The 288,358-nt window shown below is 38.1% G+C and overlaps 1 protein-coding gene across 1 annotated transcript; it reads left to right on the top strand.

The window, feature by feature from the left end:
* The first annotated feature begins 144,393 nt into the window (after positions 1–144,393).
* EML4 (EMAP like 4) lies at positions 144,394–278,533 on the top strand. The gene is made up of 23 exons (XM_058165250.1): positions 144,394–144,771; positions 209,707–209,889; positions 223,142–223,271; positions 224,936–225,109; positions 229,162–229,290; positions 230,680–230,705; positions 239,512–239,635; positions 242,139–242,288; positions 243,063–243,132; positions 243,838–243,948; positions 247,237–247,332; positions 249,808–249,942; positions 250,760–250,895; positions 255,014–255,165; positions 256,804–256,929; positions 257,029–257,160; positions 258,014–258,081; positions 263,522–263,610; positions 266,696–266,793; positions 269,054–269,141; positions 272,320–272,418; positions 273,408–273,538; positions 275,668–278,533. Exons 1-23 carry the CDS (start codon positions 144,747–144,749, stop codon positions 276,163–276,165), a joined length of 2,970 nt encoding a protein of 989 aa, XP_058021233.1. The 5' UTR covers positions 144,394–144,746; the 3' UTR covers positions 276,166–278,533.
* Positions 278,534–288,358: the final 9,825 nt, after the last annotated feature.

The following is a 288,358-nucleotide window of genomic DNA, read 5'->3' as shown; positions in this document are numbered from 1 at the left end:
AGAACAGCTGGTTCCTTTTTGTCCAATAGTGTAGACATTTCCTTGCTGTGGTGTCATAGGTTCTGGCAGACATGAAACGATTTCAGGGGAAATGGTAAGAGGCAAAATGGAAGAGAGAGAATGTGCCAGAACGTTCCTGAACTTCTCCATGGTTTCAGATTTCACACATGTTAGTCAGGTGACTTAACAGCCCAGCATTAAGTAGATTAAAATGAATCCTGATTCATAACTCCTTTATGTTCCTTTTTGCCTGTCACTTCTGAATAGTTCAATTATCTGAGCTATCATTCTATGGTCCTTGGGAAGGTGTCAGAGGGTGCTTTGATTCTCCTACACTAGAGGCAGAGATCTCCATCTTGATGGGGGAGATCTGGGCTGAAAATTACCCATCCGCCCACTTACTGCTCTGACAGTGGAATTTGACTGTTGGCAAAGACAAGAAGCAGGGAAGATTTGGAACCTCAGAATCTCTTCTGAAGTTTGAATTATATGTCACTCTTGGAACTTGTACTCATATTTTTTTTCCCCAGTGGAAAGAAAACATGCAAGACAGAGATAAAAATCCTGAAGAAGGAAGAAAACCTCTTTGGACTTCGAGTCTGCCTTTTCTTTGGATGAAATAGGCTGACTACTTTTGGATATCTCTTCCTCCCTAAGTTCTTTAATGCAATCTTCTTCATTATCCATGGAAATAGACTTCGACTCCCATCATTCCTTGCTAGTATTACCATGTTTATGGTAGTGTCTATGCTGCTTTCCATAGGACCTGCTCTGTTTGCTGACCTAGAATTCCTGAATGTAAATTAGGCTGTGGTGTAGAAGAGGAGTTTTGCTTTTTTTTTTTCAAAGCCGCACAGCTGCTCTGTGATAAAAGTAACCACTAGCTGTGGTTTGGCTATACTCCTGTACATAAAGCAGCACACTTGGGGGGCTCAGCCCAATACACATCTGAAAAATGCTGGAAGGAACTCTGCCAGTTCCATATACCAAACCGCTCCCTTCATTTTGAAGACTGAGGCTTCTTCCCCACTCCTCACTTAACTAGTAACATAGATGCTTAGAGCTCATTTTCTCCAACCCCATCTCCTCACTTTACAGAAGACCAGGGATTACTTGATCATTTCTCTGTTTTAGGTTTCTTTTAAAAAGAAGAAGCCAGTAGTGAAATCCAATTTTTTTACTACCGGTTCTGTGAGCGTGGCTTGGTGGGTGGGGTGTGGCTTGGTGGGCATGGCAGGGGAAGGATACTGCAAAATCCCCATTCCCTTTCCACTCCTGGGTGAAGGATATTGCAAAATATCCATTCCCACCCCACTCTGGGGCCAGCCAGAGGTGGTATTTGCCGGTTCTCTGAACTACTAATAATTTCCGCTACCGGTTCTCCAAACTGCTCAAAATTTCCACTACCGGTTCTGCAGAACCTGTCAGAACCTGCTGGATTTCACCTTTGGAAGAAACCCCTTGGCTGTTTTGTTTGTTTGTTTGTTAGGCAATTGACAGACCTCTGCAGGGTTGCCCAAGTTGCAGTTGTCACACCTCTTGAGACTGGAAGCTCTATCCTTTTGTATGATGGAGGGATCACTGAAATCAATCTGAGCAAACCATTAACCTTATTTTAAATCATTTTTCTGTAGAAAAATCATATAAAACAGCAGGTACTATAAGGTTTCAAATCAGTGTTACACATGTAAATAGTTTTATTCTGTTTTGCATTTGTAAACCTAACCTTCCAAAGTAAGGGAGTTTTCAGGGAGCGAGGTCAGTGTCTGAACGAAGAGGGAGAGCTAACAGGAGTCTGGCTGTGTGGAAAAACTCAGGAAAAAATGAAAGAGCATGACCAAAGAAGTTGAATGTTTTCAAAAGCTATTGAAAACTGTTACAGCTGCTTCCAAAGGACTACCCTTTTTGGTGGTTGAGTGGTAGGTGGAAGCTACTGAAGAAAGTGTAGAGGGATCACAAATGTGGATGGAGCATCAGAATGGGAAGAATTGAGAGGAATTTGATGGCCAAGGTCAAAGAGGGGGTCCCCAATAAGTTTTCTTTTAAGTCAGCAGGGTGTAGCAATAGCCTTTATACTGCTTTACAGTACTTTACAGCCCTCACTAAGCAGTTTACAGAGTCAGCATACTGACTCCAAGAATCTGGGTTTTCATTTTACCCACCTCAAGAAGGATGGAAGGCTGAGTCTACCTTGAGCCTCGTGAGATTTGAACTGCCAAATTGCAGCCAGCCAGCAGTCAGCAGAAGTAGCCTGCAGTACTGCGCTCTAACCACTGTGCCACCATGGCTCCAGTGGTGGTTGCTAATGGTTCATCCTGGATCAAGAGAACCAGTAGCGGTGGCAGCATGAGGCTCTACCTACCCACCCGGACATCTTTGCACATGTGCAGAAGCGTCCACGAGCGAACCGGTAGTGATGGGATTTGAAACCCATTACTGCATGGCTCATTGTACTTAGATTAGTGGTTAGTGTACACTTTGGCACAATGATGAAAGGCATTGGATTAGGAACAGGAGTTCTATGCACAGAGTCAACTTGGTGCCTTTGGATCAGACATTCTCTCTCAGCCATAAGAAGGCAGCAAATTACTTTCAACCTGATTAAGAAAACTGCATGAAACAGTCTAGGATCCACAAAGGACTGTAAGATGCAAAAAATACACATGTGCACATAGATACTTTGAGGCCCTGAGATGGAGACAAGAAGATGGAGACAATAAGAAATAATCATTTTTCTTTTGCTTGTGTTAGAAGTAAAGAGTAGTTTGTTTATTAAATTTATATGCCACTCATCTCACTGTGAAAGAGATGAACAGCTATGACTCAACAGCAATGTTTGTTTGTTTGTTTGCATTTTGCATTCAAATCTCCAGAGCCAGTTCGATGATGCCTATTGATTTTCTTCTCTATTATGTTTTCTCTCAAAGAATCTAAAAGTAGTTCATTAGAGAACAACAGCAATGAAGTTTTAAAAAATAATTCAATTTTAAACAAAGCAATATAAATCAAGCAACCTAAAAGATGGTCTGGTCCCAGAATTGCTTTTATTGCATAAAATGCCTGGGTGGTCAGGATGAAATGTTATATCAAATTAAGTATCTATTTTAAGACTATAGTGAAGTCTTAATGTCTCTAAGAAAAACCAAACTGCCTTAAAACTCTAATTTACAAGTTAGAGTCAATTGACTAGGAACCTCTTAATCCATTCACGTGAACTTGCAAAAAGAACAAGGTCTGTCTTGGATTTTCACACGCGCACACACACGCACACACACACGGAAATTCCACACACCCTTGACAACAACAAAGTCTGGAAAATTTCAGAACCATGGCGAGAATATTTCAGGATGACTAAGTCATGGTTACAGTTGCTATGCAACTTGTGGCCTGTCATAGAACTTTAATCATGAAAGATACCAGAGCACATATAAACTGAGGACCCAGGTTTCATAGCTAAATTGAGCAGGAGAGAGAAGAAAGTTTAACGTATCTCTGAGAATACTTTCATGTGTGAAATATGTTGAGCCTTCATTAAATTATTGCAACATAGAAGGTTATACACCATTTCCACTTCAGATCATTTCTCCTCCCTTTTCCCATCTCCCTTTTGCCTCAAGATTTGGACAGCATATCTTGGTGCATTGTTCCCACTAAGAGATTGCTCCTTTGGATTTTTTTCTTCTAAAGGCATCCATTCATCTATCCATCCATCCATCCATCCATCCATCCATCCATCCATCCATCTCTCCCAAACCTATTGATACTTCAGGTCTGTTGCTGCTATGCTTTGGTGGTGTGTAATTGTTGGTCCTTCAACTATACAAATAGGATTCCCCGTCTGATAACTTGGGGGAAAAAATGCAGGGGAGGGAATAGAAAGGTGTATTAAAAAACTGAGATAGAAAGCCTATACATATAGGCTGACATACATTTTTTTTTTACATTGTAAATTGTTTTTTGTTTTAATTCTGAAATTGACTAGTTACCTCATATCGCCCACCTCAACTTGGCTGAGCTAGGGATTCCCAAAGTCTCTTTTTCTTTCCCCTTTTCTTTCCCTTTTTATATTTTGCCAGAGCCAGGGTGAGGTGAGGAATTCCCCTTCAAACTTCTCCTGATTCCCCAGAAGTTGGTATAGAAAGGAAAACACAGCTTTATAGTGAAGGTGTTGGGAGTGGTGGTAAGGAGACCCGATGGGAAAGTCCCTTTTCCCCACAGAACTAGAGGACCTCAGGTTCAAGCCTGAGGGTGCCGTTTCCCCTTATTATATAGATTTAAAGCTACGTTAGTTAAAGATATCTGGCTAAACCATGGTGTGGGATTGCCTCTTGATTCATGTTATTATCAGCATCTTAGCAATTCCTGAAAAATAGCTGATGTTCTACAGCATTTTTCCAAAACTTCAGTTTGGCTGTTGCTTTTTGCCTGCTTGTCTTTTTTTCTCGTATCTTGAAGTCTCCATATAAGCCAGCCTCTAAATGCTTTAATGTCGCTTGACGCTATAATGCGGAATTATTATTACTTCACACAGCGCTTAAGTTATTTTAAACTTGGCTGACATACTAAAATAACCTGTCATTCAGGAATTCCCCTTGTTATTTAAAACAATTGTTTTTATTTATTACTAAATGGTCCCAAACAGGTTTCTCTAGAAAATACTTATCCCTCCATTACTTTTGCAATGTTCCACATACTTTATGTCCACGCCTCTTCATTCTGTAATGTATTTTCAGACGGACAGAAAGAAATAACTTCGTAACTGGCTGACCAACCGCACTCAACGTGTAGTCCTCAACGGAACTACATCCACATGGAGGGAAGTATGCAGTGGAGTACCCCAAGGCTCTGTTTTAGGCCCAGTACTCTTCAACATCTTCATCAATGACTTGGACGAGGGGATAGATGGGGAACTCATCAAATTTGCAGATGACACCAAGCTGGCAGGAATAGCCAACACTCCAGAAGATAGGCTCAAGTTACAGAAAGATCTTGACAGACTTGAACATTGGGCGCTATCTAACAAAATGAAATTCAACAGTGAAAAAAGTAAGGTTCTACATTTAGGCCAAAAAAACAAAATGCACCAGTACCGTATATGTGGTACCTTGCTCAATAGTAGTACCTGTGAGAGGGATCTTGGAGTCCTAGTGGATAACCATTTAGATATGAGCCAGCAGTGTGCAGCAGCTGTTAAAAAGCCAACACAGTTCTGGGCTGCATAAACAGAGGATAGAATCAAGATCACGTGAAGTGTTAGTACCACTTTATAATGCCTTGGTAAGGCCACACTTGGAATATTGCATCCAGTTTTGGTCGCCACGATGTAAAAAGATGTTGAGACTCTAGAAAGAGTGCAGAGAAGAGCAACAAAGATGATTAGGGACTGGAGGATAAAACATATGAAGAACGGTTGCAGGAACTGGGTATGTCTAGTTTAACAAAAGAAGGACTAGGGAGACATGATAGCAGTGTTCCAATATCTCAGGGGCTGCCACAGAGAAGTGGGAGTTGGGCTGTTCTCCAGAGCACCTGAGGGTAGAACAAGAAGCAATGGGTGGAAACTGATCAAGGAAAGAAGCAACTTAGAACTAAGGAGAAATTTCCTGACAGTTAGAACAATTAATCAGTGGAACGACTTGCCTGCAGAAGTTGTGAATGCTCCAACACTGGAAATTTTTAAGAAAATGTTGGATAACCATCTGACTGAGATGGTGTAGGGTTTCCTGCCTGGGCAGGGGGTTGGACTAGAAGGCCTCCAAGGTCCCTTCCAACTCTGATGTTATGTTATGTTATGTTATGTTATGTTAAATAACTTTTTCTTCACTTTGGTGAATAATGAGCTATTCCACGGACATAACTTTTATCCAGGCTTGGTTTGTGAAGGAACATACCACTTGAAGCTTATTGTTAGTATTTGAGTTTTTGTTTCTTTGTATTTTTACAAATCTATAGACTGCACATAGTGGAAAAATTTTTTTGTGGCGGCTATGGGATCGCTCCCATTTTGTTTGCTTCTGTACCTTAAACTAAAATTTCAGTAGTTTCTATTTATGTGCATTTATTTTTTATTTATTTATTTATTTATTTAATTTGTCACAACAATAAATTGCATATACTTTAAGACCACAATCCATTGCTAGGAGTTGGGGGAATAAATTGATTTTCCCCCCAGAAAGACATCTTCTGAATTTTGGGCTATTAACATCCTCACACTAGCCTAATAGCAACAATGATAAACTGCAACAATAACTTTTGGAGATTATAGGCAGAAATCCTATCATACATACTGTAAGACCCAGAAATACCTTTAAAGATATGTTTGGGCAGTAAATGAAGAAATTGTGCCTATTTTCTTATTAGTTCAAGTGTTTTTCATCAATTCATGACTGTTGTTTTCATGGAGTTCCTAAGATCACACACACTTTCTTATATAATTCCTTAAATAGTTCCCAATATCTGCCTCCAATTTAACCAAAATCTTATTTTGCAAAAAGAGGCATTTAAATCATTCTCGGAATGCTTTAGACACTGTTTGTAAATTTCTTTGAGTAATGCTTTTGATTTTACTGTTGTGAAAGAATAGTGCCAGCATATTTTTTTTTGATGCACAACTCTCCGTTACTAGCATCCCGTAGAAGACAAGATGTCCCACATAACATAACATGGAGACATTGCACAAATTAAGACATTTGCTATTTACATAAAAGTCATGAAAATTAATTTATGTTATTTTCTTGAGGACATCATGATATATCTCATGTCACTTGCTGCCTGACCTGTCCCCTGTCCCACTTCACTTTTCACAGTTCCAACTATTCAGACTTCCTGATAAAAATAAATAAATAAAAAAACAACCCATGGAGAAAGGAGTTCCTTTATGATGTTTTTGTCTTACAGTTTTACTACAGTTTGGAAAACTGTAGAGTTTGAAAGCTGTTAAGGAAGGAAAAATAGTACTAGCACACCTAATACAAGAAAACACCCTGTTGGTTACCTAGCAGCTGCTAGAGCAATGCCAAAATCCTGCAGTTCATTCATGAGAAATGCTTCTGAAGTATTACTCCCTTTATATTTGGAGGGGGAATGTGCGGAAAACAATTTCTTTTCCATTCAACTGAATAATAGTTGAAGAACTGCATAAGAAAATGATTCAGTGCTCCCTTTTCTATTCTGCAAAATCTTCCAACCATTTATCATTCTGGCCTGAAAACTTTCTGGCAATATTACACTCAGCTAATGGCATCTATTAGCCCAGACTTTTCTAAACTGCGCTGGATGTGCCAGAATAAAACTCCCAACATCCTCGAACAATGTTGTAAGTGAGCATGCTGGTTGAAGTTGATGAGAGCTATAAATAAACACATCTAGAAGGCACCCATGTGGTATCACATTTAGGAGATCAAAGTCACCCAGGATAAAGTCCCTATTTGCTCACAGATTGCTCTCTTAGCTCAATTTACCTCATAGGGCTGTTATTAGGAGAATCATATTAGGGAAGATCTCTAGGAATAGCATCTTCAGGGAAAAGGTGGGCTACAAATGCAAGAAATGAGAAACAATAACAGATGACGGTGTGTTGGTCCAAAGCAGATCTAGTGAAGAATACATTTAAACCACGTTTTCTAGATTGGCTATGTCAAGTTGGCCATGGCAAGTGGTCCTAGACCAGGGGTGTCCAAACTTGGCAACTTTAAAACTTGTGGACTTTAAAACTTGTGGAATTCTGGGAGTTGAAGTCCACAAGTCTTAAAATTGCCAACTTTGGAGACCCCTGTCCTAGACCCACCTCAGGTAGTTTCTTTAAATACAGGGTTTCTTTCAATGAGGCGTATTGAGGTGCATTTCCATCATCCAATTTGGATATGAGTTTCTCAAGGAATGAGAATGTTTCAGTTATGTATGCAAACCATGAGACATGTTCTCCTCTATTGTATTCTCTATCAGGGCACTAAAAAGTATCTTTTTTTTAAAAAAAACCTCTACTTTCAGGGTTCCCTGGGAGAAAGGATTCATTGCATGTAACTTGATGTTTTTATAGATATATCTAAAATGAGGCAAAGTTCTTTTATATTGCTATTAAGGGGCCAGTTAATGCAACTGAATTGAGAATGTTATTTTAATTTTATTTATTTTAAAAAAAGATCCTCCAGTGTATTAGGAGTTTGTTGTGCTACATTGATTGGCCAAAGGGTTTGTAACAACATCCATCCATCCATTTAACAACTGAAAATATAGTATGGCTACAAGCTGCTTCTGTTTCAGTGATACAAAAAAATAGTTTATTTTTCCACAAGATCTACCAATCTCTCTCTTTTCATTTCCTTTATAATGTGCAGTAGTGATTTGTCTCTTCCTTCTCTTTCCCCCTCTGGCTCTCTCTTTTATTCTGGCTCTTTGTCCAGCTCACACCTGTGAGGTAGCAGGAAACGAAACCAATGCAGGTTTTGCTGTTCTTACTGCCAATGCTCCATTCCGGCTTTCAGACAGCTTTCTCATTTCCTTTGGTTGCCCTTCCAACCCCTTTATAATGTCACCAGCTGTCAGAAAAACCATCTCTCAATCATAGTAGCATTGATCTGGATGATTTTGACAGGCAGCTGGTCATCCAGAATTAGCTAGTCTCTCTCCAAACTGCCCCAAGGATTTGGCAAGCAAAAGGAGATTGCATGAGCTAGCTTTCTTTCTGTCACTTCATGATACAACCCTAAAGGGCCTATTAATTGCTATGAACATTAATTTAGTTCTCGGAAGCTAAATGATTTTAAGCTGCCTCAGGTATGCAAGATGTTGTGGGGTCATCTATCAATTGCCTTTCTACTCAACATCTCTCTCTTTTTCCAAGTTTTCTTTGCTTTCTGACTCCACTTCTATATAAGAAGTTCTCAGTTAACTATTTTCTTGCATTTCACCAGAAGAGCAAAGGAACTTTTTAGAAGTTGCATGCAGGAAATATCAGTGTCATATAGTTTTTAAAACCATATCCAATTGGATTGACCCAAACTCAATACAGACTTAAACGTATTGGACTCTAGAGAGGAAGTTTCCTTATAATTTCCCATAAGGATTGGGGAGATTACTATTACTGTGAGAATGATTATACTATTCTCTATACTTACTGTTCAATATATTATATTACTCTATTTCCAATTATCCTGTTACAATTATTTATATACTATGCTCTATAGCTGTAATGGTGAACCTATGGCACCTAAGGGGAAGGAAGAGGAAAGAATGAAAAGGGAAGGAAAAAGAAGGGAAGGAAGGAGATTATAATGAGAGAGAATGAGGGTCTGAGGTAAATCCTGCCTTAGCATTTGACCAACAGCAGTCCTGCTGCCTTTTGCCATCCCCTTGTCCCCTCCTCCTCACTTCTCCTGGTGGTCTCCCATCCTTTCACTGAAGATGTTTTGGTTACAAAGCCAGGTCTCCTCATAAGGAGAGGGAGTGGGCCTCCCTCTGACCCACATACTTTACTCTTCCGCACACACCATGAGCAACCTGGCCAAGGAGAGCGAGCACAGCAGCAGGGGGAACTGGCCATACCCTAGCCATGCCCACCCCAGCCCCAGAAGTCAACCACAATCCTGACGCGTCCCTCATTGAAATTGAGTTTGACACCCCTGGACTAACAGATGACGGAGTGCTGCATAATACAGCTCTCAAACTTACAAAATATGAGCCAAGGTTAGAAAAATTATCAGTGTGCATACAACAGCAAAAATCACATTAATCAAAAGCATGTCAAATGCAAACTTTTACCATTCAATAAAAAATTGTTTGATTCATTGAAACCTCTGTTATTGTGGGATTTTTTTTCAGATAAAAGACGTTAATCATCTTTGAGATTTTTTTTCTAAACTAAAACTTCATTATTCAGGTTAAATTGCTGTGTTGGCACTTTATGATAAATAAGTGGATTTTGGGTTGCAGTTTGGGCACTCGGTCTCTAAAAGTTTTGCCATTAACTGCTCTATATTATTACTGGTACACTTCAATGTTTCTTTCTTAAGTCTGTTCTTCCTTATCTCCCTTCTAAGATTTTGCGAAACAGCCTGCTCATCCCTTTTGAGAGAGAAAAACAACAAGTCTGTGATTTAGTAGGTTTATTATTATTTTTGTATCCACCTTTATTATTTTTACAAATAACTCAAGGTGATGAACATATCCAACACATCTTCCTCCTCTTATTTTCTCCAATACAGCAACCCTATGAGGTGGGTTGGACTGAGAGAGAATTACTGATCCAAAGTCACCCAGTTGGCTTTCATGGCTAAGGCAGGACTTGAGCTCACAATCTTCTGAGTTTTTGCCTGGTGCCTTAACCACTACCCTATTTCCCCAAAAATAAGACTCTGTCTTATATTTTTTGAACCCTGAAATAAGTGTTTGGCCTTATTGCCATGCACTCAAAAGCCTGATTGAGCTTATTATCTGGGGATGTCTTATTTTGGGGAAAACAGGGTAGATCAAATTGGCTAAGTTATTACAATCTCATCGTTCTTACAGTACAACAATGTGAAATACAGTACAACAATATGAAGAACAATTAATAAGTGGAACGACTTGCCTGCAGAAGTTGTGAATACTCCAACACTGGAAACTTTTAAGAAAATGTTGGATAGAGGGCGTGGCCATGACCGTGGTGGGGTAAGGACCTTTCCTTCACTTCACAGGGCTTATTAATGAAGATTTATGAGAATTTATGCCGTTTGGAATGCACTGTTATGGATGAAAGTTAATAAATCATGAACTGAAAGTGTTAACAGCCCAGCAGATTGAATTTAAAACTGGTAGGTCATCTGAAACGGCTTGAATTAAGGAGTTTCTACAGCGTGGGTTGACCGAGCCGGCAGACAAGATAAGTTGGAATAAATTGCTGTGTTTTGTTTTTCCAAAATTAATTATCTTGTTCTGTGTTAAAAAAATTTTTTTCTATTGCTGAGGCTAAGGATATTAAGGACTGAATTTGATAATGAGAAGAATTTTTTTTTTTTGAGCCTTCCGGAAGTTCAGCCAAGAAGAATTTAATTGAAGAGAAGTGAAACTGACTTTTTATTGGATTGTTTGGCAGTAAGAGGATTTTATTGAGCTAATTTTTTCTTTATTTTTTTTTTCTCTTGAGAGCAAAATAATAGCTTGTTTATATTACAGAAAAAAAAAGAAAAGGATTTTGCTTCGTTTAAGTTGGTTTGTCTTCCTTTCTGCTTTGCTGATGTGGAGGAAAAATGGCGCTGATTAATGTTTGCTGTGAAGTTTTGTGTTTCTTTGTGGAGTATCCTTGAGCTTGAGAGATAACAGTGCAAATAAGCCGCTTCGCTTCAATTAAAAGACAGTCGTCCTTTGATCTTCACTAAGACCCTCTGTAAAATTGGTTTGGAATTCTAGTTGGGAAATTTTTTGGTTTTTTTCAAAATGACTCAACAACTTTCAGAAACGCAGCAACTTGCTGCAGCTTTAAATAAAATTGGGGAAAAAATAGCAGGACTATCAGAGCGTATAGATAATTTGACCTAGATTAGTGAAGAAAATGTGGTATCAAAATCAAAAGGAAGGTGGATTAGGAATCCCCAAATTATTTAATTATTACTGTGCGTATGGTATCCGGATAGTGGTAAAAATACTTAAAGGTGAAGATAACTATTGGAGAGACTTAGAGTTAAGGGATATAGAGAAATTTGGATCAAGGTGGTTTTTAGATAAAGCAAATTTAAAATGTGTAAGTAGAAGTTATTGGTTAAAGGGATTAAGTAAAATGTGGAACAAATTTGTTAAAATTTTAATTCCGGATATAATCTTTTTGGGGGAGACAACTGGAATTTGGCCGATTAAAAATAATATAAAACGTAATGAAGTGATTAAAGAGGAAAATATAGAAATTATTAGAGATTGGATAAAAGTTATGGGAAATGAAAGGAGGAATAAAGAAATTATTGAAAAATTAGGGTTAAGTTGGTTTGAAAAATACAGATAGAAAATGGACAAAAAACTAAAGGAAAATTATTCGATAAATAGATGTGAAACTGAATTTGAATATTTAGTATCTCGGATTATGAAAGATGAAATTGGGCTAAAGGGACTTGTTAGTAGGGTTTATAAGATTATAAATTCTGATGAAAAATTACAAAGAGTGATGAGGACAAATTGGGAAAAAGATCTTAATATTGAAATACCAGAGTCAGATTGGAATGTGAATTGGAAGAGTAGAATTATGAGAACTTTATCTATAAGGATTAAAGAGCACAATTATAAAGTTGTTTGGAAATGGTATTTGACTCCAGTAAGATTGTCACAAATGGATAAAAAAATTAGTAAAAAATGTTGGAGATGTGAGATGGAATTGGGGACTTATGAACATATGTGGTATAATTGTGATAAGGTTAAAAAGTTTTGGCAACAATTGGAGAAAATGATATTTGAAATGATGGGGAAAGTAATAACATTGAGAGTGGAAACTATATTATTGTTGGTAATTAAGGAAATAGAATTAACAAAATATGAAAAAGAATTGATTAGAATTATGATTATAATAGGTAGAATTATAATAGCTAGATATTGGAAACTAGATGTGATTTTTAGAATAGAAGAGTGGAATTCTGAAATGTGGAAATTAGCTTTAAATGATAAAATGACATGTGATATTAAAATTAGAAGTGGTGTGTATAAAGAAGATATTTTCTGGAAGACTTGGAAACCATTTGTGGACTTTGCGCTTGGAACATTGGACGCTTCAGTACCTGTACCTCGAAAACGTGGATTTTGGCAATCATGAGGATATATCCGAAGACCCAAATCTTCCTTTTATGTATAGCACAAGGGTGTAATAATGTATTTTTTTTTTGTTTGTTTGTTGTAAAAAAAGTAATAAAAAAAGAAAAAAGAAAATGTTGGATAACCATCTGTCTGAGATGGTGTAGGGTTGGACTAGAAGGCCTCCAAGGTCCCTTCCAATTCTGTTGTTATTATTATTATTATTAAGTTTTAGCAATGAAATGTTGCTGTCTAGCTTGATGTTCAATATTAAATTGGTATATGGTTGTAGTGTCAAATACTGTTGGTCAGACATGAATTGGTATCCTTCATTTGTTTCAGTCAAGTGAGTGGTTGATGAGAGGATTCCCAACCCCATAGATATCCCTGCAGAACATCTATTGCCCATTTTAGTGCACGTGTCTCTTTATCAATTTTACTCTATCTTTGCTCTCTTGGAGAGGAAATGAGTGGTCGATCCCTTATGGTTTTGGATGAGCACTGCACCTAAAACTACATTAGAGGCATATATTTGTAGGACAAATAATGAAATCTGGTCCTTTTAATACAGGTTTGCTTTGTGACTATGTCCGGACTAGAACTTGCAATCTCTTGGTTTCTGGTCTGATGACTTTATCACTATACTTACAGCAAAGAAGGAGGGGGTGTTAAAACGGTGCACTCCAGATGTCAAATATGCTAGATAAGCCACCGCCTTGAGCTTATCAACCTAAATGGAAACATTTCTAAGCTACGGTCTATGGAGAGAAGCAAAACCTGCTAATTAATAGCTCGATTTATGTGTTCCATATAAGATGTTGACTGTGTGCCAATTTATTGGTTTAAAACCCCAAGCCTGTTGACATTAACTGGAGCAAAAACAAGCAAGCTCTTGTCATGAAGCATCTTTCAGCACCAATTTTTTTTATTGTTGTTGCTTTGCTAGAATTGTTAACTATAATCCCCATGTTATAGAAAGTTAAATGGCAAAATGCCAGGGAAAAATGTCCACAGGTTGTTAAAGGAGCTGAAACAGGAACAACAGCTTATGTGTCAACACACTTTTTTTTTTCTCTTTGGATTTAGCTTTTTCTCATAATTATCTCCTGTTCCCAACATGAGTAGTCTCTCAGTTTATTTCCCATAAGACTTAGACAGATGGGAGATAATGGCTCCAAGAAACTATTTTCCTGTATTTTCACATCTCTAAACACTGCTGTGGATGCAACCCTCATATTTCCTTTTGTGTTTCAGTCTCAACAGGCCATCTTGTCAAACAAATGAAGCACAAGCACACTGTGTTTATAATGAACTGCTAGTGAGTCTGGGACAAGTGAGTTCACCTCCATCTGTATACTCTAATTTAGGGGTCTCCAACCTTGGTAACTTTAAACCTGGTGGACTTCAACTCCCATTCTGAGAGTTGAAGTCCTCCAGGCTTAAAGTTACCAAGGTTGGAGACCCCTGCTCTAATTCAAATGCTTGGTGATGAACTGTGAATGCAGACAATGTTATCCTAAAGAATTATTTATAAGTTTAAATCATGCTGGAAATGATCATGACTTAGTTTTAAACAGAGTTACATGGAAGCCAATTCCACAGATTGTGAAGCTTCATCTGATGCAGAGTCTGTCCCAACACTGGAAATGCTCAGAAGAACATACAGCTCTTCTTTCACAAATCCATAGTTCTCCACCATTTAGTTAAAACTAGTGGTAAAATAAATATTATAATACCTTTTTTATATTAAACTCAATCTAACAGATATTTGGGGGGAGGTTTAATGAAGCTTAGCTTGATATGGGGTGGGATAGACTAACATAAACCTTCTTCAAAGTTTATAAGCATTTATTTGCTAGTTTGTTTTTTAGTAGATCTATGTCCTTTTCGCCTCTAATATTCCCAGTAGCATATGCAATACTTCCGTCTGCAATTTCCTCCAAAAGATTAGACTGAGAATAAATGATTCTCAGAGGAGGAGGAAAATATTGGTAGCTCAGGGTTGAAATGAAAGGTCTTTGGTATTCTCTGAGCATGGTTGTTTTCTTGTAGACCAAGGGTGTCAAACTCGTGTCATCATGGCGGTATCACATGATGTATCACAACTTTTCCCCCTACGCTAAATCAGGAATGGGCGTGGCCAGCACAAGATGCATCTGCCTGTGGCCCGCGAGTTTGACAGCCTTGTTGTAGACAGTTCATTACCCAAGCTAGGTAACATCAGTTATGTTATAAATGGTTCACCCAAGGTGATCCAATCACATTTGAAGGCTAATGGGGGACTTTAGCCTGAGTATCAGCTTAACCCCCATATCACAATGGGTCTGGGAACTGCCTGCTTGTGGAGTTCATCTGATTTACCAACCTTCTATTAGCCTCTTATTTTCTATACTGCTCTTATGTTTTAGACTGCTCAAATAACACCTTAGTATGCAGAGATCACGGAGAAACAGTTAAATATCCCTTCTGTATTTTCATTCATTCCCATCTTGCTTAGCTAAGCTGTAAGCAAACAATTGAGCGAGGAAGCAAACAATTGAATGAGGAAAAAATTGTCCTGCAATAGCTCTTCTTTCTTTGCTTGAACATCAGCTGAGTTATGAGAAACGGAGAAGACTGCAGGGACAACTAAATTTTAAATTTCACATTCCCCATAATTGTTTCTTTTCTGTTTCCCTTCTTCACTCCCATTCATTCATTTAAAATATTATATTCTGCTCATTGTTCAGAGAATCCATAGCACAAGACAAAAATCAAGTAAAGCAATTATGAATACACAATAATGCACAAGTGATATTAACAAAATGGGATTGAAGGGACAAAGGGTTCTGGATGCTAGATTCCAAATGCAAGAATGACAATAATAAATCATAGAACAAATAAATCTATAGTTCTTATCTGGGGCACAAATGACCAAGCTTTATCTTCACTGAAAAGGTAAATAAGTTTGACCTTCAAGGGATGGCTATTTCAAAGCTACTGGGTTACACAACTGCATCCACAAAGCAAGTTCTCTTTGGTTGTGTGATGCTGGCAGACACACAACCAAATATTAGCCAGCTTGCCTTAAGTATCAGAGAAGAAGTAAATTGATAGTATAGTTTTTTTTTTCTTAAACATAAAATAAGAAACAAACTTCTTCAGTTAGATGAGTTAAACCTGCAGTTGACTTGATTCATCTATTAACTATGAGCCCCTCTCCTCCAATATGAAAACATGCTTATCAGACTTCTTCTACAATGAGAAAGTTAGTCATTAAAATATACCACACTATACACACAGCTCCAAATAAAATGTAGTCAGTTGCAAAGGCACTGAGAGGAGGAAATCCTGGATTTAATAATGAATTCCTGATGGAATATAACAACATGTTCTTGTTTGTGATGCCTTACCAGCTGTGCAACCATAGAGAAACATGCCATTGAAGTTTGCATGATTTCTTTATACTACTACTAACCCTCTGTTGCTTGGTCTTTGATATTTACTTCAATTATAGATATTATTAGCAGAGGAGAATTATTTGCGCCACACTGTGAACAGTTTCACCTGCTGGTTTCTGCAGCTCATGCTGTTCCAACCAGGAAAAGTCAGAAAGATGAATCACAATTAACATTCTTTATCATGGAGTACCTATCAATCATCCTCAATTTTTAACAGATAGTAACCAATAACCATGAAAAAGATAATAACTCTGGGAAACTGGGTTTTCCTGTTTGCCCTACAGACATTTTAAAATAAAAGATTTTTTTAAAAAAAATCTCTTTATAAAGTCCAATCTCTATAAAGAGCATCTCAGTTTAAATAACAAACAAAAGCAGTACTATTTTAGGGTCTATAGCAGGGGTGTCAAACTCAAGGCCACAGCCTGACTCTGGCATGCAGGGTACTTAAATCTGGCCTGTGGGGCTGGCCTGTAAATATCAAAGTACCAGCCTGCGATGCCTCTGTTGGCCACAACAAGCAGCGGGGGGCTATGTGCAACCCCCCACGGCCCGTTTTCAGCCTCCAAAGCCTCCTACAGCAGGGCTCTCCAACCTCGGTCCCTTTAAGACTTGTGGACTTCAACTCCCAGAGTTCCTCAGCCAGCTTTGCTGGCTGAGGGACTCTGGGAGTTGAAGCCCACAAGTCTTAAAGGGACCAAGGTTGGAGACCCCTGTCCTACAGCATTCTGCCGGCCGAAGACGAGCTTCATGGGGCCTCTGTGCGGCCTGTTTTCAGCCGGAAGAGTGCTGCAGAAGGACTGGATTGGACTAGATTACAATTATGTGGCCTCAAGTAAGTGCCTGATCTGGATAGAAAACAAACAACATCCTATGTTAATATTACAGTTTAATGGCAGATTTTACATACTGCAAGTCCATTTAATCTACAATCAACAATCGATAATTGACAGCCATTTCTATTTACTATCCTGGAAATTTACCTCTGCTGTTAGATCTTGTATTATCATGTTATTTATGCTATGGCATTATATATTATTAGTTGAATAATAGAAATACAATAATATAAATAGCTTTTCTGCCTGGAAAAGCAATTTACTATTAAACAATGGGGTATAAATTTAGAAATAAAAAGTTTAGCGGAGTATTGTAGGAAGTTAGCACCCACCCCGCTCCTAGAAGAATGAAATATTTTAGAAATTATTTAAAAGGCAGAATATATTTAAAATTTGCTCTTTTAAATGTTGTTTTAAATTGTATATATCTTTGTTTTTATTGCTGGCTGTACACCGCCCTGAGTCCTTTGGGAGAAGGGCGGTATAAAAATTTAATAAATAAATAAATAAATAAATATTTCCCTGGATGAGAAATGGAGAAACATGTTTTAAAGACAAAGCAGCTCCCTGCAACTTCCTCCCTCCCCCCCACACCTTTGTCAATGGGCCATTAAAGCCTCAGCCAAGCTCAGAGGTAGAAACTCATTCTCCCCACCTTTGTCAATGGGCCATCATCTGCAACATAATAGGACCCATGTAGCAACTGAAACTCACCACATGACACCTGGGAAGATTACATCAGCCAGCAAGGCTAGCTAAAACCCCCACCCTCGGGAGTCTGATAACCAATCAGGATACTCTTCCTGTGCCCCAGAAAGTTCAAAGCTCAGAAAAAGCATAAAGCCAGGGAGCGCATAGGATCTGATCCCCTTTTCTGTTCAGGATCTCAAGCCATGTGATCCTGGCCACCATTAAACCATCTTTCTAAGCAGTCTCCATGTTTCCAGTGTCTTTGTCCCCACTTGGAACTGAACCCAGATGGATATTTCTTCCAACAGTATGAAGAATAAAAGATGTTTGCCATTAATATCTGATAGAAGAGATAGGAAAATAGTTATAGTAAAGAACTGTGGAAAGAAAGGAGGAGAAAAAATGCATCTTGAGCCTGTGTCAAATGCCCACCCTGGCCACGCCCACCATTCCCACCCCTGGCCACACACCACCCTGGCCCTCCGAGGTCAAACACAACCCTGATGTGGGTCTCAATGAAATTGAATTTGACACCCCTGGTCTACAGTTAATTGCTAACCAAGAATACTCCTCTTTGCAACTTTAAAATTACATTTATCAAATCATAGCTACAAAAACCCAGAGGCCCACTAGATGGCAGCAAAGAATTAAAACTTTCTGTATCTCTTTGGTACCACTGCTAGTGATTATCTAGGTTTTGGAACAAGTATTTGCAGCAAATAGTTGAAAAATGAAAGGTTTTTTTGGACCCCAGAGTGGGTAGCTCTATTAGATTGTTGCAGAAGAGCTATGTGTTCATGCATGAAAATAGATATTGTTTGGAAGAAAGAAAATCTCTTTGACAATATAAGTAAGATGATTCCTTCATACTAGATATTTGCTGCCAAATTAATTGGATTCTTTTCCTAGATTTCTTGAATTCTTTATATGGAGTTTTGGATTTCCTGTAATCACAAGGGAAGGCAGCATAGAAAGAATCTAAAATCTGGAAATAATTAGAAGCACTTCTATTGTTCAGAGTGGCAAATGCTCTCTTTTTAACAAGGTATTTTGGATACAAAGCAGGAATGTGGAAACATTCATCCGCCTAGCTATCCTGACCAATATCCTGCAGACGTAAATTGTGGTATTAGCAAATGTTTTGGGTGGGGGAAAGATATTGATGCATTTTGCAGTCATATGGAATTGGCAGCATACCTAGAAAATAATAAGAATATAGTAGAAACAAAGGCAGTTTAAGATGCACATCAGCATTTGTTATTGTTAGTTGCAAAGTCGTGTCTGACCCATCATGGACAACGTTCTTCCAGGCCTTCCTGTCCTCGACCATCCTCTGGAGTCCATTTAAGCTCATGCCTACTGCGTGACTCCATCCAGCCACCTCATTCTCTGTCATCCCCTTCTTCTTTTGCCCTCAATCTTTCCCAGCATTAGGCTCTTCTGATCTAGGACTGACCTGTTTGTTTGCCTTGCAGTCCAAGGGACTCGCAGGAGTCTTCTCCAGCACCAGAGTTCAAAGGCCTCAATTCTTTGGCGCTCAGCCTTTTTTATGGTCCAACCTTCAAAGCCATACATTGCAACTGGGAAAACCATATCCTTGACTATATGCACTTTTGTTGACAGGGTGATGTCTCTGCCTTTTAGTACGCTATCTAGATTTGCCATAGCTTTCCTCCCCAGGAGCAAGTGTTTTTTAATTTCTTGGCTGCAGTCCTCATCTGCAGTGATCTTGGAGCCCAGGAAAATAAAATCTGTCACTACCTCCATTTCTTCCCCATCTATTTGCCAGGAATTGAGAGGGCCGGATGCCATGATCTTAGTTTTCTTAATATTGAGTTTCAAGCCAACTTTTGCACTCTCCTTCTTCACCCCATCAAGAGGCTTTTTAGTTCCTCTTCACAGCACCCTGTCAACAAAAGACCCTGTCCAGTGTCATATCTTTTTTCCTTTTGGTACTGTCCTTGGGGTTTTCATGGCAAAGAGTGGGTTGCCATTTCCTTCTCCAGTGGATCACATTTTGTCAGAACTCTCTGCTATGACTTGTCCATCTTGGGTGGCCCTGCACAGCATAGCTCATAGCTTCACTGAGCTATACAAGCCCCTTCGCCAAGGCAGTAATCCATGAAGGGGGCACATCAGCATAGGCATTGTTTAATAAAGTTTGGATATGTGTTCAGGATTCATCACTTCTGTGGTAAGATATGGTGCAGCTTACGTTCTTTACCTGTTTACTTACAAACTGATCTAAGATGATTCTGAGTGGTCATATTGCATAATTCATGTCATGTTAAAATTGAGTAAGAAACCATTTGCATTTAAAAATCACATTAAACAAATTTGGGTGCAGCAATAGACAAGTCAGTGTTGCTTTTTCCCTAAATACTCAGATACTTATCTTGAATCAGCATAAAAACCCAAGATGTCAAATTTTCATATCCACATTCACAAAACATTTCTCTTGTCTCTCTTACTATTGGCCAAGACAGCTAGAATGCTGGGAGATACCATTTAGCAATATTGAGGGATTTCAGATTCCCCACCCTAGATAAATAGACTTTGGTGCACTTAGATATGTTCAGATAAGCATCTGACTTGTGATTGTGAAAAAAACATTTTTATTAGTGTGATTACACCTGTATATTTGACTGTGTCATGGGATAATCTACAAGGGTGTTAAAAATGTCTAGATGACAACCATGAGAAGTAAGCTCAAAGTCCTTCCCCTCTTTATTTTCATCACATACATGTGAAAAGGGGCAGAGTTTTGATCGCACAGTGATAGCTTCCATCTTGACTTTCTTGAAACACTCCCCCACCCACAAACTCCACAGATAGTGCTGATGGTTATGATACGGAACATGTACAGTATTAGGGGTTGCAAACAAGGTTGAATTTTCACAAGACAGTCTACATTTTTTCAAATGGTCCAGCAGGTGTCACTCTGCTATTAAGACAATGCAACTGTTTTGTTTTGTCCTCAGATATATTTGGCCTAATAGCCCAGCAGGCCTGTTGAAGTTGCAATTTTGTTTGAGTGACAAAATCCCAATTTAGCATATAGCATGTCAGCTGTTTTAAAATGGAAGATAAAGTTTTGAAAATAAAGCTGGATGGAGTAGATAAAAAAATTAGCTGTTTTATAGTCCCACTTCAAGTTTGTAACAACAGTTTCCAGACAAATCACTTAAAAAAATAAAGGACTTTAAAGTTTTTTAAGAATTTATCTTCCATTGGCACATATTTTGACATCTGCTAAATGTTGAGCAAGCATTTCACTGAAACAGAATATCAGATACAGCTCAAGTATTTTACATTGTTCCTTAAGAAGATAAAAAAAAATTACAAGATGCTTACAGAATTGGATAACGATTGTGTTCAACATAAGGAAGATGAAGAGAAAGCCATAATAATAAAATATTCAGAAGCCTGAATGGAAGCATAATGAAAGGATTTCAAAAGCCACAGATTAATACATTGGGGTGGTGTAGTCAGCATTGGTGATTATCTTAACCCATTTGACCTGGCAGATGTGGTGCAGGGCAACCATCTAATTATGGTTACTGAGCCTCCATGGTTACTTTACACAACTTATTGCTTTCTTCTTAAGAGTTTGGATATGGAAATATCAACCTCACAGATTAAATGTCATAGTTGATTGGCCCACAAACATAACTGTAATAAACATTCCCTCTTAAAAAGCTCAAGAGAATTTAAGTAAAGTAATAAGTCTGTGCTATGGGAGTGTAAAGTAGAGAAAGTGCGTGAGACAGACCACTTGCCCAAATTGTGGAGAGGGGTGGTGGTGGAAGAGACAAGAGGGTCTTTTCTTGAATTCAAAGAAGAAATTGACTTCAGGGGGACAAAGAAAGAGATCCAGAGGAAAAAATACTACAGAGAATAGCAGAGGGGAAAGCTGAAACATGGAAGATGAATTTGCCTGCATTATTTGATGGTGCTCTATGAGTGGAATAAAAAGAATCATAGGGCTGGAAGGAACCTTGAAGATTTTCTAGTCCAGGGGTGTCAAACTCATGTTATCATGGCAGCATCATGTGACATATTGGGACTTCCCCCCTTCACTAAAGTGGGCGTGGCTAATGTGTGACTGACACATCCAGCCCATGGGTCCGGAGTTTGACAGCCCTGTTCTAGTCCAACCCCCTCCTCAAGGCAGGAGTCTTATGCCATTCCATTCAAATGGTTGTCCAGTTGTGATGCAAGTCAAAAATTTTAGCTGAATGTTAAATCTCGCAAAGGAGCTAGCTGTAATTTATGAAAATAGCTGCATATTTCCTAATGCTGCTTATCAAGTTAGGTAGAAGGTTTTGGAGAAAGAAGGGAAAGACTAAACTATCATTCTATGGTTTGTCGTCTTCTCCTTTACTTCCTCTTTTAACGCTTCAGGTGTTTGTACACCTTCAGGGTGAACCGCCCTGAGTCCCTAGGGAGATAGGGCGGTATAAAAATACGAAAAATAAATAAATAAATAAAAATAATGTTTCTAGCACCTTTTCACATATATTTTCTATATTTTCTATATATATTCTTTTAATTATGTAAGAGCTTTCAATAAACAATAAAATTACTGAATCAATTTGTTTAATAAATCAAACTTATGGTGTAATGATTCCAGCATGATTTTTTAAAACTGTGTTCTGTTATAACTCTGGGATGTTATAAGAACTTAATGAAGTTTTATGATTAAAGTAAAAAAAAATTACATGACAGAATTAATTTTCTATCATCTTAATCAAGGGTTTCATGGTTATTATTTTTTAATAGCAGATTCCTTGGCCTGAAATCATTTGAAATCCCTTAAGTTTACATTGCCAATATTGAGAAATACTGATTTAGAATGTGATGGCTTCCTGAACATTAGAATATGCCATATAATGGAAACTCAGTTTTAGATCCCCATCTTCCTATCAACGAGGTGACATTGCCGTATGTATATCAGTTCAGCCTTGTTTATTTCATGAATCAAGAAGTTGAGAACAAGGCCATCTGATCCAATTCCCAGGAGAATGAAGAAGAAACTGCAAATGTATGACCAGCATTTGCTTAAAAGACACTCCAGTGAGTGGGTGATTAGTTGCACTGGACCAGTTCTTTTCATTAAGAACTTTCTTCTAGTGTAAAAGAAAATATATCTTTCAATAATTAAAAACTCCAATCCAGGTTTCTAGAAAGCAGAGAACCAGCCTTTGTCCTCTTTGACGTTACAGTTATTAAAGTCTGCAGTGGGTAGATTGTACTAATAAAAGTTCCTTTTCTTTTCCAAATGAAACAAATCAACTTGTTTTAACTTTTCTTCATAGGACTTATCTTCTATACCTCTGACCAATTTTGTTACCTCCTTTTTTATTTGTTCAGATGTACATTCCTCTTACATTGCCAATACGTAAACCAAACAATGTGACAATTTTTGGTGTGTACAAAATGAAAAAAAAGTTCTGTTCTCCTGCTGAGAAGAAAACAGTCCATTGCATATGCTCAAAATGAGTTGTATTCACAAAAGAAATATTTTGAAAGTTAAACTCTGGAGTACAATAGGAACTCAAGACCATGTTTGTTAGGCCAAGAAGCGTTTTTTTAAGAAGAGAAATAATAGCCACACATACCTGGTTGATGTATGCTGATTTACTGACTTCCTCTGAAGGAGAACTGAAATTAAAAACCAGTGAAGAAAGAAGATGGATGAATATGTTTGAGATTGTATTATCAGATAGGCAAGAAATTTTGGTTATCATATAATGCTTGATCAGTAGGAGATTATATGGAGTAAAGAACTTAAATTTGCATTGAATTATAACTAGAAGGAGAATTTATGTAAGATTGAATTATGTAAGACTGCTTTTCCACTGCTTTTTCGAAATATTTAATTTTTCAGTATTTACATAAATATCATCTGGTTTACAAAACAAACCATAAACTATTTTTCTACTCTCTGACTGTATATTGAACAATACTTTGTACACTAAAAGTCATGTTTAAGAAAATGTGTAGATATAAGACATTCAAATTCACTCATCACCAATATATAATATGAAAGCTCAGAAGAAGTTTAATGAGATAAGTCTAATTTTATTACCTTCAAAAAAGAAAATTTAAACTCTCTCAAATATACTTCAATATGAGAGGAGAACCACTTTGGTGTAATGGTTAAGACATCAGGCTAGAAACTGGGAGACAGTAAGTTCTAGTCCCACCTTAAATAAAAAGCCAGTTGTGTAACCTTGGGCTAATCAGCTCTAAGGTGGAAATGTCAAACCATTTTTGAAAAACCTTGCTAAGAAAAATACAGAGTTGTTCAGGCAATGCCTGAAATGCACTACCTGACTCTGTGGTTTCTTTCCCTAACCCCCAAAACTTTAACCTTAGACTGTTTTATGTTGATTTCACCCCATTCCTAAGAGGTCTGTAAGGGGCATGCATAAGTGCACCAACGAGCCTACCGTCCCTGTCTGAATGTCCCCTTTTATTTGTATCCATTTCATATATTCATAATCTGTTATACTTGTATCTGTTATACTTATGTAAGACATGCTTGACAAATAAAATAAATCAAAAAATCCACAAGAATGAGACATGATTGAATGAAAGAATAAAAACTTTATAATTATAGGTGTAAAGAACTGTTGTGAAAATAGAAGCTTTTCTATTGCTGGCAAATATTTATGATGGATAATTCCAGTTTATTCTCTCCTGTAAATCAGATTAGATGTATTGCCTATAAAATCTCAGAAGTGTCAAGATATGCAATCTGCAGGCTGCTGGCGGACCACAACAGCTTCAATGAAGCTCTTAAATCTCTGTATGTACAAGTCCCACTGGTCCATGGCTGGGTTGAATGGTGTGGGAGGTGAAAGGGTGGTCATTTTTGGCCCAAAACAGGATTTATCCGGTTGCACCACTAGATGATTGCCTGATTCCTCTGGCTGCGGTGGTGACTCTGATCAGCTCTTTTGTTCTGTGTTTCTTCCGATCCCACCTTCGTCGCCAATGTTAGATAGGTTGATGGAAGACGCAGGACATTCTTCAGTAATAATAGCTCTTTATTATTTTAACAGTGAAAACCCAGCGGCAGCTCACCTGATAGCTTCCCCTTTTATAGGGAGCTGTTAGACGGCTTAGCCAATCAGATTTAAGTATTTCCCCACCAATTTGGTGGAGTGTAACCTACGCCCACTCCTATTGAATATTTAACATTCTGCATAGTAGTGATGGTTGATGACAGTGCAGAATCTTCTTCATTTCAGTCACTAGAACATATTAGGGATATATCTGTTACCTCTGGCACTGGAATTTTCTGTGGAAAATGGGTTATGGCATTCAGTCTTTTCCTGTTGGAACAATGGCTTCTGCTTGTGTCATGATGACAATTTGAACTGGGATTGCCATTGCTATGGGATGCAGTTGTAAAGCCTAACATCAACATGACCGCATTTCTGTCATGGCAGTCCTGGTTGCAGTTGTAAACCCAAGCCATGCAGATCATTAAGTGGAAAACAACAGGAGCCCCAGGATGTGGGTGGGGCAGGGCGGCAGCTGGGGCAGCACGGCAGAACACTTGTGGATTGGGGAGGCTGGCCAAGGGCTTGGGAAATCTGTGGCTGGTGTGCATAAGCAAAAGAAGTCCAAGTGATTGATGGCATGATGGGGCACAAGGACAGGAAGTCTGCAAGAGCCTGAACTTTGAGGATTGGCTGGGAATATCACTAGTTCAGTACCATTAATACTTTGAATAATCACTGAATGAGTAAGCAAGGACTACTTATGAGTAATTCCACTCTTGGGCAAAGAGGGAGACTGAGACAAATTCCAAAAGGTGGTATCCAGCTGTTTGGATCCAAAATGGAAAAGGTCCTTTGGAGGAGATTTAAGCTGGTTTACTGTATCTTTTGGCACATCCTTAAAAAAGCTATGCCTTTCTCTGGGCTTGAATAGTAGCCAGATGACTCTTAATCCTAAACTAAACATTTTCTTGAGATTGTGCAGTTCTTCTACAAACCAAGGAAAGAGGTCACTATCAAGGCAGCAAACACATCCAACCTCCGTCTGAAGCACCTTCTGTACTTTGGATTGAAAAGGCTACATTCCATTCATTCTAGGACTGGACTTTCAGTGGCATGGGACTTTTGGAAACAGTCTGATTCATCCAAGCAAAGAGATCGTGTCTGGAAGACCTCTTTTAATATCCAACAGGAATGACTGAAGGAAAGGTGGCAGGAAAGAAATTGTTTGGCTCAGGCAGTTCAGTCTCATCCTGAATAAAATCCAGACTATGAAACTCTGCCTATTAGAACTGTTCTTGCCCGAGTCCAAGCAGCCACAGGTGTTTGTTTTTAAGCAGCTGAAATATAGTTGTGGTCTTACTTCCCTCAATAAAATTTAACTTCTCTCTGTTTCCTGAGTCTGGTCATAACAGATGTTTTTTATACTCACATTCTTCCCAGTGTCTAAAAAAATATTGAAACATTTATTTATGGCTCTAGCCAATCTGGGTTAATGATTTAAATATACAAAGAAAAGCCCCTTGATTTTATAATGAGTATTTTCTTTTTAAAGCTTGATTTTCATCATAGTTGAGTGTTTTTGGTAACAATGGGGAACTGACCAATTCAGGAGGAAAAAAAAGCAAAACAAAACAAATTTAGAAACAGGAAGTAAAAACCATGGTAAAACTTAATAATGATAAAACTAATGTGATCATAGCATGACATATTTTACAATAAGTACAACTAAAGTGAACCACATTCAAAGAAATAAAACCACACCAATTAGATATTAATAGTAACAACTATTAATAAAATGGATTCTGGTGGCCTGGAAAGCTGACTAGCTGGGGAATTATTAGCTGCAACTTGGCATCTTTATAATAACAGGAAATCCTTCACTTTAGGGGGGAAATCTTAGAAGGAGGTGCCCCATAGTTTTCCCTCAAAACAGCTGTTGGAGGGGTATTAAGTCTTCTCACCGAATCTGAGAATTGTCATTTGGCTTAGATATCTAGCCTTCTTGAAAAAAGGCGACCGAGTGCCCAAGAACACTGAATAGTCATCTATTTGGCAACTTCAAATTTTGATTAATAAATGCTCTGGCTTACATATTGGTAAGCCTAATCAGAATGTCAAGTATAAACTAGATGGCATTGATCTAGCACCATGATGGCAAACCTATGGTATGTGTGCCAGAGGTGGCACACAGCGCCCTCTCTGATGGCACATGAGCCATCATCCCAGTTCAGCTCCACTGCAGAAGCGCACATGCCTCCCGCCAGCCAGCTGGTCTTTGGGTCTGTGCTGTGCACGTGGGGGGTGGAGTAGCACGTGTGTGGGGGGGAGCTGAGTGCACATGCACATGGGGCAGGGCAGGGGGTGCATGTGAATGCACAGGGAGGCACATGTGCATGGGGAGCACGTGCATTGCATTTTGGGGGTCTGGGCGGTCTTTGGGCAATTTGTCTGGAAAAGGTTAGCCATCACTGATCTAGCAGATGACCCTCACTTTGTCAGGGAGCTAGGTGTACTTATCTCTGACGATCTATGCTCCAAAGTTTACTGTAACTGCATTGCTAAATAGGCATTAAGAGTTGTAAATTTAATTTTGTGGAGTTTTTTTATACTGGAAATATTGTATTGCTAATTAGGGCTTATAAAACTTATGCTACACCAATCTTATAGTATTGTTCAACTCTTTGGAATCCTCACCATACATCTGACATCAGAACAATTGAGCAGGTTCAGAAGTACTTCACAAGAAACGTCTTGCACTCCTCTGTACACAATAGAATTCCTTATGCTACTAGGCTTGAAATTCTCAGTTTGGATAATTTAGAACTGCGACGTTTGCAGTCAGACCTAGGAATTGCATACAAAATTATACGTAGTAATATTTTATCTATAAATGACTTTCTTTGTTTTAATCACAATAATACGTGTGCTAACAACCACTTTAAACTTAATGTAAATCATTCTAAACTTGACTGTAAAAAATATGATTTCTGTAATAGAGTTGTCAAAGTCTGGAATGCTCTACCTAATTCAGTTGTTTCAGCTACAAATTTTCACAATTTCAGTCACAAATTGACTTCTGTGGACCTCACTTCATACTTAAGTGGTTATTAGAGGGTGCATGAAACTAACGTGCCTATCATCCCTGTCACTGTATTTTTATTCTCTTATTCTTGTTCTAGTTTTTGTTTGACAAATTCTAACAAACAAATGAACAAACACATCTTTGGCAATAGCAGTTGGGTCTGATCAGTGGTGAAATCCAAATTTTTATACTACCGGTTTTGTGGGCGTGGCTTGGAGGGCGTAGTGTGGCTTGATGGGGTGGCAGGCGAAGGATACTGCAAAATCCCCATTCCCTTTCCACTCCTGGGGGAAGGATATTGCAAAATATCCATTCCCACCCCACTCTGGAGCCAGCCAGAGGTGGTATTTGCCGGTTCTCCAAACTACTCAAAATTTCTGCTACCGGTTCTCCAGAACCTGTCAGAACCTTCTGGATTTCACCCTGGGTCTGACTGAGCTTCCAAATCCTTGATGCATGTTTAAGGGCTGGCTCCAAGGAGCTTTTTCAGGAGGCAACTGGGCTTTCCTTTTTTTTCTTTGAAGATGTTTACCTTCTCATCCAAGAAGTTTCTTCAGCTCTGACTGGTGGGGAATGGAAGAATTTATATTCCTTGCAAATAGCCTGTTATTTGCATTCTTTTAGAGAGTCATTGAGGCCACCTGGAGGTTTATTTGTATCCTCAGGGCCACCTGAGTGGTGCAAATGTGTGTGGAGTCCTCTTGGCTGCAGGGCATTTTCTACCCTGTGTCCCTTCACTGTTAACACCAGGCACAGACTGTTGGGGATGAGTCTGTTGTCATCTGCATCTGAAACTGAAGTGCAAATGGTTCGTGTAGTCTGCATTTTTTTCCAGAAAATCTGTTCATACTCCTGCACCATTCAAAGGGTGTTCATCCCAAAGCTAAATATCACCTTCTAAAAAAGCACCTTTTGGACAACCATGACCTGGATAACTGAGAATCTTTATAGATAAGTTTAAGACAGAGGTGGGTTTCAGCAGGTTCTGACCAGTTCTGGAGAACCAGTAGCGGAAATTTTGAGTAGTTCAGAGAACTGGTGAATACCACCTCTGACTGTCCCTGCCTCCATCTATTCTCTGCCTCCCAAGTCCCAGCTGATGGGGAGGAAATGGGGATTTTGCAGTAACCTTCCCCTGGAGTGGGGAGGGAATAGAGATTTTACAGTATCCTTCCCCTGCCACACCCACCAAGTCATGCCCACCAAGTCTTGCCATGCCCACCAAGCCACACCTACAGAACTGGTAGTAAAAATTTTGAAATCCACCACTGATTTAAGGGCTGCTACTGGGTGTTATTACCCCAGAATCAGGATTGCATCAGATGAGAAACGACAGAAAAGTTAATAGTTTCAACAAAGTTCTACCCCAAGGTAGTGGGAAAAACAAACTGATTAAAAATAGAGGTGTTAAAACAGTGTTAAAGAGTAATGTTAACCAATAGGAAAGCATGTATATTCAAATAGGAACTTCTGTTTTGGTCATGTAAACCTAATAATGCAAGATGCCTTAGGAACACATTGTGGGACTTGGAATATGTCTCTAAAGGGCTAAACTAGCTACATGATCCCAATTGGGTTCCAAACAACAAAAATTGTGTTTGGATTTAGCCAGAAATACTTTTAGCATAGCAGGTATGAATAATCCACTTACTGTATAGTGTAATTAAAAAGTCTACAGGGCTGTTGCTAACTCTATGCCTTTGGGACAACATACTCCAGATGTACCTTGCATTTACAAATAGCATGAAACATTATCCCTAAATACTTAAAGATATGTTTTGTTTAATGAGTGCTTGTTCAGTTTCCAGACGTTAATTTTAAGGTGCTTAGCAAATTCGAAAACTTTAGCTTTGCATTTTGAGCACAAATACACTACAAAGATCACTTTAGACCAGTTGGTGTCTAAGATAACAGCACAACACCATCCTTATATATGAGGACTGCAATGTCCTTCAGTTTTAGAGGATGATAAGACTGATTATTTTTCTTGGCTATATGAGGAGTGATATACAGATAGCAGTGGCGCCAAGATGCATCCTTGCTTAACCTCTCTGCTGATACAAATTTTCTTGGTGTAATATGCGGCATTTGTCTACATACTGCATCGAATTTCTGATCTAGAATTCTCATAAAGTTTAAGCAGAAACAGGACCTTATCTGCAGTATAGTTCTTAAGGTTACATCAGAATTTATTCCTAGAGGTAAGTTCAAAAGGGAATCTGAAAGCATCATATAACTTGGATCCTTGTCTAAAAACATTTTGTTTGACTACATTCTGCAAAATTAAACCCAGTCTAAGAATTCATTTTCTGAGAATGCTTAGTATACAGTTTGCTTATTATGTTAAGAAGGCTAATGGATTGATCAATAGCAGAGAGAGCCGGTGGCCTTTTTATAGCTTAAAATAATCAGAGCTAAGTCCCACTGGAATAACAATGGGATAAAATATAAAATATCTATAACATTTTAAAATACTTTGACATCTGGAAGATGTTGTTTCCCTGGCTTTATCTTACTAAGGTTTTCAGGAGAGGATGCTTTGATTGTCTATATAAGGAGTTCTATAATGTTCCTATATGCCAGGAACTGAAGGCAACAACCTAGTTCCTTGTGACCCCAGTGCAGTTTTTAAGAGTAATATCAAGTATGGTAACTTTCTGAATCATTTGATAGAATTGGATCTTGGTTTACTATGTTACTGTGGTTCTGGTTTTGTTCTCAGTTTATGAACAGAAGATGGCACTGGGGGACTATCTGGCACATAAACCAATGGCCCAAAGGGTCCATCTTGTCTGCTATGCTGTTTAATATTTACAAGCAACTACAGCATTGGGAGAGACCCTCCTCAGTGTTGGAGTAAAATGTTATTAGTATGCTAATGATGTTCAGATCTATTGTTCCCCACCATCTAGCTCCAAAAAAAAGGGGGGGGGGAGGGATTGTTTCCCTTGGTTGCTGTCTAAGTTTAATGATCAGCTGGAAAAGAGAAATCAGGTGAAATTAAATCCAGACAAAAAAAAGGTATTATTAGTCAGCAATAAAAACAGGCCCTGGGATTAGGATTCAGTCTGGACAGGGTTGCGTTCCTGCATGAGTAGTTCCAGTCTGGAATGCTTCTTAACCCTCAAGAGTCTCTGAATTCACAATTATGTGTAGGGTGCCAGCTGTGACTGTTCTTGAGCCAGTTTGATTGGGCAACAGTTATTCATGTTTTGATTACACCTCCACTTTTATCCTGAAATAATGCTATAAACTGGGTTAATCTTGAGGAGCACCAAGAAGCTGCACATGGTGCAAAATGCAGCAGTTAGGTTGCTAATGGATGCACTGTATTGGGGGCATATTATACCTCTGCTGAAAGATTTGTACTGATGCTAATATTTGTAGACACCATTTAAAATGTGGGTCTTTATATTTTTTTTTAAATAATATTTATTGAATTTCCATCATATAAAACACAAAATACAAAAAAACACAACAACAAAAAACAAAGAAAAAAACATAGCAAAAATTTAACACTAATGGCAGCTTTTCTATATTGGTATCTCTATCATAACTAACATATTTATAAGAATTCTAATTCTAATTCTAATTCTAATTCTAATTCTAATTCTAATTCTAATTATTATTATTATTATTATTATTATTATTATTATTATTATTATTATTATTATTATTATTATTATTATTATTATTTATTCGATTTTTATACCGCCCTTCTCCCGAAGGACTCAGGGCGGTGTACAACCAAAAGTAAAAACAAACAATACAATATACAATTTAAAATACAAATTAAAAAACTTATTTTATAATTGGCCTAGAAAACTTTAAAATATATAAAACTAAAACCCCATTAAAATTAATATTAAAAAATTTAAAATCGATAAAATTTAAAATCGATAAAATTTAAGCCAGCCCCGCGCGAATGAAAAGATGTGTCTTCAGTTCGCGGCGGAAGGTCCGAAGGTCAGGTATTTGGCGTAAACCCGGGGGAAGCTCGTTCCAGAGTGTGGGAGCCCCCACAGAGAAGGACCTTCCCCTGGGGGCCGCCAACCGACATTGCTTGGTGGACGGCACCCTGAGAAGTCCCTCTCTGTGAGAGCGTATGGGTCGGTGGGAGGCATGCGGTAACAGTAGGCGGTCCCGTAAGTACCCAGGCCCTAAGCCATGGAGCACTTTGAAGGTAGTGACCAAAACCTTAAAGTGCACTCGAAAGGCCACAGGTAGCCAGTGCAGTCTGCGCAGGAGCGGTGTTACATGGGAGCTACGCGTAGCTCCCTCTATCACCTGCGCAGCTGCATTCTGGACTAACTGAAGCCTCCGAGTGCACCTCAAGGGGAGCCCCATGTAATTCTGTATATATCTATCTTAAATTACATCCTTATTTGAATTATAGTAACATCTATTCATAATTCAATTTCATATCCTATATTTCTTCAATAATTTTATTTTCTACATATTATATTTAACAGATTATCCCTTAGGTTTTGTGTCTACTCTCAAGCCAGGAATACCATCTGTTACAAATTTGATAGTACTCGGTTTCTTCCCTCTCCTTCATTTCCATAGACAATTTATCCATTTCTGCACAGTCATAGATTTTTTAAATTATAATTTGGTCTGGAGGAGTATCTGATTATTTCCAATTCTGTGCTAGGACAATTCTACTTGCGGTTAATATATGTATTATGTTATATATGTTATATATTGTAATTTTTTCTCCATTTTCCCTTCAAAAATGCCCAAAAGGAAAAGTTCCAGCTTCATCTCTATCCTCTGTTCAGCTATCCCTTCCAACCACTTTCTTATCTTACGCCAGTATTTTCTGATCTTAGGGCAGATCCACCACATGTGGTAGTATGTTCCTTGTTTATGACCACACCTCCAACATTCTGGGGACCTGTTCAAGAACATCTTGGCCAATCTCGCTGGTGGCAGGGTTCTTTATATTTAAAGCTCTAACCAGTTTAGGGCTTTAATGGCCAGCTGTTAACCCAATGATGCAAACTAGACCAAGAAAGTATCTCCAAAGGAAGATTAAAACTGTTTTATTAAATTGGTTGTAGTAGCAACATCTTGCACATCTGATCCCCTTCCCCAACCCTTATACCTGTCTGAAACTAAGGACGTATCCATCTGAACCCTGACCTCCTACCCTCAGATTGTTTTGCGCTTGAGTTCTGCTTCTTGCCTTATCGCTCTGGCATTAATCTCTGTCAAAGTGAGCTTCTTTGCTCTTGATGCCATCAGAGATCAGTTTCAGCCAGATTTTCTATCTTGCTTCTTCTCATCAGCAGGAGAAGGCCTCTAGAAAAAAAGCCATCACTTTTTGAAGTCTATTCAGGCAGAAGAGGGTCTTATTTCGCCAGCTGTGAGATGTATGTGGGATTCTTGAAGATTTATGCTCTTTTAGGAATTGGGACAAATCCTTCATCTGTAGATCTTTTTTTTAAATTTGATTTAGTTAAATTATTAAATATTATAAAAACATTATTGTAACTGTTCATATTTCTTATTTTATCCTTGAGGATCACATGAACAAAAGGTGAGTTATAAATAACAAATACATGAATATTTTGTAATATCGATGGCTAACAATTAAAACCAACTTACTTAAACCACACACATACACACACACACACACACACACACACACACACACACACACACGATTCCAAAGAAATAATTAATCTTACCAAACTAACTGCCTGTTTAAAGATGCCTGCCTGTAAGTTTTTGCCATGCAGCAAAACTTCAGATATTTCTTCTAGCAGGCTTTTCATGGTCCCTTGACCACTGGAATCTAAGACGAAGCTTTAATCAAGTTATTCCTGTTACTCTATGAAGAAACTGATGCCCTTTGGGAAATATGCTTACTGTTTACAATCAAGAGTTGCATGGTTCAGTTGAAGCAGTTGCGCCAGGTTAAAAAGCCAACATGAATCACAGAAAACCACTTCAAGAAAGCCTGGTGAAAACATTCCCTCTAGTTTCATGGTGGGATAGCATGATTCAGCCTTTGGCAAATCTGTTCTTCTACTAGTGGTTTTTCCAATAGTTTAGTTCCAACTTTAAACTAAGTTGACAAAATATATTAAATTCTGTCAGAATATCTCTAAATCAAAAGAGTGGACTCAAGTGGACTTTAGATATTATGCGCTGTGTCCAGTAATGGACTCAGACTTTTTTAGACATGTATTTTAGACTGCTGGATCAAATCTAGAAACATTTAGTTTGCATTGATATACTTACTCCCCCTCACACACACACTTCTCACCTTGAGAGCTAAGCTCAATAAATTTGGAGATTTTTACAGCCATTCTAGCTGAGCCATTTTAGCATTAAAGATGGAAATTCCATCTATATAAGCTGGAATAGATATCTAATAGTGGATACAAATGTTTTTACCCCAATTGTTCTTAATATTTTTAGAAAGTTGAATTATATATAAACAAACTGTATGGGGATATGAAAAATGAGGAAAAATTACTACAGACCTATCTCTCTCTCTCTTTTCAGCAGCACCTTGCAAATTTTATAGCACTCTTCATAGACATTACTGTTATTCAACTTTAGCATGGTATTTAATGGAATTTAAATACAATTTAAGGGAGATATTGTATTATCGTATTGTAGTATAGTATTGGCTGAGTTTTGAACTAACAAGAGTACTTTCAGAGAAACGTGTAATTGACTGTATTTGTGAACTTACTTCAGCTTTCCTTTGCTTTAAAGACTTGCAAAGCTTATAAAAGTAAGAATTGGTTGCAAAGTTACTTTTTCATCATCATGAAAAGTCAGAATGGTACAAGGAAATTGCTAAACAAGGACTACTTGTCACCTTCCTCCATTTTTGCCCATCCTTCTTTTATATGTTGTTCCCACAAAATGACCTGTAGTGGATGAGAAAACAAAACAACAATAAGAAGAAGCCCTTAAAAAAATAGCACTTTTTCCACTATTACCAATCTTCTCTCGGCTAGAACAATTCACTCTGGTTTAAGACAACAGCTAATTTAAATGTCTTCTTGAAATATTAAAATATTTACAGAAAAACTGTTTCCAAACAGTTCATGTGAGCTGTGGATCATGGTTACATGTAATAATACCACATTTGTGTTGTGCAGCATGTGCATCTCTGCTGGATATGCAATCAGCCACATGCTTGTGAATATGATTCCTGTGTAAACTAAGGAAACAGACGTGCGTATGGAAGCACAGCTGGATAACATTTCTGATGTATTGTAAAAAGTGCAAAGTGTACAGTTGATCATCATATAAAACAGTCTGCAGATGAGCAGCATTCCTATTCTTTTTTGTAGTAGTCTTTTCTAGTAAAAGATGTTGCAATCCCTGAAATGGCCTTAATAGTCTTCTTGACTTGAGCAATGAATCAAATGATTAAATTTGTTGTCAGTTGACATGAGTTAACTGCAAAACCTACCTTTGAGTGGCCACAAAGAATCACTTCAATCATATCCATGTTGTACCAAGAAGTTATGATTTATACGTGTCTCACCACAAAATTCTTCTTGCTCTCGAAAGGCTTCATATATGCAGCAGAAAATCTGTAGCAATATTCTTAAAGCTCATTTAATGATTGCCATGCAGATACTATCAACCTTTTTTTCAGCTGTGCCTAATACTGACCTTGGCAGCTGTTCTTCCACTTTTTCAATCGACTAAATTCAGCCATTTGATTAAATAAAGCTTTTGCCTTAAAGGAATGTTGACTGAGTTCTGGATGACTCAAACTCCAGACATTTAAAAAAATAAAAAAAAACTGTACATTCCTTCTGAGTGAGTCATAGTGTAATTTTGGCTTAGTCTATGACCAGAAAAAAGTTACCATTGTAAAAGATAGGATTTCCTGAACTTCAGCTACTGAACTGTTCTTTCCCGGCAAGGTCTAATTCTATTCTTCAGAAATGAGATTTCTAAGAGAATATGTTTTGTTCGTTTTGTTTTGTTTTGTTTTGTGTGTGGTTTTTAAAAAACTCTCTAAGGGAACCCATTTGTATCTTTAAGAATGAATGGCTGCCAGGAGGCTTACCCTTTGTTCTGAAGTATTTTCATTTCAGATAAATTTCATTTATCTCATAAATAAGCTAGAAATAAACTATACTGCAGAATGAATGGCCTCTTCCAATTAATTCACTAGTTACCAACCAAATAACTAAAATAGGTTGATTATTTATATCAAACTTTAGTACTTGGAAGTAGAGTACAGACCACCTGAATTGCCTGGAATATAACCGAAATATCTGGGCAATTCAGGACTTACATTCAGAAATTCTCTTGACGTATGGGTTTCTTCCTTTATATAGCCTGCTAAATAACAATTCCGGAAGTTTGAAAATATCATTTTTAATTGCATTTTTGCAGTATATTTTTTTCTCCTGTCAAACTGGAATGAAGTATTAGAATAATGCCATTTTGTTCAATATATCAGAAATATATATTGTCACAGATTTTGTGACAATGTCCTTCTTTGTCCCATTTCTTTGTTATTATATGCAGTATGTAAGACATTTTAAAAAATGAATATGATCAGTTTTAATAATTTAAACATGGCTATTTAATGGCTTAGATTTTTGGCCATTGTTGACCTATCAGTGCATAGGATTAGACAATGTTCCCACTAACCTCATTGAAACTGCAATTCTTTTTATACCAAAATGTTATGGTATCACTGATGGCTCATTGATTCATTAAAACGGATACAGCTGCAGCTGCTGTGAACACTGTAGAAAATATTGACATTTTATATATGTGTGTACGTATGTGTGTGTTTTGCTATATACTGCCTACATGTGTGTGTGTTTAATTTAGTACATAATCTATTTCTCTAAGACTGTTTTTCTTATGGAGCAATCCTTGACTTAATAAATACCTATATAACAAATAACTACATAATCCTTTGACATTTCAGACAAATGCAGTAGTTTTGAAACAAGTTAACCTAGATTTAATTTAACCATGCCTTAACACAAACATAGGAACTTTTTCCCTTTGTAATGATGACTGGAATTCAGTGACAGTTTTTGGAGGGAAAAAGGGAATGAGGCAGTGGTGAAATCTAAACTGGTTTACTACCAGTTCGCTGGCTGCGCATGGTCAGTGCGCACCATGCACTAAATGTGAGGTCCGTGCACACAGTGGATGCCAAAAGGAGAACAGCGGGGTGGTAGTGGTATGATCAGGTGTGATGCACAATCTTTTTTTTTTTACTTTTAAAAGCATTTTTTACAACCTATTCGGCATGCTTTTAAATGCTTTTAAAAGTAAAAAAAAAGCCTCTGATGATCAGGCAACTCAGCTGGGATCATCAGTGTTATGTATTAACAGTTGTGCCTTTAAATATTTGAGCGGGAAATCAGCACGTTGCTGATTGGACGAAGCCTCCAGCAGAACTGTATAAAAGGAGAGGTTTTTGCCCCAGCCTGTTGCTGGGTTCACCCTATATTAAAGAGCTGTTGTCACTACCCTGGTCTCCAGCCTCGTTACTTCCCGAACCTAACATTGGCGACGAGGATGGGATCTCGAGGCTAAGGAGAACCAGAACCGAGCTGAAGCACGCTAGTCCCGAACCCAGCAAACTCAGGGCAGAAACGCGGAAATGGCAAACACGCCACCCGCACCGTACAACCCGGGCAAGGAGAAATGGGGAACATATATGACCCGTTTCGAAAGCTTTCTAGAAGCCAACGAACTACAGGGGATCCCTGATAACCGCAAGCGGGCTTACTTCCTAAGCCATTGCGGGCCGGAGGTAATCGAGATTGCGGAAGCCCTGGCAGAGCCAACGCCGATACAATCGGTATCGTGGCCGACTCTGCAGACTTTGCTGAAGAATCATTTCGCACCGACGCCGTCCAAATACGTGCAGCGGTTTGAATTCGGAGAACGTAGACAGATGGAGGGCGAGTCCATCGGTGACTACATGGCCGCTTAAGAAGAGCGCCCAAGGACTGCGGATACCGAGACTTAGACGGTGCTACTCGAGCAACTCATCCGAGGGGTCAAGGACATCCGCCTACAGCGGCGACTGCTAGCCAGGAGCAACCTGACACTAGCCACCGCTCTGGACGAGGCCAGAGCACGAAATGTCTACTAAAGCAGCAGAGACTCTGCAAAAGCCTCTTCAATCCAAGGCGGCGCAAAGCCAACGCCAGTACACCAGGAGGAGATTCAGTCCGAATCCGAAGGTGAGGGCGAGGATGTGGAAGGGTCTGCCGGACCGAAACGCGACACTGAGGACCGTGACGAGCGGAAGCTGCGGAGGGCAGCATCAGCGCCAACGCTGCAGGTTTAAAGACGCAACATGCCGGCGGTGTGGGAAGAAAGGACACTTAGCTCAGGTTTGCAGAGCGCCCAACCTTCCGCCGAAAATTCAAATCGGCCAATCAAAGCGGAACCGGAAAGGCGGCCCGCGATTGGTTCAAACAAGAAAGGCGCCAAGTCTAACCAAGCGACTGTCATTATAGGCGCGCCTCAACCAAAGTGGAAAAGAAGATTTTCACAAAGCCCAAGATCGAGGAGTACGGTGCAGGCTTGAAGTGGACACGGGATCAGCGATCACCATCATGTCCTGGGACACCCTGGCGAAGTCGCTGCCGTCCGTCGCGGCGCCATCTGCAAGCACAGCGGCCACGAGTGCACGACCACCAGGGAATCGCATCCCTGTTCGAGGACCACCTCCGTCCGAGTCGAGTACGGCCCTCACAAAAGACCCTGCCCATCACGATCGTCGAAGGAACTCTGCCCAGTCTGTTGGGACTAGACTGGTTTCGTGCCCTGGGCATGGGAGTGACTGGCATCTACAGAAGTGACTGCAATTTGAAAGACATTCTCTTTAACGAGTTCAAGATGTCTTCAAGGACTGCCTGGGCAAGTACAAGGGGACCCCTATTTCCTTCAACTTAGACCCCAGGTAGCCCCCATTAGGCTTAAGGCGAGGAGAGTCCTTTGCCCTAAAACCAAAATTGATAAGGAGCTGGACAAGCTCATAAATCAGGGGTTTTGGTGCCAGTCGATCACGCAAAGTGGGAGACGCCAATCGTCACCCCATCAAATCGGACGGGTCAATTAGAATTTGCGCTGACTACAAGGCGACGCTTAACAAAGCCTTACAGAAAAGCGCGTGCCGGTTCCGTGGTGCAACATTTATTGCACTCCTTGGGGCAAGGGCAAGTCTTTGCAAAGTTAGACTTGGCCCAAGCCTACCAACAACTGCCAGTAGACGCCCGCACAGCCGAAGCCCAAACGATTGTGACGCACAGGGGGGCATTCAAGTGCACCCGATTGCAATTTGGGGTTAGTGTGGCACCAGGGTTGTTCCAAAACCTGATGGAACGACTACTGCAAGGGCTCCCAGGGGTAGTTCCCTACTTCGATGATGTCCTAATTTCAGGGGAAAACATGGAGGAATTGGGGGAGCGGTTAAGAAAGGTCTTGAGCATTTTCCGGACAGCCGGATTAAAAGTCAAGACAAATAAATGTCAGATAGGGGTCGAATCGGTCGATTTCTTGGGCTACCGGATAGACAAGAAAGGAATTCACCCTACTGAGAGCAAGTTAAGGCAATTAGGAAGGCTCCAGCGCCCAAAAACAAAGCAGAGCTGCAGGCATTCCTGGATTGGTTAATTTTACGCGGTCTTTTGAAGAACAAAGCAACTGCTATGGAACCGCTGCATAGGCTCTTAGGAAAAATACTGTTTGGTCTTGGGAAAGTCAGAAAATAGGGCTTTTGAAGCAGTAAAGAACCTGCTCTCAAGTGATAGCCTGCTCATCCAATATCACGACTCACTACCCTAGTGCTGGTTTGCGATGCGTCCCTTATGGGGTGGGGCTGTACTCAGCCATAGACTTCAAACGGCACAGAAGCCCCTATAGCGTTCTACTCTAGAACGATGTCCTCCCCAGAGAGTAACTACAGCCAATTAGACAAAGAAGCATTAGCCATTGTATCAGGGGTCAAAAATTCCATGAGTATGTCTTTGGGCGGAATTTTGAAATCGTGACTGACCACAGACCGTTACTGGGATTACTGGCTGGCGACGCCAACGCCTGTGGCACTTTCGCCACGCTTGACTCGATGGACTATATTTTTAGCCGCTTACTCATACAAGCTGCAGCATCGACCGGGAAAGAAGTGGGGCATGCAGGCGCATTGAGCCGATGCCCACTGCCAGGGCGACCGAAGACCCCACTCGGGACACCCATCCTCCTTATTGACTCGTTGGACTCTGGCCCAGTCACATCAAAGGAAGTGGCTCGGCATCATACCGACATTGTGTTAAGGACTGTACTCGGTTGGGTACAGAGAGGGTGGCCGCTGCGCCGGGCGAACGGTTCAAAGAATTTGTTAAGAAACGTGATGAGCTCTCGGCTCAAGGGGTGCCTGTTATGGGGTGATCGTGTAATAATTCCTGTTAAGTTAAGGGCAAGGTATTGGACCTCCTCCACGAGGGTCACCCAGGCATCGTAAGGATGAAGGGTTAGCTAGAAGCTATGTATGGTGGCCACTCATGGACGAGAGATTGCTGAGAGGGTAGGGAAATGCCAAGCTTGCCAAGAGTCCAGACCGCTACCCCAACAGCCCCAGTCAGAGAATGGGAAAAGCCCCAAGGGCCTTGGTCAAGAATCCACATTGACTTTGCTGGCCCCTTTCACGGCCAAACGTTCCTAGTGGTGGTGGACGCATTTTCCAAATGGTTAGAGATCATACTTATGAAGTCCACCACAGCCCGAGCAGTAATCGCAACCCTGCGCCACCTATTCGCAACTCACGGGTTGCCGGACACTCTGGTGTCCGACAATGGGCCCCAATTCACGGCAGCCCAGTTTGAAGAGTACCTGGCAGAGGAAGGCATCCGACATGCCCTCTCTGCACCTTTCCACCCTGCGTCGAATGGCCTTGCAGAGCGTTCCGTCCGGAGCGCTAAGGAGGCATTGTCCAGGCTCAAGCCAGGTGACTGGCAAACAAAAATAGACTTTTTCCTAGCCGTCCAGCACAGAACCCCAAGCACAGCCACGGGAAAAAGCCCAGCCGAATTGCTAATGGGACGAAAACTCCGGTGCCCACTTGACCGTTTGAACCCCCATTACACACCCGAGGGTTACAAGGGGGAGCTAGAAAAAACAAGGGAAATGAGCATAGGCGACCGGGTGTGGGCCCGAAACTATGGGGACGGCCCGAGTTGGGTCGCCGGACAAGTAACAAAAGTAACAGGGCCAAAATCGTACGTGGTAGAGCTACCAGACAACCGAATGTGGCGGCGCCACATAGATCAGTTAAGGAAACGAATAACTGACCAAACCAAACCAACAGAGACAGGTAATGACCAATACCACTTTGAATCCACAGCTGACAATGACCCGGGGGAGGCGCAAGACTTAGCTGAGGTCCCAGAGTTCCAGCGACGCCATCAGGTCCCCGAGGGAAACAGCAAGGAAAATTCCAAAATTAATCCAAGGCCGGATGGCCAAGAAAAAGAGTCGGCCAATAATCCAGAGCCCGATGGCCTAGAGAAAGAGCTGGGAGGAGAAAACAGCCCCTCCGACCAGCTCAAAACACCACCCAGAACTGAACCGCGCAGGTCAGAAAGAACTAGGAGACGCCCAGGTTATTTGCGTGACTACGTCGAAAAATAACATGTAAATAAATATGTAAATAAGACCAAGTGTTTTCTGGGAGGGGAGGAGTGTTATGTATTAACAGTTGTGCCTTTAAATATTTGAGCGGGAAATCAGCACGTTGCTGATTGGACGAAGCCTCCAGCAGAACTGTATAAAAGGAGAGGTTTTTGCCCCAGCCTGTTGCTGGGTTCACCCTATATTAAAGAGCTGTTGTCACTACCCTGGTCTCCAGCCTCGTTACTTCCCGAACCTAACAATCAGAGCCTTTTTTTACCTTTTAAAAGCATTTTTTCTGCCGAATAGGTTGTAAAAATGCTTTTAAAAGTAAAAAAAAGGCTCTGATGATCGCGTGGCTCAGCTGGGCATGGGCGGGGTGGGGAGGGGCAGGGATTTTTGCTACCAGTTGTCCAAACCACCTGCTGCCATTGCTACCGGATCAGCCAATCCAGTCTGAACCGGGACCATTTCACCCTTGGGATGAGCCTAAAAAACCCTTCTCCCCACACCTCCTAAGACACTGTGAAGAATATCTAAAACATATCTGATAGGACATAGAGGGTTGCAAAAAGCAGGATCAACAGTGGTAGGTCTGCTTTTTGGTCCTGTCCAGAATTTGATATATTCATTTTGAAGTTTGCTTCAAAAACGGATACTAAGGTTCCAAGCCCTCAGAAACATGGGAGGGGGGAGGGAAATAATGAGAAGAAATGGGTATATATTTCTCCCTGGCAAAAATATGGTTGTCAGGTTCATCACTATAAAAGAAATCTGTTAAACCTAGACTATAAATTTGGAAAGAAGAAACACTGTGATGTTATGGCTGAAAGATTGTGCATAAATATTGCATAAATTGCTGTGATAATTGATAAAGCTGAAAAAGATGTGCTAATGAACTGATAAAATACAGAACCAGCTTGGATATAGAAGGAGAAGACATTCGTTAAGTCACATCTGAAGTAATGTGTACAGTTCTTGGTACTACAAATGAAGAAAGGACATAAATGTAGCAAAGAATGCAGAATGGTAAGGCAGCTGAAAGATAAGTCCGCTGAGACTATGAGTTATGGAATGTAAGGGAAATATTAGATATATCTACAGAACGTATATTTATTCTTAATAATTCTTTTTCCCAACTCTTATTTCCAAAGTATTCTGTCTTGGAGAAAATTCACAGGACACGTCTGTATTGCAGTTTGTGGGGGTTGGGTCTGATATACATCAAAATACCTTGGAAATGTTGAATTTACTTCTCTTATTTGTGAATTGTAGATAGCAAGGCTGACAGTTCTGGGATAGATTAAGATGTACCTGGTGGATTTTCCTATATCAACTGCAATCAAATCCAACATTTGACAAATTGATGATGATGGTCAGGGAAAGAGGAAGAAGAACAAGCCTCAAATTACAGCATTTCAATCAATCACAATAGAGCTGGAAGGGATGTTGGAGAGCTTCTAGTCCAACCCGCTGCTCAAGCAGAAGACCCTATATCTTTTCAGATATGTGGCTGTGCAGCAGGGGTGAAATCTAAAAATTTTCCCTACGGGTTCTGTGGGCGTGGCTTAATTGGTGGGCATGGCTTGGTGGTCAGATGACTGGGTTGGCGTGGCCAATAACAATAAATAAAAATAATAATAAACAAAGTATAAAAAAACAATAAGAGGTACCAAAAACCAACTTTCACACTTTACACACACACAACACAACACAACACAACACAACACAACTGACTCACACATAATGTAAAAGCAGCTGCACTTCACACAGCCACAAAAAGCTCAAAAACCAACTTTCACACTTTACACACACACTACACAACTGACACACACACACACACAATGCCACATACAGCTTTCTGAGATTTTGTGTGTTTGTATAGTTAGAGTGAAACACTACAGAAACACACCAAATCTCAGAAAGCTGCACAAATATTTTATTTTATTATTTTATTTTATTGTAGACTTCAAATCCCAGAGTTCCTCAGCCAGCAAAGCCAGCCGGCATTAGTTGATCACTAAGGAAATAGATTAGCTAAGCAATTAATTCTGTCTGGGCTGAAACTGAAACTGCTTTCGGGTGGCCATGCGTTCATCAGTAATCAGGTAAGTGCCTTAGAATCTCTACTCTTACTTGTAGAAAAAATGTTTTCTAGAAGTAAGAGTACAAGTAAGGTTCTGCTGATGAGGAACTCAGGTGAGATCGCCAGAGGAGACTTTTTAAAAAAAGTTTAAAGGCTCTGCTGATCTCAGCTGAGGGGCGGGATCCTCAAAGGCTTTTTTTTTACTTTTAAAGGCATGTTTCGGCTGAAGAAAAACCCGGCTTTTAAAAGTAAAAAAAACCAAACCAAAACTTTCTGCTGATAGTGCGGCTCAGCAGAGGCGGGGGGAGGGCGGGGCCAGGGATTTTTGCTACAGGTCCTCTGAACCAGCAGCCACCATCGCTATTGGATCGTGCGAGCCGGTCTGAACTGGGACCATTTCACCCCTGCTGTGCAGTCTTTTCTTAAAAGCCTCCAGTGATGAAGCACCTACAAGGCAAGCTATTCCACGGGTTAACCGTCCTCACTGTTGCGAAGTTTGTCCTTAATTTCAGGTTGTTTCTCTCCTTGATTAGATTCCATCCATTGTTTATTGTCTTGTCTTCTGGTGCTTTGGAAAATAAGTTGATCCCCTCTTTTATTGTGGCAGCCCCTCAAATACTGGAACACTGCTATCCCTAGTCCTTCTTTTCTCTAGACTGGCCATACCCAATTCCTACAACCTTTCTTCATATATTTTTGTCTCCAGGCCCTTACTCATCTTAGTTTCTCTTCTTTGCGCATTTTTTCAGTCTCAACATCTTTTTTGTAATGTGGTGACCGAAACTGGATGCAGTATTCCAGGTGTGGTCTTACTAAGGATTTATAAAGCTGTACTAATACTTCATGTGATTTTGATTCTATGGCCCTGTTTCTGCAACCAAGAATTGTATTAGTTTTTTTGGCTGCTGCCTCACACTGCTGGCTCATGTTTAAGTGAATACCCACTAGGACTCCATTTACTGGAATAATTTGGCTGGAAAGAGGAACTAACTGGCGGTGGGAGGGGAACCTACATTTTTTGCAGCTATCTCACAGTAGATTGCTTCAGCAAAAATTAACTCCTGGCATATAGGCTGAGCCCCTACTTGACTTCAAGTCCACAGTACTTTGGGATTGGATCCAAAATTGCAGAGTGCCAAGGTTTGATAGTAAGACTGTGTAGTGCTTTGAGAGACATTTTTATTTGATAAAGAGCTAGGTACAGTAAGGGATATGTTAGAAACGACAAAGCAATCTGTCATCTCTAGGAATGAACCGTTCTCATTGTTTTGTTTTGTAGTACCTAAATGTCAGAGGAAGGTTAGAAGAAGCTAAATGTTATATTTTCTTCTTGACAAGATGATGTACCTCAGCCCAAGATATAGCTTTTCTTCATGTAACTACTGCTGCAATTTATTAGTACCATAATTCATAGGCAGGAAAGATGATAGGCTTCAGGAGGAACATTGTTGGGAGTGTGAATGTATGTGTAGTTAAACATGTATCAAACACTTGGGCATATATACATAACTGTGAGAGTGTGTCTATCATTAAGTGTTGTACCTTATGATTCTTGATGAATGTATCTTTTCTTTTATGTACACTGAGAGCATATGCACCAAGACAAATTCCTTTTGTGTCCAATCACACTTGGCCAATAAAAAATTCTATTCTAGTCTATCTATTCTATACATGAACATATTAGATTTCAGTGGAGAGCAGACTCTAAGAAGGCATTAAAAATCTCATGTTTATGTATTTGGGCACCAAAAGTGGAAGAGCTGCCTTAATTTGGGGGCATTTGCTGCCTTCCGTCTCTGGGAGGAGGCACTACATTTTATAAAATAAAATTTCAATTGGTGGGAAGTTCAGTATTTTATAAAATGTATCTAAAAAGGGTTAAAGAGAATCCTTTGTAACCTTAGAATGATTTTGAAAAAACATATTTATGTAGAATAGTATTTTTTACAGTGTGATATGTTCCAATGTTTACAGTGTGGTATGTTTTTCCAGCAGAGAAAGAAAAAACATTGTTGAACTTAATTCTGCCAAGGGACTTTGAGAAATTCTCACTCTGTTGTAACATTTCAAGTCAGTTTTCTTTAACAAATAAAATAAAACCCAACCCAATCCTTATAAGAATAACATCAGAAATTAGCTTATCTACAAATTAATAAAAAACTGAAGTGTAACAAATTGTGTCTGTAATTGTATGGACATCTCGATAGCTTTTACAACAAGGCAGTATGAGATTCTGTTTTATCCAATAAGCCAAACTGACATTGGTTAATAGTTGGAACTCTTCTTTCTTTTCTTTTTCTTCTTTTTTCTGTGCTTCTTTTTCTTTCTGTTCTTAAAAACTAGTGAAAAACTCACTTTCTAATACATGAGAGTGAATCTTCTCTTCTGCATTCCCCAGACTATGGCATGCATTCGGGGTAAAATCCTACCGGTTCGGACCGGTTCGGTTGGACCGCTAGAGATTATGGGCATCAGTTCACTGAACCAGTAGTAGTTATCCCTCCTTGGCCCCACCCATGCCCGGCCGGTCACTGCACCTCTTCCGGCCGCTCGATATTCTACAAAATTCAATGCTAAATACAGCAGAGAGAATGCTAACTTTTCTCCCTCCATTCAGAACACAGCTGCTGCAGCCTGTCTCTTTAAGGAGACAAGGAGGCAAGGGGCCAAGAGGGAACCATAAAGGGAGCAGCAGCTCCGTTCTGAATGGAGGGAGAAAAGTTAGTATTCTCTCTGCCACAGAATTCAATGTTATATGCAGCAGAGAATGCACACTTTTCTCCCTCCATTCACAATGGAGTTGCTTCAGCCTGTCCCTTTTAAGATAGTCCCCAGGAGGGAGGGGGATTGGTGGGGAGCAGCTGGAATGGAGCTGTTTTTGTGAAAGGCAGGAAAATGGGGAAGGGAATTTTTCTGCCTGTCATCCATTCCTCAATCTCAGCACAGACTGAGAGAAGGATGGTAGGCAGCAATATTTCCCTCCCCATTTTCCTGCCATTCATGACAAGGACTGGCTGGGAGGGGAGGGGTCAGTGAGGAACCCCTCGATGTGAGTGATGTCGAGTTGGCCATGCCCACCCAGTCACATGACCTCCCCCCAACAAGCCACGCCCACATAATTGGTAGGAGATTTTTTTTATTTCACCCCATATGCGTTCCTCTAGAGTCACATGGCCCCTTTCCTCCAGTTTTTAGGAAAAGCTTTTTCCATAAAAGTTTTTTTATTTTTTCCCTTTAAAACAAACATTTCATCTTAATTGGTCAGTGTGTCATCAGAGTACAAATTTTTTGTCATAATAGTTATAGCTTACCATCAAATTCTTCATATACATCTATTCTTATTTTAACATTACAACTTAACATATCTCCTAATATAACATTTCTCTTCCTAAATTATTTAATCTTATATTTTTTACCTATATTCTTTTTCTTATCAATAATAAAATAACTTATTATAATAATCAGATTCTTCCTTTACTTTAATTGCTAGTATTAATCTACTCATTTCTGCACAATCTAATATTTTCTTAATCACCTTTTTATCTTTAGGGATTTCTTCAGTTTTCCAATTTTGTGCAAATACAATTTTGTGCAAATATAAAATTGGAAAAGCTTCTTTTTCACCAAGCTTTTCATTGCTAGCTTAATTTTAATTTTAATTATATTAATTATAATGTGTTCTTGACTTTCATGCCTTGTCCTTGCCTTGCTTTTATTCCAATACTTTATCATTCTTATTTTTAATTCTTGTAGGCAGCTATGAATATTGCATAAGCTAAAAGGCAGGATGCTTTTTAATAATTAAAATTATCAATAAATGACAGACTCATGCGCTCTTGGTGTAAAAAAAAAAGCAGATGAGCTGACTAGTACAGGAATGGCTTGGCCAGCTGCGCTGGACCATGGTATGAGTAAATTCCTCTGAATATGATAGTTTGGTCATCTACCAAACTCTCAAAGGCAGGATGTTATTTAAAACAGAATAATGAAATGGGCAGCTAGAATAACAGTTCTCAAAGTATGGTGACTTATTGTTGGTTTGGTTCTTTTTTGCACTGTTTTGCATATTTTTGTCTTTTCCACACTTGGCCAAGAAATAGTATTTAGTAACTGAATCCGTGGGCCAGATGGATTTTTTTTTTTTTTAGTATTTAGAGAATTCAATTCCAAATCCTTAACCCAAAAGATACAGGGTATAGTTAGAGAGTTCAGGATTTCCTCTGTGTTGCTTTTTTTAATCCATCACTCCATCTGCTCTTTGCTTAACATATTGACAGTCTGAAGATAATCTCTTCGCAGATAGTCATGGAGAACATGCTCTTTATCATTTCTCCTGTCAGGCTGTTGCTAGCTATGTGCTAAGCTGTTTCTATACTTAAAATGTGTTTCTCATAAATAAAACACTTTTCTGTTATAAAATCTGCTTCCTTGATCCATGTTGATCATGCTTTCTGTTATAAAACCTGCTTCCTTCATCCTAAGATTCTCGGTCTCAGAACAGAATCACATACAGTGCTTCAATGTCTAACTTACATAATACCCAAAACACCTTTGAGCACCAATGTTTTCTTGTAGCTTTGAAACAACAAGAAAAAATATGTATACATATTGCTCTATACTTAAGCTCTACAAAATGAAAATTCTTAGTCTTCACTAATAAATACATTTCACTAATAAATACATTTTGGCTAATGTTTGTTGTGTAACTAACAACTGCAATTTATTATGTTAGCTAAATTTGGAATGTTGCATATCCTTGCTTCATTCAGACAATGAACATTTGTGGGTGGGCTTGGGTTGCTTCCATTCATCTGGATTTGGAAGCAGAATTCAGCCTTTCTAAACATTAAAATAATACGAGGAACCCTTCAAAATACAGATTGTATTTTGCTCTAGTTGGGTTTCTTTCAGCTCAGTCAAGATGAATCAGAGGGCTTCTGCAAAATTCTAGGAACCAGAGGCCAATGTCTCAGCAAAATCAATGTGAAGAAAATATATTAGATGAGAATGTAGCATTTTTAATAGTTTTTATGAGCCAAGTAATTGTATGAAACTCCCTTCCTGCCATGAGATTGTGCTGTGCTTTCAAATATGCATGCTAATGCTTACTCTGAAGGGCCTGTTTAGTCTTGAATCCAAAGCAGAGCACATTAATAATACTGGTTCATGGACTCTGCTAAGTCATAACTTGGTTGAGTTTGGCTTAATGCATATGAATTCACCCACTGTGATATAGAAATCACATTTTTACATCTACTATGCTAGGTCAATTAGGCCAATAATGGTTTATCTAACAAATCATAATTATGGTTGCTATTGCTTAGTGCACTTTGTGGACTCAGAGTGTGTAAACCAGAAGTCCACTTACTTTATAGGTGCATGTACAGAAACGGTCTAACGCTGCACAATTCCCATCTCTCAGGTTCTCAAAAAGATAATTGTGACAAAATTTAAGATACAGAATGTCATTCACTGTGTCTTTTTTGTTTGTTTATATAGTACTCATTACTATATTACTATATATTTATCTGCTATATGTTTAACTGCTTCTCAAGAGAGGAGTCCAACTCAAAAATTAATTAGTGAGCTAATTTATTGGGTGAATAATAGATAGAAGGATCATGTAATCTATTTTATCCTCCACTTTGCCCCAGGTGAATGAGTAAGAGAGAAATAGTAAGGGATGGTAATGTCAATTTATAAGAAGAAGAGGCAGTGAAGATATGAAGAAATAATGTCAAGAAGTGACAATGAGAAATGGAATAATAATGCACAATATCAAGGATTTGAAAAAAATACTAAAAATGCATTCTATTTATAGCCCACAATCCAGTGGTGAAATCCAATTTTTTTTCCTACTGGTTCTGTGGGCGTGGCTTGGTGGGTGTGGCAGGGGAAGGATACTGCAAAATCCCCATTCCTACCCCATTCTGGGGCCATCCAGAGGTGATATTTGCCAGTTCTCCGAACTGCTCAAAATTTCCGCTAGTGGTTCTCTAGAACCTGTCAGAACCTGCTGGATTTTACCCCTGCCACAATCTCTGGGTCCCAAATGTTGGATCTCCGTGTACTATATGTGCATAACATAACCTCCTGGTGAGCACTGTAACAAGAAATATGTACAAGTGTAAGAATATTAAAGTTCAAGTTAAATGATTCTATATTGGTAGCATCCATTGTTCATTTAACTATAATTTAATATAATTTACAATATAATTATAGTACCGGAAGATAGGAAAAATATGAGAATTGGTGTAATCTAGTAGTTAAGGCATGGTATTGGCAAATGGAAGATCTAAGTCCCACCACAGAATTTTACTTAATGACTTTGGGTCAAATTCTGTCTCCAAGTAGAACTGTTGCTGTGATGATAAAATGAGAAAGCTGCCTATATGTCATGATTTACATTTTGAGAAGAAAAGCATAATGTACGTGTGACAAGTAAAACAAATGATGATAAATCTTAATCTTTTAGGAAATCTTTTAAGTACAAAGAGGAATCAGAAATGTTTCCAATCATTTAATACCAGCAGAAAAAATGTCTTTTTCTAAATCTTATATACCCAAATTCTGCTGCTGAAGGAAAAAAATTTGGACTGGATATTGTGTACAAGACCAGTGAGTTTTGTTCAGTTCTAATGCTAACAACCAACTGCTATGCTAAGGATTATTTCATACAATCATCCATTCCTTTTCCATCTGGCTCTTATGGCTTCTGGTCATAAGTCCTAAAGTCTCATCACTTCTGAGACAAAGCACCAGATGATGATGATGATGATTGAGAAAGTGGAGAAAGGGTTTAATCACTTCCACACATACACTTTGGATAGATTTTCCTTTTTTTGTCTCTTCTTGTTACTGTTATTTGCCAATTATTTATTTATTTATTTATTTATTTATTTATTTATTTATTTATTTATTTATTTATTTATTTATTTATTTATTTGTTCAAACTTTTATACCGCCCTATCTCCCTAGGGACTCAGGGCGGTTCACAGCCATATAAAAATATAAATATATACAAAATAAAACAATAAATTAAAAAACTTATTACACAAGGCCAAATATTAAAATAGAAATATAAACATTAAAACCCCATTAAAACCAAATTTAAAATTTAAACCTTTAAAAATTTAAAAAATTATAGTCCAGTCCTGCGCAAATAAATAGATGTGTCTTAAGCTCGTGGCGGAAGGTTTGAAGGTCAGGAAGTTGACGAAGTCCTGGGGGAAGCTCGTTCCAGAGGGTGGGAGCCCCCACAGAGAAGGCCCTTCCCCTGGGTGTTGCCAGTCGGCACTGCCTAGCCGACGGCACCCTGAGGAGTCCCTCCCTATGAGAGCGCACGGGTCGGTGAGAGGCAATCGGTGGCAGCAGACAGTCCCGTTAGTAGCCCGGCCCTATGCCATGGAGCGCTTTGAAGATCATTACCAAAACCTTGAAGCGCACCCGGAAAACCACAGGCAGCCAGTGCAGTCTGCGCAGGAGAGATGTTACATGGGAGCCACGAGGGGCTCCCTCTATCACCCGCGCAGCCGCATTCTGAACTACCTGGAGTCTCCGGGTGCTCCTCAAGGGGAGCCCCATGTAGAGAGCATTGCAGTAATCCAGACGAGACGTCACGAGAGCTTTTTCCCCTCCACATAAGAAAAATTCCCACTAGCAAAGGCTGCTCTGAGGCTACTCCACTGCCTGACATTTGATTGCAAAATCTACATTTGGTATTTTGACCTGGCATCTAATGCACCCAATAGAGCCTACTAGTGAGCCTAGAGATGAAGCTCTTGCTGCACAATCAGATGGCTGTGAGTTTGATCCTAGATAGCAGCAGATGTTTCTCTGTCTGGGTGCAAAGGGGAAATATCTGCTGCAAACTTCATGTAAGTGTTAGGAAGGGCATCTGGCCAGCAAATGCACAAACTCCATTCAGCTACCCCAATTCCCCCCCCCCAATGCCATCCAGATACAAGGGATTACAGGGCCATTAAAAGAAAAAAAAATCTAGTACACCCAGTAAGAAAGATTTGAAACCACTTCTAAAAAGTGACTGCAGAAATACAGTGTTTGCTTTGACAACTTTTCCCAGTGTGAATTAGGGATACATATATAAAAATAATGTCTCATATGCTCCTGTTGCTGAATTCTGCCTTAACTTAAGCTGTCAGCATGAAACATATTTTCCATATCTTAATTCATGAAGGGAGTTGTAAAACATATCACTGCATAGTTTTGTATAACTGTCGTTTTTATCAGTACTAAGGAATGCCAGGTATTTACATATCTGGATAACTTTTTGAACATGTCAGAAATTTTATATATTAAATATTAAATCCTTCTGGAGTTTAAAATGCATGAGACATTTATTCACTATATATTACCAACTTCTTACAGAATGAATCTATAATGAAGATGAATGGGCTGATATCTACAAAGTTATTGATACTTTAACGGTACAATAGAAAAATAAATATGTGACTAATAAATAAACAAATAACAAATAAACAAATAATTGAGAATTCTACATGCATGGGTTATTTCAATGAACAAATAAAAATGAAATTCAGTGTTACATTAATTTTTCAAAGAAGACACATATTCTACATTTCAGTACAAAATATCTACATATTTAGTCAAAGGAACTACAAAGATGCAATGTAGTCTGTATTATAAAATCAAAGTTGGTGCTTAGTTTGAAAGCTAATTCCTCCAGAGAGTTCCCAAGCAGATGTTGGGAAACTGCCAACTAGACTGGAAAGAAGACTCAAGAGAGGGTGTAGCTTGGAGTTGTTGCACAGCTGCAAGCAGCATACACTTGACCTCCCCCAAGATCCATGAAGACTTATTTGGTTGTTCCCAGAGGAAGAGAAGCAATCTGGTGTGATTCTTGTAATGTGTCTGGAAAACAATGAAGTTACTGCTTTGGCTAACCACGAGAGGCTATGACTGCTTGCTCTTGATCACGGAATCTCTTTCAGCTCCTAAATATGTATTTTGATCATTTTTGCTATCAAACCATTCCTTCCTGGGACATCCAGTAACAACAAAAGAATATCCCACCTCTAGTTAAGAATTTGTAATGTTATAGTATCCAAGCATATCCAAGCACGGGAGTATAGTAACTTTTTATAATGAACTGTGAAGTCTTAGCCCCATGACAATTCCCTCTGTTCTTTGCCCCACACTTTTTTCAAATTTGTTCTCTCTCATTTACTTGACAAAAAAGTCATGTAGGTTCCCTCTTTTTGGAGTGGGCATCTAATTTGCTTCTCAAATTCTTTTCCTCTAAGACTTCTTAGAGATGATGCTATACCCAGTCCAGATCTTCCATTAATTCATATTTTATTTTGGTCACATCTGCAAAGGATGCTTTGGGTTTCTTTACACAACATGGTACACACCTTGTACTGTCTCTCCAGTTTCTCTTGCTCATTAGTGGTCTTCCTGCCAGCAACTGGAAGTCAATCCTCCCAATTTTTTCCCCCAAATGATCTTCCTTTTTTCTTTTCCTCTCACCCTCTTTCCATATCCAACATTTAATATCCAACAAAGATGTTTCTGAGCTGTCTCTCAGCCCCCTCCCTAACTAGTTTCCTTTCTTTCATTCTGTTTCCCCTCTCATTTATTGACCTTTAGGGATGAAGCTAGTTAAACTATAACCTAAAGCTAGCAAGTTTTGCAGGCAGGAAGGGCTTCCTATATAATCCCAAAATCTGTTCCCCTATTTACCTTCCATCTGACTATTATGTTTCCTGCTTCCTGTAATTTAGTTTTGTAGCTCAACAATATTAGCCTTTCCTGTCTTTCTTATTTGAAATTTCTTACAATAAGGGATTAGTATCTGTCTAAAAGGAGTCTTTGTCAGTACACATACAAATATGTATGGATTCCTTTGTGAGAACAGGGATCCCAGTTTAGTTAGGATCAATGTTTCTGTGTAGAGAAAACTACACATTTACATGACTGTCACCTTAATATACACATCTTGTAACTTGTGCTTAATAACTTTTTTTCACGTGCTTGGTGCCTGTACACATGAAGAGTGGATTTTATGTGTTTAAGTTCTGCTTGGAGAAAAAATGGAATGTGCTAGCATGTACAGAACATATGTGTGTAAAACTTACATACATTCAGACTTTTTCACAAATTACACTGAACGCCCTTAAATGTAGAGGTTAAAGTTGGCAAGTCAACAGCCAGCATCAGGAAGACATTCACACAATTTCTTTGGAGATCATATCTAGATTTCTTCCCTTCATGTGATTTAAGAAACTGAATTGCTGAAAATATTTGCATCTCAGGATTCAACTGTGAGATCCTTGGTGCTGTCTGAGCTTGTTGGTTTTTCTTGCAGATAATTTCATTACCCAAATAGGTAACATCATCAGTGTACTCTGCAAGAAAACCATCAAGCTCAGACATCACCAAGGACGTCACACTGGATGCTGAGTTTAATAGATTATTCCTTGTTAACTGGATTTATTCCTTGTTAACCAGATTTATTCCTTGTTAAAAGGTAAAGGTAAAGGTTCCCCTCGCACATACGTGCTAGTCGTTGCCGACTCTAGGGGGCGGTGCTCAACTCCGTTTCAAGGCCGAAGAGCCAGTGCTGTCCGAAGACGTTCTCTGTGGTCATGTGGCTGGCATGACTCAACGCCAAAGGCGCACGGAACGCTGTTACCTTCCCACCAAAGGTGGTCCCTATTTTTTCTACTTGCATTTTTACGTGCTTTCGAAACTGTTAGGTTGGCAGAAGCTGGGACAAGTTAACTTAACAAGTTAACTTGTTAACAAGTTAACAAGTTAACAAGTTCCTTTTTAACCAGACTCTAAATATTCCTGCAAGACAGCAGATGACATTTGCATACCATGTCTCTTTCAACAGCGCCATTTGCAATAATATTAATTCCATGGGTTAATTATGTGCCGTGTGAAATAGTGCTTCTCAGCATTTGTCAGCTTTCTCTCAGAATAAATTTTAAAGATGGTCTGTCACATTTTTGATGCTATATGCTAGCAGCCTCATTCCATTTTGGATAAAGCAGAACCCGTCTCTCTTGTCTGACTTCAGTTTATCCCAAAATATTTCCCAGGGCTAAGTAATCTAATAGTTTATGTCAGGCACCAGGACCTCATCTATGAATTGAGACTCCTTAGTTCTTTCTTCTGGTTAGCTCTGTATCTGGAACAGATAGTATTTTTAAGATTGCTACCTTGGTACTCCTATACATCTGATATGTATATTCTATAATTTTGTAAACAACAAACTTAAAGACTCGAGAGCCATCCCACCACTAAAAGGACCTAACAGTAAGGAATGCAATGATGAAGCAGTTAAAGCTTTTTAACACATTCTTCGGCTCAGTCTTTGTATACAGCAATGGCTCATGCCCAACATTCCCTAGTTGTACCACTAATAACTACAACGATCTAACATAAATAGATTTCACAGAAGATAACGTTGAAAAGGCACTACATAGATTAAAACCATCTCTATCTATTGGACCGGATGTGCATACTTCTTTAAAAAAGCTTTCCACTGCTATAGCAGAACCCCTAAGCATAATCTTTGAAAAATCTTTCAGGAGCAGCTCTTTCTCCAACCTATGGTCATTAGCCATGGTCATCCCTATGTTCAAAAAGCCTATGTTCAAAAATCCCTATGTTCAAAAAGCCCCAGCCTACTCGAAAATTACAGACCAATCTCTTTATGCTGCGTCACCTGCATCAACCAATCCATTACCCTCCACCTAGAAACAAATAACCTAATCTCTAATAAACAAGTTGGTTTCAGAAAAAAAATTATCCTGTATTCTACAACTTCTATTCTGCAGAAACATATGGACTACAAATCTTGATCAGGGCAAAGCAATAGGTGCAATTTACATAGACTTCTGTAAAGTCTTTGTTCAGTGGTACATGACAAACTACTTCTAAAATTAAAATCCTATGGCATCTCTGGACCCCTCCATAACTGGATATCCGCATTCCTGTCAAACAGACAACAAGTGGTCAAAATAGGGCGCACTCTATCAAATCATGTACCTGTTAATGGCAGGTGTCCCCCAAGACAGTGTTCTAGGACCAACACTCTTCATATTATACATAAATGACCTCTGTGATCATATTATAAGTAACTGAGTTCTCTTCACCAATGATGTAAAACTATTTAACACCACCAACAATGCTGCTACCCTTCAAAAAGACCTTGACTTCGTGTCGGAATGGTCAAAAAATTGGCAACTCCAAATCTCAACCTTACACATTGGCAAAATTACACTACTAACCAGAGCATACAAAACATTTGCTTGACCAATTCTCAGATACAGCTCGTCTGTCTGGAACCCACACTGCATATCGGACATTAATACAATTGAAAGTGTCCAGAAATATTTCACAAGAAGAGTCTTCCATTCCTCCACTTGCAACAAAATACCTCATGCCACCAGACTTGAAATTTTGGGCTTAGAAAATTTAGAACTATGCCACCTTTGTATGACCTAAGCATAGCTCATAAAATCATCTGCTACAGAGGTGAAATGCTCCCAGTTCAGACCGGATCGCCCGATCCGGTAGCGATGGCGGCGGGTGGTTCAGAGAACCGGTAGCAAAAATCCCTGCCCCCCATGCCCAGCTGAGCTGCGCAATCATCAGAGGGGTTTTTTTACTTTTACTTTTTTTTTCAGCTGAAAAAAATGCTTTTAAAAGTAAAAAAAAAGCCTCTGATGATCGCGCGGCTCAGCTGGGATCATCAGAGGCTTTTAAAAGCATTTTTTCTACAACCTCTTTGGCCGAAAAAATGCTTTTAAAAGTAAAAAAAAAGTTGGCCATGCCCACCCAGTCACATTACCCCCTCACCAAGCCATGCCCACAGAACCAGTAGTAACAAATTTAACATTTCACCACTGATCTGCTACAATGTCCTACCTGTCAATGACTACTTCATCTTCAACCACAACAATACACGAGCACACAAAAGTAAACCACATCAAACTCGATTGCAAAAAATATGACTTCAGCAACAGAGTGGTCAATGCCTAGAATGCACTACCTGACTCTGTGGTTTCATCCCCAAACCCCCCAAATTTTAACCTTAGACTGGCTACTGTTGACCTCACCCCATTCCTAAAGGGTCTGTAAGGGGTGTGCATAAGAGCACCAGCGTGCCTACTGTCCCTGTCCTAATGTTCCCTTTAATTGTATTCATTTTATGCATTCAATTCATGCTTATAACCTGCTGGCTCAAACTAAAGTGGTGATCCACCTAGATAGATCCCTCTCATAATTATTACTGTTGAGCCAGGTATTCTCTATTCTATAATTGTGCATTTGTTTTTTCTTGCTTAAGTAAAAGACTGTACTTTTTTCACAACTGAATTGCATTTTATTGGATAGGGTCCAGTGTTCAAATCTGTCTAGATCCTTCTGTATCTAGAGTCTGTCTTCTAAAGTGTTTGCTATCCCCCCAGCTTGGTGTAGTCCACAAATCTGAGTTCTCCTTCTATCCCCTCATCTAAATCATTTACGAAGGTGTTGAAGAGCCATTTTGGAGATTGACACTGGACCTAAGAATTCTGGTATATGTCCCTCAATGAGGAATTCCCAATAATTTAACAACCGGTTCTCTGCCCTAATGACTTGCTAGGTAGGCGTGGCCAGGTGGTCATGTGGCTGGGTGGTCATGGCCAACTCAACATTACTCATCACACCCAGCCCCGCCTCCCAGCCACTTGCCTCAAAGACAGAGGTGGGATTCAGCTGGTTTGGACCACTTTGGGCTAATCCCACCACTGGCTGGCCCCGCCCCGCCCATTTTTCAGCCCATTTTGAAGTCTACAAGTCTTAAAGTTGCCAAGGTTGGATACTCCAGATCAGTGTTTTTCAAATTTGGCAACTTTTAAAACGTGTAGACTTCAACTTCCAGATTGCTATCCGGGCAGTTCTGAAAGTCTATATATTTTAGGATTACAAATTTGAAAAAATAGCCAAATTAAGATCCTTTTTAGGGACCTGTGCTTTGGTCTCCTTTTAAAAAAAACCCATATTACAGATTATCCTGAGCAGCATATCTATGAAGGGATACTCTAATAGAAACATGCTTTATGCATAAAAATATAGAAAGGCATTTAAGGAACATTAATCTCCCTACCTCCATGGACCATAATTTATGAGAAGAAGTTCTCAATGATCTCAACAGAACTTTTCCTCAGCTCTGCTTTGCCTGAATATGCAGTATTTATGCTCTGTCATTGAACTGTGATCATTCTGGCCCTAAAAATAGACACAAAGTTATCTCAATCACAAGAATTGTCCTCCTCTGTCTTTATTTATATTCTGGAATAGTGAGATAATGAGGAAAAGCTGAGCAGGAGAGATACATGGACAGACATTATTATTGATCTGATTTATCCTAGAACTATTATCACTGGAAAAAGGGATTTTTACACTGATACTAAGATTCCTTCCCTACCCTACCCCATTACTTTTTTGCGAGGTGTCTCTTGGTTTTCCTCTCTTCTTTCCTTGATTTCTTTCCAAAGAGTCTGCTTGTTGTCCAACTAAATGTGCTAGAGACAGATGTGTGTTTTAAAGCACAACCTGTTTTGCAAAGAGATGTATTAGTATGAGGCAAAGGTCCAAGTAGGTGGAAGGATTTTTGACCCTCTTTCAAGCTTATTTTCTCAGAATTGGTTCTGAAACTGGACATAAAGTGTATTAGTACAGAAACTGTATTTGGAGCAAAGAAGCTCACCTCTGATGTCCCTCCTCTTAAAACATTGAAAAGCAAAAGTTTTAGAATTATTTTTTAAGTAGCCAAACCTGAACTACAGCATGATTTATATCTTTTGAGGTAATATTTAGTTCACTGTTTTTTCTTTAGCTTTTCTGTAGCACCCAATTTCTTCAATCTCAGGTGGTTTACCATTCAATCAACATTTTAAAGAGGAATCTTTCAAGTTCCTACATATATTCTCAGAGTTACTGTGTGACTTAAGAATGGACTTTTGAAGGCAGAGGTAAAGATCTGATCACAATTAGTAACTATTTGATTAAACTGAAATTTGGCACCCATATACAGTGGGGTAAAAAAGTATTTAGTCAGCCACCAGTTGTGCAAGTTCTCCCACTGAAAAAGATGAGAGGGGCCTGTAATTGTTATCATAGGTATACCTCAACTAGGAGAGACAACATGAGAAAACACATCCAGAAAATCATATTGTCTGATTTGTAACGAATTTATTTGCAAATTATGGTGGAAAATAAGTATTTGGTCAATATCAAAAGTTCATCTCAATACTTTGTTATATATCCTTTGTTGGCAATTACAGAGGTCAAATGTTTTCTGTACGTCTTCACAAGGTTTTCACACACTGTTGCTGGTATGTTGGCCCATTCCTCCATGCAGATCTCCTCTAGAGCAGTGATGTTTTGCGGCTGTCACTGGGCAACATGGACTTTCAACTCCCTCCAAAGGTTTTCTATGGGGTTGAGATCTGGTGACTGGCTAGGCCACTCCAGGATCTTGAAATGCTTCTTACGGAGCCACTCCTTCGTTGCCCAGGTGGTGTGTTTAGGATCATTGTCATGCTGAAAGACCCAGCCAGGTTTCATCTTCAATGCCCTTGCTGATGGAAGGAGGTTTGCACTCAAAATCTCACGATACATGGCCCCATTCATTCTTTCCTTTACACGGATCAGTCGTCCTAGTCCCTTTGCAGAGAAACAGCCCCACAGCATGATGTTGCCACCCCCATGCTTCACAGTAGGTATGGTGTTCTTTGGATGCAACTCAGCATTCTCTCTCCTCCAAACATGACGAGTTGAGTTTCTACCAAACAGTTCTACTTTGGTTTCATCTGACCATATGACATTCTCCCAATTCTCTTCTGCATCATCCAAATGCTCTCTAGCAAACTTCAGACGGGCCCGGACATGTACTGGCTTAAGCAGGGGGACATGTCTGGCACTGCAGGATCTGAGTCCCTGGCGGTGTAGTGTGTTACTGATGGTAGCCTTTGTTACGTTGGTCCCAGCTCTCTGCAGGTCATTCACTAGGTCCCCCTGTGCGGTTCTGGGATATTTGCTCACCGTTCTTGTGATCATTTTGACCCCACGGGGTGAGATCTTGCATGGAGCCCCAGATCGAGGGAGATTATGAGTGGTCTTGTATGTCTTCCATTTTCTAATTATTCCTCCCACAGTTGATTTCTTCACACCAAGCTGCTTGCCTGTTGCAGATTCAGTCTTCCCAGCCTGGTGCAGGTCTACAATTTTGTTTCTGGTGTCCTTTGACAGCTCTTTGGTCTTCACCATAGTGGAGTTTGGAGTGTGACTGTTTGAGGTTGTGGACAGGTGTCTTTTATACTGATAACAAGTTCAAAGAGGTACCATTAATACAGGTAATGAGTGGAGAACAGAGGAGCCTCTTAAAGTAGAAGTTACAGGTCTGTGAGAGCCAAAAATCTTGTTTATTTGTTGGTGACCAAATACTTATTTTCCACCATAATTTGCAAATAAATTTGTTACAAATCAGACAATGTGATTTTCTGGATGTGTTTTCTCATGTTGTCTCTCCTAGTTGAGGTATACCTATGATGACAATTACAGGCCCCTCTTATCTTTTTCAGTGGGAGAACTTGCACAACTGGTGGCTGACTAAATACTTTTTTACCCCACTGTATATTTGGCACTTCTCTTATTCTGATAGATTTCCAACTTTCTTGTAATCTTAGTCTCCATATATATGGCTTCATTCCCTGAGCAGCTGAATATTAGGCAAAGAATAAAAGATATGGATCGTTCTAAAATTCTATGCTTATTTGTCCTTTGCAAAGCATGCAAAAGCAGTTGCTCATGAGACAATATGTATCTTTGACAACTGTCTCAAAGTTCCCTGTTTAGAAGCCTCCCTGATTTCAAAACTATTTACCTTCAAGGAAAGATGCTTATGAACTTCAGCCACTAATACTTTTAGAATCTCCTTCACAAAGTTCATTTATCAAGGCCCTCTTTTACTTACATCGTAGAATAACTTAGCCTGTTCTACTCCCATTAAAATGAATGATAAATCAAGGAGTCTACCAGTATAAACAGTTTTCCTTTCCATCAGAAGAATTATTATATTCAAGATGTCATTAAGAAATGGATGCACTTGAAGAACGAGAGGAGTTACATTAAACAAAGCTTTCAGGGAAGATTCTTATATTAAAACTTTTATCCTGCAAGTCCTAGCACGGTGTACCATAGAGCAAAAATGTTTTTTTCCCCAGGGCAATGTTAAGGACAGAGCTTAAAGTATTAAGTTAATGATTCCAATTTCTCCTTTTTACAACTTCTGTTAACGTTTAATATAAAAAGAATAATCAAGGAGGGGAAGTGCCAGTTATAAAATTGAGCATGTCTTGATCGACAGGTTATATATTATTATCTTGGTTGTAATAAATGAGGTTTTCTTCTTTAAGTAGATCGGCTTGACTTGGGACAAGAGGTACCATTTTCTATTAAAATTGCATGGACGGCCTATTTGTATCAAACATTTGAGAAGGATGGCTACATTTCTGATGCGGCTGACATCAAAAATGATGCAGCTGACATCAAAAAAGGGAAGAGGTTTGCAAAAATACTTAATATAAGTTGCATGCGCTAGGTTATAGCATCAATGCCCAGATTGAAATAGTGACTATAATTAAAATATGTTTGGTTTGGTTTGTTTATGTAAGATGATAAGCCATGGTTTGGTGGATCATAGAGCATAGAATAACAATCTTGATTGGTTGATTGCAAACCACAATGGCTTTGAACCCACACAGTACACTAATCCACAAATATGTAAACGCTCATTTTAGAGTGCTGTGGGAACCCAGCTATTACAGTGTAGGGAGGACACTTTTCAAATGATTTGCATTCTTGCTCGTTTTGTTGACCTGGGCTTTAAACCAGACTTAGATAAGACAGTTATTCAAACAGAAAATAGTACATTCAACTAGCAGGATGAACTTTGTAAAGTAGATAGATGATCATCCTCTTCAGGAACAGCTAAATAAATTTAAATGTGGGATTTCTATTTCTAGGTTGTGACTCTCTAAAACAGTGTCTTATCAGGAACAACACCCCCCTCCCCTTTTCCCCACCCTCCCATTTCTCTTCTTAATTCCATTTTGCAAGGGAAACTGAAGACTCACATGGCTTTTTATCACAAACACAAATCATGTGGGTGGCTGTTACACTGTGTCCCAGCATGCAGCCAGACAATTCACACCTGTACATGCTCAGTTTTCTTTCCTTTTTACTCCTGTCTTGTCTTCATCCAAATAGATATGAGATGGTCTGCAAGAATAAAACATAAATATAAGCCCTATAGCAATATATAACTATTAGGGACAGATTAGCAAATGCGTTTGAACAATAATATGTAACACAATCAATGCAAGCAGTAAACATGATCAAACGTGTTTAATTTGGGGTGACTATGCCAAGCTGTATGCTTTAATGTGAAGGCCAAAACTCCTTAACATTTGCACCAATTTCCTTAGGGTATTTTGATAAAAATAACTGTAAGGTACTTTACCAACAAATGGTACTTGGAGAAAGTCTTGAAATATTAATGTAGGATATTTTATATTGTAGGCAATGGATTACAGAAGTACCAAGATACATTTTATTATTTTCACTAGTAGAGACCCAGAGAGCTTATAACAAGTTAGAATCATTTATCATAGGGACCACCCTCGATTCCACCTAAAAGTAAATGAGGTGTAAAGAGGGAAAATGTTGCAGAGACTTGCTAGCTCAGTGGTCTTACTTCCAGCAGGGATGAAGTCAAATGACTTGTGCTTTTTAGCAACACAGTAGAGACACAAAAACTGTGTTACCCATGTGGGAATCTGAGGAAATGGTGAAGAATATTGGGCATGCTTATGTTGATAAATAAGCCCTGTCTTTTCTGGTAATTTTTTTTTTCAAACAAAGACCTACAGCTTTAAAACAGGAAAAGGGCTTTGGGGAAAAAAAGCCAAAGCATCAGGTTGTGAAAGTAATAAATTAAGGAAAAAATAGAAGGAAAAAAATGTAAAATGCTTGGAAGTTAAATGAAATATATCTTATATATATATTATAAATTATATATTATAATTTACAGTGTGTATTTGGTTATGCCTTAGTATAAATATCAGTTTTAATACACCAGGGTAATATCTAATTTTATTTTTGATTAAAGAAGCAGCCATGCTGCTCCAATTTTGCATCAAATTTCAATAATGCAAACTCAGCTACAGTGTGGGACTTGTCAATCAAAGCTTTACACTAGGCTTGAATGGCAAACAAGCAGTTCTTTCCAAAAAGTTTTCCTAGGTCGTAAATCAATTAAATAAGCAAGTAACAGTGGCTCATTTAACAAGGGCTAGAAATTAAGCAGGGGAATATCTATAGCAGGGGTGTCAAACTTGCGTTGTCACATCGTTGTCACATGACGTATCGGGACTTTTTCCTCCTTCACTAAACCGGGCATGGGCATGGTCAGCACATGACGCGTCCGACTTGCGGACCGTGAGTTTGACAGCCCTGATCTATAGAAAGGAAATCTCTTATCTGTTGCTTGAATGCCTCTGGAAAGGACAAGTCTTTTAGCCATCCAATAGCCTGAGTTGCAGTAGTCAAGTTTCATAAGCAAAGATCCATATGCAAGACAAGACGTTGGGAAAAAAGTAGGATTGAGAGGTCAGGGCAACACAGATTCAATAAAAAATGTGGTTTCCAAGTAGAAGATCTGATGTATTTTCCCCTTGAAGGGTCATTCAATTACTGCTGAGCAGCCCTCTCTAGCTGATGTTGTGATGCAGGGTTTAACACTCTCTCAAAGTAAAACTTTGTCTTTGGGCTATTTCAGTCAGCAGTTTCCTGTGCTGCTTCATTACTTATAAGAGGCTGCAAATTCTTCAACTTCTCAAGAGAGAATATAGAGTTTCTATATTTTTAATATTTTATTATGATTTTTAAATACTTTCATGATTGTTTTTATATATTTGTTATTTTCTTTAATACATGCTACCCAGGGTCACTTCTTATGCAAGGGCAGCCATAAACTGTAGAATAAAATTCTTTATTGGCCAAGTGTGATTGGACACACAAGGAATTCTTCTTCGGTGCAAAAGCTCTCAGTGTACATAAAAACTGTATGTGATAAATCATGATAATCATCATAAAAATACATTCATCATAAATCATAAGATACAACACAAGTGATAGTCATATGATACTAAATAAGCAAGCAACATAAATCATACTAGGAAACTAAATAAAACAATATATATTTGATTAATAAATAAATAAACTTCAAGTTGAAGTCTATCATTTTCTCTTTTTCAGCCTCAGGCTTAAAAAAAAAATTAACATACAAACTTGACCACCCCTATTGGCAATATATTTGTTATGTGATTATATATGAAGTGTAGACATTTGATTTATGGTGAGTTTAGTAACATTAGGGCTTGGCTGCCAGTTTGGATCCACCAGCCACATTTAGATATTAGTTCATACTAGTTCATACAGCTACCTACATCTCCTGGCATGGTATTCAAAATATTAGAAACAACTTAAAGAGGGTGTCAGCATTGTTAATGTGCAATGCTGGGGAAATGAAAAATGAAATTGTCAGTAAATAAAACTTTTAGGTTGGCAAGCTGTGTATTTTAGAATCAAGAGGAAACAAACAACAGCAGCTTCCTTTTTGTTGTACTTCTAGGAAGCATCTGGCTGCCTTTGTTGAGACTGAGATGTTGCTGAACTAACCACTCACCCTGGAAATGGTGTCCAAAGAGGGGGGAGATGGCTTTCAGCCAGAAAGTTGTCTGATGACAATGGAATGTGCTGGAGGACTGGAGATTTTGTTTCTCAACTTAACCTTACTTAACAATGAACTCAGTTCTTTCCTCTTGGTATTAGAGAATTAACAGTGTTATGCCAAAAAAGCAACAAGGCAAACAGGTGTTTCTTTAAATTTTAATCATAGATCAACTTTTCAGGGAACAGCTTGCCCCGCCGAAGACTAATGGGATGATACCACTTGAGGCAGGGGTATGTCTGCTTAACCCTGGTGAATATAATAAGACACTTCAAAATGTAGAAACTTAATCACACATCTAACTGGAGGAAATACCAGGAAAATATATAAAGATGAGCCAAGATATCGGCTTTCTTTCTTTTTTAAAAAAATTCCTAGGCATTAGGTTTTTTAAAAGAAATTTTACAATATCATTTTCTTTTTCAAACTTTCAAGAAGAATAAAGAATTAATCTTTTAGCCAAGTTTGTATGCATTTTAAATTCATGAGCAACACTATATGGCTCAAAAACGTGTGTACAGAGCACTTTTGGGTTCCAGGAAGTGTCTGGCATTTCCTATTATGTCAGTAATCTGAGAACACACTGTAGTTTTCTTGAGTTTATAATGCCAATAAAGTAGGCTTTATAGTTGCCATACTGAGGGCTAATGGTGCACTTCTATAGAGAGGTGTTCCAACTTTGGTGCCATCTGTATGTTTTTGATTACACGTCCTATGAACCCTGGCAAGATAAATAGGCTTGGTAGAATGATGAGTTATAGTCTAGCATAGCCTGGAAAGCATCAGAATGGGAAAGGCTGATACAGAATTACTCATATAGGAGTCTTTATAGCAGTGGTCTTCAAACTTGGCAGCTTTAAGACTTGTGGACTTTGACTCCCAGAATTCTCCAGCCAGCTATGCTATGCTATGCTAGCTGGAGAATTCTGGGAGTTGAAGTCCATAAGTCTTAAAGCTGCCAAGTTTGAAGACCTCTGCTTTATAGCCTTCTTCTAAGAACCAGTAATAATTCCCAAATTTTTCAGAATGAATGGGTTATACGAGTGTCGTGTAAATTTTCTTGGCATACTTACTACCTGTCTTGTTACTTCAAGACTGGATTTCAATTTTTAAAAAAATCTAGTGAAACCTACAAAAAGATTCTGAACTTAGAAAATAATTAAAAATAGTAATTAAAGCTTTTTGCATTAGAGCAGACTTGGCTGAAAATGTTTTTTGATAATCACATTTCTGTGAAGCATTCTTTCTTTGAATAGTTCACAGCACATACTTTACACAAAAAAGATCCAGTTAAATTTCCTGCAGGTAATGAGTCTTAACTTTGCTTGTTATAAATTAGGATAGGCTGGTATTCCCAACCTGATCGCCTACAGCATCCATGGCCAGCTCATGCAATATTGGATTTTACCTTCATCAGCAAAATGTGATTTCCTAAAACAACAAAACAAAAATAGAAGAAGACTGCAAGGTGTGGTCCCTGTAGTAAGAAATTGGCCTATCTGCATTTAAAGCATATTTCACTCCCTTGTTAGAACTTGTCTAATTGCCAAGAACTTCTCAGCATCATAAATCAATCTCCCTAATGCAGAGTGTGCAATTTTGGCTGGCCCAAGGGCTGTACTTTTGAGAGCTGTGCTATTTTGGTTGCATTTCAAAAAGCAATGGGTTTGGGACAAAAATTTCATCTCATTATTTATATGTAATTAAAATTAATGGAGTTAATATGATTACTTATTTACTGTTATGTATTTAATAATTTCCTGTAGAGCTTTGATTCAAAACTTTGATTCAAACTTTCATTCAAAGGTCATTTTGTTGACTCATGCCTTCAATTGAATTATGACCACATTTTCTGGCATCCTTACATTTAGTTGATGTTGCATACAAAAATAATTATTTTGAATATGGCAATGGAATTTACAAATAGGAAATATTCTTCTGAATGTGATAATTGTGCACTACAACTGTGCTTGTAAACATTCGCAGCTTTATTTTAATGTGGTATAAAGAGAACAAAATAAAGATGAGATGTTAAATTGATGGTCCTGCTGAAACAACTTGTCTCATTTTATGATTGTTGAGCAAATGCAGATGTTGAGCAAAGATGACAGTGAAGGCTACTAGCTTTGCAAAAACTTTGGAATTAGCAGTTATTGCTGAGAAAATGAAGTGCTAGCTATAAATTTGCCAAAGAATAGACAGTTGGGTTTGACTTATCAAAAATTAGCTTTAGTTAGTTTACAAAAACACTTATTTCCCAAATATACTTATCCCAGGAATTACACAGTTGCGGCTTTTATATTCCTGGATGATAATCATCTTACAAAATGCAATTTAGGATAAAAATGAATGTTTTGCCCAGGTTTTTATTTTTGTTTCAAATGATACCGGTGCTTAAGAATGATATTAAATTACAGGAATGGCAAAAGGGGATTAATAAATTTGTATGGATGGGCAAAAAACCAAGAATAAAATTAAAAATAATGCAGGATACAAGGGAAAGGGGGGGTCTTAAAATGCCTAATTTAAAATTGTATTATGAGGCAGTTGTCTTATCATTAATTACTGATTGGATTAATTTAACTGAAGAAAGAGTTTTGAATATAGAAGGTTATGGTTTGTTATATGGGTGCCATGCCTATTTATTATATGATAAGAAAGTAGATAAAATATTTAAAAATAATATAATTAGAAATGCATTATTGAGGGTTTGGAGGAAATATCAATATAAATTAGATGGAAAGATTCCAATATGGGCAATCCCGAGACACATGATAGAAAATATAAATATATATCAAAAGATGGAGGTAGTTACCTATAAAGAACTTCTTTGTATGGAAAAGGGGGAATTACAATTAAAATCTAGAGAAAAGATGGGGGAAGAAGGGAAAAATTATACATGGTTCCAATATGGACAATTACAAGCTAGATGGAAATTAGATCAAAAAATAGGTGTTAAGCAAATTGAGGATAATTTGTTAAAACAAATGAGAGATCAAGGCCAACAGCATATTAAGAGGTTGTATAATGTATTAGTAGAAATAGACTCAGAGACTGAATTGGTTAAGGATTGTATGATTAAGTGGGCACAAAATTTTCAGCAACCAATAATGTTGGAAACTTGGGAAAGAATTTGGGTGAGGAATGTTAAATTTACACAAGCGCAAAATATGAGAGAAAATTTTTATAAGATGTTTTATAGATGGCATTTAGACCCCAAAAAATTGTCATGTATGTATCCTAATGTACAGGCTAAATGTTGGAGATGCGATTGTGAAGATGCCACTTATTACCATATATGGTGGACTTGTAAAAAAGTTAAAGCATTTTGGATTAAAGTATGGTGGATCATGCAGAATATTTTGAAAAAGATTAAGTTTACCCCGCAGTTCTTTTTACTAGGAATAATTATGGATTGTACAGCTATAGAGACTAAATTGATTTTGAACTTAATAACAGCCGCAAGACTTTTGATTGCTCAATATTGGAAGAAAGAAGAATTACCTACAATTGAAGAATGGACACTTAAAGTATCAAATCTGGCAGAAATGGCAAAAATCTCTGCTTACTTGAAAGACTATACACAAGAAAAATATATTTTAGAATGGAAAATGTGGATTGATTATATTCAAAATAAGTATCAGATAAAAAAATATCGAATAGCATATGAGTAAATTTAGGAAATATTTTGTATTAGATATATTTCTGAAGGAGAGGGGAATTGAGAGTGTGATTAAGTGTGGAGAGACTAGAGATTATAATTTAGGAATTATTTTAGATTATGATTGTTAGTTTTGATACCCTGCATTTTGTTCTGGGAAGTCGGGGTGGGGGTGGGGGTAAGGGGAGGGAATTGGGGATTGAGGCTAGAGATGGAGTGATGGTTAATGTACAGGGATTATTGAAGATGTATAAATATAATTAATGTAGGGTCGGGTCTGCCCAGTTACCATTTTAGAACGGTGGGGAGGGAGAAAAGAGAGAGTAGGAGGTAGGAAAGAGGAGAAGAGGAAGGAAGAGGGGTAGAAGAGGGAGAAGGAAGGTGTAGGGTGGAGGGAGGAGAGGATGTAGATAAGAGAAGGAGGGGAAGGTCTGGAAAGTAGAAGAAGGTAGAAGAGGGAAGAGAGTTAAAAAGGTTGGTGGTGACTGGGCAGGCCCGACTAATTGTATATAACTGTACATTGAATGAGTTGTTTGACATGATTGTAAAAATAAAACTTTTTTATGGGCAAAATGCAATTTAGGAACTGTTTATCCCATAACCGGAGGAAAATACAGACCTGACTCTGTTTGCTCTTATTGCTTTGATTTCTCCTGTCCTTTAAGCTTTAGAGGAAGTGATTGCTTTTATTGCACTGAGTTTTCTTATTTTATTTATTCATTAGATTTGTGTGCTACCCATCTCAACTAAAAGCATACACTTAGTGAGTATTTCATAGATTTTGTTGAATATTTTGAGCATCTTATTCAAGAGAAAAAGAAATGGAATAAATGTGTTAATAAATAAATACTGTATGTAATGGCTTATATTCATTCAGAGTACTCCAAGACCATAGGTAGAAGTTATGGTAAAGTTAAATGTGTCAAGAGATATGTAATTTGCATCTGTTGTATAATTATGAGGATAGGAATGATATTCAGTTCATAATTGGTATCATTTGTATGATGTGATTCATGTAATGGCACTTGCCACCCTATGAGTAAGAACTTTTATTCATAGAAGAAATAGAAGGAAAATTTGTAGCTCAAGGTTGAACTGTGAGGTGCACATCAGTGCACTGATGATATAACCTAGTTTGGTAATGAAACCTCTAAAAACAACCAAGCTCAGAGAGTGTCAAGAACCCTGCAACCTTTACTCAATTTAGAGATTTAGGAAGATTATGGTGACTTAGTGATGGTGGCCATGGCATAGCTGAGGGTTCCAACTAGGGAAAAAGCAAGAAAATTCTGAAGTTTTAGGGCAGAACTATATGAAGCAATCTATATATATAGTACCAGGGTCCCTTAATAGACTTTATGGTTTTTGGATTTTTAAAGCAGGAGGCACTGGCCTGGTTGTTGCAAGAGAAGAATGACTAGGATTTCAGTGTTAAATTCTTTTTCTAACCCAAAGGCCTCTTTCCTGGGTCTGGGAGGCAGGATTGCCAGCTGCCTTAGCTTCACAGTATTATTGATGAATACCTTGCTTGTTTATTATAAGACTAAATTTGCCCATGAATTAGCATGAATAGCCAAGACCAATCAGATCTTTTGAGAAATTTTGACTTTGGTTATGGCCAAAGTTGCATTCCTCCTGAAGATCAGGTCTGTGACCTGAATGATGATCTGCACTCATATCTACTATTTGACGAGCATATGGAAGTGCCTCTTGCAGTTCTTTTCAAGACAGGAAGAGGTGACTTATACTCTCATGTCCTTGGAGTTAAATTTGATGAACACTGTGATGTCATATGGATGCATGATAACAGCAAAAGTGCAAATGCAAAAATACAGAGGTCCCTTTGGTAAGATGTGTGGCTATATAAATTTGATAAATAAATAATAACTTCAGGGTATCAAAAGGCAGGTCATCTTTTTTCAAGTGGAAAAATAAGCTTTCCATAAGTATCATCAGTCAGACTTAGTGACAGCTGACTATTTTGGAAGCCTCCAAGATTGAGAAATATCATCTTCAAATCAAGCAAGTCACTCCAGTGTAGCATTTTTCAAATTTGAGTCAAGAATTTTGGTGGCTTACCCTACTGTTGACAAATGAATTAACAATTGAATACTTATACAGTATTTCCTTCACTTAATACCGATCCTTTCACTTCTCACTATTCTAGATGCTATCTTTAACCCAGAATATATGATCTTTTAAGTTTATAAACTTTGATTTATAATTTGTTTACTCAATCAAAATGGAAAAGGACAGAGCTGGCAGGTTTCACTTGTCTTTGCAGAAATCTTCCACCATGAATCATATGAGGTGATATTCCTCTCCTTGAGCTGTGCAGATAGAATGACCGATGGAGGAAACATTGTCATCCCTTCTGTGGTAATTCCATTAGGAGATTTTTGAACATAAGAAATTAATTCTTAAATAACCTCAAAATATATTTTGGGAATGAATGTCAGTAAATCTGGTAATCACTAATCTAAAGATGTGAGAAGGTTGGTCCTGCAGGAAATTTAATCCTTTTTTTTCTTAGAAGACTTTGGGAAAATTCCTTGAGTTTGGAAAGGTGGAAGACTGCACTGTGAACTTCTTGTAATAGTTTGTTTGGAGAGTGCAAGAGGAACAGAATACGGCCCAAGTTTCACAATATTACCTCAGCTTTCATGCAGTTGATTGGAGTTTAAGAAGAAAGCCTGTGACAATAAATGATGACGACAGTACACCCAGTACACCTCTTAGTACGCCCTGGCTCATGTTACAGTCATTGTTTGTTTGTGTTTTTACTTTGTGTGTGCATCGCCAATCGTGTGAGGTAGGATAGGCTGCCAGAACTCTTTTATCATCTATTTCAAAGTACACATCTTGCCAACCCTCATGTGACTTAGAACAGCCAATAAATCTCACCCAGGCCTAAGGTATAGCTTCCAGAGAAAGACATATCTCTCTTTTTAGAGTTTTCTCTCCTTAAAAACTAAATCCTAAGACTACAGGATTGTTATGTACTCCATGAATCACAAAGCCTTCAATTCAAATATTGTCTATACCACAAACAAAAAGTAGCCATAGAAATCGCTGACTCTGATCCTTTTGAATATGTAAATAATAAGTCCACTATGGAGACTTACAATATGACTTCTTAGAGTATGGTATAGTATGATTACTTAAAACAAATTCACGTTTGAAAGCTATATCAAAATCCTATAGGATACAGCTGTATACAATTGATGAAAGAGATGTGGGGAGAAGTGAGGAGGGTTGAATTTCAAAGATTGAATCAAAATGAGAAAACAAATCTTTGGCATCAGGTGTCTTGTAATCACTATATTTATCCTGTAAACTTCAGTAACCTTTTTATAGAGCTAGTACAGCATTTCCCTAAGGGCAGGAAAGCAGCAGAGCTACTGTTCCTTCACAAATGGCAATATGACCAGCACACATACTATCCTATAAAGGCACATTCCTTCTACAAGTTACAAAAATAGAATATATAATAAACAGAAGCCCTGGCAATGAGACTTATATCTGGGTATAGCATCTAGATGATCTTTTACATTATCACAAGTATCATTCATATTCTCTTTTCTAAACTGGCAATAACAAGTTATAATTTTGTGAAGACACTGATCATGTTACAAGCTTGAGCCAATGCATATATATTCATAAAAATATATATGGAAATGCAATGCTTATAAGTAAGTTCACATTAAGAAGAATATCAATTTTCATTATGTTAGGGAAAGGCATCTGTATCAATTGATGTTATTATGAAGCCAAATATTTTATAGTTAAAAATAAGCTTCTTGATTACTGTATAATGCAACTGAGATATTACTGTAAATAAGTCCTTGGTATGGTTACAATGATGGAACATCCAATTCTTTTGCTGAATTCATTTGGAAATTATTTAAATATTTCCTCTTCATCATCCCCTCACCTCCCAACAATCAAAGGAACAAAGAATATTTTTTTCTGAGCCAATCCATTCCTCTAGTTGAGTTATTTGTTTACTTACAGTATTCAGTTATAATCTCACTTTTCTACTCTGGCAAGTACTCAAGATAGCCAACATATTTTATAAATGTAGAAAATAAATACAGATACTTGAAGATCAAAAACATTGTTTACTAACAATACAAACTTTTCATTTTGTATGGCTGCTGCTACTGTCTTCCAGGGGTATGTCTTTTCTGGCATTCTAGATTAACCTCAGTGTATAGGATGCCATCACTGGTATTATCTTTCTGGCAAATTAAAAGGGAAAAATGGAGGGATGGAATCCAAAGCATTGTTTCTTGGCCTTGTAACACTGAGGCATATAAGTAGCAGAATTAGCCTTTCTTCCAGTCCTTCCAAAGGGAGGTAGATCAATCTGACAAGTGATATATAAAGCAAAATTTAGCTTTAAAAAAGAAATGAGTGAAAGAAAAATTCCTATTTGAGTAGTTTTATGTAAAGCATTCAGTGGCAACAATGATAAAAGCATAAATCTGTTAAAGTTATAGGTGTGATTATTTGAAAGATGAACCCTAGTAAGAGATTACCAAATTAATTAATTCAGTCCTATGATTCTATGACCATTTCCTTTTCAGTCATTTTTCTCAGACTTGAGTATTTGACATTAGCCTATAATTGCATAATTGTATGTGGCCAAAGGAATATCTCCCTAGTGCAGATTTTAAAGGGGGATACTTCTCCAAGGATATATCAACCACTTTATTTACAATGGCCGGAGTGCATTCTGATAAATTTAATGATCTAGGAATGATGACAGGTGATTTATCCTCATGTCACCACATTGTCTGCTACATCTTTAAGAACTACTAGATGAAAGATAATCCAAAGTACCAGGACAAGCAAACAATTAGGCAACTGATCAGCAAGGAAGCAAATAACTTACAAGAAACTTACTTGAGCCACCATTTCAACATCTTGATGGAGATGTTGCACAATACGGAAAGGCAAAACTAGTTCTTTTGTTTCAGAGACAATGCAATCATTGCAATGGAACCACTGCAGTGGATTATATATTAAATAAAGCTTCAGGCAGGGTTCTTTCCATACTTATTTGATTCACCCCAAGAATCCATCACTTGTTCTCCAAATACAATACTGGATCATCTATTTCATCATTCAGCTCTTAATTAATAAAAGGTTGATTTAACTCTGCAACAAGAAAGGTGCATTTATGAATGATTATGCTAAGCAGACACCTCCAAGTTCCATAGAGCAGTCAGGACATATATAATATCACTGAAAATTTCCTATTAAGATCTATCATGCACCTAGATCAAGCCCTATTGTAGCTCAAATGAGAGTGTGCTGTCTTAGGTTGGCTGAAACAAATATTTGGGTGGAGTCCTTGATTCAGTTTATTCCAGTAGATAATTACATTTCTTGGAAGGAGAAAATAGCTTTCGATTTGGCTTAACTACCGACCAATTCATGACCTATTTATGCTTGATCCAAGAAAAAAAAAAGGCAGTGGTTGAAGATAAACAGAGAGTGCTGTATTTAGATTTACAACTAGACAGATCTAAAGCTTCATATCACTACTATAGAGACAATGGTGGCACTTTTTATGCCATTCCTACATATTTTGCATTATCTTTTCTATCTCACACAGACAGGTATTTACACTGATGTGTTTTGACATTTTACACTCAAAGGAATTGAGGACCGATTAAGTACATTCCTTTTTGCAGAATGATGATGCACATGTACATGCTAAAATAGTTGTTTACTAGTACTCTATATGATGCTTGACACAAAGAACTAATTTCTCCTGTAAAAGTTTTATCAAAGATTTTATGCTTTTTAGTACAAGAACAGTTTAGTGTAATACCTATAAAAGTTACAGTCAATCTCTTGTCTATGACCATATATCAATAAAATAAAATAAAATAAATGAGATCTTAGCCTCTGCAGATTTTTACTGTAAACCTTTAGTCTAAAACTAAACAGGTAATGATTGGTCCAAGGCAGCAAAGTTATACTTGTCTTTTTCTCCTCTGGATCATAGCTCTATCCTAATAGAGTTTTAAAAGCTATGTATGCTCTAACATATATTAGAACCAGAAGCGTTAAGACAATTCCATGTTAATAAGGATGTCCTGAAAATCTGAGTTGCATCTAATTGGTGTGAACATTGAAAAATCCATGACAAAATGCCTAGGGTGTTCATATGCCATGTCTCAGATTAGCCTAGTTAAAGGAGAGTTTTTGGCAGCAGTTTGCACCTGAAAGCAGAGCAAAAAGCAATGGATGGAAACTAATCAAGGAGAGAACCAACCTATTAAAAGTTGTCAGAATGATGGATGGAGCATTTGGTCATCAACATGGAATTCTATAGGTGATGGATGTTCTACCAATCCTCCAATCCTAGTTCACTGTACCATGGAATAATCTAATGGACAGAACTGAAGAAAAAAAGAAATTCCCTTTTCTTGTGTCTCTCTAACTTCCATATTATACTTCAGGTCAACAGATAACAAATACTTTATTTTATCAGGAGCTGGCAGAAATTTTAGCTTAGAGACACCATTACTGCTGCCATTTTGAGTTCCTTTGTTAGGTTGCCACATGAAAGGAAGAGAGGTCAACTATTGCTCCCTTTTCTTATATCTTCCTCTACTGGTTAATGTTCAATGTTGAATCCCCAATTTACCCATACATATCACATGTAATGTAGTATCCAGATTGAAAAAAAGGCTGATAAGATCTTACTGGCTATTTTGAAGTTTTTGTATGTATATTAGTGGTTCTAATTCAGTTATTCTATCCATGGTAGAGCTAATTCATTCATTAGAATAACAGAATGGGCATGGAAGAACCTGCAGTAATATGTGAAAATGAAGGAATGGGTCTACTCCACTTTACCAAACCTTTCATCCCAAATCCACTTTGTTTTTTTTAAAAAACTTCAATAATCTCAGATGTCTATTTTTTTAAAAAACCTAATCCTTCTATATACAAAGAAACATTGTTAAATTCTTGGCCAACCAGTTATAAAACATATTTTTATTCATTTCTATCAGGAACCCTAACCCCAATCCTACTTGTTTTCTAGATTTGTATAATTTATTTATCTGATAATTGTTTTATATTATTTTTGGATTATATTTTTTAGACATTAAACTAGTTTTGCACATTCTTTTCAGGTATGCGCAACCTGAGACCTCAGGGTAATAAGAGGCCCCTGAAAGATTCAGGAATGGCCACCCATGGCTCTGTTGATATTTTTATATACTAGGAGGGGAATTCTGAGAGTTGTAGCCCAACAGATCTGGACAGTGTCATACCATACTGGATGTAAGTGCCTTACCTCATCAGCTACAAATGTCTTGCTGATTCATTTTATCTACATAATGACAACTGGATAGAAGCAGGGGTGAAATTCAGTAGGTTCTGACAGGTTCTGGAGAACCAGTAGCGGAAATTTTGAGTCATTCAGAGAACGGGCAAATACCACCTCTGTCTGGCCTCAGAGTGAGGTGGGAATGGGGATTTTGCAGTATCCTTCCCCTGCCACGCCCACCAAGCCATGCCCATCAAGCCACACCCACAGAACCGGTAGTTAAAAAAAAATTGAATTCTACCACTGGATGGAAGCATATGGAAAATACAAAAAAATTCAAACATGAGTAAACATTTTAAAAAAATTATTTTCCGTGAAAATTATTAAATTGGGTAGCTCTTAATGTTGCTTTATCTTGCCCCCTCCCTCAAATCTGACCTTTTCCTAGATTTTGTCTTTTTGACTTTTTTAAAAAAAGTTTCTATCCTTTTTAAATAAGACTGGAGTTTAGAGATTCTTGAAAAGGCTTTGGATTGTTTTGGGCATTAAAATTAAATCATGCACAATGGTTTAATTTTTGTATATTGGATCTAAATTAAAAGATACATTTTCCCAGTTCTCTGGAGATAGTAAGAATGCAAACTTAGTGCAAACTCTGTCTACTTAGTGCTGGGAAAATGCCATATCAATAAAAGGGGATTAAGTTAGGATTTGCCTTCTTAAATATTTTGAGAATGAAGCAGATCATTTTCAGCATTAGCCGTGAATCAAGTAAAATAATTCATTATTCATCTCTCCACCTCTATAAAATGCAATGAAAAACTATGTAAGATTGCTCACATTATCCTGAGATTATTTTGTAGCATTTATGACAAAAATTACATTTCTGTTTATGAACCTTATGACATAGTTGCAAAAACACCTAGGAGGAACTCAGTAACTGTCATTATTTTTATATTTATTGTATACCTTTATATCTCAACTTTCCTTCATTATGGAACTAATTCAATGCAAGAAAAGACATGGGTAATGCAAGACCATTGCTACTCTCAGACGTCTCTCAGTAGCATTGATTATGGAATCTTTCTAAACAAACTAAACTAAGCTATATAGCTTGAATGAAGACATTATATATTACACTGGCCCTTCTCCCACTTAGACAGCCGATTCCCCCAATCCCTTATTCACTGATACAGATCCTAAAATCTGTATCTGAAGCCCTTTCCCAAATACATCATCAGATGATGTAAGAGTGTATATAAGAGAAAGATTGTTTTCCCTTATATTTGTTCCCTCTGTGGAGAGATTTAGCTAGGCTTTCTTGGGTGCCAAATGCTGTTTGTTCCTCCCAATAATCTGGCAAATCTATGCTCTATGCAGAAATTCAAATTAAACTAACCTTTGTAGAAAGCTGCCCAGCCTCTGTTGAATACATACAGTAAATGGAAATCCATCACTAATCTGAATGATTGGTTCCTACACAGAGATAATCACTAATTGGGATAATTGATTTATTTTAGAATCCTTGGTTTGCAGCAATTTTGGGCAGCTGGAATGATTTTTACTCATCAAGATATTACCTGAACATGGATTTGAGTCCATATATGGGCCTATATCAGGGGTAGTCAACCTTTTTATACCTACCGCCCACTTTTGTATCTCTGTTAGTACTAAAATTTTCTAACCGCCCACCGGTTCCACAATAATGTGCCATGTATTGTCGTCTGCGCATGCCTCTCGCGCATTGTGGATTGGGTTTGTGGGGCTACCAGCTCTGCTTGTCTGTTACAGCTGGGTGGTGTGGGGAGAGATGCGTGAGCTATTCTGGGACGAGGCTCTTTTGTTTGTGGTTGCACTGTAGTGCCATTTAGTTTCACTTAGGTAACGTGAAATAAACTTATGCGCGGGCAATACAAATAGTATATTTTCAGAAATTTAAATTGTCACGGGGAATTTTATGAAAACCTAATGAAAATGTTTTTAAATAATGCTATGAAAATTTTTTAAAAAGTCAATTAAATTAAAAAAAAAGGAAAGTGCTTCAGTATTGAACAAAACCCCTACCGCCCACCACGAAAGCTGGAACGCTAACTAGTGGGTGGTAGGGACCAGGTTGACTACCACTGGTCTACATCATGGTGATACATGGAATGAGATACTAAGTATTGATATATTGTCATTAGAGTTACTTCTAGATGAACAAATACTGCCAGTCAGGGAACAAATTGATTTCTTGGGCATCTATCTGAACTTAGGTTCCAGCTAGACCAACATGTGGAAGATGGTTTCCTGACAGCTCCTGAAGAGCAAGATGTTTTGGAGGTCCTTCCTCTAATTTTACTTTGTTCTCTCTTTTATTGTACCTTCTTTATATTATTGTAAAACTGTTGTATTTTTACTTTTTCTGTTGGTTATGTTTTCTGTTGTATTTTTTTCTATATAGGGCAGCATTTTTAGGGCACCTAAAAAGAGTTGGTGGATGGCAGGGGGCAAGATAAAGCCCAGGTCCCTCAGCTGTGGGGCACCACAGGAGTCAACCCTCTCCTTACTTATATTCAACTTTACATAAAGCAAGATATTCCATCTACATGGATTCTACATCAGTTGCTATTGTTCAGTCAGGAGTTGAGATGTAAAGTTGAGTATCATCAGTGTACTAAGGAAACCTGACCCCATGCAGATGGATTGCCATACACCAACTGTTTATGTGCCACCACCATCAAAATAACTCTTGCTGACCTACGGACAAAAAAAATCACCAGAAAACGTAACAGAAAAAGTAAAAATACAACAGAGTTACAATAAGAACCTGCAATTACTGCAGGTTCGAGCCCGGCCCAAGGTTGACTCAGCCTTCCATCCTTTATAAGGTAGGTAAAATGAGGACCCAGATTGTTGGGGGGGCAATAAGTTGACTTTGTAAAAAATATACAAATAGAATGAGACTATTGCCTTATACACTGTAAGCCGCCCTGAGTCTTCGGAGAAGGGCGGGGTATAAATGTAAACAAAAAACAAAAAAAACAAAAAAATAATAATAAAAAGAAGGTAGAATTGAAGTGCTATTCAAAAGAAGTGCTATTCAGCTGCCTGAAGCTGTTCAGGTCTGGATGGGAATGAGATTGGGATTGAGATTTAGTTCCAGCAAGATGGGTTCAAAGGCCTGTGGGTTCCTTGAAGATACCATCTTTAGCTCTGTGTGGGATAGCACTTTCCCCAAACAGTACCAGTTCATAATTTGGGGATTCTCTTGTATACCGAACTCTTGTTCAATGAAGATGTCAGGCCCAGCCCAAGAGCAACATAAAACATCCCAACCAAAGTTCAAATGGCGGCGTTTTGAAACTCGCGGAGATGGCGGCTGGAAAATCCTTGGGCCGTGATGCCGTTCTGCCGCTTGCCTAACTACCTGCAGTCTGGCCCCGGTTTTATGATCTTCCCGGCCGCCGAGAGCGAGGTCTTTGGGCTTCATTGAACTCTCGGCTGCCAAGTACGGAGCCGGAGGGGTTTCTGAGCAGCGAACGGCGGCGGCCATGTTGGGGGGGGTCTGAGGAGACGCCCGGCATGACTCAGCTGTTTTTCCGGTCGTTTGGGCCGTGGACACTAATGGATACCAACAAAGGATACCAACGAAGGCTGAGGAGCACCCCGAACACCGACGGAGGGCATCGAAGGTGGTATGCTGGATACCGGGTGTTTTGGGTCGCTGTTAATTGTGTTTACTGAGATGGAACTTGGATGGGCAGGAACATCGCCCCCCCCTCCCTCCCTTCATGGACTGGAACATCGCTTTCTCCCCACTGCTGACTTTTGCTATGGTCTGCCAAAATACCGCAATTGCCATCAGCGGTTTACCGCTCTTTGAGTTGCTTTTTCCATCAGCGACGAAGAGGTGGCTTGGCCTAGAAAATTTTAACAGCGGCAAAGCGGCACGCTGGGGCCATTTTGGGCCCAGAGGTTTAATCTGCCGGCTTAGTGGTGGAGGCATGGACGGCATGAGGGCACCGGCGGTGTCGTTTCAATTATCGTACTACACGTACTACACGGGTTGTTGTCCCGTGAATGGTGCGTAGCCGGGAATTCGAGGGAGACCTTTTTATCTTGTGGTCCCACGGACTCCTACGGACTAGGACCCACATGGTTGACCATCTAATATTGGGTCCCGGCGATTTTTGGATACGACGGTAACATCTCCGACGGCTAAGGATGGACATTTTACCGCGATTGTACGGACTATTTCTCCATGAGATATTCATTTGCCGAGCTACTATGACTGTGAGGTTCCCCTGCCTCGCAGGAATGGCCCTCCAAGCTATCGAGGGCTTACCTTAACGAAGGGTCTTGGGACCCAGAGAGGTGGCATGCGGCCAAGAAGAATTTGTGGGGTTTTTTAAATAGTTTTTTAAATAAGGGTTTTTTAAGGGGAGGGATGGATTTGACGGGTGGGGGTGAGAACCCGACAGGGAGGGATCCAGCCCCTGTGCTAGTTCGCGACACTACTCCATCTTGTCTGAAGGCAGGGGGGGAGGACGTTGTTCCAGGTTTAGAGGGTTGTTCGATCTGTACGGTAAGTGGGAGAGGCAGATATGGCGGGGGGGCCGCATCGAGTTGTGGGAGCACGTGTTCGATGTCTGAGAGCGATCACATGCTCCGGCCCCTCAGTCCCTACCCATTCCTCGGGTGGCCATGATCTTCAGAGCTTGGATCTTCGGCTGATGTTATGTAATGCCCGGTCCGTGGTTAATAAGGCTCCCCTGATTTGCGATCTTATTCAGGGGGAGTCCGCGGACCTTATGGGCATTACGAAGACCTGGTTGGGCCCAGAGGGGGGTTCCCCTTGTTGAGATGTGTCCTCCAGGTTTCTGAGCATTTCATCAGCCGAGGGTCCAAGGTAGGGGTGGGGGGGTGGCGGTTGTTATTAAGGAAGATCTAGAGCCGAGGGAGACCACTGTTCCTCAGATTGCCGGCTGTGAATCCCTCTATGTGCGGTGGGGCTACAGGAATCAGCTGGGCTTGGTGATCGCGTACCTGGCTCCTTGCTGCGTGACCACAGCCCTGCCTGAGCTGTTGGAGGTACTTGCTGCTGTGGCGGTTGAGACCCCCAGAATTATAGTCATGGGGGATTTCAACCTGCCATCAGTTGGCTTGTCATCGACGGCAGCTCGGGAGTTCCAGGCTTCCATGACGGCCTTGGACCTGATTCGAGTAAACGATGGCCCTACGCACATGGGGGGAGGCACGCTGGATCTGATTTATTTATTTATTTATTTATTTATTTATTTATTTGATTTCTATACCGCCCTTCTCCCAAAGGACTCAGGGCGGTGTACAGGCAAAAATAAAACAAACAGTGCAATATATAATTTAAAATGCAATTAAAAAACTTATTTTAAAATTGGCCTGAAAATTAAAATATACAGTAAGCTAAAAACCCCATTTAAAATTAGTTAATAAGAATTTTAAAAATTTGATAAAATTCAATTTAAGCCAGCCCAGCGAATAAAAGATGTGTCTTCAGTTCGCGACGGAATGTCCGAAGGTCAGGTATTTGGCGTAAACCGGGAAGTTCGTTCCAGAGTGTGGAGCCCCACAGAAGGACCTTCCTGGGGCCGCCACCCGACATTGCTTGGCGGACGGCACCCTGAGAAGTCCCTCTCTGTGAGAGCGTACGGGTCGGTGGGAGGCATGTGGTAACAGCAGGCGGTCCCGTAAGTACCCAGGCCCTAAGCCATGGAGCGCTTTAAAGGTAGTAACCAGCACCTTAAAGTGCACTCGAAAGGCCACAGGTAGCCAGTGCAGTCTGCGCAGGAGCGGTGTTATATGGGAGCTACGCGGAGCTCCCTCTATCACCCGCGCAGCTGCATTCTGGACTAACTGAAGCCTCCGAGTGCACTTCAAGGGGAGCCCCATGTAGAGAGCATTACAATAATCCAAGCGAGAGGTAACGAGCGCATGAGTGACCGTGCACAAGGCATCCCGATCAAGGAAGGGGCGCAACTGCTGAACCAGGCGAACCTGGTGGAAGGCCCCCCTGGAGACGGCTGTCAAATGATCTTCAAACGACAGCCGATCATCCAGGAGGACACCTAAGTTGCGCACCCTATCCTTTGGGGCCAATAACTCGCCTCCAACAGTCAGCCGCGGCTGCAGCTGACTGAATCGGGGTGCCGGCATCCACAGCCACTCAGTCTTGGAGGGATTAAGCTTGAGCCTGTTTCTCCGCATCCAGACCCGTACGGCTTCCACGCACTGGGACAGCACTTCAACAACTTCATTGGGGTGGCCCGGGGTGGAAAAGTACAGCTGGGTGTCGTCAGCGTACAGCTGGTATCTCACCCCGAAACCACTGATTATCTCACCCAACGGCTTCATATAGATGTTGAACAGAAGGGGCGAGAGAATCGACCCCTGCGGCACCCCACAAGTGAGGTCCCTCGTGGTCGACCTCTGCCCCCCTGTCAACACCGTCTGCGACCGGTCAGAGAGATAGGAGGAGAACCACCAATACACGGTGCCTCCCACTCCCAATCCCCCCAACCGGCGCAGCAGGATACCATGGTCGATGGTATCAAAAGCCGCTGAGAGGTCTAATAGGACCAGGGCAGAAGAATAACCCCTGTCCCTGGCCCTCCAGAGATCATCCACCAATGCGACCAAAGCTGTCTCTGTGTTGTACCCGGGTCGGAAGCCGGACTGGAACGGGTCTAGATAGATGGCTTCATCCAGGTATTGGGGTAGCTGTCGCGCCACAGCACTCTCTACAACCTTCGCAGCAAAGCGAAGGTTGGAGACTGGACGATAATTACCCAAAATAGCTGGGTCCAGGGAGGGCTTCTTGAGGAGGGGTCTCACCACCGCCTCTTTCAAGGCGGCAGGGAAAACCCCTTCCAACAAAGAAGCGTTGATAATCTCCTGGAGCCAGCCTCGTGTCACCTCCTGAGTGGCCAGTACCAACCAGGAAGGACACGGGTCCAGTAAACATGTAGTGGCGTGAAGCCTCCCCAACAACCTGTCCACGTCCTCGGGAGCCACAGGGTCAAACTCATCCCAAATGGACTCAACAAGACGTGTCTCCTCTCCCTCGCTTGGATCATCCCAATTTCGGTCCAGACCATCCCGGAGCTGAGCGATTTTATCGTATAGATAACCACTAAACTCCTCAGCACGTCCTGCAGCGGGTCATCCGCACCTCCTGATGAAGGAGGGAGCGGGTCACCCGAAACAGGGCGGCCGGGCGGTTATCTGCCGACGCAATGAGGGTGGAGGCATATGAGCGCCTCGCCTCCCTCATTGCCACTAGGTAGGTCCTAGAATAGGACCTAACTAGTGTCTGATCAGCTTCGGAACGGCTGGACCTCCAGGTGCTCTCTAGACGTCTTCTCTGGCGTTTCATCTCCCTCAGCCCCTCGGAGAACCAAGGGGCCAAACGAGATCTGCGCCGGGTCAGAGGTCGCAAAGGCACGACACGGTCCAAGGCCCCAGCCGCGGCCCGCTCCCAGGCCACAACTAGTTCCTCAGTCGTGCCGTGGGCCAGATCCTCAGGGAATGGCCCAAGCTCCATCAGGAACCTCTCAGGGTCCATCAGGCGCCTGGGACGGAACCACCGTATAGGTTCCGTCTTCCTGCGATGGTGGATGGCGGTTCGGAAGTCTAGTCGAAGGAGGAAATGATCGGATCATGACATCGGTTCTGTTACTAAATCATCTAATTCCAGATCATTTAACCACTGTCCAGAGATATAAATCAGGTCCAGTGTGCCTCCCCCCATGTGCGTGGGGCCATCATTTATCCGAATCAGGTCCAAGGCCGTCATGGAAGCCTGGAACTCCCGAGCTGCAGTCGATAGCAAGCCAACCGATGGCAAGTTGAAATCCCCCATGACTATAAGTTTTATATCTCTGAACAGTGGTTAAATGATCTGGTGTTAGATGATTTAGTAACAGAACCAATGTCATGGTCGGATCATTTTCTCCTTCGCCTAGACTTCCGAACCGCCATTCACCATCGCAGGGAGACGGAACCTATACGTTGGTTCCGTCCCAGGCGCCTGATGGACCCTGAGAGGTTCCTGACGGAACTTGGGCCATTCCCTGAGGATCTGGCCCACGGCACGACTGAGGAACTGGTCGTGGCCTGGGAACAGGCTGCGGCCGGGGCCTTGGACCGGTTCGCGCCTTTGCGGCCTCTGATCTCGTCCGGCCCCTTGGTTCTCGTCCGGCCCCTTGGTTCTCCGAGGGGCTGAGGGAGATGAAACGCTGGAGAAGACGCCTAGAGAGCACCTGGAGGTCCAGTCGCTCCGAAGCTGATCGGACACTAGTTAGGTCCTATTCTAGGACCTACCTAGTGGCAATGAGGGAAGCGAGGCGTTCCTACGCCTCCACTTTCATTGCGTCGGCAGATAACCGCCCGGCCTCCCTGTTTCGGGTGACCCGCTCTCTCCTACATCAGGAGGTGCGGGATGACCCTTTGCAGGGACGAGCTGAGGAGTTTAGTGGTTATCTATACGATAAAATCGCTCAGTTGAGGGACGGTCTGGACCGAATTTGGGATGATCCAAGCGAGGGAGAGGAGGCACGTCTTGTTGAGCCCATTTGGGATGAGTTTCACCCTGTGGCTCCCGAGGACGTGGACAGGTTGTTGGGGAGGCTTCACGGCACGACATGTTTACTGGACCCGTGCCCTTCCTGGCTGGTACTGGCCACTCAGGAGGTGACATGAGGCTGGCTCCAGAGGATTATCAACGTTTCTTTGTTGGAAGGGGTTTTCTCTGCCGCCTTGAAAGAGGCGGTGGTGAGACCCCTCCTTAAGAAGCCCTCCCTGGACCCAGCTATTTTGGGTAATTATCGTCCAGTCTCCAACCTTCGCTTTGTTGCAAAGGTTGTAGAGAGTGCCGTGGCGCGACAGCTACCCCAATACCTGGATGAAGATGTCTATCTAGACCTGTTCCAGTCCGGCTTCCGACCCGGATACAGCACGGAGACAGCTTTGGTCGCATTGGTGGATGATCTCTGGAGGGCCAGGGACAGGGGTTATTCCTCTGCCCTGGTCCTATTAGACCTCTCAGCGGCGTTCGATACCATCAACCATGGTATCTTGCTGCGCCGGTTGGGGATTGGGAGTGGAGGCACCGATATCGGTGGTTCTCCTCCTATCTCTCCGACCGGTCGCAGACGGTGTTGACAGGGGGCAGAGGTCACCGCGAGGTGCCTCACTTGTGGGGTCCCAGGGTCGATTCTCTCGCCCCTGCTGTTCAACATCTACATGAAGCCGTTGGGTGAGATCATCAGTGGTTTCGGGGTGAGATACCAGCAGTACGCTGACGACACCCAGCTGTACTTTTCCACCCCGGGCCACCCCAATGAAGTTGTTGAAGTGCTGTCCCGGTGTTTGGAAGCCGTACGGGTCTGGATGGGGAGAAACAGGCTCAAGCTTAATCCCTCCAAGACGGAGTGGCTGTGGATGCCGGCATCCCGATTCAGTCAGCTGCAGCCGCGGCTGGCTGTTGGAGGCAAGTTATTGGCCCCAAAGGATAGGGTGCGCAACTTAGGTGTCCTCCTGGATGATCGGCTGTCGTTTGAAGCCATCTCCATGAGGGCCTTCCACCAGGTTCGCCTGGTTCGGCAGTTGCGCCCCTTCCTTGATCGGGATGCCTTATGCACAGTCACTCATGCGCTCGTTACCTCTCGCTTGGATTATTGTAATGCTCTCTACATGGGGCTCCCCTTGAAGTGCACTCGGAGGCTTCAGTTAGTCCAGAATGCAGCTGCGCGGGTGATAGAGGGAGCTACGCGTAGCTCCCATGTAACACCGCTCCTGCGCAGACTGCACTGGCTACCTGTGGCCTTCCGAGTGCACTTTAAGGTGTTGGTTACGACCTTTAAAGCGCTCCATGGCTTAGGACCTGGGTACTTACGGGACCGCCTGCTGTTACCACATGCCTCCCACCGACCCGTACGCTCCCATAGAGAGGGACTTCTCAGGGTGCCGTCCGCCAAACAATGTCGGCTGGCGGCCCCCAGGGGAAGGGCCTTCTCTGTGGGGGCTCCCACACTCTGGAACAAACTTCCCCCGGGTTTACGCCAAATACCTGACCTTCGGACATTCCGTCGCGAACTGAAGACACATCTCTTTATCCGCGCGGGGCTGGCTTAAATGGAATTTTAATATTAAATTTTATTAATTTTTAAACGGGTTTTTTTTAGTTTATGGCAAATTTTAATTTTCAGGCTAATTTAAATAAGTTTTTTAAATTGCATTTTAACCTGTATATTGTATTGTTGGTTTTATCTTGCCTGTACACCGCCCTGAGTCCTTCGGGAGAAGGGCGGTATAAAAATCAAATAAATAAAAAATAAATAAATAAATAAATTCTTTATTTCCTCATACCATATAGATAAAATTCTTTATTACTCTAACTCCAATGGATACACCCTGGGAAATTTTAGGGTCTTGATATCCTAAATCTCTTTAATTCATTTCCAGGTTGTGTCTCTTGACTTGACCCCCCTCCTTGGAAAGTGCTCCCTCCATCCTGGGAAACTGCTGCTTCACTGTAGTCCATCATATTGTCTTTCCCCTTCATAGACTTATTCCACCACAGAAGAGGTAGTATGGGTTTGCAAGAACTCCATCTTGTGTGCCATTTGTTATATTTCCTGAAATTAGAAGCTTCATTCAATGTCACTCATTCCTTAGCCATTAGTTGATTGAATTATTGCAACAGGATCTACATGGAGCTGCCTTGAAGAACTTTTGGAATCTCTTTGTAGGGGCTGAAAAAGTTATGGTGCATGGGTGCATCTCAGGGCACTCCTATAATACTTTGAGAGCTGCACTGGTTGCCAGTTGGTTTCTTCCTATAATTCAAGGTTTTTGCCTTTAAAGTTCTTTATCGTCAAGAAATTGCATATCAGGAAATAAATTGTAAAATTGTGAACAGTGATCATATAATGCCTTGCTTAATAACCAAATGCAAAGTAGTGTCATAAGACTGCTGTAGTTATGTGTTTTTCTGCTTAGTGACAGAGTTGCTTGTCTCAATGGTTGCCATTAAGTGAGGACTACGTATAATGTATAGAGTTTCCATTTTAAAATGGGATTTTCAGTCTGTCTTAATTCTAATGACGTCGTTCTGAGTAATGATCCCAATCAATTCAGGATTCTGAGATTGTAACTTTTCTCAAAGATCCATTTTATTGGGTACATCATATCGGCACATTCAAATGTGAAACTGTCAGTCTGGAACCCATACCACATTTCTGATATCAATACAATTGAACGTGTCCAGAAATATTTTACAAGAAGAGTTCTCCACTCCTCTGAATACAACAAAATACCTTATGCCACCAGACTTGACATCCTGGGTTTAGAAAATTTAGAACTACGTCGCCTACGACATGACCTGAGTTTAACTCATAGAATCATCTATTACAATGTCCTTCCTGTCGAAGACTACTTCAGCTTCAATTGCAACAATACATGAGCACACAATAGATTTAAGCTGAAAGTTAACTGCTCCAATCTTAATTGCAAAAAATAGAACTTCAGTAACAGAGTTGTTAATACTTGGAATATACTACCTGACTCTGTGGTCTCTTCCCAAAATCCCCAAAGCTTTAACCAAAAACTGTCTACTATTGACCTCACCCCATTTCTAAGAGATCTATAAGGGGCGTACATAAGAGCACAAGCGTGCCTACCATTCCTGTCCTATTGTTTCCTTTCGTTATATCCAATTAATATAGATATTACATACTCATGCTTATATATATATATATGCTCATATATTATATAGCTATTTCATGCTTATGCTTATATATACTGTGTGACAAAATAAATGAATGAATGAATGAATGAAACCAACTCTAAATAAAACCCATTGCTTTGGTATTATTTATTTATTTATTTATTTATTTATTTATTTATTTATTTATTTATTTATTTATTTATTTATTTATTTATTTATTTATTTAGATTTTTATACCACCCTTCTCCCGAAGGACTCAGGGTGGTTTACAGCCAGATAAAACAGAGCAGCAATATAAATACAAGATAAAATACTGTTTAAAAAACTTATTCAATTTGACCCATATTAAGATAAATTTAAAACAATAAAACCCATTAAAAATTAAAACCATATAAAATCTAAAATCCTATGCCAGTCCTGCGCGGATGAACAAATATGTCTTCAGCTCGCGGTGAAAGGTCAGGAAGTTGGCGGAGTCCTGTGGGAAGTTCATTCCAGAGGGTAGGAGCCCCCACAGAGAAGGCCCGTCCCCTGGGGGCCGCCAGCTGACATTGCTTGGCGGATGGCACCCTGAGGAGTCCCTCTCTGTGAGAGCACACAGGTCGGTGGGAGGCAATCGGTAGCAGTAGGCGGTCCCGTAGATAACCTGGCCCTAAGCCATGGAGCGCTTTAAAGGTAGTAAACAGCACATTGAAGTGCACCCGAAAGATCACAGGTAGCCAGTGCAGCCTGCGCAGGAGTGGTGTTACATGGGAGCAACGAGAGGCTCCCTCTATCACCCGCGCAGCTGCATTCTGAACCAACTGCAGCCTCCGGGTGTTCTTCAAGGGGAGCCCCATGTAGAGAGCATTGCAGTAGTCCAAGCGAGAGGTAACGAGAGCATGAGTGACCGTGCATAGGGCATCCCGGTCAAGGAAGGGGCGCAACTGGCGAATCAGGTGAACCTGATAAAAAGCTCTCCTGGAGACAGTCGTCAAGTGATCTTCAAAAGACAACCGCCCATCCAGGAGAATGCCCAAGTTGCGCACCCTTTCCATCGGGGCCAATGACTCGCCCCAACAGACAGCCGCGGCTGCAGCTGACTGAATCGGGGTGCCGGCATCCACAGCCACTCAGTCTTGGAGGGATTGAGCTTGAGCCTGTTTTTCCCCATCCAGACCTGTACGGCTTCCAGACAGTACTTCGATGGCTTCGTTGGGGTGGCCTGGGGTGAAAAAGTACAGCTGCGTGTCATCAGGTACAGTTGGTACCTCACCCCAAAACCACTGATGATCTCACCCAGCGGCTTCATATAGATGTTGAACAGGAGAGGCGAGAGAATCGACCACTGCAGCACCCCACAAATGAGGCGCCTCAGGGTCGATCTCTGCCCCCCTGCCAACACCGTCTGTGACCGGTCAGAGAGATAGGAGGAGAACCACCGATAAACGGTGCCTCCCACTCCCAAACTCCCTAACCGGTGCAGCAGGATACCATGGTCGATGGTATCAAAAGCCGCTGAGAGGTCTAATAGGACCAGGGCAGAGGAATAACCCCTATCCCTGGCCTTCCAGAGATCATCAACCAACGCAACCAAAGCCGGCTCTGTACTGTATCCAGGCCGAAAGCCGGACTGGAACGGGTCTAGATAGACAGTTTCATCCAGGTATAATTAAAAGAGTAGACATCACCCACCCCACTTGTGTCACAGGCCATGTTAAGCAATCAGGTAGATGGCAGACTATTCAGCTGCTCCCTATGGCTTTTACTAGTGTTTATTGAGATTACCTTGGTTCATACTGAACTTATCGCTGTTATGTCTGCCACAGTGGAGGGAAATATCCCACATCCCGTAGGTCTCCCTTCCCCCCTCCCTACATATGGCAACTAAGAAACAAAGAAAGGAAATATGGCTTCAGCCAGTCGTTTTGACACCTAAATTATGAATTTGGAGGATTGGATACTGCTCAGGATTGGCTGAATGGAATGACCTATAAGCTCTATAAAAAAATACAAAAATAAATATTTTTAAAGGTGGAGTAGGTCAGAAAACTTCCCTAGTTCTGGGGCACACATTCTGGCAAGAGAGAAGTTCCCTGGGGAATTGCTCCAACATGAGTCCACTTGGAAGACAAAACCTCTGATCCCAGTGACCGACCCAGATTGGATCCTGCAACATTATCCTGGGACATGTACATTCACTTTCATTCCCTAGTTCTGCCTGACGCTCATCACTCTGTCCCTCTTTTACCAGGGGATATCCATTAGGAAATTTCCCTGATTAGGAGATATCTGTTCAGGATATTTCAAAAAAGAACTTGCTTCAACTTTACAGTTGTTTGCTTCAACTTGGGTCCTTCCTTTGACTGGTATGGGAAAAAACACAAAGGGCTGGAGTTTGTTTTTTTTTTGTTTTCAACAGAATAGGATGAAATTAATAGAAACATTTTTTACTACTGAGTACTACTGAGGGAACAACAACTGCTTAGTGTTTGGACAAAAAACTGCCGAGGTTTGAGGGCTAGACTCGTCTAACATTTTCTAGATTTAAAAAGAAAACCTTTGTCACAGATTACAATTATGTTATTAGCTGTGAAACTCCAGTGGATTCTGGGCAGTGTTCAAAACCAGAAAAAAAAACCCATAAAGCTAGAGGTAAAGATTCCAGTGAGCCCAGGAAGATGGAAGGACAGCTATGAAACCATGTGAATTGTTAGACTCTATGGCAACTCAGAAAAGATGGTGTAGCGATGGATGCATATGGGCAACATGTTCTCAAAATGCCTCACTCCATTCTCTGCTCTTCTCTGGCTTCAGGGATGGGTCAAGAGTGAAAGTTGGAAGAATTATTCCATGGGAATAATTCAACCTATCAGGAAGTCAACCTATCAGGAAGTTGATTTCACTCTTCTTCTTTTCATCTTCTTACCTTTCTGCTCTATTACAGAGAAATGGAAATAGCACGGCTGAGTTATTCACAATATCTACCGTACTGCAGCAGTACAAACCACTGATATCTAGGAACGTTTCCTAGTTCATTTGAGATTCTGCAATTAGAAATTCAGTTAAAACATCTCATTTTGACTCATCATCTGGAGCTTGGTTGAACCTCTTGCATACCCTTATTACTAACAGACAGTATCCATTCCTCGTGGATAGTAATTTGTGGCTATATTATAATTTTTAAAATGTTTACATCTCACAACCCAATCCAACTAGAGAACAACATACACTATGGAAAGATTTAGTACAAGTATTCCTCATTAAATAGGAAAATTCATCTGAAAACATACTAGCCAGTAAATCAGCCAGCCTATACAGTTCTAAAATATCTAGATTTATTCCATCTGGTTAAATTTTTTAATTGGCAGCTGGAACAGAAGCTCATAGCATAAATACAGTTTGTGTGTCTACTACTACTACATACCCACACTTATGCATGTATATACATACAAAAACACAAACTTGGTATCATTCATGTGTTGTAATGTAAATAGGATGCAGACGAGAATACTATCTAATAATATCTCTGAAATATAACTGCATATACCATTAGCCTATCCAGAAATATAACTGAAGATTAAACATTCAGGGAAATGGATTAGAATCTCGGGGTCGTATTTATGTACAGACACACATACTCAGCATCATTCAAGTATTTTATTGTAAAGAGGAAGTGGGTTGAGATTCTGAAAGAACAAAGCCAAGATGGTACAATCAATCAGGCATAAACGATGCAATTCTGCTGGAGAATTCCGGTAATAATATTTCTGAAATATAAATGCTTATACCATTAGCCTGACCACAAATATTTTTGAAGGTTAAACATTCAGGGAAATGGATTAGAAACTCCAGGTTTACAGTAGCAGCAGTGAGTCAACTGCAATTTAAAAAAAAAAATGATTTCATCATTTCTGCCTCCTGGAAGAATTTGTGAAATCAAAATTTTGGCAATGTATTCCCTCCACCCACTCACTCCTTTATCTTCCCTCATTAGAATAGCTCTTTAATTGAGAAAATGTATTATCTGTGAGCACTTTAAAATAGATAAGCTTCTATTCTCTATGAGACTGGAGAGAATGGATAGAAAAAAAACAGAATCAGCATCATATCTGCTGGTTTTTCCTTTGCGCTCAGGATTGTGACTGACCATATCCTTCTCTTCCCCTACACATTAAATGGTGAAGGAGAAAGGGACTTTTGCACATGGAAAATGTGTTGAATAGGTCAGGATGGAGAAGATTTCAAAAGTATCCTCTTCTCTTATCATTTGACCCTACAGTTCAAGTTGGCCAGCTCTACCTGAAGAAATCTGGCAAAGGTAAAGGTATACAAACAAAAAAGCGATGGTTTTAACTATTTGTTTTTGGGCAGAGTTTTTTTTTAATTGGAACTTTTTCAGTTCATTATTTTCAGTTCATTTAGTTATTCTTACAGAGCACAAAAACTGCATGAAACATTCATTTGGGTTCAAACAAGATTTATATATCACAGTTAACCATTGGTGGTTTCCATCACGGCAATGATGAGGTGATGCATTAATCTGAAAATCTATCATTCCTACCCAGAGAAATATGTTACTTCATTCTTTTTATACAAACATATACAGGTAGTCCTTGACAATCATTTGTTTAGTTACGGTTCAAAGTTACAACTGCACTGAAAAAAGTGACTTACACAATTGAGCCTCGCAGTTACAACTGTCACAGCATCTGAATAGTGACGGTCACACGGTTAAGATTTGGGCACTTGGTAACAGGCCTGTATTTAGAAAAGTTGCAGCATCCTGGGTGTGTGGGTGTGTGTGTCATATGATCACCTTCTGTCAAAGTCAATGGAGGAAGCTGGTTTTGTTTAACAACCTCATGATTCACTTAACAAGTTCAATTGCTTAACAACCATGGAGAAAAAGGTCATAAAATTGGGTGCAACTCCTGTAACAACTTCCTTGATTAGCAATGAAAGTTCTGATCTAACTGTGGTCATAAATCAAGGACTACTTGTAAACATACATAGACACAGATGTATGGGAGGTGGGCTTCAGGCTCTTTGAGGTAGAACTATAAAGTTGGAATAAAATAGAGTAGAGTAGAGTAGAGTAGAGTAGAACATAACATAACATAACATAACATAACATAACATAACAGAACAGAACAGAACAGAACAGAACAGAACAGAACAGAACAGAACAGAACAGAACAGGAGAATGAGCTGGAAGGGACCTTGGAAGCCTTCTAGTCCACTCCCCAGCTCAAGCAGGAGAACCTATATCATTTCAGATAAGTGACTGTCTAGAGCCTAGACTCTTCTTAAAAACTTCCAGTGATGGAGCGCCCACGATTTCTGGAGGCAAGCTGTTCCACTGGTTAATTGTCCTCACTGTTAGGAAGTTTCTCCTTAATTCCTTGTTGCTTCTCTCTTTGATTAGTTTCCAGCCATTGTTTCTTGTCCTACCCTCAGGTGCTTTATAGAATAATTTGACCCTCTCTTCTTTGTAGCAGCCCTCATGTCATTCCTAATTCTACTTTTCTTTAGACTATCCAAACCCAAATCCTGCAGCCATTCTTCATATGTTTTAGTCTCCAGGCCTTTAATCATCTTAGTTACTCTTCTCTGAACTTTTTCCAAAGTCTCAATATCTTTTGTGTAGTATAATGACCAAAATTATTTGCAGTATCCCAGGTATGGTCTTACTAGGGTTTTATAAAGCAGTACTAATACTTCACATGGTCTTGATTCTATGCCTCTTTTTATACAACCCACAATTGTATTAGCTTTTTTGGCTGCTGCTGCACACTGCTGGCTCATATTCAAGTGATCATCCATTAGGACTCCAAGATCCCTCTCACAGTTACTGCTTTTGATCCAGATATCACCTAATCAGTACTAAATCTAATGTAAAACTTTGCTTTTCTCCATGTTGAAATATGTGGAGTAGTTTTTTGTAATACAGTAGTAATACAAAAGATACTTCCTGCTATTGTAGCATACATAATCTGAATTTGTAAATGTTGTGCAGTTTGAATATTGCACCAAAATGTATATGTCTTGCAATTAGCAATGAGAATTGACCCCCTATTTGGAAGCAACACAACCCCTTTCATGTGCAAAGCTCAGTCTTAAATCATAAGCATTGAATGCCAAAGATCCTAGTTTTAACCACTAAGAATTTCAAGTAAGGCTGAGAAATATTTCTGTCTGAAAACCTAGAGAATGTGTATTATTTCTTACAAATTCATCAGTGTTAGATAGATCAACATTTATCTTAAGTCAGGTTACTATATTGGCATTTGGCTTTCTGACTTATGAGCAAACAGAAAGTCATCATAATAGAATAGATACAGAATTTTTTTTTTATTGGCCAAGTGTGATTGGACACACAAGGAATTTGTTTTGGTGTATATGCTATCAGTGTACATAAAAGAAAAGAAAAAAGGAAAAAGGGAAAAAAAATACCTTCATCAAGGGTACAACATTTACAACACAAATGATGGTCAAAGGTTGCAATTTAACCCTTAATGATAGCAACAAAAAGTTACAATCATACAGTCATAAGTGGAAAGAGATTGGTGATGAAAACGATGAGAAGATTAATAGTAATCTAGATTTAGTAAATAGTTTGACAGTGTTGAGGGAATTATTTGTTTAGCAGAGTGATGGCCTTCGGGGAAAAACTGTTCTTGTGTCTAGTTGTTCTGGTGTGTAATGCTCTGTAGCATCGTTTTGATGGTAGGAGTTGAAACATTTTATGTCCAGAATGTAAGGGATCTGTAAATATTTTCATGACCCTCTTCTTGATTTGTGCACTATATAGGTCCTCAATGGAAGGCAGGTTGGTAGCAATTATTTTTTCTGCAGTTCTAATTATCCTCTGAAGTCTGTGTCTTTCTTGTTGGGTTGCAGAACCAAACCAGACCGTTATAGAGGTGCAAATGACAGACTCAATAATTCCTCTGTAGAACTGGATCAGTAGCTCCTTGGGCAGTTTGAGCTTTTTGAGTTGGCACAGAAAGAACATTCTTTGTTGTCCTTTTTTGATGATGTTTTTGATGTTAACTGTCCATTTTAGATCTTGCGATACGATAGAACCTAGAAATTTGAAGGTTTCTACTGTTGATACTGTGTTGTCAAGTATTGTGAGAGGTGGAAGTATGGAAGGGTTTCTCTTAAAGTCTACCACCATTTCTACAGTTTTGAGTGTGTTCAGTTCCAGATTGTTATGATCGCACCACAAGGCTAGTCGTTCGACCTCACGTCTATATGCGGATTCGTCATTGTCTCGAATGAGACCAATCACTGTTGTGTCATCTGCGAACTTCAGTAGTTTAACAGATGGATCGTTGGAGATGCAGTCATTGGTATAAAGAGAGAAGAGAAATGGGGAGAGCACACAGCCTTGGCGGGCCCCTGTGCTAATTGAACAGGTATCTGAAGTGATCGCGCTTAGCTTACCTGCTGCTTCCTGTTTGTTAGGAAGCTTGTGATCCACTTACAAGTCTGTTCAGGTACTTGTAGTTGGTTTAGCTTAGTTAGAAGAGTGTCTGGAATGATGGTATTGAATGCTGAACTAAAGTCTACAAAGAGGACCCTTACATAGGTCTTTGGAGATTCAAGATGTTGTAAGGTGTAGTGCAGAGCCATATTAACAGTGTCATCTGTTGATCTATTTGCTCGGTATGCAAATTGCAAGGGGTCTAACAGCAGATCCGTGATGGTTTTCAAGTAGGAAAGCACTAGCCTTTCAAAGGTTTTCATGACTACAGATGTTAAAGCAACTGATCTGTAGTCATTCAGTTCCTTGATAGTGGGCTTCTTCGGCACTGGGATGATGGTAGAGCGTTTGAAGCAAGAAGGAACATAGCACATCTCTAGTGATTTATTGACAATATGGGTGAAGATGGGGGCCAATTGGTCAGCACAGACTTTTAAGCAAGAAGGAGTTATCTTGTCTGGGCCTGGAGCTTTTCCTGGCTTTTGTCTGTGAAATAGGTCCTGCACTGCCTTTTCTGTGATCATTAGAGATTGTGAACCCAATGGGATGGGGTCAGTTGTAGGAGGCTTGGCTGTTATTGGTGTGTCTGAGATGGGGGTTCTGGATGTTCTGGGTTCTGGATGTTCTGGATTCTCAGAATATTATGTTTTTGTCAGACACAGAGTACACACAGTGTATATAGCTCTACTTTGGGGCCATAAGATCATTAGGCAGTTGAATAGAAACAGTAGACATATTCCTTAGGAACTGCTCCTAGTACCTACCACTGCAGCAGCTAAAGCAGCTTTGTGGCTTTGGATTGGATTGCATTTTCTCTCTGATAAAGCAGACTTCATTCCATACATTCCTCCATAATGTATCTGTTATTTTACCCTAACCTTATTGCAAAAAGAAAAGTAATATGAGAAAGATTGAAAACTTAATTTGGATAATAAGGAACAGCTGTTTTCCAGTGTCAATGAATTATTCTTTCTCTAAAAAGCTTGATCGCTATGGAGGTTTTGAAAGGAAAATCTACGAGAAAGCTCACTGGTTTTCCTCTTCTTCTGCTTATACATGCAGATATTCCCCATTTAGCCTGCCTCCTACCTGGGACACACTTCTGGCATTTTATATACCCTATTTTTGGTTGCCTTTAAGCACTGTGGCTATATCATTCTGCATTATTATTCACATTATTGCTTTTGCTTCTTTTAACTCCTTTATAATAAACTGCCTATAATCTCCACTGGTTGGGCCAGTCAACAAATATTAAATACATGTTGAACAAAAATATTTTATTTATTAGACTTCTATTCTGCCTTTATTATTTTATTTATTTGTCAATCATATATAAGATAACTGGTAAAAGTATAAACATAATCTGGATACATGAAAAGAATAAGTAAAAAGGAATATTAGGACAGGGATGGTAGGTATGCAGGTGCACTTATGCACACCCCTCAGACCTCTTAGGAATGGGGTGAGGTCAACAATAGACAATTTAAGCTTAAAGTTTTGGAGGTTTGGGGAAGAAACTACAGAGTCAGGTAGTGCGTTCCAGGCATTGACCACTCTGTTACTGAAGTCATATTTTCTGCAATCGAGTTTAGAGCAGTTTACCTTGGGTTTGTATCTATTATTTGCTCATGTATTGTTGTGGTTGAAGCTGAAGTAGTCATGACAGGTAGGACATTGTTGTAGATAATTTTATGTACTATGCTTAGGTCAGACTGAAGTCAGCGTAGTTCTAAATTGTCTAAGCCCAAAATTTGGAGTCTGGTGGCATAAGGTATTTTATTGCAAGCAGAGGAATGGAGGACTCTTCTAGTGAAATATCTCTGGACTCTCTCAATTGTATTTATGTCCGATACGCAGTGTGGGTTCCAGGCAGATGAGCTGTTTTCAACTATTAGTCTAGCAAATGTTTTGTATGCTCTAGTTAGTAGTACAATATTACCATTCATAACAAATTAATTATTAATTCATAATAAAAATATAATAATAAATTCATGCAGCAATCCTACATAATATTCTTCCCTGCTTTTATTTTTCCCACAATAACAACCCTATAAGGTGGGCTGGGCTGACCCAAAGTCACCCAGCTGGCTTTCATGCCTAAATTAGGATTAGAATTCACAGTCTTCAGATTTCTAATCTGCTGCCTTAACCTTTAGACCAGACTGGCTTCTTGTTTTCAGATTTCTACTCATGGTACTCTCATCTCAGACAAATGTTCCTAAATGAAGGATGCCCAATATTTGTGTTTTAAAGGGAAAGAACAGCATTTTGACATATAAATAGCAACTTCATTACAGCCCAATTTCCACTAATGCCATATAAAATGAAAAGTTCATGGTAATAAATATTATCACATATAAATACATATACAATTAATATGCATATAATATGCAACACATTATAATATCATTGCATATGAATATGACTTTATAAAATAAATAAATTTATTTCTTGCAACTTCCAAATACTTTCTTTGTGACTGTATTTAAGAATAAAATTTTAATCAAATCTAAAATAAAATTCTGGGTCTAGTTAAAACTGTCTAAAAATCAACCAGTTCCACAGGTGCTCATTAATAATGAATATTAGCTCCTGATCTCCCCACATTCAATAAAATAATATGAAGAAAAATTATGCTGTTTACTTACATGCAAAAATTAATTGACACTGTACAATAGTGGCCAAAATTGTGGAAACCTTTTGGGAAAAGTATGTTTTCTAAAACTAGTTAATAACACCACTTTTTTTGGAGTATAAAATTATATATCAATGGAAAGATAATTTAATCAAAAATGTAATGCAATAACTTTTATGAAGGATTTGCTATTAGAATAGCAGTTACAGTATAAAGAAGAAATGTGAAACATGTAGAAAAACGAGATATACAAAAATTATCACCATAGAAAAAATGAGATATACAAAAATTATCACGTCAGTTAATACTTAATTGGGTAACCTTTAGCATGAATTACAGCCTTACAACATCTTCCCATGGAGTGAACCAAGTCTTTTAGTTCTGCAGCTGTTATAATGGGAAAACAGGATTGAATGATTGTTTCTGTTAACTGGGTTTTATTGCTGTGTTGCTTCTAACAAGTTTCTTTAGTTGGCTCCATAGATTTTCAATTGGGTTAAGCTCTGGGCTATTCCCAGGCCTTTCCAGCAGTGGAATATGATTATCTTGAAACTCCCCCCAAAAGTGGTGCTATTAGCCATCAAATCTCAAAAATACACTTTTCCTAAAAGGTTTCCACAATTTTGGCCACTACTGTACATCCAATGCTAACTTAAACTGCAACAATAAATATTGAAGTTACGGTTCATTTACTGGGATGAGAGCCATTGTGAATGCATAGTTTCCCAAGGATTCATGTGGAAAATTTCTGTCAAAGAGATGGATTATGAGATCCTTCCCCAGATGGTAGAGGATTATGGATTTAAGAATGTCTTTCCTGGCCTTGTATTCATAAGTAGAATTTGCCATAATAACCAACACTTCACAAAAAATGAAAGGTAGCCTTCCTCTCCTATAAAATGCAGTTAAGTCCTATGAGGATTTTTCCCCTTGTACATAATTCTTTCATGGCAGTTTACCAATAAGATGCAACTACAAAGGATACATTAAACTCAGCAGCAATGGTGACATCTGTGGCAAAAAAGCAAAAAAAAAAAAAGTTTGACTTTTCTTCTAAAAGAAGAAAAGAAAGTGAATTAGCCAGGAACTTCCACATCTCCTTTTTATGCTGCAAAGCTCTTGCATTTCCCACAAACTTGAGCAGAGCTCGGAGCTCTCTCTATAAATAAATAATATATAAACAATATGGAAGTAGTAGTAGAAATTGCCACAAATTGCCTTGGCAGATTTTGCATTGTTGAATCCTTTCATTTCCTATCTTTTCTGAAGCTCCATATCATAAACATTCCTAGAGGGGCAAGCTTACCTTTAGAATGTTGTGAACCAAACTCTAAAGTGCTACAATGAAAGGAGGTAGGGCTGGAACTAGAACTCTCAGAACTAAGATAGTCACCCAAGGGGTACAAGACTCTACTGCCTGATTTTGGACAATTGTCCCTTTATATTGCAGTCTCCTTCCTCCTCCTCCTCACATACAGACCTCGGCCATGAAATACTAGGGTTTTAGAAATCTCCCAATCTTTTGGAGGGCTTCTCCTTTAGGGATGATGGGAACAAAAAGTTGCAGGTAGACTGAAAAAAAAAAGGTGCGTATCCATTGACATTTGAAATGAAAATTGCACGCAATTAGTATATTAGTCAGAAATCTTATAGCTTAAGCCTGTTTTAGCAGATGCTGAAAGTATTCAGTGATTATGATTATCTGGATTGAAGCCAGGGTAAATGTAGGCTTTGAGCACAATTATTCTGACTTTGGGGCTGAATTAATATTTATAAACTTGACATGATGCCACTTTCCCCTTCCTCCCCTTCACATCTGATCTCTCATAAACAGAGAGAGATGCAAATTACCTTCATGCAACCCTTTGATTGTACAGAAGAAATGTAGACTGACTTTAGCAATGATCATTTCTCACTCTTATGCACCACTTGCAGCCTGAAGTGCTTTTGCTTCCATATAAAATATACAAAGTTTTGGCTAACATTTTAAAATGTGCTATTTTCACTTCTGTTCTTGTTATTATTTCATAAGCAAACCATGTTGTCCGACTTCCAAGATCAATTTAATGAATACTGTACTCTCTCCTTTTAATCTTTCAAATTAGGAAATGGGTATCCTGTATACAATGCAGTGACAACACTAGTTAGTGTACATTGAACATAGAAAGATGTGGCTGGAAAGGGCAGTGTTCATACTTGCAGATAAAAGGCTAATCACTCTGGAAAGAAATAACATAGCCACATGCGCTTGGCAAGCTTTAAAAAGTGGGTTTCATCTCTCTGTTAAGAGTTTATTTTGAGACAGAATTCCAATGATATTCAGCTGCAAAAAGTCTATCTCTATCAAAACAATTACAGAGGTGTCATTAATCTTGGTATTCATATGTTTGGCTGGAAGTCTTGGGATCTGTGTGTCATTGCCTCAACCTATGAACCACTGACCTGCAGGTGGCAACTTCTTAGGAAAAGCCCTCTGAACTAGATTAATTGGCTAGTCCAGACTGACATTTGAATGTCTCTGTAGGTAGGAAAAAATATAAGAGGGCCTTGCATTATATTTAGGTTAAAGTCCTGCATACATACAGTACGTACATAGCTGAAGTAGGTTTATTCTATGGAATTCAATGAGATTAAGTACTGAGAGGTGAGACAAAAAACAAACAAACAAACAACCATTTTCAGGTACAAAAATCTGCTCCAGATTGCTAACATTCATTGAAACCAAGCAGGTAGTGCCAATGCATAGATCAATTATTTTTATTATGCACCATTAAGTCTGTGTTATGACAACCAGTCTCTAATCTGGTCCTTCAAGTCTTCCAACAGTGCGTACATCACCACTATAACTGAGTCCATCATCTTGCTGCTAGTTGCCTTTTTCTTTGCTTTTTTTCTTTTCTTGCAGCTTTCCCAGTATTAGAGCCTTCTACAGAGAGCTAGGTACTTGTTTAATGTGTCCAGAATATGATAATTTGAGCTTGGTCATTTTTCCTTTGAGTGAGAATTTTGGGGTGATTTATTCAACGATCCATTAGTCTGTTTTCTTGGATTCCTTCAGTATTCTCTATTTTCAACATGTGTTTCAATGTGTATCAACACTAATTTCAATATGCTTTTCCATATGTATTAGTTTGGCAGACCATGGATGCTAGGAAAGGGATAGGGGGCAATCCAGCTAGGATTTCCCATTTAAATGCCAGATGGAGTCCCATAGTTAAGTGGGAAGCAAAATCATATCTCTAGGAATCCCTAAACTCACCAGTGTGCTGTTATTACTTGGGAACCACAAGTGTTGTTCTCCCTTTCTGGACTCCATTTGCGCCTTTGTTTGAGACTCACTCTCCTGTTTGGAACCCATACCATATATCTGATATCAACACAGTTGAGCGTGTCCAAAGGTATTTTACAAGAAGAGTTCTCCACTCCTCCGAAACCAATAAAATACCTTATTCCACCAGACTTGATATCCTGGGTCTAGAAAACTTGAAACTCCATCACCTTCGACAGGACCTGGGTTTAGCTCATAAAATCATCCGTTGTAATGTCCTTCCTGTTAATGACTTTTTTAGTTTCAATAACAATATCACAAGAGCTACCAACAGATTTAAACTCAATGTCAACCGCTCCAGTTTAGATTGCAGAAAACACGATTTCTGTAACAGAATTATATATGCTTGGAATGCATTACCTGACTCTGTGGTTTCTTCTCATAACCCCAAAAGTTTTACTCTAAATCTATCCATGGTTGACCTCACAACTTTCCTAAGAGGACTCTAAGGGGCGTGCATAAGAGCACAAACGTGCCTACCGTTCCTGTCCTATTGTTTCTTCCCCTATATATATATGTGTTTATAGTACCTTGTTTCTCCTCATATATATGTTTATATATTATATAATCCTCTATGTTATACTTGTATATATTGTTACGACAAATAAATAAATAAAAATAAATAAATAATCTCTTACAATGCAGTCAAATCCTGAAGTAGCATGTGCTTACACATTTTGAAAAGAAGAAAGCGATTCACCAATCTTTGAACTGATTGTCTTAACAAGTTCAGTATTTTTTTTTAGATATTGCAGCCCCATATGGGTACAGCTTCCCATAATACAGCGAGCTATTCTGAAGCATGCCGGACAAAAGCTGTAACTGTAATTCTTTATATAACAGGCATTGCCAAGATGTTTATGATACTTCATTATTCCATTACTCACATGTTTTGCATATTTCAGATGCTTTAGCCATTTTGACCACAAAGGAGTTTACTACAATCTGATCCAATACTGAATTAGGTCTACAGTATATCCAATTTCTGTGTACTTTAGCATATTTAATACTGCAGAGGATAGAAGTAGAAGAATGTTGTTTTTTCTTTTTTTCCCTACCTAAGTAGGGAGTTGTCTACTAAGTTGTCTGCTTAGGTGCAGTTCTGAATACATAAGAAGAAAAAGGTATGTAGAGAGTCAAGAGTCATGCATACTGTCTCTGATTTCAGTACCCTCATACATACCAGTTCTTCTGCTTCCTTTTCTAACTTATGCAAACATCTAAAATGGAATTCTAAACATTCAGCTAAGCATGCTTAAAAGCTCTGTAGGATCAGGACTTCTACATGATGAAGAATCCCACCTGCTGGGAATTGGATTGGTGAAGGCATGCATAAGACAAGAGCCTGCACATGCACCATTGGCTTCCTGTGGCCTCACACATTTAATGCCAGTACTTAAATAAAGACAGTATTACTTCACTCCCAGGCTGATGTATTTTTCAGTTCAGCTATCTATATAATCTTTATAACTGAAGATATCAAGGAATAATTAAATTCCAAAAATATGTGTGCTACTATCAGGTTAAGACTTGTTTTAAAATCCCTCTACTGAAAACCATTCTATCCAGATAGGCTTTCCTAGCTGTAGGGTTCCATGGGGAATGCCTTGGTTTTTGCCCCATGGTTTCTGAAGTTTATTCAAAGGTAGACATTTTACATTGCAACAAAGATCATAATGTGTGTAATATCACAATGTAAATCTTTCTTCTGACAGGTGATTGATTGTTCTATTTGTTTCATTAAACACTTATGTGTGCCACCACAATCAGCAATGACTCTCAGCAACTGATTGTACATCTGGTTCCCTAGACATTTTTATTACAGTGCTTACTAACATACAACTAATAATACCATCTAATATCATATTTTCATTTTCATTTTATTAGCAGAAAATAATATGTAAGGAAGCAGCTGTTTCCACACTTACCACTTAGATGGATTGGGAAAGTGAAGAATTTTGGAGTGAAGAAAGTGCCACTGTTTTTCATCCAGCTTGGGATTTTGAGTTTGGGGTTGCCCAAAGACAAACAGATGAAATCTGAAGTCCCACTAAACAGGGACCCAAAATTAACACTTCTGTCTTACATTAATCATAGCTTAATCATATGACTATAATCAACAGGTATTTGGGTTGAAAACTGTAAGAACCCATTAGTATTGAAAATAAAAGTATGTTCTATGCAGATGTATCACAAAATAAAGAAGAAAAATGGATTGAATTTTCTCATATAGAATATTCAATATAATTATATGACCATAAATATTACTTCAGTTGTAAAGTTCTATTAACATTTCTCTCTCAGTATTGTTTACCAATACTTTTACAATTGCTTTTGGCTTTTATTCTTTTTTCCTGCTACTAATGTTAAAATCTCATATCCAAAAAGTTTTTGCCTACCACAGACAAAATCAATCTTCGTGATTACTGTCTGGGTACATAAATTTGCTGAAGTAACTGTCAACCATCAATTAATAACTCGCATCCTACTTCCAAATTAGGAATCCTAATCAAAACTTGGTGAAGGGAAAGCATAAGATAGCAAAACAAAATCAGTTGGTATGTGAAACTCACTGGTGAAGAAAAACTTTTTGTCAGGTTAAAAAGGAACAAGAACCTTGCATTTATATTCTTGATGAGAAACAGCAAATGCTAACATTTTTAAAAAGACTGTATGTAAAAACTTCAAATGTTAACTCAAAGACTACACTGACTATAAACAGTTGGCTGGACGCTGCTGGAATTATTTTCTTGTAAAAAGCTGATAGCCTTCAATTCTGGAATTGCTTTTCCTGATGAAATAGGTTTGGCACCAACTTTACTATCTTTTTTGATGCTATTGTGGCGTCCCAGTGGCTGCTCTTATCTATATCAGGGAGACACAATAAATCTTTGAAGGATGAACTCCTGGCTGTGGGCAGAGTTTGTAATCTTACAAATACAAATGTCATTCCAAGTTTCTCATACACACAGACTTACAGGAAGACAGTATCAAGAGGAGCAGACAGGGAGAAGTCAGAGATGAGACGAGTCAATAGCACATAGCAAATAGCACTTAGACTTACATGTCATTTCATAATCCTTTACAAAAGTCTCTGAGTGATGTTGTTGTGGTCTGTCAGCAGCCTGCGGAGCTGGCAATGGAGTCAGACAGCGATTAGGCTGAGGAAGAACATGAGCCAGTCCTAGAGGCTGGGGAAGGCCCGGATGAGGGCTCTGTGTCAGAGGCAGAGGTGGGACCAGGGCCACTGGGGAATGATGTGCGGATTCCAGAGGCTGACAGTAGTGAGGCAGAGGAACAGAAGGAGCCTGTTCCTAATGCACACATGAGAAGAGCTGCCAGAAGGTAAGAGCAGCTAAAGCAAAGAGGATGACTCGGGAGTAGGGCCAAGAGATATTGGCCCCTCCCATAAGGCTTAAAAGACCAGCAATGGCATTTGGGCTCTTTGCCGGAAAACAACGTTTATATCTTTGTCTTGCTGCATTTGTTTCTTATCAGTGTCTTCTGAACTTTTGCCAAGAAAGGCCTTTGGCAGTTTGCCTAATTAGAGTAAGGTTGGTGATAAGACTGTGTTGGGAAGAACTTGCTTTGATTTAGTTTGGACTAGGCTGAGAATGAGTTAATTCTCAGCTGTTCTAATAAAGTTTGTTTGTTTTTAAACTGACTGAGTTTTCTACTACCTACTTGGGCCTGGGTCACAACAGATGTGAGCATATTGCCCCCAACAATCTGGATCCTCATTTCACCAACCTTGGAAGGATGGAAGGATGGGTCAACCTTGAGCTGCCCAGGATGAACTCCTGGCTGTGGGCAGAGTTTGTAATATTGCATTCTAATGATGCACAGTCATAGCTCCTGGAGGTTTTAGGATTTAGGATAGATCTAGGAATAGTTAGCCACAAATGTCTTTACAGACTGGCTTTGTACCAACAGCTTTACAGAGCCTGCAATCAGGATGAGATATGAAATGTTTCAAGGATGCCCCCCCACCCCATCTCCTAAAATCTGGTGTTGGGACTTTGGTAAAATTCAAGTTGTGCATATAGCAGAAAACAAATAGAAGTTACTGTTATACTCTGATAATATTTTAGATATTATCTAAATTTTAGATATTATCTGCTCGCAATAAAATACCTTATGCCACCAGACTTGAAATTTTGGGCCTAGACAACTTAGAACTTTGTCATCTTTGGTCTGACCTAAGCATAGTACATAAAATCATCTGTTACAATGTCCTACCAGCCAATGAATACTTCAGTTTCAATCAAAACAATACAAGAGCACACAATAGATACAAACTCATGGTAAACCGATCCAAACTAGACTGCAGACTTCAGTAACAGAGTTGTCAGCACCTGGAATATACTACCTGACTCTGTGGTTTCTTCCCCAAATCCCCAAAACTTTAACCTTAGACTGTTTACTGTAGACCTCACCTCATTCCTAAGAGGTCTTTCAGGAGTGTGCTTAAGCACACTGTCCTAATGTTTTCTTTTATTCATATCCTTTACATGCATTTATAATTATGTTTACACTTGTATCTGTCATAAAATACATGCTTGGCAAAATAAATAAAATAAATCTTCATTTACAATTATAGAAATGGGAGAGCAACACAATAAATGTTCTAGGTACACAATTAATTGGAATTATGCAAAATGAAAGTAGTGTTTCTATAAAATGGATAAAAAATGTTAAATATCTGGGAATAGTTATTCCTTGGAAACTTTTTTAATGGACATAAATATATCAGATTTTATTTCTTATATAAAAGGGGATGTCATGGATAATTAAAAATATTGATGAATGTGAAAAGAAGAAATGCAGCAAAATTAATATGATTTCAAAACTGGCATATATTTTGAAAGGATTGTTTATTCTGGTTCCATATATACAGTATTTTGAATAGATTAATGGAACAGTTACCTAGAATTTAATTTTTAAAGCAACTCATCTCAAATGATAATAGTGGTTTCAATTTTCCTAATTTAAAATATATCATTTGGCATTTTGTTAACTTCAATAATGTATTGGGAAGAAAACGGAATCAAGTATTTTATGTTTACAGAAGAGTTATTTGATATCTTTAAAATATGCTTGATTTAACTGTAGTAGAATTTCTGTGATTGTTCTAGCACTTCAGGCAGCTAGATGTATTTGGGCATTATTGGGAAAAAAATTAAAATTTGAACAAAGTTTTCCTAGAAATGTGATATTTTGGAATAACTTACATTAAAATTATAAGAAAAATAATATTTTGGGATTATTACTCATAATCAACTAATTACGGTAATAACAAAACTTTTAAAACCTCTGATAGATTATAAAAGGAACATATTTTGCTAAAACAGTTGAAAAGCAATATATACAGTTAAGACATTTCATAAGTTCCTCATTTGATGATTATGCTATTGCAGCCTCTAAAACTCCAGTAGTTTTTAATGTGCTAGAAAAGATTTTTAGAAGTTAAACCAACAATGTAATCATTATCAACAATCATTCTCTCCAATAACCTGGATAATCTAGTATAATTTTGGAATAGAGAACTGCACTATCCTATACTAAGTGATTTTATATTTTAAGAAACATTAAGTTTGTTTCTTAAATTATCTCAGCAAAAAAAATCTTTTTTCATGTTTAATGGACTCTTCCACAGATGTTTAAAAATACAATCCAATTGTCATGCCTATCTCAGACTTGGAAGACTCTGTTGCTGAAGATTCTGCTCTAGATTTACTAAATGAGTATCAGCTTCAGGAGTCAGTAAGCAAACTATCATCTCAGACTGAAGCTGCCAGCAATCCTCAAGAGCAACTGTATCCATGGTGAGATGATGAAGATCAGGATGCCCAGCTCTTGAGTTCCTTATGCTCTGCACCAAACAGAGATATGTGCCTTTTCATTTGGCAAGAATGTACCTGGTCTTAATAATAATAATAACAGAGTTGGAAGGGACTTTGGAGGCCTTCTAGTCCAACCCCCTGCCCAGGCAGGAAACCTTACACCACTTCAGACAAATGGTTATCTAACATCTTCTTAAAAGTTTCCAGTGTTGGAGCATTCACAACTTCTGCAGGCAAGTTGTTCCACTCATTAATTGTCCTGAGTGTCAGGAAATTTCTCCTTAGTTCTAAGTTGCTTCTTTCTTTGATCAGTTTCCACCCATTGCTTCTTTTTCTACCCTCAGGTGCTTTGGAGAATAGTTTGACTCCCTCTTCTTTGTGGCAGCCTCTGAGATATTGGAACATTGCTATCATGTCTCCCCTAGTCCTTCTTTTTATTAAACTAGACATGCCCAGTTCCTGCAACCGTTCTTCATATGTTTTAGCCTCCAGTCCCCTAATCATCTTTATTGCTCTTCTCTGCACTCTTTCTAGAGTCTCAACATCTTTTTTACATCGTGGTGACCAAAACTGAATATTCCAAGTGTGGCCTTACCAAGGCATTATAAAGTGGTATTAACACTTCATGTGATCTTGATTCTATCTCTCTGTTTATGCAGCCCAGAACTGTGTTGGCTTTTTTGGCAGCTTCTCTACACGGCTGGCTCATATCTAAATGGTTGTCCACTTGGGCTCCAAGATCCCTCTCACACTTACTACTATTGAGCAAGGTACCACATATACGGTACCTGTGCATTTTTTTTTTTTGGTCTTGATTAACTCACATATGGTGGAGGCTCTTATTGAAGAATCACCATTAATTTATAGGATTCCCCTGGAAATAACTATTCTACTGAACTCAATGCAATTTATATAATCATGACATTTCTTTTCTTTTTGCAATAGAAAAGTAGAGAAATGTTATTGTACTGTTGCATTTGTTGGGTTTAAAAGTTTTTTTTCCTTCCTATTTAGTTGCTATTATTGTCTTTAGAAATATAGAGCTTTTGGAATGTAATAAATCAGTTTTCTTCTCAATTGCTATTATTTTCTGAAGACAATACTAGAGACATCTAATTTGACAAGTTCCATCCTCACCAGAAAAAACAGTGTTGGAAGGGACCTTGGAGGTCTTTCAGTCCAACCTCCTGCTTAGGCAGGAAACCCTACACCACACATGGTTATCCAATATCTTCTTTACAACTTTTAGCATTGGAGCATTCACAACTTCTGAAGGCAAGTTGTTTCGCTGATTAATTGTTCTAACTGTCAGGAAATTTCTCCTTAGTTGTAGATTGCTTCACTCCTTATTGTATTTACAATGCTGAGTAAAACTATAGTTATGGGGAAATGGAGGGAATGAAAAGTGGGATATAAATTAAATTAATAATAATGATACAACATTTTTAGTTGCTCTCTGAAGTTTTCACCGGTTTTATTTAGTTCAAGCATATTTGACCTTGATCGAGCTTCCTAGTTATGTCTTCTGATGCAGCGATTCTCAGTTGGAGCCAAGCAGAGAAAGTCTTTGTCAGGTCTTTGAATCTGAAAGAGGAATTGATGGAGCAGGTGCCAGCTGCTGGTTCAGCAGTAAGCAATATTCTAATTTGAAACACGTATGCTGCTTAGATGCATTTTACTGCTTTATTTTTTTAAAAAAATGATTATATACTAGAATTACTATATTTTACTGTGCTTTTAAGTATATGAAAATGAGAAAGGTTTTATTATATTATAAATGAACCTGGAACAATTTGATATTGAAAGACAAGATATATGACATTTTAAAAAAACCTAAAATATAATAAAAATAATAAAATTATTTTTATTCCTGCATATGTCTAATCCTGATTTTGGTCTTATTTACCTGTTTCCACTGTCATCTGACACTCTGAATGGTCAGAGTAGAACTTCTTGGGCTGCAAGTCTGGAACCTTCGTCCCAATGGACCATTTAGTACTTGTCTCCAGAAATTTCTGAACAATCCCAGAAGTGTGTAAAAGCCACTGTGTTTAATTATACAATCTAATGCTGGGATACAATGGAAACTCTGACATTTCCTCTGACATTTTATGATGGAAACTCTGACGTGCACACAAGAGCATAAATACATGTTTTAGTAAAAAGAGCAGTCGGTGGACCAGATTCTGTCTTCAGTGACAGTAGATGCCACCTGGAAGGATTATTTTATTTTAATCTTTAAAATTCTCTGAATTCAGGGATGTCAGTTTATTTTTCACACACAGAACTCATTCCTTTTTGCCTATAAAATGTAATGTTTGCAAATGTTGAGACACGGAGTCTTTCCTAAATAAATGGATTTGCAAACAAAAAGTCTTTTCTATAACCTTGCTGCTAGCTGCATGTACATTTCTGCTTAATCAAAAGAAGAGAGAAAATTTAAGGAAAAGACAACAGCCACTTTTTTCACAAAAGGAAAATGTGATTAAAAGGTATTATACTTCTTGTAGGACTTTTAAGTGCTTTATCAATAAAATCAGTATGCCAGAAACATTTCAATGCTCCTTTTACTTATACTTTATTCTATTCAAAATATGTGACTATTATAAAATGTCTATGTTAGTCAGGTGCATTTCAACCCAGGATCACAGATCCTTACTACTGGAAGACTTGTAGACCCCTAACATCTTTTGCTGCTGTGCTTTGAAATGGGATTTCTAAAAAAGATATCTTCCAAAATGGGGGACAGGAGAAAGTCAGACAAGTATTTGGGCCTGAAAGTCTTTTTTTAGACGAATACAACCAAAAAGGTTCAGAACTTTGAGCCTCTAACAGTGCAAAGACTAGGGAGACAGAGTTTCCAAGAATATGATAAACATCAGCCCATTTGTTCACGCTCCTGAAATGGATCCATTCTTGTGGGAAAAGGCTGAAATGCATTAGGACCATCTTCAAGTTTCTCTTAGTAAGATGTTTTGATGTCTCATTTGATTCATTTGTTTCCTTCTTTTATATTAAGAAATAGAGTTATTAGGCTTTCATGGCACTGCATCTTTACAACATGCAGGGTAACCTCTCTCTGCATTAAGCTACAGTGTGTATCTGGTGGATAAACTAATATTTTACAAACAAACAAAAAAGATTGATTTGAGATTTGTTTTGCAGTGAAAAATTGAAAGTTTTTCAAGTAATTTTCAAGCAAAGACCTGCCTTTTTAAATGAAAAGCTCAGACAAATGCCACTATGATGTCTTCTGAATGGCATGATTAAAATGACAAAAGGAAACATTAAATATATTAAAAGATCAGTTTACCCTACCTCTATAATAGAAAGTTTTGATAATCAATTATGTTCCACACCCAAACATTTTTAAGGGTCTCAAATGATTCATTTAACGAAACAAGGACAATTATGCTGTCACCATAATCCATATTTAGTAGATTGCAACTTAAAGATATGACATTATTTTCATAAACTCTTGGAATGTTGCTTACATAAAATCTACACTTTGTTGGCTTTCAAATGCGTTTCAAATATTGTTATTTGTGCGTAGAATTGGTATTTTGATTGTTTGCATAACATTTTTCCTCACAGAGCAGACATCTCTAGAGTTACTGAAATGGCCTTGAATACCGTGTTGTTACTTGTTTCTTAATTAATATAGCTCTGACTGACTTATCACAACTTGGAAGTAGCTAAGAACTGTTTTTCTTTGAATAAAAGCCAGATAGCTTAGAAGAAAGGTGGATAAGAATTAAAAGTACACTGTATACAAAATTATGATGAAATGGAAGATATGGGCAAAGAAAACTTTTTCTCTTCTCTTACTATATTAGAAAAAGAATTCAATTTTGTAAAATAAATGCAGAATGATTTAAGACATAAGGAAGACATCTTTGTAGAACAATTCATAGTAAACTACTGATGGTATTGCCTTCAGATCTTATGATGGTTTTAGTTTACAACTAGTTCCCAGAGAATGCAGCCAACAAGCGTTCCTAGTCTTGAGTCCAGTAATTCCTAAATCAAAGGCAGCATAGAAACAGAGAATCCAAGTTTTGAGGAAGTATTACATCTTAGCTATAAACAACCAAGATGCCCTTGATTAGCATTCTGTGATACCTTAGCTCTATGGTGACCTTAGTATCTGTAATAATAATATGTTAGTATCTATAGGAGAGGGCAGAGAGAGCAACCTACAAAGTATGCATTGCAATGTCATGATGCAAACATTATCCTTTATGTCCTTGTGTATGACACAAGTATGAAAGGTTGATGGTTGTATCAGGACACCAAATGTTTCATCAACTTTGCGTCATTCTGATTAAGAGCTGATGCTGTGCTCTAATGCAGCAAATCTCCCATTTTAATTTGATTGTATGAATTTTTGTGATGCATGTAGTTTGTAGTCTGAATTAGTAAATCTTCAAAGTGGTAGTTCTTTTTACTCGTCTGATGGATCTGTTTAAACTTTTGGTCACTAGTTAATTCTAAAATGCCATTTCTTCAACTTCAGGAAAAATATAACATAACTTATATGTTATATAACAGAGGTTCATCAACAGAATTGTCCAATCTTTCTCCAATAATGCATAAAACCTCTACTGTCCCCAAGCTTGCTTTATTACAGCATTACACACACACACACACACACACACACAAAAGAACTGTCTCTTTGTTTTAGGAGGACTCCTGTAGATCAGACCACAGGTTTATCTAATCCAGTATTCTATTACCATGATAGCATTTGGGAAACTACAAAACTACAGTTTATGATTATAAGCCCCTTAGAGTTACCCTGTGGTAAGATGGGCTGCGAAGAAATTTTATAAATAAATAAACAAAGAACAGTCTTTCTCATGCATATAGACATATCATAACAACTTCTTTTCATCATTCATAATGCTATTCTTCCACTTCAGGAAGCTCAGCAGTTGAAATGGAACTTAAGAAATATATATACATGCAACCCCCCCCCACTTTATTTCACAATGTATAGCCTCCAAAAATTAAATGACAATCACTAGCAATTGCTTCTCTGGAAGCAACTTGAGAGTTTGCATTTTTAAAGTTACCTGGAAGGTTAAACAGGAATTAAAATTGATTAAAATATTGTAGCACATCTGTGTTTACACCTTTGCCGTTTCGTACAGTACTTGATTTAGAAAAGCAAAGTTGTGTTTCATTTCAGAGAATATATATTGTCTTTCAACTGGTGTGATCACTATAGAATAACATTAAGTTGGATTCTGTATTCTACAGCATGATGATTTTAGGCACATAAGATGAGTAACAGCTGCCTATTGCAGAAGAATGCAATCACATAACAAAAGCTATATGGCACGAGATCACTGAAATTCTTCCTGCAGCTGCCTACAAAAACTATGCACAGTATTAGTACATTTTCCCCAAGTTTTGAATTCATCCACCTGTTTTCTTCTTTAAATGTGTTTTCACATTTAAAACCTTTTCCTGAGATAAAAATTACAGAACCAAACATGGAGAAATCTTATTGACTTGATTATCCCACATTTCCAGTGCCACATAAATAACTCATTTTTTTATACCATAGATATTGTGCACTTAAATAGAGTTATGCAGGTGGTATAATTCCCCTTCATGGATTATTGCCTTGTTGTGGCGAAGGGGCTTGTGTACCTCAATGAAGCTATGAGCTATGCTGTGCAGGGCCACCCAAGACAGACAGGTCATAGCAGAGCGTTCTGACAAAACGTGATCCACTGGAGAAGGAAATGGCAACCCACTCCAGTATCTTTGCCGTGAAAAACCCAAGGACAGTACAAAAAGGAAAAAAGATATGACACCAGAAGATGAGCCCCTCAGGCCGGAAGGTGTCTAATATTTTACGAGTGAAGAGCAGAGGGCTAGTACTAGTAGCGCTAGAAAGAGTGAAGCGACTGAGCCAAAGCCAAAAGGATGCTTTGCTGTGGATGCATCTGGTGATGAAAGGAAAGTCCAATGCTGTAAAGATTTTTTCTCCATAGGAACCTGGAATGTAAGATCCATGAATCAAAGCAAGCTAGGTGTGGTCAGACAAGAGATGACAAGACTGAACATCGACATCTTAGGAATCAGTGAACTAAAATGGGCAGGAATGGGTGAATTTAATTCAGATGACCATCAGATATACTACTGTGGGCAAGAATCCCTCAGAAGAAATGGAGTAGCCTTCATAATAGAATAGAATAGAATAGAATAGAATAGAATAGAATAGAATAGAATAGAATAGAATAGAATAGAATTTTATTGGCCAAGTGTGATTGGACACACAAGGAATTTGTCTTGATGCATATGCTCTCAGTGTACATAAAAGAAAAGATACATACATCAAGGTACAACATTTACAACACAATTGATGGTCAACATATCAATATAAATCATAAGGATTGCCAGCAACAAGCTATAGTCATACAGTCATAAGTGGAAAGAGATTGGTGATGGGAACCATGAGACGATTAATAGTAGTGCAGATTCAGTAAATAGTCTTGACAGTGTTGAGGGAATTATTTGTTTAGCAGAGTGATGGCCTTCGGGAAAAAACTGTTCTTGTGTCTAGTTGTTCTGGTGTGCAGTGCTCTATAGCGTCGTTTTGAGGGTAGGAGTTGAAACAGTTTATGTCCAGGATGCGAGTGATCTGCAAATATTTTCACGGCCCTCTTCTTGATTCGTGCAGTATACAGGTCCTCAATGGAAGGCAGGTTGGTAGCAATTATTTTTTCTGCAGTTCTAATTATCCTCTGAAGTCTGTGTTTTTCTTGTTGGGTTGCAGAACCAAACCAGACAGTTATAGAGGTGCAAATGACAGACTCAATAATTCCTCTGTAGAACTGTATCAGCAGCTCCTTGGGCAGTTTGAGCTTACTGAGTTGGCGCAGAAAGAACATTCTTTGTTGTCCTTTTTTAATGATATTTTTGATGTTAGCTGTCCATTTTAGATCTTGCGATATGATAGAACCTAGAAATTTGAAGGTTTCTACTGTTGATACTGTATTGTCAAGTATTGTGAGAGGTGGAAGTATGGAAGGGTTTCTCCTAAAGTCTACCACCATTTCTATGGTTTTGAGTGTGTTCAGTTCCAGATTGTTTTGGTTGCACCAAAAGGCTAGTCATTCGACCTTTCGTCTATATGCAGATTCGTCATTGTCTCGAATGAGACCAATCACTGTTGTGTCATCTGCGAACTTCAGTAGCTTAACAGATGGATCATTGGATAATCAGCAAATTATCATAATCAGTAAAAAAGTATGAAAAGCAATACTGGGATATAATCCCGAAAATGACAGAATGATCTCAGTTAGAATCGAAGGCAAACTATTAATATCACAGTAATCGAGGTCTATGCCCCAACCACTGGTGCTGAAGAGGATGAAATTGCCTGATTCTATGAAGCCATACAGCACCTTATAGAATTAACCCCAAAAAATGATGTCCTTATCATCATGGGGGATTGGAATGATAAAGTAGGAAGCCAAAAGATAATCAGAATAACAGGCAAGTTTGGCCCTGGAGTACAAAATGAAGCAGGGTACAGACTGATAGAATTTTGTCAAGAGAATTCAATGGTCATAGCAAACACTCTTTTCCAACAACCCAAGAGACGATTCTACACATGTATATCACCAGATGGTCAATACAGAAATCAGATTGACTATGTGCTCTGCAGCCAAAGATGGAGAAGCACTATACAGTCAATAAAAACAAGACCAGGAATTGACTGTGGCTCAGATCACGAGCTTCTCATTGCAAAATTTAGACTTAAATTGAAGAAAGTAGAGAAAAGCACTAGGCCACTCAGGTATGAACGAAATCATATCCCTGATGAATATACAGTAGAGGTGACAAATATCTACTTTTTGCCTGGAACATGAATAAATCAAGGAAGAGTTTTGGTATATATAAATAACCCTACATCCGGTGTTCCTATGTACCACTTTGCTACAGAATTGTATGTTCAGCATGAACAATAGACAGAAATTTGTGTGTACATTTTGCTGGAAGTGCTTATAAAAGACCTCCTCCACAGACACACACATATGAAAACCCTGCACGGAATTTCTACACTTGTATAATATGAGAACCAGTATAGTGTAGTGGTTAAGGCATCAGGCTATAAACCAGGAGACTGTTAGTTCTGGTCCCACTTAGGCACAAAGCCAGCTGGATGATCTTGGGCCAGTCACTTTCTCTCAGCCCTAGGAAGAAGGCAATGGCAAACCACTTCTGAAGAACTTTGCTGAGAAAATTGCAGGGGCTTGTCTAGGCAATCTCTAAGAATCAGACAGAATTGAAAGGAAGAAAAAAATGTCTTAAAGACGTGCAAGAGTTTGGCAGTTCTGAGGAAAATATGAAGAAGCTGACTGGGCATAAGATGAAAAGAAGTGTTTTTAGAGAATCTGATGACATTTCCACATTACTACTCCAATCTCTCTAAGCCATTTCAAAAGCTACCTACTGTCTTTTTACTTTTGCCAAACTTGGAATATAACAAACAAGGCATCAAATATCATGTTACAGTTGACTAATAGGATAGTGAAAAATAACAGATTTCAAACAATGTCCAGCCCCGTCACGGCCCTTGGAGCCATCATAAACCCTTTGCCCCCATTCTATGTCAAAGGGAAAAGCTGCATTGTTGCTTCCCCATCCATGTTGGTAGTGAATTTAATGTCCATTTGTCTGTTGGCCACAAAATCTGAATAGTTGTTAAAAAGAAGAGCTACGAAGAACCAAAACTTATGTCCTCCAATGTGCCTTGTGGCTCTAGCAAACTAGGATAATGAAAAGAAATTATGCCAGTATTTTTTATCCAGAGGAAGGTACAAGCAAAAATTTCTGCCAAGGGGAGAACAGGCCACATAGAGAGTTTGCGAAGTTATACAAGAAAATGTCAACATTGCTCTGGTTTCAAGTAAACTACAATAAATTGCAGCACAATAGAGTCCAGGAGAATAGATTTAGGTGACAAATATTGACCATATTATAGGAAAACTGGGGTTTAGCACCAATTCTGGATTTGTTTGGGGAACAAGAAGCTTCAGCTGAACCCCGGTAAAACTGAGTGGTTATGGGTGTGTGGAACCTTGCGATCTGTGACTTTAACATTTGTAGTTTTGGATAGGATACACTTCCTCAGACAGACTGAGTATACAAGTTGGGGGTTCTCTTAGCCACAACTGGCTAGGAGAGCATTTGCACCATTCCTGGATTGAGGCCCTGCACTCAGTCACTCATGCCTTCGGCCTTTTGTGTTTAGACTACTGCAATGTGCTCTACATGGGGGTACTCTTTGAAGAGCATTTGGAAGCTAGAACTGGCACAGAATGCAGTTCTAGGGGCCCCTAGGATGGCCCATGAAACACCATTATTAAGTGAACTGCACTGTTTGTTGGTCAGCTTCTGGGTTCAATTCAAGGTATTGGTTGTCACTTTTAAAGGCTTTTTTGGCATGGGACCAGGCTGTCTGAAAAACATTCTTGAGTGGGATTGACCTGCCTCACTGGATCTGGCAGAAGGTGCATGCTAAGGATCCTGTCGGCCAAGGAATTTCATCTGGTGGGTCCAGAAAAAGAAGTTTTTCTGCTGTTGCTCCTGCCCTCTGGAATATCATGCCATTGGAGGTGAAATGCACCCCAATCCACTTGGCATTCGAAAAAACCTCAATATCTGGGGGAAAATCAAAAGAGTAAAAATTAGAGAAAGGAGGTGGAAAGGAAGATATAAGAAAGAGAAAAAGAAGAAGATAAAGAGAATGGGAGAAAGGGAGGAAATATTAAGAAATGGAATTTTGGAGAGACTGAAAGAAAATGGTTAAAAGGGGAAGAAAAATGAATAGTAGAAAAGAAATTAAAATAGTTGTAGAAATTTTACGTAAAAAGTAAATTAGAAGAAATATATAGATTATTGTAAAAGGGAAGTAAGAAAGGATGAAATGAAGTGTATATAAGAAGTAAAAAAGAAGAAATATACTGTTTAATGTAAAATGGAGAAGTAGATGAAATGTGAAAGATATAATGGGATATATGTTTTACTGTCTGAGGATGCATGGAATTGGAGAGAATTATAGTGGATGGTAAAGAAATATATTTTAAATATAGAAAAGAATAAAGAAAGTAATTGAAATCAAGATATAAAACTGAAAAGAAGTAAAAAAGGAAGAAATATATTGTTTAAGAAAAATAGTCCAGCATATGAAATGTGAAAGATAGAATGGTTTATAGGTGAAAACAATTGAAAGTGAGATATAAAATGGAACAGAATTGATGTATCCTAATGAAAGAGAAAAATAATTATTGAACTGGGAATAAGAAGTTAAAGAAAATAAAAGGTGGAAGATTGTATTAATTAAAAGGCTGTAAGGTAAAAATGGAATAAGATGAAAGACAATGTTAATAATTAAAATATATGTGGGGAATTCTGAGAAACATAATCAATAAATGGGAAAATCAAGGTTGTTTGGACACCATGGTGGAAAAAAATTGAAATGAAAATGAATACAGCAATAGAGAGAGATAAGAAGGGGGAGAGAGATGGAAGAAAGGGAGAAGGAGAGAGAGGGAAAGAAGAAAGGGAAGAGGAGAGGAAGAAAGGGAGGGGAAATAAAAGTAGGAGAGAAGGTTATGGAGGGAGGAAGAATGGAGGAGGGGGAGAAAGGGAAGTAGAGAAGGAGTAGGAGAGGAGAGAAGAAAGTAGGAAGGATAAAAGAAGGGAGGGAGAGGAATGAGAAAGAGAAGAAAGATTGCTGTAAAACAGAAAAGTTGAAATGGAAGAAAGACAACCTCGAACATGTTTGAATATATGAAAATAAAAATTGAATTAGCTAAAAAAAATAATAAAAGAGAAGATATATTAGTAAAAATGGAGAAATTAGAATTTGAGGGTGAAAGAAGATGTGGTTTATATAAATGAGCATAGAAATATTAAGATATGATTAAAATATGGAAAAAGAATATTTTGGCAGAAATTGTAACTAGGTAAAATGTATTTGGATATGTTAAGTTGTATAAAATATGATATGGCCAATACTCTGTTCATAAACTATGTGTGTTTGAGGGGGGTGTTTAATAAAAAAATGATTTTTTAAAAAAGAAAATACCTCAAAATCTGGCTATGCTGACTGGCTTAGGTCCTGATTTGGGTCTTCCACATTGGAGCTGGTTACTGGATTAAGAATCATTTCCCAACCTGTCCCATTTATGTTCTGGTTTCTAGTGTACCTAACTGTTAGATAATTATTAGGTATTAGCTCGTTACCTCTCGCTTGGATTATTGTAATGCTCTCTACATGGGGCTCCCCTTGAGGTGCACTCGGAGGCTTCAGTTAGTCCAGAATGCAGCTGCGCGGGTGATAGAGGGAGCTACGCGTAGCTCCCACGTAACACCGCTCCTGCGCAGACTGCACTGGCTACCTGTGGCCTTTCGAGTGCACTTTAAGGTTTTGGTTACGACCTTTAAAGCGCTCCATGGCTTAGGGCCTGGGTACTTACGGAACCGCCTGCTGTTACCGCATGCCTCCCACCGACCCGTACGCTCTCACAGAGAGGGACTTCTCAGGGTGCCGTCCGCCAAGCAATGTCGGCTGGCGGCCCCCAGGGGAAGGTCCTTCTCTGTGGGGGCTCCCACACTCTGGAACGAGCTTCCCCCGGGTTTACGCCAAAAACCTGACCTTCGGACCTTTCGCCGCGAACTGAAGACACATCTTTTCACTCGCGCGGGGCTGGCTTAAGTTTTATCGATTTTAAATTTCTTATTACTAATTTTAAATGGGGTTTTAGTTTTTTATATATTTTAAAGTTTTTAGGCTAATTATAATAAGTTTTTTAACTTGTATATTGTATTGTCTGTTTTTTTTACTTTTGCCTGTACACCGCCCTGAGTCCTTCGGGAGAAGGGCGGTATAAAAATCAAATAAATAAATAAATAAATAAATAATGTTTTTAAGGGTTAATGTTTATTTATCCTAGTTTTTATAGTAAACTGCCCAGAGTCATACAATTGCAAGTTGGGTGGCATATACATTTAATAATTGTATTAGTAAATAAATTAATAAGTAAAATTCTGAACTATTGTTGCATGTATGAATGGGCCCTGAAAGGAAGAAAAATTAGATACAAGTGGTTGGAAAAGAGACTCTTGAGATTAAAAGAGAAATACTGAAAAAATAAAGACTAAGAAGATCTTAGTTTGTGCAATACCTCTCACAATTATAATTCCCAAATTGTTTCACATCAAATGAGGCTCAGATCTATAGCTACCTTTTAAGCCTAGATAGGTTTTAAAAATAAAACCCTCATCTGTGGAACACTGTATTATGGAATTAACTTTTCTGTATTTGTTCTGTAGAAACATTGCATAAATTATTTGCTCAAATTATCTACCATTTCCTTCCTCTTTTTCCTCTCCCTATTAAATAAACCATACTGTGCATATCCTCTACATCATATGTGCGTACGTAAACATATGTGTATGTCTGTGTCAGTGGAATTCAAATTTTTTTACTACTGGTTCTGTGGCCGTGGCTTGGTGGGCGTGGTGTAGCTTGGTGGCCGTGGCTTGATGGGTGTGGCAGGGGAAGGGTATTGCAAAATCTCCATTCCCACCCCACTCTGGGGCCAGCCAGAGGTACTATTTGCCAGTTCTCTGAACTACTCAAAATTTCTGCTACCGGTTCTCCAGAACCTGTCAGAGCCTGCTGAATAGCACCCCTGGTCTGTGTGCATGTGCATGTATATTTATACTTAGTACAATCACATACTGTCATTGAAGTAATAGCAGCTGTAGTACAACATACTTCAAGAGTGCTAAATGAGGAAACTTCTACTAATTATTAACTCATGACCACAAAGGATGTCTGCAAATAGGAATGAATTAAAAACAAAAATATTTCTGTTTTATCAGAACAAGTTGCACCTGAATGCTTATGCTCCACAGGCACTAGGGACCTAAAACAAACACGAGATAGCCAATTTGAAAGATGGAAAGATTGTTTCTACCTTTGTCCCAACTGTCATCAAATTAAAGTCAATAACAGAATATGATAGTAAAAAGGCAGGCCCATTTATAGATGTTTGGCTAACAAGTCAGGAGATTTTACATCAAAGAAAGACTTTTTGAACTCTTTCATTAAATGGCTTAATACGAAAAATGTGTAGCTGCATTAAAGTCATTTTACAGTCTTGCAACTTATAATTCTATAATCCTGCAAATTTTTAAGAATTAGTGCCTGAATATTTCTGTATTCTTGTATTCTTTTTCCAGGCAAAATCCGTTTTCCATCTGTGTCTTCCTTTTCCTAATCTGCTAAACTGCAAATCATGAGATATTGCTCTGTAAGCAATTCTGGGAATCTTTCCAGCCAAAAAGTAAATACTTCGATTATTATCTGTCAACTACTGAATGACCATTGTAGTTCAGTTTGGAGCTGAAGGCTCTTTGCAAATTGATGAAACAATTTTAGCTGTACAGGGAAGAGTCTCTTGGATACAGGGCACATCCCAACAGTGAAGTTTTGTTAACCAAAAGAAAAAGGTATGGAAGATACTTTTATTACTATGTGCATTTTATTAGGTAACCCATCTAAATTACCATTTGATTATTTTAACTTACCCTAAAATATTACCCTCCTTTTTACTTTAAATAATCCTTCCTCAGTTATTTGCTAATGATGACCTATTTATTTTATTTATTTATTTATTTATTTTGTCACAACATCATACAAAAAGATTATATAGTATATACATATATAAACATATATAGGAAGAAGAAAAGAAAAACAATAGGACAGGAACGGTAGGCACGTTTGTGCGCTTATGCACGCCCCTTATGGTCCTCGGCTAAAAGATTATGTACGTCTGTCTTTTAAGCTGTATTTTCAGGGAGGAATTCCTTCTTTCAGGCTCTTTTCTTCTTTCTGTCATGTCCTCTAACCTCCACCAAGGTTGGTAATGTATTCTATGTGGTTTTGAGGTTGGGGGGGAATCTATTTTCCACATTGAATGGAATATATGTTCCACTCCAACGTTCAAACAGATGGTCCAAGAAATCCCACCAGACACTAAGACCTATTAAGTCCTATTGTTCCCTTTGTTATATCAAATTAACATAGCTGTTGCATACTTTTACTTATATATAGATATATATATATATTTCATGATATGTTGTTTTTATTTATGACGATGTTTGTGTATACTGTTGTGACAAAAATAAATAAATAAATAAAATAAAAAACACAGGGTCTTAGATGGGATGGAATTCTGATTATCATAAAGTATCAACCAAGGCGCCTTTTTCTTTATATAATCCCTACCATTAGTTTGATTGACTGAGTAGATTGAGTCACTCTACTTTTTTTTCCAAGCAAAGCACTTTAGTTCCTGTTGTCTTCTTAATTTGTGTTTCTGCGCTTGAGACCTTGCTTAGTTCAGGCTCTATATCACCAGTCTCCTCAGGTGCATTCCATTCAGCTAACTCCTGCAGTGCAGGCTGAAACATTATCTGAATCTGAAGATCCAGATGTATCCTTAATATCTTCTCTAGAATAGCCTACTCTAGAAACTAATATCATTCCCATCCCTATTGGCATCGATGGGGAGAGAAGGGGACGGGAGCAGTGGTACAATCCGAACCAGTTGCATGTGCAGTACGCACGAAAAGGAGGCTTGGGAAGGGAGGGGATCAGCTGTGGCATGCAATTTAGCTTTGGTAAAAAGCAGGATTTCCTGCTTTCTAGCAAAGCTAAACCCTGCTGCACAACTGATCTTCAGAAATACCGGTTTGGAGGAACTGGTAGCCTTTTTTAACTACCAGTTAAACTGCCGGTTCACCTGAAGTGGTAGCTAACTACTGGTTCGCCTGAACCAGTAGGTTATTTTTACTACTGGTTTGCCTGAACCAGTAGTTTTTATCACTACTGGTTCGCCCAAACTGGAGCAAACCAGTAGTATTTCACCCCTGGATGGGAGTGAAGACTTGGTTCATCAGGAAAGCTTATGGACATTCAACAGAGTTCTGAAGAACTGATAGTATACTCTGATAGGGAGATGTGTAATGTACTGGTATGTTTGTACTGTATATTTTTTAAACTGAATACTGCATTGCACTTCTATAAGTTTTTTGACTGGACCAGCGTAAAACATCGAGTAATTAATTAATTTAATGATCTGTATTTAGTAAAATAATTGATAATGTGAACTGTAATGTTTGACTACAGTAATTGAAATTCTGTGTGTAGTTTTTCTGAATACTAAATTTGATTCTGTGTTTATTATGCACTTATTAGTTATGGCTCCCACTATAAAACCAGACAGAAAATGAAACATGCTGTTTTTCCTTGTACCTACATATATGTCATGTATATATTTGATAGCGTTGTGGGGAAATCATTCACAATGCAACCAAATTGTTTTCAAACTCTCTGCAGCTGCTTCTAATTCTTGAACAAGCCTATTTATATGGATCTAATTTTAACACAAAGCAAATCTTTTGTAAAAAGTTAGCTGCACTGGTAGATACCTCATATTTGATCAAATCTCAACCAATGACTCTCCCCTCACTTCTTTTTGGGTCTCTGAATGTTTTGGAAGTGATGCAAAGAGACTAGAACTGCCACAATAGCCAAGCAAGCACAAGACATGAAATGATTTGTTTCTCTTTCTGATTAGGCAATTGAATGCCGATAGAATTTCTTTTGGTACCACAGTCATTCCAGTGGCAATTCAAATTCTCCAACTGAAATGAACTTGAAAGAGGATAAACTGTCTTCATAATCATTTAATGAGCAATAGACTACTAAATAGAGGCATGTGATTTTCCCTGCCCTGACTCATATATTTACATATTCTTTCTCATTTATTTCAGCCAAAAAGTCAAGCTGAATTCATTTAAATAAAAGGTAAGTTGATATGGAAAATTACAGGCATTAAGATTTTGTATGGAAAAAATATAGCAGAGCCAATTGAAAGAGCACCAAAGTCATTCTATTAACATGGCTTCTCCTGTTTCTTTCAAAATGTGCTTCTTTCTATGCCTCAGGTCACTTCCATAAGATCCATCATTCCATGTACAGTAATTCAAAATCAATTTTACATACCTATGGAAAAGCTTGGAATTCATACTAGCAGAAGGAAAGAAAGATGAAGGAATGTATTTAACAAAAAGTGCATTGTAGACATTTTCATATGAAAACCTTTTCATACAATTTTTGGTGCAGCATATAGGCAGCCACTTAAATAGCCAATAAGCATACTTTTGGTATACTACCATGCTCACTTCTTATGAGCGGTCGTCTATAACTTAAAAAGTATGCAAGCTTTCTTCAAACTAAAGGCACATAACTCATATATTATGCACCTACTGACTGAAAAAAATGAACTGTAAATAACGTGCAACAATAGTGTGTATGTTGTCCTAAATTGTGCACTAAGAAAGATACAGATGACTTGAAGCAGAGATAGGGGAAGTTTGTAAGACACAAACCATACCAGAAATAACACTGCAATTCATTGTAAAGCAGAAATCAGAGCAGGAGCAAAAAAAGTGAGATGGGCAGAAAATGACCACAACAAGAGTCCAGCAAACAACTTCCTTTAATTTCTCTTGGGCTAATAAAGGCCTGCAGAAAGCCTGATTGGGACATAGAAAATGAGTAATGCTAGGGTAAATGGGTAAAGTGAGTCCTTGCCACAAGAATTTGCCGGCCTTTTAGTTTCCTACTTCATTCAATAAAGAGATGTTTAGTAGTGTAGTTTTTTAATATATCCACAGCAAGCCATTTTGGATTTGATTTTGAGATATGGCCAATAGCACAAATGACTTTCTCCAAGCTGGTACTTAACCTCATTCATTGTTGCTGATGGTACTATATTATGGAAAATCTGGAAGATACAAGGATATAAAAGGCTGACATGGTGAAGGCTAAACAATTATTTGAAGCATATTTTAATTTTAAAAAAGATATCTAGATGTAGTGAAAATTAAAGTTAAAACTTTAATTGACATGGACCTAAACTTTCATGTTTAGGAATGCAACTAATCTGAAGAATGAGGCAGATAAATAAACATAGGGAATCCAGAGAGAAAAATGTAAGCTATAGAGTCAAATGACATGAAATGGAACAAGACTACAGTTTATAGTAAGTCAAATATATTGAAATCTATGGGAAAATAAAATTTACTAGGGCTATTAAAAATAGTAATTTGTGATTGTACAAGCCTCCTTAAGCTCTGTACTGCAAACAAAACCAGCAGCTTACTGTACATACCCAGCCCTCTTTTGGCCTTCATTTCATTTAGGAAAACACTAAGAAAATGTGTACATGGATAAAGTGAGATAATATTTGTGTATGTACTGTAGATACGCACACACATACATAGAAAAATTTTGGACAGACTGATTAAGATGAATTCACATTTGGGAAAAGAGAAGCATGGGAAAACTGAAACTGATTCATCCTTTCCCACTCTGGACATAAGTAAACATATTTTGGATATTACAAACTGTATCTCTATTCACTCTTGGTAAACTGAACTGCAATAACTAATCTCAGTAAGAAATTCCTCTCTTAAAACTATGCATTTTAGATCAGAAACAGATTCTTTAGGGTGTTGTTAGATAAGTATTTAAGATGTCATTTATCACAAGGGTACTTTGATTCTGGTTGCTTCAATCGATCTCTAAAGCAACTGGGATTGCTTTTCAGCAATATTTTGGACACTGAATTGTAAACTTGTAAAGGGCAATTATGTGTTTATTTGATAGAAAAAGATGAGCAACCTTGTATAAATGGAATGTAAATCAGCCAGAGTCAAGCCTGGCACTTTAAAACCTCCAGCTTAATAACTGATGCTATAAATCAGGAACCGTTAAATTAGGCAAGGGGAAGCATAGTGGAAATGAATACATATATGCAGGCATACATACATACATAATTTTTTATCAGAGAAGTTTTTTAGAAGGTAAAACAATACAAATCTAAAGAAAGTGCACTGTACTAAGTGAAGTACAGTAACAGAACAGAAACAAAATGAAAGACAAAAGACAAAGGATAAAAGATGTACAGATATAGAGAACTTCTTTACAGCACTTACAATTGTATCTATAGCCGCTCTCCGTCTCTAAGATTAGACCTTACTTCCCTTCTTTCCATATTCTGTCCTTTCTAAAATTTAAACCATAAAACACAGGGTCATTTTTTCCTGTTTTTAGCAAAGACTATAAAGGGTTCCTAGTCAGCAATAAACATATTGTTTTTTCTGTAAACAAGCAAGTCAATGTTGAACAATTTTTCCATCTTTATGCCTATAATAATCTCCCTGCAATTACCATGTATAAAAACAAGCATCCATAAATACTTTCTGTTTGTCTGTCCAATCGTCCCAATAAGAGAAGTTCTGGTTTTATCTGAAGGTTAATCTTTAAAATTCTTTACACCACGCTGTGTATTTGAAATCAGAAAACAGATATTTTTCATTAAACAATGTTTCATCCACTCTTAACTTGATTTCAGCAGTTGTACAGTATTAGAGAAAAGGCCACAGTAAAAATGTGTATTAAATAACCTTTAATGTTTGGAGAATAGCTTGTACAAAGCATGTACATTAGACTAAAGTGGTCACAAAAAGATTAGTTTAGAGAAATGTGTTCCAAATGCATTCATGGTTCCTGCTGGTTTTCAAAAATAAAAAGGAATGAAAAACAGACTGCATTTAGTAAACATTAGAAAGCAAATTCAGATGTGGCAGTAATTTTTTAAAACTTCTCAATGGCTGTAATTTCTATTTAGCATTTCTGTCACAGCTAACTGTCTGTCATGCTCTATAGTGGAAACTAAGCTTCCTTTGTGTGGAGAAGATAAAAGAAAGCAGTGCCATCTTCTCCTTCATTCTCCTGTCCGCTGAACAGACTTGGCTCAGCTGCTTCAGAAGCTCTTAAATAGGAACAATGATAATTTTCTTAGACACACAAAAAGACAGGGAGCTCTTCCTGCTTTATACACCAGGCTCCTATTGATGCCACTTAGGAGATACTGCCAATATTTCTGTATTTTCCCATTAGGCAGGCAGTCATCAGACGGAAGGAAGAAAAATAATCTTATTTAGCAGGAGCAGCAAGATACTTTGATCTGTTGTTAGCAAATTCAGTGGCTGAAGTATAAATCCATACAAGGTTACCTCAAGGGCACAGCGCAATTCTCAGGGTGTGACTGATTTGTTTCCTGAGGGCTCTAAAGGAAGAATGCCATTCTTCTAGGGAGGGAACCAGCCATAGAAAAGCTACTTTACTGTTTTGTTTCTTTGCTGTAGAATCTCAGAGTCTCAGGGTTTTCTATAGATTTCTCCAGGAAGCAGATTTCTGAAACTAGGTACCATCCAGATCCTAACTACCTGAATCATAATTTAAAGTCAGGTCTGGCATTTGGAGCCAGCATGATGAAGCATGGGGATGTGGAGAGGCTCTTGGCTGGTGCTGATTTCCTCCTTTTTCAGATGTGTGTCTATTTCTGTCATATGTGCATTTTATTGATTTCTGTCTTCAGAGAAATATTTTTGATCCATAATTGAAAAGTGGTCCTGGGTTTGTGTAATATGACGAAAGATATAAAGATCCCTTGTCTGAAATGGTACAGGGTTTCCTGCCTGACCAAGCGGTTGTACTAGAAGATCACAAAGGTCTCTTCCAACTCTGTTATTCAGTTATATAGTCTCAAAGTAGACTTAGACTTAGAATAACTTTATTGTCACTTTAAATATGCACTAATCAGCATACATTAAAATGAAATTTCGTTGCATACAATTCTGAAAGGGTCACCACCTCCAATATACACTACATAAACATGACAAAATTATAAATAGACAGACAAACAGACAAACAAATATTATGCATATCCCCACATATATCATGTGACACAGAGAAATAACATGGTCTAATCCGGATGTATACATGTACATGGCAAATCTTTCGAGTTTACCGGATGGATGGCGTAGGGAACAAAGTTGTACACAATCTGGTAGTCCTGCTAAAAATACTTCAAAACCTCCTCCCAGAGGGGAGCAACAGAAACAGACCATAAAGTGAGTGTGTGAGGTCTCTAGCAATGCTGTGAGTTCTAAGCAAATAGCACTTATAAGCAGTATCATGAATAACTGGAAGTGAGCTTCCTATAATATTCTCAGCGGTCCTTACCACTCTCTGTATGGACCTTCTATCCCGTGGTGAAATCCATTTTTTTTTTACTAGTGGTTCTTGGTGGGCATGGCAGGGGAAGGATACCGCAAAATCTCCATTTCCACCCCACTCCAGGGGAAGGATATTGCAAAATCTCCATTCCCACTCCACTCTGGGGCCAGCCAGAGGTGGTATTTACTGGTTCTCTGAACTACTCAAAATTTCTGCTACCGGTTCTCCGAACTGATCAAAATTTCCGCTACTGGTTCTCCCGAACCTGTTAGAACCTGCTGTATTTCACCCCTGCATCTATCTGAGGCACTGCTACCACCAAACCAAACAGTGAATCAATAAAACAGCAAAGACAGGAGCAAGTTCCAGAAAGGGAAAGAGATGCCAATGAAACATCTCCCTCAAAACCCTGTAATTATTGTGCCCCATTCATTTTATGGATATGAGGGCTACAAATGCGATGCTCGTGGGATACATCTGGCCACAGGCTGTACCTTTTATAGTCCTGGTTTAAAAAATTAAAGTATATCCATTTACAAGGCACAAATGATTCAAAATATCCCAATTATCATCAAAACCAGTTTTTGCCAAGGCTACAAAAGCATTTACAAAGAGGATGTCATGCACAATTTATGAAATTGCCTTACTGATGATGCCAGATGATTTAATGGCAGGAAGGTCCATTTCAAGAGAGTCACAACTGAAAAACCCAGTTTACAGCCCAGTGTTGGAAGGAGTTTGGTGGACAGAGCATCTACAACCACCTTATTCCTTATATAAGGAATATATAAGGAATATATATTTTCCTTATTCCCAGTGCTCTTGGAGGAAGAAAAGCCTTGGAGGAAAGGATGGTGATAAAATAGCTATAACTTTAGCAACTTCACCCAGTGTTTTTCTTTCCAGGAAGGATAACATGAACAATAATACTTTCAGCAGTAGTTTCTAGTCTCTTTAGTGCAGGGGTCTCCAACCTTGGTTGGAGCTTTGCTGGCTGAGGGACTCTGGGAGTTGAAGTCCACAAGTCTTAAAGGGACCAAGGTTGGAGACTCCTGTTCTAATGTGATGTGAAATAAGATTGATTTTGCCATCTTTGGCGTTAAGTCCCAACTTCAAAGCTTGAATTATGGCTCCGACTTATGGAGAAGATACTGGCTTTTTACCCACCCACCCCCAAGAAATAAAAGCCATGCAATCAGATGAAAAGACTTGGGATTCTGGCTAAATTCCTGACTGATCTTGATAGAAGACAGCCTTCACATTGGTTAATATGAGTTTACTCCCTCCTTTTTCACTCATTGTGAAATTCCATCTTCAAGGAATTCATACTATTTAAAGGATTGGTTATATATGACAAGTTGATTTCCACAGCTGTAGATATCAAAGCTTTGATTAACAATGGGATATGCCTTTCAAGTACAAAATATTGAAAGAAACATTTCCCACCCTGCAGCCACCTAAAATTAAAAGCCAAAATTATCTCTCAACTTGGCTCCCAAACTTATCTCGCAGCTTGCCTCCCCCTCCTTTTTTTTAAAAAAAAATCTTTTAAAAACAAGCAACGTATGTTTTGTAGAATCAAGCAAGAGATGAAAGATACCAGAGCACATTTCCCTGGAGGCCACTTGTTCTAATGTAAAGTAAATAATTTTTAGAAAACTTAACAATTCCTTCTTCTTCCTGCCCCAATAATTCTGTTGTGTGGAAATATAATTACCATATATGTTTTGAGTTAGTCTGTGTTTTTGCAAAAGAGGGATAAAATCTAAAAATGAATATGCTTACAAGTACCATTGCAGGAGATAAATTTTAGATTCTGGGTTTAGGGATCTTGCAGTGACTTCCGCCATGTTATTTCATCTATTTCATAATATTGTATGCTGCCCCTCATGCATCTTTGAATCTCGTGAATTTGGGATCCAAAGTCCTGTCTCCTGATAGCACCACAACATCTGGGTGCTAATGTTTTGAACTAAATATTTTTATTCCATTTTTCTGCTGCCAAATTAAGAACAAATGGCAGTTTACCTCTTCAGCCAGCAGAACATTCATAATTTATAGTTAAAGTTTAAAACATCCATGGTAAGAATGTAAATTGAAAAAGCAAAGATCAAGCAACAATCTGTGTTATAACGATAAAACTTGTCCTAACAATAATAAAGTGCAATACAATAAAGGTAGTAATGACAAATCACCTACTAAACACTGTCTGGAAAAGATCCGTCTCCAGATATTTCAGAAATGTTAAAAGAGATGTAGCAATGTTTCATTCTAAGGGGAAACTATTCCATAGGGCCAGGACACCAAGTGAAGAATAGTGTCTCCTGGCCTCCATTCCCCTTATAACTAGGAGTATCTGCAGGTTATGACTTTTAAAGCCTTTCATAGTGCAGGCCCAGAATACCTGAGGAACAGGGGTAGGTTCTACTTACCTTTACTACTGGTTCACATCATGCCTCCGTGCGCGCTCTCACTTCACTCGTGCATGCATGTGCTCTTCTGTGCATGCCATGGATGCCATGTCTGAAATTTGACATGGGACCTATTGTTGCAAATGTTATAATACTTTTATCTCAAATGAAAAAATTATGGACATTTAAACAGCTTGAGCATTCTGCAGTGGTTTCCATGAAATCTGACACAATTCTAAGATTCTATCTTGACCCCAAATTGCTGTTGAAAAAAACCCTAAAATGTATAGTCATTTATCTTTTTCAGTGCCAGATTATAAAGAATGGAATTCTCTTTTTCCACATTTCATGCTGATTTTGGTCATTCAAGTAATCTACATCAGATTGGGCCAATTCTGGAGTTCCAGTCTGGGCCTCTGTATTGAATGGGGCAGAAAGCTCTGTACACAGTGAGAAATGATTAAATATAAGGGAAGTGATTTTATTTTATTTAAATCAAATCGAATTTATGTCCTGGTTCTATTCATATTTTGATTGTTGGCTCTCAAAACCAAGTATAGTCCTCAGCCCAAAATAAATTGTGCAGTAATGATTAAAATATATTTCATGAGGTTGTGCAAAATATACTGTTCAAGGGATAAGCCAGTAGCTAGAGAGAAATAAATCTTCTGGAACTGAACTGGAAAGGGTTTGTAGTGTTTCACGTATAGTCCAGAGGATAATGAAATATTCCATTCTTGGAACAAGACAATTTTCACAATACTAATAATTCAAATACTTCAAACTACTTTTTTAGCAATCTTTAAAACAGAACTGTATGATCGTTCATTTTTATTAAAGGTAATCCTTGGTTTCCAGTAATTTATTCAGCGACCATTCTGTTAAAACAAAAGGACATATGACTGATTGCCAAAGTTCTACTGTAGAAGTCATGTGATCATGATGAGGCACTCAGATGCTCAGCTTGCAATTATGATGTTATAGAGAACAGTCAGATGAACACCATTTGTGACCTTCCCTGCTGGCTTCCCACAAAAAAAGGCAATGTGGAAGCCAGCAGGGAAGTCGCAAGTTGCTCCGGTCAATCGCTTCCACTTGTAGCACCCCACTGCCTATGCACAGGCTCTCCTGGCCTCCAACTCACACATGGCTTTTGCCAAACCTCTCAAGCCCTTGTAGGAGATGATCAGGCTGAGCCTGAGGTAAAATGCTTCATCAGTCTGGAGTCCCTACGTCCCTGAGGGAGGTCCAGCCCACCTCCCTCTTTGAAATCCATTGACTCTTATCTGGTGCCAATTCACATTGACCTTTAGTAGTTCAGATTCTTATATGTAGGTTGCATAGAATAAACTTGCAGTGCTTTTGAAATCTATCCTGGTTCCTGGTTTCTTGTGGGATTTCAAAAAATATGAATATGAAATTTAAAGTATTTAATATACATTAGGAAGTATCCATTTGAAGTTTACTATTGAATTTATAGGAGCCATGCTTAATGGATATAGCTTATTGGCTTCACGGTGGGGTTCTTGATGTTTCATTACCTGACTAAGTAACATCAACAGTTTTCATCATCACACTCATAAACACCAATGATGTTCCCTATTAATTTATCTGAGCAATTAAGCTCAAATAACACTGGAGGGGGGAGAGGGAGGGAGGGAGATTTTTTCTCTTCTATTGATATTGGATACATCACCCAAACTAAGTACATCATTAATAATAAATCATAGAACTTGTCCCTCTACGTGTAAGAAGCAATTTTATATCAATAAGATTGTTTGTTCTGTAGTCCTCAAATTATTTACTCTAATAGGAAGCTAAATCCTCAGGCCCTGGCCTTTCTCAATCTCTTTAATCTTATTTTTTCACTGGTTATATCAAAAATTATTTTCTGAAGGACTTATATGCAGAACATATGCTGTATCATGGAGCTATTGCCCTAGTAATAACTATTGATAAGAGTTTACTGTCTTTACTATCAGATGTAATCTCTAGTCTCCAGCAGTTGCTGGAAAAAAAGATGGAAGCTGTCATTTGTTTGTTTGTTTATTTGCTTATTTACTTACTTACTTAGCTGCCTACTCACTCACAGCGAATCTAGCCAGCTTACAAACAGTAAAAACACAAAATAGAAAAAAAATAATAACCCTCCACTATTGCACTCCTAAACTATATGTGTGTTTCAGAGGCTTCTGGATGTAATAATACAGTGATAGGGTAGGGATTTTTTTTCGTTCTGTTTTGGCAGGACTCTTATCCCTGCAATTTTAATTTCTTTTTGTTATTCTTTTCAAGTTATAATGAAGCAATATCTGGTTAAATTTTCAACTGAAGGTTTACTTAATAGATTAAAGCATTTTTATAATAAGTAAACAAAGAAAAAAGAATCTTACATAAAGTAATGAGGAAAAAAGTGTAATCAAACTCTTTTGCCAGCACATAATACATACCATTTCCAATAACAATAGAAAACAGGATAGAGTGGGGGAGGATTGATTTACAGATTGGGGGTATTGCAACTCGTCAAACAAAAGACCCTGGTCAGAAACAGCTTTTTCTGTTTTCTGCTTCACTGAAATTTCCAGAAGAAAGAATCTAGAGATTTTCAAGAATTACAATCTATGGCAGACCAAGATCATAGAATAACAATTGGGAATGTTCAACATTAAGACATCATAATCAATCAATAACAATAACCTCAATGCACTATATCCTATTCCTGCACAATACAGTCCTGCTAATATTGTTAAATCATGTTATATGCTGCAATTGTTATATGTTATATGCTCATATATGTTATATGCTTCTATGAATAAGCTGAGAATCATGTTTCAGAATTTTTCAGTTTTTGTTTGTATATACAAGCAAGTAAATAATTTAAGGCAATTTCAAATGACCTTCCTGCTTTACTACAGTAATAAAATATTAACTGTAGCATCAGTTATCTGAAGGGCTTATTGTTTTTACAATGATATTTAAATAAGAACATAAGACTAAATATTAGAGCTATTGCCTTAATTTTGACTAGAACACATTGCGTCATGAGTATTCACAAAGAACAGTTGGATTATGGGATTCTGACCCATGGATTGAAATTTATTGAACTTTAGGATGAAAAGTACAGATATTGTAATCACTTAAGTAAGAATTGAAACACAGAATTGAGCAGGTATTTATTTATTTAACTTGAACTGTTGAATCATGTAAAACCCACGTCATCTTACTTCCTGAAGGTAGTGTAGAACCAGCAGCTTTTCCCAGGACAACTGGGAATTACTCATCCAAGTTGATTTTTATTGGAGAAAAGAATCCTGTAGACCATAGTTGTTCAATTTGTGGCTTGCTTGGGCCACACAGAGGGATTGTCTTGGGCAGCATATAAAATATATAAAATGGTTGATATATATAAATAACAAACATACTTTATTTTTAATATTTTTTGTTATATTGTGGGGCCACATTACTAGCTGTCGAGGGTTACATACAGCCTGGGGGCTAGACTTGCCTGCTATACACTTTCATGTTCCAAGCCTATATAATTTTATAGGTGAAAACTAAAAATCTGAATTGCACCCACATGACTATTAGTGTGGGGTCCTGAAGCTCAGGCAGTTTTCGGTGCCAGTTAACAAAAGAGCAACTGCATTTTGTACCATCTGAGCTTTGGGGCAACTTCAAGGCAAGTCCATGTAGAGTAGATTGCATTACCCCTGGTTTTTGTTTGTGTTGGTGATAGCTTAAGTTACCCTTGCAACAACTTTGTACCTCAGAAAGGGTTGCAACTGGTATGCCAGCCCAATTCAGGCAAAAGCCTCCCTCATTTGCTCAGTAAACAGTAAATCTTAAAGGACCCCAAGTGTATGCTCCTTCAAGATAGACCCCTCAATCAAAGCAACACTAGAGTTGACAGAAAATCCTGATGCACAAACAGCAGTTCCATCTTGCCTGGTTCAGTTTCGGTCAGTTTGGTCTCATCTATACTTTTGACAGCCTCTAGACATAATAGCATATGATATACACAGTGGTGGGATTCAAATAATTTAACAACCGGTTCTCTGCCCTAATGATTTCTTCCAACAACCAGTTCACAAAACGGCTCAGAAAGTTAACAACCGGTTCTCCCGAAGTGGTGTGAACTGGCTGAATCCCACCACTGGATATACAACAGTGGAATCAATTATAAAAAGGTGATATTCTCCAAGTGGAGGCTATAGCTATCTGTCAGGGATGTGGATTTCTGCAGTGAGCAGAGGCTTGGACTTACTGACTTTATAAATTCTTTATAAGAATCTATAAAATTCTAAGTGTAATTCATAAATAATTGTGAAAACTGACCAAAACAGTGATTAAGACTTTATTTTTATTCCACTTTTAGTCAAAATGATTTGAGGGTGGACCAGTAATGACAATCCCTATTTTTCTCCCTGAGTTCTGGCATATGGAGAAGAGATACAAGGTCTATCCCTTTTATATTCTGGATTCTAGACACAGGAGGGGATATTCAGAGTATCTTATTTATTGGAAGGACAATATCTTTGAATGCATTCATTTATTGCTACAAAGAATGTTTTTGAAGATTATTAGAAATGCTAATTATAAATATCTAATTTGTAAACCTTTTGCTTGAGAAATATGTATGAACTCATTTATTATGGCTACAAATTTATGTACATTTATTCTTGATAAAGCAGGAAAGTGACTGAAATATTTATATGAAATAGCCACGATTCTTTGATATGAAGTTGCAGTTATGATAAATGAGAGGAGAAAAATTAGTATGCATCCCATGAGGTACTGACAGTAAGTAAAGAGATTGTAAAATCTAGGTGAGACATTTAAGATTAAGAATACAACATGCATAATATGATGGCAAAACATTTTTCTATGCTTCCGAAGTTAAACCAATTAACATACTGACTTAGAGGAGACATTATCTCCCTTATCTCCAGGAAACATATTGGTAGGAATTTTGGAATGCCGTCTTGCGAAAGCCCAGATTGCAGAGTTCTGCAACGTAACAAACCTGTTTATCGATGCTGTTCACAAAGCAGGATCCTCAATTAAAAGAAAAGCTGAAAAGAAATGAAATGTTCCATCTCTGGATGAGCAGAGTTCATTCAAGAAATTGATGTACAGTATATCTTCAATTCCAAATTTAGAAATTAATTCATATTTTACTTATGGATATGTAACGACATTCATGCAAAAGAGTTAGATGGGAGATGCAAAGTTATCCCAAAGTTTGCAACAAGCACCACTGCATAAAAGTGAAGGAGAAATCCTAGTTTATGAACATGGAGCACCTTTAGTGGTCAAAGAATGCTGACTGATTGTTGAAAGCTTTAAAATCCTCCAAAAAGAAAGGGGGAAGGAGGAAAGGATAGGAGACTGTATAGTCTAAAATGAATGGAGGAAAAGACACACAATTCTAACAAGTCTTCTTTTTCACTTGCTTTGCTTCCCTTTCTTGGTAGATTGCTCCGTCAAAAGGAAGACATTAGGATTCCCCAACAAATCTCTCTTTACCTGACACAATATTTCAGCCTTACTAGGATATACTTTTCTTTCTTGCCATGTACATGAACAGCCGAACTAGACTGTGTTGTTTGCCTGTATCATATACTGTATGTATGATATGTGTATGTGGATATATGCACAATTTTGTATTTATATAGAATAGAATAGAATAGAATAGAATAGAATAGAATAGAATAGAATAGAATAGAATAGAATAGAATAGAACTCTTTATTGGCCAAGTGTGATTGGATACACAAGGAATTTGTCTTGGTGCATATGCCCTCGGTGTACATAAAAGAAAAGATATGTTCATCAAGAATTCTAGGTACAACACTGTTCCCTATGATAGTCATAGGGAACAAATAAGCAATCAAATCATATTAGGAAACAAATAGTTTGACAGTGTTCAGGGAATTATTTGTTTAGCAGAGTGATGGCCTTTGGGAAAAAACTGTTCTTGTGTCTAATTCTGGTGTGCAGTGCCCTGTAAAATTGTTTTGAGGGTAGGAGTTGAAATAGTTTATGTTTTCACAGCCCTCTTTTTGACTCATGCAGTATACAGGTCCTCAATGGAAGGCAGGTTGGTAGTAATTGTTTTTTCTGCAGTTCTAATTATCCTGGAACTGCAGAAAAAACAATTACTATCAACCTGCCTTCCATTGAGGGCCTGTTGCAGAACCAAACCAGACAGTTATAGAGGTGCAGATGACAGACTCAATAATTCCTCTGTAGAACTGTATCAGCAACTACTTGGGCAATTTGAGCTTTCTGAGTTGGCACAGAAAGAACATTCTTTGTTGTGCTTTTTTAATGACGTTTTTGATGTTAGGTGTCCATTTTAGGCCTTGAGATATGGGAGGTCTCTACTGTTGATATTGTGTTGTCATGTATTGTAAGTATGGGAGGATTTCTCCTAAAGTCTACCACCATTTCTACGGTTTGAGTGTGTTGAGTTCCAGATTGTTCCGGTCGCACCACGAAGCTAGTTGTTCAATCTCCCATCTGTATGCTGATTCATCTCTGTCTCGAATGAGACCAATCACCGTTGTGTCATCTGCGAACTTCAGTAGTTTAACAGATGGATCATTTGAGTTGCAGTCATTGGTATATAGAGAGAAGTGGAGAGAGCACACAGCCTTGGGGGGCCCCTATGCTAATTATACAGGTATCTGATGTGATTCTGCTTAGCTTCACCTGCTGCTTCCTGTCTGTTAGGAAACTTATGATCCACTTACAAGTGTGTTCAGGTACCGCTAGCTGGTTTACCTTAGTTAGAAGTATGTCAGGAATGATGGTGTTGAATGCTGAACAAAAGTCTACAAAGAGGACCCTTGCGTAGGTCTTTGGAGAGTCAAGATGTTGTAGGATGTAGTGCAGAACCATATTAGCAGCAGCATCTGTTGATCTATTTGCCCAGTATCCAAATTACAGGGGGTCTAACAGCGGATCCATGATGGGTTTCAAGTGGGACAGCACTAGCCTTTCAAAGGTTTTCATAACTACAGATGTTAGAGCAACTGGTCTGTAGTCATTCAGTTCCTTGATGGTGGGCTTCTTCGGCATTGGGATGATGGTAGAGCATTTGAAGCAAGAAGGATTATAGCACATCTCTAGCGAGTTTTTGAAAATTTGGGTGAAGATGGGGGCCAATTGGTCAGCACAGACTTTTAAGCAAGAAGGAGTTATCTTGTCTGGGCCTGGAGCTTTTCCTGGCTTTTGTCTGTGAAATAGGTCTTGCACTTCCTTTTCTGTGATCACTAGGTTATGAATCCAATGGGATTAGGTCAGTTAAAGGAGGTTTGGCTGTTGTTGGTGTGTCTGAGATGGAGTCAGTTGTTTAGTCATGTTTATGTATTGTATACTGGAAATGATGATCCTTTGAGAGCTCTAGGCAACAAAATTTCATTTTAATGTATGCCGATTAGTGTACATTCAAAGTGCCAATATAGTTATTCTAAGTTTAAGTCAAAGAACAATCTAAATTCTAGTAAGTAGTATTGCTACAATGCAAAGAGGCACATACAGGTAGTCTTCGACCACAAGTGAGCCCAACATTTTTGTTGTTAACTGAGACATTTCTTAAGTGAGTTTTGCCCCATTTTATTACCTTTCTTGTTACAGTTGTTAAGTGAATCATTGCAATTGATAAATTAGTAACCTAGTTGTTAAATGAATCCGGCTTCCCCATTGACTTTGCTTGTCAAAAGGTTGCAAAAGATGATCACATTATTTTGGGACACACCAACGGTCATAAGTAAGAACCAGTTGCCAAGCATCTGAATTTTGATCACATGATCATGGGGATGCTACAAAGGTTGTAAGGGTGAAAAACGGTCAAAAGTCATTTTTTTCATTGCTGTTTTAACTTTGAATGGTTACTAAATGAACTGTTTAGTAACTGTCGAGGACTACCTGTACACTAGTTTGCAAAAGTACAATAGTATTTAATGAAAAAAGAATCTTTTAACAAGGATCCTATTTTCAATAATGATATCCAGCAGATATAAAAAAGTTAATGTAATTATTGAAGAAAAATGGAATAGAAGCAGGAGGGTGAATGTTAAAGTTTGTAATGTCTGAAATCCTGAACACAGCAAACATTTTATTGAAGGATCCTTTTGCACAATTTAGAAGGAAATTGCTAATTAATGTTTTATTCCTACTTAAGGGGAAAAAATTCCAACAAAGCAATAGATGGCAGCTCTGTATATTGTACTGTATGCTGTATGTGGATGTGTGGATGTGTGTATATGTATGTACATACAATATGTATCAGTGGTGGGTTACTACCAGTTCGCACTGGCTCGGGAGGACCTGTAGCGGTAATTTTGGCTAGTTCAGAGAACTGTTAGTAATTGCTGGTTGGCCTCGCCCCTGAACCCGTTCCGCTTGTTCACCCCAGCTGCCAGACTCGCTCGCCCTGCCCCCCTCCACCCACTTACACTGTGTGGGTCCTCTGCATGCCTAGCTGAGCTGCACGATCATAAGAGGTTTTTTTTACTTTTAAAAGCATTTTTTCTTCAGCCGAAAAAATGCTTTTAAAAGTAAAAAAAAAAAGCCCCTGATGATTGCGCGGCTCAGCTGGGATTGTCTGAACCCTTTAAAAGCATTTTTTCTACAGCGCCTTTGGCCGAAGAGGCTGTAAAAAATGCTTTTAAAGGCTCCTCTGGTGATCCCGAGTTACCTGATCATCAGAGACTTTTAAAAGCATTTCGGCCGAAGAGGTTGTAGAAAAAATGCTTTTAAAAGTAAAAAAAAAGTTGGCCACACCCACCCAGTCACATTATTCTCCCCACCAAGCCACACCCACAGAACTAGTAGTAACAAATTTTACATTTCACCCCTGTTGGAGACTCCTGACATAGATCACTTTAGGAGCAAAGTGGTGGGTTTCGCTAGCATTTCAGGAGGAAGGAGAGGGAGGGAGAGACCGAGAGAGAGAAATAGAAAAAGAGACAAAGAAAGAGACAAAGAAAGAAAGAGAAAGAAGGAAAGAATGAGGGAGAGAGAAAAGAGAGAGAGAAAGAGACAGAGAAACAAAGAGAAAGAAAAGAAAAGAAAGAAAGAGAGAAAGAAAGAAAGAAAGAAAGAAAGAAAGAGGAAGGGAGAGAGAAAAGAGAGAGAGAAAGAAAAAGAAAAAGAAAAAGAAAGAAGAAGGGAGAAAGAAAGAAAGAGAGAAAGAAAGAAGAAAGAAAAAGAAAGAGGAAGGAATGGGAGAGGGAGAGAGAGAGAGAGACAGAGAGAGAGAGAGAAGAGGAAGGAAGGACCACAAACCCTGGCACTAGACATGGCTTCAGAAGACGCTTTGAAACAGGATAGCAATCTAGGGCTGGAAGGGACCTTAGAGGCTATCTAGTCCAACTCCCTGCTCCAGCAGGAAACCTTACATCGTCTAGATTATTTTGGTGCCTCTAACAGAGAGGAAAATTGCCAGAAAGAAGAAGGAGTTTACTAGGACAAGGCTGCCATGCAGAGGAAGGCAGAGATAGTCCTTGACTTATGGCCAGAATTGAATCCAAAATTTTGGTTGCTAAGCAAGAGCGTTGTTAAGTGAATTTCACCACATTTTACTCAATTCATGATCTCTCCTGGCTCTAACAGTCATGTACAAGTTAGGGAAGAACATCTGAAGGTGTGTATACTGTTCTAAATGTACAGATGTTATAGATGTGTGGCAGAAAGTGGACTCTGGGTATGTTTTTCCAAATGTAGTAAGTGAGGTTGAATAGAATAGAATTTTATAATTTATTGGCCAAGTGTGATTGGACACACAAGGAATTTGTTTTGATGCATATGCTCTCAGTGTACATAAAAGAAAAGATACGTTCATCAAGGTACAATATTTACAACACAATTGATGGTCAATATATCAATATAAATCATTAGGATTGCCAGCAACAAAGTTACAGTTGTAGTCATATAGTAGAAAGAGATTGGTGATGGGAACGATGATAAGATTAATAGTAGTGAGATTTAGTAAATAGTTTGACAGTGTTGAGGGAATTATTTGTTTAGCAGAGTGATGGCCTTCGGGGAAAAACTGTTCTTGTGTCTAGTTGTTCTGGTGTGCAGTGTTCTATAGTGTCGTTTTGATGGTAGGAGTTGAAACAGTTTATGTCCTGGATGTGAGGGATCTGTAAATATTTTCACGGCCCTCTTCTTGATTTGTGCAGTATACAGGTCCTCAATGGAATGTAGGTTGGTAGCAATTATTTTTTCTGCAGTTCTAATTATCCTCTGAAGTCTGTATCTTTCTTGTTGGGTTGCAGAACCAAACCAGACAGTTATAGAGGTGCAAATGACACTCAATAATTCCTCTGTAGAACTGGATCAGTAGCTCCTTGGGCAGTTTGAGCTTTCTGAGTTGGCGCAGAAAGAACAGTCTTTGTTGTGTATAGTTTTGTATTAATATATATAGTTTTGTATGAATGTGTATAGTTTTAGAAGAGGTGTGTGTGTGTGTGTGTATGTGTATACAGTGTATATATAGATAATGTATCTTTTTGTGTGCCTATACACACTATAGTATGTAATATGTATGTACACATATGGCATATATACATAGGATTAAATAGTACTGTAAATTTTGGATGTTCAGTAGTAGTAAATAAATAGACAGGGAAATTGTATCTCGTTAAGACCTTTGAGGCGACGAGAGGCCAGGCACCCTAACCCTAACATTTGACGTGAGTGACATCAAGTTGGCCACACCCACCCAGTCACAAGACCACCAAGCCAAACCCACCCAGTCACATGACCACCAAGTTACACCGACCAAATAAGTCACGCCCACAAAACCAGTAGTAAAAAAAATTAGAACTCACCCCTGGTATGTATGTGTATACATACCCACACACTGCTTTTGCATTTAATTGCAGAAGCCAAAAACCAAAAAAAATTGCAGAAGCCATATACACACATCTCACACACAATTTGCATTTAATTGAAGAAGCCAAAAACTCTTTTAAGCGTGTTTGTTTAAGGCAGATGAACCTTCTGAGCCCACATTAAGAGAAACATTACCAGCAGGACAATCAGGAACTGGCACCAAGGAGGCTTATGCATTTGCTCTTTCTCCGAAAAGGACAATGAGTTCTTGTTTTATGCTTGTTTCTATTTCCCGTCCTTCCTATTTTGAAAGGTGATGATAATCTCTCTCTTGCTCTGGTATTATATTGTTGTTTATTTTGAGTTTTTTATATTTTGTGAGTAGAATTATTATTGCAAGCTGTATAAACTGAATAAATAATCTGCCCTGAATGAATTTTAGGCTAAATGGCCAATGGGCCTCACACATTTTCTTAAGGCTGCATTGCTTAAGAAAGTAAATGATGCAGAAATTCAGTGGGGGTAGCAGACACTTATGGCAGCCTGTACTCATCATGTCAGAGGGCTATATTAATATTTCCATGAAGAAAATGGTTTCATTCAGTTAACTCTGCCAAAAGCTTTTGCTGACACAGATGGTATTCCATGGTTCTTTACTTGATTTCCTGAGTTGCCCACATTCAGAACTTCTGCAGTATTTGCTACCTGAAGCCACGTTTTGCGAGTAATGTGTTCAATTAATTTCATAAGCCTGTTTTTATAATTTTGCTACTAAAAGAAAAAAATGTAAATTTCTTAAGGTTTTTTTAATCACAGCTTCCACTGGCAAAGAGTATTTTTAATAGGAGAAATATCATAGAGACACACCAGAATTAATCTAATGTGTGCAAGTGCATTATTTGTCAACAATATGTAGTTTATTTCTTTGCAAAAGTCCTCAAAATCTGCTACGCTAACTAGAAACACTGGAGAATATTCTTATGTATAATCCCAGAAAATTTACAATGATTTTATTAGAAAAAAATGTTAAACATTGCAAAACACCCGCATCACTATTGTTGTCGTTGTTAGTTGCGAAGTCGTGTCCAACCCATTGCGACCCCATGAACAACATTCCTCCAGGCCTTCCTGTCCTCTGCCATCCCCCGGAGTCCATTTAAGCTCACGCCGACTTCTAAAGTGATTCCATCCAGCCACCACATTCTCTGTCGTCCTCTTCTTCTTTTGCCCTCAATTGTTTCCAGCATTAGGCTCTTCTCCAGTGAGTCCTTCCTTCTCATTAGCTGGAGTCTTCTCCAGCACCATAGTTCAAAGGTCTCAATTCTTTGGCACTCTGTGATTTTACCTCTATTACCTTATTTAATAACTTCCTTGGACAAGTTTGAGTTCAGTTGTGATTACGCAGATTCACACTAAGACTCCTACAGGTCTTTTAAAATTTCCTTCATACATTTTTTGAGCTATTAGAATACTTTTAGGATTGTTGCTGTTGTTGTTGTTAGTCGCAAAGTCATGTCTGATCCATTGCGACCCCATGGACAATGTTCCTCCAGGCCTTCCTGTCCTCTACAATCCCCTGGAGTCCATTTAAGTTCACACCAACTGCTTCGCTGACTCCATCCAGCACCTCATTCCCTGTCATCCTCTTCTTCTTTTGCCCTCAATCGTTCCCAGCATTAGGCTCTTCTCCAGCGAGTCCTTCCTTCTCATTAGGTAGCCAAAGTATTTGAGTTTCATCTTCAGGATCTGGCCTTCCAAAGAGTAGTGGGGGTTGATCTCCTCTTGGACTGACCAGTTTGATCGCCTTGCAGTCCAAGGGACTCACAGGAGTCTTCTCCAGCACCATAGTTCAAAGGCCTCAATTCTTTAGCGCTCAGCCTTCCTTTTAGGATTATACCACTTTAAAAGTCAGGAATTATTTTTGGGAACGTTCCCTCATACAAACATTAAAAACAAAACAAAAACCTTTCTTTAAGATTACCCTTATTCCCCAAAACAGCAACCACCCCTTTTTGGAGCTTTGTCATAATACTGACAATGATAACAGCTTGACAAGATAGATCCCCAAAAAAGGCAAGCAAAAGACACACCACAATAATTTCCCCTTGCTCTCACTATAGTATCCATGGAAAGTTTCCAACACTAATAGTACTCTAGCTGCTACTATTAAAATAACATACTATTTTATTGACAATTACTATTAAAATAAATTCTTTTTAAAAATTATGTTTGTTGATACTGCTTGTAAGTTACTTCGGTAGGCTTTGAATATATTTGAGCTTCCTTGTTTGTACTGCCCTTAGATAAATTTTTGTTTCAAAGACATTTTCCAGGTATTACAAGAATGCATCACTTGTATTAGTAATACCAGGTCCACTATTGTTGATGGGCACTCTTGTTCCTGTGTTGAAATATGCATACACTAGGTATGTGTTTGTATATTAATATATATTAATATTAATTACAATAATACCTCTGCCTGGTGGTTAATAAAGAATCCTTGATGCCTATGACTTCAAGCAGGCACCAGTATAAAGGAGATCCAATGAACTTATACAGCTACTGGCATAGTCACAGTATAATATGCAGGCAGTAACGAGATATTTAAATGCTTCCTGAAAATGATAAATTAGGGGAAAAGACATCTTGCATGTCAGTGCATTTTAAGAAATGTTCCATAACAGTTTATGGATTCTTGAAAATTGTTTCTTGAAAATGCTTTCCAGAGTTTGTGTCATAATTATATAAAATACCTTTTGTGGCCATGGACCATGGTCGCAGGCACTCCCCCCCCCAATTTAAGATTTAAATCATAAAATTTCTTAAAACTTTTGCAAACCCCCTGTAACACTGTGACCTCCCAGGGGTCCACAGACCACAGGTTGAGAACCACTGTTCTAGACAATTTATCTTGGTAACATATGCCAACAATACATCATTTTATAAAAATTCTACTTAAGATTATAACATAATGCAAATTTCAGTCCTTTCAGCTACATATATTCACCTAATTCCATCTATATATTATAATCAAAATTAAGTGAAACAAGAGGATAATAGTTCAAAATTATGTTTTGACATATTTTATTATTAATTATTTAATATTAACTTTGCAAATTTCACAAAATTATAGTTAAAAGCAAAAGGTACAGTTTTTCAGGGTTTTTAAATCTATTAGATTAAGGGAAGAGAACCCCTGCTTTTTCTGGAATAACTATCCTTTAAAGAGCTGTGGATCAGATTACTAACAAAGGTTTAGATCTTTAGATAAATAAATAAATAAATAGTCATAACTGGAAGGAGATGGGTGATAGGAACGATGAGATTAATAGTAGTGCAGATTTAGTAAATAGTTTGACAGTGTTGAGGGAATTATTTGTTTAGCAGAGTGATGGCCTTCGGGAAAAAACTGTTCTTGTGTCTAGTTGTTCTGGTGTGCAGTCCTCTGTAGCATCGTTTTGAGGGTAGGAGTTGAAACAGTTTATGTCCAGGATGGGAGGGGTCTGTAAATATTTTCACAGCCCTCTTTTTGACTCATGCAGTATACAGGTCCTCAATGGAAGGTAGGTTGGTAGCAATTGTTTTTTCTGCAGTTCTAATTATCCTCTGAAGTCTGTGTCTGTCTTGTTGGGTTGCAGAACCAAACCAGACAGTTATAGAGGTGCAGATGACAGACTCAATAATTCCTCTGTAGAGGAATATAGGTGTACTTCCTCAATTGTTTTTGCTGGCTTTGCACAAGAATATAGTGGTGTAATAGTGAAATGACAGGTCTAAGAGATACTTTCAGGAACTCAGAAGTTACACACTTCGTTATGCCTGTGCTGAACAAAATGGGGGTATGTGAGAGGACTGCAAAAAGACCCTTGACAAAATCCTGGTGTCAGATCGAGCTCGGACGCACCCTCACCACCCTCACCACTAGCAAATATTCACAGGTGACAAGAAGGAAGGCTGCAAAGCTAGACATTTCAGCCCCTTTCTTTGCTTAACATGGCAAATAATCTAGGTCAGTATGCAAATGTCTGAATTAAAAAAAAGTAAAAAAAACAAACACCATTTGACAGTAATTCACAACAGACTAAGCAGAATCAAGATTGGCAATTGGGACAGCCAATTTTACGAGGGTATAATTTTCCGCAGACTCAAGAAATCGGTGAACTGCAATACTGAATCCATTCCATCTGGCAGCTCCCCATTAAATTACATGGGTTCCACTCGAATAAGCCTTTCTTTAATTGCCAGCCACAGCCCTCCACTAAGAATAAGAAGTTAGTTAGCTTTTACTGGGGTGTTGTTATACCCGAGAAAAGCCGCTGGACTAATGCCTTACCCCGAAACACACGCTACTGCCCCCCAAATCGCCCAGCCTCCAAGGCAGCTTGGAGTCAAGCCTCCCTGTTATTCGGCGACTTCTGACTGTAAGGATCGGGCCTCAGGCGTACCAAACTGAGGGGGCCGCCACTAGCTTCCCCTCTCCAGGCCCGCCTCGCCCCCAGACCCTCCGCAGCCGCCGCTGGAGGGGAAGCCCCGGCTGCCAAAGGAAGGCGGAGTCGGAAGCGCGAAAGCAACGCGGCCGCTGCAGGGCGGGCCCGAAAGCGGCTGGGGGAGGGGGTTAGAAACTGGCTGTGGCTGCTGCTGCTGCTGCTGCTGCTGCTGCCCTGCGAAAGGGGTCTCGGAGCGAGCGAGCGGGCGGGCGGACGGGCTGCAGGCGGGCAGGCGAGCGGACCTGTCTTTTGCGGAGCAGCTGTGCCGGAGGCGCGTGGGGCCAGAGCAGCGTCCGCGGCAGGCAGGGAACGCGAGCGGGCAGCGCGTGCCGCGGGTGCTGAGTGGGCAGCCGCAACCGCGGCGCGAGTGAATGAGCTGCCCCCCGCCCGCCGCTTCTTCCTCCTGCCTTCTCAGACGGAGCCGGCGGCTCGAGGTCGAGCTTGGACGTTGACGCCGCGGCGCCCAAAATGGACGGTTTCGCCGGTAGTTTGGGTAAGTTGAGGTGCCTGGTAAATGGCTCTGGGGCGGCCGGGAGCCGAGTCTGTGGCGGTCGGTCGGGGCAGCGTTGCCACACAAGTGCGCGTCTCTGCCTGAGCTCCAGGCCAGGTCCATTTCCTCCCTCGGATTCTTGCGCGCGGAGGGGCTGTCTAGGGGACTTGGGCGACCCGAAACCGCCTCAGTCTCCTCCTTGATCCTCAAGGTGAATGTTTTTCGCGGCAAAGTGTGGCGGCGGCGACTCTTGTCCCTGACCTTCCTCTCTCTCTCTCTCTCTGCAAGGCTGTCTGCCGAAGTCTTTGGTCTGAAAAATGCATGCCGGAGAAGGTGGGTGGGAAGAGAAAATGAGAGGAGGGTGAATATTGAGAGAAAAGCCTGGGTGAATTTCGGGGGAGCAAAATTAAGCCTGGGTGAATTTCGGGGGGGGGGGAAATTACACATTGGGACGAAGAGGGTGACTCCAAGACATTTAACTAAGTTGCTGGGATGTTGTATATAAATCTAATACGCACAAATTCAGTGCCCCTTTTTTCCCTCCGGAGCGAAGTACACACTAATGTGTACATGACTTTATCATTCAGTTGCTCTCTTTACAAGGAGAAAAACGAGCGGTTCTTTTTCCTGCTACGTTCTCATCTCCCCAGCGGCGCTCACGGCGCTGATAAAACCATAAGTAGATGCATTAGAAATATTTGTATGGAGAGGAAACGGATAGCATCTTCGCTACCTTGACTGAAGTCTTTCTCCATGCCTGTTCGGTTCTTTCTGTCTTGGGACTTGCGGTACTTGCTTTTCTCCTTAAGGTATTCCGCAACTCTTGGTGTATGTGTGTATATACATACACACACACACACACACACACACACACACACACACACACATAATACACACACACATCATTGAAGTTATTGTAGGTTGAACCTGTTATTTGCCCTTAGGTGGTGAATCCAAATTAATATTTCTACTTACTTCCAGGACAAAGTGATAAAAATGGACAGAAATATTTTCTTTTACAGTAATAAATGCAATAAAACAAGTACTCTTATGTGTTATATTTCCCATAAAATACTAACATTAATAATATTTTAAAAATCTAATCAGAGTACTACAGTTCTTTAACCAAATACTATACAGAGGACAAACAGTGCAGTACAACTCTCTAATACAAGAAGAGCAAGATACATTTCTGCTCCTCCTGTGCATTGCTAATTTTCACCAAAGAAGGAATGAGGATTCAGTCCCTCATTTGCTTATGGGCTTTTCTATTGCCAGCTTTTACTCTAGAGGCCAATGGGTCAGTTCCACCTTGATTCTCGAGCCCTAAGTATCTAAGGATGTTAAATTGCTTTATTGCTTTTTGATAGTTTCTTCTGAATTGTGATTTTTTTGGTAACTTGTCAAACTGAATTTATAATAGATTTTTTAAAAAGATTTTGCAGCTTTGTAGAAAAATTAATACATTGTAAAGTAAAATAAATTAATTAGGCATATTATAATAAATAGAACCAAATAATAATTGAAATAGTAAATCAGTGTTTACATACTCTATTATATGCTCTTTAAACAGCAACGTTAATTTAGACTTGTAAGTGTTGATGTGAAAATGAACAGTGCAATTATTTCAATTTTCCAGAAATTTCTCGGTTGTTTTCCTGAGAAGAGTAGGAAAAATATTCCCTTTCTAATGGCTTCAAAATTCTGAAAATGTTACATCTTTGCACAAGATGGCAAAATGTTGCTTTGATATATGACCTCTGTTGGATTGATGCCTTATAAAAAGGCTGTGCATTTAGACCTAAGTTATGTCTTGTGCTTATTTAATTTCCAAGTAACTGTGAAGAGAGTGGAAGGGAGGGAGAAATCCCTGAAAATCATGAAATACTATGTTCTTCCATCCAGAGAATCTTCCTACAGGGACATTGGTCAGTTTTTTTATGATGAGCCAGCAAACAAAACCTAAGGAAAAGCAAGGAAGAGAACAAATGAAGTATTTAAACTGAACAAATAAAGTATTTAAACTGAATTAGCCTGCATGCGGTGGCTCAGGGGCTAGGATGTTGAGCTTGTCGATTAAAAGGTCAGCAGCTCAGCGGTTCGAATCCCTAGTGCTGCTGTGTAACGGGGAGAGCTCCCGTTACTTGTCCCAGCTTCTGCCAACCTAGCAGTTTCGAAAGCACGGAAAAATGCAAGTAGAAAAAATAGGGACCACCTTTGGTGGGAAGGTAACAGCGTTTCGTGTGCCTTTGGTGTTGAGTCATGCCGGCCACATGACCATGTAGAGGTCTTCTGACAGCATTGGCTCTTTGGCTTTGAAACGGAGATGAGCACCGCCCCCTAGAGTCGGCAATGACTAGCATGTATGTGCGAGGGGAACCTTTACCTTTACCTTAGCCTGCAGCAATGGGCTCAAAGGGCTATGTGGCTGTGGGAGAGGTGAGTGGTTATTAAAAACCATCCTGGAAAGAGAAGCGCTGGTTAGAATACAGTACTGCAGGCTAACTCACTACTCATTCCAGGAGTTGAATTCTGAGCGACTCAAAGTTGACTCAACCTTCCATTTCAAGATCGATAAAATGAGGACCCAGATTGTTGGGGGCAATCTGCTGACTCTGTAAATCACTTAGAGAGGACATAAAGCACTGTGAAGCCGTATATAAGTCTAAATGCTAAATGCTCTTAGTTTCTAAGAGGCCAGGGCCTGATCCTAAGAACAGGTAGCAGTGGTGGCTCAAGCTAGTGGAGGGCAGAGAAAAATGGATACATGAATAAATTGAGTTTATGTAAGGCAGGTCTTATGAAACCTGGGAATCATCAGTACAATGCATATAATTACTTTTGTGATCTCTAATTATACCTCTGGACTGCTTTGGAACATTTAAAAATGTTCCAAATGAACATATATGAAACAATTAAAAATGAAGTTACAGGTTCATATTAATGTATACGTTGTAGATAGGAAAAATGGAGGATCCTAAGCTTAAAAATTCAAGAAAAGTATGGTAATATACTCTAATCAATTATACTCCTAAATATTTTTAACATTTAGGAGTATAATTGATTGGAGTGATGATACCTTATTTTTCTTCACAGCAATAGCTTGAATGAAGAATTAGATCTAAGATTGGAGGTAGAATATATACCGGTAGCTATTTTCCTTGTAACTGATTTGAAAGTAGTTTGAAAAAAGCTTGGTGCTTATTTCATTTAATCTCTTGCAACAGAATAGCAAGTTTTATGGGTATAAATGGGAATCCAGTTTTTAAAAAGGGAACTTCATTCTTATGTCCTTTTAAAAAAATTATAGCTTGACTATAGAGTAATACAATTTTCTTTCTTAATGTCCTTGCCTCCAGCCAACTGCCTATTGCCTTTTAAGTTTCGCTTCATCCATACATCTGTTTTGTAATAGCACAGCAATAAAGATAAATTATAATGCTCACATAGAACTAATACCACAGCGGCATGAGTGAAGATCTTATTCCATTGTTCTTGGGAAAATATTTCTAACAGTCATGGCATGCTTAAGCAACACCTTGTTGCTTTCCACCTGCCCTTTCTCCCTGAAAAAAAATTGTCATTGTGGATTGGAAAAAAAACCATAAGGAGAAGGTTGTAATGCTACTTTTTTACTGTAAGCTCTCACTTGTAGTTTGAAGTGGCCATAATACATATTTATACCATAAGTAAGAATTTGATTTCTGCCCCATGTCAGGTGTAGAATACAGTTGAAATATGAAATACGGTTGTACAAACACAACCATATTTCATTAAAAGTTGGTGCTATTGCATTGGTGAAATTTGTTTTAATGTTTTAAGGTAGAAGATTTAGCAAAATACAGTATATAAACATTTCAGTTTCAACTATATTTCTTTTTATCTCGTAACATATTTTTATAGGAATTTCTGGAGTGAAAGGAAAAGAGGGTTAGAGATTCAGCATCTGAAGGTCAAAGTCATTTAATGAATCAGTGGTTGGAAAAGTGGGTCGGTTTCCCATTGTAGAACTAGTTGTTCCTTTCCAAATTTTCTAAAATACTTGCCCATACTTGCTGTTTCAGGAGTGGAAAAAGTTAAGGAATTTCATAAAAAAGCATATTTACATGAGATCTTATTGTAGAAAGTGAAACCCAAGATAAGAATGTAGAAACAATTGTCAGATTGCTTCTAAAGACGTATAAGTTATTTCCTCCTTTTGAAATCCCTTCAGCAAGGATTCAGTTTCAAACACTTTTAGTCATGCAAATTACTACTGTAATGCTGTACATTATTACTTTATGAAAATAATACCGGCTTACCTGAATGTGGTATTTTAAAATGGTTTATATTTTATCAGTTGTATTTTTAAAAAGGTTTATATTTTATCAGTTGCATTTTTGCTTGTTTCATTTTTAAACATTTTCAAGGCAAGCTTCAGAATAATAAAAATATACTATATAGATTTCTTACCTATTTCCTATTCAAAAGATTCTATTGGGGGGCAAAATCTATTGCTATCAGGGTGTCAAACCTGATTTCATTGAGGGCCGCATCAGGATTGTGTTTGACCTTGGGGGTCTGGAGTGAGGGTGTCTGGAGGGTGAGGATGGCCAGCTTGACGTCACTTGTGTCGGGTAGGGGCTTTGGTGGCCCGAGCACTCTTCTAGCAAAAATAGGCCCCCGAGCTCCATCGGCTTCCTGCAATCCTCTGCCAGGGAAAATGGAGCTCAGGAGGAACGCATTTTCTGGCAGAGGCACTGCAGCCGGTCCTTTATTGTTTCTAGGGCAACCCCATGGGCCCGATCTAAGCACCCCTCAGGCCGGATCCACTCCCCCGGCCTTGAGTTTGACACTCCTGCTCTAGATTTGGATTCCATTTCTATATCTATGACTTGGGATTTAGCTGACTGTGTTTCTTACATTAGTGCTCACACATCCCATCCCAATTTAATATGCTTATACAGCCTCTGTGGTTGTTCAGTGATTTGGGGAATGACATATCAGAATTACAGAATAACAGAGTTAGTTGGAAGTCTCCTAGTCCAGCCCTCTGCTTAAGCAAGAGACTCTATACAATTTCAGACAAATGACTGTCCAATTTCTTTTTAAAAACCTCCAATGATGGAGCACCCACAACTTCTGGAGGAACCTGTTCCACTGATTAATTATACTCACTGACAGGATATTTCTCCTTAATTCCATGTTGGATCTGTCTTTGATAAACTTCTATCCATTACTTCTTCTCTTGCCTTTGGGGAAGATGCTTTGGAGAATAAATTGACCCTCTCCTCTCTGTGGCAGCCCCTCTGGGAGATACTATCAAGTCATTCCTAGTCCTTCTCTTCATTAGAGTAGACATACCCAGTTCCTGCAACCGTACATCATATATTTGGCTTTGTGTATTACATCATAGTTTAGAGATGCTGCACAAATCCTGAGCTTGAGAGGATAAGCCACTGGGTGTCAAATAACCCATTAATGCTTTCTTAAAGCAGATGGGGGACTTCAAATTAACCAAATACCAGGCCAAAAAGTAAACTGTATAAGATACTGACCCCTATGAAATACAGGCTCGCAGTCAGCGGGACTCTTGACTTCTTCCAGAAGATGGCCAGTATAACTTTGCCTACTGTAGGCTGTTGCACTGGATATGCTTATTTTGGAGACATAATCATCTATTGTTGCTAAAGAAAGGCTGAAGAAATATGTTTGATAGTGATTATCTTTGAAAGGTACCTGGGAACTTCAATACCATTTGTTTTAAAAACAGGATTGTTTCAGAGAAGAAACTTATTATTTACACAATTTACCTTTTATAAGTAACACTTCATCTGTATTTTAAAACTTACATTTTTATGAGTTTTGCAATACTTTTTTCTCCAAAGAACATACAAAAACAGATATAAGAAAATATGCTAAAATAGACATATTAATGAACTTAACAAATATCACTTTAGGAAAAATTGTTCATAGTAATGTATATACTATGAAAGTATAACTAAATCTGGGTATATGAAAATATATGACTTTTAAAATAGAAAAAGTGATTAATTATAACTGAAAATATAAATTGGTCCATAATTACATATGAACAAGAACTGCTGGTAAGAATTATGTAAGGAATTTATAAGGGCAGTTAACTTAATTTACAACTCTGACATACGTATATCTGTAATAATAAAAATCAAACAAGAACAAAATTAAAATAAGTAGTATAATCACACATATAAATACTGTTTTTAAATAGCTTGGTCTATGTCTGAAAGTTAATTGGTATAACAACATATTTATTTAAATTATCTTGAATGTGAGTCTCACTCTTTTAGAATGTTTGGCAGGTCAAACATAATTTGTAACATGTTATTAAACCTGGCAATCTCTGTTATTCCATATTCTGTCAACTAATTTTTCCTGGATTTTTTGAAACTTATGATCAAAAGGGCACAGGAAATGAACATATAATGCTCTATTTGTTTTTCTTAACTAAACACGTGTGACTCATGGAAAGATTACACTTACTATTTATGAGTATCTTTATTTCAGTGTTGAGATAAATCAGCATATCAAAGTGCATTAAATATTATGTTTCTACCTCTCTAGATTACCTAAAGAATATATGTTGTATGTGTCTCTTTTGAAAAGAAACTGGCGGGATAAAATTTGGTTGTTCAAGATGATACAGCCCTGCTGTAACTTGCATCTTGAATGTATTTGATTGAATTGCATGTGTGAAAATATTGGTTATTGGTTTTACTAATAACTAAAACACTTCTTAGTACAAACTTTGGTTTGAAGGTGATTCAAAGGTTTGAATCAATTTTATACCTTTAAATTGATTAAAAGATTTAATGGACACAAATGTTTTTGTTTAATTTGCATCTTGATTTATAGTGTGACTGATTAGCTCACAAATTATAGTGCTTTTCACTATAAATGAGGTATTGTATGATAGATATGGTGTGCTCATTTCATATATATATATATATATATATATATATATATATATATATATATATATATATATATATATGTAATTTCTATAATAAAAAGTGTGTTTAGAGATAAGGAAAAGATGTATAGTAAAAGCTTATTCATTCTCCACTTTATTATTTTAATAAATAACTCAAGACAGCTAGCATACCTAATATTCTTTTCTTTAATTTTTTTCTTTTTCTCAAAATTTTTTAAAATGCATTGTGCTTTTTGCATTTTGCAAATACAAAATGTAAATGTATGAAATCTATGAAGATGCTAAGCATTCATGTCATCAACAGGTATTTTTTTAACTTATGGACCAGAAAGGAACACAATGAAATTGTGGACCAGTATTCAAAAACTATACTTGGATACAAACAGCCTAGGTTTTGTCCAAATTTTCTCTGAATTACTGATTTACTAAGTTACATTTGTAAGAGGTATGTACTGTTGCTCACCACGCACATTCTTTCTCATTTTTTTATTTCTGGTCATATGAGCAGAAAAAGCAAAATAAATAGACCTTGATAATTTAGTACTGGATCTAATTCTGGGATAATGGCTAATTTCATTTGTTCTTTTTTAATACTGAAGTTTTGATTGGAACTGTTACCTACATAGACACAGTAATTTCATTGTGTTCCTTCCCACTCTAATAATTCTTGCTTAGCTACATGCAATAATCCTAGCTATTGATAAAATGTGTTGTTTTGCCTTTATTTTTCTTTTGATAATATGGAATTCCTTGGTATTAGTTTATGAATAGTGGAATACAATATAGCACACATTGCATTTCAAATATAGGGCACACAGGTAGATTTTTAGTATGGGTTACTCCTTAAAATATAGAGATTATATATTGCATTTGTGTTTAAAGGACAAAGAGGGCTAAAATTAGATGCTTCATATTTGACATGCCACATCTATTTGGTTTAAATAGTTACTTAAAAATGTCAAAAGAATGCTTTCTTGGACACTCCTTAACTCTCATGAATGCTGCTACTCCCTGATTTTTGTAGACAACTACTCCTGTGTGATCCATAATTCTGTTCAACCTTACTAGAAATTTAAATCACAAAATGGCTCTCGTAATATATAGTTGGTATTTTTAGTTGACATTTTGACTTAATAATGATTTACTTTAAAAAAAATCCAGATTGAGAAATGATAAATTGTCCAACCTATAACTTTTATTTTGCAAATAACTTTCAGATGAATGGCCAATTGGGGGACATTTTATTGCTTGTATAAGTAATAGGATAATTTTTATAAGTGATAGCTGATTTTCTCATGGTTTCCATCTTTTGCTAAAGATTGGAGAATATACAATATTTAGGATTAAAGCTGGTCAAGGAAGATTTCTTGCCTCAAATGGGTGAATGAATTAGTCCTCCTTAATTTCTTGGAATAATTGTTATTTCCACAGGACCTAAAAGAATTTTCTGCTTACGCCACCTACTGTTTCTTTATTTTTAAAGTATAGCTTACTATATTATTTTAACAATTTGGAATTGTATGAGCTTTTCTAGTGCATCCAACTAAATTGGCAGCTATTCAGCTATGTCCTGGGAAAACGGGAACTCAGAGGCTCATTTGATTGAAGAAACATTTTCAGAAGCATTAGGAACAGAAATATAATTGACCTTGAAGGTTGACTTTTTTAGTTAGTGTATGCATAGGATTATAAAAATACTGATTATTTATGTGATTATCAAAAAGCTAGAATAGCTGGATTTCTGCAAATTATGTGCCTTGTCATTTTCTGTCTCCATACTATCTGAGTCAGTTGTGGTTGCAGATACCAAAGTAAGGTTTCTTTTTGTGATGAACTGATGTGTTATGGATTCATGGGCTCTTTGATATATGGTGATAAAATACATTGAAATATAAATAAATTAAAAAAAGACAAGCATACATAATAGTCCAGCACTGAAAAGATCTTGACAATAAGATTTTGATATATACGGAAGAGAGCTGTAATGATTTTCTTTAATATATTCAAGACAATATATCTTTTTCAACAATAAACACTCACTGATACTTTAATTTAATTAACTTATATTCTTAAAACTTTAACTTAATTTTATCTTCCATGTTAATTCATATGTATAATATAACTACTTACTGTATCTTGTTTAGACTTGATGATATGTTTTATGCAAATAAGAATCTTTGTAGTTTCCACACCTTAAATTAATGTGTCTGCTTCAGGCTGTGAAGACACGCCTTTCAGTTTATAAAAGCTTTTTGCTTTTGCTATTGCTTGTGGTGAAACTTTTGGGAATAGATTTTTTAATTGCCTGTAATTTTATGATTTCTTTTAAAACCAGGAATACTTTTAAAGTCTTTGAATTTACAGAGATACATCTGAAGTATAAATTATTTCAGAAAGACTGGGAAGCCTAGTGAGTTTATTGGGAATAAAATATGAAATCAGATACTATGGGAGTTTATCATTATATTATTCCAATTTAGTGACTCTAAATAATGACGCTCTGATTTCTTATTATTTTTAAATATTGCTTTGTTCTACTTTGTAAATGATAAGAAATTGATAAAGAAAAAAATGACTATGAGTTTTGTATTATAATTATTCATTAATATTTTACATAAAATGATTCACGTTTTCCCCATGCTGTATTTAGAAAGACAATTTTTAATTATTATGAAAAAGATGCAAACTTGTTAATGAAGTTTATTTAATACAGTAATGGAGCATCATCAGTGATTGTTATTTTTTTTTCTTAATGATAGAACTTTTCAGTTGAAATCTTGAGTATGCAGGAAAGAATTGATACTGAAGCTGAAAGTGAAGGTGAACTTGATTGTTTTATTTCTGTTGTCTTTAGTGGTGATTAGCTCCTTGGAAAATTTTAATATGAGATTTATGTGGTGATTATTAATTTACTAATCCTGAAAACATGGATTGAGCTATTTCAAATGCTGATACATTATCTTCATTCCTATCTTTTACATCTTTTCTCCTGTTAGCTTTCAAACATTCTCCAAATATTTGTTTTAAGCTTCTAATTCTTTTACATTTAAAATACTTGATTTTTTAAAAAAAGGACAGAGTTGCTTGAGAAAAAAGCAGCAGCTTGGAAGTTGATACAGGTTTGGCTGGAGAATAGGAATTTTTTTTGGCTTAATGGGCTGGAGGCAAAATATTTCATGCAGTTAAAATATAAATTTGAATAGTGGACTCACAGTTCAATTATCTATATTTTTTATTAGTTTTGTATAAGCAGTTTAAATTGATTCAGAGCAGGTTTTCATGTTTTAATTGTTGATATTTAGAAAAAATATCAATAAAAATCTAGTAATTAAAGGACAAAAAACAAACTACAACATAGCAAAATATTTCAATAAATGTTAGGAAGATCCTAATTAGGTTAAATTGCCCTTTTTGTACAATTAGTAATTGGAAAATCAATTAGTTGCTCATCCTTTATTATTTGAAAAATGAATCTGCTAATTACTTAGGCCTCTGTTGACATTATCCACAGGCATATGCAGAGTTCTTGCATTTAAGCACACTGTATCCTTGCACTTATCATAACCATGCATAAAATTGTTTTTCCCCCCCATTCATTTAAGAGGTAAATTTAAAATAATGAGATTATAAAAATGGTTAAGGTAGTGGCATTAATTATAATTTCTGCTTGAAGTTCTTCTCTTTCCTATACCCGAATTTTTAAATTTATTTTTTAGTCTATAGATGGGATATCTGAGAAAGTATTTCACACGAGACAATCAGGCTCAATAATGCTTTCATGGTTTCGTTTTTTAAGAAAATAAAATAGGGAATTCAGACTAGATAATGGAGGACTGGGTAACTGGCTAGAATAGAATAAAACTTGGGTGATAATTAGTATTGTATTAATTGAATTTATAACCATCATTTCCATCAATGGATCAAGGCTTCTAATGAAAAACAATATAATTAAAATACAATTAAAAAGGAAAAAAGCACCCACATGCTCCTGTCTTTCAACTTAAACCCTGCTTATATGCCAGAAGTCTGCATAAATAAAACTATTTTTTGCCTGCTGACAATAGGGAAGGAGAACAGTCTGACCTCTGCTGATCACACCAAAAGTCTCTCTTAATTGTAGTAACTGGAGAATGGTGTTTCTTAATGCCTCAATTACCTTATAAGGCAATATTTTTTTAAAGGTAGCTTGGATTCAAATCATGGGGGGCTTTATAAGTAGTATCAGTTTGTTTCTTAAAAAACAAATCACATTCTTCCCATCACCAAAATCATTCCACAGTTTAGCCACAGCTGAAAACTGAGCCGAGACAAGGAGAATTTGCAGACAAGGGGAACTTTCAGCAAGCACAATATGTAGCCTTCAAAGAAATCACACCCTATACAGCACTGGCTGAATCCTTATTCCTTGATTTATTTTTTTGAGCCTTCAGTATGATTAAATTGTACTTTTAGCCTAGTGTTTCTCACTTGGCAATTTTAAGATGTATGGACTTCAACTCCCAGAATTCTCCAGCCAGTGTAAGAAACATCTTAAAGTTACCAAGGTTGAGAAACATTGCTTTATCCAGTTAATATCTGACATCAAGCATTGATTTAAGACTTGAACAGGGTCATTGGTTTTAGTACAGTACCATTGAACATGTAACAGTCCTTTATTTATTTTACCAATCTTAGGTTCTCCTCAGACTATTATACTGAAAGTCAGATGTACAGTAAATATCACCAACCCTATTTTAGGTTGTTTTATAACCTTATAGATTATTTTATAAACTTAGAGAGTCTGGAAGCAATCAACATTGCATTGCATACCAATTCCCTATACTTCTTTGACAGAGTTCTCTTGTCTTCTTCCTGCCATCAGGAAATAATCTTCCCCAAATGGGTGATTAAATGTGCACAGCAGAAAAACCTATATTCAGGTAAATCATGATATTATTTCCTTTTCCTCTTTCTATATGAAGAAGGGATGCCTTCCTTTCTCTTCTTCCTCCTCCCTCTCCTGTGACCATTTTTGGATTGATTCTGGCTCTATTGCACTGCAAAAGTTCTATTTTATAGGAACTAGGAAGCTGACACATGCTAGTGAGTTTTGGGAAACACTGATTCAAATAATTAGATGCCTAAATGCTAAAAGAAGGGATGTTGAAAAGGATAAAGTGGATAAGCAAAATCAAATAATTCATATGCTAAAGGATGAAATTTTTTATTTTTTGTTTAAAAAAAATTATTTTAAAAATTCAGCAGAATTCAGTCAAACTTCACAAATGCATGAAACATGAAACTGCCAAAAAATAATAAATTTTTCAAAGATACATGAATCAGAAGCAACTAATATAGTAGATGTTGTTGAATTAGTTATGGGAGAGGGATTATATCGGGTCCCATATCCCTGCACGGACCATTGGGAACCTGACTGCGCAAATGGCAGGCGAGGGGATGAACTTCATTTGCAAATGCATGGCACTAGGTTGCATGTGTGAGACCATCCCCTCCCATCCTCCTCCACCACCACTGTCACTGCCAGTTCTTGGAGTCAGAAAGATTGGGGACCACTGGATTATACAGAAAGCTATTTTCTCATTAGACATTGTTCATAATATTTCTTTGGAATATAGACAAAAATAGCCCAGAGAGAGAGACAATCATTTATATATATATATTTCAAGTAAATTCTGTTATTTTATACAGAATTACAGACCAAATATTTTTTTTAATTTATAAATTCCCAAAACCAAACAGAAGGAAAACAAAAGTTTTTCCTTTTTAATTACAATAAAAAGAAGAAGAAAAGTAATTTGCAGTACAGGCCCAAAAAGCAATAGAGAAAAAAGCCATGAGAGTCTGAGTTACTAATAAATTACCATTCAGATGATGAAAAAAAAGTCAGATTATAAATGAGAAAAGGTTTATAAAAAAGATAAACCAAGAATGACTATTAATGTATTATATTTAAAAACTATTAATGTATAGGAAGAGAATTATGAAGAGAAAATAACATAATGAGTGGTCTATTTATAAAGAATTATTGAGATGTGCTAAACGATTATATCTGTTAATGTAACAGATATGTTTTAAGTATCTGATGACAAATGAGGGATAGTTGAAAAATTTGAGTAGATTGTTTATCTTTTGCTAAGAAAGGAAATACTTGTCAGTAAAATGCATGATCACTTGCAACATTTTGCCTCAGACAAAATAAGCACAAATACAACTTGCAAAGGGAATACAAGTAATCCTCACTTAAATGGTGAGGTGATTGTGACCAGAGGGTGAACAGAATTTTCATCACTTTTCTAAAGTAATGTAATCATAAAGCACGTCACATGACTATGCCGCTTAGGATGCACTTACTTAGCAGTTGCTATTCTTAAGCAAATCTCATACCATCATTAGTGGTATGGTCTCCGTCTTGGGGGAGGGGGTTTGCAGGAACACGACATGCCCCCTTTTATGAGGCACTGGATTGACCCAACAGTCAGGGAGGGAATTGCTGAAGGACGCCATCAGTGCTAGCAATTGCCCGACCCTGCTTTGCCTCTTGATTCAGCAGGCCAAAGCGGGCCAATTGCTGAGGAAGCTAGTTATCAGGGGCCTTGTTCACCCACAGATTCAGGCCAGAGCAGATACTCTTAATTGGAGGGGTTCTGGGGTGAGGGAGACTTCTCTGACTTTGAGCAGGACTCCCTGGACAGGCTGCGCTTTCAGGACCTTTTTAACCCCATGCTCTTCAATCCACTGCTCACCAAGGTATGGGCAACTGCCTGTCTGGGAAAAAAACCCTAGTGCAACTGAGCCTCCCACTGATTTAGGGAATAGGAGGATTTCCTGTCACGGAACAGGCCATAGAGGCAGAAATGATCCCTATACCTAGGATGTTCCTAGAGATGATACGTAGGCAGTGAACCTCACCAGCCATGGCATCGCAGCCCACCTGACAAGAGAATACCCTCTTCGGTGTCAATACGAAGCTTCTTACTTTTATATAGTCCCTCAGGTGGATACCCCAGTGGCTGCCCTAACCTCTTCCTCTGCTCGTCTGCCTGACGCGAAGGATGCCTTAAAGACGGAGGAGCGAAGAGTGGAGATGGCACTCCTTTCAGGCTGACTATAACGCCAGATGTCAGCCTTTTTGGCTGAGGAGGCCACTGCAGTTCTCAGGTTACCAGGGACAGTGGACACAACTGGCGTTCAACCAGAAGATCAACTGGTTGGAGCTGAGGGCAGCCCATCTGGCCCTACTGACATTCCAACCACAGGTGGAGGGGCACCATGTTCTCATCCTCACAGACAATATAACGATGAAGGCCCACATCAACTGGCAAGGAGGGACTTGAAGGAGGCAAAGGCCTTGTGCTGGTGGGCGGAGACTGATCTCTTATCCCTAACAGCAGATCATATTGCCAGGATGGCCAACATCCGAGCCGACTGGTTGAGTCGAGCCATCGGAATGGAGGCTCCTTCCCAGGCTGTTTGCAGAACTCGCAGACCGGTTCGGCCTTCCGTAGTTGACCTCTTTGCATCTCTGATGAACACTCACCTCCCCAATTCCTTTCCCAGTTCCTGGCCCTGGGAGCAGAAGGGGTGGATGCTCTGAGGAGCCCCTGGCTAAGGGGGCTTTTGTATGCCTTCCCTCCCTATCCCGATCCCAGCTGTCATCAGGAAGGTGTTGTTGGAGAGGGCAGAGGTACTGTTAGTGGCCTCCCATTGGCCCAGGAGGCTGTGGTTCGCCAGTCTGTCTGTCAACAGACCCTGAAGGATTCCCCGGGAGAGGGCTTCCCTCAGCCAGGGGCCTGTGCTCCATCCTGGCCATTTGGCGGTTGAGCCAGGGGCCTGTGCTCCAATTGGCCATTTGGCGGTTGAGCAGAGGCTCCTAAGGGGAAAAATCCTCTACAAGGGTCATCCGGACAATCAGGTGGCCAGACGGCCTTCGACCACACGCATTTACAATGCAACCTGGACAACCTTTATGGATTGGTGTGGCAAGGGACATTTGGACCCTACTTCGGCTTTGGTGGCAGAGATGTTGGAGTTTTTACAAGAGGGCCTGGAATGGGGCTTTCCCCTAACACTTTGCATAGGCAGGTCACTGCCCTGGGCTCTGTCTTGACCTTTGGGGACTGGGGCTCCCTCACTTACCACCCAAGGGTGTGAGCCTTTCTGCAAGGGGCTTCTAATTTGCGATCCATGCTATTCCACCTGGGAATTGACCAGAGTATTACAGGCCCTTACCAAGGCACCTTTTGAACCTTTGAGGGAGGCCAGCCTTAGCCTCCTCTTGTGTAAAGTTGCTTTTTTTAAAATTATTATTATTATTTATTAGATTTCTATACTGCCCTTCTCCCGAAGGACTCAGGGCGGTTTACAGCCAAAAATAAAACACAAACAATATACAATTAAGAACAGATTAAAAAACTTATTATACAGTTGGCCGAAAATTATAAAAACATTTAAAATCTAAAAACCCATTAAAATTCATGCTTAGGGCCGGTTTAGCTCACGCTGGTAAAGCCTGTTATTAAGGCTTATTAAGAACACAGTAGCCTGCAATTACTGCAGGTTCGAGCCCGGCCCAAGGTTGACTCAGCCTTCCATCCTTTATAAGGTAGGTAAAATGAGGACCCAGATTGTTGGGGGGGCAATAAGTTGACTTTGTAAAAATATACAAATAGAATGAGACTATTGCCTTATACACTGTAGGCCGCCCTGAGTCTTCGGAGAAGGGCGGGGTATAAATGTAAACACAAAAAAAAAACAAAAAAAATTCATCTAAAATTTAGAAATTTAAAAATTTAACAAAAGACTTAGGCCAGCCCCGCGCAAATAAATAAATACGTTTTCAATTCATGGCGAAAGGTCCGAAGATCAGGTATTTGGCGCAAGCCAGGGGGAAGTTCGTTCCAGAGGGTAGGAGCCCTCACAGAGAAGGATCTTCCCCTGGGGGCCGCCAGCCGACATTGTTTGGCGGACAGCACCCTGAGAAGTCCCTCTCTGTGTGAGCGTACGGGTCGGTGGGAGGCATGGGGTAACAGTAGGCGGTCCCGTAAGTACCCATGGCCCTAAGCCATGGAGCGCTTTGAAGGTAGTAACCAAAACCTTAAAGTGCACCCGAAAGACCACAGGCAGCCAGTGCAGTCTGCGCAGGAGTGGTGTTACATGGGAGCCACGTGGGGCTCCCTCAATCACCCGCGCAGCTGCATTCTGGACTAACTGAAGCCTCTGAGTGCACTTCAAGGGGAGCCCCATGTAGAGAGCATTGCAATAATCCAGGCGAGAGGTAACCAGAGCATGAGTGACTGTGCATAAGGCATCTGATCAAGGAAGGGGTGCAACTGGCGAACCAGGCGAACCTGGTGAAAAGCTCTCCTGGAGATGGCCGTCAAATGATCTTCAAACGACAGCTGTCCATCCAGGAGAACACCCAAGTTGCGCACCCTTTCCCTTGGGGCCAATGACTCGCCCCCCCGGTGCAGCTGACTGTACCGGGATGCCGGCATCCACAGCCACTCCGTCTTGGAGGGATTGAGCTTGAGCCTGTTTCTCCCCATCCAGACCTGTACGGCTTCCAAACACCGGGACAGCACTTTGACAGCTTCGTTGGGGTGGCCCGGGGTGGAAAAGTACAGCTGAGTGTCATCAGCGTACAGTTGGTATCTCACCCCAAAGCCACTGATGATCTCACCCAGCGGCTTCATATAGATGTTGAACAGGAGGGGTGAGAGAATCGACGCCTGCGGCACCCCACAAGTAAGGGCCTCGCGGTTGACCTCTGTCCCCCTGTCAACACCATCTGCAACCGGTCAGAGAGATAGGAGGAGAACCACCGATAAACGGTGCCTCCCACTCTCGGTGCTTCCCTTGTGGCCGTCACGTTGGCCAGACGGATATCAGAGTTGGCGGCATTATCGGTGAGGAAGGACCTGTGTATTTTTCACCCAAACAGGGTGGTTCTGAGGCTGGACTCTATCTTCTTTCCAAAGATCAGCTCCTTGTTTCACCGAGCACAGGAGTTGGTCTTGCCAGATTTCTATCCATGGGCCTCAGCATGCTTTGGAACAGACCTGGCATACACTGGATGTTAGCAGGGTCCTCTGTATTTACATCTCAAGGACTGCTTCCTTCAGGAAGACTGAATCCCTGTTCGTCTCCTTTCAACCTTTCAACTCTGGGCCACAAGGTGACCCCTTCCACGGTAGGGCATTGGCTTAGTCATGTATCGTCCGTGCTTATGATCTGCAAGTTCTTCTGGTGCCTCGGGATAACTGCACATTCCACACGTAGTGGCCACATGATGGCCTGGGCCTACCCAGGCTTCTGTAGAAGAGATTTGTAGGGCGGCAACTTGGACGTCCCCTTCACTGTTCGTGTTGTGTCTTCGGCTCCCGAGCCTGGCCTCTTGGCAGAGAGTGACTCAGAGAGTGAGGGGGAAGAGCCGACAGGGCTTCCCTTTGCAGGACCTTCCTCTCTGGCTCCGCTCCAGGTTCCAGAGGCAGGCCAGGTGGAGGAGATGATGAGGCCTCTTTCTCCCGCACCTTCCCCCTCCAGGCAATGCCTCAAGACCAGCTGCTGACAATCAGTCCTGGTTAAAGCCCAGACATCGCAGAAAGGAGAGGCGGAAACAACAAAAGAAGGGATGGGGCAGGCCCAGAGAGTGGAGCCACACCCCACAGGGTATAAAAGCAGGAGGAGCTGCTCTATAGCTTCTTGTGACGGACAAAAACTGACACTTGGAAACTTTGGCTGCAATATTTCGAGACTAAGAATTTGGCTTCTGGATTTCTGTTTATTTCTGAACTCTTGGTTACTGCAGCAACAAACTGCAGTTACACTGGCTTCTGAGGAGATAAGAGAACTTGGCAGGCAATCGCAGGTTCTGATCTGTCCCCCTCTGCAGTCTGGGAGACACAAGCGATGACTTAATTAGCTGGCAACTATCAGCTCTGGCAGCAAACTAGCGAGCGTATGCCAAGTGTCTCTGTTATTTCTCTTGATGCCGATGAGTCAGCCAGGAAACCAGGAATAAACTGGACTTCAGCTCTAATTCTCCCTCTAAGCAGTTGATTTGTTTGCTATGAAGTGGTATAGCAGCCCTTGCTGCTTTTATATCCTGTGGGGTGTGGCTCCATGGCTCAGTACTTCCTAGGCCTGCCTTACCCCTGCTTCTGTTGTTCCCGCCTCTCCTGCCTATGAAACCTAGGGTCCAGTCAGGCCTGAGTGCCATCAGCTGGGTCTGGAGGTGTGGCCTGGGGGGGGAAAGAGTCAGGGGACGGAGGCCTCGTTATCTCCTCCACCTGGCCTGCCTCTGGCTCTTGGAGCTGAGCCAGGGAAGCCGGTGCTCCAGTGGTAAGTCCTGATGGCCCTTCCCTCTCACTTTCCGAGTCACTTTCTGGTAGGGGTCCGGCTCGGGGGGCACAGACACAACAGATTCGTTGCCAGAACTGATATCTGTCATAGGAATAAATTGCTGCAGTTATAGTCAGCTCGCGTGTCTTCTTGGTTGTGGTTGGGGGACAGAACAGTTCGTCTCTCATTACAGTCTTGACTCTTACTCTTCTGCTGAGGCAGCATTTGGCTGGCGTGTCCTGCAGCAGGTCCATGAGGAGGCAGGGATGTCGGCCCAGGACAGTTCCTGCCCGTAGGATTGCCAAGCTTTGGTATGTCTCATCCTGGCACCTCCCATAGATACACTATGGAGAAGGGGTATTGGTCCTACCTGATAGTCCTTTCTCTTTGTGTTCGATGGGAGGGGCCAACCCTACCCTGTTGCTTGTCTGGTCCAACTCCCGAGGGCTGGGGTGTTTTGTTTGTGTTTTTCAGATGGATGTCCATTTGCTTCGCCTTTGTTGTCAAACTGAGGAAGGTCACCACAGAAGCGGAACCTCAGAAAATTCAACTCAGTCCATAGAGCAAGAGCCTAGAATAACCCATTCTGGCCCCTCCCATTGAGCACAATGAGAAATGGCGTATCAGATAGGACCAATGCCCCTTTAATGTTTATTTCTTTCCCACTTTTCTTCTGGTGCTCAAAGTGGCACATGTAGCACTTCTTTCACTTTATCCATTTTTTTCTCCCTCAACACCAATCCTTTAGAGTAGGATGTGTTGAGAATGAGAATAATTTGCCTAAAGATAGCCAGTGAGTATTCACAACTGAGAGAGGGCTTGAGGCTTGATCTACTCAGTCTTAGTTTATACCTTAATTGCTATACCTAAACCTTGGGAGGCAATGAAGGGAAAAGATCTATACTAAATGGTGCAATTATACTAAATGGTATAATCTTATAAGAAGTTCTATTTTCTGGAGACACCCTGGTTTGTCTTTAAAAAAAAAAGCTGTCTTTCTGTATCTTTTTCTGTGTATGTTGCTTTGATGCCAGGTAATCATACTAAACCAGGGTTGTCTGGACACCAGAAATATTGATATGAAAATAAATACAGCAATGGAGAGAGATAAGAAGAAGGAGAGAGATGGAAATGGAGAAAGAGGGAGAGAGAAAGAAGAAAGGGAAGAGGAGAGGAGGAAAGGTAGGGGAAATAAAAGTAGGAGAGAAGGTTAGATAGGGAGGAAGTAGGGTGGAGGGAGAGAAAGGAAGGGGAAGTAGAAAAGGAATAGGAGAGGAGAGAAGAAAGGAGGTAAGAAGAAAGGAGGGAGGGAAAGGAGTGAGAGGAGAAGAAAGGATTGCTGTGAAAAGGAAAAGATGAAATGGAAGAAAGTCAACCCCTGATATATTTGAATATATTAGGATAAAAATGGAAATAGTTAAAAAAAATGAAAGAGAATGAACACGAATAAAAATGGAGAAATTAGAACTTGAGGGCGAAAGAAGATGTGACCTAATAAAATGAGCAAGAAAATGTTAGGAAATAAATAAAAACTATGAAAAAAGAATATTTTGGCAAAAACCGTAACTAAATAAAATATATTTGAATATATTGAATTGTATAAGATAGGATATGGCCAATACTCTGTTCATAAATCATGTATGTGTGTAGGGGGGGGGGGAAAACTAAAAATCAATAAAAACTTGTTCTAAAAAAAATCATCTCATACTTATTTACTGGTGTTTGAATTAGTTAGTCCTCTTTGAGGCTAATTCAACTGAATTGATTTTTATTTAGAGAGAGAGAGAGAGAAGCAGCTAGAGAACCAAATTAAGCTTTTTTGTTGTTGTTAATAGCTATTTTGGGTTCATAGATTTCAATTTTGTCTCTCTGCAAACAGTTCCTTGGTAGAATTGCTTGCATATATAATAATTCAGCTTTGATATATATGCTGAAAATATCCATGACAATTAATATTTTAGTGCCAGGTACTTATCAGTGCCCAGTGCTTATAATCTTTGTCATTGATTGGGACCTGCTTATTCTGCTTAGCAAAGATAACTTTGGACACAGTGTGCTGTGCTAAAATAAGATTACAATTGGATTGCAATTTTTTTGGCATCATCAACATCATATTTATTGGTGAGATGGCGGTCAGCTTGTTGGCTTTCTTTTCCTTCATTCATGTGTTTATGATATCAGGAGCATTTATAGATTAGCTTTAGTTGAAGTTTTACAAAGATGCTTCTTTTTCAGAGGAAAGAAATTATGCTATAAATAACTAATGTTGCATAATTGCTTCCTTTTGGTTTTTTTCTAGCATAAAATCTTACACCATTAGTTCTTTCAATTTTTGGAAGTACATGATTATTAACAATTATATTAGGCACATCAGTGAATTAACCTCCACCTTTTTTCCCCCCAAAGACTCATTGCATGCATTTATTTAATATAATAATAAAATTAATAAAATTAGCATACATACTGAACTGGGAAAATGAAATTATTAGATAAATATCATGTCCAGATCGTGTGATATGCAGAGCTATGTGTCAAGCATGACTTTAAAATTATCATTACTACACTTGTTTGATCAGTATCTCAATCAGTATCTCAATATGTTTCTTCAATATCACTCCCAAATCAAGAAAAATAATATTTATGCATTTATTTCATTTCTATCTTGACTTTGTGCAACTCAACAAAATATATGTAGATTATTGTTATCCATACAACAGTTACACACTTTAAATATGGTTCTAATATGGTAATAGGCACAGCTTCAGGTTATGCTTTAATAATAATGGGCTTTAATGCCATTTGTCAAAGTATCTCCTAAGCAGGCTTGCACTTGGCTGAAGCTTGCTGAGAAAATGGGCAGCCTATATAATATATATATATAATAATATAACAGTATATAATAGCTTATTTTATACCATTTATTTATAAAATTGTAGCTGTTCATCTTAATGTGTGAACTTCTCCCCAATAATAAAAACAATATGAACCACAAACCATATCACAAAATTCAAAATTTGCAGTCAAAATGAATATATCAGTTTACAAAAGTTAATACAACCACTGTATATATATCATATAAATATGAGCTCTTTCATGTGTTGCCATTGATGAATTAAGAGACCATAGTTGTCATAGGGATCATGAAGTCCTGAACTGATTCTTCATGACATTAAAATCTTTGAGAGATTTCAACCTGGGTTTCTCCAAACCCAGCTAAGAGAAACCCTTAGATAGCTTGCCAAATAAATCATTGGAGAACACTGAGAATAATATACCAGAAATGTTACTGTCTATCCTTGGCTTAACACCAGGTATTTGTTCTCAAAGGCAGATTGTCTGCAAAGACAATGAGGAATCACTACATGACAATAACATTCCCCTTTATACTCTATAAAGCATAGAGTATAAATTCTATGCTATAGCATAGAATATGCTATAGCAAGTACCCAGATGAGCAGAGCTAGGTGAGAAGATCTAGGTCCATTCCAACCAATTCTTGTTATATGGCAGATCAACTCTATAATCTATAATCAGTTTATGGATGGAGATTGGCATTTAAAAACAGCATTAGATGCCCTATTGTAGATCTACTGGGAACTCCATATACACTCCACACAGAATCTATGGCTGTCACTGTTATTTCTTTGCATTGGGCATAGAGTATCAAACTCTTCACTATTCTTTCCATGCTGTGCCGTAATACAATCAATTCCAAAAGTAGATGGACTTTTATTATTTGAATTGAATACACAGAGATGACTATTGCTCCCTAGAATCAGATAGGATTGGACAGGGAAACCTTTACTTTATTTGGCCAAGTGTAATTAGACATAAAAGGAGTTATAATTAGATTTCAGCAAGTATGCACCAAATACCAGCCCCCTGCTGTAGTACTGACTGTCAGGCCTGGAAGCCATCTTTTGTATTGGGTCTTCAGACCTATCACATTTACTACTGTGGGAAATTAGGAGGGGGGATTGTATGGAGGATGGGTGAAATATAGTCATAATAACATTTTTTTCTCAGATGTTCAGTGACAACTTGCCCTGCACCTGGGAGGCTGGAACTGGGAGGCATCTCCAGTTGGCACAGTGCTTTGATTAGACCATGTGGTGGACTTGTGGGTGTTGGGCAGGGACTTGAACTTTCCTTTGGGTGGGGAAAACCTGAAAGCTTTCAGATTTGGGTTTTCCCAGATGTGCCAATATGACATCTCTAATAAAATGTAACTGATAAAATTCAAGCCTCGGAGTTTTCTTTTGTTGGGGGTGTTACTTGGAACCCTGACTTTGACTTTCATGTAAGTGAAAGTTATCAAGAAACTAAGAAGAGGTAGAAGACAGCCTCCAAATGAGTCCGTTTACTATTTGTAACCTTATACCATTGGTTTCTTCGGAAACATTCTTTTTTTTTGTTCTTTTACTATTATTGCTAGACTGTATGCCTTAAAATTCTGGAGGTTTCCTGTAGTGGGCAGTCAGAATGATAGTTTTATTAAGAACACAACAATATTTCTCCTTAACTAGGATTGTGCCTTTCCTATATAGTCTTCACTTCACTTCACATGTTGAGAGGATAGGTTGTATTCTTTTCTCCTCTTTCTGGTTCTGCTGCTCCTTCAGCCTCTCTTCCTCTCTGAAACAGCATAGCTTCCCAGCCTCCTCTAGCTATAATAAGTTTGGTAAGTTTCAGCACCTGGCAAGCCTAAAATATGCTAAATTAAGAATCTCCCTTCCGGTTTTTACCAACACACACTTAAAGAGAAACTTGGAATGGATGGAGATATGTCATATTATAGACTGACATGGAATGGGAAGAATGAGCAGGGTACAGTTATTTTGGGTACAAACAGGGATGCAGGGTAAGGTACAGATCAGAACCTCTTTCCTGTTGCCTTTAGTTTGTTTTTTTTCTTCGGCAAGAACTTTGAATTTATATATCATACTACTCATTGTTTGCTTTGATGTAGTCTGGCAAATTACTGTTATTGGCCAAGAGTTCATGCAACATAATTAAACCATAATTGTTTATAAGCCAGTGAATGATTTCAGTTATATTAAACTAAATACAGAGTTTTGCATGTAAGAAAAGGTACAAAGCAATCACTCCCTAACTTTTGTACATAGAATTGGGGTGGAAGCATTTATGTTTCATTAATATTGATAACATGTAAGTGCAAGAAGTAACAAAGAATGCAGTATAGTTTCAGAAAGAACTGAAGGCTACTGAGCAGGCTGCAGAAAAACTTATTCATAAAAAAATGTGTTTCTGTAAGATTTGTAACCACCTTTGTATATAGTAGTCTAGATTAATTTTTTACAATAACATATTCCAGATGAAAATCAGGTTATGAGAGAAAGAGAAAATCTAAATCTTCAAAATCTGCAGTAGACTGAATCATGCTACAAGATAGCACATACTTGATTTATGTTCTGAAGCTTTAAAAAAATTATCTAGGCTCTTTAACAGGCTACAAGATTTCTTGTGTGTCCAATCATACTTAGCCAATAAAGAATTATATTTTATTCTATAAGTATCTGACAAAATATTGGCTATGAACTAGGTTTACTCCTGAGCATGGTTGTTACATATACTGTACGTTAGAACCCTTCACTGACTGATCAAAGGAATAGTGTTAAGAATAAAATAGGACCTTTTAATCTGTACAAACCACCAAGATCATGTGCAAGACTGTTGAGCAATTATAAAAAAAATCAGTTTCAGTTATTGCCAGCCAAGGAGGGCACACTAATTATTGAAAGGAAAGATTCATATATTTTGCCTCAGAGACAAATATGTATGGATTATTTCTCTCAATAAATAAATGAACAAGTATTGTTCTAACTGTCAGGAAATTTCTCCTTAGTTCTAAGTTGCTTCTTTCTTTGATCAGTTTCCACCCTAGAACAAGAAGCAATGGGTGGAAACTGATCAAAGAAAGAAGCAACTTAGAACTAAGGAGAAATTTCCTGACAGTTAGAACAATTAATAAGTGGAACGACTTGCCTTCAGAAGTTGTGAATGCTCCAACACTGGAAATTTTTAAGAAAATGTTGGATAACCATCTGACTGAGATGGTGTAGGGTTTCCTGCCTGGGCAGGGGGTTGGACTAGAAGGCCTCCAAGGTCCCTTCCAACTCTGATGTTATGTTATGTTATGTTATAGTGTTTGTGACTATTGAATTGGGGTTCTCTTTAGTTTTAGAACTTGTGTCACTTTTTAGGTCATATTCATACAGAAATACTGAACGTTCAAAAGGGTTCACAATGTTTTAAGCACCAATGTATATTCCATTGTATGATTTGTTTCAATTCTTAGTTAATTATTTTCCTGCTGGTTACATTTGTTGGAGATGACTCATTTTTCAAGGACTTTTCTTTCATTAGTTTACAACAGAAAGCTGCAAGGAAGTGAAAATAATATCACTAAACACCGTACATTTCTTATATCTTCCTTTAGTATAACCAACTGGTGACATTATAAAGTTAATTATTTCTTAACAGGTATGTGAAAGATAATTTTAATTTCATAACCTGTGTGATAGAAAAGAACACCGAAAACCCCACAGAGAAAGAGAAGGAGATTTATAAGGTTTAGGAAAGACTTCTACAAATGTGCATCAGTTTGGTTTGTATGAAGTTCTTGCAGAAATTGGATTGAAAACTTGCAGTGAACCCTGTAACTAGTCTTTCCCTTGCAGGGATGAATTCCAGTTTTGTGATGTGAGCATTGTGACCATTAACCATTTATTATTATTGATGCTATAGTTCTTGTAACTCTTCAGTAATAATACTGTGGAATAAAAAAAAGTTAACAATCCATCATTTTTTCTGTTAATTCAGTTTTTGTAAGAGAATGGCGTATCATTTTTCTAAAACACAGAAATAGTAAATAATTAAGATTTAAAGCACCAAAATTGTTTCTTAAGCACAAGAATCAAATACATAGGTTTTCAAACCATATGGATGTAATTTGTCAAAGTTATGAATAACTAAGAGAGCTTGATAACAAAATGTTGTTATTGGCTCTCCAAGTACAGAATATTTTGCATGCCATGACAAATGATATGTATTCCACATGAAACTGTCAGGGATTCAATCACAAAAAAACCCTGTTATTTTTCAATATCAAATCTCTTCTGGGCCTAATCTAAAGTACTGGTCATTTACTTTAAAACTTTAAATGATGTAATATCAGGATACAAAAGGAGACACTTTGCCAAATTCTGTCCCTGTCCAGTCTGGTCATTGGGAAAGGACCTGCTAGAAAATTCCTCCATTCATGAAGTTTGTGACGTGGAGATTAGAATGAGGTCTTCTCTGAAATTACCCTACTTTATGGGATAGTCTTTCCCCCAAAAGCTACTATTTTAACACAATTCTGTACTAAGATTAAAGTTGTTTTGTTTTTATTCCATGGACTTTAATCCCAGTTGATTAACTCTGGATACCTACTTCATATCTTATTTAGGGATTTATTTTTGGCTTTGGGTTGTTTTTTTTTCTTTTTGATACTGTTCTCAATTTTGTTACTATTTGTTTATTTTGAATGTTATTGCCACCAATGTTCCTTTGGAATTGGGCAATCTTATAAGCGCTGTAAAAAAAATACAGAAGCAAATAATCTTCTGAAACAATATCCTCTTCTAATACAAATCCCCCTTTAATATTAAATTTACAAATTATTGCAACAAACAGAGTGCAACTGTAATTTGGTTTTCCCTATTAGAAAGTTTCTGCTGAATCATTTGGCTGATTTAGCTGCAGTAATTTACCAATTTATGCAAATGTGCTTTCTCTTTATTTACCTCCTTCTAATATTTGCTCATTTGCTAAAATTTATATTTATTGGGCAGTTTGGGCCTAATATATCAATTTTAGAAAAAGTGTCTATGTTTGGCTATCTGGAGAAAGTGATTATTTGTAACATAGATGATTATCAAACATACATATACTATAAGGTACAGATTTTTCTCAAGCAGAGCTGATAATAGTTATCTGAAAATGTTCATTATAGTCCTTAATCAGATATCCTATTTCTGCATAAGATGGTCTTTTGGCCCATTCAGAAGGGTTCTTCTAATTTATACAGAGATCACAGATCAGTGGCAGAACTCAGATTTTGCATGCAGAAGGACTTGTGCCATATCTTTGACAGTTTCATGTGTTTTTTTCAATAAATTTTTATTTTATTCAGAACATTAAAATACAAATTTCAAAAAAAAAAAAACAATTACAAAAAAACAAGAAAGAAGCATGCAGTGAAAAAAACAAAAGACAAGAACACCGATCTGTACTTTTCTATGCGTTACGCTGCACAAGAACTCTTGCGCCTGCGAGGTGCCCCCGCCTCGCAGGAATGGCCCGCTTCGTTATCGAGGGCCGGCCTCTATGACGGGTTTTGGGACCCACAGAGGTGGCATGCGAAGAGGAAGAGCCTTTGGTTTTTTTTAGATAGGGCATTTTTAAGGGGTGGGAGGGAAAGAGCGGGTGTTGGGGGAAACCCGTCGGGTGGGGGTCCAGTTCCTGCGCATGCTCGTGGTGGGGGGTTGATGGGTCCGAGGATCATGGGGGGAGATTGTGTTCCATTGGTTGAGGGTGGTGCTATTTTCATGGTAAGGGGGAGGGGCAGATATGGCGGAAGTGGGGGCTCATATCGTGTTAGGGGGGCGTGCGCTCGATGTTTGCAGGCGATCGCGCGCCCCGAGCCCTCAAACTTCTCCCGTTCCCCGGATGGTCAGGACCCTCAGGGCCCTGGCCTTCGGCTGATGTTGTGCAACGCACGGTCCGTGGCCAATAAGGCCCCCCTAATTTACGATCTTATCCAAGGGGGTGCCGCGGACCTTATGGGCGTTACGGAGACCTGGTTGGGCACAGAAGGGGGCGTGCCCCTTGTCCAAATGTGCCCGCCGGGTTTCCGAGCATTCCATCAGCCGAGGGGCCAGGGTAGGGGTGGTGGGGTGGCGGTTGTGATTAGAGAGAGTCTGGAGCCGAGGGAGACCACTGTACCTCAGATTGCCGGGTGTGAATCCCTCTTTGTGAGATGGGGTCATAGATGTCAGATGGGCTTGCTGGTCGCATACCTGGCTCCTTGCTGCGTGACAGCTGCCCTGCCCGAGCTCCTGGAGGTGCTTGCTGGGGTGGCAGTTGAGACCCCCAGACTTTTAGTCATGGGGGACTTTAACTTGCCATCTTCCGGCTCGTCATCGACAGCTGCTCGGGAGTTCATGGCTTCCATGACGGCCTTGGACCTGACTCAAGTAGTTGATGGCCCTACTCACATTGGGGGTGGCACTCTGGATCTGATTTTTATCTCTGGTCAGTGGTTGAGAGATCTGGATTTGAAGGAAATAGTTATTGAACCTTTGTCATGGTCAGATCACTCTCTCCTTCGCCTGGACTTTCTGACCGCCATTCAACACCGCAGGGAGACGGAGCCATTACGTTGGTTCCGTCCCAGGCGCCTGATGGACCCGGAGAGGTTCCGGACGGAGCTTGGGCCACTTCCTGAGGGCCTGGCCCACGACGCGGCTGAGGATCTGGTTGCGGCCTGGGAACGGGCCACGGCGGGGGCCTTAGACCGTGTCGTGCCTTTGCGGCCTCTGACCCGGCGCAGGTCCCAAATGGCTCCTTGGTTCTCCGAGGAGCTGAGGGGGATGAAGCGCCGGAGAAGACGCCTAGAGAGTTCCTGGAGGTCGAGCCGTTCTGAGGCTGATCGGACACTAATGAAGTCCTATACTAGGACTTACCTAGTGGCATTGAGGGAAGCGAGGCGTTGCTACGCCTCCTCCCTCATTGCGTCGGCAGATAACCGCCCAGCCGCCCTGTTTCGGGTGACTCATTCCCTCCTTCACCAGGGGAGCGGGATGACCCGTTACAGGGACGTGCTGAGGAGTTTAACGGTTATCTATACGATAAAATCGTTCAGCTTCGGGACGGTCTGGACCAAAATTGCGGTGACTCAGGGGAGGCGTCTGAGGGTGGTCTTGGTGATATTGTATGGGATGAGTTTGACCCTGTGGCTCCCGAGGACATGGACAGGTTGTTGGGTAGGTTGAATGCCACCACATGTTTACTGGACCCGTGCCCCTCCTGGTTGGTGCTGGCCACTCAGGAGGTGACACGAGGCTGGCTCCAGGCAATTACGAGCGCTTCTTTGGTGGAGGGAGTCTTCCCGGCCGCCTTGAAAGAGGCGGTGGTGAGGCCCCTCCTCAAGAAGCCTTCCCTGGACCCGGCTGTTTTAGGTAATTATCGTCCGGTCTCCAACCTTTGCTTCACGGCGAAGGTTGTAGAGAGTATGGTGGCATATCAGTTTCCCTTACACCTGGATGAAACTGTCTATCTAGATCCGTTCCAGTCCGGTTTCCGGCCTGGTTACAGCACTGAGACGGCTTTGGTCACGTTGGTGGATGATCTCTGGAGGGCCAGGGATAGGGGTTGTTCCTCTGCCCTGGTCCTATTAGACCTCTCAGCGGCTTTTGATACCATCGACCATGGTATCCTGCTGCGCCGGTTGGAGGGATTGGGAGTGGGAGGCACCGTTTATCGGTGGTTCTCCTCCTATCTCTCCGATCGGTCGCAGACGGTGTTGACGGGGGGGCAGAGGTCGGCTCCGAGGCGCCTCACTTGTGGGGTGCCGCAGGGGTCGATTCTCTCGCCCCTTCTGTTCAACATCTATATGAAGCCGCTGGGTGAGATCATCAGTGGCTTCGGTGTGAGGTACCAGCTGTACGCTGATGACACCCATCTGTACTTTTCCACACCGGGCCACCCCAATGAAGCCATCGAAGTGCTGTCCCGGTGTCTGGAAGCCGTACGGGTCTGGATGGGGAGAAACAGGCTCAAGCTCAATCCCTCCAAGACAGAGTGGCTGTGGATGCCGGCATCCCGGTACAGTCAGCTGAGTCCGCGGCTGACTGTTGGGGGCGAGTCACTGGCCCCGATGGAGAGGGTGCGCAACTTGGGCATCTTCCTGGATGAACGGCTGTCCTTTGAAGATCATTTGACGGCCGTCTCCAGGAGAGCTTTTTACCAGGTTCGCCTGGTGCGCCAGTTGCGCCCCTTTCTAGACCGGGATGCCCTATGCACGGTCACTCACGCCCTCGTGACGTCCCGCCTGGATTACTGCAATGCTCTCACATGGGGCTCCCTTGAAGGGCATCCGGAGACTGCAGTTAGTTCAGAATGCGGCTGCACGGGTGATAGAAGGAGCCCCTCGTGGCTCCCGTGTGACACCTATCCTGCGCAGACTGCACTGGCTACCTGTGGTCTTCCGGGTGCGCTTCAAGGTTTTGGTGACCATCTTTAAAGCGCTCCATGGCATAGGGCCGGGTTACTTACGGGACCGCCTTCTGCTACCGAATACCTCTCACCGACCCGTGCGCTCTCACAGAGAGGGACTCCTCAGGGTGCCGTCAGCTAGGCAGTGTCGTCTGGCGACACCCAGGGGAAGGGCCTTCTCTGTGGGGGCTTCCGCCCTCTGGAACGAGCTCCCCCCAGGACTTCGTCAACTCTCGGACCTTCGAACCTTCCGTCGGGAGCTTAAAACACACTTATTTATGTGCGCAGGACTGGACTAGATTTTTAAATTTTTAAATTTTTAAATTTTAAATTTATATCGATTTTAATTGGTCTTAGTATTTATATTAGTTTTAATAATTCGGCTGTTAGAATAAGTTTTTTACTTGTGTTCTTAATTTGTATTTATATGTTTTTTTTTATATGCCTGTGAACCCCCCTGAGTCCTTCGGGAGATAGGGCGGTATACAAATATGATTAAATAAATAAATAAATAAATAAATAAATAAATAAATAAATAAATAAATAAATAAATAAATAAACAAACACGTGTTGTCCTCTCTAGTTGAATACTGATAAATATATTACAGCAATAATAGTTTCTTCCCCTTCTACAATTTATAAACTTCTGCAAATTTATTTGCTACCAGTTGTGTCATCTATCTACTATATATAAAAAGGTAATTAACAAATAAACTAACAGCAAAGTTAAACTTCAATGCCCTCTTTTAACAATCTATTATTATATTTAACTCAGTAGAAAATCTACCATGGCTTCTTATCTGCCATAAATCAAAATACAAATAGTCTTCAACTTATGACCACAATGGAGCCCACAATATATATTAATTGAGCCCACAATATATGTTAAACAGTAAAAATACCTTTAAAAAGATAGTTCCCAAATTGTGTACTATAGTTTCCCAAAACACCAGTTTATTACTAAATAAACAGCACAGGTGAGTTTGCTATGGCCCTTCGGGTTTTATTAACAAAGAATTAAGAACCTCTGTGAGTTATATCTGTGATCACCAGAAGCAGTTCTGTGAATCGTAATGCTTTTCAGTGAAATGGTTTAGAGATTGGTCTGGAAACTACCAAGTTATATAAATGCTTTTATGAGTCAGCCTGCTATGCACAATTGTTCCTTTCTGATAGCAAATCTGATAAATCAGATTCTCTGAATTCAAGAAAACTGCCATTGCTACTAGTTCCAACTATTTTCTCAGTGTGGTTCTGAATTGGATGTGCCATTCCAATTTTTGACTATTATACTTCCTTATTCACTTGGATAAAACTGATATAATACGTAAACTGATATAATACATAATTCATTTAGGAAGCTTAAGAAAGAGGTGAGATTTGAAATCTGAATGCCACATAATAGATCTATTTAATTCTCCATTGCGCTGGGGAGAGAGAATCTGGATGGGTGTTGCTCTTCTCTTCTGCCTGGAGACTGAGCCTGTCATTTTTTTTGGTGACGCCTCCCTTGCTTGGTGACCTCCCAGTTTGGCTCAGTCTTCAGCCAGATGAGACATACAACAAAAACGACTACTAGCATCGATTCCTGGATTCTCTTCAATAACTGTGGGATAAAGAAGGGCAAATTAATTGTTGATCGCAGGGAAGCAATCTGCGTGGCTTTCTGATCCGCTGGAAAGCCATTGCTCCGGCTTGTGTAATGGCCAAGGTCCCTGCCATTTCTGCGCCTTAGCGGAGGAGGGCTATAATTCCCAGCTGGCTCACAAATAACGATCTGAGGCCCCTGGCACCATTCCGTATCACAGAGGGAATTCAGTCATTGTCCAGATCCGTCTAGACAGTGGCTAGCACGATTAACGCAACTTCAAGCTGCTACCACAGTTGTTCTTCATGAACAGCATTCGATGAGCTGGAAAATGACGGTCTCTGTGCCCTCTACCAGCCACCAGCCTCAGGAGACAGGCGGGGACAATAGGGATTTCCCTATGCCTTCCTCAAACAGCAGCCAGGGCTCCTTCAACCAAGAAATGACTGTCAAAAGAGCGAAGCCTAAAAGCTGGATCACAGCTGATCCAAGCAGCAAGAGCTCTAAGGTAGTGGAGAAAGATGCCAGATGGCATCAAAAGGCCATTGAAAGAGAAATGGCCAAGGCAGAAAAGGCTGCAAAGTTACAGGGGCTAGGGAACACTTCCAAGGGAGGATCTGTCATTTCACGCCCTTTTGAAGAACAACATTTGCAGCCTTGCAATGTAACAAGCCTTTCGCAGCCAGCTTGCTATCACGCCTGGTCACCAGATGGTGCCAGAATGCTCCTTGCTCCTTTCTCCTATGTAGAATCTTGAAAGAGCTGAGGTTTTTCTCAATGCAGCTTCCAATCTGCCTACAGCAGGAACAGGGAGCCAAGTTTCTCCTTTGAGGTCAAGGCCAACCCCTGAGGCAACTTTCACTCCCACTGTGGTGGGACTCCACCCAAGGGAGGATAATGGGTCAGAATTATCTTATCATTTGAAAATGGTTATATCCCAGGCAATAGCACAGGGAATAGCTGCAGGCCTGCAGCAAGGGAGTCAGCCTTTCTCCCTGCCGCAAACCATCCCTCATTGACAGGTCCAACAATTGGCACCCATGGCACAGGGGCTCTGCAAGGATTACCAGAGTGCTCATCCTCAGGATCATTCCATACAGAACAGACACTCATCTGGAGAAGAGGACCAGGTCCTGACTCTGTCAGAGGATGAAGGGATGGCTCCTGAGCCATCACCCTTCACTGGTCTCTTCCGGCCTGACTTTTTCAAGTTCCTATTGCACAAGGCCAAAAACACAGCCAACTTGGAGGCTGATCCTGCTCCAGAGACAACTCTGGCACCAGTGGATTCAGATCATATGCTCTTCTCAAAGCCGACCATTGAAAGTGAGGTAATTCCCTCACCCAAGCTCTTTCTGGATGTAATCCAAAGGCAATGAGCCAACCCAGGGGCGGGGTTTCCCCCGACTGGGACTGAAAAGAGGCTCTATAATTAGCCACTGACCTTTCTGAGGTCCTGCAAACCCCACCAGTAGATGGCCCAGTGGCAGCTCTAGCATTAGCCATTATTATGCCCACAGACTAAATTGACTGCCTCAAGGCAGATGACAAAAAAGCGGAATTGGCTCTCCGTAGAGCTCAACAGGCGGCAGCTGCTGCTTCGTTTTTTAATAGGACCTTCTTCCTCTGGCTTCACCAGATGCAAGCGAGAGTCCCTCCTGAGGACGGACGTAAGATCCCATCAGGACGTCAATAAGTTGGTGGCTGCCTCTGAATTTTCAGCTGATGCCACCCTTAATGTGGCAAAGTTTGCCTCTTAATCCATCGCTTCTTTGGTAACAGGCGACTTCCTCACCTCCATTGACGGAGGCATACCTGCATGTACCTATCCTGCCTTCCCACAGGCAGTACCTCCGATTCGTTTATGCAAACAAACATTGCCAATACAAGGCCCTGCCATTCGGCCTGTCATTGGCACAAAGGACATTCACAAAGCTGTTGGCAGCACTGGCGGTCCACCTACGGGCACTGCTAATCCAAGTCCAGTGTTACCTGGATGATATTCTGATCCAGTTACAGACAACGATCCAGGTACTCCAGGACCCTGGCTTTTCAATCACCAAAAAGAGCCATTTCTCTCTGGCCACCCAATTGCTCCACCTGGGAGTGATCATAGACACTTCTTTATGCATGGTCTTCCTTTCACCAGAGAGACAAGACAGCTTACAGGCCTTAGCAAGGTGCATCCAGAACGAAGGTACAGGATCTCTGTCACAACTCCTGGGCAAGATGGTGTCCTGCATTTCCATCATACCGTGGGCACGTCTGCATGCCAGGATCTACAATGGTTCCTCCTGCCTTACCAAAGGTCCGGCAGGAGCAACTCAACAACCAGTGTCCAAGTTCCACAGAAGGTACTGCAGTCCTTCCAATGGTGGATTTCCCAGGCCATCAACAGGGGATGCCTTTTCAAAGAGCCCGACCATCTGACCATCACGATGGACATCAACCTCTTTGGCTGGGGGTGTGTGTGCATCTCCAGTCATTGATAAAAATAGCCCAATGCCAGTGGACTCGAGACAGACCTATCTACTGGCTGAAGCTCAGGGCAGCACACCAGAGTACTGTGGCCAGGCAACACTTTCTGATCTTGATAGACAACGTGGCCACCAAGGCCCACATCGACCACCAAGGGAGTGCCCATTCCAGGTTCCTCATGAAAGAGGCCAAACATCTGGACTCTGGGCGGTGAGACACCTTCTGTCCCTAAGAGCAGAGCTGAAGCAGCCTTTCGCAGGCGAATCCTCCAGGAGGTCCACAATGAAGTGGGGACGGAGGACGGAGGCTTCCCACCTATAAAACAGTCCGACTTTGGTAAGTCCCATTCTCTCCCCAGCGCAATGGAGAAGGGGCATTGGTCCTACCTGATACGCTTCTTCACATGGAGCTGGGAGACAGAATCCAGCCCCACTCTGATGAACATCTGGTCCACAGTCCAGGAAAGGCTCATGTTTTCACAGGTCACAAGCCTTATCATCGCTACACTGAACTGGGAGGTCACCAGACAAGGGAGGAATCACCAAAAAAGATGACAGCCTCAGTCTCTAGGCTGAGAAGAGCAACACCCATTCCTGGATTCTCTCTCCCAGTGCCATGAGAAGGAGCGTATCAGGTAGGAGCAACGCCCCACTTAAGTAATTTTATTTTAAAAATTTAAAGTAGGCCCTCATATAGGGGCCACATCATCTTACAGCAAATTTGCTAATGTGACTCTACTATTGAAATTACTTATTAATGAAAACAGAGATGAAATGATAGAAGGTGCTGAAGCTACGGGAACCTTGGGGACAAGTGATCACACAATACTGGAATTCAACATTATGCAAACACAAGTAGTAGAACAAAGTCAAACTAGAGTCTTGGACTTTAAGAGAGCTAATTTCAATAAACTTAGAGAGAGCTTGAGAAGGATTCCATGGATGAGAATCTTCAAGGGGAAAACAACTCAAGAAGCTTGGGAAATTTTGAAAAGTGAGATTATAAAAGCCCAGCTAGCACAATATCAATGAAGAAGAAAAATAATAAATCTCAAAAGTAACGAGCATGGGTGCATAAAGAACTATCTAACAAATTGAAAGACAAAAAGGACAAGTATAAAAAGTGGAAAGAGGGGCAAATAACTAAGGCAGAATATCAGCAAATAGCCCGAGCCTGTAAAGATGAAGTGAGGAAAGCTAAGCCTCACAACGAACAAAGGCTAGCAACAAAAGTAAAAAATAACAAAAAAAGCTTCTTCCAACATATTAAAAACAAGAAAAAAGTCAAGGAAACAATTGGCCCATTGCTGGGAGAAAGTGGCAAGAAGATGACAAGCAACAGGGAGAAAGCAGATCTACTTAACTCATTTTTTGCATCTGTCTTTACACAAAAGGAAAAAACAATCCAACCTATCAAAAACAGCACCACAAAAAACAGATTAGGAACACAAGTTAAAATAGGAAAAAAATGGTAAATGAACACCTACCTACCCTAGATGAGTTCAAATCACCAGGACTGGATGGATTACACCCCGAGGTTCTAAAGGAACTGGCAGACGAGATCTCAGAACCACTGAACTATATCTTTCAAAGATCCTGGAGTACAGGGGAACTGCCAGAGGACTGGAAAAGAGCTGATGTAGTTCCCATCTTCAAAAAAAGGGGGGGGGGAAACAGATCCAGGAAACTACAGACTTGTCAGCCTGACCTCAATACCAGAGAAGATTCTGGAAAAGATAATCAAGCAACAATCATTGAACACCTAGAAGCAAACAAAGTAATAACCAAAAGCCAACATGGATTTGTCAAAAACAGATCATGCCAGACTAATCTCATTACATTCTTTGACAAAATGACAAAATTAGTAGATCAGAGGAATGCTGTTGATATAATTTACTTGGACTTCAGTAAGGCATTTGATAAAGTAGACCATAACCTACTACTAGATAAAGTAGAAAAATGTGGGTTAGACAGCACCACCACCAGATGGATTCATAACTTGGCTAACCAACCGCACTCAACATGTAGTCCTCAATGGAACTACATCCACATGGAGGGAAGTATGCAGTGGAGTACCCCAAGGCTCTGTTTTAGGCCCAGTACTCTTCAACATCTTCATCAATGACTTGGACAAGGGGATAGATGGGGAATTCATCAAATTTGCAGATAACATCAAGCTGGCAGGAATAGCCAACACTCCAGAAGATAGGCTCAGGATACAGAAGGATCTTGACAGACTTGAACATTGGGCGATAACTAACAAAATGAAATTCAACGGTGAAAAAAGTAAGGTTCATCAGGAGGGACGGGATGACCCCCTACAGGGATGGGCTGAGGAATTTAACGGTTATCTATACGATAAAATCATTCAGCTTCGGGATAGCTTGGACCAAGATTGCGATGATCCAACCGGGATGGCGGAGACACGTCTTGTTGAGGTTATTTGGAATGAGTTTGATTCTGTGGCTCTCGAGGACGTGGACAGGTTGCTGGGGAGGTTGCATGCAACCACATGTTTACTGGACCCGTGTCCTTCCTGGCTAGTGCTGGCTGCTCAGGAAGTGACACGAGGCTGGCTCCAGGGGATTATAAACGCTTCTTTGGTTGAAGGGGCGGTGGTGAAACCTCTCCTGAAGAAGCCTTCCCTGGACCCAGCTATTTTGGGAAATTACCGTCCAGTCTCCAAACTTCGCTTTGTGGCGAAGGTTGTAGAGAGTGTGGTTGCGTGGCAGCTCCCCCGGCACCTGGAGGAAACTGTCTATCTAGACCCATTCCAGTCCGGCTTCCGACCCTGTTACAGCACGGAGACGGCTTTGGTCGCGTTGGTGGATGACCTCTGGAGGGCCAGGGACAGGGGTTGTTCCTCTGCCTTGGTCCTATTAGATCTCTCAGCGGCTTTTGATACCATCGACCATGGTATCTTGCTGCGCCGGTTGGAGGGATTGGGAGTGGGAGGCACCGTTTATCGGTGGTTCTCCTCCTATCTCTCTGACCGGCCGCAGACGGTGTTGACAGGGGGGCAGAGGTCGGCTGCAAGGCGCCTCACTTGTGGGTGCCTCAGGGCCGATTCTCTCGCCTACCCTGTCCAACATCTATATGAAGCCGCTGGGTGAGGTCATCAGTGGTTTCGGGGTGAGTTATCATCTGTACGCTGATGATACTCAGCTGTACTTTTCCACCCCGGACCACCCCAACGAAGCGGTCGAAGTGCTGTCCCGGTGCCTGGAAGCTGTACAGGTCTGGATGGGGAGAAACAGACTCAAGCTCAATCCCTCCAAGACAGAGTGGCTGTGGATGCCGGCACGGTACAGTCAGCTGCATCCGCAGCTGACTGTTGGGGGCAGTTAGTGGCCCCAAAGGAGGTGGTTCGCAACTTGGGCGTCCTCCTGGATGGACGGCTGTCCTTGATGAACATCTGGCGGCCGTCTCAGGAGGGCCTTTACCAAGTTCGCTTGGTCCGCCAGTTGCGCCCTTCCTTGACCGGGATGCCTTATGCACAGTCACTCACGCTCTGGTTACGCCTCGGTTGGATTACTGCAATGCTCTCTACATGGGGCTGTTTTGAGGTGCACCCGGAGGCTGCAGTTAGTCCAGAATGCGGCTGCTGAGTAGTAATGGGAGCCGCTCGTGGCTCCCACGTAACACCACTGCTCCGTAGTCTGCACTGGCTTCCTGTGGTCTTTCGGTGCGCTTCAAGATTTTGGTTACTACCTTTAAAGCGCTCCATGGCTTAGGACCCGGTACTTACGAGACCGCCTGCTGCTACCCTATGCCTCCCACCGACCCGCACGCCTCATAGAGAGGGTCTCCTCAGGGTGCCGTCCGCCAAACAGTGTCGGCTGGCGCCCCAGGAGTAGGGCCTTCTCTGTGGGAGCATCGACGCTCTGGAATGAACTCCCCCCTGGCCTACGTCAAGTGCCTGATCTTCGGACCTTCCGTCGTGAGCTAAAAACATACTTATTTATTCAAGCGGGACTGGCATAATAGTTTGATTTTAAATTGGGGTTTTATTAATATTCTTAAATATTTTAAATTTAATTTTAATTATTAGCCATTTTTGTAATTTTGATATGTTTTAATTTGTTTTAATTGTACATATTTTGTATTTTATCTCCGGCTGTACACCGCCCTGAGTCCTTCGGGAGAAGGGCGGTATAAAAATTCAATAAATAATAATAATAATAATAATAAAAAATAAAGGTTCTACATTTAGGCAAAAAAAACAAAACCCCAAAATGCACAGGTACCGTATATGTGGTACCTTGCTCAACAGTAGTACCTGTGAGAGGGATCTTGGAGTCCTAGTGGATAACCATTTAGATATGAGCCAGCAGTGTGCAGCAGCTGCTAAAAAAGCCAACACAGTTCTGGGCTGCATAAACAGAGGGATAGAATCAAGATCACGTGAAGTGTTAATACCCCTTTATAATGCCTTGGTAAGGCCACACTTGGAATATTGCATTCAGTTTTGGTCGCCACAATGTAAAAAAGATGTTGAGACTCTAGAAAGAGTGCAGAGAAGAGAAACAAAGATGATTAGGGGACTGGAGGCTAAAACATATGAAGAACAGTTGCAGGAACTGGGTATGTCTAGTTTAATGAAAAGAAGGACTAGGGGAGACATGATAGCAGTGTTCCAATATCTCAGGGGTTGCCACAAAAAAGAGGGAGTCAAACTATTCTCCAAAGCACCTGAGGGAGAACAAGAAGCAATGGGTGGAAACTTATCAAGGAGTGAAGCAACTTAGAACTAAGGAGAAATTTCCTGACAGTTAGAACAATCAATAAGTGGAACAACTTGCCTGCAGAAGTTGTGAATGCACCAACACTGGAAATTTTTAAGAAAATGTTGGATAGCTATATGTCTGAAATGGTTTAGGGTTTCCTGCCTTGGCAGGAGTTGGACTAGAAGACCTCCAAGGTCCCTTCCAACTCTTGTTATTTTGTTAAGTTATGTTATGTTCTGTCTATCTACTTGATAGTTCAAAGGCTAGTTTTGGGACCCAATCCTGACCCATTTAGGCATTTAAAGCCTTTGCCCCCACTTTTTCAAGTCATCTTTCTCAGCCTTGTAGCAGGAATACATCTGCTTTTTGTCTACATGATGATTTAATCTGGACTAAGCATCACTGCTCACACCTTACCAGCTTCTACTCTCTGTAGAAGTATCTGTTATGAGGGAGCATCACATTAGTCCCTCTTGTTTGAGACAGATACATGGTTGCCTTCTTCAGGTATGATTTCAGCTGCTGAATCAATTTAACTGGTAGTGAAGAGTCCTAATCAAGATGTTACATGGAAATCCATTTGTAGCATTCATGCAGGTTAAACTAAAATTGTCAGATCCAAATATGCTGATTTGGGTAGCAGTGTCCTGACTAGGATCATTTTTTTCTTATTTGGATTAATTTTAATTGTATTAATACTGCTTATGCAGTATTTAATAAAGTTTCCCTTCTCATTGTAACAATGTTATCATTCAACAGCATTTCTTAAATGGTGGCATACACCATTTAATTTAAGGATTGTTTTTATTTTTTTATTTTATTCCTACAGCAACCCTTATGATATAAGTTAGGCTGAACAATAGTGAATGGCATAAAGTTGTCTGGCGAACTTCATAGGCAGATAAAAACTTGAACCTGGAAGAACTATAATGATTCTGGAATTAGGCTGAATTTTTATGACAATAATCTTAGGATAGCTAGAATTATATATTGAATATTTAAAAATAGTTTAAGTTATGCTTTTTTCACATTTAAGTTAAATCTATATAAACTTAAATATGTTGATAATTGCTTATATTTGCTCTGTGTAGGAGAGATAACCCTGTCTTCAAGTCAAAGTTATGTGATATTCACAGCACATGACTCATACTTGTGATGCCTTCTGTCCAGAGTATTGGAAAACTCTTGACATCAATGTGTCTGTTTTCAGTTAGCAAACTCATAATATGCTTCAGTAACTACCATGAATGCTCCCAAAGTGTAAAATATAATTGGGAGAGGACATGGCTTTTGTTTAAATAAAAAGTAATTTGAGTACCTAGTTTTTAGACGTTTCATGCAAAGCTGTAGTTGCAGTAATAATGAAACTAGTTATCTCTGTGTAGGGAGCAATGTGGTTGCATCTTCCTGGAAATCAGCCAAATAGTCATTTCGTAAGATAATTTTATACCATAGGTACATATGTATCATATACATATATGACATATATAACAAAATGTATCTTTAAGAAAAATTACATAAGTTTTACTTAATAAAGTCTTTAAAAAATCATTTTAAGAGTGAAATCCTATTGAGAATTTCTCAAGCAATGTTTTTTTTCCCCTAAAACTCTTAATTTTTTCATAGTTTTGTCACTTTTTGCTATGTTATGAAGAATAATATAGTTCCGTTTGAAAACTGCCTACACTTTAATATCCTACATTTTAGATAAAGTAGTATCAAGGCATGCTAAACTCCTGGTTATTCAAGTCTTGCTTTCATCATATGTTTTTATCAGTAATTTTATCAATTTTTTTTATTCACAACATTGTCGAGGCGAGTTTTATTTTCTAGATTATCACCAGTTGTGAGAGTTTTTACATGCTGATCATTGTCCCAAAGATAGCTTATCAGTTGGTTTTCTAGATTAATAATTCAGAGAAGTCTCTTTTTTCTAGTGTTCTTTATCAATATCTAGCTTTCTGCCATATGTTACAATTTATTAAATAGTCTGATATTTGTTTTCATGGAAATATCTTTATCCTTCATGAATTTGACTAAGTTTGTTTTTGCCTTCTTCCCTAGAATTAATGTATTCACCACACTGTCCATCTTTACCTATTTTTCAGCTCAAGGAAGCAAAATTAACTACCACTTTTATTAGGAGTTTGCAAAGCATGATAGTTGATGTTACTTTGTGATCTTCATATCTAACTCTAACTCATGTTTTTCACTTTCTGTTTTTATAGACATAATGAATTCTTCTGGATTTTTCCTCATTTTAAACTAATGTATTTTGTTAGCTGCTGATCTCAAGTTTCTGTATTTTTTATAATTCCTCATTTGGCATTTCTCCCCACATAAATAGGTTTATTTTTCTTTGTAAATTCTTAAAAAAAACTTGCTTATGTGAGTCTATATTCTTCATCTACCTTTTTTGGCATATCTATATAGATATTTTTTTTCTAAACTCTTGTTTCCACACTCTTTGACATAGATCTGGTAGCATTTTAACTGCCTCTTCTCCAGAATCAGCCTAGAGCATTTTATCTGTACCTGCTATTTTTCTACTTGACAGCAACTCCAACAGCAACTCCAACAGCAACAGCCTGTTGACTTGCACTTTTTTGTGGAGCCATTTCCTAGACATATACTCTGCAGATGTTTCTGACATTCTCTAATTCTATTTATAATGGAGGACAATATAGTTTTTCTGTCTTTGTTTGCTTATATCTGTCAGGATTCCAAGTAACACTCCCAACCAATGAAGACTCCAAGGCCAACAGTTCCTTAAAGTTCCATTTTATTAGAGATGTCATATTGGCACATCTGGGAAAACCCGAATCTGAAAGCTCTTGGGTTTTCCCCACCCAAAGGAAAGTCAAAGTCCCTTCCCCTGCACCCACATGTCTATCACAAGGTCCAATCGATCCACCATCTCAATTGGGGATGTCTCCCAGTCATATCCAGGTGCAGGCTGAATGTCTTAACTCTCAGAGAAAAGAATGCTGTTACGATAAATACTTCTACTAACCCTATATAACCCCCCTTCCCAGTTTCCCACAGACTGAGTATGGCAGCCCTGAAGATCCAAAATAAAAGATGGCCTCCAAGGCTGACAATATCATATCTAAGATAATTATTTTTACCTTAGCTTTAATTTTTTGTGTGATTTTTCTGATACTAAAAAGGGCCTTTTTGGTTATTTTTCAGTATTGGTGGGTGGGTGGGTGGGTGGGTGGGTAGGTAGGTATTTAGTTAGTTAGCTAGGTAACTAGTTAGATTCCTGCCCATCTCATCACAAGACAACATTCTTGATTGACATATACTTCTTGTCTGCCCTTGATTAATTTGAAATTTTTTGTTTAGTCATCATCCACTCACAAGTTTGACCATGATATTCAATCTGTTTTGCCTTTGGTATGATATTAACTTGGAAAACCACTTTTTCCTTCACCTTTTTTAAAATTTGGGGATACTCTGTTTGCTTTTGCTTTTCATGTTGTCTCTTATCTAGTCCATAGTTTTTCAGGTTTTATTTTGATTTGTATCTCTAATTTATATTGATTTTATATTCTGAATCTAGGTCCTCAAGTTCAGGTCATGCTCACAAACCACTAATATATTGGCTGTTCTACAATCTGCACTCGGAAGCATTTAAATGTAAAAATTTCACTTCAAATGTTCTGTTTTCTCTTGTGTATTATTATTATTATTATTATTATTATTATTATTATTATTATTATTATTATTATTATTATTATTATTATTATTATTATTATTATTATTATTATTATTTAGATTTATATTGCCACCTATTCGTTCATGGCGGCTCACACCATACCAGCTTCGTATTAGATGTAGTTCTAATGCTGTCCATCTGATAATCCTTGTATAGATTCTTTGTTTATGCCACTTGAAACAGATGTGTGGAAATTACCTAAGAATCCTGTACTGCCCTCTTTTTTATCATTATTGCTTGAATGGATATTGCATTTAGCACCTGTTGCAATTTGCCATAGAATTTTGGTGTGTCCCACAATTGTGTTGATTGTAAAAAGCATGCACTTGTATAACATACTTTTTAACATTTTTTAAGGACAGAGAAGCAAAAATTAAATAAACAGTTATAATATTAATAAATTAGCAGAAAACAGCAAAAGTTGTATAGTTAGTGCACAGTATATTGTTAATATAAGATTAACCATAAAAAAAATGCATTGTGTTGTTTTTAACCAAAAGTAAAACAATTTTAAAGGTCTTTTTAACTTTCTCAACTGTTCTGTAACAATAATATAGAAGGGAGTTGTCATTGTCTTCTTCCTGAATTTTCTTCTTTGTGACAATTTAGTTTCCTTCTGCAGAAAGCCATCTGTCTTCACCCCTATTATGGATTCGTCCAACTCTTTCCTTTTTACTTTGCTGGCAAGGATGATTCTACAACGGAATTCCTGCTCTTACTAGCATCTCTCAAAGGGTCACTGAACCTATTGAATAGTCCAACAGTGTCAAGGCATTAATCCTTCGGGAGGGCTAAGCTACTCAATAAGGGACGAGTTATAACTTGGTACAATCCATGTATCAACAATATGCTTATTATTTAGATAGTCATATTCATACATCATGAATATATATATATATATATATATATATATATATATATGTTTTCTGAGGTTTTCACGGGTGTTTGTATATAGGTCTTTGGTTGTTCGGGTTTTCTCCCGTGTAAAATTGGAAGTGTCTTGGCGACGTTTCGACGAAGTCTCATTCGTCATCTTCAGGCTTCAGCTTCGTGCTTCTGGGAGCAATGTGTGATCGCAGCTGTTTCTTCCTTTTAACTGCTAGTGGGGGTTTGAACTGATTGGGTGGGAGCTTGGCTGTGCTCTGATTGGATGGGGTTTTTTCTGTGCTCTGATTGGCTGGGGGTGTGTCCTGTGTTGGTGGGGGCTTGGTTGTGCTCAGTCTGGTCTGTGCTGCAGGGGGATTTGAGCTGGTGAGCTGCATAGCTGTTGTTTGGCTTTGTGGTCGTGCTACATCTTCATAGTGGGTCTGCTGCATGAATGGATTGGAGGGGTTTGAAATGGCTAATGTTGCAGCTGCGGTCTGGCTTCTGGTCCTTGGTCGTGCTTCATGATCAGTGTGGGTTTGGGTCTGCTTTCTGGGTGGATGTGCGGTGGTGACATCCTGTGTGGACCTCATGAGTGTGGGTCTGGTGTCATTCCTCGTGTTAGGGACTCGTTTGTCAATAAGAGCGGGTTTCCAAATGGCTGGTAGGCGGGAGGTGTCATCTCGTTTGTTCATGCTGTGTGGGCGTTTTCTATCTCAATGGCTTCTCTGATTATTCTGTTGTTAAAGTGTTCAGTTTTGGCGATAGTTCTGGTCTTTTAAAGTCAATATCATGTCCTGTGACTTTAAAGTGTTGGACCAGGGAAGAAGTTGGTTCCTCTTTTTGAATGAGTTCTTGTGTTCTTCAATGCGCACTTATTCTTCTGTTGGTTTGTCCAATGTATGTGGTGGGGCAGGCGGTGCATGGGATTCATATACTCCTTGATTTTCTAACTCAATTTTGTCTTTGGGGTTTCTTAGGATGGTGGATATTTTCTGTTTGTGCAGAATGCTGTCTTGATGCTGTGTTTGTGGAGGATCTTGCTGATTCTGTCTGTGGTGCCTTTTATATATGGGAGGAGGGCTGTGCCGTTTTCTTGTTCTCTGTCTTGGATTTTAGTGGGGGGTTCTTTTTGGATTAGTTTGGTAATCTTATTTCTCTGGAATCCATTGGATGTTAGTACGTTAGTGAGAGTGTCTAGTTCGGGTTTTAGGTGTTGTTCATCAGCTAAGCATTTTGTTCTGGAGATGAGTGTCTTGGCTACGGAGTTGATCTGTGCTGGGTGGTGGTGTGAGAGTGCATGCAGATAGCGGTTTGTGTGTGTTTTCTTCTGGTAGATGGTGTGTCCTAGGGAGCCATTGGGTTTTCTGTAGACTAAGACATCCAGGAAGGGAAGTTGGTTATTAACTTCTGTTTCCATGGTGAACTGTATTTTGGGGTGTAGGCTATTGAGGTGTGTGAGGAAGTTGTCAAGTTTTTCTTTCCCGTGTGGCCAGATTATGAAGGTGTCGTCTACATATCTGAGCCAGAGTTTGGGTTTGTGATCCGATTTTTCTAGAGCTTGGGTTTCAAAGTGTTCCATGTAGAGATTGGCAATGACAGGTGAGAGGGGTGATCCCATGGGTGCTCCTTCTACTTGTTTGTATTTTTGTCCATTATAGATGAAGTATGTGTTGGATAGGCAGTGGTTGGTCAGATCTAGGATGTGCTTGGGGGGGTTATATTTGTTTTGGATAGCTGTCAAGGCTTCTTTGATTGGCACTTGGGTGAAGAGGGATATGACATCAAAGCTCACGAGTAGGTCGCTGGGCTGTAAGTTTTGTTTCTTTATGATCTCTATGAACTGGAATGAGTTTTTTACGTGTGAGGTGATGGATTCTGCATAGGGCTGTAGTTGTTTGGCGAGAAATTTGGCTAGGTTTTGTAGAGGTGAGCCTATGGAGCTGACTATGGGTCTGAGTGGGGTTCCTTCTTTGTGTATCTTGGGGAGGCCATAGAGCTTAGGGCATCTGGATGATTTCTCTCTGGGAATGATTCTTTGTTGGATTTCTTCGCTGATGGGGGAGGCTTTTATTTTGGATCTAGTGGTTTTTTCTAGGTAGGTGGTAGGGTCTGTGTTTAGGGGCTTGTATGCAGGGTCTTGGAGTAGGTTGGTTAATTTGGTTTGGTAGTCAGATGTGTTCATAACCACCGTGGCGTTGCCCTTGTCTGCTGGTAGGATTATTATGCTGGTATCTTTTTTCAGGTTAAGTAGTGCTGTCTGTTCCTCTTTGGGTAAGTTGCTTTTGGGTGGCTTGCTGGTGCAGAGGATGTTGGAGATCTCGAGTCTGATTTTGTTAGCGTCATCGGGGTTGATTTTGGTCAGGCTGGTTTCAACTCCGCATATAATGGTTTCGTGGGGATGTATTTGGGAGTGACTGCAAAGTTGAATCCTTTGGAAAGGACATCGGTTTCAGCTTTGGTGAGGATCCTATCTGAGATGTTATGCACTGTTTGTTTCATGTGTTGCTGTGAGGGTGGAGGGTTTGTTTTCTGGCGTTCTTGTAGTCTTGAGTTTGTTGGTGTGCGTGTCTGTCTTGAGGGTGGTCTGTGTTTGGCTTTCCAGACGGCAAGTTGTTTGGATTTGTCCCAAAGTGCAGGGTGCATCTTGTTGCTGAGTTTGAGGTGAAGTGTGAGGAGATCTTTGTTGATTTGATCTAGGAGGAATCTTTTTGTGTGAAGTTCATTTCTGATTAAGGCCAATTCTGTTCTTTTTAGGATGCGTTTGGTGGCTGCAGAGTTGGAGTGGAATTTCAATTGGAAGCATTTGGGGATTAAATTTTGATCGCGGCAGTTTCGTAGGAATGCGAGGTCACATAAAATGGAAGCTCTTTGGACTTCTAGTTTTTCATAGGTCCTGGTCAGATGGTGGATTTCCTCCCCGTAGAGGTGCAATATTTGTTTTCTGAGGTTTTCACGGGTGTTTGTATATAGGTCTTTGGTTGTTCGGGTTTTCTCCCGTGTAAAATTGGAAGTGTCTTGGCGACGTTTCGACGAAGTCTCATTTGTCATCTTCAGGCTTCAGCTTCGTGCTCCTGGGAGCTTCTGGATCTTCATATATATATGAAGATCCAGACAAATAATAAGCTACTAAATAGTTTTTTGTGAGCTTCAAGTCATATATTGTTGTTGTTAGTTGCAAAGTCGTTTCCGACCCATCGCGACCCCATGGACAACATTCCTCCAGGCCTTCCTGTCCTCTACCATCCTCTGGAGTCCATTTAAACTCATGCCTACTGCTTTAGTGACTCCATCCAGCCACCTCGTTCTCTGTCGTCTCCTTCTTCTTTTGCCCTCAATCTTTCCCAGCATTAGGCTCTTCTCCAGTGAGTCCTTCTTTCTCATTAGGTGGCCAAAGTATTTCAGTTTCATCTTCAGGATCTGACCTTCTAAAGAGCAGTGAGGGTTGATCTCCTCTAGAACTGACTTTTTTGTTCGCCTTGCAGCCCAAAGGACTCACAGGAATCTTCTCCAACACCAGAGTTCAAAGGCCCCAATTCTTTGGCGCTCAGCCTTTCTTATGGTCCAACCTTCACAGCCATACATTGAAACTGGGAAAACCATAGCTTTGACTATACGCACTTTTGTTGGCAGGGTGATGTCTCTGCTTTTTAGTACACTGTCTAGATTTGTCATAGCTTTCCTCCCCAGGAGCAAGCGTCTTTTAATTTCTTGGCTGCAGTCCCCATCTGCGGTGATCTTGGAGTCATATATTAATACCAGTTAATTTTAAATATGTTTCTGGTTATGAGTAGATTAGATTTTTTTGTTGTAAAGAGTAGGAGAGGTGACATTTACAGAAAGATGCAAGAACCAACAGCAAAGGGAGTGGAAGCATTCTTTAAGTCCTGAAAAACAAAATAAAAGTTCAGCACTGGTTTAAACAGCCTCTTTGATTCATTGTAATATAAGAAGAAAGGCACCACAATCAAACTGGCAAAAAATGTTTTTATACAATAAAAATAAATAAAATATAGTTCTGGCCTTTCTGATTTTATTTATTTTGTTATTACATTTTTATGCTACCCAGATACAGTGACTCTGGGTAGTTTAGAGCATAATAAAAAGTACCCAGTCTACCATATATTTTCCGATCTGGTCTATCTTATGGGACTGACATTAATTCAGCTTTCAAAATATGTCATAGCTCTTCATAGTAGAGCTAAAATTTTGCCTCAGATCTATGAAGTTAAAACTAGAATAACCTAATGCAATATGTTCATGATTCCCATGGTTTTGAGGAAATTTTATTTGTTTGTTTGTTTGTTTGTTTATGTTGACATTTTCCCTGCAACAAGAACTCTGAGGTGAATTGGGCTGAAAGAGAGTGACTGGCCCAAAGCCACCTAGCTGGCTTTCATGGTTAAGGTGGGACCTGAACTCATTATCTCCCACTCTCTAGCCTGGTATCTTAACCACTAGACCAAACTCGCTCTCTACATAGGATCAGTACAGATTTTTGCATTCTTGATGATGCTCCAAAATAATCCCAGAAGCACTGAAAATATTGATGTCTGTCAGCTTATATACTATGGGGAAATGAAGTGAATAATCAATTTGCTTAAGTTTTTTATGAACTTTCTTGGGGAAGAAAGGTTCATAAAAGGTCTAATCCCACTTTTGCATACATTGGGCTATATATTTCATTTAAAAATTGCTGCTATGAAGAAAAAATATCTTCTTCACTATTGCAAAGCATAATGGAAGACATTTTAAGAAGACAGGAAAAGACTTCTTCATTCTAAATGCTTTATCATTTTCAAGACATTGATTTAGTTGTTAATGCAGAATACTGACAATATTCTTGTTATATATCTCTGACCAGACCACCTGCCACTGAACATCTTGTATTTAACATCCAGTTAGCATTTGATTTGTATGTTCTAAGAACAAGAATAGAGTAGCAGCAGGGAGCACACCATGGATCTGATAAAATGTCAATGGGAGAGCTAAATTTATCCTGGGGGATATTTTTCTCCTAAAGAAGAATACATTTATTACTTCTCAGAAAAGTCAGGAGTCAAAACCCTCAAGAGGGCTATTGGGTGTCTATTAAAAATCAGAAGTGGAAATATATGCTTTATTGAAGATGACACCACAGAAGATGAAGCATCTGTTCTTTAGATGTCATTAGTTGTGGTTTTCTAAAATAGGAAACATCCTTCCTCTCTTAGAACACATTGATGTGCAGAGATGAAGGCTTTGTTTTTTAAAGCAATTTGCATTCTAGTAAAACACAGGGCAAAAGTCCTTGTGGATCCTTTTTTTCCTAAATAAGTTGTAAGTTGTTTGATTTACACCATGCTTGTGTACCGTTACAAAAATGTTCTCAATCAAATATTTGTGCAGATAAGAAGAATGTCATATTCTAGAATGTAACAAATCTTAAATTACAGAATACTGATGTTATCTAGTGATTCATTTTGGCACATAGTCAGATTCAGAAAAGAGATTCTAAGGCTTAATATTAGTGCTTTACGAGTTGCAGCTGAAAGAAATCAAACTTTGCTATATGTAATTACTTAATTACTCTGAAAGCGATAGAAAAATTATTGATAAAAAATGACTTATGCACAGATTCCTTGCCTTGGACAAATCTATTTTAAAATAATTGTATTTATACTTGAAAACTGCCTTTATTTTTAATATCCAATGAATGCCATTCATTCCTTTTTATTATTTTTTTTCACTTATTTTTTATGAAACTTCATGAAAAATTGTTCAGTCTTTCCACTTCCTAATTTTTTACTTTCATTTTCTTTCTCCTATTGTTAGGAGTTGGTTATTGTTAATGTATCTTTAGACTAGGCAATATGCATTATTTATTAGGTTCTTCCTGTTTACAGCATGGCCTTTTTATCACCTTATATACGCATCTACTTTTAACCTTATTATTATGGTTTTGTGGAAATAATATCTTAAGACTTGCTGTCCTAGGAATGGTTTAGTGGTTTCCAACAGCAGTTTCTCAAAGTGTCCTGCAAATATTTGAATTTTGTACATCTCTACTCTTGTGTTAATTTTGAAATAAAAAACTGTCTTCTTGAATTAGCTTGTTTTCTATAAGTGACATTTTGTATGAGATGTTCATATTTACGGTTTATAATGGGGATTTTTATAGTTTCCTCCAAAGGATAATTGAAGGGTAGCACTGGAAACTGAGCTGCAGCAACATTCTTTGCTTGTACGGCACCGATAGGCTGTCTCTTGTTTGTGTCATGATTGGAATAAGATAACTAGGAACATTAAAAACAAAGCTGCAATTTCATATTTGGAAAATGGAAAAAGAATGATATGGATGTAATAATTTTAGCTTGGTGCTAGTAATATATTTTGATGCATATTTTTGATGAAAGCAACTGCACTGAATAAGCAATTCATCATCATTATTATTATTATTATTATTATTATTATTATTATTATTATTATTATTATTATTATTTTATCTCAACTTTTTAATGTATAACTCAAGACAGCAAACATGCTTAATACTCCTACCTTCTCTTTTCCCCAGAACAACAACCCTGTGAGGTGGCTTTGGCTGAGAAAATTATTGCCCAAAGTCATCCAGCTGATTTTCATGCCTAAGGCAGGCCTAAAATTTACATCTCCTGTTTCTAGACCAGTACTTGAATCACTACACTAAACTGACTCTCATTGGTGGTGCATACCATTTTATAGTGTGAGGTAGACATGCTTTAGTATACTGGGATACACTTTAGGGTTACAGTTGATCAAACACCCACCTTTAAATTAGAATAAAATTGAATAGGATCCACACATGCATTTCCATTAGCTGGATCATCTTCAGGTTATTCACTGCCTATTTCAATGGATAATGTTGCATGAGGAAATGGACCCTTGCCAGAACCAGAGGGATTTATTCTGTTTATGCAAAATGTTGGATAGGATCATTAGCAAGACAATTTTGCCTTATTCTTTATGCTAATGCAGTAGGCCTGGAATTAATTTTTTTTCAAAATAAATATTGACCATGTAGAAATTCAGCAAGCTCATTTCAGTAATGATAGAGAATGTGTCCATGGTGCACTCACAATTTTCTTTATTTTCCAACACATTAGTTCCCCTGAAATATAATAATTTTCTTAATTCTATAATATGCCAGCCTAAAAAAATACCTTGTTCTGTCTTAAATGCTTTTTCCAGTGCACTAACTATGATTATTTAGTCATATTGCAAACTTAAAGTAACTTCTCAAGCTGATTCCTTAGAAATGGAATTGCCAGCCACCATTCTATTTTTGTCCAATTGATTAAATTGTAGGTTAAGTAATACAGTCTAAAACAGAAGCAAATTTGTCAGACCTTCCTTTTCACATATACAAGTAATCCTTGATGGACATTCATAAAGTTTTAGTATTCATAACTTTGGTGTCTAAGTCTGGTCTACCTCATAAGTTAGACATTTAAGGACTTGAATGCCTGCTTGCACCTTCTTTCATTTCTAATATTGTTGAAAGACTCTTGACAATAGTTCAAAATCTCCATTCTGGATGCCTGATCCTTTTTGTGTAATTATTTTGTTATTAATTTTGCTGGTGTTTTGCTACCTCTAAAATCACAAACAGTATGCCTTGATTATTTGGGGAGCAGTAGTCGGGAATATTACTCTTCTGCCAATGTTTATGTTTTTGAAAGTTTGCATGACAGAATGCTCATCTAGATTGGCAGGATGCTGCTAATGTTCTGCTATGCAGAACATTAAGTAGGTCCCACAATTAAAAAGCAGAGCGAGTATTGGAATGATGCAAAATAGTCTGCAATTTCAAAGTCTAAATAGATTGTCATTCAAGATATGGGCAGGATTAGTTGCATCAGCTGAAGACTGGTTTGTGGGGAAGCAATTTTAATGCAGATCTAAAATAACATAATTTTATATTCTAATTAGAACACAACTGCATCTTAATTCCATCTGCAGAATTCTTTTTTTTTTTTTTGAACAGAGAGAGGTCTCTTTTTATTGAAAAAGTTTTTAAAAAACAAAAACATTTTCCCCCTTTTTCCCCCCTCCCTCCCAGAAAACCCCCTTCCCCCCTCCCTTCCCCCCCCCCCCCCCGGCTTCCCGGGTCAATCACAAGGTATTGTTATACATAAACCAAACATAGAATAAAATTTTCCCTTCCAATCCAATTAACCTCATCCAAAGCTTTTCATCTCCCAACCCCCTCCCCATTACATAAAATAACTTCCTAATTATTCAAAGGCAATCTGATATTTCTTAATCTGATATCTGTTTTGTAGATAATCAATCCATTTCTTCCATTCAATTAAATATCTTTCCTGCGTATTGTCTTTTAAAAAAGCTGAGATTTTAGCCATCTCAGCCAAATTAATGACTTTCAGTATCCATTCTTCTATTGTAGGTACCTCTTCTTTCTTCCAGTATTGTCCAATCAACAGTCTTGCTGCTGTTATTAAATTCAGAATCAGTTTAGTCTCAATCCCTGTACAATCCGTTATAATTCCCAAAAGGAAAAATTGTGGCAGGAACTTTATCTTCTTCTTCAGAATTCTTTATTTTACTGGAATACTTTCCCAAGTTCAATTCTGTTCCTGGAAAATATTTGGACATCCAGATAGCAACAACAATGAACTGGTTTGGTAATGGTTACTTCCAAGGGATTATTTTTCCCCCCTTTATTTCCTAATCTACTTTACAATCCTAGAATTTGCTGATATAATCAGATACTAACCAGGGCTGGATTTCTTAGCTCTGTTCCAGATCAGCTAAAATCAGCAAGGTGGTCCCATCTGCCATGTCTATATCAGTATAGTCTAAAGTAAGTAATATGCACTGAGAAAATAAAACAGAACTGTAGTTTGCACATATTTATTAATGTAGTAGGCAAAATGTTTTTAGTTCTTACATTTTTTGTAAGTTCTTTATGTTGGAACCTTGTGGCACAGTGGTTAGAACAATTAATGCAAACTCTGATGGGTCAAACTCTTAAGGGGTCAAGGTTGAGTCAGCCTTCCATTTTTCTGAGGTTGGTAAAATGAAGACCCAGATTGTTGGAGGCATAATACCAATATTGAAAACATCCCAGAGAGTGTTGTAAAGCACCATGGGAAAAAAACTCAATAGCAAGTTCGAAGAGAAAGATGGGGATGAGAGAGAGAGAGAGAGAGAGAGAGAGAGAGAGAGAGAGAGAGAGAGGAATCCCAGTGAAGAGGACTCATTGACAAATCTAATCTAACAATATTGGGCAAGTTTTTAGGGAAGTAACTATTATGCTACCACCACAACTTGTATTTTCATTCTAGTTTTCCTTTCCTTTTGTATATTTTTAAGTTGTGTGTTTGGAGAGATTGTGCAAGGCCTTTTGGGGGTGGAAAGCACTCTACATACTAAGATTGCTTTGTTTTGAATTTTATCTTGCTGTGATCATTCTGCCAGTTGGCTTTAGTCACAGCTATCAAAAGACTGAACACATGTTGCATTCATTAACTTTCTTCTGGCTCTGTTCAGTTTTGCAAGTCAGACAAAAGCATTATCATATTAAATGAACTGTTGTGCAGCTGTAATATGAGTTCTCACATTTTTAATGAAATGATAATCTGGAGAGAGCTGCACTTTTCCCCAATTGGCGATAATGTGTCTTTTTAATGACAACTATGTAACTTCAAAAAGCCATAGGGGAGATAGTCATATTCTTCCCCCCCCTCTCTCCCTCCCTCTCTCCCTCCCTCCCTCTTCTCAAGTAAAAAAGAGATTGTATACAGAAATTTCTCTGTCCTCCTCCCTCCCTCTTTGTTTTCTGTCAATTTTCTAAGCTGCTTCAGCAGAAATTAATCTGATAGTATATATTTAACCAAAGTATTTATATATTATGTTAAAATGGTGATAGCTTTTGGTTACTATCTACAGGAGAGGTCAAATTGTGTATTTACTATTTTTCAGGCCACAAAAGTTTAATAGTTCTATGATTCATTTTGTTACATTGTAACAGATCAATAAAGGTGGAATTTGTTTGTCATATCTTGCCTTTTCTGTACTTCCTTTGAAAAAATATTTTTATTCTCTAATTGTATCCAGAGGGTACACTATTAAGTTTGTTGCTTTCACTGATTTCTTGTGTAATTTTTAGTCTCCCTCCCCCCAATTATTGTGGAATATTTTTTACATTGTATAAATCAAGATTATAAATGTTCTTTGACATAACTTTTAGAGGAATAACATAACATGACCTTATCTGTGTCATAAAAATGATTATTAATTATTATTTCCACGATTAGGTGTCAAAAATTCAGCATTATTTGACCAAGAGGAGTTTAAAATTCAGGTCTTAAAATTTAAAGCGGGCATTCTTCGTTTTGAAACAAAAGAGATTCTGGGGTTTCTTTTAACTGCATATGACACTTAATAAAGTTTTTATAGAAACTTTATTATCTTTCCATTTAAAAATACAACAAATTAAGTATGAGGCATTTGATAAATTTTTAAATTTCTGGTTTATTCTATATGCTACAGCAAAATATCTTTGTAATAAATGCCTTTATTACTGTACTTATGCTGACTAAGGTTTAACCACTCCTTAGAGCAGTCTCAAATTTCTCTCCCCCATGTAATACATCCCTCTTCAGATTGCCTGCCCCATCTTTTCTTCATTTCTCCCCCCAACACCCACACCCACTCTTTAGTAGTAATAGGAAAAAGAGAAAATATCTCCTTAGTAAATTAGAGTTCCAGAACTGAGAGGTAGAAAAGCTTTTCTTAAAAACTTTTGACTTGAGCTGTTTGTAGTAGGCCATCTGGACTGGCAGGATTTCCTCAGAATTCAAAAAACATTATCTGATTTGAAGATCTGGGGATTGCTCTGAAACTCTGGAAAAGCAGCAGGAAACATAGACAGAACTGGCAAGAATGGAAGAGGCCTTGTCTTGTCTTGCTTCTCTGAGCAATTCTTCTGTGCTCATGAACTTCTGCACTGGTACAATATAGCTTTCTTTTTTGTGAATTGATAATGCCAGTGATTATCTCTCATATTTCACTTTTCCAGGGAAGAAATTCTGATCTTATTCTTATCTGAATTTTTCACTGTCCTGTCAACACAATATTTATCAAATCAAATGTGTAGCAAGAAAAACTTCTGCTGGTTTCTTGGAATATATTCTTTTTCTAGATCACTTTTATGGAAGCTTTAAATGAAATTATTTTTATTAATTAATGCCTGTGATGTATTTTGTGAATTAGATAGTAATCTGAAACTCATTCTATATGATGGAATGAAAATTTCCATCTCATTAAAGAATACTGGCATGGAAATTGAATTCATTTGGTAAAAGTTGAAACCTGGGGCAATTTATTCTTGAACAGAAGATATGCTAGAAGCTATGCCATAAAGTATCTGCAGAATATTTCATTATAAACATTATAAAATGCAATCATTTGCAGTTTCTATTCCTTTTGAATTTAATATTTATAAACTGTTTTCTCTTAATTAACAGATGCTAAAATATTTCAGTACCAATCTGTTTATGTATATCATTAGTTCAATGTTTGTAGATGGAGGAAAGTTAGCTACTTTATTATTATGTTCATCACAACATTTGAAGCGACTTTGAGTGGCTTACAGTAAGATAAAAATCTTCAAATATCCAAACAATATACAAATATCCAAAGAATTTTAAATAGTACAATGGATTAAAATTTCAAAAGTTAAAACAGCCTAAAAAAACATGGGTTTGGAGGGAAGATAGGTGAGTTGCCTTTTCTGTTTAACTGTTCACCTCCAGCTAACAACTTCTCCTTCACTAATCCCATGCCAGCCAGCATAACCAGGTTTTAGGCCTTTTTCTGAAAGCTAAAAGAGAGGTAGTGGCTCTTACCTCCTGTGGCAAGATGTTCCAAAGGGCAGCAGCTGACGCATAAAAGATTCTTCTCCTGAATCCCATCATCAAATTTCCTTGGCTAATGGGATTTGCAGTAGGCCTCTCCTGCCAGGACTAGTTGGGTAGGCTGATCCTATTGGGAAAGATGATGGGGAGTTATTACTATCAGTATGATGATGATAACCAGCTATACATCTCCATTCCTGGCTGGGCAGGTGATGCTGTTTTTCTGTTGTCCGAATGCCTGGACATGGCTCATCCTAACTGGTGGAACATCCCACACTGGCAATTTAGCAGGCTCCCACCCTTGCCTGGAAGAGTCACTGTCAATCCTAGGCAAACCAGACAGAAAACAACAAGATGAACAAATCCTACTTTAAATATTGTAAGGTCATGTTAATAGAATTTTGCAAGACTGAAGTCCCATCTCAATTTTTTAACTAATTGATCTATTAGGGTAAAGCTTTCCTAATTTTTTTTCTGATCGTTAAGTGACTGGGCTCCTGCTTCTCTTGTCTAATTGTTTCCTAAACAGTATCTCCTCCTCTCTTTGCCCAGGGTCACTCATACATTCTTAAAGGCTACAGCCTTTAAGACCTGTTTTTTTACTGAGGTATTAGGATTATATAGGTAGATATAGAAGGAGGGCAACCGAGCCTCTTAATGGGCATCCCAAAGGGTCTATTAAGCACACGGTTCTTGTTTTACTGTTTTTACTGTTTAATGATAGTTTTATTTATTGGTTTTATTGTTGGGAGCCACTTAAGTTGCTTGAGATGTATGGCTATGTAAATATTTTAAATAAATAAACAATCTGCCATTCAGAAACATAATTAGCAAATTTAGGAAAAAGTAAATGATGTTTGCAGAAAAATATAAATTGGCTAAACAACAATAGTAATTGACAGTAAAAGCTTTGCAGTACATCTGAATTTGAGATAAAACTGGTAACATTAAAAATTCTGTGGAATGTTTCCATGTTCCATAACTGAGTAATTAGAATATAGTACTTCATTTCCTGGAATATTTCTAGGAGCAAACTGGATAAACACTATTAGAGAAATTTTATCATTCAGATTTTATGTGGCTAGTATTTGGCTACAGTGCACACTGTTTAAAAAGCAAACGTGTCCATCATCATAAGACGGTGAAAGGATGCTAGTGGCAGAAACAGCAGTGGTAATGAGATTTACAGAGCAGGTCCCAACTTGTAGTAAAAATTTGATCTTGCTGACTCTGAATAATATTTCTTATTGTTAATATGGTTGCATACTTAAATATTATGTGTAATTCTTTTATTTAAGCTAAAAGTTTTTTTAAAAGAAATATAGGTACCTACAATATCTTGAAAGCTGCAGAGTTGGACTTCCCCTGTATGGGGGCAATGCCTAAACATTTTTCTAATTTAAATTGTGGTTGGTATGTGGTACTTTTCTATTGTAGGGGGAAAAGTCTGAGCTTGTAAGATGAGAGAATTTTAACAGTGCGGAAGCTACATGGAGTTCCTGAGAGAAAAATGATTGGACGCATTTTCTTATTCTTGTCTGATGGTTTAACAAATGGTTTGAAACATTTTTTATGAGAACCATTGTATTCCTTAATTAATTAAGGTAAAATATTTTCTACACAGCCTCCAGCTGTTCAAGATAATAAGGTTGCCATCTGAAGAAAATTGTAGGTGTACCTGAGTATTAGAGATCATCTACAAACTGTCTACAACTGATGCCCTTTTGATGTGTTTGAACTACAACTTCAGAATGTCATACTTTTGCCCATACTGATTTGTAATTTGGGAGGGGTATATGTTAGCTTGGTATATTTCAAGAAGATCAAGTTGTGGATAAGGGTGAAACATGAGAGAACTTGTTGAAGTCCTGAATGGACTAGAGGCAAAGCTGAGTTAACAAATGTGCTAATTTCTAACAGGTTATTTTGATTGCCTGGGCAAATAATTTATTTTCTTCCGTGCCCATTAAAACTAGTTTTTTTTCATAAGGATTAGTATAATTTATTTTTAAATACATGACAAATAAAAGTGGCACAGAACAGAATAAATAAAAGATATACCAAAGTTAAGCAGTAAGTAAACTTTCCTTGTAACATAGTTCAGTAAATGGGAAGCATCACAAGTGCAGGAGAAAGTTTCTTTTCTTGAGAGCTTTGACAAAATAATATGCATATGAAAAACAATATTTATTTTTCTTAGATGTATTCTTAGATTTATAAAGTGGCTTTTCACTTTGGACAGCACTTATGGCATTAACAAATTTAAAAATAAGGAAATATTGAATGTTGAAAATTCAGATAGAATGCTAAAATCATTTAACAATTAAAGAAGTAATGAAAAACATTTATCTTTACATATTTTCTAAACACTGTGAGATTGGAAGCCAATGCATGTAGCAGCCTCTCCTGCTTACAAGAAAGACCTGAAAAAGAATGTGTCTTCAAGAAGACCTTTCTTGCTTAGTTTACACAAATACGAAGTGTAAAAAGCATTCCATTAAACTGATTTGGACTTCAAAGGTAAAGTCACCCAATTGCAAAACCACTATACAAAACAGCTTGTACATAATAAAAGCAAGAAACAAAATGATTAAATAGCTATGTGGAGGAAAGATAGAAATGTCGATGACATTTCAGTGTAGGTTTACAAATTGTTTGTGTTTGCCAGAAGATCAAGATTTTTAAGAAATTATTTATAGTATAGTAATTGTATAGTAATCAAGACATGTCTATGGAGATTCTCAGTCATCCAGATCATGGTTGTCCCAAAGGTGATTTTTCAAGAGGCAGCTGGACTTTCTGATTTTTCTTTGAAGACATTTCGCTTCTCATCCAAGAAGATTCTTCAGCTCTGACTGGAGATTCCATTCCCTACCATCCAGTCAGAATAAGCTTCTTGGATGAGAAGTAAAACGTCTTCAAAGAAAAACCAGAAAGTCCAGTTGCCTCTTGAAAAAGCATCTTTGGGATAATCAAGACATGGTATAACTAAGGTGTGAATAGTCATTGCTGAATCCAGCCAGAAAGAGACACAGCTAATGCACAGCTAGATATAATTGTGCAGAGGTGAGGTCTTCATTGTCACAGCTGTTGCCTGCAAATCCAGTGACAGAGTATGAAGATGCTCTTCCTGGAGAGATTCTGTTCTTTCTAAACGGGTTGTATGTCTGATACCTGCTTCCAGTGGCATGTCTGTCCTGTCGGGATTTATTTTCAGTTTGTTTTTTCATGTCCATCCCATTAGTCATGCATCCCATTATTGCCCAAGGATACCAACTGTTTCCTTGGAACTGGATGATAAGGAGCAATAGAGTTACAAAGTTCTAGATAACCCCTCCTAGCAATATGTGGGACAAGGTTCATTACAACTAAGAAAATATAAAAATGTTTTACATTGGGGTTTGTAATCTACAGAGAAGGGAAAAAAATATAAGCCATTTTTCCTGCTAATGTAACTGGTTTCAGATATTACTGTTAAAATGCTCTTGATTTCTGATTTCAAGTTTTTGTTTTCTTGAATGTCACTGAGAGTTCTTTGGGATTGGGGTAAATTGAGCACCATTCAATGAAGAATGAATTAATTTAATGGTTGAAATAGTGAAGATATGATTGTTTGGTTATGAAGCCCAGAACAAAGTTTACAGTATATAGCATGGTGAAAGGGGGTTGTGACACTTGAAAAATACTGTATTCTGTTATTGAAGATGGTGCCAGTATGAAAAGAATCAGTTATCTAGAAGACAAGACCCATTCCTTCAGACTTTACCTTTACCTTAGAGAAAATCAGTACCTTTTTTTCTTGGTTCTATCTGGAAGACTGAGAACTAAAAAGAAGGAACAGGAAGCAGCATGAAGCAATATATATATTTTAATGTATACGCTTGCAATTTAAGGGGACTTGGACAACCACAAGCTTGGCTGATTGGAGTGCAAAAGATGAACCACATCCATGGCTGTAATCAGAACCTGGAAGCTTTGAACTGTTAGACCTATTATCCAAGCTCATGGGCTGATTAATCCAGGAGGAAAGGGAGCCTCCAGAGGCAGCAGAACAGAGGAGGCAAATAATCCTGGCCATGAACACCTCCACAGTCTGGCCCAGCCTCCTGATGGATTTGGCACTAGATGGTTGCAAAAGTGACAATCTCTGGTGATCTTAGGAAACAATAGGTGACAGCAAGAGTGATATTCCTGCTGTACTAGGAGTCCAGCTGTCAGCTATGACAAAAACACATGAGTTGACTGCTCCCATTTGTTTGTTGTCAGAGTGGTAGCAAGGAGATTGAGCCACTCATATGCCAATTGCAATTGGGACCAGCAACTCCATTATTATTATGTGCTGTAGTTGCTAAGTCAAAAATCACATGATCCTGCTGATCTACAACTTCATTTCCATTTCTGCCATTAAGCAAATCAACAGCATTAAGTGGGAAATCACATGACTGTCATTTGCAATTTCACTTCTGCATTTTCTGCTAGTTGTTTCATTTCTGCATAATCATGTTTATTTGGAAGCCGGTTGTGAAGTTCTCAAATGGTGATATGTGACTGCAGATGCTGCAATGGTCATAAATACACACTGGTTGCAAAGTGCTTGAATAGTGATCATGGGACTGTAGGCTGCTGCATGTAAGGATGGTTGAAAGTCTGGATTTTTTTTCCAACTGTCATAAATTGGAACAGTTGCTAAACAAGGCAGAGTTGGTAAGCAAGGACTACCTTTATTCTCCAAATACCCTGGAGGGGTAGAGTTTTATTTGTCTTTTATAGCGGGTAACCTGGGGAGGTGAGTTACATGATATACCATCTTAGTGTTACCTTAATCTTTCCTGTCAGCTTCATCATTTTGGAATATTGTAAAGTACCTTTCTGGTCATTAAATTCAGATGTAATTCAAGTGATCAAAGCTCAAATTATGAAATACTTGTGATGGTTATTAACATCTACATATTATTCTTCTATTTCCTAATTGTTTCCAGAGACAAGGGTAATTTAGTTTGGTTTTTTTTACATTAAATTAATTAGTAACAGAAGTCAGTTCATAAAAATGTGGTCTGAACTATTAGTATTTCCGTGAGTGAAGAGATCGTCAATCTCTTCCAGTTAGAAGATATGCAGTTTATCCCATTCCTGCCAAGTTCCTGTTCCAACAGTCAGAAAGATACTTTGTAGTAAGTCCAACTGCTGTTTGATAGCATTTCAAGAACATACATTGTGTGTGTGAGAGAGAAAAATGGTACTTGAATCAGCTACTTAGAAAGGGGCTACTTTCATAAAAATGTAAAACATTTCCTGTTTTACATTCATTTTTCAATATGACATGGGTCTGATTTACATTTATATTTTTGCTTAAGATCAAGCAGACAGTATTTAATATTCATAACTAATGAACCTCTGAGAGTAAATAAATATGCTGGCAACTTTTTCATCCTGTTTATAATTTATCGGTTTATAAACCAATACCTTTATAATTATAATTCATGCAAAAATTACAGATAAGGCATTTGATTAATTAGATGCTTTTTCCTTGTGATTTATGTATTGAAAACAAAGCAATTTTTAATGGGTTTTTTGGTGTTTTATGAGTATGATTGCTGAGGTTTCATTATTCAATTAGGTAATATTAGTGCCATCATTTAGGTGATAGTTATGCAGAAATAATGAAAATTAAAATGCTTCACAAATTTCTAAGCCCTACTATATGTGCAATAATGGAATGAAATAGTATTGTTTTTTTAAAAAAAGGCATATATCAATCTAATAAAGGGAATTTCACAGTCTACCAAATGTACAGTTGAAATCAGCTTTTGACAGCCACCAAATGTACTGAATATTATGATTTTATTAAGGGTAATACTATAAGAACAGGATGGAGTTACTAAAACTTATATAGTTCCAAATGGATAATGGAGGTGAAAAAGTCACAAGATTTAAATACTATTTTTACAGAACAGTTTTAATAGGAAGACAAAAAATACTTTGAAGTTGTTATATACTTGCTAAACTAGATTGATATGAACACTTTAATCAAAATGGTCTTTCTGGTCTACACTACATAGGAATACTGTAACTTTAATTCTTTTCTGAACATTTATTTTCTTGTAGCATTTTTACAGTTGATTATATGTATGCTCCTGGGAGTCTTGAAGAAGTAAGTGTATTCACTATCTATCTAAATAACTTACTTTTATCCGTCATCTTTTTTTTTCTTAGATTTCAATTACTACAAAACCTGCTGCACTTATTAGCTAATGCTTTAGATCAGAGTCTAATACAAAACAGTTGCAAATAACAGTGCGTTTCAATAAAACAAACAAGATAAAATGAAGTCAAAATAATGCCACATTTTAGTACAGTCTAATCAATAGACAAACAATTGTATTTTGTATTTGAAGCTTTACTCTGTATAAATAGTGGAAGCTACCAATATGTGGAAGACAGATTAAAGCTCAAGTTCCAAATGGAAGTGCTGTGGCTAGCTAAACCTCCATGTAGCTGCCATCAAAGGACACCCAGCAGCAGTTTAAAATCCAGAGAGCTCCCAAACAGTTTATCCCATCTTTCAGTCAATATGTAACTCTATCTATATCAGGAGTCTCTCCAGCAAGCACTAGTTGATTTGATTATTAATAGTAGGTTTCAGTTTCCATTTATTAACTTTCATCTAGCCCCAAATGGTACCTAAGCATTTGTTTAAGAAACCCACCACTTCTCCTAAATTTTACTTCAGTAAGGTATAGTGCTAGATGTCATTAGCAACTCTGCACCTTAATCATAGAAGTCATTGATTGTACAAATCTACGAACATAGGTTATACCCCGTTTTTTAAAAATAGTTTTTGTAGTTCTATTTTTTTATTTATCTTTTTTTCCTACTCTAACCTTGAAATAGCATTTGGAAGCTACAGGAGTGCAGTGGTGCAGGCAGTTTTTTGGGGCCCCAGAATGGTCCTTGTAATACCACCAGTCTGCAAGTTGCACGGGCTGACAATTTGCTTTCAGGTACAATTTAAGGTGGTAATTATCCTTAAAGTCGTTCATGGCATGGGTCCAGGCTACTTATAGGACTGTCTCATCTCACTGGGATTGGCCCTCCACAACTCATGCCTCCTCTGCAGGCACATATTTCACAGTATAACACCAGATGAGCTTGAGATACTGCTTTTTATGTATTTTCTTTTGATATCCTATTTGTGCATGCCTTTGATAATCACAGGAATAGTTGTATGGACATCTCAGTGTTGTTCATTGGGACAACACTAATACATTTGTCATTAGGACAACTTCTAATACACTAATAAATACCTGGAAGTTCTAATACTGTAAAAAGCTGGTTTTGATGGTCATTACTGTCATACTTCAACCAGTTTAAGGTTCTTCTGAATAAGTCATTAGATGAATATGTACCCCGTAACTTGTTACATTGTGCCATTGCAGCCAAATAAAATGGCTATCTGGAATAGATTCTTGCCATCAAAATTTGATGAAATCAAAGAGAGAAAAATTCTATTAATTGCCTGCAACTAAATTATTTGACCTTGTTGTAAAGAGGGAGTTATTCCTAAAATGTCACATTCACATTATGCATTTCTTTTCATTTAAAAAAATATACTTGAGGTTTTATAAATAGTATTTGCTTTTGTACTAGCATTTTAGATTCATTGTCTTATGGCCAAATCACATAACTATTTTCTATCTGTCTTAACATGGCTATAATTATTATACCAGCATAATACAACATAAACAGATCTCTTTATTGTGATTCATTGATTATGTGCCATGAAATCTGTCAACTGTTAGCAATAATGTAGATAAACCTTCTCCAGGATGATCTATCCCCAACCTAACATCTCAGGTTCCAATGTTCTAATCTATTTTGCTGCTGGTTGTTCTCTTCTTCCTTTTTCTTCTATCTTTCCCAACATGGACTTCTCAAGAGCGCTACTATGTGTCCAAGTTATGTAATTTCAACCTGATTATTTGTGCCTTGAGTGTGGATTTTGGATTGATTTGTTCTATGATCCATTTGTTTGTCTGTCCATCGTATTCTCAAAATCAAAGTTCAAGATACCAATTTATTCTATCTTGCTTCTTCAAAACCAAATTTTCCTTTCCATAGACCATTTCAGGGAAAATTTGCCTACATGATTCTGATCTTTGTAGGTCTAGCAGACTATCAAAACATTGAAATATTTTTTCCAGTGCCATTATTGCTAGTCTGCAGCTAATTGTTCATAATCAATCCTAAAATGCAGAAGCTTCCCACCATTTCAGTCTCTTAATTGTTAGTCCTAGGGCAGATTACTACAGATTCCCTGAAAATAAGACCAGGTCTTATATTAATGTTTGGTCCAAAAGACGCATTAGGTCTTATTTTCCAGTTAGGTCTTATTTTTGGGGAAAACACAGTATACTTGCTATTTGTTTGGCTTTATTTTTAATCTCAGTCCCATTTTTTTCACTATGCTGGAATTTAATGACTAGAGTTTACATTTTTAGCTGTCACAGTAGTGTCATAAGCATAGGCTATTGTTGATTTTTCTTTCAATTTTTAAACCACACTTATCTTCTATTAATATATTTTCCTTCTATAGGTTCAATAATAAGGAGACAATATTAAACTTTGATTCCTTCCTTTATCAATCTGGAACTAATCCATTTTGTCATATTTTGTAGGTTTTGTATGAGGACAGTGAGATATTGTGAGATTCCCATTTTCAGCTCAACATGGCTGACACAATAGAAGGTCTTTCTATAATCAGTGAAGTGCATATTAACTTCGTTTTCATATTCTTTAGCTTTCTCAATTATCCAGAATGTACCAGCAACATCTTTTGTTCTTCAGCCTTTTCTAAAATAATTGGAAACACTTGAAATGTCCCTTTCCATGGAGAATAGTATATACAGTGTTCTAATCCAGGGGTGGGCAATTAATTTTCCCAAGGGGACACATGAGAAAGAAGTATTGTTGTGGAGGGCCAAACCAATGTAACTTGATTTGATGTCCTCAAACTCCACCACCTCAACTCCTCAAGCTGCTACAGACAAGGGGCAAATACTGCGTGGGCACAGAAAAGTGCTTTCTCTCCTTGTTCTCCTGCAGCCACCAGGCGACTGAAGGAGTACACTGCAAGTGCATAGAGCCGGACTGACTGGGTTTCTTCTCCTGCAGCTTGCTTAGTTACGTTTGATTTCTAATTTTTGATTTATCTCATGCGAGCTAGACAGGAACAGCTAAAGGGCCAGATGCGGCTGGTATGGGTGTAAAATACCCAGGTCTTCTCTTATCTGTGTTGGATTCTACCATGTAAAATTAGGGATATTATATACCAGTTTGCATATTTTGTTAAGTCTCTTGTTTGGTACCCCTTACTTTATTTCCTATAAGGCCTTTTTGGGGTTGTGTGGGTAGAAGCAGTTGCATGTAGGTGCTTAATGTAAGATATGGGTTTCAACAATTTCTCACATCTAAAGGAGAAGTTTACAGAAGTTTGACTGTAACCCTAACCCTTGACATAACCCTAACCCGTTCCACTTATGACTGTATGACTGTAACTTTGTTGCTGGTAATCCTTATGATTTATATTGATATATTGACCATCATTTGTGTTGTAAATGTTGTACCTTGATGAAGGTATCTTTTCTTTTATGTACACTGAAAGCATATGCACCAAGACAAATTCCTTGTGTGTCCAATCACACTTGGCCAATAAAAAATTCTATTCTGTTATTCTATAGTTCTTCTAAATGTTGCCACATTGGCTGGGAATTCTGGGAATTACAATCCCAATATATTTGATGGATGCGTGATTGCCTCTATAATAATGATACTGTAGATGCAGATGCCAAAATATGTCCAAAGTTCAGTCCACTTTGAATAAAGTTGAGACTTTAAAACTTCTTTTATAAATATTTTCACAGATTTCTCAATTTTATTATGTTTCTCTTATTTCTGTTATGTAGATTGATTGTTTCTATTTTATTATTGGTAAGCATGAACTTTTATTTTGATGGAGCAACATAAATGTACAAACAGTTCTCTTTTAGAAAGTTATGGCACACCTTGAAAGCACCATATCTTTTATTCCCACAGATGATAGCATTTCTGCAGCAAGTACCTCTGATGTCCAAGATCGCCTTTCGGCTCTTGAACTGAGAGTGCAGCAGCAAGAAGATGAAATCACAGTGTTGAAAGCAGCTCTGGCTGATGTAGTGAGAAGACTTGCCATCTCAGAAGATCATGTTGCCTCTGTGAGAAAATCGGCACCTAGTAAAGGTAAAACAGCCCTTCTCTGCATATCTTTTTCATTTAAGATTGAGTGTGTGTCATCTATGTATTATGCGTTAGTGAAGCTCATTAGGCCAACCAATTAAACATTTAATGATATATCATTTCCAGAGTTACAGGTTTTTCCAAACCATGTGCGGTCCAAGTGTGTATCATATTATATCATATTATAGCAATGGTATCTAGCGATTTGACACTCTGTGGAATCATTTTAAAGAACTTCCTCTCTACAATTAAATCATTTTCAGTAATAAACATGAAATAAAAAGAAGAATGGCTACACATACAGTGAATATTTTGTTTTATTGAATTTTGTATATATAACCTTGCCAGTAAAAAGAAAAAAGGTATAAAATATGGGGGGGAAACCAATGGATTTTATATAAAAATATTGGGAAAATAATTTTCGTATATATTAATCTGTCATGGTGCTAATTTATCTTCTTTGCAGATTCATGTTCAATAATATCAGGCCCAAGCCCAAGTCAGACAGCAAGATCCATTCAAGTTCAATTGCTTATTAGCTTATACCTAATGGCCAGATCAAAGCTATAACCTTCTTTTTTTTTTTTTAATTGAAAAAGTTTTACAACAACAATTAAATTTTTCCCCCTCCCCCCCTCCCTCCAAAACCCCCCTCCCCCCCCGGACTTCCCGGAGCAAACACAAGGTATAGTTCATTAAACAAAACAGTCATACATTAAATTTTTAAAATCTAACACAATTATAATCCTTCTCTCTCACATAACCTGACTTCTTCCATTAAAATCAAAAACAACATCCTTCATTCAAAGGCAATCCGAAATTTCTTAATCTGATATCTATTTTAAAGCTATAACCTTCTTAACTACTACCCTGTTTCCCCCAAAAGACATCCCCTGATAATAAACCCAATCGGGCTTTTGAGCCCACGGCAATAAGGGTTATTTCAGGGTTCAAAAAATATAAGACAGGGTCTTATTTTCGGGGAAACATGGTAGATATGAGAAACGCGAAATGTTGAACATCTTCCTCCAGTTCAAGTCTGAGCAGTCTGTTAATTCAGGTCTCTCTCTAGGAAATCTTTGTATTGCCAAAGTGTCCCACAGTCCTGCAGGTGCGCATTCTATCATAACAGCTAGATTAGTCAGTCTGCCTTTGCTCATCTAGAGTTATCTAGATTTTTCCAATGTTGGCAGTTATTATTTTAGTGCCACCTTCCATTGCAGTTCTTGCATTGAAGGTAAGATGAATCCACCTGATTTCCATAATACCTACAAATTTGTCTCCTGTATAGATTTACCAATATCAGTATGTAAGCTTCCTTGAAACCATGAGTAGATCTCCTATTTCTAACTGCAATAATAACCTGTAATTTTCTGTCATTTGGGTTGTTCTAAGTAATTCTAAATATTTTAGATATTATATTCTCAAAAATAGTTAGGAAAAACCTTAAGCATAAGAGTACATTTGGCAAAGATTCACAAAGATTCCACTTTACAGTAAATTCCAGAAATTGCAATACTATTCATATTTTTGTTTCTTTAGAATTGACTCTAGTAGCTTCCTTTTTTTAAAAAAATTAATTTATATTGAAGAACTTTTTCAACAAAATTAAAATAGTACAAATTTTGAATCAAAGAATGAAGAAAACTAATAAATTTTTTTAAAAAATATAGAAAAAGAAAAAATATATAAAAAGTGGTTTCTGATTTTCTTGATAGCGGTTATAGATACAGTTATATTTTATCCTCTCTTCTCAGGTTATGTAATAGTTGGCTTCCTTCTATAAGTTACCTGATTCTAGTGTCTTTCAAATATCTCCACAGTTGGAAAATTTCCATTAAATACCCTGACTTTGTGCTAGCTTTTGCCACATTAGAGTAGAGTAGAGTAGAGTAGAGTAGAGTAGAATAGAATAGAATAGAATAGAATAGAATAGAATAGAATAGAATAGAATAGAATAGAATAGAATAGAATTTTTTATTGGCCAAGTGTGCTTGGACACACAAGGAATTTATCTTGGTGCATATGCTCTCAGTGTACATAAAAGAAAAGATACGTTTATCAAGAATTCTAAGTACAATACTTAATAATAATCATAAGGTACAAATAAGCAATCAGGAAACAATCAATATCAATATAAATCGTAAGGATACAAGCAACAAAATACAGGAAGGTGATGGGCATTATCAGCAAACAGTATAGAAAAAAAACAGTTGCTTGGTTTTGAATAAAGCTTTCAATTTCTCAATAGTTTTTCACCATTTGGTAAAGATTTATAAAACGTGAAGAACCTTGAAACTTCCAACGCTACCCCCCCTAAAAAAATGCACTCTCATTGCTGTGTGGTATCCTGCAACTGCCTGCAGGTGCTGAATTGTACCAAGAGCTCACTGATGTGCCACTAGCTCCAACTCTCTGGCTGTTCTTGCACTGCTGTCCTGACCACCAATTACTAATCTTCATAATCTCAGCTGCTTAGTAGTTGAAATAGAGACACAGATGCAGCAACAAAGCCAGATACAGGTTGCTGCTGCCAGACTCCTTGTCTTTGGCAGTACCACCATATTGCTTGCACATGGGGCCATCTGCTCATCCTCACCTGGTCTTTGCTATGCCATAATATGATATTCTCCCTAATTTGGTGCATTCCAGATGTTTTTCTGTAAAATCTTGCTCTCTCCTTGGTGAATGAAAATATTGTATGCTAGTAATGGACAGTGCAGTAACAGGACATCAAGTTGAAAGAAACTGATTCAGGATCATCTGCAATGGGGCAGTTAAGCTATATGCAGAAAAGATGTGAAAGTTTACGAGAGAGAGAGAGAGAGAGAGAGAGAGAGAGAGAGAGAGAGAGAGAGCAAAAATAATTTGAGAGAAGTTGTCTAACAAACTATTCTTCCCATATTGCTATTGTTGCTGTTGAAATTATAGGAGCATGGGCAACATCTTTTTAATGACTTCCTAAGGGTTTCATATCTCAGCTGCAAAAATCCAAAAAAGTTATAGATGGCAGCAAGGAAATATAGAGAAGTCTTTTCTGCCATCTAGCAATACGACACCTTTACTACACTTTAAGTACAGATTTTTTTCTATATTATATGTAGACTAAATCTTGGATAATTCACAAATAAAGAACACGTTTTGCTAAAGAACTGTGACTTTTCCTCTAATGTCTGAGAATCATTTGCAGTTAAATAACCTGGGGATAGGATTAAGAGAAGAAAGAAAGTACTTTTAAGTGGTAATTTGCCTTTGTCTAAAAATTTAAAAATAGGTATCTTTTGCAAAGATTGTGATCAGGCAGATGTTTCACCTTATATTAATAGCAGTGGTAAGAAATTTTATTTCCTCTAAAATGACTTTTAAAAAATATCCACTCTAGTTCTCACTGGCCATTTTCTAAAGTTAGTGGCATAATGGAAACAGAAAATAGTTTTTCACAGAAATTGTTTACAAAGAAAATTATACCACTGCTGGGATGCTAGTTCCTCTTTCTAGCTTGATTCATGAATGTACCTCTCCAAACAGCAAATCAAGGAAACAATTTGCAAGAATGTAATAAAGAAAAGAAATTCTTAGTACATTATTGGGTAGCTTTTATTCTACCTTTTCCTAAAGCATTAGAATGCCATCAAATGAATTCAAACCTCAAATAAATCCAAGGCATAAATCGATGCCTTAAAAAGTATAAAGGACAGTATATTACAAAGGTCATTTAAATTGAAATCTAATATATCTGAGCTCAAGTATTGTAGGAATAGAAGTATCAGATGTTTGATACTGACATATTATCACTGATACAGAACTATGGTGGCAGAGTGGTTAGAATGCAGTACTGCAGGCTACTTCTGCTGACTGCCGACTGCCAGCAGTTTGGCAGTTCGATTCTCACCAGTTCAAGGTTGACCCAGCTTCCATCCTTCCAAGGGCAGTAAAATGAGGATCCAGATTGTTGGGGCAATATGCTAACACTGTAAACTGCTTAGAGATGGTTGTAAAGCACTGTGAAGCAGTATATAAGTCTAAGTGCTATTGCTATATTATCAGTGACTGATATATAATCACTGAATTTCCTTGTTGATGTATTTCAAACATTCAGCCACTTACATGGCATGCTGTTCATTTTTATGGCATATTTTAAGCCTGATGGTCAGCAGTAACAAGAGAAAAATAAAAATATAAGTAAATATCCAATGCTATTTAAAAAAACAAAACACTGTATATAAGAAAGTATTGAAAAAAATGCACATTTGGACATGTGCATCTATTTGTGAGTAAGTGAGTGGGAGAGAGAAAAAAGGAGAGACCGGTATAAGTTTATACATACTTGGTTTATCTTCTTAAAAATTTTTGCAATATGTAATGCTTTAGATTTTCATTTAATAAGGATCATATATACATGGAAGAAAGTAGTTATTGAGCAAATTGGTATGTTTAATGAATTGGTGTGTTTAATTTCCAAAGCTTGCCTAGCTATTTTTTTCCTTGGTGGTAGTATTCATGGTTAACTTGCTTTATTCAGCCACAATAACATTATAATGTATTACATATATGGAAGTGAATTGTATCATTTGTATTATTTTACACTTCTACTACTGTTTAAGTTTCAATATTAATATTTGGATTGAGAGTAGCTGGATATTTTTAATTTAATAGAACATTGGTGAACAATGTGTCATAAAACAAAGGGTAACTACTTTGTATGTTGTTTAATAAGGGGGAAGAAAAAATGAAAATGAAGATGACACTATAAGTGAACTTGGCATGTAACAAGATTGCTCTTATAAAAGCTACTATGTTATTTTAAGAGCCATTTACAGCATTTTAACATCTTTTATTATTGGCAGTAGTTACAGTGGAATTCTCATTCCAAAATACAGAAGTATAATAACTGTTTTGGGTTATTAATTAAACTATTTCATCAGACTATTTCAGAAATTTTAAAATTGGTGTCAAGCAACACTGAAATTATGTGGGAAATGGGGCATCTCATACACCTGGTAGATATATAAGATTGCATATTAAACGCCAACTGCTATTTTTAAAAATCTGGGCAATGTTTACATTAGAGGTATGCCAAAATTAGATCTGAAGCAGGCAGAGATGCTTCAGAATCAGTGTAGGCATTCTTCCTCTCTGCAGCTCCTTAGAGTTGTACCTTTTCCTAAGCTTCTCCTCCATTGGATGTTTTGGTATGTGTCCATCCCTTTGCATCATAGGAGATCAGTTCAAAAATACTATTATAGCTGTATAAAGCAAAGAATTAAATAATGACTGTGGCAAAAGAAAGCAAAGATCACTTTGGATTACTAAGCAGTTATCTTCCATGCTTTAGACCAAGATCAGTTAGTATTCCTTTGACACATGCATTACAGTGAGCTCAAATATAGACAGTCAATTAGCATGTTTCTTCTGCTATCATCATTTTAATTATTTTTAGCATATAACTGTTGTAGTTTTTAAAAAATAAAATTAGCTTCCTTTAAAAACTCTGCTTGATCCATAATTTTGTTTGATACATTTTTGCAAAAAACAACAACAACCCATCATTCTCCAGCTTTATTAATAAAGATAATTTTGGCTTCCCAATTATGTTCCTATGGGAAAAAAAGAAAGTTATGAAGGACTTTGTTTGAATATAAGTTATCTTTTATTTACACAGTTGGCTATTAGACAGAGCTTTAATGAAATATCTCTCTTTAATTTCACAGATATTATTGTAGGAAAATTACTACAATAGAGATGGAATTCATTATCTGTAGAAGACATTTTCATTACTTTGATCTCCCACACTTTGACTCTAATCTTAATTACCCATACATAGAAACCCATTTTATATTCAGCTCTAATCTGGCTCCAGTCCTGAATCAAATGATATCAGTGACTGCTATTGAGGCAATTTATGTTTGTATTTGATACACACCCTACCATTAATCCGTTTTTTATACGGAAAGCACAAGAGTGCTAGTCTGTTGTAGTTGTTTCAGGTAATTCAGCTCCATTTGGTGCTTAAGAATGCCCTCTGTAACAGCCACATGCATAAAGAGAGCTATTCATTTATAATGACTCATGGAAACATGTATCATTGGGGCAAATAAAGTTGACCTTACTACATAGCCTGCCTTTAAAATGGTTGGCTTCTCTATGTGAACTCCAGTGACAAAAAGTAGAGATGCTTACTCTTCTGAAATGGCCTTTTAAAACAATGACGTTTTCTTCAGTAATGTATTAGACTTTTGATTGTGGATAGCACAGAAATGTCATGCTCTGGTTTCCCTTCACTTCATTGAGTAATACTTTTTCTTGACTGAGTAATCTTTGGAAGAGTGACTTATAGCACAAAAAGGCAACAAGGAATTCATTGCTATTTGGGGAAGAAACTTGGAGAATTAAAATTATTATAATAATTATTATAATAGAAAAAAAAGTGCAGGACAACCATGACCTGGAGGACTGAGAATCTCTACAGACTTTTAGCTATACAATTTGAGATGAACACCCTTTGAATGATGTGGGAATAGGAATGGATTTCCAGAGGAAAAATTGCAGACTAAAGGAACCAGGAGCACTACTCAGGTGACTCTGAGGACACAGATAAACCTCAAAGTGCTTCAGTGACCCTCTAAAAGAATTCAAATTACCAGCTGTCTGCAAGGAATTTAAATCCTTCCATTCCCCACTATCCTGTCAGAACTGAAAAAACTTCTTGGATAAGAAGTGAAATGTCTTCAAAAGAAAAAAACAAAGTCCAGTTGCCTCCTTGAAAAAACACCTTTGGGACGAGAATGTGTATAATGTTGGCAGCCCATCTATTAAGATTCTACTCTGACCTATTATTTGAAAAATACTGTAAAAATTAGTACTATTTTATCAAAATTTTGTGGACCACATTTGGTTTCTCCATTTAAGCAAACCAGTCTGTTTGCCATCAAGTTGCTGATGACAGTCCTAACATTTCCAGGTCAAGAATGCAGGTGTTAGTTTTTAGCACTTTATCTTAAAATCAGGGTACCTTATTTTTTTGAATGAATTCATTAGGTAAACCCTGTTGTCTAAATTCGGTAGATCAATACTTGAAACAGCATTTTAAATGTAAAGTATTCTCCCTCCCCTTAATTAGATTCCGGTTTCCACAAGCAAGTATTATTATTATTTTTCAGTAGGATAAACTAGCTCTTACATTCTTGGTCTCTTCTTGTTTCTACTGTTTTATGGTTATGCTACAGTTGTTTGGTTTCACATTTTTAATGTTCTATTTTTCTATTTTTAACAACAGCTTTATATTATTTTTATAAGGTTTCATGAACATTAAATGAATAATTTGTATCTATTGGGTAAAATATAGATTAATTTATTCTACTGAGGTTTTTTTGAACTGTGTTTCTTTTTACAGTTTATGAATGCAAAAGATTCTACTATAGAATCCATTAATGTAACCTATTTTTATCTCTGGGGAAACAGCACTCTTGAAATGGATTATTGGGATGGAGAAAGAGCTATTTATCCCTGTCCTTGTTTACGGCAGTCCTACTTCAGATCACTATTTCTCTACAACTGTTAGATGTGAGAAAATAATGCCCTGGTTCTGGGGGCTGTAGGAATTGCAAAAAACAAAATATTGCTGAATATATAATATAGAGTGTCAACATGAGGTATAAATGCTGTTGATAACCTTTTAATGCTTGATTGGAAATGTAGAACTAATTCAGGGCGTTCCCTCACAATTCATTGTTCTATGTATTTCCTTTGATGACAGCTTCTGAGAAGTTGATCTAAAATGATAACACATAAAGAGAAAAGAAACTTTCTTACATTCAAGAGCATATGCTTTTCCATGTCTGGAAAGGATCTACAAAAATTTAATTTGTTAATAGCATTCGGTTGCACTTAGCCAAAAATGCCCTTAATCTGCTTTATAAAAGGGAATAGTCTTGAATCGTGAATTAATTTCACAGGGATCTGTCTGACTTTTAAATAAGAGTTTTCTTGGGAAAATCATGAACACCTTTTCTTTTGGAAGTATCTTCCTAACTTAAAAGTTAAATCTGCTTAACTTTTAAACTTGCTGTTTTCATTTTCCCCCTATATACATACTGTATTTTCTCAATCCTTAAAGACATGCATACCAAGTTCAGTAGAACTTCTGATACATATAATGTACTTTTCTTTATAATTATTATGTAAATAAATATGCACACTAATACATACATGACAATAAATTATCCATTTGGGGTCAAGATGTAGATGCTGTTGAAGCAGTAATAAGAAATAAATTGATGAAATAATAGACATCTGATTGCCAAAATTAGAAATTTTGTCTGCTTTTCAAAATAGGCTGCTAATCTAAAGCTCTGGAGAGAGAGGGCAGGGATTTTGCCTTTCATCTATAAAAGATTATGAATAGCATCCAGGTTTCATTGCATTTGGAGTTGACCCACTCAAATGAATGGCATAAATGAGTCATAACTGAGTCAAGTCCTTTTGACTTCAGACAATTGTAAAGCATTGGGCAGGATATTTATTATTATTACTATTGTTCTGAAATTAAAATGATCTACAGTTAGTTACATTTAATATCTTCAAAATACGATTAAAAGCCAGAAGTAGACTTTTATAGTTCTATCGTAAAGTTCTAAATATTAGCCCTTCTAGGGGCAGACAAAAATCTTGAATTCTAGCACAAACTATCTTTATTGTAAGAGTCTTGAAGTCTGAAAGGGCTTCTACCCTCTACTTTTAGTTTTCCAAAAACTAGGAAGGATTCCTTCTGAGATGTTCCCACAGCCTTTTTCATTCTGTGGGCCCATTCTGTGGGCTGAGAAACCTTTGCATTAAGGCAGCATATTAAAAAGAGGCAATAATTGAGAAGGCAGTCATTCAGATTAATATGAGCACGTAATTATTCTGGTCACAAGTCCTCTACCAGACAAATTAGCGCCATAGGTTAAAGCTCTTAATAAGGATTGAGGATCACAAAGAGAAAAAAATGCCCTTGTGCCTAAAGCCCCAAAGAGCTTTAAAGACAGCATCTATGGGTTCAAGTCAAGGGAAGCCAGTGCAACTGTTAAGAAACATTATAGTACAGTCTCTCTTAGTATCCCTAGAGATTAATTAATCTACCCTATATTAAGCTATCTGAAGTATTTTTACTATACCCCCAAAGTAGTCTGATATAAGATATACATCACTAATGTAGGCTCATCACTAATGTACCATTGGTCTGAGATTATACCAGAAGACAATATCACACAATACTTAGACAAGATGATTCTAACTAAAATTGAACAGATGAAAAGAATGATGCTAAACGAAAAAATAACCATGATGGAAATATGCAAAGAAACAAAAAAACAATAACACACCCAGCCCAGATGGACTTCCTGTAGAATTATACAAAAATATATAAGGACCATTAGAAGTTACAATGTTGGAATTATATAATGAAGCGCTTGCAGAAGCCAAATTACTTGAATAATGAGCAGAAGCATACATTACTCCCATACCAAAGGAAGATACAGACCACAAACAGATAAAAAAACATAGACCCATTTCTTTACTTAACGTCGACTACAAAATATTTACATCTATAATTTCAGAACGATTAAAAAGAATATTAAATGAATTCATCCACCCAGATCAAAATGGATCTTTACCACCGAAAAGGCAGCTGAAAAGGCAGCTGAAAAATAAGAGAGTGATTATGAATACCCTGGAATACTATGAAGCACATCCCAGCAAACAATTGGCATTAATTTTTTTGGATGCACAAAAACCATTTGATGATTTGAATTGGCAGTTTATTAGTTTACAACTAAAAAATATGAACTTTGGTGAGAAATTTGTAAAGATGGTGCAAACAATATACTCAACACAAACGGCAAAAGTAATAATAAATAATATACCAACGAAAAATTTAATATCTCTAAGGGCGTAATACAAGGATACCCCCTATCGCCCCTGTTATTCATTTTATCCTTAGAGGTTCTACTATGAAAAATTAGACAAGAACAAGAAGTAAAAGGCCTGAAAATAAAAAAGGAAGAATATAAAGCGCAAGCATTTACGGATTATATGGTATTTATTCTAGAAGAGCCCCTAGAAACAGGACCCAAATTAGTTCAGGAGATAGAAGAATTTGGCAGAGTTGCAGGACTCAAAATAAATAAACATAAGACAAAGATAATAACAAAGAACCTTACCACAAAACAGGAAAAAGAACTGGAGGAAAAAATGGGAATGCAAATAACTAAGAAAATTAATTATCTGGGAATTTGGCTAACAGCAAAATGTTCAACAATCAAAGAAGACAATTATAACAAACTAATACAACACATAAAATTGAATTTGGAAAAATGGAAAAAAATTACAACTCTCAATTACCGGAAGAATAGTGGCAATCAAGATCAATGTATTACCAAAGATTCTGTTTTTATTCCAAGTAGTACCGATAAATTTAGGGGGAAAATTCTTTGAAGATCTAAATAAATTGACAACAAAATTCATCTGGCTAGGGGAAAAAAAGCACGAATCAAATTAAAACTACCACAGGACGGTAGAGATAAAGGAGGGTTTGGCCTACCAGATTGGGAGCTGTATTATCAAGAGGCAGCTCTCACATGTTTCAAATATTAGATAAACTTAAAGGGTAAAAGGATCTGGCATTAGAAGGACATGACTTACAATTGGGATGACATGCTTTCATGTGGGATGGGAAAAACAAAATACACAACTATTTTCAGATATACCAAATTAGAAACTCTTTATTACAAGTATGGCAAAAAATTAAACAGACCCACTACAATAAAATACCACTCTGCCTATCAACCATGGAAGCTTTAATATATCCAAATGTGTTAGATCTAGACAAAATAGCAAGGTATAAAGATTTACTAAACGACCAGGAGAAGCTAAAAACGATACAAGAATTAAAAAATCAGTGAATGGATATGGATTTGTGGCCTTATATGCAAATTGAGATCAGATACAAGAAACATGTAGGACTGTATGGGTTTTATAAGGAACCACAAGAATTAGATAAGATTTTACAAGGGACAGAGGAAAAACTGATAAGGAAAATATGCAATTATCTATTGCGATTTAAAATGGAAGAGGAAACAGTTAAGGAAACAATGATAACCTGGGCAAAAAATATCAGATATATGATAGAATTAGAGAAATGGGGAAAATTTGGGAGAAAATTACAAATTGACAATATCAGCAGCGTACAGAGAAAACCTATACAAAATGTTCTACAGATGGCATTTACCCCCAGCGAGACTTGCAAAAATGTTTCCAATCAGATCAACAGAATGCTGGAAATGTGGACAAACCCATGTGGTGGACATGTGCAGCAGCAAAAATATACTGGAAATTTTTCCCGTAGAAAGTGGTTAGAGGAAATAACTAAGCAATGAATAGCACCAAAGCCAGAGTTATTCCTATTAGGCATACTTACAGGAAATTATGACAAAAAACTCAATATCTCATATTACGTGTAATAACTGCAGCCAGGATAGTCTGTGCCCAAAACTGGAAAAATAAAATTATACCATCAGAGGAAAGTGTGATAAAGTGTTAGAGTGTGCCAAAATTGATAAATTAACAATGGAAATAAAAGATAGAGGAGAAACTGAATATTATCTGATATGAAATTTATGGTATGACTGCTTAGACAACAGATGCAAAGATTAGGAAATCAACATAGAAAGCAGATTCAGTATTATAGTAGGATAAGATGTGATATAAAATGTAAATAGTCAAAAAAAGAAAAAACTTAGAGTAACAACTATGTATTGAATATAAATGTACATAAATGAATATATTAGTATATATACCACATATATGTAATTATATATATGTATGTAATTATATTACATATAAAGAGAAGAAATGTATTTATACTGGATATATACTGATATTTAAGTGTTACAAAGATGATGAAAATAGTGACATAAAATGGAAAAAAATGTGCTTAATAATTTTTTAAAAAAAAATTGGGATAGAATCTTTGAATGAAAATAAGTGTTTATGTTTATTGAATCCAGTATTGCCTACAAACATAATTTAGAGAGATATTACCATAGCTGATAAATGATGTAATAATATTGGTAACATCCCATGTCAATTCTTTTGATAATGTCACATCATGGTTTCATGTAATTGGTAAAACACTGATGATTGGATGGAGCTTTGAGGAACTCGTTTTATCTACTCCTGTTATGAGGAGATATATTGTATGAATGATATCATTGCAAATCAGTTCCCCATTTCCAAATACCTCCGGCTATCCAAAAGAATTCTATAGTTAATAGTATTGAAAGCCACTGAGAGAAAAACTTTAGTCATACTCTGTAATCCCTGAATGCCATCTGTCAGTCCAACTGTTAAGCCATCTTAACCACAGAGACTGCTTAGAGCAGTTTGAAATGGACATAGTTAATATTTTTACTCTTAGAACTTTTGAAGATAATTGGTATCATTTTCTCTATCACATGTCCCAACCAGAGGATCATGTAGATTGTCTACTACAAAGGACCCTGGGAAGACCTTTTAACAGTCTAATCATTCATTGCCTCCTTTAAACAAGGAATCCTCCTCTCTCCTTCCATGAGGCATTAATAACATATATGTTCAATATTCTAATCATTTCCATTCATTATGAAATCAGCTACATTGAGCAAAGATCTAAAGGATTGATAATAAACAATGCTGCCCACAAGCAACTTATTCATATCTTCAGGACTTAAAAAGTGTACCCCCTTATCTGAATCTGCTGTCCAGATTAGCCCAGCCATGAAAACAAATTATCAGCAAATATCTCAGAAAAAAACATCACAGAGAAAGTTTCTGGGAGCAAATTTAAATTGGCCAGATTTAAATGCTAACCTGGGAAAGCTCTGCTAGATGTGAGTTTTGCCAATTCAATATGCACAAAATATGTGACTTCTTTCTTACACGTGCTGCCCTAATATAGGGCTTCAAATAAGCTCTGTACTGTTACTGAATTTTTTATTTATATTCCAATCATCTACCTTGTTGATTTTATAGTTTTCTGTACAGTTGTTTTAAAGCAGATTGAAAAGGATAATATAAAAAGATCTTGTTCCTGAAAAATGAAGGGGGAAAATAAATTAAAACAATTGTTCCAAGTCATGTTTTGTTGATTCAAACAAATCTTGAAACAGTTTTTAAATTCTGCCCACATGCAATTGTTGACTAACAAACTATTATGTATTTTCTTACTATACTTATTTAGGTCAGCCTGCTCTTCGTGAAGCTATCTCTTTGTCCTGCATTACCAATGGAAACCCGGGAAACAGAAAAAATAATCGTAGTCCATCTATTCCTATTGCTGGGAAAAAAACCCTCTCATCTGCTGCTAAAAGGTATACCTTATGCTGTCTGTCTACCGTGTCTCCCCGAAAATAAGACCTAGCTTGATTTTTACATGTGTGCCCAATATAAGCCCTTCACCCCCAAAATAGCTCCTACCCCCAAAATAACCCCTAGTTAAGGCCTCTGATGGCAAAACACAGGTCGGGGGCACCTTGCATAAGAGCAAGTTGCAAGTCTAGAGCACTGGCCTGGCCCAGCTGCAGCTGATGCCACTGCTCTCACCACCTCCATGGTCTGGTTGCTGCTGTCGCAGCACCTTGTGCAGCAGACTTAAATTTAGCGCACTTCACAATGGGGAGACAGCGGAGCATTGGCCACAGCTGGGCCGGGCCAGTGTCTAGGGGCGGAGAGAAAGTCATGCATCTCCCTGAATGACCAAGGTGTGCGCAGCGCCAAGAAGCGCTGGAAGAACTGCCTGCAAGATAAGAGGCAAGTACGGGCGTGCTTCCCTCCCACTCTGGAATATGGAGCAAGTCTCCATCCCCGCCGTCACCCTCACCTTCTCAGGCCACGTGAGGAGTGACTGGGAGGGCGAGGGACGGGGCCAGCCAGCTGACAGGGAGCCACATCAGGGGAATGAAAGAGCTTCATTTATCTGGGAACCTGAAATGACTCTTGATTTAAATCATATGGTAAAAAAGCACCTAAAGAAAAAGAAAGAACATCAGGAGAAAAAACACCCAACCCTCACCTGTTTTTGGAAATGGTTCAAGAGGGAGCACACACACACAGCCACATGAGAGAGAGAAATGGGGGGGGGAGAGAGAGGGAAAGAGAAAGATGAGAGAGAGAAAAGGGGAAAAAGAGAGAGAGAAATGAGAAAATGATGGAGAGAGAGAAAGAGGAAAAAGAGAGAATGGGGAAGAGAGAGAGGGAGAGGGGCACAGAAATGAGAGCTGGATGCAGAGAATGAGAGGGAAACTCAGCCTTCCATCCTTTATAAGGTAGGTAAAATGAGGACCCAGATTGTTGGGGGCAATAAGTTGACTTTGTATATAATATACAAATTGATGAAGACTTTTGCTTGACATAGTGTAAGCCGCCCTGAGTTTTTGGAGAAGGGCGGGATATAAATGCAAATAAAAAAAACAAAAAAAAAGGGGAAATGAGAAGGAGAGAGGAAGAAAGGAAGAAAAGAGAGGGAGCGAGAGGGAGAGGAAAAAGAGAAAAACAAGAGAGAGAGGGAGGGAGGGAGAAAGAGAGAGAGACCCATTTCCCACAGAAAATACCCAGAGCCACAAAACCCAGGTAGGCGTGGCTGGGGGGGAGTTCATGTGACAGGGTGGGAATGACGTTGAGTTGGCCACGCCCACCCAGGTTTTGTGGCTCCCAGTGTTTTCTGTGGGAAATGGGTCCAAATGGCTCTTAGTGTTTTAAGTTTGCAGACCACCGTATAGACAGTGATGGGATGAATTCCACGGATCAAGTAATATATAAATCATTCACTAAATTCTTAGACCAAGTATCCATCTTTTAATAGGTAAATTAAAATTCTTAGTGTAAAAGCTGGATGAAGAAAATTGTTTAAATATCTGTTTCTTCTGTAATTAACCTGATTCACTTTTAATGGCTTCTTTCCTATTTGTTTGCTTTAAAAATATTTTATATATTTATATATATATGTACACATATTTTTTTATACTTTGTTTTGCAGCGGTACAGAAAAAAAGAAGGAAAAACATCAAGGACAAACAGAGAAAAAAGAGGACTCTCATTTTAGTGATCAAAACCCAAAATCTCAAGCATCACCTTCTCCCCAATCCTCTGCACAGATTCTCCCAACACACAGGCAGACCCCAGAAGTCAAGAGCTCTGCTCCAGGCAAAAGGTTTCCTAAATACAGAGCTAGGAAGCAATTGCAGCGATACTAACATTACGCTTTGCTCCCCATTAAAAGCATGTATATGTCTTTTAAAATCTTTCTTGAAAGATTTCTATTCTTTTGAACTCCCTTTAGAGTTCATACTGCTTGTTGCTGGACAGTAAGAGTTCTCCACCAAGCCACTTTTTCCCCAGACCAATTTATTAGAAACATTTAAAATGGTAGTCAATTTAAAATAGCACTATAATATATAAAGCAAGAGCAAAATATTTTAAAACATTATTTAAAAGAAGCCCAAATAATGGTAAGAGTTGTCAGGCGCTTAATAAAATTGTGTTGTTTTTATTGCCTATCTGAAATTCAACAGTGATAATCAATCTGACTTCCCTTTAGCAGCAGTTAGGTAAGGTGTGAGATAGCAGTCAACTAAAAGTCCACTTACACTCTGACAGGATGGCTTTGATCCACTCATTGTCAGCTGAATCTACCCCACAGGATTATTGTTTCTGTGAGGAAAAATGGGAAGAGCAAACATTATGTGAACCTCTGGAGGACAGGCAGAACATGCATTTAACAATTAAAGCCACATTTATAAATGGCTTGCTACTAAGATAACTGCCCTGAAGTAAAATCAGCCAAAAGAAAAAAGTATACTGAAGGCAGGAGAGAAAAATAAGTGTAGTGGCAAGGTCTGTCCATTTAACTATGCATTCTGAAAGACAAATTTATACAGTATGAGCAATCACACTGTCCATATACATAGTTACTATAGTGGATCCTCAGTGCATTTCATAGTTTAATGCGCATAAAATATTCAGCTACTCTGATGATTGTATACTAATAACCCTCGATTCTTCTCACTGGTCTTATAAACCTTTTTGCACATCGTTTCTTAGGTTGTCGTTCGGTGTTGGGTGGCTTGCAGTGCTTCCTTTTTTTTTCTGCTGGGTGCTTTGTATTGCCTTCTTTGTTTTGGTGCCAGTTTAGAAAACTCTTTTCCATCATGTCTGATTGTCTATTCTGGCTATTATTATGTAGGGAATTAAGAAGAGGTTTTTCCAATCTCCTAGCACCATTGAACTATAGATACCAAACACAGGAGTTGTGACATGCATATGTAAAGCAGTAGCTATAACACCACCTCTGATATAGGATAAAGGAGAGAAATAATCAGCAAAATTTCCTAGGCATTATGGTTCCATCTTTGGAATATTTTTTTTAAAAAAATTCATCATAAAAGCTCTGAACTCTTTGAAGCAAATATACAGCCTTGAGGCTTGTTTCTGAAATAATCTAAATAGTTTCCCAATTAAATTTTGCATTAAAAAACAGAGAGACAGAATATGCAACCTTCTAGGTAGGTTATAAATCATATCTTCAAATTATTATGCATATTAGTGCTGGATAATCCCTAATTTGATTTGGGTTTAATTTGAAAATTTGAATAAATTATTCTGTCCTGTGTATGGCAGTCAACAGTTCTGTATGATTCTAGTCAGAGCTTTTGAAGATCACTAAAGATTCTATTTAGCTAAAATCTAAAGTGTATGGTCTGTCACTGAGAAATAACACCTCTTAAATATCTGAATCAGGCTGAAATCTTGTTGTGCATTTCCCCCCAAATATATCAGCAGCTGAATTAAAAAAAAAAAATCACCATCCAAATCTTGTCTAATTTCTTAACATACAGATACATTGTTGCAAAAAGAGAAGAATCAAATGCTATTGATTAAAGCTGCTTCAAATTGTTGAAACATGAGTTTCATATTCCTATTTCTATGAAATAGAAAACACACCTTGGATCCTTAGATCTGCAAGCCATGTTTCAAACACAACGTTTTTTTTTTACTGACCCTAAATAAAACTATTATATTCCATTAAATAATCACTTAAGCTCTGATGACCTTCCATTGCCTAAAATGGGTAGCAGATTGAGCAAAAAATGTGTGAGAAAATATGCTTTTTGCTTCTTCAAGAGCAGTTTGAATCAGAGATTAGATCTGAGTTTCCACACATTTCAGTTAGGTTGTGTGGGGAGGGAGGGTTGTTCCCATGTGCTGGGAAGATGTACTTGCTTAGTTTTTACAGTACTTGGGGACACAGCAGATGCTTTCCATGTAAGCAAAATCATGAGGTTTAATGCAGCTCTAACCAATGCACGTTTAACAGTTTGTCATGAACTCTGTTATCCTGCACATACTTAGTTTTAACATCGAGTTTTGTCTGTTCTTTCTGATATCTTCCTGTACAAGGTATCTGTTCCTGGGATCTGCATGTTAATTTGCGACTTTCTGAGCAAGGAAAATGTGTGCTTTCACTTTTTTCCCCTAATGTTTGACTTCATAACTTTCGTTATTTTCTTTTTTTCCTTTTAGCTTTTGAAGTTCTTGTGGAAATTAACTTACAGTTACACAAATTGTCTTTTTAAAAATTGTCTTAATGGGATTCATTGCAAGGTAGTTAATTGGGCAACTGTAGGAACTGTGACATATTGTAATTTTCAGCCTCACAGGATGACTGAGTAACAGTCTTGTTTGCTTAGCTGGAAAAGGTTTATCCTGTATCTCTCAAGGAAGTGGGCAAGGTTCTTAGTTCTATTATTCTAGCCATTTCTTCATTAAATACAAAACTGTCCTGATTGGTAAAGACTTGTAAAAAGGTGATATATAGCTTGAGCCACACAGTGATAAATTCCTTTTGAATGAGTCAGTAATAATGCTCACTTTGAATGGGGTATGGTACATTTTTCAAAAGCTATCATTAGATCCAACAATCCTGGACCAAATTTGTCCAATCTCAGTGTCCTTTTTGAGGAGGAAGGTTCTTGAGATGGTGGTTGGACTGGAGTTTCAGGATTCCACACCATTGGATTCAGATAACATTTACTCATAACTGTGGGTGGTCATCCTGTCCCTTTTTGTCTCCCTGCAGCTTTCAGTATCTTCAATCATTGTATTCTTCTGGCCCAGCTAAGGAGATTGGGAGTGGCTGGCTTGGTGTTGCGTGATTCTCCTTCCTTCTCTATGACTGTTTCAAGTTGGTATTGGGGAGGGGAGATATCAAGCTTGAAACTTCTGAATTCTGCAGGATGCCCCTACCTTGATGCTCTCACTATTTATGTTCTCAGCCTTTATTTAACTTCTAAATAAAGCTACTGGAAACATCTGTCTACCTGGGGTCAAGAAGCACATGTACACAAATGATAGTCAATTGTACATCTCAGCCTCTTGCACTCAAGATGATGCCAAGATTTTGTCCCAGTGCCTAGAGGCTATTAAGGTCTGAATGGGAAGAGCCAGGCTTAAATTCAACTCTTAACAAGAATGTTTGACAATGGGTTCATGGATCATCTGGCTTTGGTCATTTTCTGTCCTTACTTCTGAATTATACTTCTCCAAATGGAATAGATGTAGTTTGGGGATCTGCCTGGACTTGTAGCTATTGTTTGAAGTCAGTTTGAAATCAGGTGGCAACTGTGATTTTGGAAGGAAACCTTCTATTTCTCATTTACAGTCACTCATTGTGATAGCTTACTTTATTTTGGTAGGCAATAATTTATTCTTTCTAATCTTATCGAAGTGTTAAGTCTACCAACCAGAACCTGATGGAAAATAGAAAATTGAAGAAGAGTTTTGAGTACATGTCCAACCAGGGCTAATATGCTCCTTTATTTGAAAATCTCACCTGGTTTTCCCCCTGATTTAAAATGGGGAATGTTGTCAAGGTATTGTTTCTATATTTGGGAATAACAATGCCATGCCAATCAAATGATCTTTTTAATTTTTACCAAACGTTTTAGAGCAACCTTTGATAACTGTGTTTAAAAGGCTTTAATAAATGTTGCCCTTTTGACTGTCTTTCAAGATCCAGTTAGAGCACTATCTAATCCTTCTTTCTGAGGGTCCTGTGGATTTGCTTGGAGAAAGGCCTATCCTGGCTTTCTTTTATCTTCTACTGCTTGACCTGTTTTGTTTCCAGCACAATTGCTTGCAATATCTCATTTAGTTCTTGGTTTAGCATATACTAAATATAGAAATACACTGTGCTTGTCTTTCTAGTTTGAAGAGATTGTCAACAGTTGAAAAATCACAAAGCACATGGGAAAGTTCAGAAGACAGTCGTAATAAATTAATAAGAGCAACTTCTGCATCAAAATTGATACCCAAAAGTGGCAAGAATGCAGATAAGTAAGTACTGGATATCTTGTTGGCATCCTGAGTTGTTATTCTATAAAGCTTTGTAAAAATATAATAATTTTGGACACCAATGGTATCTATCACTATCACTGATGGAATTGATTTCCTCCCTTCTTTGAGTTTATCACTGCCATCACTCCAAAAGAAGCACCAAAAGAAGATTTGGGTATTAAGATGGGGAAGATCACATGTATTGAGCAAAATTATGAAATGTTGGATGTTGCCCTGTACAATTGCATTTACTTTCACCCCCTTTTCAATATTTTGATATGCAAGTCATGAACCTGCATGCTTTTTGGATGATATAGTTCTAGAAAAGCTCCAGTTGTATATTTCATTCATCTTCTACACAATTGCATTCTTATTTTATCACATTTTTTCAGGGGTGAAATGCTCCCGGTTCGGACTGGATCGTGTGATCCGGTAGCGATGGCAGCAGGTGGTTCGGAGAACTGGTAGCAAAAATCCCTGCCCGCCTCTCATGCTCAGCTGAGCCGCACGATCATCAGAGGGTTTTTTTTTTGTTTACTTTTAAAAGCATATTTTCTTCGGCCGAAAAAATGCTTTTAAAAGTTAAAAAAAAAAGCCTCCGATGATCGTGCAGCTCAGCTGGGTGCTAGCCAAAAAGCCGGGGGAGGGGGAGAGTCCATTTTTCCTCCCAGCAGGCTCTGCTAGCCAAACCGAAAAACGGGAAGGGGTCCGTTTTTCCTCCCAGCAGGCTCTAATAGCCAAACCAAAAAACGGTGGGGGGGGGGGTTTAGTCCAAACAGACTAACCCCCCTTCTGTTTTTTTGGTTTTTCTATCAGGGAAGCCTGCTGGGAGGAAAAGCGGGGTGGTTGTGTGGGTTCATTTTTGAGAGAGAGAGAGAGAGAGAGAGAGAGAGAAAGGAGGCAGGGAAGGAAGGAAGGAGGAGAGGAAGGAAGTAGTACAAACCTGACGCAGCTTCAGAGGATAATCCAGGGCTGGAAGGGACCTGGAGGTCATCTAATCCAACCCTGTTCCAGCAGGACATTGCTAGTGAGTTTCTGTCTTTTGATCCCCCAGTCACATGGTTACATAGCCACACCCACCCAGTCACATGACCCCCACCAAGTCACGCCCACAAAGCCACGCCCACAGAACTGGTAGCAAAAAAATTTAGATTTCACCCCTGCATTTTTTCCTTTAACTAGGTAACTTTGAAGTCAATTGTTCTGTTTCATTCCTTAATCAGAATTTTCCATTATTCAGATTTCATATAAAGCCAAATTACTTTTTCAAAATATGTGCCCTATCACATGAAAATTATGCTAACCCATCTGAAGAATTTCAGTTAAGGATGAATGAACTATACTTTCATATTTTCATATATTAGTAATACTATGCATTTCTTTCCATAGACACAAGGATGTGATCGTCAGCCAAGGTAATCAAAAATATTTGCTTTTTGCTATTGTTTTTATTAATTAAGAGTAAGATGTTTGATAACCATTCTCAGAAGTTGTTTTAGAATAATTAGCATCTTTTATTAACATGATAAAATTTGGTTTACTGTTTACAGTTCAGTAGATTTGTTTCTCTTGCCTGCTTACCTCTAGAGTGAAAATGTGAAATGTGAAATATTAGTTAGAAGAACCTTGCCTCTAAAAAACCTTTGTCCTGATTCAGATATCTTTGTGCACATTCAACTGAGTTTGGATCTGCTGCTTTTATTTTAAACTACTAGAGTTTCTGTCATGCAGAAAAAAAAAAACTATAGGCTGCTGGATAGTCATGAAACTTTGGCCTTGTGTATGATCCAAAAATTCATATTAAAATCCAGCATAGAGCCTCAGTGGCGCAATGGTTAGAACGCAGTACTGCAGGCTACTTCTGCTGTCTGCCAACTGCCTGCAATTTGGCAGTTAAAATCCCACCAGGGTCAAGGTTGACTCAGCTTTCGATCCTTCCAAGGTGGGTAAAATGAGGAGCCAAATTGTTGGGGCAATATGCTGACTCTGTAAAACAGCTTTGGTTGAAGTTGACATATTAAAAGAAGATAAAGTGTTGAATTATATATTTACCTTACTTTTAGCTAAGAAAAGTTCTTCCTGAGGATTAGAAGAAAGTTGCTTTGATTTGCTAATGTGACTGAAACAGGGAACAAGTTCATTTAGTTGTACGGCTTATTCACTAAAATTGCTGCAATTTGTCTTTTATAGAGGGACAAACATATTCATGCTTACGACTTCCACAAATTCATAACTTGCCCAGTTATCTGCAGATATGGAATAATCTTCCTCCTCTGTTGTATGGTTCAGATGACTGTACCTTGGCAAATGCCCTTTACTTATTTCAGATTTTTTTTTTATGGCACTCCATACACCAAACTTTTCTTCCTTGATTTTTTTCCAAATGTGTTGAGGTTGCAACTCTCCATATTTTCAACTACTTTATATAATAGTGATTTCAATATCAACACACTGAGAGTCCCAAGTTGGAAAAGGCTGCTGAAAACTGACATTTCTTGTTTTTATAAGCTACTATTTATCTAGTTTAAAGTTAGTAAGATTTATATTAATGTGCATTTTAATAATTTTTTAACTATACTGTATCTAATACAATTAAAGCTACATTAAAATTTACATTAATCTAAAGAAGAAATTGCGTATTTATTAGAGTCTTGACCAAGATCAGTAAGAGATGTTATACACTGTTATATTCATATTGTACTGTATGGAATTGTGTAACCTTCTTAGCACTATGGGGTAGAAGTAGCATTTAAACCCTATGTGAGAAATGTAGCCATATAAATTTGATAAATAAATAAATATATGGCATAATAGACAATAGCCATATACACAGTCAAATTGAGTTAGAGGATTAATAGTATAGGTACAATAGTCTGGCACATGGTAGGAAGATTTTGTTCTTTTTTTATTACCATACTTTTATTGCTTGTTGTGAGCTGTCTAGGACCAGGCAGCCATGCAAATTATTGAAATAAATAAAACCTGAGATATGTGTCAAAGCCAGCATTTATGAATCCCTCATTACCTTTTCTTCTTTCTTAGTAAGAGTGAGGAGGGATCTGAATCTTCTACTTTAAATTTTACCACAGACCACATTTAGAATAAGATTAATCTCAGTTAAAATTTATTGAATCATGACAGCTTTATAAACTAAAGTTTGAAGTTGGTTTGTCTCACTAAACTACTTAAAGTAATATCCTTCATAGAAATCTAAATAATGGTTACCCAAAATAGAAGGAATAGCTTTCTTCTCAAGATAGAAAGGAAATGTAGGAAACACAAGCCCAAATCTTAATTAAACTTGTTTTAAGAATAATAAACTGATTTATTGTTGATTCTGGATGAAGACCTACAAGCATAAGAGATAGAAGCATTCAGAAAATGGTACGAAAACATTTAAGGCTCCTGGGACATTCTTCTGCTGGTGTAAAAAATATTACTATATTCTTAAAAAAAGGAGCTCCGTAGGAAGAAATCATGTATTATAATTTATCCGAATATTTGATTGAGTCCATATAGATCTGAGTTTAGATACTGGTTTTTTGCCCTACTATAATTATTAATTAATAGCAGAATTGTACTGTTTATTGACAATTATTTATGTCATATTGTTTCCTAGGGCCATTTTACATACTTTTAAGATTACTTTTGGTTATTCACAGCTTATACTTTTTAAATACTTCATGACTGTTTATCCTTATTGTTTATAGTTCTGTTTCTCATTTGCTTATGTATATGCAGTGCATTGCAGTAAAGAATAATGTTTCGTGTATCTTATAAACATACTCGAATCACAAAAGTTTATGGCATAATATTTTAAAGGGGAACATATTAAGAGTTCTCTTTTTCTTCATTATTTTTCTTCTTTTAATGTGATTCAATTTATTATAGCATTAACAGCATCAGTTAATGGTAGATATCTTTTTCAAAGTATACAAAAACTTTAAAATGAACATCAACAACATGCCGTCACTTTTAGAATCTGTTCTAATGATTCTAATAAATTTTCTACCATGTTTGGCTTTAGATCAAGGGTACAACTATGTGCCAGTGCCTATTTTAAGGACTCAGCTTTTGACATGGCTGAATGTGCAATAAAGCCTTGATAGGTTGCTGCCAGGACAGCAAGACTCTACTTGCAGATTTCTTTAACAAAAAGTGTTAATATAGTACAGGATTATCTCTTTGAATACTTGAGTTGAACGTATAGAATAGAAGTACACCCACCCAACCCTTTGTTTTCTTCATAAATAGTACATTTGTTTTATAGATATAAGCGCTTTTGCTTAAAAATATTGTGAGACATATCTGCCAAACTGCAATTTTGCATTTTTTTTCTAATTTGCCTGCAAATATGAAGTCCCTTTCTTTAAGTTGATACATTTCCATATGTCTTTTCCATAAAGAAAAACTGGAAATGAAAAATAGCTGTAGAAATGCAAGTTTGTGTACTTACTGGACAACTATGCTGTTTGAAATGATGGGGATTATAGTCCAACATATTGAAAAAGCACTAAACTTGGGGAAGACTAAATTAGTCTCTCTCTTGCCACTACATTAAAGCCATACAAAAGATAACTTAGAATTGAAATGTCTGCAAGAAAACAGCCAAGCCTCAGAGAGCACCAAGCACCTTCATGACCTAGAATTGTACAAATACATCTATTTTTGGCTCCTTTGTTGCCGTTATTTTGCCATTTGTATTTATCATTAACATTTTGAAAACAAAAATTAAAAGAAAGCCTAGTATAAAAACCCTCTGAAATATTATGCATTATGACAATATCATTGTGTTCCCTGTTGCAAAAAGAAATACAAATCGGTGTTTTATACATTGAGGGCTACAGGTTTTCTATCTTAGATAGAAAAAGAAGTGACTTGATGGAAAAGGATGATTGTATCCTACCCTTCAGTGACTTACTTTCAATGCCAGAGCTGTATATCAAAACATTCCTGTTTTGAACATAGGGTTGCGTGCCGTGCTTTAGCATATCAGTGTTGCAGTGACATTTACAAGTTCTTTGTGATGAGCAACTACAGTAAAGAAAAATAACCAGGCCATCTCAAACTTTCACTGTCTGATAGCTTAATCATTATGCTCATGAAGGCTTTTTTTTTAAGAATAGTTCTTTTTTCATACTTCAATTACAGTATTATAGCAAACATTTTTGGTTCTCTATTATTCTGTAGGCGAGATCAAGATACATAGTGAGAGTGTTGCTTTCACATGAAGAAGAATATTCTGAACATGTATGTAAAACTTGCTTCTTTAGAATATCCAATTAAAATATTATTTATAAGCATTTGATAGGTAAGCAGTTTAGGACTGATTTTCTATCATTGTGCTTTTAAATATATGAGATCACACATTTCTTTTTAAAAATAGCTAGTACACTCTTGAAAAATTTAAGAAACACTGAGGATAAAAAAATGTTAAAATCTTGCTCAGTATGCACATGAACAATGTCTTCTGGTTGTAGCCTTTAAAAAACTGTTAAACAATTTGGAAAAGACCCAGTAAAATTCAAACTAATGTTCTGGAACATGGTAATTAAGGCAATATAAATTAAAAGGGAGTCAAACTGTTTCTTCTTTTAGCTTGTATTTGCAGGAACTTGGCCCAGAGCTAGGATTCTTTGTTTGGAAATGCTTTTGTTGATCTGACATTATCTATATAGTTTTCAAAAGACATTTGCTTTAATGCCTTAATTGCCCTGCAGGTTTGTATACTGACAAGACCATTTCATGGTGTTGGCTTTCAAAGAGAGAATCAAGGATAGTGTAAGAAGCAACCCCCTCTCCAGATAATCAAATTATCTGAAACAAAGAATTTATTTTATAAAGTTTGCATAATATGCCCCAATAGAAAAAAAAAATTCTTTCTTCTTATTTCCATGCATAAGAACTCAAAAGTGGCTTAATATCTTTGTAGGACATTATTTATAATCTAAGCTCTATGATCTTCATACTTTGACGTATTCTTTTTCTTCTGATGTCATTGAATTTTCTTATGAGTTCTATGTTTTCAAAAGTTCATTAAGAGTACTCAAATAGCTTCCCATGATAGGCAAGTAGACAAAATGCCTGCCAGGAAGCAGTAGTAGCTCACCTCAATTTGTATATAGCACATTTTGGAATGATAACTAAAGGCACTTTATGGCCACTGACTGTTGAACTATTGAATATGCAGTTAGTTTGATCTAGACCAGAGGTGTCAAACTCACAGCATCATGTTGTCATCACATGACGTAGCGCAACTTTTTTCCCCTTCGTAAACTGAGGGAGGGAGTGGCCAGCGTGTGACGGATCCAGCCTGCAGGCCATGAGTTTGACACCCCTGATCTAGACTGAAATATTGAAACATGAATAGAGTTGTTTTACTCCTTCGCCTGGACTTTCAGACCGCCGCTCACTACCGCAGGGAGACGGAGCCAATGCGTTGGTTCCGTCCCAGGCGCCTGATGGACCCTGAGAGGTTCCGGACGGAGCTTGGGCCGTTCCCTGAGGATCTTGCCCACGGCACGACTGAAGAACTAGTTGCGGCCTGGTTCTCTGAGAAGCTGAGGGAGATGAAACGCCGGAGAAGACACCTAGAGAGTACCTGGAGGTCTAGCTGTTCCGAGGCTGATTGGACACTAGTGAGATCTTTTACTAAGACCTACCAAGTGGCAATGAGGGAGGCGAAGCGTTTTTACGTTTCCACCCTCATTGCATCGGCAGATAACCGCCCGGCCGCCCTGTTCCGGGTGACTCGCTCCCTCCTTCATCAGGAGGGGCGGGATGACCCCCTACAGGGACGTGCTGAGGAGTTTAACGGTTATCTATACGATAAAATCGTTCAGCTTCGGGATAGTTTAGACCAAAATTGCGATGATCCAAGTGGGATGGCAGAGGCACGTCTTGTTGAGGTTGTTTGGGATGAGTTTGAGACTGTGGCTTCCGAGGACGTGGACAGGTTACTGGGGAGGCTACATGCGACCACATGTTTACTGGACCCGTGTCCTTCCTGGCTGGTGCTGGCTACTCAGGAAGTGACACGAGGCTGGCTCCAGGGAATTATAAATGCTTCTTTGATGGAAGGGGTTTCCCCCGCTGCTTTGAAAGAGGCGGTGGTGAGACCCCTCCTCAAGAAGCCTTCCCTGGACCCAGCTATTTTGGGAAATTACCGTCCAGTCTCCAACCTTCGCTTTGTGGCGAAGGTTGTAGAGAGTGTGGTTGCATGGCAGCTTCCCCGGTACCTGGATGAAGCCGTCTATCTAGACCCGTTCCAGTCCGGCTTCCGGTCCGGTCACAGTACGGAGACAGCTTTGGTCGCGTTGGTGGATGACCTCTGGAGGGCCAGGGATAGGGGTTGTTCCTCTGCCCGGTCCTATTAGATCTCTCAGCGGCGTTTGATACCATCGACCATGGTATCCTGCTCACCAGTTGGAGGGGTTGGGAGTGGGAGGCACCGTTTATCGGTGGTTCTCCTCCTATCTCTCCGACCGGTCGCAGACGGTGTTGACAGGGGGGCAGAGGTCAACCGCGAGACACCTTACTTGTGGGGTGTCTCAGGGGTCGATTCTCTCACCCCTCCTGTTCAACATCTACATGAAGCCGCTGGGTGAGGTCATCAGTGGTTTCGGGGTGAGTTATCATCTGTACGCTGATGATACTCAGCTGCAGCCGCAGCTGGCTGTGGGGGGCGAGTTATTGGCCCCAACGGAGAGGGTGCGCAACTTGGGTGTCCTCTTGGATGGGCGACTATCGTTTGATGATCATTTGGCGGCCGTCTCCAAGAGGGCCTTCCACCAAGTACGCTTGGTGCGCCAGTTGCGCCCCTTTCTTGACCGGGATGCCTTATGCACGGTCACTCATGCCCTTGTCACTTCCCGCTTGGACTATTGCAATGCTCTCTACATGGGGCTGCCCTTGAAGTGCACCCGGAGGCTGCAGTTAGTCCAGAATGCAGCTGCGCAGGTAATAGTGGGAGCAACTCGTTGCTCCCATGTAACACCAATCCTGCGTAGTTTGCACTGGCTTCCTGTGGTCTTTCGGGTGCGCTTCAAGATTCTGGTTACCACCTTTAAAGCGCTCCATGGCTTAGGACCCGGGTACTTACGGGACCGCCTGCTGTTACCTTTTGCCTCCCACCGACCCGTACACTCACACAGAGAGGGCCTTCTCAGGGTGCTGTCCGCCAAGCAATGTCGGCTGGCGGCCCCCAAAGCTCCTACGCTTTGGAATGAACTTCCCCCTGGTTTACGTCAAGTGCCTGATCTTCGGACTTTTCGCCGTGAGCTGAAAACGCACCTATTTATTCAAGCGGGACTGGATTGAAATTTTATTGGGGTTATTTATATTTTAAGATTTTAAATTGTTTTAATTATTTCGGCCACATTATAATATGTTTTTTTAATTTCTTTTAATGTTTATATAGTATTTTTACTTGGCTGAGTCCTTGGGAGAAGGGCGGTATAAAAATCGAAATAAATAAATAAAATAAAATAAATAAATAAATTTACCATATGTTCTTGATGATTTTCCTTTCATGTTTCTCATTTTACCAAGAATATGTATTAAGTTATATTTTTACCATTTAAGGAAGACCTGTTAAGATCCTTCCTTTACATCAGGGGTGTCACACTCACATTTTCACAGCGTCATGTGATGTATCGGGACTTTTTTCCCCTTCGCTAAAATGGGCATAGGCGTGGCCCACATGTTACGTATCCAGCCCTCACGCCAGGAGCTTGACAGTCCTGCTTTACACAATCCACTATACAGGCATTTTCATACTTCTTAAAAATTCATTTTGTTAGATATTGTTATTCTACTAAGGTCAGAACAACTACCGTTATTACCATGATCTTGACTAAAAGCTCTTGGCAAATTTAGTGCAGCAACTTCCACAGGGCCAAATGTTCCTCATACTGTACATGACTAAGCTCTTTGGGCTGATGTTTCATTGGATTCAACGCTAAGCCTCTATCCTGGCAAAGGCATTCTGGCAAAGGCAAGGTATACTACATATGCAGTAAAACATTTGTAATTACTGACATTCACATAGGAATCAGTTTATAGTTCTAAATGAGCTATGTAGAGCATACTTTATTTATAGTGGTATTTGGTACTCGATTGCTTTGAAACTTGTAAAATTTTGTACTCAACACATTTTGATGCAAAAATTTTGTCCTAGTACTCAGCATTTGTTTGGTACTTGACACACAAGCTAGAACTTCTTGATGTTGGCTGTCTCGTGATTATTACGTTATTCCTTATGGGAAAAATTTGCTTGGTACTTGTCATTTTTGGTACTTATTGCTCCTCCCAGAAATAATTAACATCAGGTGCCAAGATACCATTGTATTTTTTTAGGCAAATATAGTGTTATTCCATGTGATTTAGTCCCCAGAAAGAAAGGATGTTAAGCTAATTTCAATGATGTCCATTTGAGAAAGATGCAGTTGCTTTAGTCCAGAACTTTGCAACTCTTTGTATCTCACGGTACACATCTCAGAGATGAAACTGCCAGGTGGCATCTCACAACACTCATCCCATAGGTGGAACTCCTAAGATGTCACAGGTTTCTAGGACATGAGAGGAGAAATGGAAGCAGTCCATCTCTAGTAATGATGCAGCATACCTGTGGATATTTCAGAGCATGCCAGTGTATTATACTAGAGCTATTGTTGGAATAGTGCAATCTCCTACTTAGGATATGCTTACTCTGCATAGTCTTGACCTTTAAAGTAAAATATTACTGATGCTTGTTTTCTTTTTTACATTTTAATTCAGATGCTGGGTCCATCATTATTTCTTTTATAATTATTTGATTTATTCTGCTTATAATTTTTAAATCTATCACAAAAGACAATAAGGAAAAAATGAACAAATAAGCAATAAAAATACAGACGTTTTCAAATCAGTTAAAAATTATCTTATGCACTTAATAGAGTAGGGGGATGGGAAAGTTGTGGGATTGGATAAAAGATGTGTTCTACTATGCCAGCACCAATATTCTGAGCCACTAGTTCACTGAATTTATGAATGTTTTGTCATTGATAATATTATGCTTTTGTAATTCTGTTTGTGCTTTCTGGCCTAAAATTTTGGATCTCAATTTTGTACTTTTATAATGAAGCTTAATGTCAACATTATAGTTCTTTACTGAATCTAACATTTTTTATTTTTTATTTTGCAAAACATTCTCATTCTGGTATGCGGTTTTTGTTTTAACAGAAGGCGAGTATATCAAGATGTTCATGCGGGGACGGCCCATCACAATGTTTCTTCCTTCAGAAGTTGACAAATATTATGAAATCAAGACAGAGCTGCCCCCTGAGAAATTAAAACTGGAGTGGGTGTATCCTTATTGCACACTTCAAGGAAAACACTTTCTATTTTTAATAGTTTGCTTTCCACTCTTCTCTTTAAAATCTAATTTTCAATTTTGCCTTATTTAAGCTCTCTTAACTTGATAAAAATTAATAAATTATCTCTTAGGGAGAAAAAAAACACTGTTGTCTTCTGGAACTCCTTGGATATCAGTTTCCTTGCAGCAACTCAATTACTCCTATTGATTTTTTTTAAATAGTTTCACACAGACATTTTCCATAGTTACTTTAGAGCCCTATATTTCTTCATGCTGTTAAGCACTGGATTACCATCACCTATAAAGGCAGCAGTTGCCTTCTTGGATCAGGGAGGTGTCTGTCTTCTACAGATTAGGGAACTTTGTTGTTTGTTATCTTGAGGTCTACCTTCCCTTTTGTGTAATTTTTGCAGTTGCCTTTTTGGATCAGGGAGGTGTCTGTCTTCTACAGATTAGGGAACTTTTTTGTTTGTTATCTTGAGGTCTACCTTCCCTTGTGTGTAATTTTTGCACACCATCAAAATGCTAGACCAAAGCCATATACAAATTACATTTTCATTCATTCATCTAAACCATTAAACACATCTACAATCTCAGAAAAGATGCAGCATGCAGAAAGAAAATACTTAATATGAAGACCACTTGATGAGTTTTAAAGATCAGAGTAGCAAAATGGATGGTGTCATAATTTTTAATGTTACAGAAAGAAAACTGTTACCCTGTTTACAGTGGATCTCAGATTTTCATCCCATTTTAATGGTGAATCATGTGGAAATAGGGAAACTAGACTACCTTTCAGATAAATATGGTACATAATTGTGTGAAGACAAATATGTGACTGCAGCATTGAAACACTTTTAATTGATTAACAAGCAGTATTATAAACTGAATATAAACACAGTTTCTTCATATACGTTACTCTTTCAGCAAGGCTGTCCACAGGGACATCTGAGAAAGTGGGAAGGAATGACAAAAGCACTACTTCAATGCAGGCTCCACCTCCTTTGCATTGTGATATAACATACTTTTATTGAAGGGACAGAACTTACAGAGGAGGAATAATTTCATTATTTTGAAGAAAACATTAGTCTTACAGATGCTTCTCCTGCTGTAAAGAGAGGCAGAGCTAGTGAAGGAATACAAAAGTTATCAACAAAATAGATAGTACATGAAATCTGGGAAAATACATAAGAGACTCAAAATAGCCCCAACATGATTCTGTGTGGTATAAGACAGGATAGTGGAAAATTTTGGCAGGCTTTCACAATTCTATAATACACTGCAAAAACAGAGTTCTAATAGTCTTTACATTGACTATATTCCTTTACATATCTGCCTTATCTTGTAGGGCTGACATCCTTTCAGTTCATGAGTGTCAATTTAGGCTAGACTGATTTGTTGTTAGGATATCTCGTAGATCAGCTATCCCCAATCTTTGTGTCTTGTTGGCCTAGCTTGTGGGGCGTGGGGGGAGTTGAGCATGCGCATGCATGCATGCTGGCCCACAGCTCAGGCAGCCCGGTTGTGAATAGGCCGCAGCCCAGTAGTTTTTTCATATATTGTTTTAAGAATTCATTATCACAAAGTGTGGCATGACATTAAACATGGTAAACAAAAATATCAAGGCAGAATGTACTTACTAACTTACTAATTATGTTTGGTGTTTCAGGTTTTGACTATTGAATTATTCTATTTCAAATATAAATTTAAAATTAACTTTCTTCTACTGAAACCCTGAAGGTCATAATCAGTATTCTAGACATCTTTCCCCTTATGACAACTTTCTGGAATTTTTGTACATTACTTTTAGAAGGCCTTGTAAAACTAACACAGTTTAAGGACTGCCACATCAGGAAATCTTGCTAATTTATATATTCTGGTGCTGAAAAATGGATTAAGTTACATAATGAAAAGTTCATTACTTTGGTTTACAGATGGACGTGTTTTCATACTTAATAGTCTCCTATCTCTTAGGTCAGAGATATTTTCGCCATCTAAAGAGCCATTTTCTCCCCATAAAGTGTGTAATCTTTATTAATAATTCCATTCCAAGCTTTTGGGGCAATATATAAAAACAGTATGTAGATATAAATGTAAATGTAAATACCAAACATAAGTTCTAAACAGTACAAAACGTTAAAAAGATGAATATCAACATTATTTATGTCAGCTGGAATGCAAAAGTGATTTCATAAATACTAAAAACTGAATTGAACTGTGAAGCTGTCTGTCAAGCTTGAAAAAATATATCAGCCTTGTGAAATGATAAATTTCAGTTAGAAGTTTCAAAAGGACTTTCAAGTGTCTGATACCAATGTGGACTCCAAACAAGTCTCTTAGGCGCAAAATTCCAAGGAGGGGTATGTTGGATTCTTAAGACTATATTGACAGCATATGAGTGAAACATGTTTTCATGTTACCATAGATCTTTATAGCATAAGCTTCCATCATTAATCCTGATTAATTTTGAAAAACCTTGACATTAAAAAAAAAGATATGGTTATCGTGGCAGGGACTGTCGAGCTAATGTTTACCTCTTACCTACTGGAGAAATAGTATATTTCATAGCATCTGTGGTAATACTGTTTAATTATGAAGAGCGGACTCAGCGTCATTACTTGGGTCATACGGATTGTGTTAAATGGTTAGTATATGCTTCCATTATTCATACTTCAGTTACTCTTAAAGAGATTGATTGTTTCATGTCATTTGCCATGTGTCTGGTTTCCAACATCCAATATACAAACTTGCCAAGAACAATGATGAAGACACTCATGTATTGTGTAAAATCATGTGGTTTCTTTCAAAATTAAGAGGCATTCTTTCTGATACTTGATTTTATTGAAGGATTTAGATTTACCACTCCTATGTTATTAATGAACTGTTGTTTGTTCCTTGGTAAAAGCTACTTAAACTGGTATAATCTGAACTCTATCCATATTGCTTCACAGTTAATAAGTGATTAAGTTATGAATTTGTATGCCTAATTAAGTTTTAATCTTTTTCCATTATCTGAACAATCCCTAGTTTTAATACGCTCCTTAGAAAATAGTAGTGTAGTAAATATAAAATATAAATATTTTCAGGTACTTGAAATTGAAATATTGGTGTGACAATTAACTGGACTTTTGCTAACATTTTATCAGTTATAAATTTTTTGATTTTGAAAGAAAAAATGTGAAATCTTGATTGTGCCTGTGTGCTGATTGTGGATCACATGAACAAGATGATATAGAGCCATCACGGTGGCACAAAATAAGTCCTGTTTAACATTTTAAATAGAGTAGTCTGGATTCATAAACAGTATGCTGCTATTTCCCTAAAATCTACCTGGAGCTGACAGATACTTTTCCCCCACTTTCAGATAGGTAGATAGCGTGAAAGCATGCAATATTCCTAACAAGATTATTTCTTCTAGCCTTTCAGTTCATCCAGACAAAATCAGGATAGCAACTGGACAGATAGCTGGAGTGGATAAAGATGGAAGAGTAAGTTCTTAATTACTTTATCTCAATAACGGGTTTCTGATTCTGGAAAGTCTCTTAGGAATTTCTCATTTTTACTATTGCATTTGTCTGATGAATAATTCAAAAGGTATAATTTGTGCAAGTTATCTTAAATTGCATTATGTAATATATATTTCCCAAAGAAGTCTTCAGTTGATGACATAAATCTTGAAAAGTTTATTTTATCCAGAGTTTTGTACCTGCTTGTCTTATGCCATTTTTAAAGTAAGATGTGCAATGGGAAGGAAAATGTGAGAAAGCTCTATGATATTAATGAATTTCACATTTCATAGAACTGAATTACTGTCTTTTTTTCCCCAATAAATGTCCTTAATCTAAATGCTGAGATATTGCTGTTCAACTATATCTTTCCTTACTTGTATTGTTTAAAACATTTCAGTACCTTTTGATGTGGTTTATGGCTCAGTGATGGTTGGAAGCTGCAGCCTTATATTCATTTATCTGAGACATTTTAGAATAAATATGGATAAGATTATGTCTAAATCTTTTTCTGAATATTGAACTGAAATGCCTTTATTTATTGCAAGGACTTCACTCAAATCAATGTTTATTTGGTAGATGAATACCAACTAATGACTGACTTCATACAAATCAATATCTGCCTAATGGAAGTGCCTCTTTTTATCCTTTCAGTAATCACCTATTTCAAATTATTTTTACTTACAGCCTTTGCAGCCCCATGTTAGAGTATGGGATTCAGTGAGCCTAATGACTCTACAGGTTATTGGCCTTGGAACTTTTGAACGTGGAGTGGGATGTCTGGATTTTTCAAAAGCAGTAAGGAAAACGTCATGCCTTTGTTTCACAATGTATTATGTGTGTCTGTATAAATAGCTGTGAATATTTTGCTCACGTATTTTAACATTGCATCTAGCAGAGCTATTAGCAGCCTGATATTTTCTAGTGTAGACACACTATTGAAGCTATGAATTTTTTTTATACAAGGACCTCTTTCGAAGTCAATTTTCTGGTCCTTAATTGTATTATTTGCAATGCCAGTGTATCTCATTCTTTTTTATACCTGGTTTGTATCCATTATTATCCTTATTTACTCATTAGCAATGATTGTTCCAAGAAATTGTAGTTTTTGGAACAAAGCTGCCTCCAGTAGTTACTGGTGGTATTGCAGTTAGACCTGCCTTAAAGAGTTGCAGTCAAGTGTTTGATTCCATCCCACATACTGTGAAGCATTTTTTTGGAATTGAATCCAAACATAGTCTTGGTAGCAAAATTAATCATCACTGGATTATAACAGAATGTCATGGATCAGGCAAAGAAACTATATTTTATTTCTGATTTAATTAGATATTTTATATAACTTATCCAATAATAAACTATATTGGTAACTCTAGATATAGGAATAAATAGCCATTTGGAGTTGCAGGAGTAGAAGGCATATAAATGAGTTGATAAAGAAATGATGCTCTATAATTTGACTGCCTAGAACAGAGTGAAGATGATTGGTTCTCAATTTCAGTCTGTTTGATGTATGATCAAAAATGATAAAAATGTTGCCATTCAACAGTTTCTAGAATATCACAGGTTACTCCTCTTTAGCAAATAGAAAATTATTTACTGCTCAGAGAAGGGAATATAACTGAAAGTAGTACCTGGCAATATAGCTTAATGTGATATATTTACTTTACTATCTACTATATAGAAAGCTTTCTGTCCTATCAGGGAGGGGTGAAATGCTCCCAGTTTGGACCAGATCAGCTGATCCAGTAGCAATGGCAGTGGGTGGTTCGGAGGACTGGTAGCAAAAATCCCTCTCCCCCCCCCCACGCCCATGCCCACCCAATGCCCGGTCGCCTGCTTTCCTGCTTGCTGCTTCTTTTAAAAAAAATTTTTAAAAGTAAAAAAAAGGCTTTGACGATCACAGCTGAGCCGCGCGATTGTCAGAGCCTTTTTTTACTTGTAAAAGCATTTTTTACAACCTATTCTGCCAAATAGGTTGTAAAAATGCTTTTAAAAGGTTAAAAAAGAGGCTGTGATAATCACAGCTGAGCTGCGTGATCATCAGAGCCTTTCTTTTTTACTTTTAAAAGCATTTTTTTTACAACTTATTCGGCCAAATAGGTTGCAAAAAATACTTTTAAAAGTAAAAAAAAAAAAGATTGCGTGCTACAGCTGATCACTCACCCACCCTGCGCACTGTTCTACTTAGCCCATGCCTTTTTTTGACGTGTGCTGAGTGTGCGCACACACACCTTGCATATGGTGCATGGTGCATGGTACGCACTGCACGCATATGCACAGCCAGTGAACCGGTAGTAAACCGCTTCAGATTTCACCACTGCTATACGAGCATTCAAGAAATCTATTCATAGCAAGCCTTCATACAAAAGTTTAATTTTCATTCTGAAGCTGTTTTAAATGTTGACACATAGAAAGAAAGAATCTTGTTTTGCACTTCTGCCCTTTTATAGTTATAATTAAAATATGCTCTTCCTTGAAATAATACCCTATTATAGTAGTGCTTGCAGTATAAAAATTGTAATAATAAATCATTGGCTGTAATAAATGAATTTGTTAAATTAATTAGAATTACAATTAGCATTTCATATAATATAATTTTTTGAAATTTATCTTAATTTATCTGCCATGAGAAATTATCTTGGTTTATTATAGTGCCATTTTAATGGAGTGTTACTTGAAGTAGTTACAACTTGGCCACAGAATTTGCCAGAGTGGACAGTATTCTTTAAGGAGAAGCAGAAACAAAATATAGCTACTATTTATTTGTCTGTTTTTTTAGTAAATATATAAGCCCTGCAAATTAATGTTTTGAGGATATAACATGATATTACAAGGTTTCTGACTAAGAAATATGTTATTTATTAAAAGCCAGGATAGAAAAAAATGTACTGTGGATGGAGTAAAAACAACCAAAACGCTGAAAGATCGATGTGCAAACATTTGAACTGAATTTTCTCATATGCTATGGTATTCATATGCCCAAAATATAATTTTTCCCCTTTTCTATTAATCATATACCATCATTATAATGTTTAAAAGTTGAGCATTAGTTTTAAGGAAAGAAATTCACTTAATTCAGTTTCCACATACCAATTTTGTCTTTTTATTTGTTTTATACAATATAAGTTTTTAATAACTGGTGATTTTTAATTATATATTTTCAAATGTTGTGTTGGAATTTATTGACACAAATGCATTATTTCGATTGCTATTTTTCACTTTACTAGTTTAATACCGAAAAGGGAAGGGAAGGGAAGGGAAGGGAAGGGAAGGGGAAGGAAGGAAGGAAGGAAGGAAGGAAGGAAGGAAGGAAGGAAGGAAGGAAGACAAATCATTCTTATCGGGCAGTTCTATAGGACATTTCATATGTTCATATCCATTCATATCCATTCCTAATCTACATTGCCAATAATTGCACAATTATGTTTTATTGAATTGATAAAATATGTGGAAGTTTTTGGTACTTTATACTTTATGATTGATTTATTGTTGACTGTACAGACTGTCTCAATTTACTTTAATAGTTCTTAATAGTTCATTCTAATTCTTTATTCCATTCCGTTGTTAAATCTACATTTCAAGTATAAATGACCAACTGCATTTTATAAACAGCAGAGTGAACTTAGGCATTAGAATAATATAAAAAAGAATGACTTTTTTTAATGCTATATTTTTTTGAGTTGAAGAATTTTATAAATCATTGCCTAGTAGGGAAAGTTTGGTTTAACCCATCATGAAACAACTCTGAAACACATAGATAGTAATTCATATTAAATTCTGTATAAACCCAATCGTAATGCAGAGCCACTTGATTTAGGTATTTGCATATCCATTGAGCATAACTTTATTTTGTTACCTATACCAGTGGTACTAGTATTACAAGGATCTGTGACTGAAAGCTGCATCAACATTCACTTTTAGTTGAGAATCCAATCTAAAAATAAAGCTGACTCTAAAGAATGACTTAATCTGCCTCATGTATTTTATCCTTTCGTGTAAAAATGAAGACCATTGCATTGTAACATTCTTAAACATAAGAGGACATTATATAACACGATGACATAAAATTTAAATCTTCTTTGCAAGGATTCGGGTACACATTTGTGTGTGGTTGATGATTCTAATGAACACATGCTGACTGTTTGGGACTGGCAGAAGAAATCAAAAGTAGCAGAGATAAAGGTAAATAATGCTTTGATATATTACCAAAGTTACGCAAAGTATATTGAATCTGCTTGGTAATATTTGGAAATTTGAAAAATTCCAAAGCAAATAGTTGCTATGTGAATAACATTAAGTTCTGTTTGTCCCTCTTGGTAATTTTGCTAATTTTTCACAGAGGAATGTAGAGTTTTGTGTTGTGGCTAAAAAGAAACGATACCTTCAGTATGTGTCATTCCAGTGATACAATTACTTAACTTACAGCATATCTCCATTCCACTAAACGAATTGGTCAGTTGGACCAAATAGCTTTCTGTCACCAGAGACAGAAGACATCAATTGGCTAGACCCAATGACCTGCAGATTTAAAACAATATACCGTATATACTCGAGTATAAGCCGAGTTTTTCAGCACATTTTTTGTGCTGAAAAACGTCCCCTCGGCTTATACTCGGGTCTATACGGCTTATACTCAAGTTTTTTTTTTTAAGCCCCTCGGCTTATACTCGAGTATATACGGCTTATACTCGAGTTTTTTTTTTTTCTTTTTTTCACATTTTACCGGACTGAAGCCCTGCCGGTGCAGTGAGAGGGCGGGGCGGGGGAGCCGCCAGCCTTCTCAGCTGAGGGAGGGAGGGTTTCCCCAACCGGTAGGTGCCTCATTTCCCACCCTCGGCTTATACTCGAGTCCCCAGTTTACCCCAGTTTTTGGGGTAAAATTGGGGACCTCGGCTTATACTCGGATCGGCTTATATTCGAGTATATACGGTAAGTGTTCTTGGAAAACTTTTATCAAATGCATGAAGTCTTTTTATTTTTATTTATTTATTAATCATATGTATATAGCTGCCCAACTGACCAAAGGAAATTTTGGACAGCGCCCAACAAACTTAGTTAATTTAGCTTTTTAAGTTAATAGGAAAAAGTGTTTGTGAGAAAAAGATATGATAAATGAAATTTAAAAAAATACGAACTATGACTTCTATTCATGAATCAAAATAATGGCATGTATTCTATTCAAGTTTTGATTAGCTTACCAATGCCAGACTATTTATATCATAGTCAAATTTTTAGATGTTTTTATGGGTTTTTTTATTTTTAATTAGTTTTTTGGGATTTTAAATGTATTTTAAATTTGGGCCAAATTTGAATAGGTTTTTTAGCTACTGTTTTATCTGTATTGTGTGTATTTGATTGTTGTTTTATTTGGCTGTTCACTGCCCTGAGTACTTTGGGAGAAGGGCGGTATACAAATTAAAATATTATTATTATTATTATTATTATTATTATTATTATTATTATTATTATTATTATTATTATTATTATTATTATTATTATTATTATTATAATATTGCATTTACTGTACATAATCACTGTATTTACTAGGATAAATTTACTAAGGATAAATAAGGTAGGTAAACTACACTTCCAAGATAAATCTTTCTTCTGCTGCTTTCTCCAGTTTTATCACTATTACATTCTAAGTATCTCTGATGTTTTATACAAATACCCAGAGAAATTGAATCCATGAGCCAGAATCTTCATATTCCTTTGTTTATATAAAAGGTTAAATTCTAACCTTCTTATTTATATGTAGCTGGATGCGCACAGCACTTCCTACTGTGTTTCTCCAAAAAGACGACTCACCTTGAAAAGAAGCCCTATCACGTTTTTGAGCGCATGCAATCAAATTAAGGCCCACCTAAAAGATTAGCCCTAATTAAGACCCCGTCCACCCCGGGGTTTAGGGGATGGGGCGAGGCACACAGATAAAAAATAAGCTAGGATGAGGATGGAGGAATGGAGCTGCCCTACTTACCAGGCCTCGCCCACCCCGATACTTGCCTCACCTTCTGTTGCAGCTGCTTGCTGCCACACGTACACATCGCCCTGGCCTCCGTTTCGCCTTCAGATGCCTGCTGGCATCTGTTATCTGCAACCGATAACAGAGCTCCAGACTGATCCGGAGCTCTGTTATTGGCTGCAGATGCCTTCTGGCAGGCATCTGAAGGCAAAATGGAGACCGGGTCAATGCATGTGAGTGGCAGCAAGCAACTGCAGAAGGGGTGGCCCAGCAGTGGGCTCCTACTGGGCAGGGCTGTCGGTGCCACCACCACAAAGTGAATCAATAATTAGAACTCTCCAAAAAGAAGGCATAGCCATTTTGGGGGGAAGTCAGAAGAAAATAAGGCCTGGCCTTCTTTTTGGAGAAACACGGTATTATTGCAACAACTCTGGAAGTAGGCTGAGAGGAATTGATGGTATTTGACAAATGAACTCATCTGCCACCACATCTTTCTTTATAGAATAATGCAAGGTGTACCCCAAAATACAACTGCTTGACAGATACTTGAATACTAAGAATGAATCATGAATAAGAAATGAGCAAGTCTGCTTCATTATTGTGTTTTGTGTCTCTGTTTACATAAGCAGTTCTCCAGTTACTTATAAGAACCAAAACTTTAGTAATGACAACTCCCTTTTTTCTTTTAAAAGACTACAAATGAAGTTGTCCTGGCAGTAGCTTTCCATCCAACTGATAAAGATACAATAATAACATCTGGCAAATCTCATATCTTTTTCTGGACTTGGAATACAAATTCATTAACAAGGAAGCAAGGAATATTTGGGGTAAGAATATATTGGACAAATTTTCTGAAGTTGTAAATTAGAATTTTTGAAAGTACAATAATTACATTATATTCTTCCCAAGAAAGCCTTAGGAGAACTCTTCTTCATAATAATTCTTTTTTCTAATTTATTTATAACACAACATAACAAACACAAAACACATAACATATATTCCCTTATTACAACTGTTTCGTAGCGATAATCTTCTAATATTTACATTTTCTCCCATTATGCCTCCCATAAGGCATAATGGGACAAGATATAAATAATATTTATATCCCTCTTGTCCCATTATGCCTTATTACTGTATAATTTCTATCACTCATAATATTAAATTTATACATTTTATACATTATCTTACAGACATTTTAGACTTATGATTTCACCCCTTTCATTATTCTTCACTATTTCTAATCTCAAGCTAGTTGTACCATTTATCTCATATTGCATAGTATTATGTATCTTCCTTTTCTTTAATTTCCTTTGTTAGTAATAATAATTCTTATTCAGAAAATAGGAGATTTAATAGCATGTAATGTTTGTGTGTGTGTGTGTGTGAACAGTATATTTGTATATATATATGTGTGTGTTTGTGTATATGTTTGTATACACCTTCATACACACACACACACACACACACATATATACACATAAATATATTTGTATGTATGTTAACATGTTCTACTGAGCCCCAACCCCAGTAAACCTATCTGAATTAAGGTTATGTGCTTGTGTTTGCATATATAGTTCACTAAATATATTATATAAATATACATAAATATAAGCCCTAAATATATTCTGTTGTTTTTTTTCCCAGAAATATGACAAACCCAAATTTGTTCAGTGCTTAGCATTTTTAGGCAATGGAGAAGTTCTCACTGGTGATTCAGGTGGGATATTGCTTATATGGAGCAAAACTACTGTAGAAGGCACATCAGGAAAAGGATCAAAAGGTATAATACTTATTACAGATTTTATCTATATCATGAAAAGATACTTCAAGTTTAACAAAAAATGTAACAAATATTGGAGATTAAATAACGTTTATAGGTTTCTGAGAATGCAGATGGCATATGTTTTCAACCAAACTATTAATATATATAAAATACTATACTATATTAAATTCTTTCACTCTTTAGTTTTTCATTGCTAATTTTTCAGTTGAATGTACATAAAAAGAAATCTAAAAAGAATTTTAAAACTCTGCTGAGCATTTTAGATTAATTTTGTTCCAAGTTATAAATTTATCAGCAAACTTTTCTAGTTTTAAGCAAAATATCTAGAACAAGCTGAAATCTAACTGAGCAGTATTTTAGAATCAGGGTAGATAAAAAGAACACTCTAGCACAGTGGCGTCAAACTCAAGGCCTGCAGGCTGGATCCGACCCACGGGGTGCTTAAATCTGGCCTGTGGGGCCAGCCTGGAAATAACAAAGGACTGGCCGGCAGTGCCTCTACTGGCCAAAACAAGCCACATGTGGCCCTCCCCGCAGCCTGTTTTCAGCTGGCAGAGTGGTGCTAGAGGCTGGGAGGCTGAAAACGGGCCATGCGGAGGCCTTAGTAGGCCTCCATGCACCTGTTTTTGCCTGGCAGAGTGGTGCTGGAGGCCAGGGAGACCAAAAACAGGAGTCCCCATACGGAGCTCCCCATGCCCCATTTTTGCCAGCAGGGTGCTACAGAAGGCATCCATCCTGTCTCACCCTCCCCCCCATAGCCCCCCCATCCCACAGAGAATTACAATGCTGATCTGGCCCTCGAAGAAATCCAGTTTGACACCCCTGCTCTAGAATTAGGTTAAAAAATCTTGTTGCCAAAAACTGTGGCTAAGATCTGCTACTATAGGTTATTACATTAGTATCTATTTCTAATGATGTTTACATGCTGCTTTCAAATCCAGACATTCTGAAGCTGTTCTTTGCCATTGTATATCTGTTGCTGGGAAGTAAACTATTATTTTCTAAACCTTCTTGTGGACTTCCTGACAGCATTTTATTTTGATTGTTATAAGAAACTGGATCTTTGATTAGTTGTATCATCAGTATTTTCCAATATGGCTATTCATAATTATCAACTCATGAAAAATATATATAAACAGATTATATAACTTGCTATTATAGCTGATCGGGACTTAGAATAAGAAATGTGCATGAGCAATGCAGAGTTTCTAACTTAACATATGAGTCGTAACATCAGATAAAATATTTTCATAGAATGCTGTTTCTTCTGAGCTTGGTTGTTTTTATGCAAGCGTTTCATTACCCAAACCAGGCAACATCATCACTGCTACTAAGGAGTGCTCTCAGTTTATATTCTACTGGCTTGCAAAGACTCCTCATTTCAACTCAGAGCTACAAATATTCTCCTTTATCAATATTAATTTTCATATGAATATACTTTTGAAAGAAGAAAAACATAACATAGAATTTTAGCAATTCTTAACCTGGACAATCATCAAATACTGGAACCAAACCTTGTTTCAATTTTAATATTCTGACTTTTAAGTTAACTACGCTTTAGAGGTTACATTTCATTTAAATTTAAATTTTTAGAAAAGAATTATTACTAACAACTGGGAAAATACAGGTCTGGCACTGTTGAGCTCTAAGGTAGTTCTTAAGTCCAAAGATAATTATTTTCTTTGGCAGTTAATTAAAATGCTGGGCTGTAAATAGGCATGCCAGAAAAAACAGTTTCAGTACATGACATTTTAACTGCAAATGTATATTTTCAGTGAACTTTGTTTCTAAAGAAAATACTAATGTAAAAGCATAATTATATCATGGATAATGCATTTAATATTATAATAATGGAAAAATAAATAATACTTTACTATATACAGCAAATATTTTATAATTAAAACATCAATATTTAAATAGATCCAGGTTTTGTTGAGTTGGCCTTTTTATGAATTTACCATAGGATTAATAAAGATTTGGTTCAAAGTATGTCTCACTGCATATATCTAGAAAAAATTGCATATATCTTTTTAAAGATAGTCTAAATGAAGTATCCATTTTGTACTTTACTTGGATTTTAGCACCAAATTTTGAAGTTAAGCATACATTTGCTTTTTAATTTGTGTTCTAGAATGAATGATAACTGATTTACTATCACTAGTACATGACCTTTCAAGTATTAATCTTAAAGTTTGATAATGTTACTCAGAAGTTTTTGAATATAAATATTTATACAAAACATTCAGTGGTGGGATTCAGCCAGTTCGCACCACTTCGGGAGAACCGGTTGTTAACTTTCTGATCAATTTGGTGAACTGGTTGTTGGAAGAAATCATTAGAGCAGAGAACCGGTTGTTAAATTATTTGAATCCCACCACTGAAAACATTATATACAAAGCCTTTATGCACTAATTCTTTTTGTATCTCACACTTAATTCCAGTTAAACCAGCACACTGGTTGATGGTTTTATACAGATATTAAAATTAAAACTTGTTAGATATGAAACCTGAAAAGGAAAATTGCATTGAGATAATTTAGTCCAAATATTTTTTTAAATCAAAATTGGTTAATAATATATGGTTACAGACTCAAATCCAAAGTTAATATGGGTGTTAAGTTAGATATAAAATAAGGCTGTCCAAAATCTGGAACTTTAAATTGGCTTCTATGGGTACTATAGAAGTCAATAGTAATTTGTGGCTATAAAACTTCAGTTCCTTTTCTTTTCAAGTACATAAGCTTGAAGGAATATATGTGAAAAGGAATTAAGAGAGCTAACAGCAAAAGAAGTTAACTCCATCTCTTCCATCTAGAGGGCAGGACACAAAATATCTTCCTATGTTATAGAGGAAGTATCTTCTTTCCCTTTTCAGACTTTACTTGATCTATGGAGCAAAGTCCTCCAGAGGTAGCAGAAGCTAAGCACCATTCCTGACAGGAAGTGGTGAGCTGCACCACTTCCTGTCATCAAGCTTGAATACATTAAAGCCAAACTGAGAACTTCTACACACACATACCCAAGACTAGTAATTAGGTGACACCAGCTCCTGCTATCTTCTGATGACTCAAAGAGCAAAATACCACACAGTGTCATCAGCAATAGCCCTCTGATGGCAGGGTACATTGATGCAATGAACATGAATTTGGAGGATGGAGGGGGGTGGGGCTGATGTCCTGTGATTCATGGGATCACAAAGAAGCAGGCACAACTTAGCAACTGAACAACAATTTATCCCTTTCCTATTGGTTCTTTTTTTGGTGACCAAGAATATAGTTGAATTTACTTTGAAGTATACTTTTGATCACGGAAAGACTTTATAATCCCCATATAGAAGAGGGCAAAGCCAGTTTAGAGAATTCAAATGAATGAATTCAAAGGATAAATTTTCTAAATACTTTCCTGTGGTTTATTAATTATTAGGTATTGTTCTTCCATTTCTTTTTATTCTTGCAATTGACTATTATTTTCTTGTTAAGCTGAATTAACAATGAAGATGTTGAGTTACACTCTTCACTAGTTAGCCCTTGCAGCTATTGGGTGGCGTATCTTTTACAAGTTAAGATCAGGGGCTGCCTTTTAGCTAAAAAAGGTAAATCCCTCTTGGGTCCATCTTTCAGGAATCAGAAACATCCAACTATTTTTTTTATGTTTTCCTTAAGTAAATTTGAGCATGTCTGCAGAATTATTATTATTGTTATTTATTAAAATGTTTATAGACCCCCAGTCCAGAAGAAATTTCACATTTAAAAAAAACTTTATCTAGATTTTTTACTAACGGAAGTAGGCATAAATAGCTCAATTTTTTTTCTTTTTTTAATTTACACATCTACATTTATCCATGAACCCTCCTGATTCTTTCTCCTTCTATTAAAAATTAGTCATCAAATTAATTTTTAATATAAGGAGACTATCATGTAGCAGCTAAAACTATTCAGGTTTAGTTTGATCAGACTGAAGAAGTGCAACCTTTGTTCAACTTGAAATTCTACCCTCTTCAAACATCTCCTTATTGATACATATAGCATTAATTATTTCTTATTTCTCTAAATAATCTTTTAAGCTGGTTCGCAAATAGGCTGTATTGGCACTGTACTGTTTCTTACATGATTACAGGTGTGTATCAAATCAGCAAACAAATCAAAGCTCATGATGGCAGTGTGTTCACACTCTGTCAAATGAGGAATGGAATGCTTCTAACTGGAGGTGGGAAGGATAGAAAAATCATTTTGTGGGATCATGACTTGAATGCTGAAAGGGAAATAGAGGTAAGAAAAATATGATGAACAAATAATAGGAAACTGTACTTTTGAGCTGAGACAAAAGGAGCTGAAGAGCAGGCACTAATTAAGATTTTAAAAGTACCTTTCAATCAATTGCTGTCCTTTTTATTATTGATGTAATTACAGTATTGATTTATATCCTGTTCTCCTTCAGAGAAGCTAAAAACACCTTGGAAGAGTCCTCTCCGCTCTTCATAGTATTCTTATTAAGCATGTTAAGCTGAAAGTTAAGTTCAGGTTATAGTAAGAATCATGACAACTATTTTCATTTTGTGTCTTATGTAAATTTGTCTTCTATCTTCTAATCTTCCTTGCACAATTAACATAGTATTTATTTGCACAGGTATTCCACATCAGTTTACAATTCAAGACTTGAAAATAAATCTCAAAAACTTAAAAAATCACGAACATTTAAATTAAAAATAAATGAGAAAAATATTACATGTAAACAAAATTATTTAGCTGCATGAAACCAAATGCACAAAAATCTGCATAAAATATTAAGTCACTGATTTAAAAAATATTAAATACAGCTAATATACCGATATCTTTTTATACAGATTGCAAGATTTCAAGTAAATCCATATTGCTTCCTTTGTTCTCTTTATAGGTGAAGATTAGAAGATTCCTCTTCTGCAGGAATCTGGGATAAATTGCCATCTCATTGGTATAGGAAAATATTGCTTTCAGTATCATCTTACATATGGGACACAATACAGTTAATAGAGTTGTGTTCTTTTGCATTAATTTTAGGTAATGAAATTTGGTAATTTATTAGGTTTAGTAACTTGACATTTTACCTATATAGAGACCAAAACAAACAATATGGATTTCTTTGTTTTGTAGTCTGTATGGAAAGTTCTCTTGTGGTTTGTTACAGTTATTGTCCAACTCAAAAAACAAAATGAAAACAAGTTGTGAGACAGCAAGCAAAAAAACAATAAAACCCAATGGTTATAGTGACATAGTTTATAAATAATGAAACAGAACATAGACATGTTAAGAAAAATAAAATCATACCTTAAAATTTTAAAAAGTGCAGGACATTATTTTTGAAAATCCCCTCATCTGACATTGATAACTCTCAGCTATTGTACATTAACGGTATTTTACTTTGAATTTAGCAAAAATGCAATTATTTTATTGTAGTGATAGCTGTAGGTATTTTTAACTGTAATTAAAGGGAAAAGGAAATATTTTCAAAACCATTATTTTAAAAAGGTGGTCAGTAAAATTAGTAAGTAGACACCAATTTGATAATGAGGTAGCTTTTACTAGCTGCAGTGATAGTTAGCATTATTTGGTGCTTGAAGTAGTGAAATTTGAAACTAAGTTCCATTTTCCCTGAAATAAGACTGGATTGGAAACAGGGATTGTAACAGGGAAAGAACAACAATGTCAAAACATTATTTATCACTCAAATCATGCAATTATATACAACGTCTTTAAAAGGAGAAAGAAAGAGATTAAAATAAGAAAAGTAACAAAAGATGATGATGGAAACATTGAATCTATTTGAGATTTGTTTGCACAAAGAAAGATAATTCTGACCTTCAGTATTTTAGAGTATTATTATGCTTTGTAATCTATAAAATGGATTTCAAGGAAATATGATTTCCATAGGTTCCTGATCAATATGGGACAATAAGAGCTGTAGCAGAAGGCAAAGCTGATCAATTTCTTCTTGGGACATCAAGAAATTTTATTTTGCGTGGAACATTTAATGATGGTTTTCAAGTGGAAGTACAGGTGTGTCACTTTCTTCTCTTTGAATTTGTAGATATTTGATCTGTTTTGTTTGCTATATAATTATAGATATTCATCCATTCATTAACCTTGTGTTTTTAGGGCCACACAGATGAACTCTGGGGCCTGGGAACACATCCGTTCAAAGACCTGTTCTTAACTTGTGCTCAAGATCGTCAAGTTTGTATGTGGAATTCAGTGGACCACACTCTTGAATGGACCAGGCTACTAGATGTATGTTCCCTATCCTTTGTGAGAATATTGGACATAGATATGGGGTATTTTTTTAAGTAAAGATTTCATGTTAAGAAAAAATCAGAGTAGGTGTTTTTTTGCAACAACATCATTTCCATTTTTTTTTAAAAAAAGCTTTGATTTAATATATCTTATTTTACATAGAAAGCAAAGAGCTGAAAATGTCCTGTTCCTCTTTAACATCACTGCATCATTACCATATCACTGCAGTTTTTGGAACAAAAGAAAATTAAATGCAGCCCCAGGCTGAAAAAGGTTGCCCATCTCTGGTGTATAAGTCAGAAAAAGCTTTGCATGGAAGGTCATTCTTCAGAATCTTAAGTTAAAAAGATTTAGCAGTGAGGGATGGCCACAATTTATGCCTGAAGAACCAGAGGCGTATGGGTGTGAATAATGCTGGTCTAGCTGGAAAAACTTGCAAACAATGATCCTACAAAGATGCAAAATGTCTCTTAGAGTAATCAGTTATTTAAGCTGGAGATGAATGGCAATGTTTTGCTAAATTATTAGGTAAAAACCATGCCATTAAAATGATTCGTAATTGCCTTGGCATTGATCCCTAAATTAGTTTTAGTAAATTTTGATGTGATCTTCAGATTGCATAATTATAAATTTAGTTTAAACTCATGAACTTAAAATCAGTATATATAATGGGCCACATATGCTCCACATATGTGGAATAATTTCAAAGCATATGGCTTCATAAACTGGAACTGTGGAATTTGCTCCTATTTACTTCTCTTAATCCAGGTGGGACAGGCCAGTGAATAATTGCCTGTGTAAATATTATTCAATTTAAACTTACATCATAAGATCAACATGTGTCTTTCAGGAACCAGGACATTGTGCTGACTTCCATCCAAGTGGTACAGTGGTAGCGATAGGAACACACTCAGGAAGGTAAAAATGTTGTAATGCTTTTCTTCAGGCAAAAGCAAATATAATTCTCTGGAAACTGTTCTCTGTTTGATAGTGATTTACTGTTGTTGGTTTTAATTAGGTAGCATATTAGTTCCAAGTGTCTTCCATTGTGGAATTCAAAGCGGGTTATGGGATTCATGTTTAATTATGCATTCAAGCATTGACCATATTCAAGCCTGCTTAGCTGGAACGAGTGGATTGTATCATAATGTTTTCAAGTTATAAGGCAAAGAGTCTATTCTTCTGATACCACTAAGTCGGGTCCCGAAACTGTGGGATGTGTCCCACTATTCACTGTTGGGCCAGGCTGTGTGAGTGGTAGACGCTGGCACTTGCAGCCCCACTCATACAAGGGCCGAGCACATGCTCTCACTGCTCACACTAATGAACCTGTGCACAGGCATGCACCTGCTGCACACACAAAACCATCCCCCCTTCCCCCTGTCAGGCCACTAACCCAGAAAGGTTAGGAAATGCTACACTAAGTAACAATTTTTATAAACTTCAATCGTATAGTCAGAGGTGAAAGATAGGTACATGGTTTTTAAGACATCATATTTGGGTTTTTTAAAAAGAATAAGTGGCTTCTACAAGATGAGCTTAGAATGGTTTGCTGTGATTTTAGTATTGCACATGATTATTTATAGGCAGTGGTGTCTGTCAGTATTAACAGATAATGTCATAGGCCTAAGAAAAGTGGAATTGCATTATCTGATGTTGTTTAGGTGTAATTTTTAATTCCCACAGTACAAAAAGTAGTGACTCCCCCCTCCCCTCCATCATAGTTACTTAAAATCCCATTTGGGGTAGCCTGCTGATATACAAGAGCTAGGATCACAGTAATTTTCTACGTGCAAGAAATTCATCCATAAAAATGTAAATAAAATATTTTTTCTCTGTGGATTTTTCTTTTTTAGTATCAGCCTAGATTCACAATGTAGGAAACAAATTCTTGTTGTTACTAAAGAAACTTAGAAATCTGGTCTGAAGGGCAAAATTTTATTTGGGAAGTTTGTGGCAGCCCATCTGGCATATTCTGAGAACTCTGAGATTCTAGGAAAATGCTTTAAAATGTTCCCAGTAGATACAACTACGTATACATCCATGCAAATCTTGTTCATCAAAAAACCTGGATCACTGCAGTGCCCTATTTGTAGGTTAGAACTGATACGTTATACATTCACTTGCTCCTGGATGTGCTACTGAAGTGCCATTGAGTTGGGCTTTGCCCCTAGTGATTTCATAGACTAAAACTCAACTATCACTCTTACCCACAGATAATCTGCAGTTCTTCCAATGAAATTCCCATGTACATACTCAACCACCTTTTTCTTTTACATTCCTTAACCTTGCTAAATATTATCATTTTGCTAGTCCATCATCCACTACTATCAATTGTCCAGAGGTTTCTGTATGCTGAAAATTCCTCCTATGGAACAATGCATTTTATTTTATCCAAGACTGATTAATTGGTTCTTCTTGTAGTCCATGGTAATTTTAGTAACCATCTCCAGATTTATAATATGAAGATGTCTGTCTTATTTCCTTTTATTCTTCTCAATACTCACTTTTCACAGCCATATATTATCACTGAAAAGACATCTATTCTGATACTTGTCAGAGAAATATCCTTATCTTTCGTAATGTCTAAGAATAGCACTGTCATCTTTCCAAAAAGTAATCTACTTTTGCTGCCCATTGTCCTAAGAAGGAAAATTATCTTTCGTTTTAATTTCTTTGCCAACTGTGAATTTATGCTGGTTGGTTATCTTAATTTTTAACATTAACCCAGAATTTTCTCTTTCAGTTTTTATTTCCATAAATCTCCTTATTCTAAGTTAGCAAAGTGCCTACCCTGAAATTAATCATCTGGCTATCACTCTCAAATTGTTAGGGCTTAAGCCTGCGCTTAATGAAATCCAGCTGTTTTATCTTCCTGTCTTGTCATTAAGTATATTTACTCTATAAGCTATCAAGGCAATATGTATTCTTTCACTTACTCCTCTATTCTGAAGCACTCAGTTTCTCCTAATCCAATTCTTTTTATATTTCCTGCTCATTCCTAAGAAGAGTAATCAAATGTTTTGGTATACCTACCTATTAGTTTTAATATATTGCACATTTGACATAATAACTACAATTGCACTGTGAGATAAGCAGCATATAAATTGGATAAATAACAAAGTACTCAGTTGAGCAGAAATAAATCTTAAATTTTCTTAGTCTCTGTAATACATCTATTATATGGGCATTTGGGGAGGGACAGGCAAATGATGAATGTGTGGCATGCAAATACTGGCATGTTTGAAACCAAGGCAAAAATATTAGTTCTTTTTATTTATCATCTATCTATCAGAATTATACATCTGCCCACTTCACAACAAGAAAAGTGGATAACATAGCTAAAAACAGATAGCTTTTTATTGCTGTACTGCGTTGTGTGGTATTTATTCTCTAAGATCCATAAGGGATGCTGAAAGTTCCTCAGAATAAGCAGCAACTACTGATGTGCATAGAAATGGGGGAAAGCAGCAGCAATAGGAACTAGTGCTTTGCTTTAGTAAGGCAACCGTCTGTTCTGTTCACCATAGTTCTGTGTTGAAATAGATTGAGCAAAGCCACTTTCTGGCAGAAGATAAAAGGCTTAGAATAGTTAAGAATTCCTACAGTATTAATAGAAACAATAACACATTTTGAAGCCAGAAAAGAGAAGTCTTGCAACTTCAGACCGATTAAAAATGGCAACATAATCTTTCAGAAGAATATATAAGAATTTGGGTAACTTTTTGAGGTATAAAATCTATTTCCAGGTATGAACCTCTGCTATGGGAATAGGCTACAGCAGCTTTAAGGGGCAAGAATTAGAAAGAGGCAAGGCAAAAATCAGAATGAGATTATCATGTAAAGTTGGAAAGAAAAAACATATTCGGTGTACCCCCGTGCTAATTTGTACATATATACTGCCACCCATGCAAGTAAAATCAAAAGGAAACTGATTATCAAAATGAGCAAAAATTAAAAATAAAGAGGTCAACAGCTAGAAAAAATGACAAGCATGTGTGCAGGGATGCCAGATAGGGTTTGGAACCACTAGTAAAGAAAGAATCACAACTTTATCATTCTATTTCTTGCAAAAAGTGCTACTACATAATACTCCCCCCACATACTTTTTAAAAAATATAATATGGAATATTAGAGAGTTGTAAAAGTTTATAGTAAGTATTATAATGTTCTGCTTCAAGAATGCTTCAGTTACTAGTTTAATTCCTTTCTCAGCTTCTGGGAGTAAGGGAGATTACATTTTTCTGAGCAGTTGTTTTGTTGAATCAGTTTGAATCTTCACAAGAAGGGCTAAAGCCCTCATTAAAATACTTTGTACACAAATTCTTTGAAACTTGATTATCATATCAGGTTGGCTTTCCTCCCAGGAGGCATTGCTAGTACATTGCTTTTTTATGATGCTGAAAGGTGTGTGATATGTAAATACCTTCCATCTAGTGTGCAATATACAGTGGCTTCTAATTTGCATAACACATCTTTTCCAAGGAGATCTAAGAAGAGAGACTTGGGAGAATAGTAATAAATTCTATAATGATAGTGAATGGTTCAGAGACAGACTGATTGGAAATTTCAGCGGGGAAAGACAAAAGATTTTTGAAAATTTTGAAGTTGTGACAGTAGAATAAGAAGCACCTGTATCTAAAATACGAAGGATATTTCTCCTCCTGTTGTGCAGTCAACAAAGGATTCAGAGCCAGAAAAAGAGATAAGAATAGTTAAGATGCTGTTATATCTGTGCTGTCCTGTTGAAATGTATCCACAATATTTTTACCAGTACCCAGGATTTTCACAGAAATAATGAAAGTTCTGGAGGTGAGCTAGAGCAGGGGTCACCAACCTTTTGGACCTCAGGGACCACTAAATTCATAATTTTAAATCCCACGGACCACTAATGTGAATTTTTTAAAAAGATAAATAGTATTTAGTGCAATATTAAAAAATGCAAATAATTTTTCTGCGGACCACCAAAATTTAGCTAGAGGGTGTTTCAAGGAAAAGATGGTTAATGGTTTGTCTCATATGTTGATGCCCGTTGCTATATCTAGCTGCTATATTAGAAGCGTCAATATACTGCTTACCAGATGGAATTTATTTTATTTTCCTTGCCAGTGCTAGTGGGAACTTTGCAGTCAAAAACATTTAAGAGTCATAACCTTTAGTTCAGGCTTTTTCTTATTTAGAAATTTTGGTGCTTGAGTAGCCATTTGAACAATTTAATTAGAAGGTTTATTAGATAGGCATGATAGATTTTAAATGCTACTGAATTTTTGGCTGTAGACCCTGTACAAAAAGTTCAGCAAATAAATTGGTTTATTTCAGAGAGTCTAGAATGCTGCTAATTATGGTTCTTAAACTGCCTATGAAATCAGCTGAGGATTGTACTTTTTGTATTATATCAGCAGCTAGTATAATATGAAATTCATAGAAGTTACAGAGAAAAGCTATATAAAACTTCCATCACACTAGCAAAAGTGATTATGCAAAGATCTTTCAGTCATGCTAGGCTCATTCTCAAGGTCATTGAAGTTATGAATTTTTCCACCATGTTTTATCCCACCATGTTGTGCTGATAAATCTAGTCTTAACAGATGTGACTAAAATTGTTCTGAGATTCAGGAGGTATTTATGAGGATTTCTTACTCCTGGTAACTCTTTATGTTGTAATGTTTTAAATGTGATTTTAAGATCTGATCTCAAAACTATTCTGTAGTACTGAATCCCTAGTGCAAACAGACAAAGAAGAGACATTGGTGCCTTGTTGCTGTTCTTATTAATTCCCAGTACTTAGTTGTCCTCAGTGGGGCTCCCATTGCTTGATACTGATGCCCTCATTTGGTTAGGTTAAATAAATCTTATGTACAAACATTAAATATACAGGCATATGCTTAAAATCACAGATCTGTATATGCCAGGGATGGGCAATCCATAGGTCCCAAGTTCCAGGCCCATTTTTTCAATTGGCAGTATAGTCATTGAAATTCAGGGGCAACCTTATTTATTGTTATTGAAGTGAGTAGCTTTTTAATAGATAGTTAATGGGCCTGTTGTGCATTTTAATCGTCCCAAAGTAACTGACCTTATCCGAATACATCACCACATCTAACTTTTGCAGCCTTTGGATGCAAAATAATAGTAAATATTTAAATAAAAAGTATTACCCAGGCCCCAAGAGGTTATTTAATATCATATACTATATGCCCTGTTTTTAGATATTCAGACTGCCTTGGAAATGATTGTGAACAAAAACATATTTATTGATACATTATTAGGGCAATATTTAAACAGAAGTCAAACCAGTTACATCATTTTATAAAATTCACAGTAACCTTGCAAGAACATTTCTATTTCTCCTTCATAGGTGGTTTGTTTTGGATGCTGAAACAAGAGATTTGGTTTCAATCCATACAGATGGCAACGAGCAGCTCTCTGTGATGCGCTACACAGTAGGTATGCAGAACTGTAATACATTTGAACCTTTTGTTCATTTCTTTATACGTGTCACCTATTCTAAAAGGAGCATTTTAAGTAAGAATAATATTGTATCTGAATATAGATCTTTTTAACATTCATATTTTATTGTGGTTTTTAATCTTGGGGAAATGTTAATATCTATTAGAATTCCATGTATGATTTACTTTATGCTAAATAATTAAAATATAAATAAGTAAGAACAAATTTATTTTAACCTCTTTGAAATTATTTTCCCACATTGAAAACAAGATTACTTAATAAAGTAAGTAAAGCAATATGGAACATGGATTTTTTGTTTGGTTTTGGTTTTACTGCACCTGAATCAACAGTATTGTTTGCCAGCTTACCTTACTAAATAGTAGCTAAATAGAGGAAGTAATGATGCAAATTCACATAGAAAATAGTATCCCAACAGAAATAGGCCCTGGCAGCAGTTCAAAAACTGGACTTTTTTCTGACTGAAGTTGGCACTTAACTCTCCGACTTGGAACACAAATGCTGCATGGTGGGAGAAAAGGCTAAAAAAGATAATAGATGATGTCAATAGAGAAGAAGAAAGCAAGAAGGGAAGAGCTGACAGTGTTATGCTATGCTTGAATTCAAGCACATTGACTGTAAAGGAGAAAGAAAGAAGACTATTGAGACAATTGACAGGTGGACTAATGCACTGCGAGGCACAGGAGAAAAGACCATTGAGAACCGGTCTCAGCTGAACTTGGAACAAGCAAAAGATTCCCAACTTTATTTTGCTAGAAACCAGAATTATCCAGAATCAATCTAGCCATGTACAAAAGAGCCATATACAAATCCAGCCATGTACAAAGCAAAATACATTTAACTTTGCTTTCTTGATTTCAGCGAGACTACTTCTAAACATAACCATTTTCTGTTAAAACAAATTGTGTTATCATGTAGGCAGCATTGCCAGGGCAATTACATTAACGCTTTTTAAGATGTTCTGCCTTTGTAGGGGGAAATGGACTCTCCATTTTGTCTCATAGCTTTAATTAAGCTATGTATCATATTGTTTTTGAACTAATTATCATTTGCAGGCACTACAGAAAACTCTGTTCAAGGTTATGGCTAAGTGTGTCAAATGTGAATATAGTGAAATGTGAATAAAAACTTAGTTTAGTCACAGAAATGTCCCAGTCTCTATTTTTGGTCTTCCCTATTTAGAGGAAATCAAAATAAGTTTTGTTAGATAATCTTAATGGAGAAGCAGATTTATATAGGAAAAGAAGATACTTGAAATATTCCAATCCCATATAATGAGTTACTGAGTTGACGTTTCAATTAAATGAACAGGCTTATATAAGTTGATGGGAAACCATCATTGAAACATATCTCTGATTGGGGTAATGCAAATTTTATTTTTACCACTAAAAGCCATTCAGTCACTCTATAAACAATTCTTTCACATTATAAATTTGATTTTGGGATAATTCTTATTTTATTTTTAAGTCATGAAGGTATTTGTGGCTAATTTGCAAATTACAAAAAAAACCTCCCTGCCCATTGCTCCTTTGGTCAATTTGAAATGAATGTCAGGGTTCCAAGTAATACCCCCAATGAAAGACTTCCAGGACTGACAATGGAGTTGAATGACACAATACAAAAAGAATTTGGCCAAAGACTACAGATACTGAAAAATTAGGCAAAAACAATTCTATAAGTGGAACTTAGTTTATATAAATTCCCAGTCTTTCTCTATGACCTTCTTTTGATAGAGCATTCTCTAGAGATAATTCTGAACTTTGAAGAAGTATTATAGAATGAGTATTGATGCTTTTGAACTTAGGTGTTGTAGAACAGGGGTCCCCAACCTTTCAGACCTCAGGGACCACCAAATCCATAATTTTAAATCCCGTGGACCACTAATATGATGTGCCTAGTGACCAGCTGGGTGGGTGGGGCTAGCTGGTCATGGGACTGGGTGGGCGTGGCCAACTCAACGTCACTCATGTCGAGGGGTACCTCGCCGGCCTCTACTCGCTCCTCCCCTCCCAGCCCTTCCTCCCCTCCCCATTGGGCTCCTTAGGGCCCCAGTAGGAAGCAGTTGTTGGAGCTAAGCAGCAGCCACCACAAGAAAGAGTTAGCCAAACAGCTGGCCAGTTCAAATTGGATCTGACCGAGAAGAGTCTCAGCAGAAGCCCCTTACTGAGGACTAGGAGCATAGGCTTTCCAAGCAGAGGGAAGACCTGCAGGAGTGCAAGGCCAGGTACCGGTGCCTGGATGCTCAGCGGACTGAGATGGTCAGCCAGTTCCAAAACATGAGGCAGTCCCACTGGAACAAGGCCCTCTGGGTCTTCGCAACCAGCGGCACTTCCCTCCAACCTTCGCCCAAAGCCCTACACCAGGAGGCTGAAGCAGACCCCAAGTCGGAATTTCTGCCCCCCTCTGACCCACACAAAAAAGACCCCGAAGGGGGAGACTCTCTGCAGCAACATGAACGTTCATTGGACATATCTGTCCCAGGTGCTGTAGTTTGAGAACTTCCGATTTACAATATAAAAAATGAAAATAATTTTTCTGCGGACCACCAAAATGTTCTCGAGGACCACCAATGGTCCACGGACCACCAATTGGTGACTGCTTTTGTAGAAGACTCTTTAAGAATATAATTAGAAGATTCTACTCAAGGCACAAGTGGGCAAGTTGAAATAATTATACTAAGGACATATCATGAAAAAAATCTAGCTCTCTGAAGAAGTCTATAATTTAGTGGAAAGTGGAAGGAAAGAGAAGAGGACAATAACCAGTAGGGTGGATGAACTCAGTTTCAATGTTTATGGGACCAGGTTTGGGACAAATTGTCATGGAGAAAACCTATGTGGTTGCTAAAAATAACACTGATGGTACATAATTATCAAGAGCCTTATTAGTTAACAGTCATATGAAAATTAAAATATTCTGAATGCTTATCATTTTCCTTCAATAGGTAAAATAAAAATAGTTACAACTTTAATTTATGTTGTTATTATCTACAACTATTTCATACATGATATGCTAGAGAGTTTTGCACTGTCCAATTATAGTTTGTTTTTAACTTGCATTACAGATGGCACCTTTCTTGCAGTGGGTTCCCATGACAACTTCATTTACCTCTACACAGTAACAGAAAATGGAAGAAAGTACAGCAGATATGGAAAGTGCACTGTAAGAACTGTAAAATGATACTTTTTTTTTTAACTTTGTAAATAAAGGTATGGAATGCATACAGATTTAGCTGTTTTCTCATCCAGGTACAGTCTAGATCCCAGTAAGTAATATCATGCTGAACCTTAATTTCTGAGGGTTGAAGGTGCAGGAAATAAATAGCACATTTCTATTTAAAATATTCCCAACTAATATTGTGTTCTTATCACTTGACCCCAGTGTTATCCTCAAATGCCACTTCTTAAAGCTGTCTTAAGAATATAGTGTCTCTTACTTTTAGGACATGAAATTATATATACAAAACATTCTTTCCAGTTTAAATGTAGGCAAGATTTGCTTTTAATTGTGGTAAAATATGATAAGAGTTCTATGATTTCCGTGCTCATTCTGTAGTTGATTTTATTTTGTACCCCAAAACCTGTGTTCAGGTCCCTTTTTTGCCACAGAGCTTCATATTGTACCATTGTTCAATCCTGGTATATTATTCTGGACATGTGGAAGTTAAGCAATTTTGTGTGTCAATTGCATGTACATGTACTTTTCAGTTTTGAATGCTAATTTGACGTTTCAGATTCTCTATCATAATTTATTAGATTGACATATTTGAAATGCAAATATTGAGAGGTTAGAAACTTTTCCATTTTAAACAATTGCCCCACATGAAAAAACAGAGTGCATATATTAGTTTGGAAAATTGGAGTAAAAGGAGATCTGCTTATTCTGCTTTTTATTTTAAACCCAAGTTTCACCAAAATAGTTTCACCAAAAGCCTTTTCCAAAAAGTTTCAGGGAGTGAGAGCTCTGGAATATTTTTTACTCTTTGTATTAATAATCTATTTCTAGACAAAATACACATAGCTGGGTATTAATTTTAGATCTGGATTTTAGATTTGAACCTTAGGTCTGGATTAATAGAGAGAATAGCATCTTTTATATGATCTTCCACTGCTAGGAGGTCACCTGAGAGCTCATGCAGCAGCAACAGAGTTAAGCTTTTCCAGATCTTTGAAGTTTAGTTTGCCTTTTTAAAGTCTTAATTTTATAATTTTAGTATAAACTGTTATGACTCTGATAGTTGGCAGAATTAAAAATAATAAATTACAATTTATCTGATAATAAAAGATGTGACTGGTAAACATTTAACTGAGTCATAGTAGTATTTCACTTTGTGATAGCACTGTATGCTATTCATTCTCTTCATAAATTTGACATTCTCCTATCCTTCATAGTTCAGAGTTTTTAATGTAGTAGGTGCAGTTTTTATTAGAGTGAAATGCCAGTACTTGTCGTCACATATGCATATGGTATGTCAGAAATGAAATGTAAAATAACTCTCTTGCTGTGTCTGCCACTGAAGAGATGGTGGTTGCTTATAGAAATACACATTTAATGTAAACTATTAAGACTGTTTCAACAGTGTGATCTTCAACTCTCACATGATTTAGTCAAAGCGATATATTATTTTTGCCCAAAAGAGTCTCTTTAAATTAGCTTTTTTCTATTTTCCAAATTCTGGAAAAATGTTAACAGCTGCCAAAAGTCCAGCAATGTCTGATAATTGATTGTCTTCCTTGCCTACAATGTTAGTGCTAGCTTCTCAATTTTTAAAGATTCAGGATAACAGATGGAGGGCAGGGGGAGAGAAGAAAAACAGATGGAGCTTTCTTCTTTTTTCTGAGACCACTGCATGTTTTCCTGAGCAACTGGGAACATTGTAAAAGCAAATTCATTCATGTAAACCAGTTGAATTTGGCATCCTATTATCTTTGGCATGAAACAGGCTCTATACATAACTGTTCACAAAGAACATTTCTGTTATTGCGTATCCATCCTTTCAGTTGAAGGGTAAATTGTAGCCTTCCACTCCATCTTCATACAAATCTTGTTTGCCCAGGTTCAGATGTGATTGACAGATCAATTTGTTTTTGCTATTAAATCAGTTATGTATAGGAAAATCACTGCCCTTGAGAAGGAGGAAGCTCACACAATGAATTGAGTAAAGCAGGGATTTGCATCTGTCTGCCATATGCTTAAATTTCACACGGGTGACTGGGATTTATGGTAATTGTAATCCATTCATGGGCTTCTAGTTCATTCCCATCAAAGTACGACTTGGCGGATTAGTTTTATAAACTACCATGTCAATTTGCTTATTTGAACATTTTAAAAGGAAGATAAAAGGTGAAAGAGGGAGAAATTACTGTTTTAACTGGAGTTTTGATAGCTTATTTATCTCTTTTTTGTTTATATATATTTTTAGGGACATTCCAGCTATATTACACACCTTGATTGGTCCCCAGAAAACAAATACATAATGTCCAACTCAGGAGATTATGAAATATTATACTGTGAGTACAAAATTGCAATTATTTCCATAGTAGAAAAATGTTAAGAATCATAAGAAAAAAACTTGCAGTACCTGGAATGCTTGTTGACAGGATAATAATTTGACCTTCTATAACCTGATCTTCAATATTATTCAAAGTTCTTAATGTTAATTCCAAATATAGCTCCTTCTCTGCAAAGGCATCAATTAACACTTTACGAAAGAGGTGCTGGGGTATGAGATGTCAGAGTATAAGTTATAGCTTGAAAGTATTATACGTTTGCTTCATCAAATTTCTTCTTTATTTATATAATAGTTAAAATTATTATTTAGCATTATTAATATTCTTTTATTTTAGTAAACCTTAATTTAAGAATTCAAACTGTTCCATGTGCATTAGACTTTGAAAACAAATTATTTCCCTTAGCCCAAAGGTGGTGTAGTAGAATCTTTTGGGTTTGTTGCTTGTTTGGAATACTTAACCTAGGAAAAACCATGCCTGGCAGGCTACATTCAGCCAAATTGTCACAATTTTGCAGAATTTTCTTAAAATATATTTAACAATTATGGTATACTTGAAATGAGCTTGGAGCTAGCCAGGATATGAACATTATTAATCAGAATAAGAATGAATAATAGTGAGGAAATAATAAACTCTATGAAGAGCACCCCCTGGTTCTATAGACATCTCTGCTGTCTTTTGTAAATTGTTACTCTGTAGTAGTAAAGAATAATGGCATATAAAATACATGCAGGATATGAGTTATTCAATTCTGGTCCAATTTAAAGTGGATTTGCATACAAATTATAGAACATATTTCATTCAAGTATTCCTGCTTTTAACTGTAAATTGAAGATTGCTAGATTGTTCTAGCCAAAAAAATAATAATAATTCCAAAAGAAGGCAATGGTTATCTTGCCAATAAATCATGCATGCATCTACATAACTAGCAGGAGTCAAGTTCAATTTGAACATGACTTGTCTTACTACTAGCAGTAATTTTAATTATTTCCATATATTGATTTACCGAGTTTATTTAAAAGCTGTATTTAGCTGCCCATCTTATATCAAAGTCTGGGTGGCTGCTGATCAACAATTAAAACAACATCTGCATATAAAACAACACAATATATATATATATTAAAACCATAGACATTAAAAACCTGGCACTAACCTTAAGCTTCCACATGCATGCCCTGATTTAATTCTCCACCACCTCTCCCTATCTCAAGTTGGGGGGAAAGCCAAATGTTATGAGGGTGGAGGGCTGGAAAACTTCAGAGTGAAGGGTATTCGATAGGAAATACCCAGACTGACACAGAAACGCACACTTGTTAGATCTATAACATGACATTGTTTAAGGGAAGGGATTAGAAATGGACAGACACTTTCTGATTTGGTAGGAGAGGTAGATGTCCTTAGGGAGAATCAGTCTCACTGATCACCTGGCCCTGTGACAAATAGCAATAGCAATTAGACTTATATACCACCCCATATTGCTGTACATTTACAGCACCTTCTGGGCAGTTTACAATGTCAGCATATTTCCCCCAACAATATAGGTCCTCATTTTACTGACCTGGAAAGGATGGAAGGTTGAGTCAACCTTCAGCCCGCCAGGATCAAACTCCAGACTGTGGGCGGATTTGTTCATCCTGATCCATTTAAGTGTAGAGAGAGAATAAAAAGCTTCATGCATAAATGCCACTGAAGAATGTCTTTGGACACTTTTCTTTATTTATAGTAATAATGTGAAGTTCACTTGTATAGAAATAAAATTATATTAGTATAAATCTAAAGCTATTGAATGAATCAGTAGATGAAAATTCAAAGAGAAGGAATGTTTAAAATTTTATTCCCCCCTGTCAGTCACTATGAGTTTAAATTTTATTTGCACCTTTTGTTGGCAAACAGTTGTATAGTCCAAAATGTAAGTTAAACTAGCTATGACCCAAATTTTCAAGATTTGTAAAGCTTTTTTATGAGAAAAAGAAAAACTAATTCATGTTGCACTGGAATTTAGCATATGCAGACAGTTATATATGCCAGTCTGCTGAAATCATTTATTTTCTATTAACATGATTGTGTCACCCCTAATTCTTGACCTTTCAAGCTATTGATTTATAATGTAAACTATAGGTAGTCCTCAACTTATGACCATAAAGCCCAAAATTTTGAGCCCAAAATTTCTATTGTTAAGTGAGACATAAGTGAGTTATGTCCCATTTTACAACTTTTCTTGCCACAATAATTTATTATTTATTTATTTTATTTATTTTATTAGATTTTTATACCGCCCTTCTCCCGAAGGACTCAGGGCGGTGTACAGCCAAAATAAAAACAGTAACAAAATACAATTAAAATAAACAGTTAAAAAACTTATTATAAAATTGGCCAAAATTTAAAATATATTAAAATTTAAAACCCTTTAAAATACTAAAATCTAAATAACCCCAGTTAAAATTAATAAACTTCTAAGCCAGTCCTGCTTGAATAAATAGGTGCGTTTTCAGCTCACGGCGAAAAGTCCGAAGACCAGGCACTTGACGTAAGCCAGGGGGAAGTTCATTCCAAAGCGTAGGAGCTCCAACAGAGAAGGTCCTATCCCTGGGGGCCGCCAGCCGACATTGTCTGGCGGACGGCACCCTGAGAAGGCCCTCTCTGTGTGAGCGTACGGGTCGGTGGGAGGCATAGGGTAACAGCAGGCGGTCCCGTAAGTACCCGGGCCCTAAGCCATGGAGCGCTTTAAAGGTGGTAACCAGAATCTTAAAGCGCACCCGAAAGACCACAGGAAGCCAGTGCAAACTGCGCAGGATTGGTGTTACATGGGAGCAACGAGTTTGAGCCTGTCCAGACACAGAAATGGACCGAAGAACCTCTATTAAAGATGCCACCAATTTCAGAGGTCCATGTTTAGGCATAGAGACGAGGACCTTCTCCTGTTTCCAAGATATCGAACACATTCCTTCCAGAGGCTACTGTTTCTTTCTTTTTAGGAACATGGCATTTCATTTCAACTAGCTCTTTTTTAATTGGAATAATAATGATTAGTTATTGCTTTTAACAGGGTTTTAATTGGTTTATATTTCTGGATGTTTTTCTTCTGAGAGTTACTTTAAAAACCCTAGGGATGGAAAGATAGTATACAAATGGAAATTATAAATAGCTATTCCAATACCAATTATGTATTTTTATAAAGGGGACATTCCAAATGGCTGTAAACTGATAAGGAACCGCTCTGATTGTAAGGACATAGATTGGACAACATACACTTGTGTGCTGGGGTTTCAAGTATTTGGTGAGTAATATATTCCTATTTAATTGTTATTCTTAAGTTTAAAATTAGTCTACTCTGGAGAATACAAAGATTATACCATTCATAGTGTTTTAAATATTCTGCTGTTGTGATTTCTTTAAATTGACTTCATAAATGGAATCATTCCAGTATTTTATTTTTTCATTATATATAATTGCTTTGGTGGAAAATTGTTACAATTGCATAGGTATCTACTACAAATCAAAATTACTAGCAAATAATTATATAACTTGTATCATAATGTCACAACACATGGCCTTTTTTACAAGTTACCTAAGGTTGAATACAAGTACATGAGTTGAGATTTTGCTTTGTGGTTTCCCTGTATATATTTTGTCACTCGGGATTTCGGGGCATAAGTTTGTTGTCATAAGAAACAGGGTTCCCAATTGGGCAATTTTAAGATTTCAACTCCCAGAATTCCTAGCCAGCATGCTGTGGCTAATAATTCTGCAAGTTGACAACCACACATCTTAAAGTTATACAGGTAAGAAAACACTGATAAGAAAAGATTAAACATTTGTCATTAAATCTGTATTTGTTTTAAGGCTTCAATTCACTCATTCCACTGTTATCTTAATATATTTCAATTACTTAAAAATGTGCCTTATAAATTTGGGCAATAATATGTTTTTTCTTTGTTGTTTATTAAAGTAATAAAGGAAATTAGAAAATATTTTTAAATGGGGTTCTGCCATGTCAGCTAATGCATTTGTCTTTTCTCATACACATAAGAAAGATTGTATTTCTAGAACAATTATTATACATTGGATTATTTGGTTTTGATTGAAGTATTCTAAATGGATGTCTAATCTCTTAAAATTCTCTTAAACCATAGAGAACTTGTAACCATCTAAAATTATTAGCTAAGGCTGATAGGAATTAGAGTCCAACATCTTGAGGGCTAGAAGTCTCTGTATTTGCCCCTTGTTTTAATAACATTTTTATTCTTTTGTGTTTATATAATGAAGGAGTTTGGCCAGAAGGATCAGATGGAACAGATATAAATGCGCTTGTGAGGTCCCATAATAGGAAAGTGATAGCTGTGGCTGATGACTTTTGTAAAGTCCATCTATTTCAATATCCCTGCTCCAAAGCAAAGGTAAGTTTAGGGTCAATGTTTTAAAACAGGAATGAGAAGAAAAGCGGTTGTATACTATAAATGTATGTCTGTGTATTCAGCTTCACATGCTAGAATCTCTTGTAGAAATAACAGTTTCCTTTCCTATGCACCAAATTTCCCAGAATAGTTATTGTTTTGTGCCTTAATATGCCTTAATGGTGAATATAACCTAGAAAAAAATCTATCCCTTTGCCTTACTGGATTGTTCAGCTGGAGGTATAATGATTAAGTTACTACTCTCTCACTACATTTTCTTTTTAATTTCATATCTACCTGTAATTTTTAAACTGTAGGCAGCACTGTGATTGTAGTGAAAGGACAGAGCAGAAATGTTATTATTTAGTTTACTAGGAAAATAGAATAATAATAGCAATAGCACTTAGACTTATATACCCCCTCACAGTGCTTTCCAGCCCTCTCTAAGTGGTTTACAGAGTGAGCATATTGCCCTCAACAGCAATCTGGGTCCTCATTTTACCCACGTCAGAAGGATGGAAGACTGAGACAACTTTGAGCCAGTGAGAATCGAATTGCCGAACTGCTGGTAGCAGTCAGTCAGCAGAAGTAGCCTACAGTATTGCATTCTAACCACTGTACCATCACGGCTCAGAATAACAGAATAATAAAGGACCTTGGGGGTCTTCTAGTCCAACCCGCTGCTCAAGCAGGAAATCCTATCCCATTTGAGAAAAACAATTGCTCAATCTCTTCTTTAAAAACTCCAGTATTCCAACACCCACAACTTCTGGAAGCAAGTTGTTCGACTGATTAATTGTTCCAACTGTCAGAAAATTTCTCCTTAGTTCTAGGTTGGTTGTCTCGATTAGTTTCCATTCATTGCTTCTTGTCCTTCAAGGTGCTTTGAAGAATAAGTTGACCCCCTCTTCTTTGTGGCAGCCCCTTAGATATTGGAATATTGCTACTGTGGTATTATCACTAGTTGTTCTTTTAATTAAACTAGACATAACTAACTATCTGCAACCATTTTACATACGTTTTAGCCTCCAGTTCTCTAATCATTTTAGTATCTCTTCTCTGCACTCTTTCTAGAGTTTCAACATCTTTTTTATATTGTGGCAACCAAAACAAAAGTGTGGTCTTTACCAGGGCATTATAAACTGGTACTAACACTTCACATGATCTTGATTCTACCCTTCTATTAATGCACCCTTAGGACTTTGACAACTGCAGCACATTGCTGCTCACATTTAAGTGAGTGTCTACATTCTGCATATGATCCACAGCTCTCACTCTGACCAGACGCAATAATTAATTGTCCCTACGCCCTTCTCATGCCGGGTCTTTGTGGTAAGGGGGCCTGATAAAACACACCAGCTTAGTTGGCTGTCTAATTTCAGCCTGAAGAGCACAAACTAAAGACTAGATGAGCAGTCTGACCATGTAAACTAGCAATCTGCTTACAATAGCGTAGTATCCAAATTTAAAGAGTACCACGAAAGACAGCTGCAAAACAAGTGTTGCACTGAACTAAGGCAGACATTCTAAAATAAAATTACAACCACATAAGCATTTACCAAGGGTGAACTACTCATGTTTTCTGGTCAGAAAGTCAGTTGCCTTCACAATGGGTAATTTCAGAGAGTCAGTGCAAATAGACATTTCCTTTCAGCCTTCCTGTTTTGTCTTGAAGTTGCTTTGAGCTGCTTGTCCCAGCAGTCTCTGGTGCTATGCAAATGCATTGCAATTGCAACCAGGGACTATTGGACAACCAATGATTTCCAGGATTGCTGGAAGATACAAACCAATTATTCTGGTGAGCAGCTTCCCCACTCCTATGACAGGGTTATTTACAAGAAGAATGGGACTAACCCTTTCCTGCGAAACTTGCACACTTATTCTGTAAGTAAAATCTATTGTTTGAATATTTATATATGGCAAAGTGACCGGTAGCATTAGACTTCGATAGAATTCATGTTTGAGATTGTAATGATTTATATTTTGGTAAAATTTGTAGTTTGCTAAAATTTACAGTGCATTGGGAAGAGTATATATTTTCCTAGTTAAATACATGTAATTGGAAGTTGAGTTAATCCTGTTTGATATATAGCTTGATCTTAACACTGGTGTTTTTTTATTTGTGTTAACAGGCTCCAAGTCATAAATACAGTGCCCATAGTAGTCATGTAACAAACGTCAGTTTCTCTCATAATGATAGTCATTTAATTTCAACTGGAGGCAAAGATATGAGTATCATTCAGTGGAGACTTGTTGAGAAAGCAACTTTGCCACAGAATGATACTGCTGTAGAAATGGCCACAAACAAAGTGCCTGTAACTGCCAGAGACAGCTTTACACAGCCAAGCATCCCTGTACCCCTTAACCAACCCTTGGATGAACTGGCAGCCAGTGAAAATTTAATGGATGGCTTTTCACCGTCCTTTGAGAGTGACATGGAGCATACTGTGAAGACCAATGAAGAACAGAATGAGGAGCAAAGTGAGGGAAGCAGTCTGGATCCAGGAGAGCCAAATTGTGAAGAACCGCCTAGTGAAATGAGCGAGGAACAGAGTGAATCCACTGTTATTGAAGATCAGCAGGAAAACTCTCCAGTGTCTTATCAACTTGAAACTCAAGATGATCTTTAGATATTTTCTCTCAGTGCACATTGTTTGGTATATTAAAAAAACAGACGGTTCAAGTAAGGAAGGGAAGCAGCTCTGACATGGAGCACTCAAGTTTCTGAGGAAGGCTTGTTAGTTTGATCTACTTCTGTTTTCAACACATGGGATTATTGTAAGGACTCATTTTGACAGTTCCAGTCAAGTGCTAAATAGAAAAGTAGAATGTTACCTTAGGTTAAATATAATTCTGAAATTGCTATGAGAAAGAGGCATGATACAAATAACTAAGGAAGAGTTTGTTGAGAAAAGCAGGTAGAGAATATTGTGGGAAAGAACTTTTAAGACCATTCAGAAGCATTAGTAATACCTGCTATGTAATGTAACCCTAGTGAAAGCCCTTCAGGAAGCTCTCCTTTCTTTTTTTACATTAAAAAGAGAAGGAGAGGAGAATAAGACGACATCATAATGGCACATACAGGGCTGTGCTTACTGCCTTCTTGATTAATACCTATGCAATTTTCTAAAACTAGCAATTCTTACTAGCCGCTACATCGGTTGCTGGTTGTCCTAAGACAACTTATATTAAAGTATACTTCTGTTTGTTCCATGATAGTAGATCTTAAAAGAACCAAATTAAGATAGCAAGTTCTGCTTAGTTTTCTACCCAATGACTGCTATACGATGTAATTTCAAGGAACTACTTGCATTGACATATTAAAATTCAAGAACACCAACTGTGACTATAATGCAAACTGACTTAACTTCATTAAGATGAAAGTTCTAATTCTCAAGTTCAAACCTGACCCTCAGATAAAATAAGTACTTTCAATAAGAAATTAAATATTAGAGAAATAGCATTAAGTTATAAAATCTAATGCTTGGGAGTAAGGTAATGATTGACTCAGTTACTTAAAAAATTAGGGATAACCTTAAAATAAGAAATGTTCACATAGACTTTTTTACAGCCATCTTTTTAATAGCTGTAATATAAATGTCCCATTTTCTTGAATAATGTTGGCTATTTTTGAATTTTTTCTTCTATTTCTGTGTTTCTTTTTCTCTTGTCCAATTTTGTAAGCCGTGCAGCTCAGAGATAGCTGGACCTGGCCAGTTATGGGATATCATGGCATTTTAGTATGTGGTAAAAATAACTTTTTCTAAAAAAAATTAAATATGCATCAGCTACATTTCTTAAATACCTAGGTTTTCGTGTTTAAACGTTTGTTTAAAAAAATCCTACTTTATATTTTACTTACATAGGACTTTTTAAAATTGTGCTGATATTTTAGACCTTATTTAGAAGTTGTGTTTAGAAACCTTCGTTAAGTCTTAAGTGTGCAAGCGTTTACGTGAATGTGTCATTCCAAAGTGCATCAGAACTGTCATTCCCTTCTATTAACTTCTCAGGAGTAAATATTACAGATCAGGTATGTAATCTACAGTATTCATCAGTGGAAACATTAACAATTGATGTGGACTCCCAAAGGACATAAAGACTGTCACATACAGATACATACAGGTGCACATACATCTTTGTTTACATCCATTCCGGAAAACCTCAACATAATTATCTTCAGAAACCACGATGTGAATTCCAAGCAACTGCTCTCTTTTGCTTTATCTAAAAAGCTGTACTGTTAAATAATACGTTGGAGTGCTCCTGTGTATGATTGGCCACTGTGCCAAATAGTCCCTGTGGGCAACAGAAATACTGTATCAAGATAATGGATTCCTTTGGAAAAGAGGCATCTATCTGCAAGGAAGGTGGCCCATTTTTAGGGATTTACAACTTTCCGGTCGGCTTCAGTGAGTTCTATAACTACCCATAATAGATGGAGGAAAAGATGGAGAAAGGGGATTCATTAAACATTCTCCCCCATTTTTTTGTTCCACTCTTTTCCACAGGAAGAGATTAACTGAATAATGCAGCTTTTTAAAACATGGTAAGGTAAAATAGTTCTAGTAATTTTAGTTAAAAAGAAATGGATTGTAGAGCTCTTTAACATCCTCAGTGAGTAACAAGAAAACAGAGCATTTTGTTTGGATTTATCTATTACCTTGAGGTTGCCATATAAAATGAGAATTAATAGTTGTGATTTTCCTCATGTTATAGATTAACAGATTTTTTTTAATGCCAAAAAAAAGAGAAAAGGAAAAAAAAGCCTTACAATTTTTGATTGCTGGCAACTACTGTTCATTAAATAATTAAATCTGTGATAATAGAATTGGGTGGGATTATGTTAACTGTAAATGTTTTAGGGTAAAATTGTGAATGAAATATAATTTGAGTGTGTCATGTGAAGATGTTTGAGCCATTCTGTCTATCATGCATTCCTGTCTCATGGCAGTAAAATTGGAAGATTTAAAATAATAATAAAAATACAAGAATCAACTTAATGTAGCAATCTCTTCTTGTTCATATCTTTCCCAGCTCATATGTTTGCTTTTCAGGGTTTTTTTTTATTTGCATTTATATCCCGCCCTTCTCCGAAGACTCAAGGTGGCTTACACTATGTTAGCAATAGTCTTCATCCTATTTGTATATTTATATACAAAGTCAACTTATTGCCCCCAACAATTTGGGTCCTCATTTTACCTAGCTTATAAGGATGGAAGGCTGAGTCAACTAGGGCCTGGTGGGACTAGAACCTGCAGTAATTGCAGGCAGCTGCTGTTAATAACAGACTGCATTAGCAGTCTGAGCCACAGAGGCCCCACAGTAGTCTAAAGAGGGCTGTTCCAGTTCACTAATCAATTCAAGGCAGATGTGATCTGCCTGAGGCAGAAGAAATGAGGCCAACTCAACTTATTCTGTGTCAAAAGATATGATGAAGCTCCATGTTCAGTACCTGGGCAGGGCAAGGATGATTCAGGGATGTCCAAGTCAAAATACCCTTGCAGTCAGACTTCCATTTTTCATCCTAAAGTATCTTGAATGGAGATGAACTCATGAGTTAATCTGCTTGCTTACTTATATTTATATTCCCTTGCCGATTCTGTCAAACTTCCATATTCCTCATCTACTCTGTTCTATTTTGTTTTCTGTCATTTTGGTGTCAGTTGAGTAAAACATTTTTAATTCATCAGAGACTCACCTGTTCCAATATAATGTATTGCTTAGGATAACAGTGGACAACCTTGGAAATCATGTAGTTTCTCATTTTTGCAGACTATGCTGCCTCTCAGCAATTCAATGGAAAAATCATCAAAGGTGTCAGCCATTTGATAGTAGAAAAATGAGAGGAAAAGTAGGGAGATCACATTAAGACAGAATTGGGTCTCCTTATCTCTTTTACATAAAAATTGCTCTCCCAGCTACAAAAGCATTGCTTGACTCTGCCAGAGGGCTATGTCTATGATTTCACACACAGAGAAAATAGCTTGCAAATGTATATAAGAAATGTTTAGGTAAAATATACATTTTACCTAAACATTTATTATAGACATATGCAAGCTATCTTGCATATATATGCATATATACACATGCAAGCTATAACCCTAAAACCTGTTGGGCATCTCAAAGTACAACACCCCAATAGCCATGTAATAAAAAAGAATGCACCAAGTTCAAGAAATGATACTGTAATTGGATACATGCACACATGGAATGTGTTGGGTTGTCCATCTGTTTTCCTTGGGCGGAGATCCCTAAGCTCTTTCCTTTCAATCCATACTACACATTCCAATATTCCTGGGAAAACCCTATTGGAATCCTGCCATCAAACACTTTTTCTTAGAAAAATCCCCTCTGCAGTTGAATTACACAAAAATAAGTGAAGTTGTGGCCCATTTTTTGTATTTTCCTTCTTTTGGTGGAAATGGCTTTTCTGAGATCCATGTGCTAATCAAAGGTATTTGGATATGAAGTTTCAAAACCAACACAGGATTCCAAGCACATTCAGTAGCATGGGCAAAAGATTACCTCACAATGCAAGAAGATTAAGGAGCAATCTCCACTTTACAGGAATCCAATACTCTTTGGAAATGGCCTGAATCCCCAACCTATAAGGCCTTGAATACAGGTGGCCTTGGAATACATTTACTGCTGTACAAATTTGTAACTCGCGATGAGCTCTATTGCTCATATTCTATATGCACACCTTTTCACTGTGGGTATTCCATGGCAAGTCTCTTGAAGTAATATTTTATAATGTATAAAAAAGTAGGTAAATGAAAATCATATGCTTGGCAAAATTGCCACAGCTTTTCATCAACTTGGCGTGGGTGTTTCTTATACTCCTGAAGTGATTTGTTGTTGAACAGAGTTCAAGGACTATAACTTGAAACAGGGATACAGTATTGACATGTTCCAAGGAAGGTCTTTGAGACTGCTGCATGACCAGTGATTCTGCATGACCAGTAGATTCAGTTTTAGGCAGAGAATTATAGAGGAAATAGGGAACCATTTTCTTTGAAGACCACATTCAATCAAACAGACCTGTGAGACAGATAATGTTAATAACAGCATCGATGTATAAGTGAGAAGATTATGACACTCAAATGAAAAACTAATACAGAACAAAAGTTCCAGAGTTGCTTATTCAAAAGGCAACTTGACTTTGTTTTTTTGCTTGAAGATGTTTTGCTTCTCACCCAAGAAAGGTGCTTCAGTTTTGAATTTGAAACTGGTCAAAGAGGCCATCTGGCATTAAATTGTACAGCCCTCTCTCAACTGAGGGAAGGGATGTGGCACCCACCTATCTCCAACAAAGTCCTTTCAGCAGTTCCAAGAAGGTTCCACACCCATTTGCACATTCAGGTGACCCTGGAGGTACAGATAAACCTCCAAGTGGCCTCACAATTTTAAGAATAGCAATAGCACTTAACCACTTCACAATGCTATATAGCCCTCTCTAAGTAGTTTAAAGAGTCAGAATATTGCTCCTGACAATCTGGGTCCTCATTTTACTGATCTTGAAAGGATGGAAGGCTGAGTCAACCTAGAGGTGAGAATTGAACTACCGAATTGCTTGGCAGCTGGCAGTCAGCAGAAGTAGCCTGCAGTACTGCATTCTAACCACTGCACCACTACGGCTCAGAAAAAGAGCTAATGACCAGATGACTACAAGGAGTATAAATCCATTTTTCACCATCATTCAGAACTGAAGAAGTTTTTGGGATGAGAAGGAAAACAACTTCAAGCAAAAAAAAGTCCAGTTGCCCTTTGAAAAAGCACCTTTGAGACAACCATAACCCGGATGACTGAAAATCTCCATAGATATAATACAGAACAAAAGAGAATGTTTTGTTATTATACCTAATTCAACCCAACAGTGACATGGGCACCGGGTATCCTAGCCTGCTCTTCATCTGTATTGTTCTGCCACTCTCCAAAACTGGATTATTTCCAAATCTGTCCAACTTCATGGATCACCCCACCATCACCACCATGAACATAAAAGAAGCTAGCACCCAAAAAGTATTACAGTGCATTCTAGGAAGTCTCTCTGGGTTTTTCCATTTTAAGATAGCACCTATTGAATTGTGGAGAAGAAAGTTTTAATAAATATTTTTAAGATAGCACCTATTGAATTGTGGAGAAGAAAGTTTTAATAAATATTTTCAAATATGGGTCAGGTCAAGGAAAATAGGTACACCTTCAAGTAAGTAACATTTGGCCAAATTTGTCTGAAACTGGAAGCTAAGCAGAGGGCTTAAATAAAAGACCATCCAGACATCCTGACCTGTAGGCTGGAACTGAGATTTTGAAACAAGAAAACAGAAGAAGACAATGTCCAGTTATTTCTGCATTCCTACCAAGAATACTATATGGGAGAATTATATCTTGCAAGCTGCCCAGAGTGGCATAAAAATTGAATAAACAAATAAATATCACAGAGCCAGGCTTTCAAATTTGAATCAGATTTTTTTCTCTTACCCTGTTCTGAAATTTCACCCATTCTGAATTCTAAAATCATTTCCGAACATGCATTTTGAGGGATTTATGGATTCCTGGGAAAATTTTCCCACATTTTTGTGGCGGTTCCAGTTGTTAACTATATGCACTTTTGTAAAATCTTCATGGCTTTTCCCAGAAAAATAGCCATTTAGCTTTTCTCAGAAAAACTCTAAAACAATCTTCTCCTGATAGTTTCTTGTGTCATGACGCAAATAAAAAAGTGATATTTCAATTACATGCTTGTGGCTGTCATCCTGACTTTTTCGACACGCACACACATCCTACATGCAGCATTAATTATAGGATCTTTAAAATTCAGAGATAATTGAAACTTATGGTTGCTTTGTATGTGTGTGTGTATGTGTTTCCTTCTTTACTGCAATCTCAGCGAAAAAGTATAATTATTCTGTGCATCTACATGAGAAAAGAAAAACAACTCCAATATTTCCCAAATTATTTGTAATATGCAAAGTTTTGGTGTTGTTGTTTTTAAAGAAATGGGTCACATCTAACTGCTACCATCTGGCTCATGATTCTCCAAGATTATCCTGAAATGCATTTCACATGTGCTTTTGAAGCAAGATTGCACATTGCCAGAAAAGAATGCTTTGCAGCCCTTACAATCTCGCCTAAAAGCTTAAATATTTCGAAGGGAGTAATCTAAAACTAATAGGCAACACTACTCTTTTTGCCAAAGGATGTTCTTGCTCCCTCTTTCATTCAAGGTTGTGTCAAGCCATCCAGTGGTCAATTGCTTCCTTGCTCCCAAGTAAACACTGCTAACTTTATAGTTTTATAAAGTTATAGTATAACTTAAATAAAGCAGTGTTAACTTAAACAGTTAATACTGCTAACTATTCTAACACGTAGGGTTGAAAGACAATCTGATACTGTTCCAGTTAACTTTTTTGTACAAAAAAAAAAAAAAGCTTTACAGACATGTAAAGCATTTTCCCTTATGCTTCTTTCTCTTTTAAAGTTTGTTCCATACAGTAAAGCTTCTCTGTGGGCCTGACAGAGAAGCAAATGTCATCCCTTATCGCCTTTAGGATATTGTCTCTATTTCCCTTTCCTTCTCTCCAGATAAATCAATGAACCAGAATTGAAACTTGTTATACCTGTTTGGCTTTTCCAAGATCAACAAGGTACTACCAATTGTGTCTTTTGTGGACCAGTTTGTGACCAGAGAATTTAAATGCTCCAAATGCAACTTAGAAAAATAAACTGGAAGAGACTTTATATTAATAAAACATGTAATCTTAAATCAATTTTTCCAGTGAAACTAAACACTAGATGGAGCTCTGCTACTATCTAAGAGTGGTACAATCTATTTCATGAAGTCAACCTTTGTAAAATTCAGAGATTGATTCTCTTAAGAATGCTTTCAATCAGGTACTGCTGACATATTTTCATAACGATGTTACTAAACATATTTTATCCCTGTTTCTATTAATCATTCAATGTACAAAGCTCTTTCCCATAACTCACTGAAATATCAGTTTGCAAGGCTACACATAAACCCTTTGAGTTACCTTATGTGGCTTTAAGGTACTCCCACGCACAGGGATCTGGTACGAGCCATGCTGATGCCATGTGTTATGATGTTAGTGAACAATCTATAAAATGTATGTCATTTATGTTGTGATGTACATTATGTTGTGAAATGCCCTTTGTCATTTGTTCACTGGTATCTGTCCAAGCTGCCACACCAAGATTCTGCACAAATGCAGAAGCAGCCCCTGATCTCTTCATCCCACAGCAATGGCTGTATGAGGCAGCTCCACTTGTTTCCTTCTGACTCAGCTCTGGAATATTTAAAGCTGCCCAGTTCTTTGAATTGTTTTATTTGGGGATGATCCAGGTTCTACATTGGTGATCACCCCATCTCTCTTCCTCATCCTTTCATATCGCTTCCCTGAGAGGCTTCCATTATTTGAAGGCAGTTCCTTGGAGGTGAACAAATGGACAATCAGCAGCCCACTAATCCTTTAATGAAGATAAAAGGGAAATCACGGCTCTTATTTTGCAGAAAAGAATTGCAAAGCTCTACAAACTATTCAAACAACTCAGTTCAATTCTGAGTTGTGTTTCTTCATTCCTGTCACCATAGCATGATAGAACCATTGTTAGAGCTATAATGAAAAACGTCTGATCGCAAAAATCCTGGCATACTATTATTATTATTATTTTATTTACACAAAATGACAGTATACACAGCAAATGAGATAATTATGCTGGATTTCGTATCACAGATCACTAGTCAAACATTTCCCAAGCGTTTAGGACTGCATGATGTATCGGCGAATTATGCGAGCAGATCCCAGTAAGGTGGCCTTCTGCAGCTGACCAATGGTGATCTTGTCAGCGCCAATTGCTTTTAAGTGCTTACCGAGGTCTTTAGGCACAACTCCCAGTGTGCCGAGTACCACTGGAACCACCTGCACTGGTTTATGCCAGAGTCTCTGCAATTCGATTCTCAAATCTTGATATCTGGTGACTTTTTCAAGTTGTTTCTCGTCGATTCTGCTGTCACCAGCTATAGCAATGTCGAATATCCACACTTTTTTCTTTTCCACAATCATGATATCCAGGGTATTGTGTTCCAAAACTTTATCAGTCTATATTCGGAAATCCCACAGTAATTTTGCATGCTCATTTTCAGTCACTTTTTCAGGCTTATGATCCCACCAGTTGATGATGATGTTGTTGTTGTTGTTGTTGTTGTTGTTGTTGTTGTTGTTATTATTATTATTATTATTTTGCATTTATATCCCGCCCTTCTCCGAAGACTCAGAGCGGCTTACATTGTGTTAAGCAATAGTCTTCATCCATTTGTATATTATATACAAAGTCAACTTATTGCCCCCAACAATCTGGGTCCTCATTTTACCTACCTTATAAAGGATGGAAGGCTGAGTCAACCTTGGGCCTGATGGGGCTTGAACCTGCAGTAATTGCAAGCAGCTGCTGTTAATAACAGACTGTCTTACCAGCCTGAGCCACCAGAGGCCCCTATTATTTGGCTTCGTAACTTCAGTTGTTTTTAAGATAGAATAGAAATGGGCCTTTGCAAATCAATAGGTTTCCTGTTGCAGCAACTTTTGTTTGTTTGCAAACAGACGGATAAATGTACAAAACACATACAGTTCTGAAAAAATGGCTGTGGGATCTGGAAGCCTACAATTTGTTTTCTTTCCCTTTTGTATGGAGGGGAGGAAATTTGGATAAGCTCTAGGAACTGTCGTTAGCCCTGTGCAGTAGTCCAGACAAGAAGGGCAACCAAAAGCGCTAGCTCTATCATTATTGTAAGGTTACCTTAACAGAATCTTTTAGTATTTCTCTCCTCCTTTTCTCTTATTCTCAAGAAAATAGGGAGTGTCCCTTCTGAAATGTTATGCCATCCCTCCTTTTGTGGGCTGAGACATCTGTTTCATTCTGATTGTCAGTTTTGGGCTCTCCCTTCTGTCTCCCAAGATCATTCTCACATACCATTACAGCTGTGTAACTCAGAGAGTGGACACTAATCAAGGCATTGTTTAATTGAAGCTACCATATTGACTCCTTGCCTTTCCTCAATGGATCCCCTAGCATTGATTTCAAGCTGTTTTTACAACCTCCCATTGGGTCATCTAAAAATAACACTGATCAGTGGTTTTCTTTGCCTGTTCTTCATGTTTTTAGGGTAGCAGAAGTAAGGACGTCTATCAGTCAGTTTTTAAAGACTGGGAAGTGAAATAATGACAGTGTGGATTTTTTCTTATCTATGAAAAAGCTTTGGGCTTAGTACAGAGAGATAAAGTTGTTCAGTTGGACTATATAAATGAAAATAAAGGTGGATTTGTAAGCAATGAAGAAAAGGGCAATTGATCTAGAAAGGCATCACATAATAACAAGACTGGGATTTATGCAAGATTATATACTCTCTTCATGTATTACATGCATAGGTAGCATGAAATGCCTAGAAAGAGGAGCAGACTGCACTGCTAGCCTTGTCCTTATAGTATATAACTGAGCAAGCTGAGATTTTTCATGTCTGTGCATTGAACATGGGCAGCTGAAAAAAATCTGTGCAGGAGCAGCAGAATAATTCCATAAAATTGAACTTCATTTGTTACTTCTTGCATTTGAAAATGGCTTCTTCTTAGCTTAACCTCTTGGAGAAGAGGTCAGGGATATTCAAGCATCAGTTCTTATTGCATCATATAATTCAGAAGTGGTATTGTTTCTTCTTCCAGAAGACTGAATTCTTGATTCACATCATTATTTCATTTGGGACAGTATTTTGGAGAGCAGTAAGGATAGGTATAGGGCTGCTAGTATTCCATCTAAAAACTGGATATATTTTTCTTCAGGGAGACTTTGAAAGAAAACCATTTTTTAATTGAGATTTAATTCTTTGGAGACTGGGTAATTGATGAGTTGGTGCTTTACACTGAAAACATGTATACACTTAAGAAGTGTGTGGGGGGGTGTGACTCATCAGGTCATTTGTGATGATCCACATTTTTAATATATTATGCATAATTTAAGCAGCAGTGTTTGCACCAATTAAAAGCCCTGTTCTTATTCTTGCCAGCAGAAGCAATGGGGATTGTCAGCATTGCCTGCTACCGATAGGTTGTTCTTTTCTCAGTTCTCTTTGAATCTGCTGCCTCACTCTTTTCCGAAAGGTGGGGTGGCTTAGTGGTTTAATGATGCTGCAGATGGTCTCAGTTCCGGCGGTTCAAGCCCTAGCTCTGCGTGGCAGGGTGAGCTCCTGTCACTCGCCTCAGCTTCTGTCCACCCAACAGCTCAAAAGCATGTTCTGTGCAGGTAAATAGATAGATACCACTTTGGTGGGGAGACGAGCTGGTGGCTCTATGCAGGCAGTCAGGTTTCTGACAGCTCTGAACTTTCCCAGTTGTAGTACCCGCTTGCAAGGCAGCTCCAGGAAGGGAGAGGGCCTTGGGTGACACTGCAGGAAGAGCCATTTGTCTTTCTCTCTGGTGCGAAGTCAGCTTGCTATCCTCTGGCACAAGTTGTGAAGCACACAAGCATTTCCTATAACAGGGTTCATAGCTTGGCAAGCCAAACTACTGCTCTGCAATAGCACTGTGGACTCCTGTAACAACACCATACGCTCATAACAACAACAACAACAACATTCTTTTCCAAGATGAAGGTATTCCTAATATGAATTCATCAACAGAATTGATGAATTCTGTTCCCAATATCAATAGGCAAATGTGGCCAGGATGTGCTTGGATGTGAGGGATGCTTTGAGAAACAGTTCAGTGCCTTTGAGGACTGGCAAAATCTAAAAAGCCATGCTGGGTAGAGTTCTGGAACAGCCTTCTTCTGCCCTCATTTTACAAGCTAATATATTGGTCTTTTGACCAGGTGAGCACACAAGAACAATGAGCTTCAGGATAGTGCAATGGTGAAATGCAGCCGGTTGTCATGTCCTACCCCCACTCCAACGAACGAGTCAAGGAAGTCCGTAACAAACTTGGCAACAAAGCCTCTGAAGCTTGCCAAGTTCCTTCGAGGTTTATCAGGGCAGGCAGGAGTCCAAGTTGTGACTTCGGCAATAGGGTCAGGTATCAGCAAACTAGATAAGATTTTGCTTGACTCAAGGTTGGAATGCCAAAAGCAGGTTCTTTATATATGTCGTGTCCCACTCCTCCGCTGACGGCTGGGTCTGGGAAATCCGAATCAGGCGTGCCTCTGCAGCTCTGCCCAAAGTCCTAGCAAAGTCCTCAGAGCAGGCAGGAGACCAGTAAGTGACTTCAGCAAGATAAGTTTGACTTTTGCCTGACTCAGAGACTGCCAGAAAGTAGATCCTTTATATAGGCCATGGGGTGTGGCTCCATGACTCAGCACTCATTAAGGCCTGCCCCTCCCTTCCCTCTGTAGCCTCCGCCTCTCCAATCTTCTGATGCGAGGGTCACACCAATCAGCTGTTGGTAATAAACCCTCCTCAGGCTCACCTGCTGTGGAGGAGGGGGAGGGGTCTAGCTGCTCCGTTTGCCTGGGCATGGAGTCAGGGCTGGGGCAGGGAGATTCTCCTTCTGCAGTTTGTGTGGGCATGGAGCCAGGACTGGGACCGGGAGGCATACATTCCTCAGTGTGCGGGAGCAGGTAAGAAGGCCCCGGCTGCTCTGAGGGCGGGCAAGACACAACAATATAGGCTGTGGGGTGTGGCTCCGTGACTCAGCATTTATCCAGGCCTGCCCACCCTTCCTTCTGCTGGCGTCACCTCTCAGAACTCCGGAAGCGAGGGTCCACCTACCCTGAATTGTCTTCAGCTGGATCTGCTGTCAGCGTCTGGGAAAGGGA

Source organism: Ahaetulla prasina, chromosome 1 (assembly GCF_028640845.1).
Source record: "Ahaetulla prasina isolate Xishuangbanna chromosome 1, ASM2864084v1, whole genome shotgun sequence".
In the NCBI taxonomy this organism is placed as follows: Eukaryota; Metazoa; Chordata; class Lepidosauria; order Squamata; family Colubridae; genus Ahaetulla; species Ahaetulla prasina.
Note: the sequence above shows the minus strand (reverse complement) of the source record. Positions and strands in the feature narration are given on the sequence as shown.

Excerpts from the sequence above, each read along its gene's own strand:
- EML4 (XM_058165250.1), top strand. The coding sequence starts at position 144,747 with ATGGACGGTTTCGCCGGTAGTTTGG. Across the intron at positions 225,110-229,161 it reads AGCTCTGCTCCAGGCAAAAG|TTTGAAGAGATTGTCAACAG; the intron begins GTTTCCTAAATA and ends TTGTCTTTCTAG. Across the intron at positions 257,161-258,013 it reads AATGGACCAGGCTACTAGAT|GAACCAGGACATTGTGCTGA; the intron begins GTATGTTCCCTA and ends TGTGTCTTTCAG.